At 38.6% G+C, this 243,793-nt stretch overlaps 1 protein-coding gene and 1 non-coding gene across 2 annotated transcripts; both read right to left on the reverse strand.

The window, feature by feature from the left end:
- Positions 1-88,072: 88,072 nt before the first annotated feature.
- Positions 88,073-242,334, reverse strand: LOC147003865 (MLV-related proviral Env polyprotein-like). The gene is made up of 4 exons (XM_085840864.1): positions 242,145-242,334; positions 237,146-237,248; positions 90,708-91,014; positions 88,073-90,064 (listed from the first exon to the last, which is right to left on the reverse strand). Exons 1-4 carry the CDS (start codon positions 242,332-242,334, stop codon positions 88,262-88,264), a joined length of 2,403 nt encoding a protein of 800 aa, XP_085696990.1. The 3' UTR covers positions 88,073-88,261.
- Positions 119,815-119,992, reverse strand: LOC115031377 (small Cajal body-specific RNA 16). Its single transcript, XR_003837018.1, has one exon.
- Positions 242,335-243,793: the final 1,459 nt, after the last annotated feature.

Here is a 243,793-nt window from a genome sequence, read left to right on the forward strand (position 1 = left end):
ATAACTGTGTTTAACTCTTTTCCTAGGTGAATTTTCAAGACAAGACACAGATCAATAAGACAACACTACTGTGCATATTTCTATTCAACAGACGAATGAATGTCTGTCAGTCAAATAGCGCTAGAAGGTAAATGTACTATTTTCAATTCCCTGTCACCAGTTCAGTTTAACAAAGTCGTGGCTACCTCAGTAGAGATCTATAGAAAGAGTTCAACAACTAGAAAGATAGTGGCTCAGAAGATTTTGCTACAGTACACAAACTTTGGGAGAAAAAAGGTTTATGATAACAGATTTTTTTCTCCCACCTTCAGGGACAAGAAAAACAAAAATGATTAGAATGCACAGAGAGAGTTTCAGAAGCCAGCAACTTGAAACATAGCATTAAAGAGTAAAAAAATGCATTTGGTTTTTTGACTGTACTGAAGATGTTACCTCAGCTGGGAAAGTCACTATAATCAGTATAACTCTTGGCCCTCAAAATGAAAACTCACATTTTTTTTCAGACATAAAAGGTAATAAATTATCAAATTAAGCCATCCTTAACAGTAGTGATAATCATTTTTGGTAACCTATTCATGTACTTTCATGCTTCATTCTTAATTTTTTCATGTAGGCAAACCCTGTTCTTTAGGAATTAGTTTTCATGAAGTAAAGAAAGAAAAGTCAAAGATTATAAAAACTAGAATAAAGTTATTTTACTGACAAAGTATCCAAAAATAGAAGGTTAAATCTTTGTATAAAAGCTTAATAAAGCCATCAATAACTCAGGATTTCTCCATTTAGCTATGGGTCATGTGTCTGGGTTTTCTTATGTTTTTTTTTTTTTAATTTGGTTGTTTTTTTTTTTTTAGGTTTAATTTTACTTGTGTTAGGTTCATTGCCTCATAACTGAGCCCATTAAGCATTACAATAATATTCAAAGGTAGAAAGGGGGAAAATGGAATTTTCTTTCTCATTTTCTGTCTTCTTGAATACTTTGTTTGAAAGATAATCTGATGAATTTTCCTAACACTGGAAGGACATAAAAAGTTTCCCTGGGCCATGAATGTTAATGCTCCATTTCAGCACAAGAGCTAATTTTGATTGCAGCAAAGAGATACTGTAGGATTTGATAAGTAGCCAACACCATTTGCAAGATAAATTTCAGTACTACATAGTTTCTATATCCCATGAGGATAGGATGAGATCTCCATTTTCAATTATTCTTTTAGTAAAAAGAAAAATAAATCTTTTAGTCTGAAAAATGTTTGAATTTAAGTAAAATAATACAAGAGAAAATTTTATTTAAATAATAAAAACCAAGAATATAGCTTGCTCTACTTATACATTATCCACTAGTAATCTCATCTATCCATGTAATCAATATTTCTATTTGAAGTTGGAAGCAACTTTACTTGGAGAATGTATTTGATACCTTTCTATTTCTATGACAGCACAAAACAAGCAAATACAACATAAAAAGAAATATGGCTTTGGCTCCAGTGGGGTAGAGTTTATAATTACAAGGAAGAACAGCAGCAGGAGGCAGTAGCAGGAAGCTAGGAGATCCTAACCTGCAAGTATGACTTGTAGAAAGTGACTTAGAAGTGGGAGAACACTATAGACTGCCAGAGTACTTCCAAGGCAGCACTTTTAAAGGTTTGTGGCACCTCACAAAAAAAGAACCACCAATCAAATATTCAAATATCCCAGCCAGTGTTTTTTTTTTGTTTTGTTTTTGTTTTGTGGTTTTTGTTTGTTTGTTTGTTTGTTTGTTTGTTTTTTGTTTTGGGGTTTTATTTTGGGGTTTTTTTGTTTGTTTGTTTGTTTGTTTTGTTTTTCGAGACAGGGTTTCTCTGTATAGCCCTGGCTGTCCTAGAACTCCCTTTGTAGAACAGGCTGGCCCCGAACGCAGAAATCCACCTGCCTCTGACTCCCAAGTGCTGGAATTAAAGGCGTGTGCCACCACCACCTGGCTGAACATTCCTATTCAAATCACCATGCCGAGGCCTAGCAAACACAGAAGTGGATGCTCACAGTCAGCTATTGGATGGATCACAGGACTCCCAATGGAGGAGTTAGAGAAAGTACCCAAGGAGCTAAAGGGATCTGCAACCCTATAGGTGGAACAACATTATGAACTAACCAGTACACCAGAGCTCTTGACTCTAGCTGCATATGTATCAAAAGATGGCCTAGTTGGCCATCACTGGAAAGAGAGGCCCATTGGACATGCAAACTTTATATGCCCCAGTACAGGGGAACGCCAGGGCCAAAAAATGGGAATGGGTGGATAGGGAAGTAGGGGGGAGGGTATGGGGGACTTTTGGGATAGCATTGGAAATGTAATTGAGGAAAATATGGAAAAAATATTAAAAATTAAAAAAAAATAAGGATGAAGTGTGAACAGAAATTGTACAGAATTGGACTTGATGATACGCATGGTGAGGATATCAAGCCATCCAGCAGGTCCAGTTATTCAAGGGTCTCGAGGGGACCTTCTCCTAAGAACCAAATTGGGGTGTAGAGAGAGACAAGAACTTTGTGCAAGAACGACACGGAAACATTCTGAGTGGCATCAAGGTTCCAATGTATTAGCTAGGCCCAATGTTTAAATTCACAAGCAAAAGGGGAAGTACTTCTCAGCAGGAGGAATGGGGCAGCAGAAATGCACCTCAGCAGGAGGGATGGGGCATCGGAAATTTTTCTTTTGGCAACTACACGGGGAAGCAGGAACTTGGTGGTATCAGGGTACATCTTGAGGTCAGGACATCCGGTGCTTTCTTAGGGCTGGAACAACCTGTGGTTGTTCTCTGAGTGGTGTGTCAGTGGCCCGCTTTTGACCCCCTTTTCTTCTGGGGGGGGGGAGAGGCCCAATTCAGAGATCAGGACAATTGTGTTGTCTTGATAGCTCCCAACAAGGCATGCGTAACGGGACTGGAAAGTCTGCTGTGAGATTCTATCCTCTAGGAATGACAGTGAAGCTAAGCCATAACTACGAAATCTCAAAAGCATGGCTTCCTGAACAATGGCAACACCAACTAACATGCAAACACAGATGGTAGAGATCCCTTGGGGCTCTATCTCTAGATAAAGATCTAAGGGCAATTAAGGACAGTCAAAAGAGGAAGAATTAATATTCTCCAGGGATGAACCCTTAAGTGAATATGAAATATCAAGTGATCAGCCCTAAAATTGTGTGCATACAAGGAAAACTGAATAGACCTAGAAGACAGCATGTATATATTGATACATTTACCTACATGTATATATAATTTTTTTAAAAGGTCATGGTTTTAAAGGGGGTGTGGACATAGAAGTGTATTTCAATTAAAATATAATAAAACATTTTAAAGGGTATCCAATTAAGTTTTCTTATTATTCATACTCTTTATTCCCCTTCACATCTTGCCCCCATATTCACTTTTAATTTCTAAGATACTTTCAGTAATAGTTACTTAAGGCCTTTGCAAATGTGAGTCACGCTTATATCTTCTTTTATTGTCTCTTACTTCTCTTCAATGGTATGACATTTTTCTGATTTTCACAGCTATAGTAATCTTTATATTATTATTATTTTAAAAACTATAAGTGATCCTTTGTAGTAATGAATTAGTTTTCTCTGAGTATGTTGTTTTCTGACACATATTTATATCATTGTTTAATCCCTTCAATCTCATGAAAAAGCATTTATTGGGATTGACTAGGTAATTATGTGGGTTATGAGCAAATAAATTGGAAATGGCATGGGGAGGCTTATTACTCTTTGTACACTTATTTTAAGTGTTTTCTTCTCTACTTTTCCCCTCTCTAGTTTCTTCATTCTCTGATATTTGGCTTTTTAGTCAGAAATTGTTCAGCCTGTCTCTTTCAATTTGTGTATGCTCATACCAGCTGGGGAGATGTCTCAGGGATTTTTTTCAACTCACTCTTTTCACTTAAAGCACTCTTTATTTATGCATGTCTCTGCTTTTATTGTCTCCCTGTTGTGCTCAACTAATTGTTTTTCATATTATGTTTAGAGTTTATCGTTTTAGAAGCACGGTAGTTTTGACATAACCCTATTTCATCATTACCAGAAATGAAATCCCAATATGTTTGACATATGTTGTGAATGTTAAACGAAATGCAACTGAACAAATATATACATATAGCAGAAATACATATGTCTCAAATTTATGTTAAAATATTACAAATATTGTAGAAGTATATAAAGAAATTATACAGAAATATTAGCTATTGTTTGCTGATTCTTGGATTTAAGTGACATAAACATTATTATTCTATACTTACAGGCAGGACCAAAATTCCCCTAAAATTTGGTTAACATGAAACATTTATCTGCAATGTTAACATCCATTTCAAGGATTAACTTAAAGAATAGAACTACAAACCAATGAAAATATTTATGCAAAAAAGCTATGCACCCAGATATATTGAAATTAAAACTAAAGCTGCAAATTTGGATCCATGATAGAACACTTTCCCTTCCTTACTCCAAAAGGAAACAAAAATTCAGACACATACACATATGTGCACCCACACACAATGCCTCTATAGCCAAATACACAGAAAACTTCAGTTCTTGCTTTAGACATCTATACATATTATTCCAATATTAGAAAACCTAGGAACATGAATGCTTGTGTGTTATATGTTTATTCTTGTGTGACTAATTCAAAGTAATGCTCATGAGACAGTTTTTAAAAAGGAAATGTAAATAAATGTGTATATATTGAGTACTTTGTAAAAATGAATTTTTAAAATAAAAAGAAATCTTCTAAAATGTTATTGTCTTAGTCAGGATTTCTATTCCTGCACAAACATCATGACCAAGAAGCAGTTGGGGAGGAAAGTGATTATTCAGCTTACACTTCCACATTGCTGTTCATCACTGAAAGATGTCAGGACTGGAACTCAAGCAGGTCAGGAAGCAGGAGCGGATGCAGAGGCCATGGAGGGATGTTCTTTACTGACTTGCTTCCCCTGGCTTGCTCAGCCTGCTCTCTTATAGAACCCAAGACTACCAGCCCAGAGATGGCACCAGCCACAAGGGGATGTCCCCCCCACCCCCTTGATCACTAATTGAGAAAATGCCTTACAGCTGGATCTCATGGAGGCATTTCCCCAACTGAAGCTCCTTTCTCTGTGATAACTCCATCCTGTGTCAAGTTGATACAAAACTAGCCAGTATAGTTATCAAAAATTTTGAAATATTCTAGATCATTTGGTAGAACTCTATTTATGGAATGTCTTAAAACTCACTTTAGAAAATAGGGCCATTGTTTTTTGTTTATTGTATTTTGTTGTTGACTTTTGTTGTTCTGTTGCTTTTTTCAAGATCTTAGATATTGTCAAAATAATTAATCAATAAAAATTAAGATATTGGCTTAGTGGACACATTCCCTCTGCCATGCTGAGAAAAACTTATAGTAAAGAGTTAAGTCTAAAACTGTAATCAGAGTGTGAGCTGAATGAAGTCTAAACATAAAATTCTGTATTTCAGAATAACTGAAAAGACTGAAGACATTTTCAGCATACCAACGGATGATTTAGATTATCTGTCTATCCATTCAATATTAATTAATGTCATGGATTAGTATATTTTTAATGGGACAGTACTCCTTTAAATACATTATTCTCTCAAACATTACATCCAGACCGTGGTTTCTATCCTCTGTGCTCCTCTCAGTTGTCATGTGTACCTCCCCTTGCCCCTGGATCCACTCTTCCTCAGTTTCTGTTCAGAAAAGAGCAGGCATCCCAGGGATATCAACCAAGCCTTATTTATGGTAATAAAATGTTTCAATAAGACTAGGCACAAACACTCATTTCAAGGTTATACAAGGCTACCCAATAGGAGAAAAAGCATCCCAACAACAGGCAAAAGTGTCAGAAATATCCCCCAATTCCTTAAAGAGTGTGGCAGTATTATTTTCCTTAGTGTTCATTGTGCACAGTCGATCATATTTGCCATAAGAATATCTAGAGGAAAAAAATGTGTCATCTCAGGAGTTTGCAGTAAAGTTGCCAGCCACACTGGGGAATGGAAAACCTAGAAACTACAACTGGATATAGAGGAAGAGATCCAGGCACTCTCAGCAAGCTAAATAGAGTGCCTGGAGTGGAACTGCCTCACAAATCTGTAAGAAATGAGAGAAAGGGATCTATCAAGACATCAGGGGATACAGCAAACAAAGAAGGAAAACATGCAGGTCTGAAAAGCCATCCCACACCAACATCAGTATTTCAAGGCAGCTGGGAATACTGACTGCATTAACGATAACATAATTAAAAATGTAATTTTGCCTTTAAAGCACTACTGTGCTAATCACACAAACAGGAAATATACTTTTATCAAGCAATAGAAAAAATGACAGATATTCTCTTTGCCTGGAACTTTTATTACTCAATACAGCAAAAGGAATTTGCCGGCTCCAATCCAATAGCACGCGGAACCTGAGACTGCATTAGTTAGGGAAGCAGAAACCGGCCTGAGTAGGACCACAGGCCTCTTCCGGCTGGACCAGCACCAGGGTACCGCCAGCTTCCCACGACCCCCGCCGCAGGATTTTGAGACTGCTGGTGAGTGGAACACGTCTTCTGCTCCAATCTTTAAACAGTGACAACGATAACAACTAACCCCAGAGATTACCAGATGGCGAAAGGTAAATATAATAATCTTACTAACAGAAACCAAGACCACTCACCATCATCAGAACCCAGCACCCCCACTTCGCCCAGTCCAGGGCACCCCAACACACCGGAAAAGCTAGACACGGATCTAAAAGCATATCTCATGATGATGGTAGAGGACATCAAGAAGGACTTTAATAACTCACTTAAAGAATTACAGGAGAACATGGCTAAAGAGTTACAAGTCCTTAAAGAAAAACAGGATAACACAATCAAACAGGTAGAAGTCCTTACAGAAAAACAGGAAAACACATCCAAACAGATGATGGAAATGAACAAAACCATACTAGACCTAAAAAGGGAAGTAGACACAATAAAGAAAACCCAAAATGAGGCAACACTGGAGATAGAAACCCTAGGAAAGAAATCTGGAACCATAGATACGAGCATCAGCAACAGAATACAAGAGATGGAAGAGAGAATCTCAGGTGCAGAAGATTCCATAGAGAACATCGGCACAACAATCAAGGAAAATGTAAAATGCAAAAAGATCCTAACTCAAAACATCCAAGAAATACAGGACACAATGAGAAGACCAAACCTACGGATAATAGGAGTGGATGAGAATGAAGATTTTCAACTCAAAGGACCAGCAAACATCTTCAACAAAATTATAGAAGAAAACTTCCCAAATCTAAAGAAAGAGATGCCCATGAACATACAAGAAGCCTACAGAACTCCAAATAGACTGGACCAGAAAAGAAATACCTCCCGACACATAATAATCAGAACAACAGATGCTCTAAATAAAGATAGAATACTAAAAGCAGTAAGAGAAAAAGGCCAAGTAACATTAAAGGCAAGCCTATCAGAATTACACCAGATTTTTCACCAGAGACTATGAAAGCCAGAAGATCCTGGACGGATGTTATACAGACACTAAAAGAACACAAATTCCAGCCCAGGCTACTATACCCAGCCAAACTCTCAATTAACATAGATGGAGAAACCAAAGTATTCCACGACAAAACCAAATTCACACATTATCTCTCCACGAATCCAGCCCTTCAAAGGATAATAACAGAAAAAAACCAATACAAGGACAGGAACCACGCCCTAGAAACAACAAGAAGGTAATCCCTCAACAAACCTAAAAGAAGACAGCCACAAGAACAGAATGCCAACTTTAACAACAAAAATAACAGGAAACAACAATTACTTTTCCTTAATATCTCTTAATATCAATGGACTCAACTCCCCGATAAAAAGACATAGACTAACAAACTGGCTACACAAACAAGACCCAACATTTTGCTGCTTACAGGAAACTCATCTCAGAGAAAAAGATAGACACTACCTCAGAATGAAAGGCTGGAAAATAATTCTCCAAGCAAATGGTATGAAGAAACAAGCTGGAGTAGCCATTCTAATATCTGATAAGATTGACTTCCAACCCAAAGTCATTAAAAAAGACAGGGAGGGACACTTCATACTCATCAAAAGTAAAATCCTCCAAGAGGAACTATCAATCCTGAATATCTATGCTCCAAATACAAAGGCAGCCACATTCATTAAAGAAACTTTAGTAAATCTCAAAGCACACATTGCACCTCAACAATAATAGTGGGAGACTTCAACACACCACTTTCACCAATGGACAGATCATGGAAACAGAAACTAAACAGGGACACAGAGAAACTAAGAGAAATTATGAATCAAATGGATCTGGCAGATATCTACAGAACATTCTATCCTAAAACAAAAGGATATACCTTCTTCTCAGCACCTCATGGCACCTTCTTCAAAATTGACCACATAATTGGTCACAAAACAGGCCTCAACAGATACAAAAATATTGAAATTCTCCCATGCATCCTATCAGATCACCATGGTCTAAGGCTGATCTTCAATAACAAAATAAATAATAGAAAGCCAACCTTCACGTGGAAACTGAACAACACTCTTCTCAATGATACCTTGGTCAAGGAAGGAATAAAGAAAGAAATTAAGGACTTTTTAGAGTTCAATGAAAATGAAGCCACAACATACCCAAACTTATGGGACGCAATGAAAGCATTTCTAAGAGGAAAACTCATAGCTCTGAGTGCCTCCAAATGGAAACTAGAGAGAGCACACATTAGCAGCTTGACAACACACCTAAAAGCACTAGAACAAAAGGAAGCAAATTCACCCAAGAGGAGTAGACGGCAGGAAATAATCAAACTCAGGGGTGAAATCAACCAAGTGGACACAAGAAAAACTATTCAAAGAATCAACCAATCAAGGAGCTGGTTCTTTGAGAAAATCAACAAGATAGATAAACGCTTAGCCAGACTCACTAGAGGGCACAGGGAAAGCATCCTAATTAACAAAATCAGAAATGAAAAAGGAGACATAACAACAGATCCTGAAGACATCCAAAACACCATCAGATCCTTCTACCAAAGGCTATACTCAACAAAACTGGAGAACCTGGATGAAATGGAGAAGTTCCTAGACAGATACCAGGTACCAAAGTTGAATCAAGATCAGGTTAATGATCTAAACAGCCCTATATCCCCCAAAGAAATAGAAGCAGTCATTAATAGTCTCCCAACTAAAAAAAGCCCAGGACCAAATGGGTTTACTGCAGAGTTCTATCAGACCTTCAAAGAAGATCTAATCCCAGTTCTTCACAAACTATTCCACAAAATAGAAACAGAAGGTACTCTACCCAACTCATTCTATGAAGCCACAATTACTCTGATACCTAAACCACAAAAAGACCCAACAAAGATAGAAAACTTCAGACCAATATCCCTTATGAATATTGATGCAAAAATCCTCAATAAAGTTCTTGCTAACCGAATCCAAGAACACATCAAAACAATCATCCATCCTGACCAAGTAGGTTTCATCCCAGGGATGCAGGGATGGTTCAATATACGGAAATCCATCAACGTAATCCAGTATATAAACAAACTCAAAGACAAAAACCACATGGTCATCTCGTTAGATGCGGAAAAAGCATTTGACAAGATCCAACACCCATTCATGATAAAAGTCTTGGAAAGATCAGGAATTCAAGGCCCATACCTAAACATGATAAAAGCAATCTACAGCAAACCAGTAGCCAACATCAAAGTAAATGGTGAGAAGCTTGAAGCAATCCCTCTAAAATCAGGGACTAGACAAGGCTGTCCACTTTCTCCATACCTATTCAACATAGTACTTGAAGTCCTAGCCAGAGCAATTTGACAACAAAAGGAGATCAAAGGGATACAAATTGGAAAAGATGAAGTCAAAATATCACTTTTTGCAGATGATATGATAGTATATATAAGTGACCCTAAAAATTCCACCAGAGAACTCCTAAGCCTGATAAACAGCTTCGGTGAAGTAGCTGGATATAAAATTAACTCAAACAAATCAATGGCCTTTCTCTACACAAAGAATAAACAGGCTGAGAAAGAAATTAGGGAAACAACACCCTTCTCAATAGTCACAAATAATATAAAATATCTTGGCGTGACTCTAACTAAGGAAGTGAAAGATCTGTATAATAAAAACTTCAAGTCTCTGAAGAAAGAAATTATAGAAGATCTCAGAAGATGGAAAGATCTCCCATGCTCATGGATTGGCAGGATCAACATTGTAAAAATGGCTATCTTGCCAAAAGCAATCTACAGATTCAATGCAATCCCCATCAAAATTCCAAATCAATTCTTCAACGAATTAGAAAGTGCAATCTGGAAATTCATCTGGAATAACAAAAAAACTAGGATAGCAAAATCTCTTCTCAAGGATAAAAGGACCTCTGGTGGAATCACCATGCCGGACCTAAAGCTCTACTACAGAGCAATTGTGATAAAAACTGCATGGTACTGGTATAGTGACAGACAAATAGACCAATGGAATAGAATTGAAGACCCAGAAATGAACCCACACACCTATGGTCACTTGATCTTCGACAAGGGAGCTAAAAACATCCAGTGGAAGATAGACAGCATTTTCAACAAATGGTGCTGGCACAACTGGTTGTTAACATGTAGAAGAATGCGAATTGATCCATTCCTATCTCCTTGTACTAAGGTCAAGTCTAAGTGGATCAAGGAACTTCACATAAAACCAGAGACACTGAAACTTATAGAGGAGAAAGTGGGGAAAAGCCTTGAAGATATGGGCACAGGGGGAAAATTCCTGAATAGAACAGCAATGGCTTGTGCTGTAAGATCGAGAATTGACAAGTGGGACCTCATGAAACTACAAAGCTTCTGCAAGGCTAAAGACACCATCAATAAGACAAAAAAACCACCAACAGATTGGGAAAGGATCTTCACCTATCCTAAATCAGATAAGGGACTAATATCCAATATATATAAGGAACTCAAGAAGGTGGACTCCAGAAAGTCAAATAACCCCATTAAAAAATGGGGCTCAGAACTGAACAAAGAATTCTCACCTGAGGAATACCGAATGGCAGAGAAACACCTGAAAAAATGTTCAACATCCTTAATCATCAGGGAAATGCAAATCAAAACAACCCTGAGATTCCACCTCACACCAGTCAGAATGGCTAAGATCAAAAATTCAGGTGACAGCAGATGCTGGCGAGGATGTGGAGAAAGAGGAACACTCCTCCATTGTTGGTGGGATTGCAAGCTTGTACAACCACTCTGGAAATCAGTCTGGCGGTTCCTCAGAAAATTGGACATAGTACTACTGGAGGATCCAGCAATACCTCTCCTGGGCATATATCCAGAAGATGTCCCAACCGGTAAGAAGGACACATGCTCCACTATGTTCATAGCAGCCCTATTTATAATAGCCAGAAGCTGGAAAGAACCCAGATGTCCCTCAACAGAGGAATGGATACAGAAATTATGGTACATTTACACAATGGAGTACTACTCAGCTATTAAAAAGAATGAATTTATGAAATTCCTAGCCAAATGGATGGACCTGGAGGGCATCATCTTGAGTGAAGTAACACAATCACAAAAGAACTCACACAATATGTATTCACTGATAAGTGGATATTAGCCCAAAACTTAGGATACCCAAGATATAAGATACAATTTGCTAAACGCATGAAACTCAAGAAGAATGAAGACCAAAGTGTGGACACTGTGCACCTTCTTAGAATTGGGAACAAAACACCCAGGGAAGGAGTTACAGAGACAAAGTTCGTAGCTGTGATGAAAGGATGGACCATTTAGAGACTGCCATATCCAGGGATCCATCCCATAATCAGCTTCTAAACGCTGACACCATTGCATACACTAGCAAGATTTTGCTGAAAGGACCCAAATATAGCTGTCTCTTGTGAGAAGATGCCGGGGCCTAGCAAACACAGGAGTGGATGTTCACAGTCAGCTATTGGATGTATCACAGGGCTCCCAATGGAGAAGCTAGAGAAAGTACCCAAGGAGCTAAAGGGATCTGCAACCCTATTGTTGGAACAACATGATGTACTAACCAGAACCCTGGAGCTCTTGTCTCTAGCTGCATATGTATCGAAAGATGGCCTAGTCGGCCATCAATGGAAAGAGAGGCCCATTGGACTTGCAAACTTTATACGCCCCAATATAGGGGAATGCCAGGGCCAAAAGAATGGGAATGGGTGGGTAGGGAAGTGGGGGGTGCTATGGGGGACTTTTGGGATAGCATTGGAAATGTAATTGAGGAAAATATGTAATAAAAATATTAAAAAAAAAAAGGAATTTGCCATAGAAACACCTGTTCTCTAAGAATAGAACCCCAATTAATTCCATAACTCTAAGAAGACTTCTTAGAGTGACCATATTTTCCCAGTAAAGAAGCCCATACTCTATAATCAGAGAGCTATTTTTCTTTAATATCCTTTTATAATATCCAAAAAATGAAGCACAAAATCTCTATTTTATTTTTGGCAAGATAATTTGGTTGTGAAAGACACCAACTCCATTCATGTGCTAATGACTTCTTTAATTAAAAATACAAGCAATCACTTTGAGCTTGCTGATGAAAACATGCTATAAATATATTTTTAAATTCATGCTAGGACACCAGTAGCAAAGATGGGAACAATAATAGCAAGGAACAAGAAGCATTTTATTTCTTTTTATTTACATTTTCAAACTTACTCCTCTTTCACCTTCTAATCAATAAAGCAGAGCTGCGTTATAGCAGATTTGAAAGGGTGGAGTGTTGTGCCAGCTTCCCACGGAGCACAGTGTACTTTAAAACAAACTGCAGAAGTTCTTCCCAAAAGGCAAGAACCTTTGATAAGTATGTTCTAATGAGACATCTTGTTATTCCCTTTAAAATGTATTTGCTGAAATATTAGCAGTGATTATGGCAGTACTAAAAGTCCAGTTCTTTATAAAATGACCTTAAATAAATGTAATTATTTCCTTTATAAGAGACTGTAGAGGGCTGGTTTACTCTTCTGTCTCAGGATACAGAGAAAAAGGTGCTTACAATGCATAAGGAAACAGGGATGGTAACCTCATATGAAATCAGCTGGTGCTTTGATTTTGGACTTACCAGTCTTCAGAGCTATGATGAATGAATTTATATTCTTTATAAGATAATTTGCTTTTGGAGTTTTGTTATAGTAGCTGACACAGACCAAAACAAACCACATTCAAGTTTCTATTTTGAAGTTGATGATGTTATTAAAATTTCTAATTATTCATTTTCTGCATTTTATATCTGATTATCATCTTTCCTTCAAGGTTTCCTAGGTATTCTTAACCAACTTTTGAGGCAGTATAAATTCTAGGGATCGTGTGACTTCAAATAGTTTAATGTCAGGAAGTAAGAGACAACCATCACTGTCAGAATGCACGAAAAATTAAATCTGAAGGTAGTGTGCACAGAGCAAGCTGTCAATAACAATTTATTCGTGGTAATCCAGATAAAGCCAAACCTCATTCGTTGTAAATAGCCTTTTGACGTTATGTCAGCCAACATATAATTTTGGTGAGGAAGCAAGGTTCCCTTTTATACACATTGCATGTTTCTAATGTTTAAAAGACTGACAGTTCTTACATCCTCTGCAAGGAAATTTACTGTTGTCAAAGGGCAAAACTATGAGTCAAGGATGGTTTCAATGAATGTTTCATTTTCACAAATTGATATTGTTTGCTTTCTACTCACATCTATCAGCAGGATACTTTGAGTAACAGCCATAGTCTAATGTGACTGACATCTGTATATAAAGTGAAGTCTAGACACAGAGAGCTTTTTACCCTCTTAAGCCATGTCTTACTGTATCCTTCTTTTGTAAGAGCTGACTCTCCTGGCTTTCTCTGTCATTGAAGAGAAAACATGTGATGCATTCCCCTTTAACCTTTCATTTCAAGGACAAATTAATGTGACACGGATGTTTATTGAGTCCCTACTGTAGGCCTATTTGACAAGTTGTCACAGAAGTTAGTTTCCTCACAAAGCACACCATAGAGAGACACCATCAGGAAGTTTCCTTTGGATGATTGTATCCAAGGCCAATTTGGACCAAAAGTACACACTGGTTAAATTTTTTTTGACAGTTTTTAATAAGTACCTATTGTACTGATTGAAAAAGAGATGGTAAAAGTGAAGAGGTCAGCTCAGGGTATTTGAAAAATTTCACCAGATGTCAGAGCATGAAGCTCCCTCCCTTTCTGGAAGGGAGAGGAGATCAATGGCGCACATAGGCACCCTCCCTTCCGGGATTGCATTCCTCAGGGAAACCACAAGGAGGAGCTACAGACAATGGAAGTCCTTGCCACCTCATCCCCTAAGGACCAATTGGTTTAAAAGTCACACTCTTCTGCAGATTGTGCCTAGTGGCTGTTGCTCTATTCTATCCCTGAAGACTGTATAAAAACTGGCCAAACAGTCTGCCCAAGGTCACTGCCTCTCCTTCAGGTGCAGGATGACACCAGCACACTGGAACAATAAATTCCTTTTGCTTTTGCATTGATCCCGGGCTCTGCATTGTTTACTGGGGGTCCCTGGTAGCTAAGGCTCAGCAGAATCTTATAATAGATGGATTTCTTAAGGAACAGTAATCCTGTGATACAGTAACTGCCATTACCCACAGGTACCATTCATTTGTCTAGTAAATGGGAACAATTAAAATGTCTGCCACACATTTAAAACTATTGGCTAACACTGGAGAAAATATATTGGGCATAATTGATATTAGGTATATCAAAGACACTCCAGGGCAGGTGTCATGCTCAGGAGTTGATGGTCCACACAATTCAGATGCTATGTTGTTATTGTTGCTTCTTTTAAATGAGAGAAAAAACATGTAATTGCATGAGTAAGGAATATGTAGAAGCCTGAGAGAAGTTGAAAGGATATGGTTAAAATATACTGTGTGATATTCTCAAATAATTAAATTTTAAAACATAAAATAAGCCTAAGACATTTTACATGCTCATTATAACTTTACAGGAGCTTAATATTTGAATAGACATTTGCTTATGAAATGTCCTTCAGATATGAGGTTAGACACACTTAAGTCAGCTCATTATTCTCAGATTTCTCTCTCGAGTTCTCAGATTCTATTCTTCCAAAGGACTCACAAAGAAATCAGTGTTTAAAAAGCAATCAATACTTTTTGTTACACTTAGGATAACCTCTTAAATTTTGTTTTGTATATATCTATTCAGGATGATAATGTTTGTATTGTTGCAGTGTTTCATGATCTAAATAGTGATCTATGAAAGTATCGTGGAGAATTTACTTGTTATATGAAGAAAAACTTGGCTATTGTTAATACTACATAGAGATGTATTTAAGTTCCACAGAACTTACCATATTTCTTCTCTTTAAGAGTCACTTGATTTTGGTCAACATCTGCCACACAGGTCTTTTAAATTCCCATCAATGCAAATTACTGGTACCTGGGTTACCATGGCAAAGATTGGAAGCTCCCATTGTTTTCTCTTTTCAGTCTTCTCAGCAGGGTTAGTCTAGTAGTGAGTGCTAAGCAGTAGGGGAGTTGAGACCTGCATACCTTTGCAGAGCTTTGGGTTGTGAATCCTGGGTTGGAATCATTCAGAAGGAAAGGTCTGTTTCCATGGCAACAGGCACAGCTCCTATTGTTTTAGTTTGTCACTCAATACAGCTATGTTTGCCTTCCGAGGCTGGGTTGAGAATTTTGAGCAACATTTTGTTGTGGATTCAAGAGATTGGATGGTGGTGCTGCTATGGTTACCAGGGTTTTTGTCTTAGGGGATATTTAAAGATAAAGAACTTGCTCTAATGCCAATATAAATTGTAAATAACTAACAAAGGAGAGCAAAGAGAAGAAAGGAAACTGTAGTATCTAGCTCCCTTCTAGGACAATGCTAACACACTTTGCCTTTGTCTATGTGTGTGTTTGTCATGATGGTGGAGTATTTGAACTTGAGAGGTAAAAAGACATAGCAGCTAAAGAAATTTTAAAAAGAAATAGGAAGAAAATAAAAATCAGAATATATTTAAGTAAAACAAACCTGGCACAGAAAGGAGAACTGCATAGTTTGAATGATGCATAGAATCTAGAATAGTTGTCATGTGCACATTGAAAGCAGAATGGGATTAGACAAAGGCTTGGGCAAGGAAAGGGGTGGGGGCAGTGAAGGATGATCGGAGTCATTTCTGGTGTGCTTCTGCAGTGAGATGACTGCAGATGGTGACACCGAACTGTGCATCTCACAAAATTAGAGAAGTGGCTTTTGGATATTTCGTTACCAGGAAATAAATATTTTAAGTGATACACATTTAACCTGGTTTAAATATCTTATTGCAATCATAATAGCTCCCAGTTTTGACAACTTCAGGTAGTAAACAAAAGGAAAGAAAACCTAGGTTAAAAAAATATGTAGACTTGATTACTCTTTATTGGTTTTATTCATGGCTCCAAAGTGAATGTAAAACGTAAGAGAATAGCCATTGATAATTATGTATAAAGTCATAACCAATATTTTCAGCTTTCCTCTAATTTTATGTTCCCCCTTTTTATCTGTATAGTAACTTTCTACCACAAACCTCAAATTTGTTAACATAATTTGTATTCCAGTAAATTATTTTTAAACATGAGAAACTGTAATATAAATCGCAGCAAAAAAAAGTATTTTTATTTTATGCTTTCATCTTCATAATTTTCCTAATATCAGATTGTACAAAATATATTACTGTTATTATTTCATGCAGTATCATTAAATATTTTGTATATATATATACATATATGTATATATACACACACACACACACACATATATATATATATATATATATATATATATATATATATATATATATGTGATTTTTGCCTTCAAGTTGGAGAAATAAAGCCATGGTTAATAAGGCATTAAATAGCACTGAGAAATCTTTAGAAAAACCCTGTGGTTTTGCTCATCTGGCAGGGCAGATTGTTCAACCCACTAAAACATTAATACTGTTCTCACTCTCTAGGGCTCTTTCAACAGGGTATGTTCTATAAAAATGACATTCTTTAACTCCAACACTCAGATTAAGCAGAGTAAGCCTACAAAAAATATTTACACTTTCTCTTTGCTTTTATCTAGACTTTTGTTTCACTGATATTCAAACTTTTTTCATTTAGTTATTTGTTTGTATATTTACATCCCAAACACTACCATACCCACACACAATTACCCCTCTCAGAGTCCCTCCCCCCCTCTCCCTCTCCTCCTCAGAGATACCCTGTATCCCAGTACCCTGGCCAATCTAGTCTTTGCAGGATTATCTCCATCCTTTCCCACTGAAGTAAGATAAGGCAGCCATATTGGTCATATTGGAATGGATACCACAGACAGGCTATAGCTTTAGGGACAGCCTAGAGTTGTTGGGGGACTCACATGAACACTGAAGTGCCTGTCTACTACATATGTGCCAGAACCTCAGTCGAGCTCATGTATGTTCTTTGGTTGTTGACTCAGTCTCTGAGAGCTCCCAGGGGTAGTTGATTGTTGAATTTCCTGTGGCGTTCCTATCCCCTTCAGGGACTTCAATCCTTCCCTCAACTCTACTATAAGAATCCTCTACCTCAGTTCAGTGTTTGGCTGTGGGTATTTGCATCTGTCTCAGTCATCTGGGTAGAGTCTCTCAGAGGACCATTATGTTAGGATCTTGTCTGAAAGCATAGTAGAGTATCATTAATAGTGTCAGGGATTGATGCTTGACCATGGGAAGTTGAGTTGGTTATTGGTTCACCGTTGCTCAGTATCTGTTCTGTCTTTGCCCCTGTATTTCTTTTAGACAGCACAAATTGTGGGTCAAAAGCTTGGTGGGTGGATTGGTGCCTTTATCCCTCCATTGGGGATCCTTCCTGGCTACAGAAGTTGACCTCTTCAGGTTCCATGTCTGCACTGTTAGGTATCTAGGCTAATGTCACCTGCATTGGCTCCTGTGAGCCTCCCCCATTACAGTTCTCTGCAACTTCCTAGAGTTTCCCCCATATCCCCATACCTAGCAACTGCAGATTTTCATTCATTCTCCTGGTTCTCTTGTCCTCTTTCCTGTCTCTTCCCACTTGATTATGTCCCCTGCCCCATTTCCATCCCCTTCCTCACTTCCACACAGTTTCCTCCCTTCATCTGCCTCCCATGACTATTTTTATTACCTGTTCTATTAGAGATTCAAGCTTCATTACTTAGGCCTTCCTTTTGTTTAACTTTTTTTGGGTCTCTAAGGTGTAAAATGGGTATCCTGTACTTTATGGCTAATATCTACTTATCAGGGAGTACATATCATTCATGTCCTTCTGGATCTGGGTTATCTCACTCAGGATATTTTCTAGTTCCATCCATTTGCCTGTGAAATTCAGGATGTCCTTGTTTTTAATAATTGAATAGTATTACATTGTGTAAATGAACCAAATTTTCTATATCCGTTCGGTGGTTGAAAGACATTATTTCTAGTCCTTTCTATCCAGAAGGATACTATGAAAAAGTTGCTATGAGCATAATGGAACACAGGTTCTAATGGTATTGTGGAACATCATTTGGGTATATGCCCAGGAGCAGTATATCTAGGTCTTCATGTAGAACTGTTTCTAATTTTCTGAAAAACTACCAGATCGATTTCCAGAGGGGTTGTACAAGTTTGCAACCAACCAGAAATGGAAACATTTTCCTCTTTCTCCACGCCCTCTCAAGCATGTGCTGTCCCTTGAGTTTTTGGTCTGAGCCATTCTGATTGGTATAAAGTAGAATCTCAGTGTTCTTCAGACTTGCATTTCCCTGAAGACTAAGGATATTGAACATTTCTTTAAGTGCTCCTCAGCCCTTCAAAATTCTTCTGTTGAGAATTCTCTGTTTAGCTCTGTACCCCATCCTTGGTTATTTGGTTATTTGGTTTGTTAGCTTCTAACTTGTTGAGTTCTTCATATATTTTGGATATAAGCCCTCTGTTGGATCTATAGTTAGTGAAGATCTTTTCCCAATTTGTAGGCTGGTATTTTGTACTATTGATAGTGTCATTGGCTTTACAGAAGCTTTTTAGTTTCAAGGAGTCCCATTTGCCAATTGTTGATCTTAAAGCCTGAGTCATTGATGTTTGCCGCAGACCCTCTGGGTCCCTTTGTCTGTGTGGAACAGGTCTCTGGGTGCAGATGGGCAAGGAGTTGGCGAGTGACAGACAGACCAGCACTCGAGATTGTGTAGAATATGAATGTAATTTGTCAAATTGAGCATCAAACTTTTTATACAGAAGAAAATAGGGAAGTTAGGTGACACATCAGCAAGGTACAAATGAGGTTACCAGATGCTTAATGACTCTTACACTAAACAAAGGAATGTAAACACAAAGACTGGCAGGAACTGCACAATAAAACAACTGAGACAAAGTCAGCTCTATCTAAGGTCAGCTATAGTCTTAGAAGCCAGGTGTGAGGTCTTTACACTCCTAGGACAAGGGCTTTCACACCCAAGTCATGGAACTAATTAGGGAGTTACGCTGTAGCTAACCATCTCGTGAATAATGCAATACTCTAAAACCACAGCCTGATCTACTTCCTAAACCATTGTAAATTCCTGTATATGGGAGCAACTTGGCTTTTATTCTATGTGATAGTGTAATACCAGAGGCAATTCTGTATGTCACTGAGTAGGCAACATTCTTTCTGAATTCCAAACCCATGGTCAGCTCAAGGACTTTCTAGGATGTTAGAACACTGGCAAAGGCTTAGCTACGTCAGAATTCAATCTTAAAAGGTACTTATAATAAGATAATACTAAAAGAGAGCACATGGATCCATACACCAGACTAACGCAGGGATAGGGTATGAATATACAGGTTAATGAGAACGCCAAAGCTCCAGGAGGTGAGTTTTCCTGAACCTCTTTGCCTCGTGAGTGCTCCCAGGCTTCTCAGCCTGTCAAGCAGACTTCACTGGAGTGTGCTTGGCAGATGTTCATTTCGGGAAATTGTCTCCTGTATCAATATGTTCAAGACTATTTTCCAATTTCTCTTCTATTAGATTTAGTGCATCTGGTTTCCTGTTGAGGTCCTTGATCCATTTAGACTTGAGGTTTTTGTGTACAGGGTGATAAATATGGATCTATTTGCATTTTCTACATACAGGCATCCAGTTAGACCAGTATTATTTGCTGAAGATGCTTCCTTTTTTTCCATTTTATGGTTTTGGCTTCTTTGTCAAAAATACATAGGTATCCATAGGTGTGGAGTTATTTCTGGGTATTTGATTGTATACCATTGATCAAACTATACTTTTTCTGTACCAATACCATGTGTTTTTTTAATTACTATTTCAGTGTAGTATAGCTTAGTGTCAGGGATAGTGATTACTCCAGAAGTTTCTTTATTGTTCAAAATTGTTTTAGCTATCCTGGGATTTTTGTTCTGTGTTGAAGTTGAGACAGACTATACAACGTCTGAAAAAAAAATGTGTTGAAATTTTGATGGGAATTGCATTAAATTTGTATATTTCTTTTGGTTAGATGATTATTTTCACTATGTTAATTCAACTAATCTGTGAGCATTGGAGATCTTTTCATTGTCTGACATCTTTTTTTCAAGGATGTGAAGTTCTTGTCTTACAGGATTTCCACCTGCTTGCTTAGAGTTACACCAAGATATTTTGTATTATTTGTGTGTATTTCTTTCTCAGCCTGTTTATTGTTTATATAAAGGAAGGCTTCTGATTTCTTTCTGTTAATTATATCTCCAGCCATTTTGCTGAAGACGTTTATCAGCTGTAGGAGATCTTGCATAGAATTTTGTGGGTTGCTTATGTATACTATCATATGATCCATGAATAGTAATATCTTCCTTTATAATTTGTATTCCCTTGATCTCCTTTTGTTGTCTTCTTGTCTTAGCTACAACTTTAAATACTATATTGAATGAATATGGAGAGAGTGGACAGCCTTGTCTTGCCCTGACTTTAGTGGTATTGCTTCAAGTTTCTCTCAATTTTATTTGATTTTTATTTTGCTGTGCGATGTTTAATTTCTTGTGTTTTCTTGGATGCAGTTGCTCTCCTGTGTTGGAGTTTTCTTTCTAGTATTCTTTGTAGGGCTGGATTAGTAAAAAGATACTATTTAAATTTGATATAAAATCATGGAATATTTTGGTGTTTCCAGTTAGGTTAATTGAGAGTTTTGCTGTTTATGGTAGTCCGGACTTGCATCTATGACCTCTTTGGTACTGCCAGACATCTCTCCACCATATTTCAGTTTTTAACGTCTCGGTTGAGAAATCACATGTAATTCTGATAGGTCTGCCTTTATGTTACTTAGCCTTTTGCCCTTGTCGCTTTCAATACTCTTTCTTTGTTCTGTACGTTTATTGTTTTTGATTATTATGCGTCAGGCACATTTTCTGGTCTGGTACTATCTGTTTGATTATCTGTAAGCTTATTGTACATTTATAGTCATTTCATTCTTTAGGTTTGGGAAGTTTTCTTCTATGATTTTATTCAAGATCTTCTCTGGCCCTTTGAACTGGGAATCTTCACCCTCTTTTATTTTATTATTCCTATCTTTGTTCTTTATGTAGTGCCCCAAATTTCCTGGATGCTTTGATATGAACCTTTTACTTTTAGCATTTTTCTTGACTGATGTATCTTTTCTTTTTTTTTTTTTTCTATTGGTATCTTGTATACCTGAGACTCTCTCTTCCATGTCTTGTATTCTGTTTGTGATGAGTTCATATGTAGTTCCTGTTCTCTCTTCTAGAATTTTCATCTCCAGTGTTGCCTCCATGTAGGCTTTCTTTACTATTTCTATTTCCATTTTTGTGTTTTGGACTGTTGTATGCATTTCTTTGCCTGTTTGATTGTATTTCCTCTATTTTATTAAGGGGTTTATGTGTTTCCTCTTAAGGACTTCTACCTGTTTGATCATGTTTTCTTGTATTTCTTTAAGGGATTTATTATATCCTCGGTAACAGCCTCTATCATCTTCATGAGATGAGATTTAAGGTCACAGTCTTGATCTTCAGGTGTATTAGGATACATACCCAGGGCTTGCTATAGTAGGAAGCTCAGTTCTGATGATGCAATATTGCACTGGCTTCTGTTGATTAGGATCTTGTGTTTGTCTTTTTGCTACCTGGTTTTGGCTGATTTGCATGTCCTGAGTTGGAGCAGACCTCGTGGGAGGCAGTAGGGCTGTGTGTTGGTGTGTGGTGAACCTACCTGAGATTCCAGGTAGAGGTGTGGACATGAAGTAAGCTGGAGCTGGGGTCCAAGCAGGCAGGGATATTAGGAGTGTCCTCACTTTGTGTCCTAGGATAGAGCAGGTCTCCTAGAAGGTAGGAGCAGGCCTCTTGGTGTGGAGTGGGGACTGGTGTGCTAATCCACTATTACAAGTAGAGATGTACAGGGGAATCTAGAGTGCCTTCTTACTGCTTCTTAAACTTATGGTTCTAGGCCCATCAATCTCCTCTCATGTCTCCTCCATCCTTTGCTACAGTCTCCTCCATCCAGGGCTCTTGTTCTGATCTACAGATGAACAGATATGGCTGAGCAGTGGGAGACCTATGAGGTTCCAAGGCTCTGGGCTCCTGACATGCATATAGTGATATAAACTCTCTAAAAGTAATTTCTCCAAAAATTGTATTCCCAGAACAAATACATTCAGAGAATTTTCTTAAAGTGTTAAATATATCTGTAGCCAAATTATGTACAGCACAAAACACCAAGAAAACAACTTCATGCATGGATGTGAGAACACAGAAAGGAAATGTGTCTGCAAAGGCTGATTGACAGATTAGAACAGAAATGATGTGGAGAGATTGGAATCTGCAGGTACAGAGCCTAATTACCTTGAACAAGTTTTAGTCCTTCCTTAGCCTTTCCTTATCCATCTCTATATCAGAGGGGAAGTTCTGTGAGTGGTAGATACACACTCTTTGGGTACTGTTAGCTTTTTATCCACTACCATCCACAAGCCACATGCTAAGAATGTAAGCAGATAGCATCTGAGTCCTTTCAGAGTTCTTCTACAGTCTTGTAGTAACCATTCTCTTTTACTGTTTCTACCAATAAAACTGAAATTTACTTATGACTTTCTTTGTTCTGTTACTATAAAACTTTATGAAACTGCGTCTACATTGAAACATGGATTTTAGGGAAACATACATCATCTATTTTGCCAGGCCATAGTAACTGAAATTTCTTTTCTTTTCTTTCTTTCTTTTTTTTTTTTTTTTACTTTCAACTGAAAGCTATATTATTTTGCACTAAAAAGAGACTTGTAAGCTGGGTGTGGTGGTGCATGCCTTTAATCCCAGTACTCGGGAGGCAGAGGCAGGACAGCCAGGGCTATACAGAGAAACCCTGTCTTGAAAAACTAAAAAGCAAAAACAAAAAAAAAAATACCAAACAAAAAAAAAAGAGACTTGTAGTTAAAAGAAATGGCATGCATGAGTGTTCAAACAAATGTCTACCAATAACTATGTTCATGTGCATCTGTGTTTAATTTGGAGAAACAGCTAGCTAACACCAAGTTTCTATAATTTAATGAAAAGGAGAAGCAGAGTAATAGGCAGATTTATAGACCTACTTGCCTTGTTTGTATGTAGACATTATTCTAAATATGTCTGTAAAGGGGTTTTCAGAGGTGAGTAAGCCAAAGCAAAAGGCAAAATGTGCTGTTTGTCACAGCATTGAACATATGCATTACTCAGTACAATGACAGTCATGGAAGAAAGTAGCAAAGGAGACAGATTATCTTTTTCAGGGATAGAAATATCCTTCTCCCTCCAAATACAAGGGTTCCAGGTTCTGAGTTCTTCAGATCAAACGGAATTTTACCACTACCTTCCCTGCCTCTCAGCCCGAGAGTGGTAAATTGGTGTAGGATACATGTCCCTCAGCAATGTGTAGCCCAAACTGTGTAATCTCTCCACAGTCATGTATGTAAAATCCTTGCATGTGTGTATATGTGTGGATGAATGTAGAAATGAACCTATAACTTTCCTATTGGTTTTGTTTCTTTGAAAAATACAGACTTAGAATATCAAGTATCAATTATGTCACTGAAGTTTTTATGTAAATACAAAGATGTGAGATATAGAATAATTTACAAATAAGAATTATTTCATGATCTGACTGGTAACCCTAGATAAACATGACTTTTAACTTCCATTTCTCTGAAAGCACCTGCTCCTCTTTGTTCTGTGTATTTTGCCTCCAACATTCAAGTCCACGGTCACTTTCCTTGTGATAAAAGAACTGAGTACCAGAGACACACATACATCTCAGGAAGTCACAAAGCATTGTTTTGGCTCTTTGCCAAAAACATTTGCCAATCCTTTGTTTCAACCAAAAGAATGGATCATTTAAAAAAAAAAAAAAACACTGTCAGGATGGAAGAGTAATCTCAGATTATAAAGTGCTTGACTTGTAAGCAGAGAAGCTGAGTTTGGTCATCTGAAAACAAATTAAAAAGGAAAACATTGCTCATGAGCTAAAATCCATGTGACTTTCTGACTAGCCAGCCTAGGAAATTGGTTGGGCTTCAAGTCAGTGAGAGACTCTATTTCAAAACACAAGCACACACACACACACACACACACACACACACACACACACACCTCACAAAGTAGATGGCCCCTTAGGAGTAACAAACTAGGTTGCAATCTTTTTTCCACAAGCATGCATATCCATGTGCATTTACATCTACTCACAGATACACCACAGGAGCATGCAGTACTGGCCTCCAACACTAAACCACTACTGGCAAGTTTGGCCTAAATTTAGAGTGAGCAAGATTTTGATGACATTGGGATGGGAGTTTTATGGCTGATATTCAATATTTTTATTATTTATTAAGTATATATTATACATAGTAAACTCTATTGCTCTTTCTGTGGAATATGAATAAAATATATCGCTTTTATGCGGAGATGAGGAAGTGATTTAGAGTATTGGAGTAAGTTAGTCAAAGATGTGCAACCAGAAGGCAGCCGTAAGCACTCAAAGCCAGTTCTTTTTATTAAAACCTATTTTCCTACTATGTCATGTGATTCTGTGGAACTTAGGCTAGATACTCAGACTAAGCTTTATGAAATTATTTGATACTAGAATATGTACATGGGGAACGCCATATTATTTTTAGGTATCTTGAAACAATATCAGTTATCATATACACATTGTATATTAGAAACCTAGGGCAATTTAATAACTATGCTCAATTAATTCTAAGTCATTCTCTCTCCAAAAGCCAAGTGCTCTTGTTCCCTGAATACTTCTAATGTGTAAAAGTACTTATTTAGAGTAGTTTTCATAAACACACTATGAATAAATAACTATAGCCTCTGTTTTGAAATATCTTGCAGACCATCAGGACGAATTCATGCATTCTACTAAATTAATAGCAACTAAGCAAACTACAAAGAGGACATAAATACAGAGGAAAGGAAGGTGCCAGTAGAGCAAATGACATAGAGCCTTCTCACCACCCAGAAACTTACTTCCCTCATGAATGTCCTCGTGAGGCATCTCAGTAACAAGATGTGCTTTTCCTGACATAATCATGATTGTCTGAAATCATTAACATGCTTCTAAGTTATGTGTGTGCATGTGCACGTATGTGCATGTGTGAGTGTGCATGTGTGAGTGTGCCTGTGTATGTATGTGTGTGTGTGTGCCTCTGTGTGTGTGTGTTTGTATGTATAAAAAGAGGTTAGAAGATAACTTATGAAGTCTTTTTTTTCTTTGCACCATGGGTTCTGGAGCTTGAACTAGAGTCATCAGGCTTGCAGCTCTTTGCCACTGAGCCAATATTCTTTGGTATTTTTAATAGCCTCATTTTTTACATCATTCCTTTTCCAGGTTTTAAATCAAGAAATTTGAAAATTGACAGGATAATTGGGGATGTTCAGTATGTGTCCTGTTTTTGTTGTTGTTGTTTTGTTTTGTTTTATTTTATGACTTTATAGTTTCACTACTTGGGACATGTGATTTCATATCTTATGGAACCTTTACAAGTTAATGGGGTTTGTGACTGTAACACTCTAGAGAGGAACAAGTATAGGTTGTTTATAATGAACATAGAAGGGAACAATTAGAGAGATGTGTGACCTTCCAAATGCATAGGCAACACTATGCACCTCAACTAAATAACAGGGCCAGAATTTTAGTGCTGTTTGATAATTCCTATTGCAAAGGAACACAGCTGTAACAATGATACTCTAGACCATGTCACTGTCGCCAACATACCAAATGTAATAGTAGTTACATGTGGACAAGTATTACTTACAAAGTCATGAAGCAGAATGCATAATTTATTGTATTTATAAGGTATACCCTTCAAAACGTGTACTCATTTGTAAGATAGAAAGCAAATATGTGTGAATCATGAATTATGTTGGCATGGGAGGAGAGCTTACTCAAGAATGTAGTCATCATCGAAGCATAGAGACTTGAATCTGACCCCTCAGCATCCACTTAAAGAAGCCTGGTGAGGCAATGCACCTGTAATCTTAGCACTCTGTCGGTGGATACAGGAGGATTGGTGTCCAAATAATCTAGTCTATCAATAAACTTCAATTTCAGTAACTGTCTCAAAAAATAAAATGGAAAGTAATTGAGGAAGAAACTTGACGCTAACCTTGGGTTACCACAGTCCACATTGCCATTCACAAACAGAGGTATGTACATATGCATACAGATATGAGAATAATATCAATAATAGTACGCATAGCTTTTTAAATATTACTTACTGTATGATAAAAACCAGAGGAGTGGAGAGATGCCTCATTGGTTAATAGGATATACTGCTCCGGCAGAGGACCAGACTTAGTTCCCAGAAACCACAGAGCAGTTTACAATCATCTGCAGTTACTGATGCATGGGATCTACTGATGCATGTGGTGCACAGCTATACTTGAAGACAAAATAGCCAAATACATAAAATAAAACATATTTGTAAAAACTGGAATTATAATTTAAGATGAAATTTTGCATAATTTTTACAAATATCCTTTAAACTAGCAAATAGGAATGACATAAATTATTACCATAAAGACCTGTACATGACAAGTAGCCAATTTATACAGAAAAAGGGAGAGAAAAATGTGATTGAAAACCATATTTGTTGAACAAGCTGCAGCTGTGTATAACTAATATTTAATCGCTCATCTCAAACACATTATCCATCAGGCAGAACCAAGGTAGGTAATTTCAATGATCTACTGTAGTGATTTACAATTCACTACATAAAAATACATTTAACTCATGTTAAAGTTTTGACCCTCCTCCCCCAGTTAAGCTCCAGGCCACTCATATTAATGGTGATTTCACCTAAATTTCCTTTATAGGTTTTAGAAATGTAAAGTAAATTAATCCAAGAGAACATAAAAAATGTTCATAGGAAAGCAAGAATTTATATCTAAATTCCTCCAGAATGATCATAAGGATCCAGTCAAGGGTAATATTCAATGATAATAATTTCAGACATGAATTCCATCTGTTGTTTTACTGATGAGTTGTTTGCACTTAAGTTAATATAACAGTCCATCCTAAGTATCTAAATGTTCTGTACCAATTGGTTCCATTAACCTTAAACAGCAAAGATCTGAATAAATAAAGAGTTGCATCTGTATTTCCAACACAATTTGTATAATTTGTGACTATTTGGTAAGTGAAATATATATCATTTTCATAGTGTTTACATTGAATTCGGTACACTAAGTAACTAAGAGACTGGTTTAAAAATATAAAGGATGTGCATAGTCTATTTCACTATTTCCAAAACACATCTGGTAGTTTCTAACTTTGAGTATTTGAAGAGGATCTACGACCAATCCCTCAAAGGTATGGAAAAAGGTTGTCTATAAAAATATGAGTGAGCAATGTACCCTGTGCTACAAGGATGTGCTTTCTGTTTCTTGGATCGAAATCTCGACTTGACATGACCATAAACTCGATTTCTAATAAAATGCAAGGTGGAGAAAAGTTTTCTGAAACCTAAATGCATTTCAGGTGCACTAGAAACTGACTCTAATTTTTTGGTTCTCTACTTTCTTCATTCACACATGCTCTGAGTTAGAATTACAAACTGCTGTCTATTTGTCCCATGAGTTTACACCATATGCCACCAATGAGGGAAAAACATACTTCTTCCTATTCATGTCACATTAGGCATGTGATTTGCTCTACCCAGAAGGAAGTAGACAAAGTGATGTTATCTCAATATACAGAAACACACTACACGGTGTTCATAATTCTGCCCCCTTTGGGGTTTCCTGCCCATTTGCAGCATGGATGTCTGCCTAATAGTGATTAGAGAATATGATTTATAAAACTGATCCACATGCCAGATAAAAAGAAAAATACTATTAATAAAGCCCAGTGTGTTTGTTAGGCAACACAAGCTGCCTATTAATATACTCAAAGCATGTTTCACCATTGCTTAAGTGATGGTGCTAAAGTTAGAAGAGCTTGCTACACTTGCAGAATTCTGTCCCCAGTACCCAGATTAGGGAGGTTATAGGTATCTTTGAGTTCAGTTCCAGGGCACCTGACACCTTCTTCTGGCATCTGTGGGCACCTGTGTGGACATGAATATACATGCACACACAAACACCCATTCACACACACACACACACACACACACCAATAGAAATAAATCTTTAATAAGAGGTTTCTATAGCAGTGTTTATACTATGAATGTATAACATTTACACCCTAACATTTGTTCTTTTATTTGCAATAGGAGATCATTTATAAAGAAGGTCTAGGGCTGATCTTTGTACAATTACAAACAAATTATGCACATGTGTATCTTCTGAAGTCTGGGGTGAGCCCATATATAATACCCTGTATACCATGTATAATAGACGACATAAGTATGTAGAGACAAGAAGATAACCAAGTGCTGTCTTCAGTAATATCACACACTCCTTTGACAATCTCTCGCTAGCCTGAAGCTCACCAGTTTGTAGGACAGGTTGGTCACTAATATCGATGGGTCCTCCTCAATATCTACCTCCTCAAGGCTGAGATTAAAAGCACACACCATCCTGCATGCAGTTTTATATGGGATCTATGGATCCAAATAAGGTTCTCATTAATTACAAAGCGAACTCTTTTCTGGCTGAAGTGAATCCCCAGTCAGGACTGAGTTTCTTAGAGGAATGAGTATCATCATTCCTACACTTGCTCACTGTAGTTTGATTTCAATTAAATGTTTGACCTAATGAGACTGACCGTACCTATTGCTTCAATGGGGCAGCTGAAGGTTTTCACACAAATGTGTGCAAACTGAATATCATCATGAAGCAATTGTATGTATTCACTTACATAGATTTTGAGGAAAGCGTGATTCCCACTTCTTTGCATTATCTAGGTTGCCTATCGCTGACTCAAGTGAGATTTCTATTGGATAAAACGTGAAGCCTGTTTTCAATTCAAATAATGGAGGAATAGAAAATATGTTATCTTCAAGTACAATTTCCCTTGAACATCAACACTCAGTTGTTTTCTAATCTGAATAAAAGAATTTACTGCTTAAGAGAACAATTATAAAAGCATATGCAAAATAGATACTTAAATCTTCTATTTGTATAATTTCCTTATAAAAGTGAATATCATTATAACATAATTATAGTTTATCTAAACCCCAACATGAAATTAACATTTCAAAGATATAATAGAATTATAATATTTTCCTACAAGACATAATATTTTATATATTTGGACTCAATATATAATCTCCCAAACCTCCTGTGTAATTCAAGGTGGAATTCTTTTTTTTTTTTAGATTTATTTATTAGATATTTTCTTTATTTACATTTCAAATGCTATCGCAAAAGTTCCCTATACCCTCCCCTCACCCTGCTCCCCTACCCACCCACTCCTGCTTCTTGGCCCTGGAATTCCCCTGTACTGGGGCATATAAAGTTTGCAATACCAAGGGGCCTCTCTTCCCAGTGATGGCCAACTAGGCCATCTTCTGCTACATATGCAGCTAGAGACACGAGCTCGGGGGGTGGGGGGGTATTGGTTAGTTCATATTGTTGTTCCACCTATACAGTTACAGACTCCTTCAGCTCCTTGGGTACTTTCTCTAGCTCCTCCATTGGGGTCCCTGTGTTTCATCCTATAGATGACTGTGAGCATCCACTTCTGTATTTGCCAGGCACTAGCCTAGCCTCACTCGAGACAGTTATATCAGGGTCCTTTCAGCAAAATCTTGCTGGCATAAGCAATAGTGTCTGGGTTTGGTGGCTGATTATGGGATGGACCTCCAGGGTGGGGCAGTCTCTGGATGGTTCATCATTTCGTCTTAGCTTCAAACTTTGTCTCTGTAACTCCTTCCATGGGTGTTTTGTTCCCTATTCTAAGGAGGAATGAATTATCCACACTTTGGTATTGGTTCTTGATTTTCCTTTTGTTTTGCTAATTGCATCTTGGATATTGGTTCATGCCTTTAATCCAAGCACTTGGGAGGCAGAGGCAGGTGGACTTCTGAGTTCAAGACCAGCCTGGTCTACAAAGTAAGTTTCAGGTCAGCCAGGGCTATACAGAGAAACCCTGTCTCAAACAAATAAACAAACCACCACCACCAACAACAAAATCAAGGTAGAATTCTTAAATTTTAAGTATAGTAAAATTTTAATTAACAAGTTTAATCACACATTTTACTTAAATTTGACACAAAGCAATTTCTGACAATAGAGGAGAAAAATGGATTTCTTCTGATGTCATATTTAAAGTCCAATTCACAGTCTTGTGTGAAGTTATTGTTTCAAATTCAGAGTTGATTAGATTATTTAACTCATCATTTTTTTCTTAGAGAATATCACACACATACAGACCAAAATATGCACAGTCACAAACAGACACAAACACATACAACCCAAACAAACACAGACACACACAACTCCTAGAAACTTAAAAGCACACACATACGACCATATATCTAAATGTTTAATATATATATTCAATGTTAATACTGTGTTTCTAATTACATTTTATGACCTGTTTTTGATATGATGCACAATTTTCTAACTAAAAACTCAATATTTAATTTATATTCTTGAAAATTACTGAACAAAGAGGAAACAAGATTAACCATGTTCCAAACTCAAGATATCTGCTGTTGTTTTTTGTATGGCTGTATTGCTGTATAGAATTTAATTTCTAGTATAATATTATGTATAATATCTAGTATAATATCTCTGTGTGGCCTTTCTTCTCAATATACTTAAGCCTTTGCCATTAAGATAAAAAACATTCTCAATAATCTTCCATCATATTCTACCTCAGTAACAATTTGTACAATGGCGTCTTGGTTCAAGTTGTTATAACAAATTGCCGTAGACAGTGTCACTAGATAGTGACGTAAATAAAATTGTGTTGGTATACTTTTGAAGGCTAAAGTCAATATTATGGTAAAAACACTGCCAGACTCTGGTGAGGAGGGTCCTTCTCGTGATTGACAGAGAGCCACCTATTTATATTTTCACAAGACAGACAGCAAAGAGGAAGCAAGCCTTCTAGTGTCTTTTAAGAAGAGTATAAATTTGATTCATGGTACAAATTTTCTCTGAGGCTCCACACTCTAATTTACCATCACAATGGGGCTCAGGACTTCAAACTGCATTTGAGAAAACAAACATTGGTCCCATGGAGAATTTCCTCCGTGAATGTCATCTTCCCATTGTCATACTGTCCCAAGTGTCTCCTTCAGAACTTCATGCTGTTATTAGCACCACCTTTGTTCTCCCTTCAAACTACCAATGTGGTCGGACCATATCACCTCTGGAGTGATTCTGTGCTCTTCCTGGGACATCATTCTATCATATTCCACAGACAACACTATCTAAGACTCTCTGAGACCTACCTCAAATTAGACTTTCATACTACATGCTTGACCTTAAGAATGCATTGAAGAACAATAATGTTATCATAGACTTGTTGCAAGAAGTAAATACATCTATGGTGAAAATTTTCTCTTCCATTTTAGTAGCCTTGTCGTTTTACCATGGTGTCTATGATATCAATTTTACCTTTGTCCAGTCCATTTGTTGGCTTAGAATGCATTATTAATTAATGATTATTATTATCATCACAAACTGATATTACTTATGCTTAGTAGACATGGTTTTATTTTGTCTATTAACCAGTTTGGTAGCCTCTACAAAGTTACAGACTTTCATACCTCAGAATTAAAAACAAACCACACAAAATGATTTGTATTAATGTAGTAGCTAGAACACTATCATTCTGTCCAACATTTGCAAGTTGTTACTGTATAGCATAGCCCCTTTGAAGTAGGTATTATGATCAACTTCCTTTGAAAGAAAAGAAACAAGACATTCAGACTCTTTAGCACCTTTCCCACCCTACAGTATTAATAAGAATTAAGGGGTGATTTTGAATTCAGGGCCTGTGGTTCCAATGGGATGACAGTAGAAGACTGTGGGCTGTTAACAGGTATGTAGTAACTGAATGGGTGAGTCAACTATGGTAGAGAGCTCTTCCACACCCACGGGGCCAAGTGAATTCGGATTCCTGCACCTCTGGGAAACAAATGCATTTCCTTTGAGATTGATCATTTTTTCTTAAAGATTTATTTTATTTATATGAGTACACCACAGTTGTCTTCAGACACACCAGACTAGGGTACTAGATCCAGTGACAGATGGTTATGAACCACCATGTGGTTGCTGGGAATTGAACTCAAGAAATCTGGAAAAACAGTCAGTGCACTTCAACACTGAGCCATCTCTAAAGCCTAGAGATTGAACTTTTTGAGTCAGAAGAATGTAGACAAACATAGAAGATTGATACAATCATTTCCCCATCTTGTTTGTGACATGAGATGTGCAAGGCACCCTCCTTTAGCCAGTTTTCTCATTGTGCTCTACCCCATATGCCTTTTATCACCACCACCACCACCACCACCACCACCATCACCATTACTACCATTATCATCATCAGGGAGGCATCCTCCTCTATACTAGTAAATAGCAAATAGCTTTGCTGACCACTGTGTCTACTCTATAGCTGAAGCATGTTATGTTTACCTTTTCAATATTATAGCACAACTCCAAAGTCTGCTATTGGTAATGAAGTTTTAGCATTGACACCAGAATTCTGAAATTTACCAGAGTATCCCATTTTCTTCCTGTCCTGTATAAGCTGAATTTTATATCATATTGTGATAGAAGTTGTTGGTAGGTTGCATTATGAAAGGGTATAGAGATGAATTACTAAAGCAAGCCTCTCTTACCTTGGTTCAGGTGCACTCTAGTTCTGCTCAAATATATTATATGAGAATGGACAGTGGGCATCTCCTGTAATGTTCAAAACAATAGTTCGGTCTCGTAGTGTATACATAACCTGGAAACCTCCCTGTCCTTAAAGGATGCCTAGTATATGACTTCCTAATAAAGAGCTTTCCCATTCCAGATGGCAAATATCAACATCAGTCCAGAAACATGCTAGAAATAAAACATGGAATTCTGGAGCATTTCAGGAGGTAAAACAAACATTCATTTATTTTACATTTTCTTACACATTGGAAGTACTATTTTCATAATCCCTTACTCTCCTTGCAACACTGTTTGTCAACTCAACAGTGCTTACTTATGCATAACTTGTGTTAAAGATGAACATTAGAACCTAGGTACTCTGCTGAGGTGATGATATCTAGACTCTCTTACACATTGAGTTAGGTTGGTCATTCTTTTCTTTAGTCCAGCAATGATCTAATTCAGACTTTATATTTCATCCTTCAATGTAAAGTCATGACTTTTGGTAAGTATGGGTCATTCTGATGCTTCCTTCTGGCCATTCTTCCTCTTGCCTTAAACAATTTGATGATCTGTGCTTCTTAGAGCATAGCTGGGGCCCTTTTCCATAATTCTATTTTTTATATAATTATTCTCTCGATCTCTGTGTCTATGTTTCCTCTGTGTGTGTGTGTGTGTGTGTGTGTGTGTGTGTGTGTGTGTGTGTGTATGTGTGTGTGTGTGTATGCACTTATGCAAATCATGAAGTGCTTATAGGAGAACTGAACTCATTCCATCAGGATTTGTGATAAGGACTCAGCTCAGTCATCCCACTGGCTCCATATTGATACATTTAATATTTTTCTATTGTGATGAATACTGTATTTTATATTCCAGTAATTATTCCTAAGTTATAAGCAAAAGTTGGCTCAACTAACTTAATATTTACGTGTTTGTTGGAGGCTACTACATCTTTTTTATTTACTGGATTTTTTAAATTTACATTTCAAGTGTTATACCCTCTCCAAGTCTCTCCTCCAGAAACTCCCATCGCCTCCTGCTCCCATGTCTGTATGAGGGTGCTCCCCCACCCACCCACCCACTCACTTCCACCTCCCTGCCCTGGCATTCCCCTGCACTGGGGCATCGAACCCCCATAAGATCAAGGGCCTCTCCTCCCATTGATATCCAACAAGGCCATCCTCTGCCACATACATAGTTGGAGCCATGGGTCCCTCCATGTGTACTCTTTGGTTGGTGGTACAGTCCTGGAGCTCTTGGGGGTCTGGCCTGTTGACACTGTTGCTCCTTTCACAGAACTGCAAAGCCCCTCAGTCTCCTTTCAGTCCCTTCTCCAACTTCTCCATTGGGGACCCTGTGCTCAGTTCAATGGTTGGTTGTGAGCATCTGACTCTGTATTTGTCAGACTCAGGCAGATCTTCTTAGGAGAAAGCTATATCAGGCTCCTGTCAGCATGCAGTTTTTGGTATTTGCAATACCTTCTGGGTTTGGTGACTGTATATGGGATGGAACCCCAGGTGGGGCAGAGGCTACTACATTTTTGGAACTAGCTGATTAGATAATATAGTTGATGGCTTCTCAGTAAAATACTACTTTTAGAGTACTTTTCTAAATCTGGACTTGTCCTATTTTTAATACAACTCTTTGATTATTTGTGTTTCATTGAAATTAATAAAAAGAACTAGATTCAGATTTATAATCATATATTTTCTTTGTTAATTTAAAAAATTATTGTATCATCTATTTTGTCTAATTTATGTATCACACCATCAGTTTCTGTAATAACTTGAATAGAATGCTTAGAACATTAATTTTCAGTCATTTGCTAGTTTTTAATATAAATGTTTACATTATTAACCTGTAAATTTTATTTTAATTATTCATAGACATATATTTATTGATATTAACTTTTAGCCACAAATATTTAATAATTTTCATCATTACTTTTTTATTAGTTCTTTAAGACTTGTGAGTTTTTGGCAATGTCTTTTGATCATAATTACCACCACCTCAGGATCTTCCCAGGAGGATTCTTTTTTCTTATCTACATTGTGTGCATTTTTTTAATTCCATAAAACCAATTCCTGGATCTGTTGTCTTTCAGTGGTGTGTGCTATACTTACCAGGGTCTACATTCTTGTGGAGGGTCCTCAAAAGGCCAAAATTCAACCTACCATGTGATCCCACTAGACCAAGGACTCTACATGGCTACTGTAGAGATATTGCTTATCCGTGTTCACTGCTGGTCTATTCACAAGACCCAGGAATTAGAAATAGCCCAGATGTTCATCAACTGATGAATGGATAAAGAAAAATTTCTGTGCTTAACACAATTTATTCAACTGTTAAGAAAAATGAAATTTGTAGGAAATGAATAGAGCTGGAAAAAAAATCACCCTGGGTGATGTAATCTGGGTCCAGAAAGACAAGCATCACTTATTTTCTCTCATCTGTGGATGTTAGCTTCAGATATGCAAGTTTTAAGTGGAATGCCTGTAGTGGTCAGGAATAAAGTGATAATCAGAAATATATAGTCTCTGTTCCTAACAAATGTTAGCCCAGTAGGGAAGCCAAATACATAACCATGCACATAAACACAGAATCTCCACAAGGGCAAAGGCCCAAAGGAGAGATATCTGCAGTACAGACAAATGGTTTTGCCAAGAATTCAAAGAAGGATTCTTTGAAAAGGAGCTATAAAATTCATTAACCAATGGAAACCTATTGGGGTGCTTTGAAGATAGAAGGAAAATAGCATGGTAAACCCCAGGACTGAAGGCACCTACATATTGAGGTCAAAGAAAAAGGGTAGTAAGAGCAACTAGGTGAAGCCCAGCAGGATGTGAGAACATAAAGGGCCTCGCAGAAGGCAGAACTCTTTCAACTCACTTTTGGAGAGTCTTTCAGACCCTTTCAGATGACCTTGGAGCAAATACAATGAAAAGCCTTGGAAGGATTTAAAGGGAGAGCAGACTGGCAGAGCAGTGTGTTAGATACAAATTATATATGGCTATTTAAATTTAAATGTAATACCTTGTAAAATTTAATTTTTCATCATACTAACCACAGGAGAAGAGCTGAGCAGACACCTGTGGCTACTACCTACTTTCAGATGCAATAAATACAAAATATCCAACTCCACATAACATGTCCTGCACTGCTCCAAGGGTGGTTTCTGGACCCTAGCATAGAGATCCCCTGAGGTCCAGATAGAAACACACCATGCCACAGACCCACTCTAGTGTCTAAATTTATTCTTAGGCAACTTGTACGTATGTACATGCTTTAGAACAATAGTTCTAGGAGGTAAGTGGTCATTTAATGGAATCCTATTGGTAATTCACTACATTGAATGGTGAGACAAACATCATTAAATGGCCATACCGAGGAAAATGACTGAAGAAATGCCAATATTGCTGGGTAAAATACCAATTTGGACCTCAGCTTTATGAGAACTGAGATCCCTTTTGAAACGGTGAAATACATAGAGCACCTGCTTCGTATCAAATTCTTTGTACTGGAAGGGGGAAAGGATAGCTTTACAATCCTTTCCAAACACTATTTTCAAGAGTGGCCCTGCTGTTGGACTGTCCCCATTCATTCCCTGCATTATCTCTCTCTAATGTCTTGCTGTTGTGAGGAGGATTGCTACACACCACACCAATAGAATTCAGACTGTGACATACAAAGCTTAAATTTCTTTTTTTAGGGTTCCCAGCAGAACACTATAATGTGTAAAATGTTATTTGTTCCATTATTAAAAAAAAAAAAGTAATGAACTCAGAACTTTCCAGCAATTGTGCCTCTATTTTTCAGGATTATGGTACCCTATTTATTTTTAACCTTATGATTATGATACAAATAGACAAACCTGTGGCTCTTACCCCTTTCAGAGATGTTCTCCCATCCCCCACTCTGATTGCTCAGTTTGTTAACAGGAGGAAATACCTGGCCAAGACCACCAAAATTTCAGACTTGTTTAAGCAAAGCATTCTAACAGTATCGTAGGAGAAAAATCATTCCTAAAGAGCTAGATCACATTGAGATTTAATTTTGAACTTAACAACAAAGTTGTTACAAAACAGAGATAATGTAATAATGCACAATAACCTATAATGCATAATTGATGAAAAGTCAGCAGCCACCTTCCATCCCTACCATAGGCTACCATAGTTCTAAAAATAAAAGCTAAGACACTTTTATAAGAGGAAAATAAAGAGGGACAAAACTGAGGAACATAGCAGTGATGTAACCTCCTAAGGTCATTGCAATCATTTTAAGGCTTTTCCATGTTTACTTTTAATAGGCACAAAGAAACTGCAAAGAGTTTTCCATATACACATCAACAGCAGCCAAAAGGCCATCTCAAACCGTTATTGGCAAAAGTGGCAAAGGCATTTCTATAGCTTTTTAAATCTGTTATCTGTATTTAAACAAACACCATTACCTCTCTCTACATAAACTGGGTTCTTTGCATAAAACAGATATACCTGAGGCCATTTCCTGCTTTGGTTTGAGAAACCTTGCACATCTGTATTTATGCTGTACAACAAAATGGCCATGTAAACACATATGAACTGAAAAAGGCAGCTTCTGCTTATGTAAAAACTGAATTCTAGTCTATTTGTGTATTGGTTTTGTGTGACTCTGACATGGTCACAATATACCTTAGGACAAGCTCCTCACCTATGGGAAAAGTTTAATATTTGTCAGATTTAACCTACTCTAACTGTATATTCTCAAAAAATTATTAACGAAATAATTGTTCATATTAACAATTAATATTGTTAATCAACTCAATCTGACAAAAGAATCTAATGTTCATCACAGATTTAGGACTTATCACATGATTAATAGTAATCTGGATTCCTAAGGTTGAAAAAAATGATTGAAAGAGAGAAGGAAGGATAAACAGGAAAGCAGAGCCATTTTATCAGAGTGAATTAATACTTTGGAAATTCCTGTTAGTTGACAAAATCTGTCCCACGAGAAGAAGAAAATAGTACTTAAATAACCTAAGTTGTAGAGTAGTTTTGCTTGTCTTACTAAAGGTACTAGATAATATCAGTACATCAGTGAAAAGTCTCTACTCCAGAGGCTATGCTCAGTGCTTGAACCCCATTTTCAATTTTATTGACCATAAAGATAAAAAACTCAAGGCTCAATCAAGTCACATCATTTTTTACAAACACAGTAGCTAGGGAAAGGGTGAGCTGGGACACAGGGAGAATATAGAATTATCTTCCCAACAAGTGAATAAAGCTAAGAGTCCCAACTATTGTATTGCTTTCCACAGAAATATACATGGGACTGGTTTCCATAGAGAATAAGAAAAGAAAAGCCACAAAGTACATACATGAACACTGTGTTTATCATTTCTATTCCATTCCAACTCCTCAGATGTCCTCCCTCCACCATCTCAAATTCATGGCATTCTTGTAATTATTATTGTTACACACACACATACACTTGCATGTATGTACACACACACACATGTTGATATATAAATAAGTCTGAATAAGCCATTTAGTGTTGTACTACTTATGTGTATATGTTTAGGGTAGACTGTTTAAGAATGGATAGTCTATTGTGGAAGTTGTCCCTGAGAAATATTGGTTATCTTTCTCTAAGAAGACACTGAGTACCTAGGTGTTAGACCATGTGAAATGTTATCTATTTATGTTGGCATTTCAACTGATATTGATACCATAAAGTTATTACTTAGACATTGCTTGACATTGAGCAGCACATAGCCAGTTTTCTGCATTTGACCATTTAGGCACTGGTACAGTATTGAATAATGTTTAAAAATTGAAATTTATATGCTGATGTCCAACATCCTACAGATCTTTAATTTTAGGTTACCACAATGTTATATCCCAAGACAATTCATTCTTCTGTAAGAGCTGGCAATCAATAGCTGAGAAGCCAAATTCTTCCCTCTGCCTCTGAGAAGCCAAATCCATCCATCTGCCTCTTTGATAGATTTCAAAGAGATATAGTCAATCACACACACACACACACACACACACACACACACACACACCACTTTATGTATTTTCTACTGGTAATTCTCATAGTTCTGATAAGGTAATAGCTTTGGCCTAAGCCTGTTTCGTTATTTGAGTGATAAGATTTATTTACACTTTTTCTTGACTTGGCTTGTAATAAAAAGCTTCAAGCAGTTAGTATGAATTCTATTATTGCTTTCATTAAAAGACCAAGGTAACAACATAAAGGCAGAAGGATTTATTTGGCTCACACTCATAGTATTCAGCTTGGTTGTTTAGCCTCTCACAGGGAAGTATGTAGTAGAAAGGACGTTTTACCTTATGGTGGACAAGAAGCAGAGAACAAAGAATGGATCGGGAGCCAGGAAAAACTTTCAATGTCTTGCTCCTGTGGCCTATTTCCTCCAACAAGGGTTCAGCTTCCAATGTTCCCAGCCAAAATAACACCCAGAGTAACAACACATGGGACTCTGGATACTTAATTATCAGAAAGATTTTCTACATTGTCCGTATTTCAGGGTCTCTTTTTGTTTTGTTTTGTTTTGTTTCGTTTCGTTTCGTTTCGTTTTGTTTTGTTTTGTTTTTTAAATCAGAGTTGGGAACTTGGAACAAGTACCTAGCAAGTCAAAATTCTTCACTGTGTAGCCCTTTGCAGAGAAATGGCAACTCCTGTTCTAAGGCAATGCATTTTTACAGAAGGTATGACATTTAAAAAATTATAAATTTTTAGAATCTGAAATTATTAGAATCTATAATGATGTATGTACCAGAACAGCTGTTCCAGAGCAATGGAGAATTGACGAACAAGTCCAGGAATGTCCTCTCCTGCTTCCAGCCTCTTACTTCCTTATGTTTTATGGTGGTTTATAATCCCAAAACAAACAGTAAAGGCCCTAAGAACTTATTTGCATTTTCCTGAAAACTGTCAACTGGGACCTGGCATAAACTTCTTTATTCTTGAGAGATTTTCTTTAAACTTTTTAAAATTTAAGCCCTTCCTTATCATTTATCTTTCATGGGTTTCTACCAACCATGGCTTGTTTCCCTCACACTGAATGACATACAGATCAGGCATGTTATACTTGTAGTCAGGCCACCACTTGGGGACTAAAGGACTCTGTATATTCACACATTCTTTGAAGAATTATATAAACATTTGGCATTTATGTCTCCTTATTTCACCCTATTGTATTTTGTCCATTTTCTTTAGGCAGTTTGGATTTTGGGTGACCCATATTCAATAAAGAAAGAATTTGTTTTGCAATGGAGCATGGTTTTTGGTTTTGTCAAGGTTTGGTTTGGTTTTTCTGCTTCACTGTGAATTAAACTCTAGGAATAAAATTCTTTTACATTGCACAGAGATGAGATACTCTAGCCTCACCTGATTGGATGAGAACAGGGATATAGTGATGAAAATTCAATCTCTGAACTTCATAGAGAATCCTTGATGAGCTTTTCAGCAGTTACATGCTGATGTATTAAAAGAAGATTTCTGATGATATGAAAGTTTTTGGGGGATATATGTCAATTGTGCCATTTGAATAAATGGTTCATGTTTTATCTTATGCTGTCATGTTTCACTGTTAAGAAACACAAACCTTACATCTTTTTTTGTATTTTCAAAAATCCTAGACAAAAGACATAAATTTGAAAATCTTCAAAGAGTGCTCGTCAACAGACAAAATAGATGTACAGATGCATCTCTTCAATTTGGGTGTTAAAGGTAGAGTAAGGCAGTTAGCAAGTCTGAATAAAGACCAAAGGGCAATAATAGTAAGAAATAAGAAAAATTGGAAAGGAAAACAGGATGGTGATGTGGGTAAGAGAGACTCCACTGTTTTTTGTAGTGATAAAGTTCTAACATTCAAACTATTTTTGTTGACTTTAACCTCTTTCAGGTGGTAGAATGCAAATATCTTTAATATGTTTCTATCAGAATTTTTTAACTATCTTGCTGAATTACTGATTGATTCCCCATTTCTGGATCAACAGATGGGGTCAAGAGAAGATAAATATCTAAAGAAGTCATTGGCCACCACTTAGAAGTACCACAAAAAAGAAGTAACAATAGATGTGTGCTTGCTTCAAGATTTTGACCTACTAAAATTCCAGTTTTCTCATTTGCAAAGCAGAATAATAGCATCTACTATAGATGTAAATAATAAAAATTCATATCACCATAATTTCAGTAAGAAAATTATCCATAAAGTAGCATATTACAAGTATCAAATAAATAATAGCAGAGTTGTGTCCAGTATACATATTTTATTTTATTAGTTTATTATATTTTCTTTCATAAAAAGTGGTAAGACTGAAGCGATTTTCAAAGGAAAATATAATCCAATGGAATATCTATGAACTGCAGAGTCTTTAATATTCCCAAATCCTATGTTATCTGTATTTAAGTACTGGACTTTCAAAAGAAAATGATGTTTCAAATTATATAGATAGTGAATTAATCCATCCTCTTGCTTAGGTCATTCATTTATTGCAATTATTCACACTAAAGTTATTATATAGCACAGTAAGACATAATTGAATGTCAGTAATAATATGAAAATATAGTGGTTTCTTAAGAAACAATACTCGATATTAATTAAGAAGAAAATTAGTAACCTGTTAAATTATTAAATCTTTTAGAGTATGTTTATGTTCTAACTTTAAAACATTCTACATTAGTCATACTATTTAATAGTGTAATCATAAAGGTTGATATTCTTCTTTAAAAATAGAAATCTTCAGCCCCATGGAAAGGGAAGTTTCTGAGAGACAACAGAGAGGCAGCATGTGTTTAGAAGCAGATAATACGTACTATTGCAGCAGAGAATGGTAAAAGTGAGCTATGGAGTACATAGAGAGAAGAGCAAAGAGATTCCCTGAGATGCGAGAGTTGTGACTTAATTATGGGGAGAATATAGAGAAAACAATCTATGAATTAAAAATGGACACACATAGGAAGATACTGTACTTTTCTGTTCACAGAAATGGAACATAGTTCCCTTACTTTTTTCCTCTGCTCCATTTTTAGCTTTACCCCAGCATAATCCCACAATTTCACCTCATCTTTTCTCATTTAAAATGTACTTTCTGAAACTGAAAAAAAATATGAAAAGGCAGACAAATTTGTATCTATTTTTATATAGTTATAATGGACTCTCATGGTGTTTACTGTTTCTTGTCTAAGTTTCTTTTAACTGTTTTGTTCATGATCTTTCCATTGTATTAAATGTTGAAGTCCCTTTTATTGCTTTATAAGAATATAGCACATTTGTTGTCATTTAAATAATATTATTAACATAGTCGGACATGATTCTCTTTTGAAATATATTTAGGAGAAAAATTACCACGCCAGAGCTTTGTAGACACTCACCTTTAATCTTCCAAGTGTTTAGACCACCCAGGTTTTAAAGGAATAATATGGGAACTATTAATACTTTTGAGACTCTTGAGGATATACTTAATCTATGTTACCTTATAAGACTGACATGAGCCTTTGATGGGCATGATTGGTATGTTATTGTTTGAATAGGAAATGCCTCTTATACTCTCATGTTGAAAACTTGGTCCTCAGCTGAAGGGAGAATATGTTCCAGAAGGTTTTATCACTTTATAGGGTTGAACATTAACTAGTACTTTCTCTCTCTCTCTCTCTCTCTCTCTCTCTCTCTCTCTCTCTCTCTCTCTCTCTCTCTCTCTCTGTTTTTCTCTCATTCTTTTCCTCTACCTTCTTCCTCTAGCACATCTATCCCACTACCTTAATGTTGCTCTGTCTCTTTGCAGGCACAGAAAAGATGAGTCAGTCAACCATGAACCTTAATTATCTGAAACCACGATTCAGTGTAAATATATTGTCCTTTTTTCCTGTATATATCAGTTATTTTTCTTCAGTATGTATTTGTGAGTTTTGTTATACATGTTTGTGTTCCTGGTTGGTGCTTCCAACCACCCTCAGAGGAATTCTTTGGATTTGAGAATGAAAGACACACACACATTAGATTAATTTTGAAATGCCTTGGTTAGCACAAAGGTTGGGCACTCCTAAACCTAAAGGGGTAGGGCACTCCTAAACCTGAGAGGTAAGAAAATTACAAAATTGGGTTAGACTTAAGAACGCTACTTTAGCATCTGTTATCCAGTCTCTGTATGCTTAGATGGCTTGTGGCTTGACTGAAGTTCTGACTGAGTCTGTCTGAAATGTTGTATGTGGTAAGATCATGTGGAATCAGTAGAAATTCCTGAAGCTATTCTGGAATCAAATCTCTGGACAGCATCAGCAAGCAGTGGGCTGGAACAACAGGTCAGTTCAGCATCTCTAAAGATAAATCTTGACAAAGCTGTACATTCTGTAATATATAAATCTCTCAACCAAAATTTTAGTACCATTAAGAACCCAATCACAAAAGAACACATATGATATACACTCATTGATAAGTGGATACTACTAGCCCAGAAGTTCAGAATATCCAAGAAACAATTCATAGACCACATGAAGCTCAAGAAGAAGGAAGACTAAAGTGTGGATACTTCGGTCCTTCTTAAAAGGGGGATCAAAATTACCATAAGAGGAGATACAGAGACAAAGTATAGAGCAGAAACTGGAGGAAAGGACATCCAGAAATTGTTCTACCTGGGGATACATCCCATATACAGTTATGAAACCCAGACACTATTGTGGATGCCAACAGTGCTTGGTGACAGGAGCCTGGTATAGCTGTCTCCTAAGAGTGCCTGACAAATAATGAAGCAGATTCTCAGAGCCATCCATTGGACTGAGCACAGGGTCCCCAATGGAGGAGCTAAAGAAAGGACCCAAGGAGCTGAATGGGGTTTGTAGCCCCATAGGAGGAACAACAATATGAACCACTTAGTACCTCCAGAGCTCCCAGGGACTAAACCACCAACCAAAGAGTACACATGGAGGGACCTATGGATCCAGGTGTATATATAACAGAGGATGGCCTTGTCTATCATCAATGGGAGGAGAGGCCTTTGGTTCTGTGAAGGCTCGATGCCCCAGTGTAGGGGAATGCCAGGACCAGTAAGCGGGAGTGATGAGTTTTCCTACACTGCTTTGTGCTCCAGGTGGGTCCCATGCTTCCAGCCACCCACCCAGGAAGTCTTTGGATCCATGAATGAAACACACACACAGACACAGACACACAGACACACAGACACACTCACATACACACACACACTCACATACACACATACTACCTTATTTTTGAAATGCCTTGAATAGCTCAAAGACTGGTCACTCCTAAACCTCCCCCTGCTACTCCAAGCCCAATTAGGATGGGATGGGACATCTAGGCACTGATGGTACCCAATATCAGCCTCTGCTGATGGCAATTAAAGTCAGAAGTGATGGCTCCTGGATTAACCTGGGTACTGATGGTACTCAACAAATGCATCTAGGTACTGATGGTGATCACACCTACTGACTCTTAAGTTTCACCCATCCAAATTCTCACATGGCTAGTTGGCTTTCTCTCCTGCAGCTCCTACATTCCATCCTTCTTCCCTGAGTCATGGTGATTCATGTCTCCTTTTTCCCAGTTCCTAGCCTGTGCATATCTATCTCCTTTGCCCACTGGCATATTTATTGATCAATCAAAAACCATTTGGAGACAAGGGCCTTCAGCATTTGGACACACAGATTCCCAATTAAATCAGGCATTAGAACCAATTCCCCAATGCAGTAACACAATAGTCTACCTGAAATAGTACTATCCTTTTTACCACTAAAGTCTTGTATTTCAACCTAAGTGGGTGAATCCCTATCACACATACTCTTTCATGCCTGACTTATCTTGTTCAGTGTTGTTTTTCTGAGTCACACTTTAAAGGTTGCACATCAGTACCTTTTATTTCCCTTGTATTGTCAATCACTATTTCATTGTATGAGTAGTCCATAAATCATTTATCCCATTAAGTGTTGGTAGCATTTTATACTTTTCACATTTCAGACTATTGCAAAGTGACTATGATGAACATCCTCATTACTTATTCTGTAAATGCAAAGTTTTGTCTCAGGTAAACACCTAAGAATGAAAGTCCTATGTTCTTAAATGTATATTTAATTTTATAAGGAATGCCAAAACATTTGTTTAATTTTTAAAAAATCAGGACTAATTTTTTTCTTAATTTTTAAACATTTATTTATTGAAAGAAGTGTGCAAAACCACAAGGGATAAGTTGATGGAGTCCTTATACCATATGCATTCTGGCGACGGAGCTCAGAACATGAGGCTCGTCATCAAGCTCCTTCACCTGAACTGTCTTCAGTATCAATGAACATCTTAGTTACTACATCCTTTTGAGAACACCTAGTATCTCATTCCTAACTTTGCCTTCTCCCACTTTTAATGATGCCATCATTTTCATTTGTATTCCCTAATAAGTAATGACATAGAACACCTTTTCACTTCTGACATTTATTGATTTTTCTTGGATTTCATCTTGAAGAGTATGCATTCAATAGGACGATTTGTTTTCAATTGATTATTTCTTTTTATTATTTTGTTTTATAGAAGTCCAGTGCATTCTCTGTATAAATATGTGTCTAATTTGGGTATCCACATACTGTGCTTCACTCTGTGGCTTACTTAAATTCTTAAGGTTTGTTTGTCAATCCCATGTTTTCCTTCTAATATAGACAAAGTCAATATTAACAGTTCTTTTAAGGCCCCATGCCTTCTGTGTTTTGCCTATGTACTTTGCATAGCCAAATGAAAATATTAGTGCCTAGAAGTTTTACCAATTATCTCTTACATGTAGAACTAAGACTGATCTTGAATTCACTCCTTTTTAGTGAGAGAGCAATATACCAATCTGATCTAGAAACACTTGTTCAAAAAACATATCTTTCCCCAGGGAAACTAATGGGTTATACAAGGTGGAACAAATAGATAGATAGATAGATAGATAGATAGATAGATAGATAGATAGATAGATAGATAGATAGATAGGAGAGACAGAGAGAGAGAGAGAGAGAGAGAGAGAGAGAGAGAGAGAGAGAGATGATAGATAGATATCCCATCTTGTTTATCAAATTGCCATTCCTTAGATCAATAGTTCAGCCTTAGTTTTTGTTCATCTCTTTTCATTTGTTGTGGGTTTCCTCTTCCTCAGAGGTTGTTATTCACTTGTCCACAAGGGTGAGAGGAGCAGAGCTGGGGGGGGGGCAGGGTTTGGACAGTAGTGAGTATAATGGAATGGCTTTCAGGAACAGACTGCTTCAGTAAGACAGCTCAACTGTATTTGGGGTGAATAAGGGCTATATAGACCTTGGGGAATGGGTAGACATTTCTAGGTGGGAAACTTTATTGGATGGAGTTGAGGTACTGGGAATATTTCATTTACATGAAGAAGAATTCCAAGAAACTGCTTGGGAGGTTATTATTGGAGAATTAGAGGTTTAACCCTGTAATTTGGCCAAAGACTATGTGACTGTCCTCAGAAGCAGGGCAGGTAGTGGTCATGGGCAAGGTTATATAGGCTGAGAGCAGGAAGAGAGTATCCCTTACTCCCCCCCCAGTCTCAGGATAAAATTCTGGGGGTTTGGGGTACCTCTCAATCTGACTATTGCTCCAGGCCAGTTCCCCTGGTCAAACATATCCTCAGTATTTATTTTCAAGACTGAATTTTTTTGTCTAGCCCTTGCTGTCCCGGAACTCACTCTGTAGACCAGGCTGGCCTCAAACCCACAAAAATCTGCCTGCCTCTGCCTCTGCCTCTGCCTCCCAAGCACTTGAGTTAAAGGCATGCACCACCATTCTCTGGCTAGTCTTAATTATTATAATTATGCAGTCCTTAAACTAGGAAAATGTATGTTTTTTTCGAATTACTCATTTATAAATGTAGAAACATTTTGATGTTACAATAATTGTATACAATTTAAAAATAGCACTGTAGGATTGGGGAGACAGCTTAGAGGATAAGAACCAATGCTGCATAAACATGATGATCCAAGTTCAAATCCCTTCCACCTATAAAAACTCAAGTCATGTCATGGTCATGCATTCTCATAGTAGCAGAATCATGTCTTATAGGGAGAGAATAAAGACAGATGTTTGCTGGAGCTCACTGGCTATCTTAACAGCATGGTGAAAGACTTCATCTCAAGAAATAATACAAAGACTGGTAGAGCAGGATACATAGTCCCCTCCCCTGGTGTCTATATAAGCATTCAGTCTTGAACCCACACTGATGTATCCAAACTACAAACACACACACACACACACACACATACATCACTGAAATTTTTCCTGTGATGGACTATCACTGAATGACCTCTGGATGCTTTTAAGATTTGTCATTGTTCTTTTGTTAATTTATTTTATATATGTGCATATGTGTATGTGTACTGCGTGTATGGTTGGTGCCTGCAGCAGTGACAGGAGGGCATTAAATCTCCTGGACCTGTAGTTGTGGAGTGTTGTGAGCCAATATATGGATGCTAGCAACTGAATCTCTGCAAAAGCAACAAGTACTCTTTTAATCATCAAGTCTTCTACCCATGGCCTTGTTTTTAGGAAATTTTTCATGACAAATTTCTATATTTTTTTTCTGTATCTATACTACTTGGGTTTTATAGGATTCTTAATTATCTACCTTAAAATTCGATTTATTTCTCAACCAGTTACAACCATTTCAACTGTCCCTTTTACTAAATTCATGTTTTTCCGTATTTCCAAGTTCCTAATTGAATATCTCCAAACACATATTCTGTGTTCATTTCATACATCTTTTCTCAGTTTGCAACCTGCATAAACTCCTCACTTCTATCTGGACATTTTCCTTCCAATTATATTCATCATGAACAAAATCAGTTATCTTTTCAGATCTGATGTCCCAACCACTCTGCTCCTGATGTGCACACTTTTACAGCCAGTGCCCTAAAATGGAACCATTCCCAGTCCAGGACCTGAACCACTGCAACTTCAATCACAATTACTTTATTTTTATATCATTTCTAATTCTTTGGATTTGCATTTTCTTTTACACTGTCCACCTTGTCATAAGCATGCCAATAGAAGTTACTAAAGGCAATGGTTTACAGGTTCAGCAAAAGGGCTTATCACTGAAGCACAGCCTGACTTACATCCCTGGGACCCATGTCAAAGAGGAAGCAGAGAACCATCTTTGCATTCATATACATACACAAACATATATTTTTTAAAACATTAAAAGTTATAAATTCCAACTTGAATACATTCATATTTAATGCCAGCTTTGCTCATGTTTCCTTCCTATTGTTACTGTTGCTGCTGTGGCTATTGTTGCTTTTGTTGCTGCTACTGCTGCTGATGCTGGTATACTGTTTATTTATAACTTACATTGAAGAGAATTGAAATCTTATACAAACATTTGGAAGCTTTTACTAATGTCATTTCCTGTCAATAACTTGCTGCCATCAAGTTAGGGCCTATTATTTTCATCAGATAGAAAGCAATATTTTGTTAAACTATGCATCAGGCATTAGAGCTGGCATGATTCCCATTCTCAGTGACATTTAAGATATAAGACCTCCAGACCCCCAAGAGAAAGCCTAGGGTATTAAACAAACATATAACTCCATCTTTCCCTCAAACACATAAAATACCAATGTTCAGCCTCACTTTTTATGCTATCGGTTATTTCTTTAGGAGTTTTGCTTGAAATTCAGTTATATAAGTGTGTCTAAGTGCTGAGACAATTATTAACTTGTATATTCCAGTTCTTTAGTTGACATACGTCAATTTTAAAACTGGTAATTATGGAATTGCTTGATTATGTTGAAGTTAATTTTAACTTTAAAGTTAAATTAAAAATCACCATGCCTGACTTAAAGCTGTACTACATAGCAATTGTGATAAAAACTGCATGTTACTGGTATAGCGACAGACAAGTAGACCAATGGAATAGAATTGAAGACCCAGAAATGAACACACACACCTATGGTCACTTGATCTTTGACAAGGGATTAAAACCTGTCCAGTGGAAAAAAGATAGTATTTTCAACAAATGGTACTGGCACAACTGGCGGTTATCATATAAAAGAATGCAAATTGATTCATTCTTATCTCCTTGTACTAAGGTCAAATCTAAGTGGATTAAGGAACTCCACATAAAACCAGAAACACTTAAACTTATAGAGGAGAAAGTAGGGAAAAGCCTCGAAGATATGGGTACAGGGGAAAAATTCCTGAATAGAACAGCTATGATTTGTGCTGTAAGATCGAGAATCAACAAATGGGACCTCATAAAATGGCAAAGCTTCTTCAAGGCAAAAGACACCGTCAAGAAGACAAAAAGGCCACCAACAGATTGGGAAAGGATCTTTACCTATCCTAAATCAGATAGGGGGCTAATATCCAATATATATAAATAACTCAAGAAGGTGGACTCCAGAAAATCAAATAACCCCATTAAAAAATGGGGCTCAGAGCTAAACAAAGAATTCTCACTTGAGGAATACCAAATGGCAGAGAAGCACCTGAAAAAATGTTCAACATCCTTAATCATCAGGGAAATGCAAATCAAAACAACCCTGAGATTCCACCTCACACCAGTCAGAATGGCTAAGATCAAAAATTCAGGTGACAGCAGATGCTGGTGAGGATGTGGAGAAAGAGGAACAATCCTCCATTGTTGGTGGGATTGAAAGCTTGTACTACCACTCTGGAAATCAGTCTAGAGGTTCCTCAGAAAATTGGACATAGTACTACTGGAGGGTCCCACAATACCTCTCCTGAGCATATATCCAGAAGATGTTCCAACTGGTAAGAAGGACACATCCTCCACTATGTTCATAGCAGCCTTATTTATAATAGCCAGAAGCTGGAAAGAACCCAGATGTCCCTCAACAGAGGAATGGATACAGAAAATGTGGTACATTTACACAATAGAGTACTACTCAGCTATTAAAAAGAATGAATTTATGAAATTCCTAGGCAAATGGATGGACCTGGAGGGCATCATCCTGAGTGAGGTAACCCAAGCACAAAAGAACTCGCATGATATGGACTCACTGATAAGTGGATATTAGCCCAGAAACTTAGAATACCCAAGATATAAGATACAATTTGCTAAACACATGGAACTCAAGAAGAACAAGACCAAAGTGTGGACACTTTGCTCCTTCTCAGAATTGGGAACAAAACACCTATGGAAGTAGTTACAGAGACAAAGTTTGGAGCTGTGACGAAAGGATGGACCTTCTAGAGACTGCCATATCCAGGGATCCATCCCATAATCAGCTTCCAAACACTGACACCATTGTATACACTAGCAAGATTTTGCTGAAAGGACCCAGATATAGATGTCTCTTGTGAGACTATGCCAGTGCTTAACAAACACAGAAGTGGATGCTCACAGTCTGCTATTGGATGGATCACAGGGCCCCTTATGGAGGAGCTAGAGAAAGTAACCAAGGAGCTAAAGGGATCTGCAACCCTATAAGTAGAACAATAATATCAACTAACCAGTACCCCTGGAGCTCGTGTCTCTAGCTGCATATGCATCAGAAGATGGCCTAGTTGGCCATCAGTGGAAAGAGAGGTCCATTGGTTGTGCAAACTTTATATGCCTCAGTACAGGGGAACGCCAGGGCCAAGAAGTGGGAGTGTGTGGTTGGGAGAGTGGGTGGTTGGGGGAGTGTGTGTGGGACTTTTGGGATAGCATTGGAAGTGTAAATGAAATAAATAATTAAAAAAAAGAAAAGGGAAAAAAAGATGCCTTTAAAGTTGATTATGTTAAAGTTATTATGAAAAAGCTAAAGTCACACATTTAAATACGGTATATAAAGCAAGTTGCTTTGATTATAGTGAAATGTGTATTAGAAAATATTTAGAGGCAGCAAAGGCTAAAGGGACTCACCTGAGATTTAAACATTCATCATCAAAAGACACATCTCATAGTCCACACATAACAAAACTGAGTGCTTTATAAAATAAAAACATCAATGTTTCCAAGGAGATTAAAAGAGAAACTAGAGTCTATGAAACAAAAGATTTGCAAGAACAAAAACACCACCCAAAACAAATGACACAGAAATATCTAGTGTTTTAAGGAAACCCAACAACCAATGAATCCTAACCCACAAGTGACCCTGATGTTTTAACTATCTGAAAACATTAAGAATTCTATTATAACTATCTGTTATGAGAATTTAAACAAAGAGTGAGAACACGTCAGCCAACAGAAATATGAAAAAAGCTACACAATGAAAACTTTAAATCAGAACTCTTCTACCCTTAGTACAGAATTCAGTGGATACACTCAGCAACAGATTATATGACAGATGTAAATGTCAGTCAACTGAAGGTTAGATCAATAGAAATTACATAACTCAAGAGCAGGGAAGAAACTTCATAAAAATTGAAGAAGACTGGGGACCTTTGGAATAGCCAAACAAAACAAAACAAAAATCTAAAGAGTCATGAGATTCTTAAACTGAGACAGAGATTGGGACCATACTGTATTTAGAAAAATAACTCTATAAGTATATTAATCTTAGAGAATCCAGAAGTGGAAAAGATATGTGAAACAAGACTAGAGACACTATGTACAAACACATAGAAATTATGCTACCAAAACATAAAGATGTCACCAAAAGAATAAAGAGAGGACTTACAGAACAATAACAGTTTGAAAGACTGTTTCTTACCAAACCCCATCAGAACCAGTGGCCCTGGAATCATTCTGCGCATGTCAAACACATATCCTCACAACATGAGCAGGAAGTTTGTGACTTGGTTTGTATATGCAGTGAAGAAGACATATGATATCAGCGGGGAAGTGAAATTTTTAATAGGTATTTTCTTTATTTACATTTCAAATGTTATCCTCTTTCCTGGTTTCCCCTCTGAAAATCCTCTATCCCTCTCCCCCGCCCCCTCCTGCTCACCAACCCACCCAATTCAGCTTTCTGGTCCTGGCATTCCTCTACACTGGGGTATAGAGCCTTCACAAGACCAAGAGCCTCTTCTCTTATTGATGCCTGAGAAGGCCATCCTCTGCTACATATGTGGCTGGAGCCTGGGGTCCCTCCATGTGTACTTTATGGTTGGTAGTTTAGACCCTGGGAGCTCTGGGGTACTGGTTTGTTCATATTGTTGTTCCTCTTATAGGGCTACAAATCCCTTCAGCTCCTTGGGTCCTTTCTCTAATTTCTTCATTGGAGACCCTGTGCTCAGTCCAATGATTGGCTGAGAGCATCCCCCTCTGCATTTTTCAGGCACTGGCAGAGCTTCTCAGGAGACAGCTATATCAGGCTCCTGTCAGCAAGCACTTGTTGGCATCCTCAATAGTACATGAGTTTGGAGACTATATGGGATGGATCCTCAAGTGGGGCATTCTCTGCATGAACTTTCCTTCAGTTTATGCTCCATACTTTGTGTTTCTGTATCTCTTCCCATGGGTATTTTGTTCCCCTTTTTAACAAGAATCGAAATATCCACACTTTGATCTTCCTTCTTGAGTTTCATGTGGTCTATGAATTGTATCATGGGTATTCCAAGCTTCTGGGCTAATACCCAATTATCAATGAGTGCATAGCATGTGTGTTCTTTTGTGATTGGATTACCTTACTCAGGATGATATTTTCTAGTTCTGTCCATTTGCCTAAGAATTTCATAAATTCATTGATTCATAGAGTAAGAAAGAACAATTTTCAAATTCATCTGGAATAACAAAAACCCAGAATAGCGAAAACTATTCTCAACAATAAAAGTTCTGGCAGAATCACCATCTCTAACCTCAAGCTGTTCTACAGAGCAATTGGGATAAAAACTGCATGGTTTTGTTACAGTACAAGGCAGATAGATAAATGAAATAGAATTGAAGACCCAGAAATGAACCCACACACCAGTGTTCACTTGATTGACAAAGGAGCTAAACCAGTGGGGGGAAAAAAAAGCCTTTTCAACAAATGGTGCTGGTTCTGCTTGCAGTCAACCTGTAGAAATATGCATATCAATTCATTCTTATCTTCTAGTACAAAGCTTAGGTCCAAGTTAATCAAAGAGTTCCACATAAGACCAGATACACTAATAAGAAAGAAAGTGGGAAACTAGTAGCAAAGAAAATGGGAAAGAGCCTCGAACACATAGGTACAGGGGAAAAATTCCTGAACAGAACACCAATGGCTAATGCTCTAAGATCAAGTATCAACAAATAGGATCTCAAAAAATTGCAAAGGTTCTGTAAGGCAAAGGACACTGTCGATAAGACAAAACAGCAACCAATCAACAGATTGGGAAAATATCTTTACCAACCCTGCATCTGATAGAGGGTTAGACTGTAAAGAACCAAATAACCCTATTAAAAATGGGGTACAGAGCTAAACAAAGAATTCTCAACTGAGGAATACTGAATGGCTGAGAAGTTCCTAGAGAAATGTTCATCATCCTTAATCATCAGGGAAATGCAAATCAAAACAACCCTGAGATTACACCTCACACCAATCAGAATGCTAAGATCAAAAACTCAGGGGACAGCAGATGCTGTCGAAGATGTAGAGGAAGAAGAACACTCCTCCAATGCTGGTGGGATTGCAAGCTGGTACAACCACTCTGGAAATCAGTTTGGCGGTTCCTTAAAATATTAGACATAGTGCTACCCGACGACTCAGCAATACCTTTCCTGGGGGGCATATACCCAGATGATGCTCCAACATGTAATAAAGACACATACTTCACTATGATCATTGCAACCTGATTTATAATAGCCAGAAGCTGGAAAGAACCCAGATGTCCCTCAACAGAGGAATGGATACAGAAAATGTGGTACATTTATACAACGGAGTACTACTCAGCTATTAAATACATTTTCAAATCAAGGAATAACAAGATAAATTTGTTACCAGACCACCTCACCTATAAAGCTGAATGCAAGAGCCATCTCAGGTTGAAGATATAGTGAAAAAAAAAATAAAAAACAAGAAAGAAAAAAATAAAAGAAAACAACATAATTTTAAATTTTAAATTATATGACTGGGAAACATGTAACAAAAAAGTATTGTTTAAAAATAAATTGCAACTGGAGAGATGGTTCAGTAGTTAAGAGGGCTTAATGTTTTTTTATGGACCTAGATTTGATTTCCAGGATCCATAAACCCACATGGTAGCTTACAGTTGCCTTTAATCATGTTCAACTGGATCAAAAAACACTTTAGTCTTTCTTGTTACCTGCAGTCACATGTACATATCCAGCACACACACACACATTCACACACACACATGCACACACACACACACACACCCTTTATACAGCTTGATACAAATGTCAACATCATAAATTGGATTTGAGTACTTATTAGTGAGTGTTCAAAAGGTGTTTTAGGCAGGGCAGTGGTGGCACATGGCTTTAATTCGAGAAACTTGGGAGTCGGAGGCAGGCAGATTTCTGAGTTGGAGAGCAGCCTACTCTACAGAGTGAGTTCCTGGACAGCCAGGACTACACAGAGAAACCCTGTCTTGGGGAAAAAAAAAAAAAAAGGTGTTTTAGTTGCAATTGCTACATAAATCCATGAATTCACTAGATAACATCTAGAGAAGCTGTACTTTTCTCCTATTGCCCAGGTAACACCAATTTTGGCTACTCAAGGATCTTGGGTGAGACTTGATTGTGACTGATTCTCTCAAAAGAACTCTGCCACCACCACCAATCTGTCCATTCCCAGGCATGCCCTCCTTTCAGCAAGAGGTCTTGACTGGAACTCAAGAGCACAGCTGACTGATTCTAAGCTATAAGATCTCTGAAAAAACTTTTTTTTTTTTTCATTTTTTTGAGACAGGGTTTCTCTGTGTAGATCAGGCTGGCCTCGAACTCGAAAATCCGCCTGCCTCTGCTCCCGAGTGCTGGGATTAAAGGCATGCGCCAAATAAAACACATTTTGATAATATACATTCCCTTCTTTCGACTTCTCCAAGATCTTTACCACCTACCTAAGCAAAGTTATTTTCTGTCTGTCTGTCTGTCTCTCTTTAGTAAAATTAAAACAACAACAAAACAAAATGAAACAACCACACCACATTCCTACAATCAACAAGTAAAACATAGAGTATTTGTTGAGTTACCATCTTTTCCTGACTACAGATGGGGCCTGACCTGGAATATAGTTGGCATGTCTTAGAACTAGAATTTCATGTTGTTTGAACGTGTTCAGGTTTTTATGACTGTTGTCACAGTGTCTGTGACGTCATATGTACATCAATCTTGTTGTGTCTTGAAGATACTGTTTCTTTGGAGTCATCTGCCACTTCTGACCCTTACATTCTTTCTACTTCCTCTTCTGAATAGATACTGTGCCCCGAGGGGAGAAGTATGATAAAAACTTATCTTTAAAAAAAAAACAAAAACAATAAAAAAACCTTATCTTTTAGAATTTAGAGTTCCAAAGTCTCTCACTCTCTGCTCATTGTTCAGTTGTGGGTCCGATATATTAATCACCATCCACTGAAAGAAGAAGCCTCTCTGATGAAGGCTGAGTAAGTCACTGATCTATCTACACATCTAGCAATATGTTGGTAAGTAGCCATTCTATCGCTGTGCTCCATTAGCAGTGTAATAGCAGTAGGCATGATAAAATATCTATTCTCACATCATCAGTCACTTCAGCAGTGTTAGGTATAGATTTCTAACTCCTCATGGAGTGATCCTTAAATAAAAAGTGATGGGTTAATCCTACAGCATTTGAGTCACTAGTGCATTTGTATACTTTGTAGGCAAGTCATAATTGTAGGTAGCACTGTTTGCTGCTGTGTGATTTAGATGATCTTAATTAAATCCACTACTCTAGAAGTTTTCTAAAATATATCCATGTGTCACATTAATTTAAAAAGAATCACCATACAATGGTGGAGCCAATGTACAAACTATATGTTTGCTACATGTCTCCTTCCCTCATAACACAGCTTTCCTAGGGCAGGAAATAATAATAATAATAATAATAAATTATTCTATTAGTCCCTTGTAGGAACTGTTCCAAAGTCTCTCCAGTAAATCTCTGTCCCTAGTTTGCTTCCCGGGCAATATCTGCTTGGGCTGAGACAAGAAGACATTGTTCCTGTGAAGGGGAATGCTACAGCAGTTAGGTGGGAATGGGTGGGTAGGTGGGTCGGGGAGCTCCCCCATAGAAGCAGGGGCTAGTGGGCTGGTATAGGTGGTTTGTGGAGAGGAAACTGGGAGGGGAATAACATTTGAAATGTAAATAAATAAAATAAGCAATATTATTTTTTAAAAAGGAAACTGAAAGACAAAGAATGAAAACAAGTAGGAGGAGAGAGAGGAAGAGGAGGAGACAGAAGAGGAGAAGGAGAAGGAGGAGGAGGAGAAGAAGGAGGAGAAGGAAGAAGGAGGAAGAAGAAGAGCAACAACAAAAACCACAACAACAAAAAGAAGACACACATTCAAACACGCCCACTTGCCTGTCAAAAGTCAAATAGTGTTGAATGTTCCTTTCAACCAAGACTCTAAGATACATGTATGGGTCTAAATATACTGAGTATCTGAGTATCTCCCCCCCAAAAAAACAAACAAACAAACAAAAAAAAAACTAGAACCTGATTTGAAATTGGGAAAACATTAACCTATACCAAAGAGTACATAGAGAAATAAGTGTTGAAATATAAGGCTCTAGTTATAATCCTGAACAAATAAACAGACCAAATCTTCCTCTAAAAACAGTAACAAATTCATGCTAGGGAAAGTATTTAATATTCTTTCCTTAGAATGGAGAGAGAGAGAGAGAGAGAGAGAGAGAGAGAGAGAGAGAGAGAGAGAGAGAGAGAGAGAGAGAGAGAGAGAGAAACCTAACTGTATCCAGTCCTTCTAAACTTTGGGGACTGGTTTTAGATTGAGGTTCTGCTTTATTTTATGTTTATCATTATAAAAAAAATTGTACAGTCAAACTTAGTAGTTTCTAGTTATATCTGGATAGACTGTTGAACAAGCACCTCACTTATAGTCCATTATTATTCGTATCTTATTAACACACAATATTTTAGAAGTGTGAAAATACAGAGAATCAAAAAAACACTTATCAGATTAAGGCTGTCCAAGTTACTAAGATAAATGCTGTGAATGGCATCTGACTACCCTAGAAATTCTTTCTTCCTAAGAGCATGAAATTTTTTCTGAAGGACTCCTAACTTTCTCTTTCTGACCAATGAAATTGGCACATAGCTATGACATTTTCTACCACTTAACTAAAAAAGTGGCTAAGTGAGCTTACCTTGGGCTTTGATAATCAAATGCCAAATTGGATGTCTGGGGCTGTAAGAGATAGCAACTGAGAAAGACATCTTTCTCCTTTACTATGCGGACTTTTGCTTTTTGTTTTATATAACTGAACAATAAATGAATCTGGGGGTAACCATATAGACCAAATGATGTGATCCAATCTGAGTTTATATACCTCACAAATAAACGCACAGAGACAGTGAGTACTAACGACAGGAAAGCTTTCTAACTAGTGGTCCAGAATCATATTTAATATTTTCAGTTTGTGTGAAAATCAAGTTGGCTTGAATTTTCTCTGTGCTACATGAGCTATGTTCATAGCAACAATGAACATACTTGCCCTTCATATGTTATACTTTTATGGCAATTTGGGAAACTATGTAATTGTTACTTATAAGTCATCAGCACAGCAAGCAAGGTAAATATTATTAATCCAAGTGACAAAAAAGCAAACCTAGCATACAAAGCTTCTATGTCTAATGTTGGATACCAACAGAATTCTTAGTCATGTTTATTGGTTTTGCATTACATCGCATTGTCTTTAACAGTTCTGTCATCCCAGCAATCTACTTGTTAATTACAGTTACTCATTACATAAATATAGGTATACATTCTGAAGAAATGAACTTCTAGGCAATTTTATCACTGTGTTAGCATTATAGAGTATAGTTACATTAACAATGATTATCTGGCCTCTTGTGCATGTAGACTAACTCATCTACACACTTATGTCTCCTAGGTTGTAAAATTGTAATCTATACAGCATGTTACTGAGTGCTGTGGGAATTTTCAGTAGAATTGGAAACATTTATGCATATTAATATGTTGACACATAAAAGAAGCACAATTAGGATAAGATGTGATATAGAGTATTCAGCTCCTTTATCATCTTATTGTCTGTAATTTGGTGCTGATTAGTATGTGTAGATTATAACTACCATATTGCACAAAATTGTTCCTATCTAAAGGAAATGCAGAGATAAAGTGGAACAGAAACTGAAGGAAAGGGCATCCAGAGACTGTCCTATCTAGAAATCCATCCCATCTGCTAACACCAAACCCAGACACTATTACTGATGCCAAGAAGTGCTTGCTGACAGGAGGCTGGTATGGTTGTCTCTTAAGAAGCTCTGCCAGAGCCTGACAAATATAGAGGTGGATGCTCACAGACAACCATTGGACTGAGCACGGGATCTCCAATGAAGGAGTTAGGGGAAGGAGCTAAAGGGGTTTGCAACTTCATAGGAAGAACAATAACAACCACACAGACCCCCAGAGCTCTCAGAGACTGATCCTCCAACCAAAGAATACACATGGAAGGACCCATGGCTCGAGCTGCATACGAAGCAGAGGACTGCCTTATATGGCATCAATGGGAGAGGGGAGGGGGCTTGGTTCTGTGGAGGCTCCATGTCACAGTATAGGGGAATCCTAGGGCAGTAAGGTGGGAGTGGGTAGGTGGGTGGCTAGGGTGGGAGCTACCTCATAAAATCAGGGGGATTGGGGCATTGGAGTAGGGGGTTTGGGGAAGGAAAACTGGGAGCAGGAATAACATTTGCAATGTAAATAAATAAAATAACCAATAAAAAATAAAAAAGAAGATTATTATTTGAATTTAACTGGGAAGCAAGAAACTATGGCTATAGGCAGGACTTTATCAACTCCCAAAATACAAACCAAGGAAATAATGGTGCTGAGTAGAGTGAGATGTACATAGATATGGGGTGGCATTCCATGATCTCTATCCTACAGACACATGATATAGGAGCCATATACTTAACTCTTGAGTCCCTAAATATAATTTACAATGAATTCAGATAAAATAGTTTAATGGAGATAGTAAAACTCATCATTTTTTTGTTGGATGCATCTGTGTTGTTCTACTTCCTCGACTGGCCTAGAGTCTATGTCTGAGCACATAAGACATATCCATGCTGAAAACGTAGGTTTTATCTTCTGAAGTTAGAGTAGAATGAGGAGATGAAACCAGGAAGAGAATACACAGGGATATGTAATTCCAGCCTTGCTTTCTCCTATAAAAAGATACTTTCTTAAAAAGGAGTTTAAACCATGGTCACTTGACATAGCAAAGTCAAATGACACTCTGTGAGAGAAGGTGACATTTTCAGTATGAGCTTAAACAGAGATGGACAATATCCTTGCACAAGGATATAGCATATACAATAATTCTATAAAGATGTAGAGCCCAAAAAGTCTATTTTGGATAAAGAGAAGGTTAAGCCTAGACAAGTCAGAATGAAAGGAAACAGAACTGAAGGCATAGCAGCTGATCTAAGAATTTGCAAAACTGAAAGATTGATTGTGAATTACTTCTTGAAAAAATATCCTATTGCTTCCAAACACACAATACACATACTTTTTTCTCATATGAATTACCTCCTTATATTTCTTTTAAAAAATGTATAGAATGTTGTTTTGTCTTTCTTAAATATATAGAATATAACTTAACAATTAACTTTATTTTCCTTTGTAGTATCTCATGTAAAATCTTCTTTCTTCAATGCAGGCTACTTTAAGATAATGCCTTCCTGCACTAGTCATTCTGAGAAGTATATACTGTGTTTGTAGGAGATAACTTTGGCCACTTTAAAACAGCCTCTTTTAAGGATGAAGAAGCCAAGTTTCCTTCATGATTGACACAAGGTTGCTTGGTTAAAGTCGAAGAAATAACTCATTATTTCTCAAATATCATGGTTTCCCAACCAAAGTCCAATTTCTCCCTCTGACCATTACGTTGTTAAACAGTGGAGTTCATAATATCAACAGATCACAAATTTGAAGGCCAGCAGATTAAATAGCTGCAAAGCTTTTCTTATTAGATCGCTGATACATCTGTCTGAATATAGAGAGGTATGTGCACCAACCAGTTGGGATTGACTGAATTTGTCTACATGCATCTAAAAGAAAATCTCCGTTCTTGTACAACAACTTGTAAATTCACACATATTATATGGTAAAAGTCTCCAGTTCAACAGACTTTTGGAAAACAGAGATTTGCCTATATTCTCATTTTGATAGGCACATGACTACAGAAAGGTAATCTTTGTGATTTGATAAACAAAAGGATTAAGTATTAGAAAAATTAGTGAGTTTCTCATTACTTTTAAATAAGTTAAGCATTTCACAGTGAATTCTCTAGCAATAGGCAATCTGTGGGCTTAAATTCGTTGGAGTAAATTTCTGATTTTTTCCTTTCTTTTAACTTTTTTCAGATTAAATTTAGAATTTGAATTTCTTGCCATTTGCCTGTCATATTTCACTTACTACCATTTTTGGTGAGAAAATGAGTTAAAAATCTTTAGCAACTGCAATTAGAGTCATCTTTTATCTATCTTGAATTCATTATGCAATTAAAATATTGGCATTGAATAAAGTATCATCTAAGATGAAATATAATATACGATGCAAACAACTATTTATCTGTGTTATGGATAAATCAATAGTTTTCTTATCAAAACTGTTGTAATAACAATATAAAAATTAAATGACATATACAAAATAAGCATATTCTTAATTTCAGTCTTTGTAATGATTACTTTTATCTGATAATGCTACTTCTAGAAACCCCTGTGTGTTCTTACAACTTCAGGCAACAAAACAGCTCCCACTAGTGAGGATATAGATAAAGTCCTTGGGATTTTAGTCACTTTCCTTCTATTTAGTTATATTAAGAAGTTTTAATTGAAGTATAATTATAACATATTTTACCCATTAAAGACATTCTGAAAATAATACTTCTTGGCAAGTAAGATTGCTTCCCACCTTCTCTTGGGAAGAAGAGAAGGCTTCAAATCATTTTATGTCCTGATTTGATCCATATTTGCACCAGTAGTTTCTTATAGAAAGTTTGCTTGTCCTGAGCTTTGTGATTGACCCTAATCTTATTGATCAACAAACTAAATGTCAATTGATTTACCATAACAAATTTGTCTCATAGACAGATTAATCAATACATGATATATTTTATATATATGTATGTACATATATACATACATATCATGTATATAAACACATACACACAAATAGTTGATTGGTAGATTATAGAGAGATAATATATGGTTGTGTTATTGATGGTGATGAAAGATAGAAGATAGATGATAGATGTAGATTATAGATAATAGTTAGATGACAGATAGAAGCTTATAGTTAGATAGAGGATAGATAGATGATTGAAAGATAAAAATAGAGAAATGATAGTCAGTGAGATAAAATCATAGAGAAATGATAGATGACAGAATAATTAATAAGAAAGTAGGGAGATGATAATAAATGATTGATGGATGACTTGGCAAAAAGATGATATGTAGATAACTTATCGATAAAAGATGATACATAAAAATTATAGATGATAGACAATTGAGGATAGGTAAGACAAATTGCATATATGTTACTATGCTATAAATGACATTTAGACAATCAATAGACCACAATATGATCTTTTCCCCAAAGGATGTCATTCTTAAATGCAATAACCAGCTCAATTTTATATTAGCATTACATAGTAAAAATTTTGTAACCTTAATATCTTCCCTAGAAATTAATCTGCAGTCTTATATCAATCCTTACTTTTTCTGTATTTTCATTTTTACTGCAATGACTTTCTGATATTTGGGGGCCTCTTGCTGAAGCTTGTCTTCTTTAGAGTCTTTTAGTACTACTTTCTCTTCTCCAGTATTTCAGACCCTAAATAAATATGTCATTCAAGCTACAGAATTTATTACCTTAAGACCGGTCACACACATATCCTATTTATCACTGTGGTTTATTAGTATTTGCATTTCAGATCACAGTGGGTCTGAGGAAAGAGATGTGAAAGCATTCTCACCGCCCAGTTTGAGCTTTAAGTAGACTTATGTAAATGAATTTTATCTCTTTTGTGCTGTGTGGTTGAAGTTCATTCTGATTTCCTCTAATGTGCTTTATAATATTATTGGAGCACATTATTTCTTGAGAGGTTTATTGTTAATCTTTATGTTTCTAAGTGTCACTTGGGAGGAATAAAACTACACATTAAACTAACTGCCTGAGTAAAATTGGTAAACCCTCGTTATTTATAAATTAGCAGGTTTTAGAACAAATTTTGCTATAGTATGAATTATATAGGCACTAAAGGGAAATTTTATTTTTTCACTGCTATTGTACAGTCATGTCTCGACACCTAATTTAGAAATGATTTTTATAGGGCGTGGTGGCGCACGCCTTTAATCCCAGCACTCGGGAGGCAAAGGCAGGTGGATTTCTGAGTTCGAGGCCAGCCTGGTCTACAAAGTGAGATCCAGGACAACCAGGACTACACAGAGAAACCATGTCTCGAAAAAACGAACAAAAAACCAGAAAAAAAAAACCAGAAATGATTTTTATTCTTTTGGGTACTATATCACCACTGCACAGAATAGAAAATTGGTACCAAAGTACTCTGTGGAGAACAGATGTCACCATAGCTCTGCCCTGTTCCCACTACTGCCTTGATGCTCAATGCCTCATCCTATGACTTCTTGCCTCTGTGGGCTTTGGTACAGACATTTCTCTGCCAAGATAAAATTTTATTTGCTGAATATACAACATGGTACATGTTAATTACTTTTCTCACTGTCATAACCAAATAAGAAGCAACTTAAGAGAAAGGGGTTACTTTTTATCAAGATACAGTCAAATGCAGCAACAGGAGCAGTTGTTGGCTGGGCTCCAGGATTCTGGTGTTGCTTGTTCACATCTGAGTAGACCAAGAAATCTTCTAGATGAGAAAGCCAGGCTCTAAACCTCAAGACAGCCAGTGTGGTTGCTTATCTAGTTCAGTGCTCACAGCTCAAGCCTCATGATCTGGGTTGTTCACCAGATCTTATATAATGGTGAAAACAGAGAATCAACTCTACAATGTTGTTCTGTGATATCTACACATATTGTGGTATACCCACATCCCTTCATGTAAGATATACACAATAATAATAAAAATGTAGATATAAACCCTAATTTCAAACACTACTCACTAATAGTCTTCAATGAACCAAGGTCAAGCCATGCGACATTCTAGCATGGAGTGGGAAGGATCTTATGGAGCAGTGGCTTCTGGGGAACCCAGAGTCGGTTTAATTTTTTTCTGACATAATGTTATTGATGATTTGGGATTATCCTATGATGCATCCTAATTACATGCACTTCCCAATCTTCCCAGGTCCACCTGCCAACAATTAAGACCTCCCTGTAACCTCCCCCAGCCTGAAACAGGCTGGCTCAGACTCCATTGCCACTGAGAACTAGACCACCTGGGGTGGAGCCTTCCTGCCTAGATGGCTCTATTGTTCTGCCACCTGCCACTGCTCCTCCAAGACACTGCTACCTGCTGAGAGGCCACTGAGATATTCTGGAGGAACACCCTATCCTGCCTACAGGCTGGCTCCAGACACCAAGAATGGACTGGCAGGGGATGGGCCTTCCCCCTTATAAGCATACTCTTTTAGTAAACTGGGGGCCTTGAACAGAATCCTGTCTTGGTCCCCATTAATTTCTCTCTCAGTCTAAGTCTCTTTCAGCCCCAGCCTGCCTCCCAGGTGTACTCGGTTCAAGTAGGCCGTGGGCCTGCTTACAACACCTCCCCAAAAGAAAAGATAGCAATTTTAATTTGTGTTCCCCATATCCTCACTTGAGTATGGTCAAACTTCCATAGGCCAGCAATCCCTTAATGAAAACAGTCCTTCCCAACCCCAACTCCTGCCAGAAAGCATCAACTGTGAAGAGCTACATTTCAGCATCCCTACCACAATTTTTAAGAGATTTCTTCATTTGCTTCCTTTCTAGACTGTTTCATTTTGGGGAGGAGTGTGAGATTGCCACAGAACCCTTCTACATTTCTCATTCTCCACTGAGTCTGAAGTCATTAATACCACTGGAAATAAAGCTTCTTTGCCCTTTTTCCAGTGAGTAACAGCATAGATCATGAACCTCTACATGTTTTCACAACAGCAGAGACCACAAACTTCCACATCTGGTGGCAGCACAGATGACAGATATTACTGTAATTTAATGGTGTAGCTTCTCATTGGATGAGTAGTCTTCAGTGAATTTGAATAAAAACCATAGCGAAAGTGTTAAAGAAATAGACAAACTGTTTCTAAATTTATAATAACATACCAACAATCTGTCTTATTAAAAGCAACCTTGAAATAAATGTTCAATGTTTTATATATATATATATATATATATATATATATATATATATATACACACACTATGAATTATATAGGCATTAAAGGGAAAATTTACTGGATATATATATATATATATATATATATATATATCACATACATAGTTACAGTAAAAACGTGTTCTATTAGTATAGGTAGACCACAGACAGAAATAGAGAAGACAGATGTATGGAGATAGGAAGGTAGATAGGTAGATGATATATAAATTTGTGCCTGTGTGGATGGTGATAGATGGATAGATAGATCAATGGAACAGATAAGAGATAAGGGAAAATATTTTAATAAATATTCTGAGAAAAATACTAAGAGAAAAATATAGGTAAATGATTTCTACTGCTGCATTAAAATGTTATACAAAGTTAAGAATTATGTGACCCAGTGGTAAATATGGAATCATATCAACTTCTAGGAATACATTTATAGTTTACCATGTTAAAAATTCTAACAAATGAGAAATTTAAGATATGTATTTTGGGAGATGGTCAAAATTTTGAAGAAATTGGAAACACCTGTTACATATTTGAGAAAATATTCACATACTATATGTTTATAATCTTATTTTACATATATCATATCCAGTGGATTATTATATGCTGCAAATCAATGCAAAACAGAAAAACAAGAAAAATGTGAATTTCTGAACAAGCACTTTACCATAAAAGGCATGCAAATTAGTACAGGCACATGATGTATTTTTCAACATCACTTGTTACCTGGCAAAGACAAAGTAAACACAGAAGTACATTCAAATGTATTTCTGCCAAATGATTAAACGTTATTTTATCATCATTATTTATTTATTTATTTATTTACTTACTTACTTACTTACTTACTTACTTTTGTAGTCATGGGGTGGTCATATGCTACAACCTATGTTCCTTTCTTGGTTTCTTTTCTTCCACCATGTGGGTCCATGCGATCAAACCCAGGCTTAGCAGGAGGTACCTTTACATATTGAGGTCTAAATATAAAATAAAGATTAATTATAAAATATAAAATAAAAGGCCTAAATAGAAAATAGGCAGCAATAAAATAATGCTTGCAAATGCAGATCCAGGAGCTAAACCTTCCATGCATTCTGATGGAAATATTGGTTACTAAACCAATGTAAGGCACATGTATGAGTTTCTTATACAAGCAAGAATCATCATCGTTCCTGAGACATGGTGATTCTACGCATAAAAATGTAACAAAATGACTGAATAATGTTCTAGAAGCCTCAGTTTAACAGTTGTGGAACAGAAATAACTCAAATGCCTTCCTTAGGAATCTATGCTTTTAATAGATGCATGTAATGTAATATTTCTAAATAAAGAAGTAAAACCTAGTGGGCTGTAGTGGTCCATACCTGTAATGTCAGACCTTGGAAGGCTGAGACAGGAAGACCTCCAGTTTGATGGGAGCCAGAGTTATGTAAACAGACTCAGTCTCAAACAAGACAAAGGATCAGGAGCAAAGCATTCATATAAACAATCCTGTGGAGTGGATCAAACCCAGCATTACATTGTTGCAAGACTAGGTAGAAAAGATAGTCACCAGTGCAGGAAGAGTACAACAATCTATTATGACAGAAATCAGAAGGTGTAGACAAAAGGAAAGAGAGATCTGAAAAAAAAAGGGTAGAAAATATTGAATCCAGTATTAACTTAAGATGTAGAAAGCTATTCAAAATGTACCCATCATCTACCATTAACTTACAACCACTATGGTTTGTGCCCACATACGACTCACCCTATAATCACTCAATCAGGGAAAGGGCAGGGACTCTGGCCCTAATCTTGACAGATGAACTAGTGGCTCATGATAAATTCTGGGAGAGGGAAGATCACCACCTTTAGTTGTTTATCTACTCCTGACCCCACCAGGCTTTAAGGGATAGCTCCAAACCCATGGTCTGATTAAACTTCAGGGGTCATAGAATAAAATGAATTGGTAGCAATGTGAAATAGAGATTTGTAGGGAGAAATAGAGTAGGCAAGCTTGATAGGGAGGTAAGTATTGAAAGTGGTGAGTATATGTTGCATATGCATCTAGGTGACGAAAAATACATTTAGTGCACCAAAATTAACATTTGAGACATGTGGCTTATAAAACATGTTAATTATATATCAGATCTAAAATGTGAATGAGAGCCATGCATTTATTTTCAAAGAACAGAGCTATTGTCTTTTTTAAACCCTATCATTAATTTCAGTTATTCTTCTAAGTTTGCCTTTAACTTAGAAAAGAATTTTTGGTACTGCAGCAATAAAATCCTTTGTCTGAAACAATATGTGTTAAGATACTATCAGACAGGAAGAAGTGTCATCATTGTGTCCCATTAAATATTGTTATACAGAGCAATGATTTTATAGACTCAATTACACGTCTTTAGTACTAATTCTGACAGCCATAACAATACAGATAACTGCATTTCTCATTTCTTTAAGTGCTATGACACTATTAAGCAGTTGATATGTTATCTCATGTCATCCTCACTTTTTTTGCCCACAAAGAGAGAGAACTCCAGAGAGATTGTATTAGCTGCTTATCATCACAAGGCTGGTATATATGAAACTCCTGTCAATGGAAACCTAAATATATGGATATTTTTCAATCAATATGCAAAATTGTGTCTTAATTGGGCATTTAATATTCTGTCTATAAAACAAACAGTGGGATTCATAAATTGTTATGCAGAATGACTATACTATAGCATTTTATATGTGTAACAGTTATGTATACATAATAATAATTTCATGATTTCAAATTATCAAAATGTTATTGTTGTTGTTATTATTATCATTATTCAGATATCAAAGAAATTATTATAGGTATTTGACCTTGCTCCACATCTGCAAGACATATACTGTCTGATGTAGGTAATTCAGAAAGGACACACTTCTGAGGAGACTTGGGATCAATTGTTTTATCTAACTACAGAAGATCAGACTATCAGGAAGCTCAATATATGTCCATTCTTGTGTTACAATTTCTCCAAATTAAAACACTCCCCTCAAGGAGAGACCAGGAGGATGGAGGCTCATGAACTCAGAAAGCTAGGGAAACTTCCAATACTCACAGGCTCAGAGAATCCCAAGATTCACAAAAATCCTCCCCAAAAGTTAAGCAGTGAGTATTCCTTGAGGGTAGGGAAGTGCCTGTTCTCTAGAGCTGCCCATAAACTGAGCAAAAAGTACTTGGGACACAGTATGGTTAAAGTGCCATGCATGCTGGGGAAGGCTTCTTAGTGAAATGGTTACCTTTGAATTACCCACATTTCTGTAAATAACCACAGGAAAGCCATTGCTAGTCTTAGAATAGCTTGTTGCTTTCTTGTATTTTAGCCTGTCATTGTTCTTCCTTCTAGGGAGAAAATATTCAGTCATGTCTCTCCAGCAAGAAATATCACAGAAAAGATGGATCCTTTCATCATGGTACTGAACTCACACATCTATCTGTCTGTGAACTGAAGGTGATACACCCAGGGGAAGGAAGGACAGCTGTAGGTCCTCCTCTGCTAGTTTAAATGTTAAGCAGAGGCGTGAAAAGAAGACATAATGCTGCTGCCCTCTTTCTGGCCCTCAGCTCTCCCTAAAGACTCTTCAAGCTCAAGCTAAACTAGGCTGGCTGATGCCTTGTACAGTGATTTGACTTATTTAACTCTTAGAATCTGCTTATAATTAGATATATCAATCAAAATTTCATGTAGACGTGTAGGGTACCTATTCCAGAATTACAAATCTAACATTTGTATTTTTCAGTGTAGAGTGTAGAAAAGCTACCAGAAATCTGCCGACTTTAAGAATCTGTCCATAGAAAATTTAATTCACATCACTACCTCTTAACGTTTTTGTTAAAGTTGGTTTGTAGAGCTTGATGGTAAAGGCTTCTCCTCCATAAGTTTAACAAAAGAATTCAGCTAATATCTCAAATCCCCAATAACAGAATGGAGCATGGAAAAAAGCAAACAAATGTTTAAACAATGTTATATATTGCAAAGAGGAATGAAGAAAAGGATCAGGAACCACAAGCTTTTTTCTTTCTTTTTTTTTTTTCTCTTTGACAAATTTAATTATATATTTTATTTTATTTTATTTTACATTTCAAATGCTATCCCAAAAGTCCCCCATACCCCGCCCCGCCACTCCCCTCCCCACCCACTCTCACTTCTTGGCCCTGGCATTCCTCTGTACTGAGGCATATAAAGTTTGCCAGACCAAGGGGCCTCTCTTCCCAATGATGGCCGACTAGGCGATCTTCTGCTACACATGCCGCTAAAGACATGAGCTCAGGGCGGGTATTGGTTAGTTCATATTGTTGTTCCACCTATAGGGTTGCAGACCCCTTTAGCTCCTTGGGTACTTTCTCTAGCTCCTCCATTGGGGGCCCTGTGTTCCATCCAATAGCTGACTGTGAGCATCCATAGAAGGAGTTACAAAGACAAAGTTTGGAGCTGAGATGAAAGGATGGACCATCTAGAGACTGCCACACTAGGGGATCCATCCCATAATCAGCCTCCAAATGCTGACACCATTGCATAAGCCAGCAAGATTTTGCTGAAAGGATCCTGATATAGCTGTCTCTTGTGAGACTATGCCGGTACCTGGCAAACTACAAGCTTTCTTAAAGATACTTCCTGATAATTCAAGGTTTTAAGCCAAAGGAAGTGACAAGAGGTATGAATTATTCTTCTCTTCTCTTCTCTTCTCTTCTCTTCTCTTCTCTTCTCTTCTCTTCTCTTCTCTTCTCTTCTCTTCTCTTCTCTTCTCTTCTCTTCTCTCCTCTCCTCTCCTCTCCTCTCCTCTCCTCTCCTCTCCTCTCCTCTCCTCTCCTCTCCTCTCCCCTCCCCTCCCCTCCCCTCCCCTCCCCTCCCCTCCCCTCCCCTCCCCTCCCCTCTCCCCTCCCCTCCCCTCCCCTCCCCTCCCCTCCCCTCCCCTCCCCTCGCCCCTCCCCTCCCCTCCCCTCCCCTCCTCTCCTCTCCTCTCCTCTCCTCTCCTCTCCTCTTCCTCCTCCTCCTCCTCCTCCTCCCTTCTCTTCTGCTGGTTCTTCTTCTTCCTCTTCTGCTAGTTTTCCTCCTCCTCCTCTGTTTGTTTCTCTAATCACTCATTTGTGTGTTTTCTTTTTAAAGTTTTGATTAATTTACTTATTTGTACCCCAAATGTTGCTTCCTTGTTGATGCTACCCCCGCCCAGAGTTTTTCACCCTATTCCCCCCTCCATTTGGCATCTGAAACAGTACTCCCCCACCCACCAGCCTCACCCACCCACCTATCCCCACCTCAACCCTGATATCACTCATTCCTGGGGCATCAAGTCTCTACAAGATTAAGCCCATCCTCTCCCACTGAGGCCAGACAAGGCATTCCTCTGCTACATATGTGTTGGGGGCCACAGACCAGCCCGTGTATGCTCTTAAGTTGGTGACTTAATCTCTGGGAGCTCCCTGGGGTCCAGGTTAGTTGATACTGTTGGTCTTCCTATGGAGTTGCCATCCACTTTATCTCCTTCACTCCTTCCCCTAACTCTTTCATAGGGTTCCCAGACTTTAGTTCAGTGGTTGGCTGTAAGGTTCTGGAAAGTATGCATTCTTTTTTTTTTTTTTTTTATTAGGTATTTTCCTCGTTTACATTTTCAATGCTATCCCAAAAGTCCCCCATACCCACCCCCCCATCCCCTACCCACCCACTCCCCCTTTTTGGCCCTGGGGTTGCCCTGTACTGGGGCATATAAAGTTTGCAAGTCCAATGGGCCTCTCTTTGCAGTGATGGCCGACTAGGCCATCTTTTGATACATATGCAGCTAGAGACAAGAGCTCCGGGGTACTGGTTAGTTCATATTGTTGTTCCACCTATAGGGTTGCAGTTCCCTTTAGCTCCTTGGGTAATTTCTCTAGCTCCTCCATTGGGGGCCGTGTGATCCATCCAATAGCTGACTGTGATCATCCACTCCTGTGTTTGCTAGGCCCCGGCATCGTCTCACAAGAGACAGCTATATTTGGGTCCTTTCAGCAAAATCTTGCTAGTGTATGCAATGGTGTCAGCGTTTGGAAGCTGATTATGGGATGGATCCCTGCATATGGTCCATCCTTTCATCACAGCTCCAAATTTTGTCTCTGTAACTCCTTCCATGGGTGTTTTGTTCCCATTTCTAAGAAGGGGCAAAGTGTCCACACTTTGGTCTTTGTTCTTCTTGAATTTCATGTGTTTAGCAAATTGTATCTTATATCTTTTTTTTTAATTTTTAATATTTTTATTACATATTTTCCTCAATTTCATTTCCAATGCTATCCCAAAAGTCCCCCATAGCGCCCCCCACTTCCCTACCCACCCATTCCCATTCTTTTGGCCCTGGCATTCCCCTATATTGGGGCATATAAAGTTTGCAAGTCCAATGGGCCTCTCTTTCCAGTGATGGCCGACTAGGCCATCTTTCGATACATATGCAGCTAGAGACAAGAGCTCCGGGGTTCTGGTTAGTACATCATGTTGTTCCAACAATAGGGTTGCAGATCCCTTTAGCTCCTTGGGTACTTTCTCTAGCTTCTCCATTGGGAGCTCTGTGATCCATCCAATAGCTGACTGTGAGCATCCACTCCTGTGATTGCTAGAGTCAGAGACAGCCCCTGCTCCTGCTGTTAAAAGTCCCACATGAAGACAAAGATGCATATCTGCTACATATGTGTATAGGTCCATGCTATGCATACTCTCTCCTTTTGGTAGTTCAATCTCCATGAGTTACTATGGGCCCAGGCTAGTTGATCCTGTAGGTTTTCTTGTGGTGTCCTTGAACTCTCTAGCTCCTTCAATCCTTCCTGTGGTGATTTGAATAGATTTTGGACCAATAGATTCAAATGTTTCAATGCTTGTCCATAAGGAGTGGCGTGGCCTTATTGGGTGAAGTGCCTTATTGTGCAGGTAGACTTTGAGGTCTCCTATGATCAGGATCAGCCTAGATTAGATATAGTCTCTTCCTGACTTCCTGTGGAAGAAAGTCCTCTCCTGCTGCCTTCAAATGAAGATATAAAACTCTCAGCTCCTCCAGCAACATGTCTGTCTGCATACAACCATGTTTTCCACCATGATAATATTGGACTGAACCTCCAAAACTATAAAATAGGCCCAATTAAACGTTTTTCTTTCTATGAGTTGCCTTGGTCATGATGTTTCTCCATTGCCATAAAACACTAAGACACTAAGATTCCCCTAGCTCTGCCTAATGTTTTTCTCTGGTTCTCCGCAGATGTTGCCATTAGTTGCTGGCTGAAGAGTCTCAGATGACAGTTATGCTAGGCTCTTCTCAAATTTTCAGATTCTTGACTGTGGGTTCCCAAGCCAAGTGAGGGACCACTGCCCATACCCTGGACATCTCTCAGAGAGCACAGCAGCAGGAGTGGAGCCGCTTCCTACCCAAATCTGACTTGGGCCTACTCAGTTCCATAGAGACAAAGGCCATGTCATGATAAAGCCAGTAAGGCTTCTGTTTCCCTGCTAGAGAATGGGCTTCTTAAAAACCATGAGACCAGAGACAGTCTGCTAATCTAACTAATGATCTTGGAAGAACTCTGACTCCACTGAGGTACTTCTCCTGTGTTCTTTTTCTTACCTCTGCCCCAACTTCAGATATATAAGCTAGCATCACCATTTCAATAAATGAACTGTCCTGCAAAATGGTCTCTATGGTCCAGTCATACTCACTGCCCACCAACTCAGCTACCTCACACCCTGATACCACTGGTACACAAAGGCCAAGTTGGGTGAGGGGATACACTTGCTCAGAAATTTCATTCACAGGTCTGAGTTACTGCCAACTGTTGTGTGGGTCCCAGTGCACTGCCTAAGATTTTACTATTTCATGCAGCTTTGAGACCAAGTTGGAACCCAACTTTATATCAGCCTACATGACTAATAGATTGTTTTCACCAATATAACACCAAATACAGGCCATATATCACTGCATTAAAACCACAAGGTATTCATACAAGAATTTTTCATAGAACTTAGCTTCTTGTGAAACTGAATACTAGGATCTGGTCCATATCTCGAAGCCTGTCTGCAAAGCAAGATTCTTGCAATTCCTACATGTCAGGGAAAGATATGTTTCAAGCCTATCAGACTTCCATTCCAGCCAATATCAGTGGCCAGTTGTGATCATTTTGGCCTGGGAGACACCCTTAACAATAGAAGCATAGAGTAGTGTGGGCCATTTTCCTGTCTAATGTTGCACTAATCTTTAGGACTATGAGCTCACATTTTTGCATCATATAAAGTCACTTAGTAGCTTGGAACTGGTTCATTTATGGTAAATTCCCAGGTTTTTGGAGTATATGACTGGTACCTCTAGACAAATATCTAAGCTGATCAAGATTGCAGAATAAGGTGCTAGGATGTTTCTTTCTAAGCAACACACCAACAGAATACAAATGGGATCTTGGATTTCACTTTAGTACTGAAAATATGACCACAGCCCAACAACAAACACAAAGCAAATCTGGGTACAATTCCGTGCTGAAACACTGCAAGTGATTACAGGCTGAGAGTAAGAAAGAATTCTGCTTAGAGTCTCCAGAAAGGAAAAGAGAGAAAAATTCAGATTGGTGATGCTAAAACAACCAATGTTTTACTTACCAGATGATGTCATGGACAAAAATCTACAGCACTCTCAGGGAAATGTGACTTCACATAGTACTCAGGGTAAGTTACTGGCAAGTACACCAAAGAGAATTATTAAATATAGAATGTAGTGTGGTTTTCTATTAGAATGCCATGGACATGAAGGAAACAGAGAAACTTAATATGCAAGTGAACACATTAAGTAGTGCATGTATATGTTTGTGGGTTTGTTTTCACACACGTGCACTTGCTAAACAAGTGTTTCACCTAGTAGTCACATTCTGTAATGAGAGATTTGTGTATAATTGAGTAGATGTGTGCATTTGAAGGAATAGGGAAGAAGGATGATTTGAGCTTTAAATTATGCTATTAATTGCTCTCTTTAAAGGGTAAAAAATGTAACAAGTTCTTTCTTTATAAGCAGTCTCTATGTAAAATGTACAAACTTGCTTGAAATACTAAGAAACCTACCTAGAAAAGATAAACTATCTGCTTTCTGTATATTAGTCCAGAAGAACTGATTCTAATTCTATCTATCCTTATGAACAAGTAAATTTGCCTGTAGAGAAAATCCTACAAGATCTATAAGGAAGCTAAAAGAAGTAACAACAACAACAACAACCAAAAAGAATCTATCAAGGTCCAAAAATATAGTGTCAATGTGGTGGTTTGAATATGCACAGGGTAACATTATTTAGATGTATGGCTTTGTTGGAGTAGGTGTGGTCTTATTAGAGGAAGTGTATGATTGTGGGGGTAGGCTTTAAGGCCCTCATCCAGGTTGCCTGAAGCCAGTCTTCTCCTGTCTTAGCTCCTCCTGCACCATGCCTGCCTGCATGCTGCCAGGCTCCTGCCTTGATGATAATAGACTAACTGCTGAACCTGTAAGCCAGCTTTAATTAAATGTTGTCCTTATAAGAGTTGCCTTGGTCATGGTGTCTGTTGACAGCATTAAATCCCTAAATAAGACAGTCAATATGAAAATTCTGTGTTGTTTCTATGTATTATCAAAGATCATTTCAAATATTAAATATTATAGGTATTATTTATCAAAGCCTCAAAATATAAAGTATTGTGAATAGATTTCATAAAAATATATTTGAGATCTTTCCCCCATACCCACCTATTGATAATCAGAATGTAAAATCATCTAAAATAATGCAGATTTAAACTGGGCTTATAAGGATTAGAAATCCCAACACTATTCACATTAAGCTGTCATTTCCCTTCAAAGTGATATGAAGATTCAAAATTAAAACATAAATGTCCCTGAATGGTGTTTTGGGGAACTGTCTATGGAAATCAAAAGACCTCATTAAGACAATGAAGGACAGCATTATCTGGCCGACACAGTCACATACATATGGGGGGGGGGGAGACCGTACTGGAAGCCTTACACTACCTGCTTTCAGTATTTACTAACAAACTATAGCACTCAAAAAATAAGAGTATAAATAGACATACTGATCAATAGAACCTAAAACAGAGAGTCCAGAAATAGGGACATACTTGTAGAGTCCATTGATTTATTTTACAAAAAAAATGACAAGGACTTTACAAAATCCCTCTAAAAATAATGGTATTAAAACTACTGCATTACCTACTTTTCTTCTCCAACGTTTTTGTTCTTAATTAAGATACAGTGTAACAGTTTTACTCATGACATTTTCACAGTTTTCTAAATGTTACTGCCCTCTGCGCTCCCCGTCAGCCGGTGTATAATTTTCCTCACCCAGAGTCCACTCTCATGCTCTTAAGTGCTCTTTTTCCGTTTCCTTTTTCTGGTTTCTCAATCTGAATGCAAAATAAAAACAAATCTTGACCCCAACCCTACAGGATAGAAGAATACAAACTTGTAATAGTGCACAAAATATGTTTTTAAAATATATAAAATTTCAGTAAGACTACATCTTTTATAGATTAGACATTCAAACTGGTATAAAAGGAACAATTTCTAAATTGGACCTTAACAAGATTGAGCACTACTCTACCAGATAATTTTGTAAAGGGGAAAATAAGTCAGTGAATGAAAGAGGAGAGTTGTAAAACATAGTGATAAAATTGCCTGTCTAGAGTGGAACATGGCTTCAATCTCAATTCTAAAGCAGAAGGCGATTTCAAAATATAATAAACAGTTGAATTAAAAGAACAAACAATACATACAAATGTGTATATTCTCATAATTATTAGTCACTAGTAAAATTTAAATTTTAATACAAAATTATACAAAACAGTATACTATATTGTACTCACATACAATTGGAAACATGAAAGTAGCAATGACAAGTGTTTTCAAGATGATGGTGTAGTTTAGAACCTGACAGGTTAGTTTAGTGGATGCAAAATGGGAGAGTTACATGAAAAAAGTCTGACAGTTCTTTAAAATATTAGATATTTCTTTTCCATGTACAAAGAAATTTTACCCTTGCGATGAGTTCACAGGAAAGAAGACATGTTAATACACACATTTATAGACACATATTTTGTGTTAGTTTTGCTCATAATAATTTTAAAATGAAAAAGAGCCTGCCTCTTTATCAAATGCTAAATGCATGAATATGGTACTTGTATATGCAAATATGACATCATTTATAAATTTGATTCTCAGGGTTTGGGATGGGGAGGTTGAAAAACAGAGTTTAAGCCAAGCCAGGGTTACAAAGCAAAGTATTGTTGAAGTATATAAATAAATATATGAATATGTACATTTTGTGTTATATCCTGTGATATATGGTAGAATGTCAAAACTACACCTGTTGAAGAGAATAAAGCCATTTTCACTCTTTCACAATGCTAATCACTTAGTGTTGAATCCCACTTTAATTACTTAAAGTGTCAGAACCTGAATTATTTCTCTGTTCTGTATTTCTTTGCACTGTGGATATAACAAGGCAAGACAGAGTTTGTGCTTAAAATTTTCCCCAAATCATTAAATACACAGAAAAAAAAATACTTTGATGATGCATGTTTTTATTTCTTTTCGTAACTCAGCTTCTGCAGATACTCTTTGAGATATATTCCCATTCTCATGACATGTTGTTTCCACTTTGAAACATAGCTGTCTTTGTCCATTCAGTGAATGTAAGAAAAGGGGGAAGAAATAGACTACAGTACATAATAAATATTTTCAACATGGAAAAAAGGATGAATTACAGACAGCACTCTTGTCATAGTTCTTTAATCTCAATTAGGGGGTTCTACCCTATCTTTGGTTCAGTTCCCAGATAAAAGACACACAACCTTTATATATATATAATAAGCCTTTAAAGACTAGAGCTGGCAAATATGTACCCTCTAAATTATTATGTCTACTCCCCTGCCAATAACCTCACAACATGACTTTCTATGTTTGATCTGAGATGCTTTTAAATCCAATTGGCCAGCCTTCCTGGCCATGTTTTCAAGATTCTTACACCATGGTATCTGCTCCTCTCTCCACCTACTTTTCTTTCTTCCTCCCAGTCCTGCCTCAAAGCACAAGTCTAGAAATTAAAACCCTATGTATGTTTCTGCTGTCCAGCTATAAGCTGTAGGCATCTTCATTCAACCAAATATTTTAAGTTAAAGAACCAGGTTACATAGCATTACTCTGTGTACATGCAGAGTCTCTCAACCCTGGGATCATACATACATAAAGAGTTTTAACAGCTATATTATTTATTATTTGTTTTAAGATATATGCTGTTTGTGTGTGCGTGAGACTCTGTGTGTGTGTGAGACTGTGTGTGTGTGTGTGTGTGTGTGTGTGTGTATGTGTATGTGTGTGTGTGTGTGTGTGTGTGTTATGTGTACATCCGGAGGATACCAGAAAATCTTCTGGACCTGAAGCTATAGCCAAGTGTTAGCTCCTTAGTATAAGTGTAAGGAACTATAATTAGGTCCCCTGCAAGAGCACCAAACATTCTTAACCACTGAGCCATCTCTCCAGTCCGCTATATATATTTTTTTATTAATATGAAAATTCCTACTTGAAAATCAAGCCCAGAATATTCCAAAATGATTTTCATTTCTTGAAAGAGTTTTTTTGGAGAAATGATGTATCAAATAAATCATTCCTCCCTGGAAGTTTGAAGCCCAACCAACCTCACATGTAGTTCAAAAAGTAAACTGTATTTCTGAAATATGGGACTCAAGTTCCATTAAACTTAAACCTCTTTGATTAGAAATCATACACAGGCTTCCTTTATCCAAAGGTAAGATTTAGAGAAAAAAAATCCACACCAAATATAGAGCCAATACCACAATAGTCTCCTCCAAAGACCAAATTACAGACATTTTGAAGATTAGAATAGGAGAGGAAATTGGTACCTTGCCTGCTGTGATGTATATTACAACATTTGTATCCTTACTGTTCTTTCAACTCTCTTCAACTAAAACTAAAGTAGACACGGAAATCTAGACCTAGTGACTATCTTAGTGTTAATCTACAAAAAAGTATTAATATTTAAGTATTTGTATTTCTCTACATAACAAATACATATTTTACTGAGAATGCATTAAAAAGTAAAGCTCAAACTCCTATTATGTTCATGGGCTGTAATAATCAGTATTACAAAAATCTAGATTTCTCTAAGTCTGTCGAAAATTCAAATGTAATTTCTAGGTATTCCAGCAGGACTAATTGTGATAAAATTGATCACTGACTCTGAGTGAGTATGGTGTTACATGGGAAAAAACAATCAAGGAAATCTTGTTCAGAAAGGATGGAGGATGCATCATTCTAGATGTGAATTCCTATTTAGCTACAACAGTATACCAGAGGTAAACAAGCCAATAGCACAAAACAGATTCTATAGTAAGCTGCACACTTTTGTGAGCACTTGATTGGTAACAAAGTCGATGTGCAATGGAGGCTAAAAGGCTGTCATTAGTTCTAAGGGTCCCATTTATCAATTCTTGATCTTAGAGCATGAGCCATTGGAGTTCTGTTTAGGAAATTTCCCCCTGTGCCAATGAGTTCAAAGCTCTTTCCCACTTACTCTTCTACTAGATTTGTATATCTGGCTTTATGTTGAGGTCCTTGATCCACTTGAACTTGAGTTTTGTATAAGGTGACAAATATGGGTCTATTTTCATTCTTTTACATACAGACAGCCAGTTAGATGAGCATTTATTGAAGATGCTTTCTTTTTTCCTTTGTATATTCTTGACATCTTTGTCAAAGATCAAGTGACCATAAGTGTTTCGGTTTTATTTCTGGGTCTTCAATTCTATCTCACTGCTCAACGTGTCTGTCTCTGTACTAATACCATGTAGGTTTTTTATCACTATTGCTCTGTAGTAAAGCTTGAGGTCGGGGGGTGATTCCCCCAGCTGTTCTTTTATTGTTAAGAATTGTTTTTGCTATTCAGGGGTTTTGTCTTTCCAGATGAATTTGAGAATTGCTCTTTCCATGTCTTTGAACAATTGTGTTGGGATTTTGATGGGGATTGCATTGAATCTACAGATTGCCTATAGTAGAATGGCCATTTTTACTATGTTAATTTTGCCAATCCATGAGCATTGGAGATCTCTCCATTTTCTGAGATTTTCTTTGATTTCTTTCTTGAGAGACTTGAAGTTATTAACCACAGAATGAGAAAAAAAATCTTCACCAATGCCACATCCAATAGAGGGCTAGTATCCAAAATTGTATAAAGAACTCAAGAAGCTAAGCAACAAAGAAAACAAACAACCCAACCAAAGATTGGGGTATAGAACTAAACAGAGAATTCACAACTGAGGACTCTTAAATGACTGAGAAGATTCTTAAGAAATGTTCAAAGTCCTTAGTGATCAGAAAAATGCAAATCAAAATGACCCTAACATTCTACCCTAAACCAATCAGAATGGCTAAGATCAAATCCTCAGGTAACAACACATTTTGGAGAGGATGTGGAGAAAGAGGAACACTCCTCCAGTGCTGGTGGTTTTGCAAACTGGTATAACCACTCTGGAAATCAATCTGGAGGTTCCTCAGAAAATTGGAAATAGATCTACATGAAGACCCAGCTATACCACTCCTGGTAATATAGCCTAAATATACCCCACCATGCCACAGGGCCATATGCTCCACTATGTTCCTAGTGGCCTCATTTGTGTTAACCAAAAACTGGAAACAACCTAGATGTCCCATGACAAAAGAATGGATACAGAAAATGTGGTTCATTTACACAATGGGATACTACTCAGCTATTAAGAACAAGGACATCCTGACTTTTGTAGGCAAATTGATGTAACTAGAAAATATCATTTTGAGTGAGGTAACCCAGAGCCAAAAGACAGGCATGGTATGTATATGTACTCACCAATAAGTGGATGTTAGAAGAAGAAGAAGAAGAAGAAGAAGAAGAAGAAGAAGAAGAAGAAGAAGAAGAAGAAGAAGAAGAAGAAAGAAGAGAACAAAAGTACAGAATACCCAAGATACAGTCCACAGAACTCAAAAAGGTCAACAAGCTGAAGTGTCCAAGTGAGGATGCCTCCGTCCCACTTGGGAGAGAGAAGAAAGCTATCACAACTGGGTAGGGAGAAAGGTACCTGGGAGGGAAAGTGGGCTGGGAGAGGGGAGTGAGGGGGTAGGGGTAGGGGAATCTGATCTAGTATTGGGTGAGGGAAAAGGACTGAAGCCCTGAGGGTCAGCAGAAAGAATATAAACAGGCAACATCAGGAGATACGAGGTTGGGAGAACCCCCCCCCCCCAGAGTGCACCAGTGACCAGGGAGATAAGAGACTTTCAAGACTCAAAGGGAGGAACCTTAGATGAAATGCCTGACAGTAGGGAGAGGAAACTTATAGAGCCCACCTCCAGCAGGATGACAGGACATCAAGTGAGGGATGGAGTTGCCATCCCATAGTCACAACTCTGACCCATAAATGATTCTGTTTGAAAGAATTACAGGGATGGAAATGGAGAGGATCCTGAGAAAAAGAAAGTCCAGCAACAGACCAAAGTGGGATCCAGGTCAAGGGGAGGTCCCAAGGCCTGACACTATTACTGAGACTATGGAGCACTCACAAAAAGAGATCTATCATCACTGCACTCCAAAAGACCAAATAAGCACCTGAAAGAGTCAAATGCAGATATTTACACACAACCAATTGACAGAAGCTACTGAACCCTGAATGAAGCTGCTGAATTAGGGAAGGCTGGAAGAAGCTGAAGAGAAGGGTGATCCTATAGGAGGATCAGCAGTCTCAATTAATCTGGATCCCTGGGATCTCTCAAACATTGGAGCACCAACCAGGCAGCATGCACCAGCTGATATGAGGCCCCCAACATCCATACAGGAGAGGACTGTTGGATCTATGTTCATTCAGAGATGATGTACCTAACCCTCAAGAGACTGGAGGCCCCAGAGAGTTTAGGGGTCAGGTGGGGTCGGGGGTGGGGTGGGGGCATCCACATGGAGACAGGTGGGTGGAGAGGGGGTGTGGAATGTGGAATAGTGGAAGGGTGGATGGGGGGAATAAAATATGGAATGCAAAAAAAATTAATTAATTAATTTTTAAAAAGTTCTGTGAGTCAAATAAAACCTTTTTCTTCAAGTTTCTTTGATCACGGTGTTTCATCACATCAATTTCTAGTAACCCTCACTAAGACAAATTTTTGGCAGAACAGTTCTCAGTCTGATAGTTTCCTGGTCAAAAACTATACTTTTCAGCTCTCCTGGGGGACTAAGGAAGTCATTTCCACTGTTTAAGGGACCATATCCTATAGGCATTTTGGCCATATGCAAACACGGGTGACAAAGATGCCCCTTTGCTGTGAAAAAACATGGTCCCATGTAAGGTCAGACTTTTTTCACTTTCTTTTTCTCTATGGCACCTAATATCTAAAGGAGTCTACAGGCATTAAGAGGGAGAAACACAATATGGTCTTTCTTCAAAAATGTACATAAAATAATTGTAGAACCGAATGAAAAGGCTAAGAAAATAATTCAAAATGTAGCATATGACTAGATCCATTCAAGGCACACAGAATTGTTGGAAGCTGGCCTGTGGCTCACAAGAAATGGGATACACCTGGGAGGCAAGCCATGGCTGAAAACAGAGGGGAAACTAGGTGGTAGAGAGAAAGAATGGAGCTAAGTCAAGTTTCCTGATAAAAGCTCAAATGTTTAATAAAAGTCTGCACTTATAAAGGGGGAAACTCATCTCCTGCCACTCCAAGTTTCTTGATATCCTGATGCCAAGTTGTTAGCACAGCCTTTTAGCAGAAAGTCGCCAAATTCACAGGTTGCAGTTAACTCCGGAAAATCTCAGAGAACCAGTCGGCCTCAAGCAGGTGATAGGTAGTGTCACATCAAAGGAAACTAGCTGAGTCAGAGGAGCTGCACTGCAGGTGGCCCCGCCTCAGAGGCACAAGGTCTGAATCAGCCTGCCTTAGGCTGGGGGAGGTTACATCCCCCCCCCCCCCCGTTATTAATATTTAAAAAAAAAACTGGACTGAGGCAAAAAATTTATTTATGCTCTGTAGTCCTGCCTGAGAGTTATGGTGGCTGGTGGCTGGCAGCTACGTCTGTCTTAGGAAATCTTAGATCTTCCTGAACCATTCAATTCCATCTTGGAGGCTATGTGCAGCTAGTTTGTGTTATATTTCACACAAAACATGGCTCTGTGGTGTGTTATCAACAGCCACAGCCTTTTGGCATGTACCTCTGTCTTAGATTGGTATGGTTCCGAGATCTGGGTGCCCTTCATTGACTGTCAGGCCCTCATTAGCACACCTTATTCCCAATTCAGACCAAAGCCACAATATGTACTTAAGATGCTTCTTCAATGAAGATTAATAACTGCCACCTGCGCTGTTGGAGGCGAGGCTGCACACATGCTGCAGTCAGGCTGAAGGGTGTTGACTGACCTGCTTGAAAAACAAAGTTGAGACAGTGAAAAGCAACAGTAGGAAAGCTTCTTTCGGGAAGTCCAGGTACTCCATTCAATTGCAAATTAGCAAAGATCAAGCTTAGACTTAGAGCTCCCAGTGTGGGGGAGGTGGCTTTAAGAATTGCAACAGGGCTGCAGCTTCTCTGGGAGTGGCGGCTGTTCTCCAAATTAACTTTGCTAGGTAATTAAGATTTTAGCTATCTTCCCTAGGAATCTCTAATACTGGAATTATTACTAAACCAGTCCAAGATTGAGTTAGAATAACTGGTCACAATGAGGGAAGGAGAAGAATCACTATATCTCTTTCTTGTGACTTATCTTTCTAAGTCAGCTACAGTCTCTAATGTTCTATGTCCTATAAGGTTTAAAAAGCTTGAAGCAAGACAGCTTAGTTTGTCCAAACTGGGAAAATGGCAAACAAATGTGGGTCAAAAACATATTCCCAATTCAGCTTTCTTGTCACTACAGTCAAGGTACTCAGTGAACTCACCTGTCAGCTCATCACACGAATTAGCCGTCACGCTTCTGCAGCGTTCTGTGAAGTGAACCTATGCTTTTCCCTTTCCCAATAAGGTAGCTGTTCAGGATCAAGCCATATGCCAATAAGTAGATCCTTTTCATCTCACCTAGACATGATTATGTCTGGTTTTAAGATACTGTGAGGCATTTATTAAGTTCTTTGACATCCAAACTTTAAAATTCTTAAAATAAAAGTATGATTTAAATAATGTGCACAGTGATATATTAAATAATGTGCATGGGGATATAATTTCTCCCTTTCTTGTTTTTTAAGAAGAGTATTTAAAGTTCCACAATACCCTGTCTTTGAGAATTATTAAATTGTTGACAAAACATCTCAAAAATTTGACTGTTAATTCTGCTAATTGAGCTGAGAGGCCAGGAGTCTTTATTATTTTACATGTTGATTATTAATAAGATAGCCAGCTCGCCCTTTAGAGGAGCCATCAGTAAACACCAGAACAGCATTGTGTAAGGGTAGTAAAGAAATATAGGAAATATATTTAGGAAATATAACCTCATATACATTTAAAAATTTTATCAACATATCTTGAGGGTAGTGGCTGTCTATAGTTAATTTAAACCCTATTTGAGCAAGCAACCAATCTGTACTGTGCTGTTTCAGCCAAGTGTCTTGACCTACACTGTAAGGCTGAACAATAATATCTGGCTCTTTGCCAAAATAAGTAAGTGCCTGCTTCCTTCCAAGGATAATCATCTGAGCTACTGCTTCATAATATGGCAAGATATTACGTTTAGGAGAAATCCTTGAATGTAGCCACATTAGAGGAGACTTTTGCCATAACAATCCTGTAGGCATATGAATCATATTAAAAACTAACAGATGTAAAGGCAAAGAGTAAGCTATATAAGTGACAAATTGCTCTTCAATAGCTTTTTCCACTTGTTGTAAGGCCAGCAATCCTTCTGAGGTTAAAGATCTAGGGGAGGTAGGATCAGGACTCCCTTTAAGAATACCAAATAAAGGTTTCAACTCCTCTGTAGTACTCTTTAAATAGGGGCGAGAATATTAGTATCACCGAACAATTTTTGAAAATCATTCTAAGTCCTTAAGTTGTCTCTGCGAATAACTATCTTCTGGTGAAAAACAGTTTGATTAGTAAGTCTAAAACCCAAATAATTATAAGTAATTCTTCATCAGCTAAAGCTTTTTGTAAATCTCTATGACACAAAAGCAAATCCTGGGGGCCTTTTCTAGGCAACCCAGGACAAATTCTTAACTGTCCAAAAACAGTCTAATTAAAGGAACAGCATTTTTTTTTTTGAGTCACATAAGCAATTGTAAGTTCTGATATATATATATATATATATATATATATATATATATATACACACACACACACAAATTAAAGCTTTATTATTCAACATTTTAAAACACCATCTACAGCACACAATTTAATTATCTGTGCTGAAGCAGAAGAAAACTCAAAAGAATAAGCATGTGATCCAATTCACATATACTTTTCTCCCATAAAAGGGCTGTTTTTAAACACAGTAATTGAGATACATGCATGGATGAATTTATAGAAGATACAAAGGCATTCAAAAAAATAATTTTTTAACTTATCTTTGGGCTAATGATTGTCAATTTTATTTAAAATGACTGTATGCAATAGATCAAATATTAATATTCTGTAATAACCAAATTAATTGCTGTTTTGAACAAGGAACAGAGACTTTATCAGGTTCTTAAGAAACAATTTTTGTTATAGATTTTCTAAAATATACGAATTTATCTTACAATTCTTTAGTAGCACCACAGCAGCCTTAATAGGATGTTAAAACTGTGCTTTAAGGGGAACGCCACCTTGGCCTTGCCTGCCTCTGGCCCTTCTTCCAGGCTGAAGAGGCTGAAGCGGCCCAATCTGTTGTACGCCAGGAGGCCTGAGCGAGAGCAGCAGAGCACCCTGAGTCCTAGCGGGAAAAATACGGCCAACCCTGGCAAGGACAGGCAAAGGCTCATGGGGGCAATGGCGAGCATGGCCCTCCCCTGAGTTCACTGCAAAGGCACCAGCTATCTGGTGGTCTCCTGTACCACCACTGCTCAGGGAAAGCTGCATACTTACTCCAAGGCCCCCACAGCAGCCAGGAGCAGGCCGGCTCCATATGGGCTAAGGTCGGCCGGGAGAAGAAAAATGATTTTACATTAATGTTTTCTCTTGCCAAAGAATTGCTGTGGGCACAGCTAATATTTAATTACCATTGAATATAATTGATTTTTCTGTACCACAATTTTATAGTATAACTAAAACCCTAAGTATTAAAAAGATATTGCCTCTGAATCTTTTCTGGAGCAACAGCTACTCCCCAGAACTTAAAAGCTCCTTGTGTGAGAGCAAGGATTTAAAGTAAACTTCCCTTGAGAGGCATTAACTAATAAAATACTTTCCACTTAGGAAACAATATACACTGAAAGATCCAAACTTTTAGCTTTTTGTATTGAAGCAGAGACACTAAGAAGTTTTCTTACATGAGGTAAGGCTATATAAGCCATACCTAGAGGCAAAATTTTCAGGTGATTGCAAGCTCACTAGAAGCAAGCTTTTTACAATTTTCTGGATGCAAAGGAAAAAACAAACTCTTAAATCTGTAATAACTTTACATGCAGTGGCAAGTCAAATCGCAATGTCCTAATAAATTCTACAGCCTGATTGACCTTTTATAATCTTAGATTTTAAACTTTATTTAGGAGAACATCTGAATAGATCTGCAAAGTTGCTCCTTTAGCTAAAAGAAATTTTCCCTGAAGGCAAGGAGAGGCAAGTTTCAAGAGCTTCCTTAGGCACCATCTGCAAGATGGTCACACAAGCCCTGCAGAGGCTGCTCTGAGCTAGTTCATCTTGCTGTGAGGACAGATTTCAGAATTTTTAAGTTTCTTTTGCAATATTAGACTATAACAACAACCTTGGGAAAGCAAAACCCAATTTCAAAACAATTTATCACCTTAGAACCAGCATTAAAACTTCACTATCACCTTGCGAAATTTGGCTGCCAATTTATTCCTATGAATGCATGACAGCGCAAGTTTCAATGCTTCATTAAAGAGACATTGTTTTAAATTTTATCTTTAATTCTACTTTCTAGGATAAGAATCACATTAAATATTATCTGAATTAGAAATATTCTTAGGAGGCCTAGTTTTTTTTGGCCTGCATTGTGCCATGTGTTAGAAAGACTCCAAACCTGAGTTACCAATTTAAAGCTAACTGTCTAGTAACTAGTGTTACACCTTTTTGATCATACTGAATAACTTATAAGCTAATACACTTGTGATGAAGAAACGAAAAGCATATTAAACCTCTAAGACCAGTAAAAAAAAAACAAATGTAGCGGCTACACGAGTCTAATAAATTTAGACCAATCAAAGAATTTCAAATTTTCTAGCTATAATTATAAGATAAAAAAGCACTTTGTCTATTTGCCAAACACAATAATCACGATTGCAGAGAACCCTCCAGGAAAAAAACACCTATCAGCTTTTTTTTGCCCCAAAACTAAGAGGCTGCAGACTCCCTTTCTTTGGGAGCAGCTTTTCCAGCAGTGGCTCCCCTGCTGTGCCTGATCCTGGCTAAAGCATGTGGCCACTCTCTTGCTGAACCAGCAGATTAAGTTTTAGCCATCTTTATTTTCCAAAACGAAACACAGAACAATCAGTCATTTAGACAACTAGACTCGAACACACGTGGATTGAACACGTGAACGGACCAGTGCACCAGAGATTAGACTAGATGTTAGACAACACAAAGAGGGCAGAGAACTGTTGTAAGGGCCTGAGAGAAAAGGGCAGGGCATCCCCCGAATTTTTCTCTGCTTCTGGGAGAGTTTCAAAATCCATTTTCCTCTACATTATTTTATTAATACAAACCCTGTTTCTGCAGCCTGATGCAGTTCCTGACTGTGGACATCCGCCTGATTATTTAATTTAAACCCTTTCCTCTCGCCTAAAGCAGTTTTAGAAAACTTCGGACAATCACCTGATTAGTTCCTAGTTCTGATAATTCGATGCTGACCTAAGTGAGTCCAGCGCTGGGTTAGCGCTGATTCAAGCTTAGCCCATATCTTTCCCCACCTCCAGAAGCACTTTACCCGTTGCTCACCGTGCACCCTATACGATTTTTTTCTTTTTCTTCCCATGGAGCTCCATACCAAGTAGCGTTCCTCTGGCGTTTTTCTGCCATTCCTCAGGCCCCATGTTCGGATGCCAAACTGTTGGAAGCCGGCCTGTGGCTCACAAAAAAAAACGGGTATACCTGGGAGGCAAGCCAGGGCTGAAAAGAGAAGGGAAACTAGGTGGTCGAGAGAAAGAATGTAGCTAAGTCAAGTTTCCTGATCAAAGCTCAAATGTTTAATAAAAGTCTGCGCTTATAAAGGGGGAAACCCATCCCCTGCCACTCCAAGTTTCTTTATGTCCTGATGCCAGGTTGTCAGCACAGCCTTTTAGCAGTATGTTGCCAAATTCACAGGTTGCAGTTAACTCCAGAAAATCTCCGAGAACTGGTTCAGCCTCAGGCAGGTGGTAGGCAGTGTCACATCAAAGGAAACTAGCTGAGTCAGAGGAGCTGCACTGCAGGTGGCCCGCCTCAGTGGTCTGAACCAGCCTGCCTTAGACTGGAGGAGGTTACATAGAATCAACTGACCAGAATTCTTGGGGGGCTCTCAGAGATGAGGGAGGCTGTATGGGTCTGACCTAGGTCCCCTGCATATAGGTGATTGCTGAGTATCTTGCTGAAATGTGGGAATCCTAACAGTGGAATCGGGACTATCCTTGACTCTTTTGCCTACTTTTGGCACCATTTTTTGCCCTGAGTTGCCTCATCCGACCTTGATATGGTGGTATGGGCCTGGTCTTATTGGAGCTTATTATTCCCTGTTTGGCTGATGTACCAGGGATGCTTGTTCTTTTCTGAGGATAGAAAGAAGTGGGTGAATCCAGCAGAGAGGGGAGGCAAGGGGAGTATCTGGAAAGGGAGGGGAAACACTAGTATGCATGTGAAAGACCCCCGTAGGGAGACCCTCACTCAAGTCTCGGGACCGCCGCGCACCCAGTAGGACACTGAGACCGGATCTTGTGATCACACGAGGAATTTTATTGAAAGCGAGACAGAACGAGACAAGACGAGAGCTCAGGCCAGCATGCTGGGGTCGAGACTCATGCTCCAGGCAGGAGTAGAGGAGTTTCGACCCTGGCCTGAAGTTTTACAGAGCTTTTAAAGAAAAAAACCACAAACCAGGGGAAGGGAGGGGAAATCATAAATTTTTTCAACAATTAGATCATCGATCATGCGCTACCTTAGGCAATGCTTCTGGGGCGTTGAGACATTCTACAGAGGTCGTTGGAACATTATGATTGTTCCAGGAAAGGTAAGGTATGTTCCGGGAGTGGCTGAGGCCTGGGGACCAGATGCCTATGACTCAAGTGTTTATGACCTTAGCAGGTTACCAGGAATTTTCCATTCTTCATTCCCCACTCCTTTTTGTGAAAAGCTCTAATCTTAGAGCTAGATGCTATCTTCTTGCCAAAACTGGTATTGCTGCCGCAGGACCATTACCTGAACAGCACTTACTCTTTCCTTTACAAAGGTCACTAGTCTATTGAGAATACACGGTCCAAAAGTAAGTAAGAGCATAAGAATTATTAAGGGCCCAGCTATAGTAGAGAGAAGGGTAGCGAACCATGGAGACCTATTAAACCAACTTTCAAACCATCCTTGTCTGTCTTCTCTTTCTCTTCTACGCATATCTAAGCGTTCTCTGAGCTTGGCCATAGAATCCCTGATTACTCCTGAATGATCAACATAAAAGCAACATTCTTCTTTTAGGGCAGCACAGAGTCCTCCTTCTTTAAGGAATAACAAGTCCAGTCCCCTCCTGTTCTGTAAAACTACTTCGGACAGGGAAGTTAAAGATTCTTCTAATTTGGTTATGGACTGTTCTATAGCTCCAAGATCAATATCCATAGCTGCACGTAATTCTTCATAATACTGGGGGGTCTGAATTAAGGCAGCGGTACCTGTACCTACTCCAGCGGCTATTCCTAGTCCAAAAAGTACGGCCAAGGTTAAGGTGATAGGTTCCCTCTTCCAGCGGACTCGGTGATCAAACTCATCTACAAAGGAGCGGTCATCATGATACAGGAGTCTAGGAACAAGTTGAACCAGAATGCAGAAATCCTTGGAACCATCAAAAACAGAAGTAGACACACAAGGAGTGAGACCTGTGTTGCAAGCCCATACTGTGTCCCTGGGGGGCACTAGATATTGACCACCTTCACTAGACTGGACGTCCTGGGTCTGGTTACAGAGGTGCCGTCTGTTACGAGGTACCTGACCTAAACAGAGTCCACTTCCTGAGACTGCTGCCAGAGTCAACTTTCTGTTCTCCCCCCAAGGGCATAGAGAGTGGTCTGAAGTTTTATTATAAGTCCTGATCTGAGCAATTCCTTCATAATAAGGGGGGCTTGAGGCATAGCACAACCAGCAAGACCGAGTAATGTTGGGATTAGTGCGATTGAGGACCAGGAATGCCCCCTGTACTAGGCTAAACAAGCGATTCTCAGTGTCTGGGGGCCTGGGAGTAACCCGATCTAAGGAAGGAGTGTGAGTCTTGGCCAAATTGTCTGGTGGAGTAGGTTTAGGAAGCGGTACTGAGGGCTTTTCAGCTAGAACAGAGTTAGGTCCTACTGGTTGGGCTGGGGGGCTACTGATGCTCAAACGAACTATGACTGACGATCCAGGCTCCCCGTTATAGTCATAAAAAACTACTCCCCATCGCATGCCCCTTATCCATGCCTTGGAGTCCTGATTTTTCCCTGTGTCTGTAAATTTGATCAGTATTCTATCTAGATCATCAGAGCGACAGTCAGTTCTTCCATACAGTTCCATTATGGCATGCGGTCCAGGCCCTGTGTTCTGGAAAGAGAACTCAGCCTTATCAGGGGCATGACCACTAGCCCATTTCCAATCACCGTCATTGGAAGTAACACAACTCCATTGGCCACAATAAGAGGAGGCTAGCCCTCCACACTCGGACCGCTTACCGTGCTCTGGGCAGCAATAGAACCCATAACTTCTTACTAAATTAGGGGGAGTGCTTCTAGCAGCTGGAATAATCTGTTTGAGGCAAAAGGCTAGGTCTGGCCACCACGTCCCTGGTGGTGCCGGTTTGGAGGTGGTATACAAGACCTGATCCGAATCAGGACCGAGAACCTGCCAAGTTAAGGTCAGAGGCTGGTGTGGGTTGTGGTCCTTCAGGCCTAGGGTGATTCTTGCGACGCAAGCGAAGCTTAAGAGGATTGTCAGTAGCTGCCACCGTCCAGCTGTCTTCATGGTTGCCTTCATCCTGGTTAGGAGCCTTCTTGACGTGGGAGGCGTGAATCCAGGCGGCGATTCCGTCTACCTTTACTGCCGTGGGGGTTGTTAACAGCACCAGGTATGGTCCTTTCCACCGAGGCTCAAGAGTACCAGCTCGATGTCGTCTGACAAGGACCGAATCTCCAACCTGGAACCCGTGGGGCACTGCTGTAGCCCCTGGTGCATATGCTTCTTTGATCTGGTCCCAGATCTGTGTTCTGACAACTTCTAAGGCCTTTAAATGAGTAAACAGAGCAGAGGGTGAGGAAGAGTCAGCACAGGGATCCAATATCCCGCCAGACTCGGTCAAGGGGGGCGGTCCCCCATGCAGGATTTCATAAGGGGTGAGACCGAAACGTCCAGGTGTGTTTCGGACTCTAAGGAGCGCAAAGGGAAGGAGGGTCACCCAGTCTTTACCACCGGTCTCAATGGCTAATTTAGTTAGGGTCTCTTTTAGAGTTCTATTCATTCTTTCTACCTGTCCTGAGCTCTGGGGTCTATAAGCACAATGTAACTTCCAATCAGTCCCCAACTGTGAGGCCAATCCCTGACTTACCTGGGCAACAAATGCGGGCCCGTTGTCCGAGCCAATTACCTTGGGAATCCCAAACCGAGGCAGAATCTCTTCCAGAATCTTCTTAGCAACCACCTGCGCCGTCTCAGATTTTGTAGGAAACGCCTCAACCCATCCTGAGAAAGTGTCTATAAATACTAGCAAATATTTATTACCATATTTTCCTGGCCTGATTTCAGTAAAATCAACTTCCCAGTAAGCTCCAGGACGGTTTCCTCGTTGCCTTTTTCCTTGTTCTTTATAAGGTCGGGCAGCGTTAGTGAGCGCACAAGCCCGACAGGACTCCACCACCTGTTGTACCACCGCATTTAATCCTTGGATCTGATACCTGGAATTTTTAATAAGTTTCAAGAGTTTGTCAACCCCTAGATGGGTGAATTGATGCAGTTTCTGGACAAACTCTCTCCCCTGTTTGGCAGATAGCTCGATATGCTCTTGAGAAAAATAAGGAAGCCGGTCCGCAGTCCAGATGAGCTCCCTGATATCATATTCTTTTTCTTGGTCCTGGCGAGCTGCTTGATGAGGTCCTGGCTGGGGCTCACCTCCCCCCACCAAGACTGCTTCCTTTTGGCAGAATATACAATTAGGGTGAGTCACTGGTGAGGGTCCTGTTGAGGGCCCACTCTTTCCTGCCAAAGCCATCACCCCCTGGGCTGCCTGCTTTGCTGCTATATCAGCCATCTGATTTCCTTGGGCCACAGGATCCTGCCCTTTTTGGTGGCCTGGGCAGTGGATAATAGCCACTTTTTTGGCAGGTGGATAGCCTCTAGCAGGGCTAGGATTTCTTCTTTGTTTTTAATATCTTTACCAGCTGAGGTGAGCAGTCCCCTTTGCTTGTAGATGGCCCCATGAATGTGGGCTGAGGCAAATGCATAGCGGCTGTCAGTGTAAATATTGATTGCCTTACCTTCAGCCATCTGTAGTGCCTGGGTCAACGCCAGAAGCTCGGCCTTCTGAGCTGAAGTCCCTTCCGGAAGGCTACTTGCCCAAATTACCTTCTTTCCGTCTACCACTGCCGCTCCTGCTCTCCTTTTTCCCTCCACCACGAAGCTGCTGCCATCTGTGTACCAATTTGGCACACCCGGCCATGGTTGGTCAGTCAGATCTTTTCTTGTTCCAGCTTCTTCAGCCAACACATCGGCACACCGATGTACAGGGACAGAGTCATCCACCAAGGGGAGGAGGGTGGCAGGATTGAGGATGGCAGGTGGAGCAAAAGTTACTCGATCATTTAGCAACAAGCTCTGGTAGTGGGTCATCCGGGCATTAGTCATCCACCGGTCAGGGGGCTGTCGTACAATACTTTCCAGAGCATGGGGCGCGATCACAGTCACATGCTGACCCAGAGTAAGCTTGTCAGCGTCTTTGACAAGCAGGGCTACTGCAGCGATGGCTTTCAGGCAGGAGGGCCAGCCGCTGGCAACTGGGTCGAGCTTCTTAGATAGGTAGGCCACTGGCCGCTTCCAGGGCCCCAAAGTCTGAGTCAAAACCCCGCAGGCTACTCCAGCCCGCTCATCAACATATAGGGTAAAAGGCTTAGTCAGATCTGGCAAAGCCAGAGCGGGGGCTGCAAGCAAGGCTGCCTTTATGCTATCAAAGGCTTTTTGGTGTTCCTCAGTCCAGGTGAATGGGACTTTCTCTTTAGTAAGTGGATATAGAGGGGCTGCCAGTGTTGCGAACCCTGGTATCCAGAGTCTGCAAAAGCCTGCCGTCCCCAGGAACTCACGTACTTGGCGCGGGGTGGTGGGGGTTGGGATCAGCATCACAGTCTTTTTCCGGGCCTCGGTGAGCCATCGCTTTCCTTCTCGGAGGGTGTATCCTAGGTAGGTCACCTCGGTGCGACATAGCTGAGCTTTTTTAGCCGATACCCGATACCCCAACTCACCCAATTCATTCAGGAGCTTCTTGGTTCCATCAAGGCACAGTTCCTGAGTTGAGGCTGCAACCAGTAAGTCATCTACATACTGTAAGAGAGAAATCTGAGGGTTCTGCGCCCTAAAAGGCGCAAGGTCACGGTGGAGCGCCTCATCAAAAAGAGTAGGGGAGTTCTTGAATCCTTGGGGCAACCTTGTCCAGGTTAGCTGGCCCGTGTGTCCTCCTTCTGGGTCCCTCCACTCAAAAGCGAACAATGGCTGACTGTTAGGGTGTAATCGAAGGCAGAAAAAGGCATCTTTTAAGTCTAGAACAGTGTACCAAGTCCGCTCTGGCGGGAGGGAACTTAGTAGGTTGTAAGGATTTGGGACGGTAGGGTGAATGTCCTGCACCCTCTTGTTAACTTCTCTCAAATCTTGCACTGGTCGGTAATCATTAGTCCCAGGCTTCCGCACCGGCAGGAGAGGAGTGTTCCAAGGGGATTGGCAAGGCACTAGAATTCCTTGCTCTATCAGTCTCTGAATATGTGGCCGGATGCCTTCTTTGGCTTCCCTACTCATAGGGTATTGTCTGACCGAGACGGGGGAGGCATCGGCTTTTAACTCTACCACGACCGGTGGTACTTGCTTAGCTAATCCCATTCCTGCTTGCTCAGCCCAGACTCCAGAAAAAGCAGATAGCCATTCAGGGTCTGGCAATTGCTTAGGACCCGGTTCATGGAGGCGATACTCTTCTTCTAAATTTAAAACTAAACACGCTATAGGGGTCTCTCCCCAGGTGACTTCTGGCCCCTTTGAGGTGAACTGAACTTGAGCCTTTAGTTTGGTTAACAAGTCCCGTCCCAGAAGGGGCGCAGGGCACTCAGGAATCACGAGAAAAGAATGAGTTACTTGATTTTTTCCTATTTCCAAAACTCTCTTAGTGGTCCAGGGGTAAAATTTACTGCCAGTAGCTCCTATTACCATAGTCTTCTTATTTCCTAATTGTCCTAACGGTTTAGTCAAGACTGAATGTTCTGCTCCCGTGTCTATTAAAAAATTAACAGGAGTCCCCTCCACAGAGAGTGTTACCCTAGGCTCGGGGAGGGGAACCGAGCCCCGACTCCCCTAGTCTTCTCCCAAAGTCAACACCTTGGGTCCTCTTGGCTTCTTTTTGGGGCAATCTCTGGCCCAATGTCCTTTCTCTTTACAGTAAGCACACTGGTCTTTTTCAAGTGGAAGTCTCCGTTCTCCTGGAGGTCTTCTTGCCCTGTTGCCCAGGTACCCTGACTGTCCTTTCTCTGACTTTCTTTCACCTACTACTGCGGCCAAAATCCTAGTCAAGTTTCTCTCCTGGCGGCGATCACGCCGATTCTCTCTCTCTTCTATCTCTTTCTTCTCCCTCTCTTGTTTCTCTTCCTCTGTCTCTCTCTTGTGATACACTTTCTCAGCTTCCTTCACTAAATCCTGTAAAGTATAATCTTGGAGCCCCTCCAATCTTTGTAATTTTTTCTTGATATCAGAGGCTGACTGACCAATGAAAGCCATAGCCACGGCTGCTTGTTGTCCCTCTGAGGAGGGATCAAACGGTGTATACCTCCTGTAAGCCTCCATTAGTCGTTCTAAGAAAACAGAGGGCGGCTCCACTGGACCCTGAAGAACCTCTCTTACCTTGGCCAAATTGGTGGGTCGCCGTGCGGCCCCTTTGAGCCCCGCCACTAGAGTCCGGCGGTAGACCGTGAGACGCTCCCTACCTTCCACAGTGTTGTAATCCCAGTTAGGACGGGTCAAGGGGAAGGCTTCATTTATAAGATTGGGGAGATTAGTGGGGGTCCCATCTTGTCCTGGGACATTCTTCCTGGCTTCCAGCAGGATCCTTTCACACAATAAAAGCAGACACGAACACGAGAGAAAAGAGAAACCAAAACCGACGTCGACCTTGTGTCGACCAAAGGCACTGAAAAGAGTCAGTCGGCCTGGAATCAGAACGCTGACACAGATCGTCAAGGAGAAGGACTATCTCCTGACTTTTCCCACGGGGGTCCACCAAGCGTCCCTGGTCCTCCCCCTGTCCTCCTGGGACGTCTCCCAGGGCGAACGGACGGTGGACACCTGGGTACGTCTACCCTTTATCCACACCACTCTCTCTCCCAGAGCGTAGTCTCACTGAGCGTCCGCAAAAACCGAAACCGCGATCGCACCAGATTTCTAAACAGAATACAGACACAGCACTGTGACAAAAACAGAGAATCTTACCTCGAAGTGGGTCTAGGACCCCTGGGTGGTCGCGCAAATCCCGGACGAGCCCCCAAATGAAAGACCCCCGTAGGGAGACCCTCACTCAAGTCTCGGGACCGCCGCGCACCCAGTAGGACACTGAGACCGGATCTTGTGATCACACGAGGAATTTTATTGAAAGCGAGACAGAACGAGACAAGACGAGAGCTCAGGCCAGCATGCTGGGGTCGAGACTCATGCTCCAGGCAGGAGTAGAGGAGTTTCGACCCTGGCCTGAAGTTTTACAGAGCTTTTAAAGAAAAAAACCACAAACCAGGGGAAGGGAGGGGAAATCATAAATTTTTTCAACAATTAGATCATCGATCATGCGCTACCTTAGGCAATGCTTCTGGGGCGTTGAGACATTCTACAGAGGTCGTTGGAACATTATGATTGTTCCAGGAAAGGTAAGGTATGTTCCGGGAGTGGCTGAGGCCTGGGGACCAGATGCCTATGACTCAAGTGTTTATGACCTTAGCAGGTTACCAGGAATTTTCCATTCTTCACATGTAATATATGAGAGAATTTTTTTTTAAAAAGAAAAAGAAATAATAGATCTGCATTGTGTCAGAATGTCAAAATTAATAATAAAGAGGCCATGCATTTGAAAGATATCAAGGAGAAATATATTTGAGGGCTGGAAACAGAGGTAGATGATGTAATTATATTATAATTTCAAAAATAAAATATTAAGTTAACTTAAAAATACCTATGAAAACAAAGAGCATACTGTTACTTAGAGAAACATTAAGATGTTCAGTCTGAAGTACTCAGTTGTGTGATACAAACTTAGTTTGCCCATCCATTCTGTAATTGGGTTAAGTATTTGCATTATTTTAAGGTTTGCATTAATTTAAAATAACAATGCTACTAATAGTATTAAATCCTATTAAATCCATACCGTAAGTTTCATGTGTGTGTGTGTGTGTGTGTGTGTGTGTATGTGTATGTGTGTGCGCGCACACACATACACATACACACACACACACACACACACAGCTCAACAGTAGGAGCAATCAGTGAACATCCTCCGATATGAACAGATCACACACACACACACACACACACACACACACACACACAGCTCAACAGTAGGAGCAATCAGTGAACATCCTCCGATATGAACAGATACCATGATACCTGATACATGATGTTTTGCCTTTGGTATGCGGAAGCTTTGAATGCAAGGATTCTATTAACTGAAGTCAGTGCTGAAGTGGTGTTTACAAGGAATTTCCCATGAGTGGAAGTGAAAAACAAACACATAACACTAAATTACAAGTAAAAAGCCTCTCTCTCTCTCTCTCTCTCTCTCTCTCTCTCTCTCCCCCCCCAACCCCAGTGTGTGTGTCTGTGTGTGTGTGTGTATGTGTGCTGTTCAGACAAATAAGGGGAATATAGGCAAGAAAATGATTAAGAAGTTAGAATTTAAGGTCTGTTTGGAATTGCTCATTCTGTGATTTAGAGATGGGAATTCTGTGGTAAGTAAAAGAGAGTAAGTAATTGGCAGAGAACTCAGCGAGCAGACGTGGGACTTCAGGCTTTCATTACTTATTTATTGCATTTACTCATTTATTCAACAAATGCATAATGAATGGTACTACAGTTTGTGCAAAGGGCATTGGGAGGTGCTAGAACAAAACGAAATTCGTGTCTAGAGTTATGCAGATGAGACCGTTGTCATAAGGAGATCTTTGGAGGAACACAAATGCTGGTGAGCTTGATTATAAGTAAATATTTATGCAAAGAGGAATTAGAAATGGAGAAAATATTTCTGCCTACAGAATAATGATGTCAAATCTATAAAAATGAAAATAAATAAAGGGTTCTGAAGTGAGCTGCATGCCATTTGTAAGAAGAGCCTTGGGAATCTCAAGCAAATGTGGTTAGTAAATTAAGAAGGAAATGGGTCTTGTGCTCTACAGACCTTGTCTTAGCTTTGGAATTTGAATATTGAGAACGGCTCTGAGTCCTATGCACTCAATTCACATTGTTGTCCTTCTTAAAGGGGAAATTAATATCTGTTTGCACTATTCTGATGTGGGCCTGGCTTTAGAGCCTAAGAAGTTAATTTATTTTAAGCATTTCTTTTTCGATAGCTCAATCAAATGCAGTAATTGTGCTTGCAGTGTTTCCTCATTTTTAGATAGTAAAATAGTAGTAATTACAATGTAACAGCAGTTTAGGGGTTCGATGAAATAAATTGTATGAGAAGTCCAACTTATGTCCTGGAACATAAATAGGATTAAAAAAATGCCACTGTTATTTATACCAGTTAATTTTAATATTTTATTTTGAGCACTATGGTTTGATCCTGACAATTTGTATATGCCAAACAAGTGCTTGACAACCAAGCTACTTCTCCAGCCTTCCTTTTTATCTTTTTTTTTTTTTTAAAGAAAGGGTCTAAGTTTCCAAGGCTACCTTGAGCTCATTCTATACCCTAGACTGACCTTGAATTTGTAATATCCATCTTTCAGCATCCCAAGGAGAAGTGGTTATAGGCTGTGCCACTGGGCCTGAATAATTTTAATCATATTTTGCTACTTTTAATTTTCTGGAAACACTTTTGAAATAGAGATAACTACGCCACCACTTGAGACAATTTTCAAAACAGCGGTAATACAAGAATGTGCACAGAATTCCAAACTGCTGAAAATTAGGAAATTAGTTTTAAGAGTGAAATTGTCTTGGAAAATGGAAACAAAATGTTCCTGAACCTAGTGATTGGCTCTTAATATAACTTACATTACTCTGTGCTGTCATAATGCCCAACAAATCCTGGTAGTTTTCATTATGAAAGTTCTGTGGCATGGAATGACTTATGGACTTTTAATTTTGATTTTTTTTTGGGGGGGTAATGTAACACATTTTTAATTAGATATTTTCTTTATTTACATTTCAAATTTCCTAGTTTCTCCTCTGAAAATGCCCTATCCCCTCCCCCTACTCACCAACCCCCTCTACTGCTTCCAGGCCCTGGCATTTCCCTATACTGGGGTATAGAACCTTCATAGGACCAAGGGCCTCTCCTCCAATTGATGACCAACTAGATCATCCTCTGCTACATATACAGCTAGAGACATGAGTCCCACCATGTATTTTCTTTGGTGGTTTAGTCTCAGGGAGTTCTGGAGGTACTGGTTAGTTCATATTGTTGGTCCTCCTATGTGGCTGCAATCCCCTTCAACTTTTTGGATACTTTTTCTAGCTCCTTCATTGAGGACCCCATGCTCTGTCCAATGGAAGGCTGTGAGCATCCACTTCTGTATTTGTCAGACACTAGCAGAGCTTCTTAGGAGACAGCTGTATTAGGCTCCTGTCAGCAAGCTCTTGTTGGCATCTGCAATAGTTTTGGTGGTTGTTTATGGGATGGATCCCCAAGTGGGGCAGTCTCTGGATGGTCATTCCTTCAGTCTCTGCTCCAAAATTTGTTTCTGTAACACGTTCCATGGGTATTTTTCCCCCTTCTAAGAAGAATCGAAGGATCCATACTTTGGTCTTGCTTCTTCTTGAGTTTCATATGTTCTCCAAATTGTATATTGGGTATTATGAGCTTCTAGGCTAATATTCACTTATCAGTGAATGCAATCATGTGCGTTCTTTTGTGATGGGTTACCTCACTTAGGATGATATCCTCCAGATCCATCCATTTGTCTAAGAATTTCATAAATTAATTGTTTTTAATAGCTGAGTAATACTCCATTGTGTAAATGTACCACATTTTCTGTATCCAACCCTTTGCTGAGGGACATTTGGGTTCTTTCTAGCTTCTGGCTATTATAAGTAAGGCTACTATGAATATAGTGGAGCATGTGTCCTTATTACATGTTGGAACATCTTTTGGGTATTTGCCCCAGGGTAGTATTGCTGGATCTTCCAGTAGTGCTTTGTCAAATTTTCTGAGGAGTCTTCAAACTGCTTTCCAGAGTGGTTGTACAAGCTTGCAATCCCACCAGCAATGGAGGAGTGTTTCTCTTTCTCCACATCCTCGCCAGTATCTACTGTCACCTGAGGTTTTGATCTTAGCCATTCTGACTGGTGTGAGGTGGAATCTCAGCCTTGATTTGATTTGCATTTCTTTGATGATTAAGGATGTTGAACATTTTTTTAGGTGCTTCTCAGCCCTTCTGTATTCCTCAGTTGAGAATTCTTTCTTAGCTCTGTACCCCATTTTTTAATAGGGTTATTTGTTTCTCTGGAGTCTACTGATATAGTGAAAGACAGGTAGAACAATGGAATAAAATGGAAGACCCAGAAATCAAGCCACACACCTATGATCACTTTATCTTTGACAAATGAGCTAAAACCATCCAGTCGTAAAAAGACAACATTTTCAACAAATGGTGCTGGCTTAACTGGCCGTTAGCATGTAGAAGAATGTGAATTGATACATTCTTATCTCCATGAAAAAAAGCTCAAGTCTAAATGGATCAAGAAACTCCACATAAGACCAGAGACACTGAAACTTATACAGAAGAAAGAGCCTCAAAGTTATGGGCACAGGGGAAAAATTCCTGAACAGAACACCAATGGCTTGTTCTGTAAGATCAAGTATTGACAAATGGGACCTCATAAAATTGTAAAGCTTCTGCAAGGCAAAGGACATTGTCAATAAGAGAAATAGGCAACCAACAGATTGGGGAAAGATCTTTACCAATCCTAAATCTTATAAAGTGCTAATATCCAATTTATAATGCTTACTCTTAATGCATAACTGAGAAGAAATTACCTTTGTGTTAAATATGAGATGAACATGGGATGAAAATATAAGATGGTTTGCTTTCTTTTGCTACGATGAAACACAGACCAGAAGCATGTTGGGGAGGAAAAGGTTTTATCTTACCATGTGTGTTGTAGCTTATGGTCTGGAACATCATACACTTGACAGTTCATGATTGAGAGACAAAAAAACAGGGACTCAGCACAGGAGCTTAAAGACAGGAACTGAAGCAGAGATACAGATGATAGCAGTAAACAGATTTCTGGTTTACTTTTCATAATAGTTCACCTTACTTTCTATATAACATGAGACCACTTGCCTAGAGATGGCACTTCCCACAGTAGACTGTTCCTTTCCATTCACATAACAGCCAATAATGAAGAAAAATTCCAAACAGGCATACCTACAGGCTAGCCTGATGAAGGCAATTCCTCACTTTTGCTTTTTCTTGGGTGGCTCTAATTTAGATGAAGATGAAAATAACTGGCCAGCACAGACAAATATGAATTCATATGTCTGAACAAGAACATAACAGAACTGGGAGTTTTGAAGAAAAAAAAAAAAAAAACAGACACCGTTGTGGATGCCAAGAAGTACATGCTGAGAGGAAACTGATTTAGTTGTCTCCTGAGAGGCTATGCATGACAAATACAGAGGCAGATGCTCACAACCAACCATTGGACTACGCACAAGGTCCCCAATAGAGGAGTTAGAGAAAGAACTTGAAGGTTCTGAAGGGGTTTGCAAACCCCATAGGAAGAACAACAATATCAAACAATCAGATACCCCAGAGTTTCCAGAGACTAAATCACCAACCAAGGAGTACGTGGAGGGCCCCATGGCTCCAGCTGCATATATATCAGAGGTTGACCTTGTAGAGTATCAATGGGAGGAGAGGCCCTTGGTCATGTGTAGGCCTAATGACTCAGTGTAAGGGAATTCAAGTGTGGGGAGGCAGGAGTGGATGGGTAGATGGGGGAACATCCTATAGAAGCAGGGGGAATGGGATTGGATAGGGGGTTTCAAGGGGAATTGGGAAAGGGCATAACATTTGAAATGTAAATAAAGAAAAATCCAATAAAAAATTTAAAAATGAATAAATATAATACTTTGATTAAATAAAATAATGGGGCCCTTATAGTGGCCCCAACTTTCTATTAGGAGCTGGTATCAGGATCAGGGTATAGGAAAGAGGGTCTCCTCTACAGCAGATGGTAAAGTTCTTGATGTATAAAGGATCTACAAGTTGGAGTTGGGGGAGCTAAAGTGGCAATATCTATGGGATAAAATGTAGTAATTTGTGTATGATATCCAAGTCTCCAGTAGACAAATCACAGCTCAGAAAAGGAAATATTTCATTAGGTGATAAAAATAAGAAGGAAAAAAAACATAGCTGAAGATTTGCAAGTGGAGACTCACAGAACTAATAACATTAAGTGGGGTGATCTTGATAAAAATTGAGACAGGCAGCAGAGGTAACCAACTCATTCTTTAATATCTAATGGCAGGAGGACTGGGGAGATGGCTCAGCAAAAAAGGGGAGTACTACTATTTAAGAGGGCCTGGATTTGCTTTGCAGTACTTATCACAAACAGTTCAAAATTGCCTGTAACTATAACTCCAGAAGATCTGACGTGATTTTCTGGCTTCTTCAAGCATCAACACTCATGTGCACAAGTCAAAACACATACATATAATCAACATCAAAATACACAAAGCTTCAAAATCTAAATTCAACAGTTATATGCATGGTCTACAGTCATAATATGGTAGAGAGAACTGACAGAAAATAAAAAGAATTTTAAAATGAAATCTGAGTATTTAAATGAGTGCAAGAATTTATATGAAGACATTAATATCATGAGGATATAGACGACAGGCTGAGGAATGACCCAAATGGAAATTCTAAGCTAAAAAGCTCAACAGTGTTTATTTAAAATGCCTAGCACTGCCCAACTTCATCTGAGATACTGAAGAAGAAATGAATAGTGTACCCAGTGTTGAAGTAAAGAGACACAGGAATATGGGAAGGGAGACAGCAATGTTCAGTGATGTTGTCTGTTCTTCCATGCAAAAGACTGAGAAATTTCTGTTCTCTTAGAGGAAAACAGACCTTGAGAACCTCACAGCTAATGGATTTATTAGGACGTATCAGTGAGGTTGCTGAACCATGATAAAATCTGGAGAGAGAGAGAGAAAATTAAATAATATCAAAGTCAAGATCCACTTAGTATTAGAATGGGGGCCTTCACCTTTATACCAACTTGTACCAGATCCTGCAGGTTGATCAAGCTACACCTTCTTGCTCTTCATTCTGAGAATTAAGAAGCAGTAGATAAAATTAAGTATATATAAATTTCTCTGGAGAGAGAGCAAAGCAATTTGAGAAGTGGCTTAACAGCTCTCCATTGAGATACCAAAGTCCTCTATGTTCTTTGTCTGATACACTGTGTCCAAGGAAATAACATAATTTGGAACTTCTTACGATTTCCATAAAGGTTATCAGAAGTCACACTTCTCCTTTGTTTTGAGAATTTGGTATACAGACTCCTTAGGGTAATTTTACTATCCCCCTCATTTTTCTCTCTCCCTTCCCCTCCCTCCCTCTCTTTCTCCCCCTCTCCCTCTCTCTTTGTGTATGTATGTGCATGTGTGTAATCTCTGTTTCTCTCTCTTTTTTAAACCTTTTATTTTTATCCCCAAATTTTACATAAGATATCCTAATCACACTCATTGTCCCCCTCCCCTCATACCCAACATGTACCCATGGAGTGAAACCCTGCCCATCATAGAAATAAGTCTCGTTATGGAAGCTGTGTTTCATAGTATACCCTCTTGTCCACACTTTTCTTGCAAATATTCATTGCAGTGAATCATTGGTCTGGTATGAGGCCTCTGGCTTGTACTGCTCCATCAGTACTAAACCCTCACTGGGATTCTTAGATATCCTGTTTTTGCCCTGTTTCATGAAAATCCTGTAGTTTTCCACCCATAGGCCTGGACCCTTCATGCATTCCTTCAGTTCATGGGTATAGTAGATATTGGCATGGGCTGATTGAAAGCCCTGCATCTGGGCCTAAGTAGTATCTGAGCCAGTCAGCCCCCCACCTCTCCTATTATCACACATAGAAAGTCTGGAGCCTTTATGCATACCTTGCCTCCAGGAATAACAAAGGGGCTTCTTGGAGAAGAAAAATAACCTTCAGATATGTAGTAAAATATGCACAAAAGAGTCTCATGACAAAGGCATATTTTCAAAGGGAGATTTTACCCAGCTGTTATATATCAAAAAAATCAGTCTTCTCGATATAACTCATTGCAGTATTTCTGTTTTTTTTTGTTTTGTTTTGTTTTGTTTTTTGTTAGAAAAGTTGTGTCTCTGGACAAATACCTATAAGGACCAAAACTCAGCCCAGACACACACACAGACTCCTCAGAAGACTAAGAATAAATCAAAAGATTACATAGCACCTTTTTCTTCCACTGTATTATCATTCTGTGGATAGACACCATTCAGTAACAGTTGACTACAAATAAAGACATGGGAAACACAAAAGCCTCTGTGAAATAAATGGGGAAAACAAAGAACACAAAATGAACATAGAAAAATTGGAAGACCAGCATCAGAAAATCTCACACAGAACCTAATAAAGAGCCAGGCTACACAAAATCCTCTATCTTTAGTTCCTACCAGGTGAGAAAACACTACTAGCTTTCAATCAAAGTGATACAGCCATTTCAAGAGACAAGTAGAACACAGTCTGGGGAAACAGTGTAATCGAATCAGACTCAGATAAGAGAGAGAAGTGGGAGCAGTTTTACAGAAAATCTATCAAGAAGGTAAGGCCTCTTGTAGATAAAGAGTGAAGGAGCTAGAGAAAGCAAGGAGCTAAAGGGGTCTGCAACCCTATAAGAGGAACAACAATATGAACTAATCAGTACTCCCCAGAGCTTGTGTCTCTCGTTGTATATGAAGCAGTGGATGGCCTAGTAGGCCATCATTGGGAGGAGAGACCATTGGTCTTGCAAAGATTATATTCCCCAGTACAGGGGAACGCCAGGGCCAGGAAGCAGGAGTGGGTGGGTTGGGAAGCAGGGTGGTGGGAGGGTATAGGGGACTTTCAGAATATCATTGGAAATGTAAATGAAGAAAATATCTAATAAAAATAGTTTTTGAGAAAAAAAAGAGTGAAGACATGCACGACTAAACATGTAAGACTGTACTGTGATGTCATCAGTACTAATGAATGCTAACTACTGCTTCTGAGAACCATTCTCCTTGTACCCTGAGTAACAGGAAACATACTGTGGTCACCCAGATAAAACTAAATGGAAAAATACTTGTGCTAACAGATGTTATAAACCCAATGGACCTAACCATTTCTACAAATATTTCACCCATACATCATTCTTAGACAAAGAGGAAAAACAAGAAAAAATGTTTACTTGTCCTGCTTAGGATCTTTCTGCTTTTCTTCCATGTCTTATATAACTATTCATGAGGTGCAGAGAAGAGGTGTTTGTGTGTGTGTGTGTATCAAATACAAACACACACACACACACACACACACACACACACACACACACATATATATATATATACATGGTAAAAAGCACAACACAAGTTTACACAAATTCAAATCATAAATCAAATAGAAGTTTACAGCAGAGAATGTTAATATGCATGTCCATTAGTAGCAATTATCTGGCTAAACATTCATCACCTATTACAGCTCCACAGCATCATTGAAAGTTAAAAACCATAACTAAGTTATTAGTAAAGTTTTGTATAGATAAACACAGTAAATATTTTATCTTTATTTATTTTACCTATAATAAATCATTAGTTCCCTTTTTACATCCATTGGTTAATTGTTTTACAACCTCTTGAAATGTGCTCTTAGTAGCAGAAAATGTGGTTACTATTTACGAGGCAATTAACTGTTATCACAGGGGAGAGTGACATAGTTCTCATTGTGGTTTTGACTATCAGAAAAGAACCTAATAACAGTCCTATTATTTAAAAAGCTTAATAATAACTAATATAATTTTAGGTATTTTTACAGGATCAGGTATAGGGTGGGGAAAACAGGACTGAAAGAGAAAGAATGGAAACAGGCAACCTCACGACGTAGGATATTGAGGGGGATTCTCCAGAACATACCAGAGATCTGGGAGGTGAGACACTCTCAGTACTCAAAGGGAGAGACCTTAGATGGAATGCCCTATAGTGGGCATTTAGTAAACTGGAGAGAGAGAATTTATAGAGCCCACCTCCAGTAGAAACACAGAGCATCAAGTGAGGGATGCGGTTGCCATCCCACAGTTAAAACTCTGACCCACACTTGTTCCTGTTTGAAAAAAAAAAAAACTGCAGAAAAATAAATGGAGAAGAGCCTGAGGAAAAGAAGTTCCTGCAACAGGCCCAAAGTGGGATCCAGCTCAAGGGGAGGTCCCAAGGCCTGACACTATTATTGAGGCTATGGAGCACTCACAAAAAGGTACCTAGCATGACTGCCCTTCAAAGTACCCAACAAGCAGCTGAAAGAGTCAGATGTAGATATTTGCACCCAACCAATGGACAGAAGCTGCTGAACCCTATGGTTGAATTTAGGGAAAAGCTGGAAGAAGCTAAGGAGGAAGGCAACCCTATAGGAGGGTCGGAAGTCACAATTAACCTGGAAGCCCAAGATGTCTCAAACACTGGACCACCAACCAGGCAGCTGGTATGACGTTCCCAACACATATACAGAAAAGGACTTCTGGGTCTGAGTTCAGTCAGAGAAGATGCCCCTAACCCTCAAGAGACTGGAGGCCCTATGGAGTTTAGAGGTCTGATGGGATAGGGGGTGGGGGTGGGGACATCCTCATGGAGACAGGTGGGCTTTTGGAGGTATGGGATGTGGAAGGTTGACTGGGGGGGGAATAAAATCTAGAGTGTAAATAAATAAATAACAGATATTTAAGAAAAAGAATTAAGAAGTCGTCTATTTGTCTGTATAACATCAATACAAGACAGTTCATCTTTGTAGACTTGCAGAGATCTGCTAAAAAGGGATGGGCTAATACCTAGTGATTGTTATATATGGTCTAATAGTAATAGAAAAAGCATATTCATAACAGGAATCTTTCCTAAACTGATTTTCTCCTAGGCCTTGACTATGGGAGCAAATCTATTATGGATTATAATTCAAGGAAGACCATCTGAGGAAGATCACCTACTAGTTATTAGTTTGTGCTATGATAGTTCCTGACAAACAACTACAACAACAAAAAGCAAACTCACCCAAGAAAGCAGATGGCAAGAAATAATCAAACTGAGGGTTGAAATCAATAAAAAAGAAACAACGAGAAAAATACAAACTATCAATGAAACAATGAAATGGCTTTTGAGACAAGTAACAAGATTGACAACCTAACTAAAAGGTAGAAAAAGAATATCCAAGTTAACAAAAATAGGAAACAAGTGAAACATAGAAACACACACCAATGCACCAATGCAATCCAGAGAATCACAAAGACATACTTTAAAACCTGTACTCCAGTAAGTTGGAAAACCTTTAAAAAAAAAAAAAAAAAAAGGATAACTTTCTCAATAGGCATCACTTATCAAAAGTTAAATCAAGACCAGATAAAGAAGTTATATAGGTCTATAACCCATAGTGAACTAAAAGCATTTATTAACACCCCCCACCCGAAAAAGAAAAACCCCAAGGTCAGTTAGTTTTAGCACAGACTTATACAAGATCCAATACTCCTCAAACTCTTCCAAAAAAAAAAAAAAAAAAAAGAGGGAGAGAAAGAAAGAAATACAGACAGAAAGAAAATCAGAAACCAATACAAAACAATAAAACAAAAACAACAAAATAAACCAAAACAAAACAAAAATGGAACATTCCCTAACTCATTTATTGAGACCACAGTTATCCATATTAAAAAACAAAACAAAACATAAAAACTCAACAAAGTATGGAGGGAGAGAATACTGGGAGAGACAACTGGATTGGGGTTGGGCCATCTCAAGAATAATGGAAACTTCCAGGAGCTGTAAGAGTGAGCCTAGTTGAGAGTTCTAGCAATGAGGGATATAGTTTCAACAGGCTATGTCCTGTAACCAGTCAAGATTTCCTAATGAAAGGATTTGGACATAAATCCCGTCACAAACTCTTAGGCCCACAATTTGTTCTGCCTATAGGAAGTACAGGATTAGGAGAGGGACCAGAATTTGAGGGAAGGGCAAATCACTTGAGACCCATGCCATGAGACCCAAGCCATGAGAGGGAACCCACCCTTGACACTATTGCTGATATTCTGTTGTACTTGCAAATTGGAGCTTAGCATATCAGTTACCAGAGAGGCTTCACCTAGCAACTGATGTTAACTGATACAGAGATGTACAGCAAAACAATAAGTCGGCCATCACTGGAAAGTGAGGCCCATTGGACTTGTAAACTTTATATGCCCCAGTACAGGGGAACGCCAGGGCCAAAAAGTGGGAGTGGGTGGGTAGGGGAGTAGGTAGGAGGGTATGGGGACTTTTGGGATAGCATTGGAAATGCAAATGACGAAATACCTAATAAAAAGTATATAAAATAAAAGAAACACAATAAAATCCCAGAGATTAAATAGATTACCACAACTCAAATAAATTATTCACCAGAAGGGTGAATAGAAAGGGCAAACTATTCAATGAAGGTATATTAGTGAAAAGTATCCGGTCTGAGGAACAAAAAAGAAAAAGGTTGAAGATAATAAACAAAGCCCAAGAGCCTTGTAGATATTCTCCATAAAACCCCTATCAAAATACAGTAGTAAAGATGGCAAATACAGAAAGAAGAGCTAGACAAAAGTACTTGATGAAACAGGGCCTCAGGCATCCCAGGTTTGATGGAGCTGGTAATATTTCATCTAGCAGTTTCAAAAAAGAAGCTCAATCAGCTCAGAAATCTCCACATGGAGGTCTGTTATAATCAGAAAAAAAATTTCAAAGGACAGCACAAAACCATTAAAAAGCCAAAGATTAACTTCTCTTGTGACACATATTCCTTCTAAGATTAGCACATATCACATCTCAACAGAAATCATTGGAGAAAATTGCTAACAACATGGTATATCAAAAAGGTAGTGTTAGTGTATTGTGGTCTGAAACTTGTGTGGTTTTTCTATTTACTTTGAAAATAATTATATAATATTAGATTACAAATATATACTGATAATTAGAAATGATGATAATAAACTGATAGCAATGTCATAAACAGGCTAGGTGTGATTTATCTTATATGATCTTGTTATATGTTCTCAAAATCAAGTTGTTACTGATCCAAACTTGATCTTTATAAACTAAGGTGCTAAATGATGAAGTTGGGAAGAGAAGTTATGCAGGAAGCTCAAAAGAAAGAGATAATGAGTCTCTGGTGGCCTCTTATTTTGATGAGAAAAATCTTTGAAAAAGGAAATTGAACCTAAGTGATATAATTTGAATTCCAAGTAAAAGCCATGTTTCCAGAAAAGTAGTATGATTTGAATGATAAGGTCTGTAGTGAGCTTGTCTACTTCTTACTCTAGTCAGAATATAATCCTGTTTCAGCAATATCAACAAACCTTGGACCTTAAGGTTTCAATTCTTTTCTTGTAATAGTTCATTTTTCCTTCTGATACATTTTTATCAATAATGATCATTTAAAAATAAACAAACTAAAAAGCTAAGGATAACCCAAAGACTGACCATTAAAACTTATTCAAAGATAACATGAAGAATTATAAATGAATTAACTTTGGATAAGACAAATAGTGAACACCAAAGGAAGAAATGTAGGAGCTAAAAGACTAAGATCTTTGCTATGCAGACAACTGGAAGACAGTAGATTCCAGCCTCATATACACATAAATTAAATTAAAGGTATACTTACTGCTCAGAAGTAGAGATTAAAATACTAATTATAAAATCACAATTAGAGTATCACTTTAAATTCAAAACCAAATATGTTGGAAGTGGAAGAACAGGAAGTAATTTTCCATGCAAAAGTAGTCAGAAGAAACGTGAGTGGCTAAAAGATTTTAGCATGCATGCCATGTTCAGCAAGTAGAGACTGACATAATAGAGCCACACGCTTCCGAATTCAAGTAGATCCAACTATAGAAACATAAGCAACTACAAAGTTACAAAAGAAAAGAGAATATTAGAAACAGGCAATAAAAGACTCTTTTTTTCAAATATCTCTTAATTGGCTGCAACATTTAAAGAAAAATAAATTGGAAGTATTTAGTACATAGAAAACTTCAACAATACAAACAGCAAATCATAATAAATGAAGTTTTAAGCAACATGGTTTTCCCATTGCCTTGTCTAAAATATATCATATGCTAGGGCACAAGAGTAATATTGATAAAGTTATAAAGATTTTTAGTATATACAGACTATATTGAGCAAATAATATTAACAATGATTAACACTAAAATGGGGGAAAACCATACATACACAAATATATCAATATACTAAGTGAAAGACATTAATAACAATGACAAAACAAAAATGAAAATGTGATTGCCTTAGTTGGTTTTCTATTGCTATGATAACACACTATGACCAAATTCAATTTGGGAAGGAAAGAATTTATTTCAGTTTTTATTTCCAGGAAAGTCAACGCACAAATCTGAAATCAGGAATTGATGCATAGGCCATGGAGAAGGATTGTTTACTGCCTTGTGCCTCATGGTTTACTCAGTTTTCTTTTTTTAATAGCACCTAGGGTCACCATCCAAGCAGTGGCACTGCTCACTGTAGGGACCTCTCACACATCAATCATCAATCAAGAAAATGGTTCACAGGTTTGTCCACAAGCTAATTTTGTGAGAGCATTTTCTCAATTGAGGTTTCTTCTTCCAAAATGAATCTAGCTTTGGTCAAGTTGTTTTAAAACTAGCCAGCACAAAATCTCTCATCTTACTTGTGATATAATCAATAAGACTTAAAGACTCACAACAGTCAGAATGGCTAAGATCAAAAATTCAGGTGACAGCAGATGCTGGCAAGGAAGTGGTGAAAGAGGAACACTCCTCCATTGCTGGTGGGATTGCAAGCTGGTACAACCACTCTCAAATCAGTCTGGCAGTTCCTCAGAAAATTGGACATAGTACTACTGTAAGATTCAGCAATACCTCTCCTGGACATATACCCAGAAGATGTTCCAACTTGTAATAAGGACATATGCTCCACTATGTTCATAGCAGCCTTATTTATAATAGCCAGAAGCTGGAAAGAACCCAAATGTCCCTCAACAGAGGGATGGATACAGAAAATGTGGTACATTTACACAATGGAGTACTACTCAGCTATTAAAAATAATAAATTTATGAAATTCTTAGGCAAATGGATGGATCTGGAGGATATCACTCTGAGTGAGGTAACCCAATCACAAAATAACTCACATGATATGCACTCACTGATAAGTGTATATTAGTCCAGAAACTTAGAATACCCCGGATACAATTTGCAAAACACATGAAACACAAGAAGGAAGACCAAAGTGTGAATACTTCGTTCCTTCTTAGAATGGAGAACAAAATACCCATGGAGGGAGTTACAGAGACAAAGTTTGGAGCTGAGACGGAAGGAAAGACCATCCAGAATCTGCCCCACCTGGGGATCCACCCCAAAAACAACTACCAAACCCAGTCACTAGGCAGATACCAGTAAGAGCCTGCTGACAGAAGCCTGATATAGCTGTCTCCTGGGAGGCTCTGCCAGTGCCCGACAAATATAGAAGTGGATGCTCACAGTTATCCATTAGATGGATCACAGGGTCCCCAATGAAGGAGCCAGAGAAATACCCAGGGAGCTGAAGGGGTCTGAAGCCCCATAGGAGGAGCAACATTATGAACCAACCAGTACCCCCAGAGCTCCTTGGAACTAAACCACCAAATAAAGAAAACACTTGGTGGAACTTGTGGCTCTAACTGCATATGTAGCAGAGGATGGCCTAGTTGGTCATCAATGGGAGGAGAGGCCCTTGGTCCTGTGAAGGTTTTATGCCCCAGTATACGGGAATGCCAGAACCAGGAATGGGAGTGGGTACATTGGGGAGCAGGGGGAGGGGGAGAGAATAGGGGATTTTCAGAGGGAAAACTAGGAAAGGGGATAATATTTGATATGTAAATAAACAAAATATCTAATAAAAAAAGTCTTGAAGACTCTCTCACAGTGAAACCTATAATATTGAAGGAGAGGAGGAGGAGGAGGAAAAGGAGAAGCAGGAGAAGGAGGAAGAGAAGGAGAAGGAGAAGGAGGAGGAGGAAGAGGAGGAGGAGGAGGAGGAGAGGAGAAGGACAAGTGAGATGTCTAAGCAAGTGAAAGAGTTTTATAAACTACCCTGTAATATCTACAGGCACTCATGTACACACAAATATTAGTGTGTGTGTGTGTGTGTGTGTGTGTGTGTGTATGTGTGTGTGTATAATAAGATACAGGCAAGAAATTAAAATATGCAAATATGAATGTTAATATATCCTACATGGTTTCAACTCCTCAATTACCTTAAGACATCCCTTTTTCCCAAACTAATGCATGATTTCCATGGAATAATTATAATTATCCAAAATGTTAGCAGAAATTGATAACATAATGTTAAAAATGTACAGAAAATCAAGACCTAACACAGACGAACAAGTTGAAAAAAATTAAATAAACTTTAGCATGGCATAATCAACCTAAGAGTGCAGTACTGGCATGCATAATTTGACAGTTATCACCAGATTTTTCTCTGTATGTAAGACCTACTAAACAAAGGGAATATGATAACTGGTCCTGGCAACTTAGCCAACTGCACAGTACTAGTGAGGTCATGGATTTGAAGTAGAACCCACAACTGTCACTTTAGTAAACCAGTACTATCTGTAATTACATTCTAAATGTTTGTCCTTTTACCCACAGATAAGTATAGTCCTCACCTTCAATAAAGAAGCTGCCCTTTGCAACACATGGTCAAGCAATGAAGATGCAGAGTTGTGGAGCCCAATCCCAATGGATAAATTTACAAAATACCCTCCCACCTAAGGTTCATGAAACACTGTGAAAGAAGCGTTGAAAAATTATAAGAGTCATATGATCCAAGAGTTTCTGATGAAACTTCCTTTTAGCAATTTCTGAAGCTACACACAAGATCTTACCAACATGACTACCTAAACTTTTGATGAATGAGAATAACAAAATAGATATGACAAAGTGAAAAAAGGGAAGCCCAAGATGCCTCAACCATTCACAAAATACAGACAAGGATGGAATGCTCAGAGCAGGGGACACAGTCTTCCCCAGGGAAGAGCAAACCAACTGGATAGCCAATACCAAATGGTCAGATGTGCAAACACACATATAAGTAACACTGTGGTGACTTAAGAGTTTGTATTTAGAAATATAAATATGTATATACATATTTATAAATATGGCATTTAAAAATATAAACATGAGGCAGCAATCATAAAAGAGGACATGGATCTGAAAGAGTTTAAGGGAAGATATTTGCTAGGGATCAGAGGAAGAAACTGTAAGTGGAACATGATAGAATTGTATTATAACATCAAAAGATAAAAGTAAAAAGCCAAAAAGGCAATATCTAAAGTTCATAACTGATCGCAAATTTGTTATAAAGCTGTTCTATGATGAGTGGAATTGTTTTGATATGTGGTAGAAAATAGAACAAGGAGCTGTGTAGACAAACCCAAGTCCAAATGTTGACAAAGTTACCAGGCCAGTTTAGCGTCCAAAGGAAGCAACATCTTTAACAAATGATATGAAATAGCTATATGTCAACATGGATAAAGCACATTAGCTGGTCTTTTAAGTTCCTGATGCCTGCAAATAACTTACTCATCCTCTGGGAAAAAATGTAATTGGGTGAATCTCAAAAACATGGACATCTCAATAAGACTTGTACAAAAGAGTGAACATTGTTTGATTTAACTCATGTGAAGTTGTCCAAGAGGCAATATTGATCTATAGCATCAAAGCGCAAAAACTATGGCTGCCTGGGGGCATAAAGGGGGGGAAATGGCCGGAGAGAGAAATCAAAGAACATTCTCAGGTAGTGGAAGAGCTTTGTGTTTGGACTGACAATCCTGCATTTGTCAAAACCTATGACACTATCCATTGCAGTGGGCTTACTCTGTTGTATTCCCAAGCTCAAAAAACAATGCTTAAAAGTAGCATTTGGTGTCTAAAGTTACAATATAACTAATAAACTGCACTTCAATCACTAGTTCTTATATAGACAGCACATCTTTTGATTAAATCAGAGAGTTTCAAGGACACAGAGGAAGTTTCGGCTTGTTCTGTTTTTTATTATTTTATTTTTTATTATTTGTTTTGGTTTTTTTGTGATAGGAGCTTATCTATTCTGTTGGAGAAAAACAGCTTTGTATTCTCAGATGAACTACTACAAGAGTTCAATGCCAAAGCCAGGTGCACTTTGTAGTAGAGGATAGACACATTGGATTTTACACCACAGACAAGCATCAAAAGAGCTCCTACAGCAGCTCAGGCATTCCCCCCATCATGATCCAGTTTCTGAATGTTTACACTGACATGCAAGTAGAGACTCAGCGGTGGGGGGAGTGAGGGAGTGTGAGAGGACTCAAGGAAAGGGAGAAATTAGATGTTAACACAGTGCCTTACTTATTCATATCTATCACATCTCCAGATTAAATTAGCTGCCTCTCCAGGTGTTTGCATACCATGAACATTCTCAAATAATAGGCTACAAGAAGTTCTTATATTTCTATTGCCAAGATGGCTTAGTGATTAACACTGCTTGTCTCCAGGCTTTTCAAACTGAATTCAATTCCCAAAACCCCCATGATTGAGGAAGAAAACTGACTTCGGTAAGTTTCCCTCTGACATCTTTGACACATATGCCCTGAAACACCCATGCACATGTACATATACAAGTAAAAACATCTAGCAAAAGAAATCACCTTACTATATTCCAAGAAATGTTTGGAGAAAGGAGGTAATGAATAAGATTTGCTTTGTACTTTAAATGAATCTCTGATTTAGTCATTTAATATCCAGGTTCCCCAAGCCTGCTATGGTTGACAGACAATGAGTATTAGCCATGAAATACAATACTGAAAGTGAATTATTTGCTCTGTCTTGCTTTCCTTGGAAGATTGGTGATTAGGATTACACAGCACACCGCACATAAGCTCTAGCGCTGCGCCTGGCACATGGAAGAGCATCATAAGAGTTAACACTTAGGCTGATGGTAAGAAAGACTGTAGGGGCCCTGTGGTGAGTCTTCCAGCTCCCAAGAGAAAGAAACATGAGTCCAATTGTTATTTCCCTTCTGACCTCCTTCTACATAATGTTAAATCTGATGGTGGTTTGGAATCAAAACAACAAAAGTAAGTTTAAAGGATCAGTAGACCACGCAGGACATTTAATTTATTTGACAGAGACAAAGTTTGGAGATATCAGGAAAGAGCAATGTCACAACATCAGAGTTGAACAGGACCATGAGGATGCAGATTTCTAACATGAAAAGTCAGACAGGCCCTCAGGGGTAAGGAGAAAAGACATAACAAGAGAGAACAGCATGCATTTAGAAGACAATCATGGCCACTATTTGTCTGTGGTGTGGAGTTCTATACTGTAATAGATGATAGTTACAAATCCCTGGCTCCATTATTAAAATACTAGAGGCTTTATTTGCATGCAGTATTTACAGACACATTTCTCACTTCCTTCTGGTAATTAATATGCCCAAGTTATAATGGCTAACAAGAGACACCGTTAGAATTTGAGCTCTGCCTGACCCTAAATCCTCCTTAGAAAGCTATGAGACTATAGAAATTTCAGAACCAGCAGAGACACTGAAGATTTGGGACAAAATTTAGAGTGGGCATTTATTAATTGCCACACAACATACTTCACTATTAAGTCTGTGAGAAATGGAGGCTGATGCAGCCTTGTAAGTTGAAATATACAGGGAGTTCCAGGACTTCCGAATAAACCAACTCAATATTTATACACTTGAAAATATATTCTATATTGGGGTGTGTGTGTGTGTGTGTGTGTGTGTGTGTGTGTGGCAGCTGTAAAATCAGCCAAGGGCAGCTCTCTAGCCATGTGTTTCTGTTTCTGCCTTACAATTAGCAGTAAGTAGCTCAAATCTGACTGGGGTGTTTAACATTTCATTCTTGCTCTAGAAATTGACCCCATTGCAGCTAAAAGTAGAATGCCCTTATTTTAATTTTTACAGCTTACCATACCATGATTACAGTGACCAAGTGGTCCCTTTACTTACACCTATGTTCTTAAAAGATGCTGAGTAACAAAATTCCTTTCTAGTTAAAAGCTTTAAAATATTTGTTTTTACCAAACCTCTCATGAATAACTGACAAAAGTAAAATGCAATCTCTCTTCGGAAGTAAAATTAGCCAACTGTCAAAAAATTAGTCACACTCTAAAACCCAAGAAAGACATTTATAAATATTCTCTGCCAAAGAAATAACTGTGTAGATACAAAATGACAGAAATATTTATTTAGGATAACCTCTTGTTAGAATCAACTCAAACAATAGTGAATAGAACAAAGGGTAAATGAATGTGGTATAGTTCTATTTTCATTAGGATGTATCTATATAAAGGGACGGATCACTGGTGTGCATACAGCTCAAAAAATGTGTTGGTAAGTCAATGAGGCCAGACACACAGAACAGTTTGATTCTATTTATATAAAGTCCCAGAATAGAAAAAATTCTTCTGTGATATGGCCTAGTCAGCCATCATTGGGAAGAGAGGCCCCTTGGTCTAGCAAACTTTATATACCCCAGTACAGGGGAATGCCAGGGCCAAGAAGTGGGAGTGAGTGGGTAGGGGAGCAGGGCGGAGGGAGGGTACAGGGGACTTTTGGGATAGCATTTGAAATGTAAATGAAGAAAATGTCTATTAAAAATGTGGGAAAAAAAAGAAAACATTCTTCTGTGATGGAATAAATAAGAATGTGGTACATCTGTGAAATGAGAAGAAAGAAAGTGCATTGACCAAAGAGTGTCACAGGAAGAGCTTTGAAAAATACGGAAAATTTTTAGTTTAAGAGTTTCAAGGCATGCTTATACATTTTACAGTCTCACTCAACTTATGATGGGCTTTATGATGCTGATAGAGTATAGTTTTAAATGCTAAGCATAAAATCCCTGTGAAATCATGAGCTTTAAAATGGTGATGCCAAGATACATTTGTAATAAACTCTGAACATAGCAAGTGATTTGTTTTATTGTTGATGGTTTTTTAAGTTAATTTTGTTTTCTGATCATTACACACACACACACACACACACACACACACACACACACACACACACATTATATATATATAATGTATTCTGGTTATTTTCCCTCCATTCCCCCTTCTTACATACCTCCATATCTACCAGCTTCCAGGATCCCCAGTTCCAGATTCAAGGCTTTTATCTTTACCTGGGGACTCATCTGTGTTAGCATTAGATTGAACCCTCCATAAGAATCATACAACAGAAGACAGTGACTCTACCTCTTACCCAATCTATACACGTTCAATAGATCTTCAGTCCTTGATAGGTACCCCAAGCCCTTCCTTCATCCATGCCTGAGTGTCAACAGGCTTGTTCTTGTACAGACTCAGAGCAGAACCCACAGTTTGGTGAGATCATAGTTGCAATGGCCATGTGCTAGCAAGAAGTCAGTATTTCATGTCTCCCCATTATCTTCTCTCCACTTTCTTCCACAGTGCCCCCAGATAGAATTAGGGATTAGCACTTATCTGAAAGGTTGCAAAAATTTTAAGTCAACCAAGTTAATTTGGATCTGGACATGTTCTCATTTAGTATTGTTTGGACTGCTTTAAAATGCTTAAACATCAAAATGTATATTCATGTTTTTGAGAATCTATTAAATTTTGCCAATAATTGTATAGCAAAATATGGTTGAGCTTATTCTACAACATTGTTCTTTTATGTTGAAACCTAATAAATACCTGGAATCATCAGTGAGGCACTGTAAGGCACCAATGCAAGTTCCCAGATGAAAGACGAAAATCAAGAGACCTGGAGAAATAACAGGGAGTAAGTTCACACAACAATATTTCAACCAAAATATATGAGTTTGAAACAATATTACAGCTTTATTTGAGAACAATTGGTTTCAATGTTTACAGCAAACGAATTGCAACATCTGGAATTATCAGTGATGAGATATTTGCTCCTTCATATACACACCTATATACACATAAACTCAGAAATATTTGTAAAAACTGTTAGTCTTTTAAACTAAATCCTTAGTTCTACAGGTATTAATACTTTTTTGGTTTTTCAAGACAGGGTTTCTCTGTGTAGCCCTGGCTGTCCTGGAACTCACTTTGTAGACCAGGCTGGCCTTGAACTCAGAAATCTGCTTGCCTCTGCCTCCCAAGTGCAGAGTGGGATTAAAGGTGTGCACCTGATCCTCCTGAGTGGGATTAAAGGCATGCACCACCAACGCCAGGCTCGGTATTAATACTTAATAGAGCTTCATTTTTAAATATTTGTTGGGTACCATCTCCCCTCAAAACAAGTATGAAAATACATATTTGCTAATGGATGTTATATTTGGATATACCTTTGGATATAATTTTTTCACAAAATTACCTTTTATGAAGGGTAAGTTATACACAATAAAACATGTCTATTCTATACATGGTTACTGAGTTTTGACAAGTAGATATGTCTATGTCTTTATTGTCACATTCAAGAGAAAAAAGAAGAAGAAACTACAGGTAGTCATGGTTAGAAGGAATGGATAGAGAAAGTTTTGCAAGCAGCTGCATCGGTGAATGACTTTTTAGAAGTACATGCATATTTTCTCATTAAGATGATAATTATTTCTCCCTTGTCTTTAACAAATCTTCTTTCACATGGCCAGGTGATTAATGGAAATAATTCTGTTTCTCTCTCTCTCTCTCTCTCTCTCTCTCTCTCTCTCTCTCTCTCCCTCTCTCTCTGTGTGTGGTGTGTGTCTGTCTGTCTGTCTCTCCGTGTCTCTGTCTCTGTCTCCCTTCTTTCCTCTCCTTCTCCTTCCCCCTCCCCTTCTCCCTGTCTTCCCCAGTCTCTGTGTAGTGCAGTATAATGTTTACTTTACATACCAAAAGCCCCTTACTCTCCTCCCATTCACCCACCCACCCAATCCCATCTACTCCTCTGTCTTTTCAGAAAAGGACCAGCCTCAATGGATATCAACCAGCCATGGCATATCAAGTTTCAGTGAGACTAGGCACCTCTCTTTAATGCAAGACAAGACAACCCAGTAGGGAGAAGGGGTCCCAAAGGAAGGCAACAGAATCAGAGATAGCCCAGGCTCCTGATGTTAAGAGTATCACATGAAAACTAAGTTTCCCAATGGTTACATATGGGTAAAACACACAGGTCCATTCCATGCAGGTTCTCTGGTTGGCAGTTCATGCAATGATTTAGTTGATTCCTTAGGTTTTCTTGTTGCATCCTTGACCCCTCTGGCTCCTTCAATCCTTCCTTCTCCTCTTCCAAAGGATTCCCCAAGCTCCATCTAATGTTTAGCTCTGGGTTTCTGAATCTGTTTCCTTCAGTTGCTGAATGAACCCTCACTGATGACCTTAGAGCTAGATGTCAAGCATTTCCAATAAAATTATTCCTAATGACATTCTGCCATACTCCTAAGGGAATAACTCTTAAGGCAAGGCAAAGCAGAATGCATTGTTTCTATATCAGATCAGGATATGTTGTTTTTCCATAAGACCTGAAGAATAGTCATTTCTATATTATTATTCTGACAAAGAAATAACTCTCTCTCTCCCCCTCTCTCTCTCTCCCCCCTCTCTCTCTCTCTCTCCCTCTCTCTCCCCCTGTCTCTGTCTCTTTTGCTAAATTATTTATTTATTCCCTTTTACAACCCAACTACAGCTCTTCCTCTCCTCCTAGCACCCCCTCATTTAAATCCTCCTTCATTCCATTCCCCCCTTTCCCCCTTCTAGTATCTTCTGGATGCCTAATACCACCCTCCCACACACACACACACATACCACCACAACCACACACACGTCTAGTCAATGTAGGACTAGGGACATTCTCTTCCACTGAAGCTAGATAAGACTGCCCATTTCGTGGCAGGGATCCACAGACAGGCACACAACAGGCTCAGGGAAAGCCCCTACTCCAGTTGTTTGAAGGACTCACAAAACCAAGTTGCTCGTTGGCTACATATGGGCAGAGGGGCCTAAGTCCAGCTTGAGTTCAATCTTTGGTTGGTGATTCAGTCTTTGGGAACTCACAAGGGTCCAGGTTAATTGACTCTGTTTGTCTTTTTGTTGAGTCCCTGTCTTCTTTGGGCCCCCCAATCTTTCTCTCAACCCTTCTGTAAGACTTCTTGAGCTCCATCTAATGTTTTGATGTCAATCTTTGCATCTCTTTTCATTGGCTGCTTGGTGGAGCCTCTCAGATGATAACTTTGCTAGATTTCTGCCTGCAAGCATAATAGAGTATCATTAATACTCTATTATAGTGTCAGGGATTGGTTCTTACCCATGGGATGGGTCTCAATTTGAAGCAGTCAGTAGTTGGCTATTCTCTCAGAAATAACACATTGGTTATGCTATTTTTTTGTTTTTGTATATCTTGTAGGCAGGACACATTTTGGGTCAAAGACTTTGTAGGTGGGTTGCTATCCTTATCCTTACACTGGGAGTCTTGCGGAGTATACGAAGTGGTCACTTCAGAATCTATATCCCCCTCTGCTAGGAATCTCAGCTATAGTTGCCCCCTTAGACTCTCTAAGGCCTCTCTCCTGCTTTCCCTACGTATAATCTCCCCTCATCCCACCTTATTCCCCTCCCTGTCCCCTCTTTCACACAGTACCCTTCTTCCATTGAACTCTGATATCTATTTTGTTTTTCCTTCTGAGAAAGGTTCAAGCATCCTCCCTTGTCTCTTTTTTGTTACATGGCCTCTTTGGATCTATTTATTATAACACGGTTATCCTGTACTTTATGGCTAATATCCACTTATAAGTGAGTTCATACCATGTATGTCCTTTTTGGTCTGGGCTACCTCACTCAGGATGATAATTTATAGTTCCATCCATTTGCCGGTGAAATTCATGATGTCCTTGTTTTTAATGGCTGAATAGTATTCCATTGTGCAGATATAAGGCATCAAAGTAACTTTCTCTTAATGGTTTCCAATGAAGCTGTGTTATCTTCACCTTTTACTATGTTTATTTTTATTTTCATTTTTTCAGTAGCTCTCTTCTTCGTATCATACATGGTCATCAAACTGCTACTAGGATTTCACATCTGTTACTGCAAATTCTAACCTTAGGGAATGTTCCCTTGGGAATTTTCTTTAGGTTAAAGGCTGTCAGGTACAAAGCTGCACTGTCCTTTGGCAGCTTCCACAATACAGGAGCTTTCCCCAGACTATTCTATATGGTGTTTTAAATCCTAAGGCAGGAGAGTTGAGGTGTTTTCATTAATAATATTGGAGGGAACTGGAAGATAAGGCCAGAAAAGAATGGTATAGCTGAGAATTAGTTAAACTGTCTCATATTCTCAGTGGGTCCCGCATGCAGAGTTGCACCTGCCCAAGAGCTCTCTGGATTCGTGAATGAAAGACACACACACACACACACACACACACACACACACACACACACATACACACACAAGCTAATTTTTATGTCTTGACTAACTCAATGGCTGGGCACTTCTAAACCTCCCATGGCTAGCACACATTCCCCTCCAGTAACTTCTGAGTTAAAGTCTATATTTCATCTCTGCTACCCCAGACACAATTGGAGGAATGGACTCTAGAGCCACTTCCCCAGATTCTTACATGGCAGCAGGACTTTACGTCTGCTCTCTTTTCTTCCCTGTCATTGTGATTCTGTCTATTCTTCTCTCCTCCCTTGGTCCCTTGCTTGTACAATCTAAAAGTCCTGCTTCTGTTTACCTGCCCAGCCTTTGGCTGTAAGGCAATTCTTTATTACCAATGTAACCCAGTTAGGGGCAGGGACCCTCAGAGTGTGGAAGAAGTTTTTTGGGTGCCTAGTTAAAACAAAGCATTAGAACCAATTACCAAAAGAACTGTCTACTTTCCATGGCCTCCAAAGTTAACAATCCCCATAATACTCCTTCCTGAGGAGTTGAGTTAGTAAACCATTTAGCATATGGGCTTAAATTGGGGAAAGAAAGGTTTAAGTTCTCTACTTGTGATGAATTTCAGTCTTTCTAAGCAGTAATGGAGATTCCAGATAAACAGAGTTAGAATACCACAAGATCATGTGAGTGTAGATTTACAGTAAATAAGAGAATATACAATTAAAATATCAGTTAAATATGCAAGGTCCAAATATCAATACCATCACTATTAAGATTATAGTAGGCCTAACAAATTTCCACTGCAAAAATGCTGATCTCCAAACCTGTTCATCAAAAGGGATTGTTGTCTCTGGGCTGGAGTTTCAGGTATACTCTCATACTTAGATTCCAGGAAGCTGTATAAAGAAGACAAAAATATTACAAGAGGCAAGACCAGAAACTCATGTCAACAAATACTCCTGTAATTTCTGACCCGCTGATAGAACCAAAGATATTTATGCCTTCTGGTCAAGGACAAGAATTTCACAAGTTTCTGCCTTAAATTCTTTGGACAGTTTTTATCTCCTGTTTGCTTCAATAACAACTGAATATTATTGTAGAATATGAGATCATGTACATCCTTTTAACTCCTTCCAAAATTCATCAGACCATATGTCAGTCAAACACACTGTAGAAAATAACACATATAAACAAATAAAATACAGTTCTTTGATTCCAATCACTTGAAATATACTTTATCCTGTTGAGTGGGTTGTGGTGGCAGTTGGGTACCTAAGAACAGGGGAGTTAGATGGTATTTAAGAGCCTTTTTGCACAGAGAACATTCTTGCAGTTCTGTTGATGGTTCTTGAACAATACAAACATATGAATCCACACATTTCTTTCTGACAGCACCAGTTCAAAAGCAAGTTATTCAGAACCTAAACACAAAAAAGAAACTGAAAATGAGTTATTTTCTTAACTCTTCCCAAAATCCTGTCAACATCTTTCTATATTGATCTGTCAAGGCTATGTTAACAATAGAACAATTACAACACTCAGTGTTGTCCTGTTTTTCAAAGCCTGCCCATCTACCTTAGAAATGAATCTGTACTTTAATTAGTAGACTTCTGTCTATGATAAAATACTTGTAGAAAAAAATCATTCTCAGATGCAAATAATGAAAGGAAAGTTTCTTTTATGTTCACAGGCATACCCTAGTAGGCAGAGTATACAAAGACCATTGTCCCATGATGTCTCATAAATAGCTATTTGTCTTCCTACAGTGTGCCACCCCTCTGGAAACTCAAAATCTTTACCTTTGGTTTTTACGCCTTCCTGTTACCCATATCTGAATGCTTTTAGGTTTATGGACTTTTGGTTTTCTTTTGTTAACTTGACTTAAAGACTCCTGGTCAGAATCCATAGGATATGCAGATACATTTACTCTCCTCTAGAGAAGTCTTTGCAAAGGGAGACACCTTGGCTTCATTCATAATTTTTTTATGTCTTCATATAGAATTATTCAGAAGAAATAAAAAAACATTATTGATTATTTCCTCCTATCTGTGAGGGATTCTTTAAAAAGTTTGAAAGGATTTAGAAAATATAAAAGAAAATTGAAACAGAAAAGGGAAAGAATACAAATCACATCCCAGTTCTTATAAGCCATGATGTCCAGAAGTAAATGGCATAAGAATATACTTACCTTAATTTTAGATCCCTCTTATCCAAATGGGGTATATTTCAAGATTCTCAGGGAACTTCTTCCAAGTGTAAACAGCACAAAATCCCATATCTGCTATTTTTCTTACACACACACACACACACACACACACACATATATGTATATATATATATATATATATATATATATATACACATATGTTCTGTGACAAATGCTTGATTTATAAACAAATCAAGGTTGAAAATGAGCTTTTCAACATAGTACACCTTTTTCCTCAATCTGGCGGCTAATTTTCATCTTTTCAGATAAAGGAACCCTCTTTTGGCTCCATATTTGACTTCACAATGTCACAGTTTCTGTACTCTATGTCAATAGTAAGTAACATAAATTATTCTTGAGAAAAAGCCATATGGTACCATGAGAGAGAATCTAATAACTAACATGTCTAATAAGAGAAGAACTGCAAGGTCATATAAACAAAATGTGTGTGCTAGACAAATAAGGATTCACCTCCCAAGCAAGATAGAACATGGCTATATGAGAATTCATAATGATAGTCAGAATAGTGTGAATTTAAAACTGAGTCTTGAATTTTCTAACAGTACATTTCAACATTAGTTGAGTAGGAGAAATTGAACCCATAGAAAGCAAAACTGTAGGTAAGACGATGGAGATGATATATTTTTTAAGACAGTCATATATTTAAATGCATAATTATGTATACTTATATATCACAATACACAAAGGCATATATTAGAATCTATAATAGAAAATGAATAAATAAAAGGAGTGCAGATGGTTTTACTTTATGTGATCTAAGCATATTTTATCATGCAACTTGTGTCTTTGTTGTGTCAAAGACCAGTGTTGATGTTGTACTCCATAGCTTTTGGGCTTTGTGGATGCTTAGTATTTTCATCCAACAACATAGGAATGTTCAGTTACATTAAATACTCAGAAGATAAATAACAATTTTTCAAAGAAAAATATTGAATTTCAAATTTTCATGCTATGAAGTCATGTAAATTACATCCTACAATGACCCAAGACTTATATTTCAAATAACTGTCAGATTTTTTTAATACTCATTAACCATATTGTTGGCACACAAGCTGTAGGCAGTAGAACATCAGAAACAAAGTTTGGCGAAAATACAGAACATCCTTTATAAAATACAGTGATGTATTCAAATGCCATGTTATATAAAATTGGCCTAGAAATTCACACTTTAGTAAACTAATAAAGTTAGTATCCAGAGGCTCTCATTTCTATCACAGGAACACTGTGTGCATTAAGCATTTGGAGGGCAATCATGTCTATTCTGCTATGGTCTTAACAAAATGTGGAAGAGAAAAACCATCCTTCCAACCAATCTAGACACAAATGGAGAAGAGATGATGACGGAGGTGGAAGGTTGCATGTATAACAGTGACTATCAGTTGAAAGGTACAGAAGACAGGGATGGAGTTACAAGATCACAAGAAAATAAAAGAAGAAGGAGAGCTTTAAAAAGGGAACAAAATTTCTAGTACTGAGGAGGCCGAGCAGGGTGGATCATTTTGGGTCAACTTGGTCAACAGTCAATTCTAGGTTTGCCAGGGCTAAGTAATAAGACCCAATGCAAAATAAAACAAATAAACAAATGAAAATCTGGGAGATAAAAGTAACATAAAAAACATTACTAGATTGAAAAAGGAAAATGCATAATAGTCATTTCCTTTAGATATATAGAGTTCCTAAAGAAAACATTTGAATAAAATGGACCAGAAATATGTAAGACTTTGGATAAAAGAAAAGGCAATCACTGAGTATGTTCATATAATAATTACCTCAACTCTTAAAAGCTTTCATATACTTTAGCATGTTTTATTTTGTCTTATTTTTGTTTGGTTAGTTTCATTTGGTTTTGAATACAACTTCTCTGTTTGTCCTTGGCTGATCAATTGGATTTTTATAGTGAAGACCTGAGTTTTATAGATATTATTAAATAAATTTGGGTATGTTTTTGTTTCTCCTGGAACAACAGAAAAATAAAACATTCACAGTAGATATTTACATTTCAGTGAATAAAATTCAGCTAAACCAGCCAAGTACATGTCATCAGAGCCTTGAAGAGCCTGTTATTTTGATTACCATAAGCCTGGTTTGCCACTTACGGAGTAACTTCTTCAAAGTTCACTATTTCATCAACTACATTAAAAAAGTCATACAATTTCATACAAAAGACAAGTTATACAATTAAAGGAAAAGGATTTTAGCAACAAGTTTAGAAAACAATTCTAGAAATGTTATTGGTATTTTTATTATACTCTAAATAAATCATTTAATAGTAATACTCAAAAAAATATAGAAGTAATAAAATTTTCTGTACGTACACTCACACACACAGTTTAAATATTTTAATTGGCAAACGTCAATGAAAGCAGAAAGAACTCATACTCTTAAGTAAGTCCCTGGCTTGTTTTAAAATGGGGCACAGTGTCAACTATTAATAGCCATGTATCTCTCTTTTATAGAAACTGATCAGCTCTCTAAAGACTTTCACCACTGCCCTGAATTAAAGAGCAGTCAGGATAGTTTGCTCCTTCCTTCAGTGCACTAAAAGAGTTAGCAAAATCTCTCGGTTCCGTGCCTTATAGTTTCTAAGAAACGTGTTAAATTTTTATACATTGTGTCTGTCGTTTGGCATGGGTAGGAGGTGAGGAAGTGGCTAATAAATGAAGGTGAGGAATCCATGGGCAGGAGAGACAGTGGCATTATATTGATTCAAAAGAAGTTAATGTAGGGTTCACACTAGTCTGCACTACCACTTATCTACAATTATACTGTCAGACAATCAATAGTCCTTAATTGTCATAATAACAGTGTTTGGAAATTTCAAGCCCTACTCTTGCATGTGTACAACTTAGCAACAGTAATATAAACATAATTGGATTTGCACAGGAAATAACATCATTATTATAAACTAACTTGAATGAACTTTCAGAATAATAAAATTAAAAAGCCATGCCAGCATAGATATTTTTTTAGAAATGTAATTGGTTACTGTAACATGCAACTACAGTATTCCTAATGACACTAAGAATAATACATTGAGTTGAATATTCCTGGTAACAGTTATCCCTTAGTAATGTGAATAAACCTAAAAAGATTTCAGAGTGAATGTACCTCACAAACTTATGGCCATTAACACCTAGTCCCTAGATGGTGACACTGTTTTAGTGGATTGAGGGATCTCTTGGACATGAAGCCTGGAAGGCAGATGCAGGGACATAGAATCCTGATTTGAGAGTGACGTAATAGTTTCACTTTCAGCCTGAGCTTACTGTTTCCTGTTCTATGGAGTTCTTCAGGGTAACAGCCATGTTCTTGCACTGCCTTGAACTCAGCTATGTCTTCTGTCTAGCAAGCCATGTGCCTTGGTTTGCTTCTGTTAGGCGTTTAGAGATAATGATTACAAAGTAACTTCTGCACTTGATCTTAGCCAAAGGGCCGAGAAGCGATGAGAAAACAACTTCTATATGTTTCTTTCACTTATGATTTGTTGGTTTTTATTTTATGTGTGACTGTATTACCTGCATGCAAATGTCTGTACCACACAAGTGCAATGCCTGGAAAGGCCAGAAATGGGCATTGGATGCCCTGTAACTAGAGTTACTGATGGTTGTGAACAACCATGTGGGTGCTGGTCCCAGAACTCATGTCGTCTGCAAGAACAAACAGTATCCTTTACTACTGAGCCATGTCTCTAGCCTTGCACTCCTTACTTGACTAACTACAGCAGATTCTATATCCTAGATAACCACTGAATAGTGAATGTTCATGTTCTACTCACAATGAGAAAATAAATGACTAATGCTTAATATCTAAAATTTTTGTCTTTAAATATTATAAGGCTTTTTGGGAATATGTCATTCTGTAAAAGGCTTGATTTTCAAGAAAGACCTGAATTAGATCCTGGAACATGTGTTGAAAACAAACAACAACAACAAAAAACATCCAGGTGCAGTGTAATCACAGTGTTGGCAAGACAGAAGCAAAAATAAGCAGATCTCTAGAACCTCCCTGGCTAGCTAGCCTAGAATATGTGGTAAGTGTGAGACCAGCAGGATACCCTGACCCAAAACAGAGGCCAGTGCTTAGAGTTAACCCCTAAGGTCATCCTCTGCCCTCCACACACCTGCCCACCCACACACATGAATACAGTCACACATGCCCAACACCATATATAAACAGAGAGAGAGAGAGAGAGACAGAGAGAGAGCTTTTTATATGCCTATGCTTCCTCCCATTCCAATATCATCCTTTGTGTCATTGGCAGCATTGAACATGTAATGTTTCTTAATATATTTCAGAGAAATGGGGAGATGGCACTTCTACTAAGAGCATTTGCTGTTGTTACATAGGACCTATATCAGTTCCTAGCACCTACATCAGATGGCTCACGAGTGCCCATAGCTCCAGTATCAGGGGTTCCAATGCTATCTTCTGGCTGTAGCAGGCATCTACATGCATGTGGTGCATTCACACACAAACACACACACACACACACACATTCAGGCACACACACATACACATAAAAATGAAATTTAAGTAAACAACAACAAAAAAAACTGTGATTCTATGATGTTTTCCTTAGGAACAGAACTAGGAATCATAGTCTGTCTTTCATAGGTTCATAAGGAATAAGTTAGGTCAACGGTAAATATGACCCAATGTGCCCCAAGAATTGCAAGCCAGAGTTAAACTGCCCTGCACCTGCTGCCTTGCTGACAAAGACTGTTACATTCTACTCAGTGATTCACACATTCTGTCCTTATTGCCACTAAATATATGAAAACACATATTTATTTCCAGGAGAAAATCTAAAACCAAGCAAAGGTAACCTGGAATTCATTTAGTATTTTTTTTCATCTTAAACTTGAAGAGTAAACAAGAATGGTACAATTTACAAAAAAAAATTATTTGAAGAGTGATTATCAAAGTTTGAATATAGTATGACTTACTTATGATAGGTATACTTGATGGATTAATTAATTAAGTTTCTGTCTCCTTCCATCCCTTTATTAGCCATTGTCAAACGGATTCTGTTCCTGTTGTTTCCCCAAGGGATCCTTTTGGGTAAAATAAAGCTTTGACCAGTAACTGATGGAAGAGTTTCCTGTAAAATGATGTAGTGAGGGGCTGGAGAGTTGACTCCGTGGAAAAGAACTCAAGCTGCTCTTCCAGAGGAACACGATTTGACTTCTAGTCCTCACATGGTAGCACATAACTCCAGTCCAATGTGGCATAACACATCATTTTAAAGAACAATGTATTTCCTAGATTCTTTTCTCCACCTTGGGCAACCATGTTGGGAAATGAGTGATGTCTCCTGTCTAACATGACTTTGTTTATGATTGATTATAAGAGTCTCTACAGGCCCCATTTTGCTGAGATAACATGGCACAGTTATGTGTAGAGCTATTTATTTGACCTGGATTTAATTTACAACACATACCATGTAGCTTATAACCAAATGGAACTCATATTCTTGGAGTCTGATGTCCTCTTATGCACATGGTGGCACTATGGCCACATGACAGATAGGCATACATGCAGTGTAAACACACACACACACACACACACACATATATATATATATGTACATATATATGTGTGCTATAACTATGCCATGTTATCTCAGCCATATGTGTGTGTATATATATATGATATATATATATATATATATATCAGTCCTTACAATAAATGCTTATAGGAACAATTAATGAAAAAGAGACATAAATTTGACAGTGAGATAGATGAAATATATACCATATGGGAGAGTTAAGAGTGGAGAAAGGGAAGGGGGAAATGTAGTAATTTTATTACAATTTCAAAAATTAAAAAAGTAAATAAGTGAAGTTTTATTTAGCTGTGCACAAAACTACTGTACAAGTTAAGCATAGCGGTAACAATCCTTTCTGGAGAAGGGAATAATCAATGCCTTATCAGGTCAGGAATCTCTAAAGGAAATACATTGTTCAGTGCGTTATCTCTCATCTGTGACTTGCAAATTTTTCAGGTCTGCTATCTTCCCACAAAAACACTGATACCCTAATTCATTGAGTGCCATGAGTTTACTAAGAGAACATGAACTGATGATTCAAATGCATCCACCCTTAAATGTACAAATACAGCCCCAATTCACTCCTTAAAAATGAACTCATTACTCTCATGTGGTTTTCCTGTACTATGCTTTGCAGCAAATGTCTCAGATCCATTTTTGATACTGTAAAGCTGAATATCTTATGAACTGTGTGATAACTTCACACATCTGAGATTAGATTTTGGCTGATTGTCCTCCCTGATGCTAAATAAAAACCAGGTCCATTGCTGTATCACTTTGTTAAAGATAGCAAACTGAATCCATGCATCATAATGAAACTAGGGCAAATGTACCAAAGCCAATATCTAAATATATAAATGAGTTCCTCTGAAATGTCTTTTAGTTAACCACCACCAGAACTGGCATCTTTTGTAGTGTTGGCATCTTCCCTGATACATCATTGGCAGGAACTATTAAACAAAACAAAACAAAACAAAACAAAACAAAAACAAAAACAAAAACAAAAACAAAAACAAAAAAACAAAGCCTGTCCCCTTGGCTTTGTCTAAATGATTTAAATATGTCTAGGTTGTGATGTACATTGAATTTTCATCTTAGATCAATTGCTCATAAAATATTTATAAAATCAGAAGAATATATGGAAAGTTTGTATTTACGTTCTTACTGTCTATTAATTCTCTGTCCAGTGATAGAAAGCACAGAAATAGGTAATAAATGTGTGATAAGTGCAATGCAATATTATCTTCAATGAGACTCCTCAAATCAATTTTAAAATAAACACTTTGGGTAGCAGTTTTGTTAAGTGGGAGTACAGTGCTATAGTATTCATGTTTAGTGACTTAACAGGGGTTTAGAAAAACATCAAGGATAGACTGGTGCCAAAATCAAACTCTTCCTATCCAAGATTCGTTAAATCTGGACTATCAAAACTGTCTGCTCCTCCTTTCTAGCAAGGTTATGACCTATCAGACATTATTCAAACAGGATTGAAAGTGGTCTGTACCTGATTGGATAATATAAATTTCAAGCTGATGGTAGAAAATGACCAGGACAGAGACATAAATCCTTCAGGAAGCACATAGATCGTATCAAAGACCCTTCAGCCCTATGTATCAGGGTTACATTTACACATTTTAGCACAACTTTAATGTAATCTGTGAACAGAGATTAATATTGCACTTGGGTTTGATTTATTCATTCCTTTTGTAACAGCCCCTATAAAGGTAATTTATATTTCCTTTAAAATTAGGATCATACATTTCTTTTGAATGATTATTTAATGTTATGCTTGATTAATATTTAAACTATAGGTACATACAAATATGGTCACCTTCGAAAATGTTTTCTTGGGTAAAATTGTGCCAATTACTCTGAATTTAATATCTTTCTCCAAGAATAAATCAGGAATTAATGTCAGTATTTCCTACAGCAATATATTTAGATGTCAAGGACAGCCTGACATTCATTCATCCATAATGAAAAGTGAAAACACAAAGGAAAACAGGTCATTTCCCATTTTCCCATCAATTTAATTAATCATACTCTGAGATAGAAATGGAGGAAAGCATTTTCTTAAAAGAAGCTAGGTATTCATGTGTCCAAGTGACAAAGGAGATCAGATTGTAGGATCTCAGAGTAAGAATTGAAAGCCACTGAGTGTGGTGAGGGCTAACAGAACAAGAGCCAGAATGACAATGCTACCCTACTGAGGAAGCTGGAGGTATGCTGCCCTACTTTGGTGGATAAATGCATGTTTTAGGGTTGTATAGAATCACCAATACTATGAATAGAAAAAGCCTTTTAAGCAACAAAGAGTAAACGAATAAACATTGTAACACCCGACTTCAAAATACACTACAATGTTGTAGCAATCAAATAGCCTGGTGTTGGCAGAAGCATACATATAAATGAGTAGAAAAGAGAGCTTAGAAGTAAAAACATTCACCCAGGGCCAAGTGAGTCCTCACAAAAATACTAAGAATGTGTACTAGAGAAAGGATCATCTTGAATAAATGATGCTGACAAAAATGTGTGTCAGCAGAAGGGAGGAAGAAAGAACTACCACTTTTCATTAGTTCAGAAAACCAGCTCAAGCACTTGCTTGCCAGGTTCTCCTGTCTACTTTCATATCACATCCATCCTATGATCACCACCAAAACGGTTTAAATGGAGAAAGTACAGGACGATACAAGTCAGAAGGAGTTTGCTGAGAGTTTCAACCAAAACTAATGTTTTTTTAAAAATTGAGTTACCCTGAATAGGGAAACAAAGAATCACCCAGCAGCCATACATTATTAATTGAAAATACTACTGTGAGAGACAGTCGGTATCTCCAAAAGTTGTTTACCAGAGAGGCTCCTTACACCTCCAAATGATTCAAGAAATTTTCTCTGCTCTCTGTTGATGACCAGAAGAACTAACTGTGGAGACTCTGTTGCAGAAGATGCCCCATACCTTGGTAGTAAGACACAAAGATTGTAGGCTGGATCTTTAAGTACCCTCCATGCTGGCTAGCCCTTATTGTACTCAAAAGTCAAACAGAGTATGCTAGGGAAGAATATCAGCAGTGTTACTCACCTGTGGACCTTATGTGTGCCAAGCCTGGGTCAGGCAAGAAGAGCACACTGAGAGAATAGGGGCTTTCCCTATTCAGTTTGGGGGATAACCATGTGCGTTCCTACTGGATTTCGTATCTACTCCACAGGATGGAATTTAAATCTGGTACAATAAACCTGACAAAATCCTGTGGCTTGGTCATACACCATAGTGAATATATTACTCTTATTTTGCTAAATTGACAGGATGAATGGGCCTGTGAAACGGACTTGTAAATAACTATTATTGATGCCCGTAGAATAGTGGTACTATTATCTTTGGTCTGAGAAGCTTCTTTTTGTGGTGACTAGTGGTAATGAGAAAGACTCAAAACTAGTGAAAACTGCAGAAAATAAGTGAATCCTAAATGCCTAACCATAAGTGAAAATTATGTATCACCCCCTCCAAGACTCAGGAATATCATGGAAAAAGGGATGCCACAATTTACAGGCAAATTTCATATTTCTTAATAGCTGAATAGTACTTGTTATTATGTAAATATGACACATTTTCATTATCTATCCATTATTTGATGGACATTTAGGTAGTTTCCAAGTGCTGGTTATTATAAATAGAGAGCCAGTGAGTGTGGATAACCAGATATCCACATGGTAGCATGTACAGCCCTTTTGGTATATGCCCAAGAATAGCATAGGTGGATCTTATGGTAGATTTATTTACAGCTTTTAATAGAACCTCCTTATTGATTTCCATAGTGACTATTGTGTGAATACTTGTGCTAATTAAGGTCGAACTCCACCATAACCAAATAGCTTCTGAACTTAGCACAATATGCAAGAGCCCCTTCTCTGACAGAGTTTTTCTTTCTCTGACCTTGTCTGGGGATTCTAAGCCCCCACACATGCCTCTACCTAAGGAATGTCACATAGCCTCAATTAGTTTATCGAATCAGTTTCCTTTCTCCTGACAAAACTTGTTCAATGGGCACCTAAGAGTGGCCCATTGGACATGCAAACTTTATATGCCCCAGTACAGGGGAACACCAGGGCCAAAATAATGGGAATGGGTGGGTAGGGAAGTGGGGGGGGGAGGGTATGGGAGACTTTTGGGATGGCATTGGAAATGTAATTGAGGAAAATACGTAATAAAAAAAATTAAAAGAACATTCCTGAAATGCTTCTCTATGCTAATGAGGCATTCTAGATATCCTAAGTTCCCAGCCAATGACCTTTGTCCATTCAGGATGTCCCTGCTCTCAGTTCCTCAAAACTTTATAATCCTTCAGTAACCATAGTGAAGTTGATCTGCCCAATGACTGTGGTTCCCCTGTGGTTTATTCCCTGGAAGTACTAACAGGGCTTCCTACCTCTCTCTTCCAAGTCTGCTCCCAATACTACAGTGGACAGAGACAGCTGATGATCCATAAGAGCAGGGAGACACACAACTGTTCACTTGTATTCCTACCAGCAATGGGTAACTGTTTTCCTTGTCCAGAATTTTTGCCCTTATCTGTTGTCATTTGTTTTGAAGGAAAGAGAATAAAATAGGAATAACTATCTCAATAGGCCTTTTAAAAAGCCATGTAGTATTTTGACTTCTTCCTTTCCAATTTGTATCCCTTTGACCTCCTTTTATTGTCTAATTGCTCTGGCTAGCATTTCAAGTACTATATTGAATAGGTAGGGAGAGAGTATGCAGCCTTATCTATTCCCTGATTTTAGTGGGATTACTTCAAGATTCTCTCCATTTTAGTTTGATGTAGGCTACTTCTTTGCTGTATATTGCTTTTACTATGTTAAGGTATGGGCATTGAATTCCTGATCTTTTCAAGACTTGTACCATGAAGGGGTATTGAATTTTGTCAAATGCTTTCTCAGCAGCTAATGAGATGATCATGTGTTTTTTTTCTTTCAGTTTGTATATATAGTGGATTATGTTCATGGATTTTGTATATTGAACCATCCCTGCATGTGGGAGTGGGTGGGAGATTGGGGAAACACCCTCTAAGAAGCAGGGGGAGGAGGGATGGCATAGGGAGTCTCCAGGGGGAAACCAGGAAAGGAGATAACATTTGAAATGTAAATAAAGAAAATATCCATTTTTAAAAAACAAAAACAGGGAAGAATTAAGCATATTTTAGTTCTATTACTACTATCTCTTCCATTAGTAAAGCAATAACTTTTAATATTAAAAAATGTGGAAAATTACTACTGTAAAGTTTTTTAAATCATGTACATAAAGGAAATTAAGTGTAGCCATCATATAATTAGAGATAATGATCCAAATAGACACCATACACTACCAAAAATGCCTCCAGTACCATAAATAGATTCCATATTTTTGAGTTTTAGGCTAAACCTAGTCTCCCTAGAAACATTGTAGGTTATTTCCAATGGTGTTGGTTATCTTCAACAACCTGATAAGACCATATTGCTGAGGACATCATGTACATATGTCATTGAACATTGAGAAGCTAGATTCTTGCTCAATGAAAAGCTTCATCTAGTGTCAGCCACATGCCAATGCAGGTCTTATACTCAGAAATAGTTGGCTAAGACAAAATGAACAGTATGTTTATTATTTGGTGTGATTGTGTGTGTGTGTGTGTGTGTGTGTGTGTTTCATGTGTTTGTTTTGTTTTGTTTGAACACAGAGAAAAAGTAGGAAATTGAGTGGTAGGAAAGGTAGAATGTGGGAGCAATAAAAGACTATGACTAAGATATGATGTGGGGAAATTTGTTTTAAAAAAATGAAAGAGCAAAGATAGGAAGACCTGGCAAGAGTGTGGAGAAGGGTTGCATATGTAGCAGAGGATGGCTAGTAGGACATCATTGGGAGGAGAGGCCCTTGGTCTTTCGAAGATTATATGCCCTAGCACAGGGGAATGCCAGGGCCAAGAAGCTGGAGTGGGTGGGTTGGGGAACAGGGCAGGGGGAGGGTATAGGGGACTTTCAGGATTGTATTTGAAATGTAAATGAAGAAACTACCTAATTAAAAAATGTTTTTGAAAAAAAAAGTGTGGAGAAATGGGAACTCTTACGGGGGAAATGTAGCTTTGTCCTGCCTTCTGGGGTTCTTCTATATAATCTAGCTCTACATACATACAGAGTTGACTTGATGATCCTATGTCATTGGATTTCTATTTTCCTATTTCTTCATCCCTCACTCTTCTCTGTCATATTCAATGATCATATCCAATTATACTACTTATTAGGAGTATTTGCTTATCTCTGGGATAGTTCACAGAAGCCCCAAATTTTAGCAGATATCTTAACAGTAGAGTTATAAAGATATTTTATATGCAATTGTTTAAATGAGTATAGTTAGGACAAAACTCAATTTCCCAATTATTAACAAAGAGGAAGTCTTATTAGTATAAGTGATTAATTATATATAACTGATTAATCATGTTGACATGTTACATAGTATGATATTTCAGCTTGGCACAGTTTACAAGCTGAAAACGGGTATTTCTTTGTTATGTACTGTTCTGTACAACAGGATGTTTGAAGCACCCTTGACTTCCACTCACTAGATTGCATGAGTCTTACTAGGACAACCTAAAATTTTTCATAGATCTTTCTAAGTATATGGAGAAGAAAACAGAAGTTATTCCCCATTACAACCCATTTGGGATATTGGAGAGGGAGGATAGGTGGCTCCATCATTTAAATTCTTGCTGCATAAACATGAGAACCTGAACAGCATAACCTTGAAATATTGAAGAAGAAAAAAAAAAAAAAGCAGGCATGGTCATGCAGACTTTGATTACTAGCCCTGGGGATTCAGAATGGTCCCTGGACCTGCTGCTCTGCTCAGTCATGTAAGCTCCATAGATAATGTTCAGGTTCAGTGAGAGAGCCCATCTCAAAAGACAAGCATAGAAAGACTGACGATGATACCCAAAGTTAGACTCTGGATCATTATTACATATATACTCATGTACACATATACACATTGGGTTATAGAAATGCCATGCTATACCCAATTAAACCCATTCAGCTACTATGGCCATAAAGAATGTCATGCATCTTCACTGTATTAGTAAATGAGAAAAATGCATTACATTAATAAATGGGAAAAAACATAAACAGTTCCTGATTCTAGAGTTTATTTTCCAGTCAGACAAAAAGAAAAAGAAAGCAATTATCTCATAGCAAAAATATTCTCTCTAACTCCAAGTCATTTTTCCAAAGGAGGCTATAGAATGAATAACACTTCCACAAGAAAAAAAATTACACTGGTTTCAAATGTATGACTATGTGTCTGAAAATTGTGTATAATTTTAATTAAAATGAGGCAAATGACTGCTGGTTTTCACAGCATAATTTTTGCCTGGTGGGAGTAAAGGATGAGGTGTCTGCCCTTGGTTTCTTCCTCCTGCCTTCTGTGCTGAAATGTGACCTGAAGCCCAGCACACACTGCCTCCTTTTACTCTGTTACCTTTGTTCTTTTCCTTTCCTTTCATCCACTTTCCCCATACCTTCTACCTGTGTTCTCCACAAAAGTTTCTAAAGAGCACGTGTATGACTGTCAAAAAGATTTGAATGGTTATAATAACAGAAAAATTAAGAGGCAGTGAAAGGTTGATTTTTCTGTATTTTTAGCACTGTTTTTTTGAGAATTTCTGTGACACTGCCTAGCTTGATAGAATGTCTTTGTTATGAGTCACACTGAAACTCTCAACAGTCTGCCCTGGTCTGATTGCTGAAGGACTCAGGCAGGGGCCTTTTCCTCATCTTTGTGTGTGTGTGTGTGTGTGTGTGTGTGTGTGTGTGTGTGTTACAGAGTCCTAGAGGTGGGGATGATATTGGCTGATATTCTATACTTAACAAGTTCCTTGTGTCCAGTGGAGATACATTTTGGGCACACACACACACACACACACACACATACACAAAGGGGGAGGGGAGGGGGAATGGCAAAGCCAGTTATTAGAACCAGTTCTGCATGAGTTTCCAAATTTCAATCTGGAAGCTGTCATTTACACTCTCTTGCAGACTTTTCTAGGAGGTCTGAGCCTTTGTGTGACCTGCTTATTGGTTTACTTTCTTCTTTTTATCTCTCTCTCATACTCCCTAATGATGCCACCTAATAGCAAAAAGGCATAGTAGTCTGTCAAGTATAGACATTCTCTTAGGTGCAATAGAATATCTGGTCAAACACAAGAGGGGTTTATAAATTTAGATGTGTGTTATTTCTCTGTATTTGGCAAAGAAAGTGGTAGGCTAAGACTATGGAGAAGATGCTGGTAAAAGATGTTAAAAAAACATTTCATTAACATTTCAACTTTTAATATCTTAATTAATTTTGTATTGCCTTTCTTACTATCTGAGTATACATCTGAATAGAATACGCATACAAATTATTAAACACCCGTAACTAAAAACTAAAATACTTGAAAACTGACGTTCTTCATGATTATTACCATCTCTATATTATCAGAGATACTTGATCATCTGAGGGACAATGGACCGTGCCACCAGACAGAAAATCTGGTAAGGTAAAGTGGATTCAGGATTTCCCGCAATTCTCATAATTGAAAACAGTGGGTGTTTAAATCTACTATGGACCAGGTTCCTGTCCTGTAACATATGACCAGGATGCCCCATTGAGAGGACTGTGATAATCAGTCACATAGGGACAACACTGGAAGTCCTTCTACATGCAGATGAGGCACTCCAAATACCTCAGACGAAACCAATAGAAAGCATCTGCCTCTAGATCCCAACCCATGCCCAAATGTTTATAAGGTCCTGTCCACAAGGAATGAAGTGCCCTAGTTATTTCACCAAAGATCATCTGAGAGTGTCTGTCTTACTGAGCTGTAACACTCCAGGGAAGAGTTTTCTCTCTTGAAGCGTTCCTCTACCCAGTCCAAGCAGCTGATACATTGGAGCCTCTTCTTGGCCCTGACTTTAGCCCCTAGCTGCCTGCTGTGTCTCACCACCTGATCTTTACTCTGGGGCAGCAGCAGGTGAGGAAGAAACCCAGCAGCCTGCCTTGCTCAGGCTACCCCTCAGAGAGCTGCAACTCTTTGGCTGCTCCAGCCTGGCCCGAGCCCTGCAGATCCCCACAGACAGTGCCCTATACATGGACTGGTAGTAAACAGACCGGCTGCTCTTTTGGCAATAGCTAGGAAATGGGTACAACATTGATGTTCATCAATTGATGAATGAAGCATTAAAATGCAGTAGAGTTACAAGATGGAATATTATTCAGCTATCAAAGAAATCACCAAAAATCAAAAATTATAAAATTCCCAGTTAAGCAAGGGATCATGATGGGGAACTTTCAAGGAAGAAGACATAGAATTCAATGCTATAAATGGTTAGTGAGAAATAATACATGAAAATTACAATTATGAAGTAAAAATAAAAATAATTTTATGATTGGGGGGTCAAAGAGGAGGAACTGTATTAAAGGGTTGCAACATTAGGAAGGTTGAGAACCACTCATTTAGAGGAACAGGATCAATGATGTGGTTAAGTAAGCTTTGTTAGAATAGGAACAAATAGCTAAATCACATGTGAGAGGCTGAGGTCTCAGTGGTTGCTCTGTCTTTGAGGTTGTGTTCTAGGCAATAGAAGCACTTGCACAGTAGCCGTCACATGACGCTATGCCTCAACAATCCCAATCTGGTGCCAAAAACCTGCAGGGTGTTTTGAAGAACTGCTCATACTTTGTCCACAATGAAAGCCTGAAAACCTTGCTTCTTATATTAGTGAGGGAATCATCAACAACATTGGGGTAAGTAAAGTCACAGGCAAGAAGGAAGACAGGGAGAGTGAAAGGCCAGTAATCCTTCTCTGGGAGGCCACTTTTGATCTGACTTCTACCAAAAGATACCACCCACAATCAGGGTGGGTCTTCCTACAGCAATAAAAGCCACCAGGACAGGTCTTTAGGGGATTCTAATATGTGGCAAGTTGACTTTGCAATCAACCACAATAAATGGTAGAGTTGGGGCCATATGGCACTTATATTTCAAACTTGTTGAAAAGTCTCCACACTGATTTCTTTGAGTGAAAGTGCAGATGGCTGTAGTCCATTGCATTTCTGCACAAAATCATAGTAGCATTTAGTTTAACATGTGACAGGCATGGTATTTCAAAATGTAGAAAGTATATTCAGGACAGTTGAGGCAGATAAATGCCTTAGGTCACTAAAGAAACAGCTCTGTAAGTCTAAATCTTAAGGGGAAAAAATGCTGTTTAGAATTTTATTATTGAAGGTGTTTTTAGCATTTCAAATCATGTAATGTATTAAATTTATATAGTGCTACTCAAGCTTTTCAAGTTTATATAACTGCAGTGGTGGGTACAAAAGAATCTTACATACATAATTTAAAACCAGTTTTGTTCCTTAAACCTAAGTGTATAAAAAGACTAATGTACATATATTATGTTTGTGAGAAGTATGTTTTAAATAAAAAAACACTAGCTAAAGGAATAATTTAGCAATTGAGACATAAATATTTTCAACATACTTGCTTTCGTCAGAAACAAGTGATTATATGATAGTATAGAATTGATATTTACATTGCTTTATATTTAGAAATACAGTCTTTCACTAAAAGAATGCTGCTTTAGGGCAATAGTGGATTCTTTCTATTTTTGTTTTCCTGTGTCAAAATACTATTCAAAATGATGTTAAATGTATAAGCTAAAATACATAAGACTACAAAAGTGACACATTTTCAGAAATACAATTATGCCACTATGTGAAGAATGTATTTGCACTCTATGCCTCTTTAACAATGTGTTTTTTAAAAAAATGTAACAAAACAACCCTGAGATTCCACCTCACACCAATCAGAATGGCTAAGATCAAAAATTCAGGTGACAGCAGATGCTGGCGAGGATGTGGAGAAAGAGGAACACTCCTCCATTGTTGGTGGGATTGCAAGCTTGTACAACCACTCTGGAAATCAGTCTGGCGGTTCCTCAGAAAATTGGACATAGTACTACCAGAGGATCCAGCAATACCTCTCCTGGGCATATATCCAGAAGATGTCCCAACCGGTAAGAAGGACACATGCTCCACTATGTTCATAGCAGCCTATTTATAATACCCAGAAGCTCGAAAGAACCCAGATGCCCCTCAACAGAGGAATGTATACAGAAATTATGGTACATTTACACAATGGAGTACTACTCAGCTATTAAAAAGAATGAATTTATGAAATTCCTAGCCAAATGGATGGACCTGGAGGGCATCATCTTGAGTGAGGTAACCCAATCACAAAGGAACTCACACAATATGTATTCACTGATAAGTGGATATTAGCCCAAAACTTAGGATATCCAAGATATAAGATACAATTTGCTAAATGCATGAAACTCAAGAAGAATGAAGACCAAAGTGTGGACACTGTGCCCCTTCTTACAAGTGGGAACAAAACACCCATGGAAGGAGTTACAGAGACAAAGTTTGGAGCTGTGATGAAAGGATGGACCATCTAGAGACTGCCATATCCAGGGATCCATCCCATAATCAGCTTCCAAACGCATACACTAGGAAGATTTTGCTGAAAGGACCCAGATATAGCTCTCTCTTGTGAAACTATGCCGGGGCCAAACAAACACAGAAGTGGATGCTCACTGTCAGCTATTGGATGGATCACAGGGCTCCCAATGGAGAAGCTAGAGAAAGTACCCAAGGAGCTAAAGGGATCTGCAACCCTATAGTTGGAACAACATGATGAACTAACCAGTACCCCGGATCTCTTGTCTCTAGCTGGGTATGTATGGAAAGATGGCCTAGTCAGCCATCACTGGAAAGAGAGGCCCATTGGACTTGCAAACTTTATATGCCCCAATACAGGGGAATGCCAGGGCCAAAAGAATGGGAATGGGTGGGTAGGGAAGTGGGGGGGTATGGGGGACTTTTGGGATAGCATTGGAAATGTAATTGAGGAAAATATGTAATAAAAAATGTAAATGTGGCTTTCACAAACATCATAATTTTAAAGAAAGATAAGAACTACTTTATGATATGTGCAAAGTATATAATATGCAAAATGTCTAAGGTGACTAAAACAGTCATGGGAATTGAACTACTACTTTAATTTTTTACAGTTATCATTTATTTGGGAGGGTTACACATCCCACATTTCATGTATGGAGGTCAGAGGACAACTTGAAAGACCTGGCTTTCTCCTTCTATTATGTAGATACAATATTTGGACCTCAACAATCCCTTGTCTTGATCAGGTTTTCAAACTGAGTGGCATGTGCCTTTACTTACTAAGCAACCTCAATATGTGCATCCCTTAAAATATTTTTAATTTTTACTTAGAATGTTGTATATAAGTGCACTCTATTTATATCACTTTCAGTACATTCTCTCTCCCTCATCTCCTCCTGTACGCCTTTACTCCCTCTGGGACTCCTGTCCATCCCACTTGCTTTTTAAACACACTATAAAAGTATCTTTTATTCACCCGATGTAATTGTCATCTCAGAGGCTTACTAATGAAGAAGCTCTCCCATTCTAGGTCTTTCTGAACTCTGGCTAGTTACTTCAACTCAGCCCTTCTAGTTTAAACTCCCCTCTAAGCTGACTGATTCAATCTGGCTTATGCTATTACTCTCTGAATTACTATGATGTACTCAAACTAAATCTGGCAATTTGTTCTAATCTTCTTGTTCCTTCTTGTTCTCGGGCTTCAACTGCCTCTGCTGATCTACACTAAATTTCATGAACTCAACTCCACTGCCTGAACTCACTACGCTGACTGACTCCCAAATGCCTTACTCAACTCCACTGCACTGGACTCACCAGACTGAACAGAACTAACTCTCTCCCAGCACTGCTCTTTTCTCTCTGTTCTTGTGAGAGTTAGATGTATCTTATCTCAGACTCACTCTGTCAAATCTTTCTCTTATTCATTACTTTGTCTGTTCCTCATCTGCAAATATGGCTGCTTCCTTTTACAACATAACCTTACCCATGTCGTTTGTGATTAAAGGTGAATACAAAGGGTGTTTCTGTATTTTAGCCAGAGGGCCTAACATACATCAGCAACACACACACACACACACACACACACAAATATGAGATCTCTCTCTCTCTCTCTCTCTCTCTGTCTGTCTGTCTCTGTCTCTGTCTCTGTCTCTGTCTCTGTCTCTCTCTCTCTCTCTCTCTCTCTCTCTCTCTCTCTCTCTCTCTCTCTCTCTCTCTCTCCCCTCTCTCCATCTAATGAGGGCAACCCGTTAAGGGGCTCATACTTGGAGAAAACTGATTCTCTTTCCCTCATCATCCAATCACATAGATATTGACTATAGTTCTTCGTTTAGGAAAGTGGCCTTGTGAATCTTCCTCTATCATTGTGGCACATTGCCTGGCATGGTCACCAAAAGCAACTTGAGAAGGAAAGGGTTAATTTAACCTTAGAATTTCCAGGTATAGTCCATTACACAGTGATAGGCTCAAGGCAAAGAAAGGACTCTAGGCCAGAACATTTCCACAGACACTGAAGTAGAGGTCATGGAGAAGCCCTGTCCAACGGTTTGCCTTTCATGTTTTTTCTCTGCCTGCCTGACTTTTGGTTAGGTGTGGCTTTGCCCACAATAGGCTGGAATCTTCCATATCACTTACTGAAGCATGTACAATACTCTTGCCTACAGGATGCTCTGATAGAGTCATTTCCTCACTTGAGGTTTCCTCTTCCCAGATAACTAATGTGTATCAGCTTGACACAAACTCACCAATACAATATACTTCCATCAAAATTAATTCTCAGAATTTAGCATTAGTTTTATTTGTATGGGAAAATTTAGAATTGAACCTGAAATTAACACATAAGTAGTCAACAACTTATTTATGCATTTGTAACTTTTCATAACACATATTATTTATGTAAGAAAGTAACACTTATTTTAAATTTGTTAGAAATTCTCACATTTTCTCATTCTCTCTACAAAAGAGTAGCTTATTTCTAAATTGAAAGAGATAAATTGACAATGTGGTAGTTAATATTAGTTAACAACATACTAGGATCTATAATCACTTGGAAACAAATCTCTTGTGATGATGAGGGTATTCACAGAAGAATTTAACAAAACGGGGGAAGACCCACTGTTGAGAACAGCTTTGCTACCCTGCATAAGCTCCAGGAACGGGTCACACTACCAGCCCCAACCCAGCTTCCCTTAAATCCACAGATAAAACACATGCACACACAGTTGTTCCTTTTTAACTTGCCTTTAGGCACAGTTGCTGGATATTAGTATTTCCTGCCTAGAAAAGTGTGCCCTTAATCTCTACTCTTCCCACCTGCCCTAATCTTTAGTGCTCATGATATATCTAGTCTCTGCTAAACATCTCTGACAATCCCTGCCTTTAGGAGTGACCACAGACCACTACTCCTTCTGAGTTCTCACATGGCTGCTTGGCGTAACAAAGTCTCATCTCCTCCCTTGTGTCTGACTCTTTTCCTCCAGGGACCTGGAAATCCCACCTTTTGCCCAGCAATTGTCTCATGCTTTCTTTACTGACAGATCAAGAACCAATTTAGGAACAGTACCTTGGCATCAGAACCGCCCCTGACTGAGTCAACACTATTCCAAAGGTTTTGGATGAGAGAGAGAGAGAGAGAGAGAGAGAGAGAGAGAGAGAGAGAGAGAGAGAGAGAGAGAGAGAGAGAGAGGCTAGCATTCCTATCTTGTTGCTTCCTGATTGTGGTCAGGATGTTCCCACTTCCTCACACTCCTGTTACCATGCCTTCCACATCGAAGTGGACAGTATCCCACAAATTGTGAGCCAGAACAAAGAATACCTTCAGTTGCTTCCTGTCACACATCTGATCACAGGTATCAGAAAACAAACTAATATATGAAGTAATAGAATATACAATTAATATTTGAAAACAATCTGATGAACATAGTACTCAATAACGTGGTGGAACTGAGCAGACACTGAGGGAACACAACAGGCATTGCAAACCTATGTTTGGAAAGCCTTTCAGGACAAGAACCATAGGTGCCATTTAAGAAGCAGATTTCTGGTTAGTCTCAAGAACAATGATTTTTACATCAGATGTTTTGATCTGTTGGCAACAGAATACATGCTTCCCATCCCCTTCCCAGGGAACTGAATCTGAACCAGGGGAAAGTGTGAGAAATAAAAGAGAACTATCCAATTCAAGGTAGATTTTCAAATTAAAAAAAAAAAGTCTATTTTATATCTTAAACTTCTTTCTAAGTGAAATCTTTACAAAATCTTTAAATTTATTTATATAAAATATCTAACTTTGTATTTCAAAATGCAGAATTTGTGTTATTAAACAATACTAAAGTTTACAGCATCTGTTGTTCTAGAGTTAAATGCTCTTTGCATTTATGTCTTCCCAGATGAGAGTCATTTTCTTCTCCATTATTATATTTTTAAACTAATTTATATTTCATCCTGTGGTGATTTTAAAAGGGTCTTATAACTAGAAATTACTTTGGAAAAAAAAACCAAAAACTTCCTTTAAGAGACTCAAAAACACCAGAACTGTGATGATAGAAGAGACTTGGAATTTATAAAATTCTGTTTTGGTCTGCCATTTATTGTTATATCTAAGAAGATTTAAAGGAGTCTTTAAAGAAATACACTGGCATTTTTAGATAGTGTCACAACACACCAGTTAAATTGTAGCCTCTTGATGTTTTTGCCAATAGTTTCAATCAGGAGCCAAAATTTCTTCTGCTCTAATTGAACAGCAGTCTATTACTGACACATCTGTTACATGGAAAGTAGTGTCTATCAAAATGTGGGCTACCATGGTGAGTGCAATTATGTAATACAAAATGAGCAGTATAGCCATCCAATACTAAAATAGATAGGCCTGTTGCTAGAAAAACAGAAACATTTACTTGGGAGAAAGAAGGCAATAGCTACAGCATTGGTAAATAGTTATAACAAACAAACCAAAGAAATTAAATAATTGAAGGCTATGTTTTGCACAAGCTGTAGGAAAAGTTAAGTCTCTGTTAATGTATACATTTTATTCTCAGATGTGCATCATAACAAAGCAGTGAAGAGTCTGTGGACAATAAGTGTATGAAAACTACAAAGAAAGTCTCTCTACTGATACAAGTGGATATTAGCCCAGGAACTTAGAATAACGAAGATACAAGATACAATTTGAAAAACACATGAAACTCAAGAAGAATGAAGACCAAAGTGTGGACATTTTGCCCCTTCTTAGAATTCGAAACAAAACACCCAAGGAAGGAGTTACAGAGACAAAGTTTGGAGCTGAGACAAAAGGATGGTCCAACTAGAAACTGCCATATCTGGGGATCCATCCCATAATCAGCTTCCAAACGCTGACACCATTGCATACACTAGCAAAATTTTGCTGAAAGGACCCTGATATAGCTGTCTCTTGTGAGGCTATGCCAGGGCCTAGCAAACACAGAAGTGGATGCTCACAGTCAGTATTGGATGGATCACAGGGCCCTCAATGGAGGAGCTAGAGAAAGTACCCAAGGAGCTAAAGGGGTCTGTAACTCTATAGGTGGAAGAACAATATGAACTAACCAGTACCCCCCGGAGCTCGTGTGTCTAGCTGCATATGTAGCAGAACATGGCCTAGTCGGCCATCATTGGAAAGAAAGGCCCATTGGTCTTGCAAACTTTATATGCCTTAATACAGGGGAACACCAGGGCCAAGAAGTGGGAGTGGGTGGGTAGGGGAGTGGGGGGGGGGGTAAGGAGGACTTTTGGGATAGCATTGGGAATGTAAATGAAGAAAATACCTAATAAATTTTAAAAAATCTTTATTCACTCAACAAATAATTAAAGAACATAAGATTGGGAGAGAATACTTGACATTGTAAAATCTGAGCAACCTTTTTTTTCTTTCTTTTTTTAATTAGGTTATGAGGGGTTTTGTTTTTTTCATTATGTTTTATGGGTTAAGGTGTTAAGTTTCACCATTTTTCTTTAACATATTAGTCGAAGTTTCTCACCATAATTGGTTGTTTTTTCATATTATTTGCAGTCTTATATGTTAACTGTTATGACATGGCATTTTATCTTTTATCTCAGAAGACTAGAGGTTTTGGTCTGTATTTCATCTTTCTATATGCCCATAATAATTTGTCTTTATCAGTTCAATATTAATTGCCAATCTGAGTGTATTTTCTTATTTTTATCTTTTCTTTATTTAACTTGAACACACAGTGGGTAATCTATTATGCCACCCATCATCAGAACCCCTGAAGTCTCAAAAATTACTGATAGTTAAGGAATAATTACTTCATGAAATGTTGCATAGATTTCAGAATGTGTTGGCCTTTAGATAGGATAGGACTATTATTGTTGGCAGAAGCCAACTCACAGAACAGGGTGTTTAGGGAATTTTAATTCAACAACAGGGCTACTTTAGCAAGGGATCATATCCAAAGAATATCTCTAGGTCTGTGTGATCTGACTGAAATGACATACCCTTAATCCCTTTGGCTGGAATACAGACAAGCCGTTAGTATTCACATTTAATCACAAACCCTGAAGGTAAAATTAGTTCGTGATAGAAAGCAGCTGTGTTTGAAAGTGACATCTAATTGAGGGTCAAGCAAAGTAACGAATCAGAGAAATAAATCAGAGATAGGATATGTCCACCTCTCATGAGAACAGCACAGGAAAGAGAGGTGGCTTAAGATAGCACTGCGGGGGGGGGGGGGGTGTCAAGGAGAGGCACTTTTACCAGGATAATTTTAAGAAACAAGTTGCAGGTGAAGGCTGACTGTACCAGAGAATGAGGAGCCAGAAGGTTATAACAGATTGCCAGAGTTAGCTTAAGGTCAAGGAGCACAATTTTGTCAGAAGCCAAGAAAGGCCATTTTGAATCAGTCAGCTTGGAGAGGAGTTTGGGACAGAAAAGTTGAGTTGTACCAGCCAGCCAGAGTTCAGAAAGAGTAAGAAAGAGTGAGTTCATTCAGCAGGAAGCCTCCAGTATGACAATTACATTTGGTGAATAAAAGTTAGTTTTACAAAGATAGGAGGTGGCACCAGAAGCCTAGGAGCCTAGGTCCCTAACTTAGTTCCTCATCTCTTGCTGTGAAAAGACACTATGACCATGGCAACTTATAAATGAAAGCATTTAATTGGGGATTTAATTACAGTCAGAGTATAAGTATAAGGCCAGCACATTGGGGAAAATGGCATGAGGCAGGAAGCATAGCACTAGAATAGTAGATGAGAGCTTAGATCTGATTTACAAGCAGATGACAAGAACAAGAGATCCAGTCTATTGTGGACTTTGGAAACCTCAAAGCTCATTTCCAGGATGAGCAACAACCTCCAAAAAGGCCAGACATACTCTACACCTCCCAATTTGTCCTAAAAATTCCACCATTTGGGAGAAAAACTTCATACACATGAACCTATGAGGCCATTCTCATTCAAACCATCACAGGTCTTGATCACAGTCTTGCAGAGGAAAACAGTATCTACCACACCAAGATTTAGACCTCTTCTGATTACTTCCAAGTGTCTAAACTGAAAAAAACAAAACAAAACAAAAACAGATGTCTCAGATAGCAAAGAAATCTGGGGAGGAAGAGGGAGAGAGGAGGAAGAATGGGGGAAGAAATGTGTTAGCATACTTGCTTTTGTAGCTATTTCATTAGTGTTCTTTTATCTTTACTTCCCTTCAAACTCTAATCCCACTGATTCCACTGTAATTCCTTCCAACTTCTCAACACTAAATAGAAGAGAAAGGAGGTTAGATCAGAAAAGGGGTGTAGGTCTCTTTAAAAGATTTCCCACTGATTAGGGGCATTAAGTTCCTAAGGGCAAGTCCAATCTCCATTTCATGAGGATATCTTCAACTTCTTGTCTCTTTTCCCTCCACCACCAGTCGCAGGAGCAGGAGTGGGAGCAGCAGCAGCAGCAGGAGCAACAGTTGAGCCTTCTTCATCTTTAGAGTGCCTTCTGGGTCCCACTTGGGGCTGTGGCATTTAGGCCTACTCCAGAATCCTTAGAATTAAAGATAGGATGCTGCTGTGACTTCCTGCCAAATATGAGCATTCAGAATCCAAGCATCAGGGAATATTAGATAAATATATGGAGGGATCTTTGCAAAATTACTGGACTGAATTCTTCAAAAAGACTGTGAAATGTTACAGACAAGAAAGATAAAGAAGACATAAAAACAAAACAAATGTATATGTGATACTGTGGAGAGCCGTGCCGCGAGCAATTGCCATTATAAGATGGTGCCGGCCTCCGCTGTGCCTAACTAGTAAACAAGCCTTGTACGCAGGTGCGAGTGAACTCATGCCCAGTCACTGCCTATCTCGGGGCGTAGTAATGGGGTGATGGGTGAGCAACAAATCAGGAGCTGACACGCCACATCAGATGCTGAAAAGCCATGGCTGAGGACTATATAAGCAACGCCATTTTCCGGGGTCTGTGTCTTCCCTCATGAAGAAGCAATAAAGCTTTCTGCTGCAGAAGAATCCAGTTGTCCGAGTGTGTTCTTGCCGGTGAGAACAATAGCTCGGGACAAGTGGCGCTAAGGAACCCGGGAACTTTATACCATCATACCTGTGCAAGGGAGATCCCCCGTTAGCGGGGCGGAATCAGAACTGCAGGATATTAAGGCTCTGTAAGGTATGTACAGTCTTGAAATTTCTCCAGAGTTAGATGCCCTTTTGATTGTTTTCACGGCGATTGTTCCTTCCCTTTCTGTTTCGTTTTGCTTCCACTGCTGGAACTGCTGACTGGTTCTCAGTTGCGGTCAGGCCTGGACAGCGACCAGTATTGCTGACTGGTTCTCAGTCGAGGTCAGGCCTGGACAGCAACCAGTATGGGAATCTCCCACTCTGTAGTAATGGCCTTACGGTCGGTCTTGAAGCAGTGTGGCCTGAAAATCGCCATTAAGACTATAGAGGGATTTGTCAGGGTGATAGACCATGTGGCACCATGGTATGCTTGCTCAGTGTCATTAACTGTCGCCTCATGGGACAAACTGAAAGGAGATCTAGTTAGGGAACAGCAGAATGGCAAACTTAAAGCAGGGACCATACCTTTGTGGAAACTGGTAAGATCGTGCTTAACAGATGAGGATTGTCAGCAAATGGTTGAAGCGGGGCAGAAAGTTTTGGACAAAATTCAAGACAGTCTATCAGAGACAGAGCAGGGAGAGAGAGTAAGAGTTGAGAGGAAACAAGGTGCACTGAAGAATAAAGCCTTTCCACGGGCCTTGAGCCTGGGGAAATGAAATATAAGGGAAAAAAATGCCCTGGGAGAGCTTAGAAAAAGGGATGAAAAGGGAGAGAAGAAGAGAGATCGAGCTGGGGAGGCACATAAGGAAAGGAGCCTCTGCCTGCCATTAGATGAGTTCAAGGCACTAGCTGTCAGTAGCTCAGAATCGGATAAGGAGCTTAGCTCTGAGGAAACAGACTTAGAGGAAGAAGTGGCACACTATGAGGGAGAAAGATACCAGCCAGATGAAAGGTGAGCTAATCAGTCACAGAATAACATAGAGAAAGCAAAAGCAGCTAGAGACAAATGTCAAATCACTGCATGGTCTCTGGGCCCTTGACCTCTGGGCCCTATGTGCAGAGGTATCATTCAGACTCATTCATTCCAAAAGAGGAACAGAGAAAAGTGCAGCAAGCGTTTCCAGTCTTTGAAGGCACCAATGGCGGATGTGTTTAGGCCCCGATGGAGTATATACAGATTAAAGAACTTGCGGAGTCAGTCCATAACTATGGAGTCAACTCCAATTTTACTATAGCGCAAGTTGAAAGGCTTGCTACTCTGGCAATGACCCCCGGCGATTGGATGACTGTAGTGAAAGCTGCATGTCAAGCTTTACAAACTATAGAAAAGGCCTTACAAGATGCTCAATTATAACGCATTGAGGAGTCAAAGTCATTTGAATTGTGCATATTAAAAACTGCATAATCACCAACAGCACTCTTGTTGCAAAATGGGCCCTTATTGTGGGTCCATCCTAATGCTTCCACTGCAAAAGTCATTCAGTGGTATCCTAATGCAGCTACTCAACTCCGCACTTTGGGGGATAAAAGCAGCCATTACTCATTTTGGGAAATAACCTCATATGCTAATTGTTCCTTATACTTCTGCTCAAGTTCAAACCCTGGCAGCAACAACTAACGATTGGGCAGTCTTGGTTGCCTCCTATTCCAGACAAATTGATAATCATTATCTAAAACATCCAATTTTACAGTTCGCCTTAAGCCAAGCCATAGTGTTTCTAATAATAACAGCCAAACACCCACTTCCAGATGGGGTAGTTGTGTATACAGATGGATCCAAATCTGGTATAGGTGCATATGTAGTAAATGGCCAAGTAACATCTAAACAATATAATGAGACATCACCCCAGGTTGTAGAGTGTTTGGTAGTTCTAGAGGTCCTTGAAACTTTTCCGGGACCGCTCAATATTGTATCTGATTCCTTATATGTGGTTAATGCAGTTAATACGCTTGAAGTTGCTGGCTTAATTAGACCCTCTAGCAAGCTTGCTCACATTTTTCAGCAAATTCAGTCAGCCCTGGTACATAGAAGACATCTTATGTATATTACTCATGTCAGGGTTCATTCTGGCCTTCCTGGCATCATGTCTTATGGAAATTACTTGGCAGTCAAAGCCACTAGAATCGTGGCTGCTGCTCTGTCCTTGCAGGCAGAGGCTGCAAGGGAGTTTCATAAACGCTTCCACGTGACGGCTGAAATATTACTTTAACCAGGAAGGAAGCTCGTGACATTGTCACCCAATGTCAAAACTGTTGTCAATTTCTGCCTACTCCTCATGTAGGGGTAAACCCCCAAGGCATCAGGCCATTACAGGTCTAGCAAATGGATGTCACTCATATTTCCTCCTTTGGAAGAAATCAATATTTACATGTTTCCATTGACACCTGCTCTGGTGTTATGTTTGCTACACCTTTAATAGGAGAGAAAGTCTTTCATGTTATACAGCACTGTTTAGAAGCATGGAGTGCTTGGGGCAAGCGCACAATTTTTAAAACTGATAATTGGCCAGCATATACCTCTACTAAATTTCAGCAATTTTGTCATCAAATGGATGTCACTCACCTGACTGTCCTTCCTTATAATCCTCAAGGACAAGGCATTGTGGAACGTGCCCACCATACACTCAAGCCTTATTTTATAAAACAAAAGGGGGGAATTGATGACACTCTTCCTCAGTACCAAGAGTAGCTGTATCTATGGCACTCTTTAAACATATTTTTTTGAATCTTGACGAGCAAGGTCGCTCTGCAGCCAATCGACATAGCTCAGACCCTGATAGACCAAAAGAAATGGTGAAATGGAAGGATGTCTTATCTGGTCTATGGAAAGGCCCGGATCCTATTTTGATAAGATCCAGGGGGGCTGTTTGTGTTTTTCCACAGAGTGAAGACAACCCATTTTGGCTGCTGGAACGACTCACCCCCAAGATAGTAATCAAGTATGGTGTGGAAGATGCTGACCTCCCGAGGACTGCTCCTGATCCTGACAATGCTGAACTTGTCTCAGGTTCCTAGTATGATGGGCAAACAGAGATGGGCCATTCTCTCGACTTTCCCTAAACCAATGCCAGTTCGCCATGATGCTATAGTTTTTCCAAAATTCTTTTGTTTTTTTTTTTATTTTTAATATTTTTATTACATATTTTCCTCAATTACATTTCCAATACTATCCCAAAAGTCCCCCATAGCGCCCCCCACTTCCCTACCCACCCATTCCCATTCTTTTGGCCCTGGCATTCCCCTATATTGGGGCATATAAAGTTTGCAAGTCCAATGGGCCTCTCTTTCCATTGATGGCCGACTAGGCCATCTTTCGATACATATGCAGCTAGAGACAAGAGCTCCGGGGTTCTGGTTAGTACATCATGTTGTTCCAACAATAGGGTTGCAGATCCCTTTAGCTCCTTGGGTACTTTCTCTAGCTTCTCCATTGGGAGCCCTGTGATTCATCCAATAGCTGACTGTGAACATCCACTCCTGTGTTTGCTAGGCCCCGGCATCGTCTCACAAAAGACAGCTATATTTGGGTCCTTTCAGCAAAATCTTGCTAGTGTATGCAATGGTGTCAGCGTTTAGAAGCTGATTATGGGATGGATCCCTGGATACGGCAGTCTCTAAATGGTCCATACTTTCATCACAGCTACGAACTTTGTCTCTGTAACTCCTTCCCTGGGTGTTTTGTTCCCAATTCTAAGAAGGGGCACAGTGTCCACACTTTGGTCTTCATTCTTCTTGAGTTTCATGCGTTTATCAAATTGTATCTTATATCTTGGGTATCCTAAGTTTTGGGCTAATATCCACTTATCAGTGAATACATATTGTGTGAGTTCTTTTGTGATTGTGTTATTTCACTCAAGATGATGCCCTCCAGGTCCATCCATTTGGCTAGGAATTTCATAAATTCATTCTTTTTAATAGCTGAGTAGTACTCCATTGTGTAAATGTACCATAATTTCTGTATACATTCCTCTGTTGAGGGACATCTGGGTTCTTTCCAGCTTCTGGCTATTATAAATAGGGCTGCTATGAACATAGTGGAGCATGTGTCCTTTTTAGCAGTTGGGACATCTTCTGGATATATGCCCAGGAGAGGTATTGCTGGATCCTCCAGTAGTACTATGTCCAATTTTCTGAGGAACCGCCAGACTGATTTCCAGAGTGGTTGTACAAGCTTGCAATCCCACCAACAATGGAGGAGTGTTCCTCTTTCTCCACATCCTCGCCAGCATCTGCTGTCACCTGAATTTTTGATCTTAGCCATTCTGACTGGTGTGAGGTGGAATCTCAGGGTTGTATTGATTTGCATTTCCCTGATGATTAAGGATGTTGAACATTTTTTCAGGTGTTTCTCTGCCATTCGGTATTCCTCAGGTGAGAATTCTTTGTTCAGTTCTGAGCCCCATTTTTTAATGGGGTTATTTGACTTTCTGGAGTCCACCTTCTTGAGTTCTTTATATATATTGGATATTAGTCCCTTATCTGATTTAGGATAGGTGAAGATCCTTTCCCAATCTGTTGGCGGTTTTTTTGTCTTATTGATGGTGTCTTTAGCCTTGCAGAAGCTTTGCAGTTTCATGAGGTCCCACTTGTCAATTCTCGATCTTACAGCACAAGCCATTACTGTTCTATTCAGGAATTTTTCCCCTGTGCCCATATCTTCAAGGCTTTTCCCCACTTTCTCCTCTATAAGTTTCAGTGTCTCTGGTTTTATGTGAAGTTCCTTGATCCACTTAGACTTGACCTTAGTACAAGGAGATAGGAATGGATCAATTCGCATTCTTCTACATGTTAACAACCAATTGTGCCAGCACCATTTGTTGAAAATGCTGTCTTTCTTCCACTGGATGTTTTTAGCTCCCTTGTCGAAGATAAAGTGACCGTAGGTGTGTGGGTTCATTTCTGGGTCTTCAATTCTATTCCATTGGTCTATTTGTCTGTCACTATACCAGTACCATGCAGTTTTTATCACAATTGCTCTGTAGTAGAGCTTTAGGTCCGGCATGGTGATTCCACCAGAGGTTCTTTTATCCTTGAGAAGAGTTTTTGCTATCCTAGGTTTTTTGTTATTCCAGATGAATTTGCAGATTGCACTTTCTAATTCGTTGAAGAATTGATTTGGAATTTTGATGGGGATTGCATTGAATCTGTAGATTGCTTTTGGCAAGATAGCCATTTTTACAATGTTGATCCTGCCAATCCATGAGCATGGGAGATCTTTCCATCTTCTGAGATCTTCTAGAATTTCTTTCTTCAGAGACTTGAAGTTTTTATTATACAGATCTTTCACTTCCTTAGTTAGAGTCACGCCAAGATATTTTATATTATTTGTGACTATTGAGAAGGGTGTTGTTTCCCTAATTTCTTTCTCAGCCTGTTTATTCTTTGTGTAGAAAAAGGCCATTGAATTGTTTGAGTTAATTGTATATCCAGCTACTTCACCGAAGCTGTTTATCAGGCTTAGGAGTTCTCTGGTGGAATTTTTAGGGTCACTTATATATACTATCATATCATCTGCAAAGAGTGATATTTTGACTTCATCTTTTCCAATTTGTATCCCTTTGATCTCCTTTTGTTGTCGAATTGCTCTGGCTAGGACTTCAAGTACAATGTTGAATAGGTATGGAGAAAGTGGACAGCCTTGTCTAGTCCCTGATTTTAGAGGGATTGCTTCAAGCTTCTCACCATTTACTTTGATGTTGGCTACTGGTTTGCTGTAGATTGCTTTTATCATGTTTAGGTATGGGCCTTGAATTCCTGATCTTTCCAAGACTTTTATCATGAATGGGTGTTGGATCATGTCAAATGCTTTTTCCACATCTAACGAGATGACCATGTGGTTTTTGTCTTTGAGTTTGTTTATATACTGGATTACGTTGATGGATTTCCATATATTGAACCATCCCTGCATCCCTGGGATGAAACCTACTTGGTCAGGATGGATGATTGTTTTGATGTGTTATTGGATTCGGTTAGCAAGAACTTTATTGAGGATTTTTGCATCAATATTCATAAGGGATATTGGTCTGAAGTTTTCTATCTTTGTTGGGTCTTTTTGTGGTTTAGGTATCAGAGTAATTGTGGCTTCATAGAATGAGTTGGGTAGAGTATCTTCTGTTTCTATTTTGTGGAATAGTTTGTGAAGAACTGGGATTAGATCTTCTTTGAAGGTCTGATAGAACTCTGCACTAAACCCATCTGGTCCTGGGCTTTTTTTAGTTGGGAGACTATTAATGACTGCTTCTCTTTCTTTGGGGGATATAGGGCTGTTTAGATCATTAACCTAATCTTGATTCAACTTTGGTACCTGGTATCTGTCTAGGAACTTCTCCATTTCATCCAGGTTCTCCAGTTTTGTTGAGTATAGCCTTTGGTAGAAGGATCTGATGGTGTTTTGGATGTCTTCAGGATCTGTTGTTATGTCTCCTTTTTCATTTCTGATTTTGTTAATTAGGATGCTTTCCCTGTGCCCTCTAGTGAGTCTGGCTAAGGGTTTATCTATCTTGTTGATTTTCTCAAAGAACCAGCTCCTTGATTGGTTGATTCTTTGAATAGTTCTTCTTGTTTCCACTTGGTTGATTTCACCCCTGAGTTTGATTATTTCCTGCAGTCTACTCCTCTTGGGTGAATTTGCTTCCTTTTGTTCTAGTGCTTTTAGTTGTGTTGTCAAGCTGCTAATGTGTGCTCTCTCTAGTTTCCTTTTGGAGGCACTCATAGCTATGAGTTTTCCTCTTAGAAATGCTTTCATTGCGTCCCATAAGTTTGGGTATGTTGTGGCTTCATTTTTATTGAACTCTAAAAAGTCCTTAATTTCTTTCTTTATTCCTTCCTTGGCCAAGGTATCATTGAGAAGAGTGTTGTTCAGTTTCCACGTGAAGGTTGGTTTTCTATTATTTATTTTGTTATTGAAGATCAGCCTTAGTCCATGGTGATCTGATAGGATGCATGGGACAATTTCAATATTTTTGTATCTGTTGAGGCCTGTTTTGTGACCAATTATGTGGTCAATTTTGGAGAAGGTACCATGAGGTGCTGAGAAGAAGGTATATCCTTTTGTTTTAGGATAGAATGTTCTGTAGATATCTGCCAGATCCATTTGATTCATAATTTCTCTTAGTTTCTCTGTGTCCCTGTTTAGTTTCTGTTTCCATGATCTGTCCATTGGTGAAAGTGGTGTGTTGAAGTCTCCCACTATTATTGTATGAGGTGCAATGTGTGCTTTGAGATTTACTAAAGTTTCTTTAATGAATGTGGCTGCCTTTGTGTTTGGAGCATAGATATTCAGGATTGATATTTCCTCTTGGAGGATTTTACCTTTGATGAGTATGAAGTGTCCCTTTCTGTCTTTTTTAATGACTTTGGGTTGGAAGTCAATCTTATCAGATATTAGAATGGCTACTCCAGCTTGTTTCTTCATGCCATTTGCTTGGAAAATTGTTTTCCAGCCTTTCATTCTGAGGTAGTGTCTATCCTTTTCTCTGAGATGAGTTTCCTGTAAGCAGCAAAATGTTGGGTCTTGTTTGTGTAGCCAGTTTGTTAGTCTATGTCTTTTTATCGGGGAGTTGAGTCCATTGATATTAAGAGATATTAAGGAAAAGTAATTGTTGTTTCCTGTTATTTTTGTTGTTAAAGTTGGCATTTTGTTCTTGTGGCTGTCTTCTTTTAGGTTTGTTGAGGGATTACCTTCTTGTTGTTTCTAGGGCGTGGTTCCTGTCCTTGTATTGGTTTTTTTCTGTTATTATCCTTTGAAGGGCTGGATTCGTGGAGAGATAATGTGTGAATTTGGTTTTGTCGTGGAATACTTTGGTTTCTCCATCTATGTTAATTGAGAGTTTGCCTGGGTATAGTAGCCTGGGCTGGAATTTGTGTTCTTTTAGTGTCTGTATAACATCCGTCCAGGATCTTCTGGCTTTCATAGTCTCTGGTGAAAAATCTGGTGTAATTCTGATAGGCTTGCCTTTATATGTTACTTGGCCTTTTTCTCTTACTGCTTTTAGTATTCTATCTTTATTTAGAGCATTTGTTGTTCTGATTATTATGTGCCGGGAGGTATTTCTTTTCTGGTCCAGTCTATTTGGAGTTCTGTAGGCTTCTTGTATGTTCATGGGCATCTCTTTCTTTAGATTTGGGAAGTTTTCTTCTATAATTTTGTTGAAGATGTTTGCTGGTCCTTTGAGTTGAAAATCTTCATTCTCATCCACTCCTATTATCCGTAGGTTTGGTCTTCTCATTGTGTCCTGTATTTCTTGGATGTTTTGAGTTAGGATCTTTTTGCATTTTACATTTTCCTTGATTGTTGTGCCGATGTTCTCTATGGAATCTTCTGCACCTGAGATTCTCTGTTCCATCTCTTGTATTCTGTTGCTGATGCTCGTATCTATGGTTCCAGATTTCTTTCCTAGGGTTTCTATCTCCAGTGTTGCCTCATTTTGGGTTTTCTTTATTGTGTCTACTTCCCTTTTTAGTTCTAGTATGGTTTTGTTCATTTCCATCATCTGTTTGGATGTGTTTTCCTGTTTTTCTGTAAGGACTTCTACCTGTTTGATTATGTTATCCTGTTTTTCTTTAAGGATTTGTAACTCTTTAGCAGTGTTCTCCTGCAATTCTTTAAGGGATTTTTGTGCTTCCTCTTTAGTGTCTTCTGCCTGTTTAGCAGTGCTCTCCTGTATTTCTTTAAGTGTGTTATTAAAGTCCTTCTTGAACTCCTCTACCATCATCAGGAGATATGCTTTTAGATCCGTGTCTAGCTTTTCCGGTGTGTTGGGGTGCTCTGGACTGGGCGAGGTGGGGGTGCTGGGTTCTGATGATGGTGAGTGGTCTTGGTTTCTGTTAGTAAGATTATTACGTTTACCTTTCGCCATCTGGTAATCTCTGGGGTTAGTTGTTATCGTTGTCACTGTTTAACGATTGGAGCAGAAGCTGTGTTCCACTCACCAGCAGTCTCAAAATCATGCGGCGGGGGTCATGGGTAGCTGATGGTACCCCGGTGCTGGTCCAGCAGGAAGAGGCCTGTGGTCCTACTCAGGCCGGATTTCTGCTTCCCTAACTAATGCAGTCTCTGGTCCCGCGTGATTGGACTGGAGCAGAAGCTGTGTTCCACTCACCAGCAGTCCCAAAATCCTGCGGCGGGGGTCGTGGGTAGCTGGCGGGTGTCAGGCAACCCTGTGCTCCAGCTACCCCGGCGCTGATCCGGCCGGATGAGGCCTGTGGCCCTACTCAGGCCGGTTTCTGCTTCCCTAACTAATGCAGTCTCAGGTCCCGCGCAATTGGATTGGAGCAGAAGTTGTGTTCCACTCTCCAGAAGTCTTAAGATCCTGTGGCGGGTGTTGTGGGTAGCTGGCGAGTGTCAGCCGACCCTGCGCCCCAGCTGCCCCGGTGCTTTTCTGACCGGAAGAGGCTTGTGGCCCTATGTAGGCCGGATTTCTCTCTCCCCAACCAGAGCAGTCTCAGGTCCCGCGTGATTGGACTGGAGCAGAAGCTGTGTTCCACTCACCAGCAGTCCCAAAATCCTGCGGCGGGGTCGTGGGTAGCTGGCGGGTGTCAGGCAACCCTGCGCTCCAGCTACCCCGGTGCTGATCCGGCCGGATGAGGCCTGTGGCCCTACTCAGGCAGGTTTCTGCTTCCCTAACTAATGCAGTCTCAGGTCCCACGTGCAATTGGATTGGAGCAGAAGCTGTGTTCCACTCTCCAGAAGTTTTAAGATCCTGTGGCGGGTGTTGTGGGTAGCTGGCGAGTGTCAGCCGACCCTGCGCCCCAGCTGCCCCGGTGCTTTTCTGACCAGAAGAGGCTTGTCCCAAAATTCTTTACTACTAATAAAACATTAGATTTACCATATCTACCTTAGTATCCCACCCGAACACCATTAGGAGAAAATCGCTCTTTATTAGAATAGGGTTCTTTATGTTTTCAAATTAATGGACCAGGAAAATGTATTAACCTCACAGCCCGAGGTTTGGGGAGGTTTAATGAGCATCATGGAGGTTGGGTGAGCACAACCCAAGATACTTCCAATGCAGATATAACCTTTACAAATCAGACCTTCTGGCAGGAGGCAATTTGGGTTAATGGTACATTTCTACCACCTAACTTTTCAGACAAGGAATGTCCCCACCAACCAAAAAATAGCCCCTCATTGTAGCTTAGAAGATGAAGCACTGATTCTGCCTTGGTCTGATTGTCAATCCTCAATCACTCATTGGGCAGATCAGAGTAAAACCTTTTCCTTTTCTCCCAATGATGGCTGACCCAGAGAAGGAATTTGTTATGAAAAAGGGACTTTTCATACAGGACTTTAGAATGCATCCCTTTCACAAGTGTGTGCTTTGTGGAGTCAATGGCAGTTGTAAAGAACTCAATCCTTTGATCTTTATCCAGGGAGAACCGGTTGGGAAGGCCTCTTTTACTGGCATCTCAAGATTTGCTCAGTATTGGGGAATACATGCTGCCTCCCTGGACTCTTGTGGAAATACTAATACCAGTGTAGAGATCACTGGGTTCAATAAAACTTTGGTAAACCAGATTAATTATCCACCTACCCCAGTCTGTGTTTACCCCCCTTTCTTGTTTATTCTTTCAAATGATTCATTTGAAGTCTGTTTCAATGATTCTTATTGGATTTCTCAATGTTGGGATGTAACAAAGGACACCCGTGCCATGGTGGCACAGATCCCACATTGGATCCATGTTCCGGTGGAAACACCCTCCACCTTATCCCTGTTTCAACAAAAAAGAGATTTTGGCATTACTGCTGCCGTAATCACAGCAATTTCAGCCAGTGCAGCTGCTGCTACAGCTGCAGGGTACGCTATGGCTAGTATGGTTCAATCAGGCACAAAATTAAATCAGCTTTCAGCAGATCTGACTGATGTCATCACTGTCCAAACTTCTGCCAGTACCAAGTTAAAGGGAGGGCTGATGATTTTGAATCAGTGCCTTGACCTGGCAGAGGAACAGATAGGCATCCTACACCAGATGGCCCAGTTGGGTTGTGAAAGAAAGTTGGACACTCTGTGTATTACCAGTGTACAATATGAACATTTTACTCATGCAGCTAATCTGTCTAGACAGCTTTCCTTGTATCTTGCAGGAAATTGGTCCGAGGGATTCAATGAGACTCTTGAGGCCCTGAGGTTGGCAGTTTTAAAGATCAATTCAACACGAGTGGACCTGTCTTTGACAGAGGGCCTCTCCTCCTGGATTTCATCTGCATTTTCTTATTTTAAGGAATGGGTGGGGGTAGGTTTATTTGGTACTGTCACCTGCTGTGGACTTGTGTTCATGCTCTGGTTGGTTTGCAAGCTCAGAACCCAACAAACAAATGATGAGGTTGTGATAGCTCAAGCACTTGCTGCCATTGAGCAAGGGGCCTCCCCTGAAATCTGGCTATCTATGCTCAAGAATTAGTTGACATTGGTGGCTTGCCTCTTTTGTAGAGTTCGCCCTAGGTCATTTAGTAGTTACTGTCACATAGCACTGTGGTATCCAGGGACGGGCAACTTTCCTCATGCACAGATCAACCTAAGACACGGGCCCAGTGGTGATAGGGTTACCCTATGACGGGAAAGGCTGTGACATTAGAGGAACGACCTAAGACAGGAGCCACAGCGGATGGACATAATTACACAGACCTAGTCCAGCCTCATTTTAATAAAATAAAAAGGGGGAGATGTGGAGAGCCGTGCTGTGAGCAATCGCCATTATAAGATGGTGCCGGCCTCCGCTGTGCCTAACTAGTAACAAGCCTTGTACGCAGTTGCGAGAGTAAACTCACGCCTAGTCACTGCCTATCTCGGGGCGTAGTAATGGGGTGATGGGTGAGCAACAAATCAGGAGCTGGCACGCCATATAAGGTGCTGAAACGCCATGGCTGAGGGCTATATAAGCAACGCCATTTTCTGGGGTCTGGGTCTTCCCTCATGAAGAAGCAATAAAGCTTTTTGCTGCAGAAGAATCTGGTTGTCCGAGTGTGTTCTTGCTGGTGAGAACGATAGCTCAGGACATGATACTACATTGGACCTTTGGTCAGTAAAGAACAGAAGTTTGATACAAAGGAAATTAATGAGGTTTTCAAAGTTGAATACAGATTATAGATGTAAGTGCAATTTAAATAGTGGTTTTGTTCTCATAACTATCTCTGGGTATATAAGAAAATGTTTGCTTCTTCATTTACTTTTCAGAGTTTCATATATGAATACCATAATTATATCCTCCTCCCCATTGTCCTTCCCATTCTTCCTGAGACCCCTCCCCCTTACTCCTTAGTAAATTCATGGTTTCTTGTTCTTTAATTCTAATTGTTATATATGTCTACATAAGTTCATAAATACAGCTTGCTAATACAATGTAGTGTTGCTCATATATGTTTAAGGTTGACATCTTGTGATTCTCTAACTCATCCTGAGGAGATGTTGCTGTAGTAGACTGGTGTTTCTGCAGTTATGCCATACTTATTGTACTGAGAAGTAATGAAAACACTCTAAGTAAGGAATGTGGGAGAAATCTAAGCACCTAGCTAAATGATGCAGATGGGAGAATTTTTTCCTAGAAACTCACCCCCTACTGCTCCTACTTTGTTGTGGGGCCCCACAGAAACCACACAAGGATAGTCAATTACCCAAGTACCTTGTACTCAGCTATATCTTGTAAAAATTCATCCAACTTTCTACTTTTAACATATTGCGGAATAATGTGGTTATTCATAGTTTTCCTTTGAAGTTCTCAGATACATACCAAATATTGGAAGGTAACTACATTTTATTTCAAACAATGGGCTGTTTCATTAGTTGTTTTTTTTTAATTACAGGATTATAAGACATACCTCCAAATAAAGTCATTTTTAAGGTAACTATTGGGTAAATACTTCAGTATGTGAACATTGGGGAAATATAATTTATTATATTATAGGATCTCATATGATTTTAGTTATACAATTCTATGATATTAATCATTACCATCCTCAGAACTCTATTCATTTTTAATTCTTTTTATTGATCCAGTTATTTATTTACTTTCTCAATCACAGCAATCCCTCCCTCCTCTCCTCCCAGTCCCTCCCTCTCACCTCCTCATCTACCCCTCCTCCCCTTCCCCACATAAAGGGGAGCCATTCCGTGGATATCAACCATCCTTGACATAACAAGTTGCAGTAATATTAGGAGCAATTTTTTCTATTGAGGATAGACAAGGCAGCTCAGTTAGGGGAAACAGATCCAAAGGTCACTACTGTCTCTCTGCTGCTGACACTCCTACTGAGACTTTGCTATCTCCTACCTTCAGTTTTAACTTCATCTCACTCCTCAACCACAACCATTGGCTCCATGGTAAATTATTTGAGTGATTCACAGCTCCTTGAATGAAGAATTTGGTCAGGATGATTTGGATGGAATGGGGCAGGACCCTTGTCTGAAAAGAAGATTGGAATTTTAAGGGAGAAATCAGTTTAAAAGAAATGGAAATATACTTTCAGGTAGATACATCTCACCCCAAAAGAAATGTCTTCTTGCAACAGACAGAAAATCAGAATCAATAAAAACTCAGAGAACAAATGACCATGTGGTGTGCATTCCCAACTGATACATCTACAACACAACTTCTATGCCTAAGAGCCTTAGGTATAGGAAGTTCACCATGGAATTTCATCTCCTAGAAATATCAGACAAGCTATACCTCTGAAGTCTCATCAACATGGCTGCCTAAACTAGGTTCAGCCTCAGAACTGACTAGGGTCATGCTAAAAGAAGAAGAGGACTTGAAAATGACACTAATAGCCATGCTAACATGAAGTTGGCAAACTCTCATGGAGACTCAAGCCCATATAGGAAACTACAGACAAGAAAGGAAATGCTAAGAGCAGTAAAAGTAGTCTCCTGAAGGAAAAAAAAAAGTTTTCCCAACTGGTTAACCAATATAAAGTGGTCGGTCATGAAATCATATGCATATAAGTAACAATATACAGACTGAAAAATTTTGATTATTCAAAGAAGAAGTGATGCACACACAAGAGAAAAACCAAGGTGAGTATGTTGGAAAGACTAGAAGGAAGAAAAAGAGGAAAATTGTTACATTATATTTTAATTTCAAGAAATAAAAAGTTATTTTAAAAAGTAGTAGAATCTTGATGAGCTGCCTAAATTGAGAATTTTTTTTTAATATAAAGAATGCCCTGATCTGTGAAGGTACAGACTGCAAGTAGATAAGAAGACACCTAGAGAATAAGTAACAAAATGGAAGAGTTCAGAGCCTGTCCAAGTCCAGTTCTAAATTTCTACAAAGCATATGTCTACCAGATATCATGGATGGGATTTCATGGACACACTGTGCTCATGCCCAGGAACGACCAACATGTATATGTGTGTTGAATGTGGTTGGAGTAAACCAGATTGGATCTAGGAACACATTTTCTTATTTGCTACTTGCCATGTTCCACATGAATTCTCAGTCACTCAGAGAGAGGGTGACAGGACTATTTGCTTGGTGTGAACAAGTTGGAAACTGATTCAGCAAGTGCAACAAGTCACTGCTGTAACTCTAGAGCTTATCTTCTGATGTCTATTTACATCTCTGGTGGTCTTCCCAAGGTACAGCAGCTACATTATTTGGAGAGAGGTATGTAAAAACATTTTGTGACTCTTATAAAACTGACCAATTCTTTAGACTATGGGAAAACCCATCTGAAAACAACTTACATCATCCTTGATGAGGTATGTAGAATGCTTGATATGGGCTTTGAGGCCTGTCTTAGTCAGGGTTTCTATTCCTTCACAAACATCTTGACCAAGAAGCAAGTTGTGGAGGAAAGGGTTTATTCGGCTTACAATTCCATACTGCTGTTTATCACCAAGGAAGTCAGGACTGGAACTCAAACAAGTCAGGAAGCAGGAGCTGATGCAGAGGCCATGGAGGGATGTTCTTTAGTGTCTTGCTCAGCCTGCTCTCTTATAGAACCAAGACTACCAGCCCAGAGATGGCCCTACCCACAAGGGGCCTTTCCCCCTTGATCACTAATTGAGGAAATGCCTTACAGTTGGATCTCATGGAGGCATTTCCTCAACTGAAGCTCCTTTCTTTGTGATAACTCCAGCTGTGTCAAGTTGACACACAAAACCAGCCAGTACAAGACCCAAATAAGAAAAAAAATGTAGATCAAATAAAGACCTGATAGACAAACTGTCACGTGGAATATGGAATGGCCAAAAGAGGTTAAATAGCTTGATAAAAATTCCTTGAAAGACTATATCTATGTAGACATTGCCATATTAGGACTAAGAGTGCAAACCATAACACTCTTCAGATTGTGAATGTATCATAACACAGAAAAGGATGAAAAAGGTCTTTGTGTAATGGAAGAGACTGAAATTGATTTTGCTGAAACTAACATACGCCTTGAGCTTTCCAAGAAGTGAGGCTAGGTAGATGATCAGCCATGGGCATTCATGGTGATAAGAATCAACAGGAAAGTGACTGGGTTAGATTTGGGAGCAAAACTCAGTATGGGGTTGAAAGTGCTGAAAATTACAATAGAAGCTTGTGGGGAATTGCAGGCTGGTCTCCCAGCTGAGGTCTGAACCCCGATGGTCATAATTCACCTACATGACAAGGTAGGCGTTCCCTCATGCTCCTGGAACTCCGGCCCCTGCCTAAGGTACCACCTCCCACAGCCCCCACAAAAGAAGCATGGTCAGTAGTCATGTAAGCAATGGACCAAGATTCTGACCTTCAGGCTAAACCCTCCCCAGTTACCTAGCAACAGTGAAGACCATAAAAGGGGTGGTTAAGTACCCACCACGCTCTCTTACTCCTTTGTTCCTTCACCTCTCACTTCTCTCTTCTCTCCCCTTTCTGTCTTCTTCTTCCCTCTCCCTCTCCCTCTCCCTCTTTCTCTCCCTTTCTCTCTCTCCCTCTCCCTCTCCCTCTCTCTCTCTCTCTCTCTCTCTCTCTCTCTCTCTCTCTCTCTCTCTCTCTTCTACCTTCTCTCTTTCCCCTGTATTTCTATAATAAAGCTCTTAAAGAATAGAGAGTCTCTGCTCTGCTCCTTCAAGTTCCGCTGCGCACTCTGGTCTGTGCTGTGAACTTCTTCCCCAAATCCCTCTCTCCCACAACCCTGGTGGCTTTAGCAAAGTAGCTGGGGAAGGGGGGAGTGTCCCCAGGCAGGGCTGCCCCTTGACCACCCCCTGAAGAGTGGGATAGAGGAATGTCCACCCAGGGATGAGTGGATAGGGTAGATAGCAGCCCTCCCACACCTGAGTGACCAGATAATGGGGAAACTCTGGCGGGGTGTGGGCATATTTTTCCTTCCGTTCTTTCCCAGGGCCTCCAGGGCCCTCCCCCTTTTATTTTCTTCCCAACAGAAGCTTAGGAAGTAACTTTGTGTTTACTGGGGCACAGACCAGTTTTAAGACTGGTAATCCAAAAGGGACTTACCAGGATTGTTATAATAGCAGTAAACAATGTGTAAGGAAAGTTATAATGTGTACAATGGTATAAACTATCAGTCATATACATATAATACCTCCATAGCTTCTACATCTATAATTTCCTTTCCAATGCCAACAAGATGACTTTAGAAGTAGATGTAAATTTTTTTCATATCTGTTTGTTTCAATATATGTCATCAAAAAGACAGTTATTTAAGAGACATGGGAAATGAAGAAAAGGTAAATTGCAGCATGAATTACATGTTATGGTCTACCTTTTCCAATTTAAGTTGGATATTTTTCTACATTTTTTTCGAAACAATGTTTGGTATTGATATATTTTGTAGGCAATTTTTTTTCAAAACATGATTTACAGTGATTGGCAATAATATAAATGCAATGTTCGATGTGTCTTTCCAAGAAAAGACATTTGAAGATAGAAAAAACTACCATATGGTAGCACCACACATTGTCTATCTACCATCCACTGATGGTCATGTGAGTGGGATCCACTTCTGGCTTTTGTGAATAGATTTAAGGAGTACTCATACAGCTTCTCCAAATGTTCTCTCTTAGTGTATTTTAAAGTAATATTTAAGGGAGTACAATTGTTTACTCAGTGTTCTAGATACATAACACTGCATGATAAAGGAACTACCAATGGCAAGGCTCTTCTTGCTTTATCATCATGACGGAAAAGGTAGAAGTTCAAGGAAGACAAAAGGAAGTCAGGCCAACCCTTCAGTAAGACCTGAATTCGTCCTGTGCCCAAGTTTCAAAACTCTGACCTCCCAACATTGCCAGTGGCTCCTGACTTTCAACATGGTCAATGGCAGTGACAAATACTGAAGTCATTACTATATCTGTTGCCTACAGTGTTGACAGGATAAATTTTCTGTTGTTTGTCTAATTCTGGACCACAATCCACTACTTCACATTTCAATCTGCAAGCAGAACAGTCACAATAACACAAAAGAAACTACCCTATGGGAATTTGGAAGAGTCACACAATTGCATCGTCTATTTTTACTGATACGAGTTGGCTCCTTATATTGGAAGTTCTCTGCTCAACACTGAAATTAAGCAAACAATCTTGGGAAAGGTAATACAAGACTTTTAATACAGTGTTAGTGACTGGTATCTTAATATGACTTCTGTTATGGGTTCTCTTGTATATATAATTACTTGAAAAGTGAAACATTGAACAACTTATGAATAAATAACAACCAGATATGCAAAACATAATGTTCCCATCCCCTCTACTTACTGCCTGCTATTATCTTCAAAAGGCATTCATGAACTGTCTATTCTATTTCAGATAATTATATTTGACAATAAAACACCTTTATGAAAAACACATTTCTATGAGCTGAACTACCTCAATTCCAATCACCATCCCAAGGAACTCAAGAGCAATTTTCAGAGTCTATTTAGGCCGTATTTAAATTAGATACAAACACTTCTTCAGCCTGAGATTTTCATAGACATTAGCTGATCATTATGAAATGAAGACTGTTTACAGCACTGGAGAACTGACCAGCTCTTCAAATGTAGTCTAGTTGTTGCAAATAGTTGATCCAATTACCTTAGACCCAAAGAGTTTAAATTAAGCCTCTCCTAATTTGAAGAAGATTTCAATTGCTAATAGGATAATTGCATCTGATTTCAAAGTACAGGCTGTACAGCTTTCCTTTAAGAATTCATTTTTGGAAATAGAGCAATTCCCTTAGTGGAAGGATGCATAAAAGAACTCAGGCAAATTTCTTCCATCCTCTGGTTTGCCAGCTTTCTCTCTCTCTCTCTCTCTCTCTCTCTCTCTCTCTCTCTCTCTCTCTCTCTCTCTCTCTCTCTCTCTCTCTCTCTCCCCTCTTCTCTTCTCTCTCTCTCTCTCCCCCCTCTCTCTCCCCCCTCTCTCCGTCTTCTCTCTCTCTCTCTCTCTCTCTCTCTCTCTCTCTCTCTCTCTCTCTCTCTCTCTCTCTCAATTCATAATAATTTCTCCTGTGTACCTGCATGTGTTCACAGATTGCCTGACTATATTATGATGATATTACCAATTAGTAAAGGAGAAGTTAGCATCAAGTCTTATTACCACCAGCCTCTTCATTTACATGTAGAATTCCCTCTTCACTGAGCCAGGCTCTGCTCTTCTGTGTTGAGCCATTGGAAGTTTCCAAGTGAACTTGCATTGTCAAATTAATTCTGAAAGAAGTAAGCTTTGCTCTTCCCAGTGTTTCAAATGAGACCCATGCACAGATGTTCCTTTATGTTGTACACATACCTCTGTTACCCACTTGGGGGACAGTTAATGACTTATCTGCTTTGCACCATACAGGGGAAGAGTGGATTTGGAAAAATTATCTAGTATCATGGATTTCCTTATATTTATTTTTTTTCAACATAATGTTTTACTGAGTCTTTGGGAATTTCACATCATTCAGTCCCACTTATTTCTCGCCCTTCCACATTCATTCCATTCCTTTGTAATTTCCTCCCAAAAGAAAATAAAAATTAAACATTACCAAAAATATCTTGCTGAGCAGTCTCGAATCTGTCACATCTCTTGTGTCTCCAGTTCTGCCATGCGTATACCACTCCTCTCCCTGTCTTTCTCATTTCTTTATCACATATTAATCTGTCGTAGTGGCAATGGAAGCGGCCATATGTCATATAGTACACCCTTTGGCCCAAAAAGCTTGATTGGCAAATGTTCACTGTGATGAGTCGTTGGTTCAAAACCTCTGGCTTTTGCTGCTCCGATAATATAGGACCCTCAGAGGTTCCTCTGGATTGTCTTGCTGTTGCATAATCATGTGGTCCTATAGCCGCGGTTCTGTACCTCTATTCCCTTCACTTCCTCCTGCAGATTACAGATGGGGCAGACATTGATGTGAGCAAACTCAAAGCCCTGTATCTGGGCCTAGATGGTAGCTGAGTTGGTCAGTTCTGCAGGTCCCTGCACTCTGTTATGGAGGAATGGGGCCAACTCCCACTCACGGGGTAGGCTAGCTCTCCCCCAGCCATGCTACCCAGGCCAGCTCTTCATGCCCCGGCTTCTGAGCAACAGACCTAGGGTAGGGTCAGTTATGCAGTGTCCTCGGATATCAACATGGCTTCTGGTACCAGCCAAGACCACAGATATCTGCATGGCTTTCTGTGGTACTTTGGGCCACAAACATCATTGTCAGGGCAGTGAGCGTGGGGGAATAAAGGGAGGGGGAGAAAACCCTCATCCTGCCAGAGTTCCGGTGCACTAGGCGGGCAAATGTGGAAAACTGCCACACACTTTCCATGTGGTCTTGGGTGGGTGTCTGGCTGTGGGAAGCCATGGACCCCAGCCTGGGGTAGTGGTGGACAGTGGGAAGCCATGGACCCCACCCCGGGATAGTGGTGGACAAGGGATAGTCTGAGATCTCTGGGCTTCATGAAGCCCAGAGATAACAGGTTCTCAGTCTCGGGCATCCCAGATGCCGCTGGACACCATGGAAGAGCTAAGAACAGAGTAGAGCCCCCAGGGGCAGCTTGGTCATCCCTCGGGCTGAAGAGAAAAGAGGGCAGGGAGAGAGGGGTTGTTCCCAGGTGGGCAAGAGTCTTTGGTCAGTGGCTTGAGCGCAGGAAGGCCTTCCAGCAAAACCTACTCCATTATTCAAGTACAGTGGGCCTTGATGAACAGAGACAGTCAATGGTTTTAGAGCTTTATTGTAGAAAGACAGAAAGAGAGAAGGTAAAAGAAAGAGAGTGGCAGACCATGGCCACATGGAGAGAAGGGGGAAGGGAGCTGGAAAAGTAGAGCTAGAGATGAGAATAAGAAAGGTGAGAAACTTAAGAGAGAGAGGAGGTTCCAAGCAGTCCCTTTTATAGTAGGCTGGGTTATCTTGTAGTTGCTGGATAACTGTGGGGAGGAGCATGCCTGGCTATTGTCAGGTTAACTATGAGGGTAGAGTTTAGCTAGGATGACAGGAGCTTGTGACTTTGTCTGCAAGGCTGATAGTCACAAAATTATGGAGTTCGGGCCTCTTGTGGTGTCAGGCACCTGTCTCTGGGCTCACTCTTCCGTTCCTTGTAGAGTTTTCTACTAGGTCTCTGGAGCAAGCGTCGCCCAACCAAAACTGGCTGCCTTTCACGGTCCCACACATCAACATAGCCTCTGGCCAAACCTGAACTACCAACTCACTCGTGGCCCTTACCAGTTTCACTGACCTTGGGCCTCACTGTGACCTCAGGTCACACATGTACTCACATCAACATAGTCCCAGGAGGCAGCAAAGTCTGAGGTTATCACCATGCCATCAGTCTGTGGCAGAGACAGCTCGTAGCGACATGGATTTCAAGCTTCATCATGGCTTGGGGAGAAGCGTGAACCACAGACATTATGGCCTCTTCTGGAATCGCATAACACAGTGGTCCTTCCAGCAGGTCCAATCCAGAAAGTAAACTTTTCTTCATCTCAGGGCTCCATTATTGTACAAAGCCAAGGTAATCCTGCAGCTAGAACAGAGGGTTTTGAGACTAACCCTGCATCTGTATAAGCTCCAGGCTGCTGGACCTTCTCTACAGACAGGCAAAACTTTTCTATCTTCTCCATCTCTCCATTGCATATTTGGTCATTGTAGTAGTATCTGCCATCACATGCTGCATGGTGGGGGCAGGCCTAGGTATCTCTTGATACTATCTTTCTATACTCATTTTCTTAGCCTCTGGAAATTTAATAAAGGAACATTTTATTTTATTTTATTTTATTTTATGTTTAATTAAATTCCATCACTTTTCAAAGAAAAAAATTTTAATCCTTTACTATTTCAATTGAACATATCAATCAAAATTAAAATTACACAGCATTCTTTGCTCAGTCAGTAGACATATTTGCCTGGAAATTTTGAATTTACTGAGTGAATATTTTTTTAATTGTATAATATAGTGAAATGAATTATGCCTCAGAGTATGTCCTTCTATGAACTTTGTTTTCAGGGTTAAAGTATATAATGTGTGTGTGTGTGTGTGTGTGTGTGTGTGTGTACATTTTAGTCAACTATAAAGCTTTGGTTTCATATTAAAAAGATAAAATTCCATGAGAATACATTTTATGGTCATTCTTAATAACATCAGCTAATTGAACAAAATATCTAATATAGAACACAAAATGATTTTCTATTCTTGTTGGAAGAGTCTTGCTAGAGTCTGAGGACTCACTGAATCACATCCAATTTGGATGTGCATAATTATAAGACATTCACAGCATATCTTATTTGGCTCTGAAATTTTTTCATGAGTAAAAAAATTCACTCGTGGTAAAATGTGAACATACATTTTACTTTAGTTGATACAACTTTATAATATAGCATTTTCCTAATGGGGGGAAAAACACGTGTTATGAGTCTCATAGTTCTGTGTCTCATGATGCCAAAGTGAGTCACCCACATCATGATTGGTAGGGATTTAGTCTGGGGCTCTTAGTAAATAGTATGCCTCCTTTGCTTAAATTGATACTTTGAAACCTTTTAAGAATAGTTAGTATTTTGTTGCCTTTTAATGAGTACAAGTCCAAGAGATCAAACAGGTTGCCCAGTCAAGTGGTTCAAAAAAAGAAAAAGAAAGAAAGAAAGAAAGAAAGAAAGAAAGAAAGAAAGAAAGAAAGAAAGAAAGAAAGAAAGAAAGAAAGAAAGAAAGACATATTGGATTGATATTTCTTTTTTGTCACAGCTTGAAGACTAATTTAGCAATCAAATGTTTATGACTTCAGTGTTGAACTAATGAATCTGACATTGCAAAACATCATGGGACTTGCATATAATTAAAACGTTGAGGAATCTGAGCCCTACTGTGTTTGACACTGTCCTTGTTACTAAACTCTACCAGCAAATTCTAAAGACCCAGAACCTTGTTCTGATAGAGGTCACACTTTATTACAGGTCTCCTAGAAGTAGGTAAAAAATGAACAAATTATCCAGCACAAGAGATGATAAGTACAGAGGGAGAAAGAAAAGTCAACTAGGGTGAGAAGACCTAGAGCATGTGTTTGAAATGAGAGCACGCCTCAGTTCTAAATCAGCATCAGTGCAGGTGGTGGGGAACGGGTGAGAAGAAGGTAAGAGTTTTAGCTCTGGTTTTGGGATTTTTTTTCCTCTAGAAAAGCATTCCAAACAGATGGAACAGTTGACAGAAATCCCAAGGGAGGTTAAAGTGGGACAAAGAAGAAGTCACTAAGTTAAAGAGAAAAGGCAAGAGGCCAAACACCAGGTCCTCAGGGAGAGGACAATGCTGAAGATGGACTGTGACTACTGTTCATGGACCGACCGTAAATCCCCTCATTGTGTTGTGTTCAGATTTATATGGCCTTCCAAACTCAGTTCCAGCAACAACAATAATAGTGCTCATCTATTTGTTATAAATAAATGTTATGGTCCGATGTTTTGGTTACCCTGGATTATTTCCAACTTATATAATCAAATGAAATTGAATAGAGTCTAATGATTAAAAAAACTGAAAGACATAGTCTTTGTTCCTCTTTGGTGGGGGAAGGAACAGAAGCTGCAGCCATGAGCTGCAATTATTCTATTTCTACATTATACCTTATTGTGGGAGATCAATGCTCTGGTCCAGAGGACTCATAGTAAATTAATATCTTAAGTTTTAGCATTGCAAAAATAGCTACCAAGGATTAGAGATCTGCAAGCCAGCTCCTTGTCCTACCATGGCAGGCTATCATAGAAGGAAAGCACACAACAATCGCTTTACCCCAGATTGAAATAGCAAAGAAAGGAAGACAGGAGAGAGGCTCAGATGGGAAGAAGGTGCAATAGAGGAAGCAGAAAGGCTACGGAGGAATGAGCATGCCAGATGCAGACCAAACTGTGACAAGGCAGTGCAGCGCTTAGACATAGAAATTGCCTCTGTTTGGAAAATGAGAGGAAACAAGCAACATTTGCTTTTCCTAAATGGCCACAGTTTAGTTGAAACTATGCGGACATTAAGATGAAATGCCTCTGGCAATTTTCAAGCACCATAGACCATCTTAATTGGTAATGCCTTTAAAAAGCACAGCACATTGTACCTACATGGTTCAAACTATAGCCTTTCCTTTTTCCAATGTGGAAATGACTGCCAACTACTGTTTCCTAACGGAAATGGCAATGCACCCTATGAACAGCTAAGCTTCCTCAACTCTGTATCGCTTGCCAGCTTACTGACTGCTGTTTCTCTTTTATCTGGGGTAAGAAGTCTACTGACTATGGCCAAATTGTTTAGGGGTTTTGTGGCTTACAAGGCACAACAGTGTTGTATGTAAATGAAACCTCGAAGAGTCTGAAATTAGAAGTCACAGAGTTGAAAACTTAATGCCAGTCAAATTCCTTCATTACTAATTAGAAATATGCATCAACTTAAAGAAACTTTTGATAAAATATAAAATAAGCAGAGCCAACAAAATTATCCATCGCAGCTTGCTCTTACGTGAACAACTGCATAATTTTATTTTATTTCATGTCATTTTAACCATATGTACATGAACCTATGTGCATTAATATTATTTGCATGTTTATATCTATGAAGATGCTGACATCAAGTATCTTCACCAATGGCTGTCCGTCGGATTTTTTGAGCCACTGTCTCTCACCGAACAAGGATCTTGCCAGTTTAGCTGGACTGACTGGAGAGTGAGTTGCAGTGATTGATCAGTCTCGACTCCCAAATGTCGGGATCATGTTTACATGTAGGTTAAGGAGATGGGTCCTCAAGTTTGCATATGAAATATGTTGCTAAATGAGTCATCTCCCCAGCCTCTGGTTTAGCATAGCTATACAGGCTAATTTTAATGTTTCAAAAGGAAAAATGTTTGTGTTTCAACTAAGCTTGAACTTTTCTTTGAACTCCTCCATGAAGTTTAGTTCTCATACGGTTAACTTCAAAATATAACAAGTTCAAAGCCATCTACCATGCTGGGCACGTAGGATTGCATGGGTCTTTTTATTTTTAAACTTGCTGTAAATACTACCCTTCAAGGACACTGGTAATTATGGGGTTCAACAAGCTCATTTCTAAGGAGATAATTCTCATTTCTAATTACAGCAATGAGAAGTGTGGACATAAATTAATAGAGTTGTTCAGCAGCCTATTCTCTGCTTGATGACTGGAATAATTCTCTTCCATTTAGAAGAATTTAGCTTCTACATGTAAAACAGTGACCTGTTTTTATAGTAAAGCCCATGGCATAAAACTTTCATTTAAAAAAAAAGTGTCAGATCTGGAAAAGGCACAACCAACATGTGACATCTGAGAACTGGCAGTTGTCAGCAGTGGGAATTTGGGAATTTTCACTGTACTTCCTCTCAACCAATTGAAATCAGCTTGTTTATGCCTCAGAAATCCAAGCTAAGTCTTTAGTAGATGATTGCTGGACACCTTTTAACCCAAATGTTGGGAAACTGAGGCAGGAAAGAGAGTCTGAGAGAATCCTGGAGTACACAGTAAAACCCTCCCTCAAAACATCAAACAATGACAACAAAACTTCAGTATCTCTTAATAAGGACGAGCATGTCACATACCTGAAGACTGATAGCTTTCCAGAATACAAATGAATGAAGTATTTCCTTTTTAAAATATGAAATGCTATTAAAATTTTCTAATAGTTAATATCAATTGTCAACTTGACGGGATCTATACACCACAGAGACAAGCCTCTGAGTACACTTGTGAGTAGTTCCATAGATTACATTAGTCTCTGTGCTTGCTTGTAAGAAATGATCCTGATTGTGTGAACAGAAATGGGAAGACCCACTGGATGTAGGCAGCATCTTCTGGCAATATCCTGGTGTAAGACCCCCGATGCTGGGCCTCCGCTGAGCTGTCCAACAAACCCAATGTCCCAAGAAAAAACCACACCTGATGCAAACTGCAAGAGGTTTTATTATCAGCTAGCTGAGGATGAACCCCAAGTGGTGACAGTAGGGGACTTTTAACAGCTAGCTGAGGAATTGGGAGAAGTTGGAAGGAGAGTTGGGAGGAGTTGGGAGGAGTTGGGAAGAGAGTTCTCCTCTTCTGGGTGTCCTTGGTGAAATTTACAAGGCAGGAGTGGGGAGTGAGTTCTTTCTGAATTTTTATCTCCGTGTTCTCGGCACAGGAAAGCAGACACCTCTGGTTGTAAAGTATAGAAACAAAAAGGCTTTTTGCTGGCTATAGAGAACAAACAGCTTCTTTCTGGCTGTATTTTTAGAGATCAGGGAAAACAAGCTTGGGGACGTCCAGGGGCTTTACCTTCCTGGGAGAAACACTTTAAGTTGGGGTCTCACACTGGTTATTCAGAGACTCTAGGATAATGTTTTGGCCTTTGTCTACTTCCTTGCTTTCTTGCTAGAAAGTTCATCTACTTTGTATGGGTTACTCTATCCTCCTCCTCCAGCTGCTGCTGCTGCTGCTTCAATAATATTAGAACCAAGTATTTTTTTTTTCAATCTCCAAATGTGGTCTGAGAATTATTGTATTTCTAGGAGTCTTCTGACTTTCAGCACACACTTAAGATTTATAAGGTATCCAGCCTCATGAACTGAGCAGCTGCTGTTTCGTGATCTCTGTAATGTGAAAGCAGTGACTGTTGGACTACCCAGACTGGGCTGTGTAAGCCAACCTAATAAATCACTTTCTGATGTACATTCTATCAATGTGGTTGATCTATAGAACCCTGGTAAATACAACTTGTTTATGACAGAAGCATGGCATTTAGACTCCACTCCAGTTTGTGATACCAATTTACCTCTGCACATTTCAACATTAATCAAATGTGTCTTAGAGAAAGATTGAAAAAACAAGAGTAGAATGTTAGGCTTAATATACCAACATTAAAAACAAAGCTTTGCTAGAAGTTCATCTTACTCCTAACATTGTCTTTTACGCAAAGAATAATTGTGTATAGGAAAAATATATACCTAAATTTGTGCTAGAACATAATATGTTTTTTGGAATGTATATGTGAGAGTTCAAAAGCATGAAAAGAACATTAGAAAAAATAAGCAATGGGTGATAGTATTAAACCCATACAACAATAAAGAAGAGACAACTTTTGGAAGCAAAGTTGTAACATCTTGTATACTACAAGTCTGGATAGTTAATAAATGGTTATCTCAACACCTTAATATATCAATGCAAACATTTTCTTCTCTTCAAAAATATCCTATATTCAGTTTATGGGGTATGTTTCACTCTGGCACACTCAGCTATCTTTATTATACTTGAGGGTTTCATACATTGGTTTGCATTCTAATTTTTCTTGGGTAGCACCCTTTGATGGACCTTAATGGGGTATTTTGAACATTTAACAAGTCTAGGTAGTATAATCTTTTATTGTTTTCCTCTTGATATCTTCTACTTGAAAAATCATGGATTCATACAAAGCTTCACCCGAACCATTTCCCACAACTGTTACTAGTATAGAGTTATGACAATGCTATATCAGCATATAAACTTTTCAACTGGGATTCTTTTATGACAAGTGATGTCCAAATCCTTGAATCAGCCACATTTGATAGACTAAGTATTTATAAGTTTCATCTATGGCAGTAGTCCTTTGCAGATCCTGTGTAGTTCCTCATTAAAACCCTAAGTTATCCACAAACTTCATGGTAAGAATCTTACTGCCAGAATCTTTAGAGTCATCCTGCTTCCATCCACTCCCATCAGTAACCATACAAAGCAAAAACAGGCAGCCCTATAAGAAGCATTGCTTCTTACTTATATCTTCAAGCAGATGAATTTTTGGCTCCAGCCTCTCTAACAAAGTGTGAGTTATGATTGAGTAACTCAGTGAATGTTTTCTCAGTGATTTCTGTACATGAAAACTTACACCAGCACTTTTAGAAGAAGCTGAATAGCACTCCAAATAAGGGATATTTGTTTTCCTGTGAATGAACTCAAAACTTAACTGAGGACTAGAAACCCCTGCGGCTCATTCAAGTGAGTAGAATCTTTAGAGACTGGGATACTATCAGAGATTCTTATTTCAGAGGACAATGGTAGACACACTAAGGTAGAATGGGGAAAGCGCACAGGCCTCAAGGCGACAAGAAAACCTATAGCAACTAAGGAAGCATGAGAGTGGAGAGATGATCTTCTCCACATAAAAGAATAGCAAGCAATTGGTTATCCAATACGAAATGGTGAGTCCTAATAATACATATAAAAAGAACCTTATACAGACTGAGCAGATTGTATTTAGAATATATTATAGATAGATAGATAGAGAGATAGATGATAGATAGATAGATAGATAGATAGATAGATAGATAGATAGATAGATAGATAGATAGAGATGAAAAAGAGGAGGTGAAGAATACCAAGAAAACAAGGCTCTCAAAATCAACAAGAGCAACACAAATTAACTCACAGAGATTGACACAGCAGGCACAGAGCCTGCACCAGATGGAGTCCTAGAGCTGAAAGGAGAAGTGGACACATTCCCTGAACCCTAACCCTAAGCAATCTCTAATTGCCAACCACTTGCAAATGAAAATTTAGTTTTTTTCTCCAACAGAGTCTCACTGAAGAAACAAACTACTCTAAAAGGCAGGCTGTGTGCCCAGGAATACTTGATCCACAGACAAATAACCCAATAGCATAGTCAGTTTTTCTTTTTTTTAATTTATTTTTATTTTTTATTTTTATTTTCATTTTATGTTATTTTATTTATATTTTTCTTCTTTTTTCTTATCCTATCTGTCCTTTGCAGTCATATTATGGCTTCCAGGTTACTGTTTTTATGGGATTCCTGAGTGTGGGAGTGAGTGAGCCTTTGTGTCTCTTTCTTCTGGTTTTTGTTGGACTCTTTGCATTTTGTTTGTTTTGTCCTATTACAATGTGCTAGATTTTGTTTTACATTATTATTTTACATTTTATTTTAGTATTATCCTTTAGAAACCTTTTCATTTTCTAATGAGAGACAGAAACCAGGTGGATCTGGATGGGACGGGTCATGGAGAGGAACTGGGAGGAGTAAAAGGAGGGGAAATATTAATCAGGATATATTTATTCTGTGAGAAAAAATATTTCTAATAAAAATGGAAAAGGGAAAATATTATAATCTCAAAAATAAAATAAATAAGAGTTTTAAAGTGACTCTAATCTTCCAAACATTATTTTCCTTACGAACATAGTGCTAGGTTTAAAATTAAAAGGAAAAACCAAATAAACATGCTATTTACGATAGCTAAGCTTTTGCATAAATATCAGTGGAGTATATTAGTTTGCTAAAAATTATTCATATGTGTATATAACATAAATACTATATTTGGTTTGTAGTGAATCTGCCAGTGTAATAAAATACAAACTTAGAATAAAGTCAATGATTTTCAACAGATAAATAAGTAACTCAATGAGACATTCTTTTGTTCCTAAGTTAAACACTACCCAATGAACAAAGACCTCAACCAAATAGTCCTTAAAGTTCTCAGTAGCTTATGTGGTAGAAGGAACTGTAGATGTAGGGCCCATGATGAAGGTACTTTCCTGACAGACTCCAGGTGGCTGCTGACACGACTTTGGACAACTGAGGCTATTTATTATTTGAAAGCATGTTATAATTATCTCTGTCCTCTATACCACACAGTGATATTTTAAAGTTAAAATTAAATGAAAAGCTCAGTCTCCTGCCCCAGATATGAAGAGAGATAGAGACAGAGAGAGAGAGAGAGACAGAGAGAGAGAGAGAACAGACTAAAACAGACTAAAAGCTATGTTACAATGGATAAAGTAAACCAGAAAAAATTTGCAAATGTTTCCTTTAATGTTGGCAAGGAGTACCACAGTGGACAACGAAGAGCAAAGGACATTAAGGAAATCACTGAGGAGTCCTTGTGACAAGGCCAAGGTAATCTTTTGAAAATTAGTTTGGCTTCATGTTTGCATCTTCCTATCTGTTGGTCACAGGAAAAACAGTTGCTGTTCTTAAAACAAGAAATTATGAAACCCAGTTCTGCTTCATTTAAAAAATGTAATATTTTTATCATTGGTGTGAGAAAGGATTTCAGCTGATTATATATGAAATTTATTCATATTCATCTCAGATTTTTCTCTACTGTGACATTCAAAGCTCACATGAATATTTTCAGGCAATGTCCATGAAACAATACTGAGCTGACAGGCTAGGGTTCTGGTGTGAGTTTTTTCATGGGCTCTGTTATATACTTACAATGTCTTCTTAACTAAATATTACATTATTATAAATTTAAGTATGGAAAAATGGGGCTTGCCCTTCATATCAGAATCCAGAGTTAAGGCTGTGTTCTGACTCACTTGTTTCTGACCACAGGGCCCACATTCATTTCCAAGTGTCATTCAGAAGGCCACTGTGACTCGCCATTATCATATGACGTAGCAGATTTAACAGATTTCACGTGGTATAATCTTTGTCCTTGAAAAATATGGTTTAGACTAGGAAGATAGGTGAACATGTAAGTCACTACTCGGAAACACTGACAGAGCACTGAAGAAAGAGTTTCTGCTTGGCAAATTCTTTATGTGACTTCAATTTGATGCTAGATACCTAACACCTGAAGAACACCATAACCATGACACTGACACCTGTTTTACAGGTAGAAAGAACAAGGTTTGGGATGCAGCAGTGTTGAATCCAGAAAATTAGATGCCAAGATGATTTGCATGACCCCATTAAAAGAAGCCTGGAAACCCGTGAAGGTCAGAATTTGAGATAAGCCCCTTGTTAGCAGACAGTAAGATAACAGAGCAGGCAGGCTAGCTCAGCTAGTAAAAGGCTGTCAAAACAAATGAAGATCCAAGTTTCATGTGAGAACCTGTGTGAAAAGTTGCATTAGACAGTGGTCTGAGTACTTATCATCCAAATATTGATGTCCAAGCTAGGGTTACTACTACAATAATGAAACACCGTTACTAAAAGCAAGGTGGGGAGGAAAGGGTTTATTTTGTTTATACTTCCATATTGTAGCCCATCTTTGAAAGAAATCAGGACAGGAACTCAAACAGGGTAGGAACCTGGAGAGAGAAACTCATCCAGAGACCATGGAGGGATGCTGCTACTTGCTTCCTCTCAATAACTTTCACAGCTTGCCTTCTCATACATCCCACAATGGGTTGAGCCCTCTCCTATCAATTACTAATTAAGAAAATATGCTACAGACTTGTCTACAGCTCTATCTTGTGGCAGTATTTTTTAATTGAGGCTCCCTGCTCTTAGATGACTTTCACTTGTGTTCAGTTGACACAATATTAGCTAGCACAACTGAAGGGTCAGGACAAAGCAGATGCATGGTGTTCTCTAGCCAGCCAGGGAGATGAGCATAGTCTGGGAGACATGCTCCTCCAGATCAAGGGGAGACACCATGTCAAAATGAAGATGGACAGTACCGAGGAACAACGCCTGAGAGTACACTGATCTCGTGTGTTCTAAGCACACACATGTGTGCGTCCCCTCCCCCAACACACAAAGACTTTATACAGAAAATAACTAAGTTACATCATGCATAGAAAACTCCATAATAAAATAACTAACTCACATCGGTTTTCAACTTCAGACTTTTAGAATTGTTGTCTAAAAATCATATTCACAAACTTTCTGTCTAAGAAATAGATTACGTTTGTCTGCCAGAAAGAGGGTCCAGAGGGATGCTGTAGCTACTTGAAACTGATAAGTGTATGATCCCCATGACACAAAACAACCAGAATTCAAACCTTCAGGCACTGCTGTGCTTAGAAAAGCGACTGGTTTATCCTTCTTCAAGTTGCACTCTGTCTGTCCTTAAGGGTCATCAGCAAATTCTTAGTATCATTGATAAATGGCAAACAGCACAGGAGAAGAGAGGTGGACCCAATTTGACAGAATTCTGGATGCAAATAGGTTCATTCACAGTAGATTTATTGGAACAAACCAAATGAAACTGTTTTGAAAATGATCAGCTTCAAAGGAAAGCTTGAAAACAAGGAGGGTTTGTGGTTGTGGACATGTGTGTTTGCTGAGTCTGTACACAACAGATTACCCCCTTATAGTTAATGCTTTTCAGCAGCAGTAGAAATAAATCTATGTATAATAAACTCCTATAATACACAAATTTATCATGTGAAAATGGATTCCTGATCTTTCTGGGACTTTTATTTTTATTATTTTTTTTAATTTTTAATATTTTTTATTACATATTTTCCTCAATTACATTTCCAATGTTATCCCAAAAGTCCCCATAGCGCCCCCCCCACTTCCCTACCCACCCATTCCCATTCTTTTGGCCCTGGCATTCCCCTATAATGGGGCATATAAAGTTTGCAAGTCCAATGGGCCTCTCTTTCCAGTGATGGCCGACTAGGCCATCTTTCGATACATATGCAGCTAGAGTCAAGAGCTCCGGGATACGGGTTAGTTCATCATGTTGTTCCAACAATAGGGTTGCAGATCCCTTTAGCTCCTTGGGTACTTTCTCTAGCTTCTCCATTGGGAGCCCTGTGATACATCCAATAGCTGACTGTGAGCCTCCACTCCTGTGTTTGCTAGGCCCCGGCATCGTCTCACAAGAGACAGCTATATTTGGGTCCTTTCAGCAAAATCTTGCTAGTGTATGCAATGGTGTCAGCGTTTAGAAGCTGATTATGGGATGGATCCCAGGATACGGCAGTCTCTAGATGGTCCATCCTTTCATCACAGCTCCAAACTTTGTCTCTGTAACTCATTCCATGGGTGTTTTGTTCCCAATTCTAAGAAGGGGCACAGTGTCCACACTTTGGTCTTCATTCTTCTTGAGTTTCATGAGTTTAGCAAATTGTTTTTTTTTTTTATTACATATTTTCCTCAATTACATTTCCAATGCTATCCCAAAAGTCCCCCATAGCGCCCCCCACTTCCCTACCCACCCATTCCCATTCTTTTGGCCCTGGCATTCCCCTATATTGGGGCATATAAAGTTTGCAAGTCCAATGGGCCTCTCTTTCCATTGATGGCCGACTAGGCCATCTTTCAATACATATGCAGCTAGAGACAAGAGCTCCGGGGTTCTGGTTAGTACATCATGTTGTTCCAACAATAGGGTTGCAGATCCCTTTAGCTCCTTGGGTACTTTCTCTAGCTTCTCCATTGGGAGCCCTGTGATACATCCAATAGCTGACTGTGAACATCCACTCCTGGGTTGCTAGGCCCCGGCATCGTCTCACAAGAGACAGCTATATTTGGGTCCTTTCAGCAAAATCTTGCTAGTGTATGCAATGGTGTCAGCGTTTAGAAGCTGATTATGGGACGGATCCCTGGATACAGCAGTCTCTAAATGGTCCATCCTTTCATCACAGCTACGAACTTTGTCTCTGTAACTCCTTCCCTGGGTGTTTTGTTCCCAATTCTAAGAAGGTGCACAGTGTCCACACTTTGGTCTTCATTCTTCTTGAGTTTCATGCGTTTATCAAATTGTATCTTATATCTTGGGTATCCTAAGTTTTGGGCTAATATCCACTTATCAGTGAATATATATTGTGTGAGTTCTTTTGTGATTGTGTTATTTCACTCAAGATGATGCCCTCCAGGTCCATCCATTTGGCTAGGAATTTCATAAATTCATTCTTTTTAATAGCTGAGTAGTACTCCATTGTGTAAATGTACCATAATTTCTGTATCCATTCCTCTGTTGAGGGACATCTGGGTTCTTTCCAGCTTCTGGCTATTATAAATAGGGCTGCTATGAACATAGTGGAGCATGTGTCCTTTTTAGCGGTTGGGACATCTTCTGGATATATGCCCAGGAGAGGTATTGCTGGATCCTCCGGTAGTACTATGTCCAATTTTCTGAGGAACCGCCAGACTGATTTCCAGAGTGGTTGTACAAGCTTGCAATCCCACCAACAATGGAGGAGTGTTCCTCTTTCTCCACATCCTCGCCAGCATCTGCTGTCACCTGAATTTTTGATCTTAGCCATTCTGACTGGTGTGAGGTGGAATCTCAGGGTTGTTTTGATTTGCATTTCCCTGATGATTAAGGATGTTGAACATTTTTTCAGGTGTTTCTCTGCCATTCGGTATTCCTCAGGTGAGAATTCTTTGTTCAGTTCTGAGCCCCATTTTTTAATGGGGTTATTTGACTTTCTGGAGTCCACCTTCTTGAGTTCTTTATATATATTGGATATTAGTCCCTTATCTGATTTAGGATAGGTGAAGATCCTTTCCCAGTCTGTTGGTGGTTTTTTTGTCTTATTGATGGTGTCTTTAGCCTTGCAGAAGCTTTGTAGTTTCATGAGGTCCCACTTGTCAATTCTCGATCTTACAGCGCAAGCCATTACTGTTCTATTCAGGAATTTTTCCCCTGTGCCCATCTCTTCAAGGCTTTTCCCCACTTTCTCCTCTATAAGTTTCAGTGTCTCTGGTTTTATGTGAAGTTCCTTGATCCACTTAGACTTGACCTTAGTACAAGGAGATAGGAATGGATCGATTCGCATTCTTCTACATGTTAACAACCAGTTATGCCAGCACCATTTGTTGAAAATGCTGTCTTTCTTCCACTGGATGTTTTTAGCTCCCTTGTCGAAGATCAAGTGACCATAGGTGTGTGGGTTCATTTCTGGGTCTTCAATTCTATTCCATTGGTCTATTTGTCTGTCACTATACCAGTACCATGCAGTTTTTATCACAATTGCTCTGTAGTAGAGCTTTAGGTCCTGCATGGTGATTCCACCAGAGGTTCTTTTATCCTTGAGAAGAGTTTTTGCTATCCTAGGTTTTTTGTTATTCCAGATGAATTTGCAGATTGCACCTTCTAATTCGTTGAAGAATTGATTTGGAATTTTGATGGGGATTGCATTGAATCTGTAGATTGCTTTTGGCAAGATAGCCATTTTTACAATGTTGATCCTGCCAATCCATGAGCATGGGAGATCTTTCCATCTTCTGAGATCTTCTATAATTTCTTTCTTCAGAGACTTGAAGTTTTTATTATACAGATCTTTCACTTCCTTAGTTAGAGACACGCCAAGATATTTTATATTATTTGTGACTATTGAGAAGGGTGTTGTTTCCCTAATTTCTTTCTCAGCCTGTTTATTCTTTGTGTAGAGAAAGGCCATTGATTTGTTTGAGTTAATTTTATATCCAGCTACTTCACCGAAGCTGTTTATCAGGCTTAGGAGTTCTCTGGTGGAATTTTTAGGGTCACTTATATAGACTATCATATCATCTGCAAAAAGTGATATTTTGACTTCATCTTTTCCAATTTGTATCCCTTTGATCTCCTTTTGTTGTCGAATTGCTCTGGCTAGGACTTCAAGTACAATGTTGAATAGGTATGGAGAAAGTGGACAGCCTTGTCTAGTCCCTGATTTTAGAGGGATTGCTTCAAGCTTCTGACCATTTACTTTGATGTTGGCTACTGGTTTGCTGTAGATTGCTTTTATCATGTTTAGGTATGGTCCTTGAATTCCTGATCTTTCCAAGACTTTTATCATGAATGGGTGTTGGATCTTGTCAAATGCTTTTTCCGCATCTAACGAGATGACCATGTGGTTTTTGTCTTTGAGTTTGTTTATATACTGGATTACGTTGATGGATTTCCGTATATTGAACCATCCCTGCATCCCTGGGATGAAACCTACTTGGTCAGGATGGATGATTGTTTTGATGTGTTCTTGGATTCGGTTAGCAAGAACTTTATTGAGGATTTTTGCATCAATATTCATAAGGGATATTGGTCTGAAGTTTTCTATCTTTGTTGGGTCTTTTTGTGGTTTAGGTATCAGAGTAATTGTGGCTTCATAGAATGAGTTGGGTAGAGTACCTTCTGTTTCTATTTTGTGGAATAGTTTGTGAAGAACTGGGATTAGATCTTCTTTGAAGGTCTGATAGAACTCTGCACTAAACCCATCTGGTCCTGGGCTTTTTTTAGTTGGGAGACTATTAATGACTGCTTCTATTTCTTTGGGGGATATAGGGCTGTTTAGATCATTAACCTGATCTTGATTCAACTTTGGTACCTGCTATCTGTCTAGGAACTTCTCCATTTCATCCAGGTTCTCCAGTTTTGTTGAGTATAGCCTTTGGTAGAAGGATCTGATGGTGTTTTGGATGTCTTCAGGATCTGTTGTTATGTCTCCTTTTTCATTTCTGATTTTGTTAATTAGGATGCTTTCCCTGTGCCCTCTAGTGAGTCTGGCTAAGGGTTTATCTATCTTGTTGATTTTCTCAAAGAACCAGCTCCTTGATTGGTTGATTCTTTGAATAGTTTTTCTTGTTTCCACTTGGTTGATTCAACCCCTGAGTTTGATTATTTCCTGCCGTCTACTCCTCTTGGGTGAATTTGCTTCCTTTTGTTCTAGTGCTTTTAGGTGTGTTGTCAAGCTGCTAATATGTGCTCTCTCTAGTTTCCTTTTGGAGGCACTCAGAGCTATGAGTTTTCCTCTTAGAAATGCTTTCATTGCGTCCCATAAGTTTAGGTATGTTGTGGCTTCATTTTCATTGAACTCTAAAAAGTCCTTAATTTCTTTCTTTATTCCTTCCTTGACCAAGGTATCATTGAGAAGAGTGTTGTTCAGTTTCCACGTGAAGGTTGGCTTTCTATTATTTATTTTGTTATTGAAGATCAGCCTTAGTCCATGGTGATCTGATAGGATGCATGGGACAATTTCAATATTTTTGTATCTGTTGAGGCCTGTTTTGTGACCAATTATGTGGTCAATTTTGGAGAAGGTACCATGAGGTGCTGAGAAGAAGGTATATCCTTTTGTTTTAGGATAGAATGTTCTGTAGATATCTGCCAGATCCATTTGATTCATAATTTCTCTTAGTTTCTCTGTGTCCCTGTTTAGTTTCTGTTTCCATGATCTGTCCATTGGTGAAAGTGGTGTGTTGAAGTCTCCCACTATTATTGTATGAGGTGCAATGTGTGCTTTGAGCTTTACTAAAGTTTCTTTAATGAATTTGGCTGCCTTTGTATTTGGAGCATAAATATTCAGGATTGATAGTTCCTCTTGAAGGATTTTACCTTTGATGAGTATGAAGTGTCCCTCCCTGTCTTTTTTAATGACTTTGGGTTGGAAGTCAATCTTATCAGATATTAGAATGGCTACTCCAGCTTGTTTCTTCATGCCATTTGCTTGGAAAATTGTTTTCCAGCCTTTCATTCTGAGGTAGTGTCTATCTTTTTCTCTGAGATGAGTTTCCTGTAAGCAGCAAAATGTTGGGTCTTGTTTGTGTAGCCAGTTTGTTAGTCTATGTCTTTTTATCGGGGAGTTGAGTCCATTGATATTAAGAGATATTAAGGAAAAGTAATTGTTGTTTCCTGTTATTTTTGTTGTTAAATTTGGCATTTTGTTCTTGTGGCTGTCTTCTTTTAGGTTTGTTGAGGGATTACCTTCTTGTTGTTTCTAGGGCGTCGTTCCTGTCCTTGTATTGGTTTTTTTCTGTTATTATCCTTTGAAGGGCTGGATTCGTGGAGAGATAATGTGTGAATTTGGTTTTGTCGTGGAATACTTTGGTTTCTCCATCTATGTTAATTGAGAGTTTGGGTGGGTATAGTAGCCTGGGCTGGAATTTGTGTTCTTTTAGTGTCTGTATAACATCCGTCCAGGATCTTCTGGCTTTCATAGTCTCTGGTGAAAAATCTGGTGTAATTCTGATAGGCTTGCCTTTATATGTTACTTGGCCTTTTTCTCTTACTGCTTTTAGTATTCTATCTTTATTTAGAGCATTTGTTGTTCTGATTATTATGTGTCGGGAGGTGTTTCTTTTCTGGTCCAGTCTATTTGGAGTTCTGTAGGCTTCTTGTATGTTCATGGGCATCTCTTTCTTTAGATTTGGGAAGTTTTCTTCTATAATTTTGTTGAAGATGTTTGCTGGTCCTTTGAGTTGAAAATCTTCATTCTCATCCACTCCTATTATCCGTAGGTTTGGTCTTCTCATTGTGTCCTGTATTTCTTGGATGTTTTGAGTTAGGATCTTTTTGCATTTTACATTTTCCTTGATTGTTGTGCCGATGTTCTCTATGGAATCTTCTGCACCTGAGATTCTCTCTTCCATCTCTTGTATTCTGTTGCTGATGCTCGTATCTATGGTTCCAGATTTCTTTCCTAGGGTTTCTATCTCCAGTGTTGCCTCATTTTGGGTTTTCTTTATTGTGTCTACTTCCCTTTTTAGGTCTAGTATGGTTTTGTTCATTTCCATCATCTGTTTGGATGTGTTTTCCTGTTTTTCTGTAAGGACTTCTACCTGTTTGATTATGTTATCCTGTTTCTCTTTAAGGATTTGTAACTTTTTAGCAGTGTTCTCCTGCAATTCTTTAAGGGATTTTTGTGCTTCCTCTTTAGTGTCTTCTGCCTGTTTAGAAGTGTTCTCCTGTAGTTCTTTAAGTGTGTTATTAAAGTCCTTCTTGAAGTCCTCTACCATCATCAGGAGATATGCTTTTAAATCCGTGTCTAGCTTTTCCGGTGTGTTGGGGTGCCCTGGACTGGGCGAAGTGGGGGTGCTGGGTTCTGATGATGGTGAGTGGTCTTGGTTTCTGTTAGTAAGGTTATTACGTTTACCTTTCGCCATCTGGTAATCTCTGGGGTTAGTTGTTATCGTTGTCACTGTTTAAAGATTGGAGCAGAAGCTGTGTTCCACTCACCAGCAGTCTCTAAATCCTGTGGAGGGGGTCGTGGTTAGCTGACGGTACCCAGGTGCTGGTCCAGCAGGAAGAGGCCTGTGGTCCTACTCAGGCCGGTTTTCTGCTTCCCTAACTAATGCAGTCTCAGGTCCCGCGCAATTGGATTGGAGCAGAAGCTATGCTCCACTCACCAGCAGTCCCAAAATCCTGCGGCAGGGGTAGTGGGTAGCTGGCGGGTGTCAGGCAACCCTGCGCTCCAGCTACCCCGGTGCTGATCCGGCCGGATGAGGCCTGTGGCCCTACTCAGGCCGGTTTCTGCTTCCCTAACTAATGCAGTCTCAGGTCCCGCGCAATTGGATTGGAGCAGAAGCTGTGCTCCACTCACCAGAAGTCTTAAGATCCTGTGGCGGGTGTTGTGGGTAGCTGGCGAGTGTCAGCCGACCCTGTGCCCCAGCTGCCCCGGTGCTTTTCTGACCGGAAGAGGGTTGTTTTCTGGGACTTTTAACATGAAGGGATGTTGAATTTTGTCAAATGTTTTTTCAGCATCTAATGAAATGATCGTGTTTTTTTTTCCCCCTTTTGAGTTTATTTATGTAGTAGATTACATTGATGGATTTCCATATATTGAACCATTCCTGGATCCTGCATCCCTGGGATGAAGCCTACTTGATCATGGTGAATGATTGTTTTGATGTTCTCAGCCAATCATTGCACTGAGCACAAGCCCCCCATCCCCACGGGAAGCTAGAGAAAGGACTGAAGGAGCTGAAGGAGCTTGCAGCTTCATAGGAGGAACAACAATATGAACCAACCAGTACCCCCAGAGTTACTAGGGACTAAGCCACCAACCAAAAAGTACACATGGAGGAATCCATGGCTCCAGCTGCATATGTAACAGAGGATGACCTTGTTGGACATCAGTGGGAGGAGAGGTCTTTGTTCCTGAGAAGGCTAGATGCCCCAATGTAGGGCAATGCCAGGACAGGGAAGCAGGAGTGGGTGGGTTGCTAAGCAGGGGAGGAGGGGATGGGTTTTTGGAGGGGAAACCAGTAAAGGCATTAACATTTGAAATGTAGATAAAGAAAATATCTAATAAAAAAGAAAATGGAACCATAATAAGTCAGCACAAAGAGGCAGTAATTCTTTAGTTCCAATGTACCCTTCACTTATTGCCATTTTATCCCCATCAAATCCTTCTCTATTCCTTACAGTTTCCAAACTTATCCCAACACTTCATAGCTACTCCCCATCATATCCTCCCCTACACTTCAGCACTTCCTACCTTACCCTAAGCTAATCCTTACCCTTCAGTACCCCAAGCAGAAATTTAGTGAAATAAAACAAGCTAAAACTTGCCTCAAGAATCCCGATCAAGGTCATTATAAGTGATTTAGCACAAACTATCTACCTAATCCCCAAACAAGCTATAACTCCACTAAATATTATATATTTTCCATGAGTGTAAACTTCTATATTAATATATAATTACTGTATATAATTAAATATATTCACCTTAGAGTACACTGTCTGAATATAAGGTCAAACACCTTCATTAGTTACATAATTTCAATTTAGCTGAGTGTAACTAAGCAACAGTATGGAGGGTACACGAAAATAATTTACAGTACCTTCAAAGCCTAGTTTTCTGAGCTGCTAGTAGAGAGTATATTTATATAGCAGCATGAACCTAACAGAGAGGTTATTTGACTCTGTTTAGTTATTCAGAGTGTAACTAATAGAAATGGAATTTTACTGAGACAAATTGCATGTTTAGGGCATTTTTATTTTTACAAACTCCATTAGCATACAGTTTCCTCTGATTCTTACTCTATGAAGGTAATAGTATAGATATTACAATAGTCTTTGCATATACGGAAGCTCTTTGTAACCCACTGAGCTGATTAATGGTAGAAATATGAGGAATTCTTGGATTTTCTAAATCCAAGGATCATCTTTTTGTGAGTTTTGATGCTATTCTCATCCATGCTGGTATCATCAACGTTATTGCTTAATTTTCTCTGTGACACATTAATCAAGGACAGAGAAAGAAGCTGCTGAAGTAGAAGACCAGCGTGATAGAAAACTGGATAGATCAGAATAAGAATATAAATATGGGATTGATTCTGTGGCTTTGTCCGTAAGGTTGAGAGAAATGGTCACACGTTGGTCTTCCTGCTGCAGACAATGGCGAACAGTCAAATCCATCACAGTCTGGGAAAGGGCCAAGGATGATGGGCAGTATGAGGTTCCACCCTAATTTCAGGATTTCTGGACTTTGTGTCCTACAAAAGGTTTGTTCCTCCTTCACCTTTAATCACCCCAAAAATTGAACAATTAATAACCACTATATTTTTATAGTAGGAATCCTAAATTTTTATTTCCATCACAACATGCTAAGCCTAAAACACATGCACAGAAAAATCTACTGGTCATATCTCTTGTCCATATTTCATGACATTCAATGGAAATATTTGAAGCTATGTCTAGGAAAGTGTTTTACAAAGGACAGAAGAGTGTGTTGTCTGCCTTCAGGCACAGGGGGTTGGAGATTGCTGGTGTTGTTACCATTTGAATGATCTTTTATAAGCATGATTGTTCACACAGGCTTTGCAGATCTTGGACCACCAATCAAAACACAGGTCACAGGGCTAGATAGATGGCTCACTTAGTTAAGTGCTTGCTCTACAAGCCTGGAGATCTGAGTTTGGATTCTCAACATCCTTGTTCAGAAGCTGAGCATGTAATAGACATGGTTAATCCCAACACTGGGGAGACTGAGACAGGAGGGTTACTGGAGTTTGCTGGCCATCTAGTCTAACTAAAACAGTGAGACAGTGAGGTTGGGGTTCAGGGAAAGACTCTGTCTCAAAAATTAAGGTAAAAAGTGTCAGAGAAAGAATGCAACACTGACTCTTAGCCTCCACAAACACACAAACATAGTAATAAGTATATAAACATGCACTACACACACACACACACACACACACACACCCCTCTATACATGCACACATACTCAAACTAACTATCCCTTAGTAAGTCATCTATGTTAACAAACTCATCTTTAACTATTCCTGGGTTATACTTGACTTGTGGATTTGAGCACAAGTAACACTCAGGCAATGCTGAAGAATTTTATCATTGTGGAGTAAGAGGATTCAAACTTTACTAAATTTAAGGAATTAAACTCCTTTCCTCTCATACATTTTACCTTGCTTCTAAGAAATAACTTAAGCTTTGGATTTATTTCTTGTTTCTGTGTTTGTTTTAAAGGTTTATTTTATTTTTGATTTATGTATTCATGCCTGGGTCTGTGTATGAGAATTAACAAAGCACTTGGTTATCTGTGGAGGCAAGAGGAATGCATCAGATCCTCTGGAGATGAATAACATGAGACTGTGTGCTGCCAGACATGATTGTTGGGAACCAAACTAAGATGCTCTTTAAGAGCTGCAAAGGCTTTGGCCACTGAACCATCTACTTCCTCAAGCTCTGTTCTGATTTATGCTTAAAATTACAACCAGATATTAATCAAAGAAACTTTAAAAATAGTTTCAATAGGTACATAAAGATTTTCAGTGGCAGTTAATAAAAATACTTAAATTTAGAAACAGGCTTGATTACCGAGATTCATGAAAAAAAGTGCATGATTTTTAAAATAACATTTTCTTGCCCAAGGCTTATGACATAGTTAGTAGGATGCTTGTTTCATAAGTGTGAAAGCTCTGTTTAAAGCTGCAAGTGCTAACTGCCCAAAATTCTTCTTGTGAAGCCAGAAGGTACAGGAATCCAAGCACATTTTTATCCATGTAACTGGTTTAAGGCTAACCTTGGATACATGAAGTGGAGTCTCAGAAAACCCAAAGAGCTAATACAAAAAATAAAATAAAAACTTAATCAAGAGAAGATGGGTCTGAGAGAAGACTCGGTGCTTAAGAAGCCTTGATGAATTATATGTTTGGGTTCATTTAAGTGTGAAAGGAGATCAGGGAGAGTGTTACCTCATTTTGGAGACAGCTGTGAAGACAATTGAAGACAAGGCATACTCTTTGGACTAAGAGTGAACCACAATTCTTGTAGACAGGATAAGTTTGGGTGGAATGATTTGTGGGTGAGTTGGTGCCTATTTGCTCCACTGAAGTTCCTCCCTGGCTACAGGAGGTGGCCTCTTCAGCTTCCATATCTCCCATGTAGTGAGTCACAGCTAAGGTCACCCCCATTGATTCTTGGCTGCCTCCCTTATCTCAGGTCTCTGTCTCATTCTGAAGATGACCTCTGCCTCCCCACATCTGTCAGTTATAGATTTCTATTAATCCCATTTGGCCATCTCTTCTGTCCCTCCTCATGACCGATTCTGAAGTCCCCCATTCACCTCTCCATCCCCTCTCCCCTACCAGTTCCCTCCCTCCTTCTGCCTCATATCACTGTTTTATTTCGCCTTCTAAGTGAGACTCTAGCATCTTTTCTTGTGCCTTCCTTCCTGTTTAGCTTCTTTGGGTCTGTGGAGTATAGAATGGGTATCCTGTATTTTGTGGCTAATATACACTATAAGTGAGTACATGCCTTGCACATCATTTTGGGGCTGTGTTACCTTATTCAGAATGATATACTCAAGTTCCATCTATTTGCCTGCCAAATTCATGATGTCTTTGTTTTTAATAGCTGAAGAACATTCCATTGTGTAGATGTTCCAAGAAATGCGGGCATGGGGGATGAAACAGAGACTGAGGGAATGGCCAACTAATCATTGGCTCAACTTGAGACTCATCCCATGGGCAAATGCCAATCCCTGATACCAATAATGATACTCTGTTATGTTTACAGAAAGGAGCTCCATCCATCAGCTGACTCAGACAGATGCAGACACCCACAGCCAAACATTAGCGTGAACTTGGGGACTCTTATTGAAGAATAGGAAAAAAATTGCCGGCCCAAATGGGATAGGAATTCCACAAAGACCAACAGATTCAACTAATGCTTGGGGCTCTCAGAGTCTAAACCACCAACCAAAGAACATGACACAGACCGGACCTAGGTCTCCCGAAGCATTTGGAAGCATTTGTAGCAGATGTGGAGCTTGGTATTCGTGTGGGTCCCAAACAACTGGAATGGGGGCTATCCCAAAATGTGTTCCTACACATGAGATATGTTGATATGTTCTATCCCACATACAGGCTGGGCTGCCTTGTGTGGCGTCAATAAGAGAGGAAGCACATAACTTCAAAGAAACTTGATGTGCCAGGGTAGGGGAAAATTAAGGGGCCCTCCACACTCTCAGAGGAGAAAGGGCACCAGGGGAATGAGGGAAGCATTGTGGAAGGGGATGACCTGGAGGGGGCAGTGACTAGGATATAAAATGAATAAGTAAAAATTAGATTAAATTAAATTGAATTAAGAGAAAGAAACAAAGAACCAGAGAGCATGCAATGGGCCTAGGTTCATTTCTTCACACCCACATGATGGTTCAGTAATTTCAGTTCCACAGGATCTCATGCCCTCTTCTGACTTCTGCGGGCCTTTCATGTTCATGGTGCATAAACACAAATGCAAGCAAAAACATTAGCACACAAAAATAAATAATAAATCTATTTTCATGATCATACAGCTCTGTAAGTTATCACTACTACACAGGAGTTAAACACATTATATGCTTTTATGCCACTGACAAAACTCTCTTCCTATCAATGCCCAGATATCACTTATCTTTATGATAATCATGCTCTTTAGAAGGTCTGCAAGAAAATCAAAGTGGATTCACCTTTCTTGATGCCATTGTGTTGGATTTAAATTCAATCACAATAAACATAACAAAATGGTCCTGTCCACAAATTACTTATTACCTGATCTTTATGTTACCTCGAAATTAGAGACTATAGTCTTTCTCTTTCCCTTTCTTTTCCTTATCTCCACATCTTTCTCTTTTCCCCTTCTATACAACCTGCTTCACTCTGGTAAGCTTCCTTGTCTCATAAGTCCCATGACACCATTTCCTATGGTTGGGCACGTGATGGGTTCTACAAGGTTGGCAATGCAAGACTAGCAGATCGCCTCTGAGATTCACAAAGGAAGAAGGCATAGGCTAAAACTACTTGTGCTGTGTCACATCATCTTCCACAGATCCTTTTACTTGACCCTAAACTCAATATTAGAATTCTGCAATGCAGTGTCTGAACCATCTGGAAAACAAGAGATGTGGCCCGCAGCTCATTGCGTGTTCCCAATTGTTCCCCAACTGTTACACTTGCTTGTCTATATGTTATCTGGCAATCTTGTCTCACTAACTTCAAGCCAATCATTTGCAAACATTGGGGTTTGTAATAGTCATTCCTTGTTAAAATCGTGGAGTGTTTGGGGCTCTACTTTCAATGAAAGACTTGGGGGAACACAAAAACAAACAAACAAACACTACAGGGAAATCTGTAGCAGGAACTGCACTGGGATTTTGCATGCTAATGGGAAGGGGTAATTTACAAATTTCTATTTCTCTTTGGCATGTAGCTAGAAATGGTCATGCATAATTTAAGGACATTGGCTTCTTCTTGACTCAATGTAAAGACTTTTAATGTTGGTCTATAATATTGCTATTATCCCTCAAATTTCCATTTTCCTTGCACTTGTTTCTTAAAATGATACATGCTTAAATTCTCTCCTCTTTCCCCATCTGTGTGGAGGATCTCTAGATTTTTAGAGGAATGTTAGATCATAACAGTTTTAAAAAGCAAGACTTCTTAAATAATACTGTGATTGTTGCATTAACATTTCCCAGGATCTCAGGTGGGAAAATGGTTTGAAGTTTAAGAACATTTGCTGTGTCTGCAGAGGACTCAGGTTTGGTACCCAACACCCACATGATGGTTCACAACTGTTGTGGATGCCCTGGGGCTAACTATATTTGATGTTAATTCAGGTCTCCAGTGAGTGGTTGTGAACAAGGGGTGAGTCAGCACTCAGGTGATTTCTTATAAACCTGCTTCCCACCTTAATTTGTAAAATAAAGGAGAGCTGATGATTGGGCAGATAAAGGGGAGGTGAAGCAGAAGGTGGGGAAGATAAGAAGGAGAAAATGGAAGAGGGAGAGGATGCAAAGGAGGAGGAAGACTAGGACAAGGAAAAGTGGAACAGAAGCAGATGGCCTGGAGAAACAGCAAGTTCTAAGGGGTCTCATAAGCTGTGGAAGATGGTAGAGTAGTGTAGATCTGCCCAATCTAGGCACACAGCATGTAACCATATTAACTGTGTCGTGTTTTCACTGCCAGGCATATTTTGGAGGAGATATACCGCAACAAAACACAACTATTTGTAATTCTAGTTAGATGGCCTTATCTGGCATCAGTGGGAGGGGAGGCCCTTGGTCCTATGTTGGCTCCATGACCCACTGTAGGGGAATGCTAGGGAGGTGAGGCAGGAGTGGGTGAGTTGGTGAAGGAGCACATTCATTGAAGCAGGGGGAGGGAGAAGAGAGAGGGGTCTTGAAGAAGGGAAACCGGGAAGTGGAATAAGATTTGAAATGTAAATAAATTAAATATCCAATAAAAAAATAGAGTTGCCTTGGCCATAGTATCTGTTCACAGCAATAAAACCCTAAGACAGATTGGCTACAACACTTTCCCCAGACCTATGAGGAAACCAGGCATGCATGCAGATTATGCATGTATATACATGCAGTCAAAACATAAAATAAAATATAAAGTAAAATAAATCTGGAAAAATATTAATGTACCAGGATAGCATAACATCCTGTTACCTCTGCAAACTCTAAATTTTTTTACTGCCCTGAAAATTGGCAAATGATTACAGACAATTACTGGTCACAAGGATGAAGGTAAATGTACATGCAAATTGTTATCACTCAGAGTTCCATAGTTTCTAGTTTATAATATAAGCATATTGCCCTTGGAAATACATTATTAATATGCAATATTTTTAATTTTTAACTACATCTTAACTTTGTGTGTCTGTGCACATATAAGTGTGTGTGTGTGTGTGTGTGTGTGTGTGTGTGTGTGTGTGTGTGTGTGTGTGTCTGTGTGTGTATGAAACACATCAGCATATTTGTGTACAGGCAAGAGAGGAATATTTGTGGGAGTCAGGGGAGTAATTTCTTTCCTGCCTTCATCATGTGGGTTATAAAAATTGAACTCAGATCTTCAGACTTGTTAAAGAGTCTGTACTCCCTGAATCATCTCTGTGGTCTGGATAGCAAATATTTTGAAAGGGACTAAAGAGAAAGGATTTCTATGTGTGCGAAGTTTGTAAGACAAAGAAATAGACGAAGTTGTTTCACTAAGCTTCATGGATTTTCTTTTTAAAAGGCTCTTGACTATATAACTTTAAGAATTTATAAAACAAGGTACAAAGACTCAAAGAAAAAGAAAAACAGGTTATTGCCAGAGGAATAGAGTTTTTCTTTTTTTTTTTTTAATATCTGTACATAAGGAAAAGGTAATGGTTGGGGTATTACAATAGAAATGACTTTTGTGAAATTATGATAATAGACTCTATTTTCTAAGAGTAGCTATTAACTATCCACCAGAAGTAGTGATTAATTATACATATAGGATTATGTTTAAACCCCTTGTCTAATATATTAAATCTTTAGTTCAGAAATGGAAATATTCCACTTTCTTTAACAATCTCTAATTTACTAAGTATCAGCCTAGGCTTTTATTACTCAATATGTGCAGTAATATTTGTGAACTGTTAAACTAAATCCTCAATATCTCTGGTTGTTATAAACAAAGGAAGCATTTGAAGAGGATTAGAAATATGTGAGTGAATTTCCATTTAAATAAAGTTGATTCAACCCAGAAGGGACAATAGAAAAGCACTCAGTCTCTCTAAATCCACTTTAATGTCAGTAAACAAACGTCCCAAAGTAGTTTTCGCTGGTTCTGGCTGTGAAAGGTGAAATGCAAGAAACAAGATTTGGAAAATAGTGCTTTCTCTCTTGTGTCCAAGGACAGAAAATCTTGGGTCCCCTGGCTTCAGTTCCATAGCTTACATGTTATGTTAAGTGCTATCCCAAAACTTAGTTTGTCCTCCTATGTCATTCTAACATGTTGTCGTTGTCTCACTTTCTTTCTACTGTTAAAATAGTCTATGGGTAATATAATGCACTAAGTACTTATAAATGGTGTAACTTAAAGGTTCAAAACATACTATTCTTTGTGGTTATTTAAATTCTATTAGGTGGTGTTAACACTAGTAACTGACTTGTTTATCACCAGAACCATGTAATATTATTCCTTGAGATGTTCCCATATATGTACCTTTATAAAAACGACACATTGAAATGCATTTGCTTTTAAATATAGAGGCCATAAAGCTGGTGTGTGTGTGTGTGTGTGTGTTAACATTTAGTTAGTAATAGTAATTCAATAACAGTTTGTAGAATGTGCTAATAAAACTAACTGGATCATTCTTATAAGGATATAAAATCCTAAACTATAGTTCATGGCTCTGTACTTCTAGGGAAGTAAAACACTTTCATTTTACTCTATGAATTTTCTATTATTTGAATCTCTGGAACAAATTTGCAGTATTCTGATTAACAAAAGAAAAGTATACATATTTGTTATATCTGTGTGCACAGGAGCCACCTCAAATATAAGACAGAAGGAAGAGAGATGGTAAAAGTTCATACAGTGTTTCTTAACTGTAGGTAGCAATAGGGGAGGAAAGTTGCTGTGATGAGATAGAAACAGATTATGGGAAGGGGAAGAGGGAAAAGACAGCCTGAACAAAGGCTGTCTCCTTATGAAGATAGAGTATTCTTGAAAAAATAGACAAGAAGATGTGCAAGCTGGGTAAGAATCTGTGGTGTGCTTTCCAGGATCAACTTGATCTGTATTTGATGTGATCCCAGAAGGGAAGTTCATGACACCTGTAAATGCTCTGTGGTTCTTTCTTAATCCAAAGAGTGTACCTTGTCTCCAACGGTCTTTACAACTGTCCCCTAAAGCGAGAAAACAGTCTCACCCCTCTCCTTTCACACCTAAATAAAGCCAAACACATAATTCAAAATGATTCCAAATAAATTGAGGATTTGGGCTCCAATATGTAATATTTAGAAAACAGACATAAAGTAGGCTGATGTTTCTTTCTGATATCTCACACTGAGATCTGTCTTAGTTAATTAAATAATTTTATAAGACTTAAAAGAACATTTTTTACAATTTGTTATTTCTTGTTTGGAGCATTTAGATTAAATGTAAATTATATTTACAGTTAAGCTACCATGCTGCTCTCTGGCTTCAGCACTCATTAACAATGAGATACTGAAGTTTCTGTATTGAGAACAGTTTTCTTTCTAACTCTATACTTATTGAATATTTCAATTTGGGAATACTTTAGACTTTTGTAAAAGCTCCAAAGATAACAAAAAGACCCCTCATTAAATGTTGAGACACTTCTAAAGTCACCTGCAAAAGTGTAGCACATATATGAAAATAAAGATTTTAAAACTGGCATCACAATGATCACGCATGTTGTTTTAATGTCAAGGCTTCTCCCCTTAATATTATCTTTGTATCTCTGTGAACAAACATTGGATGCAAGAAACGCATCTGCCTTCAGTCTTCTCTGGCCTATGACAGCTCAACAATCTTCCTTGGTTTCAGTTCGACAGACAGTATAAAATACTACTGTTCAACTATTTTAGAGAATGCCCATAGTCTGTTTGATGTTTTCTAGGAATTAAACTAGGTTTATTGGTTTGGAGATGGGCATGAGGAACATGAAATGCCTTAACTATGTTATCAGAGCAGGGGATGTATGATGTCACTGTAGATTATCAGGGATCACTACACATTTTAATGTCACTTGATGCTTAGGGTAATGATTCCATGTTCATCCAAGTCAAATTACTCATCTTCCTTATGTTACACTACTCATCAGAAGTGATGTTCTAATCCTAGTCTATTCTCAAATAGAGAGGAACTGATTTCCATTCCCTAGACAAGAAGGTGTATTCGTATTTAATTTAGAAATTTCTACAAAGAGTAGGAGGAACAGAGAACACCATTACTCTTCACCAACTAGATGACTCAGTTAGCTGATCAGTTTCAAAGTTCAGTCTTGCTATTGAAGTAGACTTTTGACATATATGACCATAGATAGATTCTCACTTAGCTCAATTAATGCTATTTGTCATCGAGGATCTGAAAAAAAAATGTGTCATGTAACTTTAGACATATATTTGTTTTATCCTCTATCCTAAAGGGAAAACCTTAATTCATTGCTTCTCTGATATAGATAAGTTGTCTTCAAGGGGACAGGCATCAGTAATAGGGTAAGCAAAAAAGAATGTGAATGTGATGCTGATGAGGTCTTGATAGTGTTTACATGATACATGGCTAACTTAGGACATTTTTCACCTAGACCATGGTTGTTTTTTTTAAATTAGGAATTTTCCTCATTTACATTTCCAATGCTATCCCAAAAGTCCCCCATACCCTACCCCCCACTCCCCTACCCACCCACTCCCCCTTTTTGACCCTGGCGTTCCCCTGTACTGGGGCATATAAAGTTTGCATGTCCAATGGGCCTCTCTTTCCAGTGATGGCCGACTAGGCCATCTTTTGATACATATGCAGCTAGAGACAAGAGCTCCGGGGTACTGGTTAGTTCATATTGTTGTTCCACCTATAGGGTTGCAGTTCCCTTTAGCTCCTTGGGTACTTTCTCTAGCTCCTCCATTGGGGGCCCTGTGATCCATCCAATAGCTGATTATGAGCATCCACTTTTGTGTTTGCTAGGCCCCGGCATAGTCTCACAAGAGACAGCTATATCTGGGTCCTTTCAGCAAAATCTTGCTAGTGTATGCAATGGTGTCAGCATTTGGAAGCATCATCCTGAATGAGGTAACCCAATCACAAAGGAACTCACACAATATGTACTCACTGATAAATGGATATTAGCCCAGAAACTTAGGATACCCAAGATATAAGATACAATTTGCTAAACGCATGAAACTCAAGAAGAATAAAGACCAAAGTGTGGACACTTTGCCCCTTTTTAGAATTGGGAACAAAACACCCATGGAAGGAGTTACAGAGACAAAATTTGGAGCTGTGAGGAAAGGATGGACCATCTAGTGATTGCCATATCCAGGGATCCATCCCATAATCAGCTTCCAAACACTGACACCATTGCATAGACCAAGTTTTTTTAAGGAATTGCTGCAAACTCTTAGCTACTCTCATCAAATTAGCCAGTGAGTATACTCAGTGGACTAGAGAAGGGAGCTTCTGTGGAACTGAAAGTATCAAGAATTCCATAGGCTTCATCAACCAATGCAAATTAACAAATATTCAGGGAGACTAAATAATGATTCACATAGAATGTATATGTGGTCCAAAATTTTGACTGAGATATTTATGATATAACAGGTATGAATGTCACTGTTTCTTTATCTGTTTTATATATGATTGTGTAGATTTTTAGTGTAGATTTTTTTTTGACTCATTCGTTGTTATTTATACAAAGTAGGCTGACATCTATTTTTGAATGAACCTGAATCAAAATAATGCTAGTAAGGCTGAAATGGTTTTCAGGGGAACCTTCTCTGGGACACTGGGGTATGTTTTTTTACAATCTATATTGTTCTAAGAAGAAAATAAAAGTCTTTTTATGAAAAGCAAATGCCACCTACTTTCTGTGTAAACTGCATGAAATTGCCCTGATAGATAAGGTATCTGCTAGCAAAGGGGAGTGAGTTGTCTTAAACCAAGCATGCAAGAAAAATGGCTCAGCATTAGAAAACATCATAGACCTTGGTGTCCAACCAGTAAGTTTATGAGCATCCATCAGAGCGCATCTGTGACTGAAGAAATGTGTAGAGGTGTGCTGTGCAGCAATATTTCAACACATGAGAACAATGGAGACGCCAGACACGGTCAGTTGGTCACATATAGAATGTAAATTCTAACACTTCTGGGTGACTGGGGTAAATGAAGAAAACCCTAGAATACCATGATGAGACAGGGACTCAGAACTCATTCTGAGAGTAGAGTTTTGCAGTCTAACAACCCCTAGGGCACAAAGCCCACATACTCGAAAGCATGTATGCTTTTAGGAACACAGAGAACAGGAAAGCTGATTTTATGAATACAAAGGTATTAACAATAACTAGTATTTATAATTAAGTTTTAAAGGCTTGGAAAACAAGAAAAAAACCAGAGTTTTAAATAAGTAAGTATATGCTGCAGTTAATAAGGTAGAGAGCATGTTTGATTAGTGTTTGTGCCACAGCCAAAGGGCTGGGAATATAGACTATGCTAGAGTATTTCCTGAATGAATTAATGTGGGTCTAAACGAGTGAAAATCTGCCAGGAAGCTATAGACCAGCATCCTTTTCTAAGTTCCAGTATGTGTGATGTGCCAAGGTGCTCAGCAGGCCTGCATTCCAGTGCTGCAACTCTTAACAGCTGCCTCTATGACCTTAATCAGTAGGCTTCACCTCACAGAGCACTCTTGTTTCATTCGCAAGACAAGTTATTCAAAAAGAGATTAAAGGTCTTTGGCAAATCTGAGTTTCTAAAATTTGCTCTTTAACTACAGCTTCCATCTTCTCCAAGAAGTTGAGAACAGAAAGGATCCGGGACTGAGGAATTGTAAGCACATGAACTTGGAAATCTGGAGATTCAAGGATTTACTTAGTCCCATTTTTACAGTCCTTTAGTCACCAGATACTACATTGACTAGTTAATGGTTTTTATGTAAAACTAAAAGGTAATTGAGGTGAAATAGCCATGAGATAGATATAGCATAAACCCTGGCTCTTAATGAGTTTGTTCAACTACTGTTACTAAGCCTGATCTCAGAGAGCCTCCTATATGGCCATTCTTTATGCTGTCTGAAAACCAGGCTCAGTATCATTTTTCAAATTAATATTGTCATGGAGAATCAATGTTATAGGAGCAGACATGCAGAATTTTGATGCTTTTCTCAAGTACAAATAGACAAAACAAGAAACGCCTCTGTATTTTTGTCATGTACTTTATGGGACATGGAGCCAAGAAGCTTATTAGATGGTGTAATTCTTTCATGTAATATGAAAACATCTCTGTGATTTTACCCACACAGCGTATACTTACTTATTTAAAACTCTGGTTTTTGTCTTGTTTTCCAAGCCTTTAAGACTTAATTATAAATACTAGTTATTGTTAATACCTTTGTATTCATGAAATCAGCTTTCCTGTTCTCTGTGTGTTTCATGTAATATAAAATCTCTGTGATTTTACCCACACCCACCCCACCCCCACCCCCCACCCCCCGCCATTCCACAGTTAGATGATATACTATGAACTGCAATCTCTAGGCATAGCACAACCACTGTGTCAGGAACTGACAGCAGTGGGAGTTGCATGCTCTGGGCTTGCACAAATTTGCACTTTTTAACTGTCACAGATTAAGAGGTGTTCATACTGCCCTTCCCCTCCCTTTAGAAACTATTGACTGTTGGTGGATGTTGGAGACAGAGGAGTTATTTGCTTCAGTAGTATACTCTCTGGTGAGTCTACTAGGATCCCTTAGATTAATTCCATACCCCCCTGATTATGCTAAAGGCTAAAGGTTAAGCCCAGTGGATCATAAAACAAAACAAAAACATTGTGGGAAAGGTACTTATACTAGCAAAGGGCATGAGGGTGGGAAGGAGGTAAGAGACAGCGGGAGACAAAAGTAATCAGAATGTTTACTACACAGGTGTATGAAATTGCTAAAGAATAAATTTGGTAATATTACTTGCATGAAAACTTGCAAATTAAATATATTTTTAAAGGAAAAATGAAGATTTTTTTCCTTAAATATTATTTCCATAAAGTAAACACAAAGTAGACATTCTTCAACAAAGAAACAAACAAAAATCCACCAAATGCATTCCATGTTTGTTAGTTTTATTCTTGATCTAATGCATGACCGCTCCTTAGCACTAGCTCATTGATAATTCTTTGTTTCTTTCTGTTGCCGGTGATGGTGTTTGGTTCTTTAGAGAGAGGTTCTAAGGTTCAGATAACCTGGGCTGACTTCAGATTTAATATGTAGTCAAGGCCAGATTTGAACTCCTGGTCTTCCCCCTTAGCTTTCCAAGTGCCAGAAATACAAATATGTCCTATTATGGCAGAGTTAAGCTCCTGTTTCTACGCACATAGTAGGTTAATTTCTATGGTTCCATACAATCAGTAGGAAATGTGTGTGTGTGTGGGGGGGGGGGGTATGTGTGAAACAATTCTCTAATTCTTTCCATGTTTTATTTTCTTTATGCTACAGAGCCTTCAAGAGTTTATTCTCAGAAATGGTGTAGGGGTGGCTGTTTTTTGTTTGTTTGTTTGTTTGTTTGTTTTTCTCTTGCTGTTTTCTTTTTTTAAATTTATTTTTTATTAGAAATTTTCTTTATATACATTTCAAATGCTATCCCAAAAGTTCCTCATAACCTCCACCGGCCCTGTTCCCTACCCACCCACTCCCGCTTCTTGGCCCTGGCACTTCTCTATACTGGGGCTATAAAGTTTGCAATACCAAGGGGCCTCTCTTCCCAGTAATGGCCGACTAGGCCATCTTCTGCTATATATGCAGCTCGAGATACAAGCTCTGGGGGCACTGGTTAGTTCATATTGTTGTTCCACATATAGGGTTGCAGACCCCAATGGGTGGATACTTCATTCCTTAGAATAGGGAACAAAATACCCATGAAAGGAGTTACAGAGACAAAGTTTGGAGCTAAGATGAAAGGATAGACTATCCAGAGACTACCCCACCTGGGGATTCATCCCATAATCAGCCACCAAACCCAGATACTATCGCATATGCCAGAAAGATGTTGCTGAAGGGACCCTGTTATAGCTGTCTCATATGAGGCTATGCCAGTGCCTGGCAAATACAGAAATGGATGCTCACAGTCATCTATAAGATGGAACACAGGGCCCCCAATGGAGAAGCTAGAGAAAGCACCCAAGGAGGGGTGGCTGTTCTTACAAAGCTGATTACTCCAAGAGTTGACAGCTCATCTATCCTGGGCTAATTAAATTCCCAAAAACTTAAAGGCAGAGAAATGCAGATTATCAGTGGCCAGTTTATTATGATGAAATTATTAAATTTATTTTCATTCCTGTCCTTCCTAGTCAGTCAGTGAGTTCTTTCTATCTTTCAAATGTGCTCTCTTTTTCTGTAGCTGAATAATAATTAATATCATAGAAAATGTTCTTATAAGCATGCAGTGAGTGCAAACACTTGGGAACGTGCTTTGAAAATGTATCCGGCAAACTTCTTAGAGGTTGAGGAAGGCAGAGTAGAATCTTCTCAGAGGTATTGCATTTTATTGCCCTCTCTGATAAATGTATTCAACAAATATATATTTAGCGCCTGTTATGTTCTCAGCTCTGTGCTTGATACTGGGAATTCTGAGGACAACAAAACAGATTCAGTGCTAGTCTCCATGGTACATAATAGAATACAAATAGGCCTGGGCACTCCACAAAGTCAAATGTGTTTAATTTTCAACTCAGAACCTAGAGCCAAATGATGCTTGGTAGCTACACTCTCATAACTCAGATGGCTGAGGTAATAACACTTCAAACTCTGTCTTTCTTGCCTAGCATGCCAAACCATGCCCAACAAAAGGACAGACTCACAGGGCTAACAATGGAATTGAGAATTTAGGTATAAAAGTGAAAATAGCTTTAAGATTTTATATTTAATAGCTATCTTTATGCAGGCAGAATTAACAAATGCTATGTAATAGGAAGTAAAAATATCATTTAAACATATTATGAGTGGGCCACCAGTAGCATAATACCATTGGTTGTCTCTCTTTATCCAGGGAGTTAGCTCAGGTTTGGTGTGTATTTGTGATTTGATCCACATAATCCTGTTGCCCGGTTATTTTTCTGCCTCTAAAATTCAAAGGTTTTTTTGGTTTGTTTTGGTTTGGTTTTTTGTTTGTTTGTTTGTTTTTGTTGTTGTTGTTGTTGTTGTTTTTAACATTTTCAAACCCATTCAGAATCACGTAACAGACTCAATTAACAACACTTCAACCTTTTTGAATGTCCACCAACCATAATTCAATTTAAAGACAAAATGGATTCATGATATTCTGGTCAGTGTGCACCATGTTTCATAGAAGGACTTCATAGCTGGCTGAGTTCTGAACATTCCGTAAATACTCTACATGGTAAATTCCATCATGCCTTACCATTTCAACAAATAATTCCTGAAACATCCCATCACAGACTGCAGATTCTTCTGCTATGGACTTCAGCGATTTTTCCTAACACACAAAAAGTTTCTGCTTTCAGAAATATGTTGATTTTTCTTTTAGAAATATAAGGATTTAGTCAAGAAACAAAAATTTCTAATAATTTCCTACCATCATTCTTCAGAAAGTAAACCTTGCATTTATATGAGCTTGGATTGTTTTGTGATCTAGTGTTTGATTAGAAAAGTAGCTGTTTGGCTTCTTGACTTGCATTTCATTATAAACAACCCTTAAATCTATTTCAGTGTGAAATCCAGAAAGAATTTCCAATAAAGTGTGAAATGTTCCTAGAGAAACTTCTGACCCTTTGTATTTATGAAAAACAGTGCTCTCAGAATTGATAATTTTAAAATCAAACCAATGATAACCCTGAAAATAACTGAAAATATGCTTTTTTCTGCAGTGTCAACTACTTAGCCAAAACTTGTCTTTACATAAACAAACCCCATCAAATTCATCTTATTATATGCAAATTTCTGTTTTATCTTTAATAAATGGCAAAACATATGTATTCCAAACATTTGTCTTAAAATTATTTTAATGACTTATTAACAGTAAATGTGCACCTGTTTTAAATTGCCACATTCTTGGACCACATAAAGATTTCTCTGGCAAAAAGGGGTTTGTGAATGGAAAAAGTTAAAGAGGCCCATTATGATTCAGGATACTGATCAAAGGCTAGCCGTCCAGAAGGAGGATGGGCCCAAACTTTATATCTGACTTCAAAGCCTTTTATTGAAATAACCAGAAAGGGAGGGAGTGAAGACAGAAAAAAGCACAATAATCAAAGAGTTTGGACTCCCCACAGAGACCTTGAACTTACACTCTGTGGGGTGTTTTAAATTTTGGGTTATGAAAATTTTCCATTCTCCAATGCTGAGTTTGTGAGGTACTTCAATATATTGGTGAATTTAAAATAATAAACATAAAACTCTTAATATAATCATCTGTTCTCTTTCTTGATATTTGCACTGGATCTTGGGTTTGATCAAAAGTCAATATTTGAAAGTCAAGTTCCTTTATAAGCTATGCTCATAGTGAGAATTTTTGAACAGAGTGGTAAATAAACATGGTTTCTAAAGTGAATGCTTGCAAAATTTATTACTACAGTGTGTATGTGTGACTGTGTATGTGTGTGTGTGTGTGAACATATGAGTGGATGTAACTGTATATGTGTGAGTGTGTACACTCCTATATATATGTCCACACAAATGTGTGTGTTGAGTGTCCATGGTACACCTGTGGAGGTCAGAAGACACTTTGTAAGTATCAATTCTTTCTGTCAAACTTTATGAACATTCTGTGGATCAAACTCGGGTGCCAAGGCTGATATAGCAAGTGCTTTTACCTACTAGCCTTGTGCTAGTCCATGTAGACACTCAGTTTTAAAATGATTTAGTAAGTACCAAGTCCTGTGTCTTTCAGTTTCTGAATGAAAGAGTACCAGTTCAGTAGTTCTTATGATATGGATGTGAAGTGTCCCCTTCAATGGCTCATGTATTGAAGGTTTGGTTGGAACCCAACACTAGGTTCAGAGGTGGGACATTTAGGAAGTGATTGGAACATGAGGACACTGGTCTAAACAATAGACTAACCCATTGGTGGGGTTGGGCATTTGGATGGACAAGGTAGAGATGGCTGAATCTGTGGAAGCTAGGGACTGATTCTAAAAATTAGTTGATCCATCTTTCAAAGGGTGTATTTTATCTCTGCTTCTACCTCTCAGTACTTCCCTGCTTCTCTCTTATGATGTGAGCAGACTTCTCTCTCCTATCCTGCAGATGTTTTAATCTCATGTCAGGCCCATGGCAAGGAAGCTAACTGACAAGGAACTGAAACCTCTCTTACAGTCCCTTACCCTCTTTTAACATATGAAAACTAGCATTGCTACTTTTCTCACATTAGTAAATATGAGAGCAACCTTTGTGAAGAAAATTCTTTCAGAGGCTTGAAGAGATAGATCAGCATTTAATAACATATAGTATTGCTGCAGCAGACCCAAATTCTATTCCCAGTAGCCATGTTAGGCAACTCAGAACCACATATAAATGGTGCTCCGTGAAAACCTGATGTTTTTGGATTTTGTGTGCACTTCCACTCAAGCACACAGGTGCACATGCACAAGCCCACACATACAAATTAAAAAATAAAATGTAATGCAATACTAATAAAAACTCCTTTAGAGTATAATAAACTGATATTGTAATATTGGGAAATTATAAAAGGGAAAAATTAGTTTGTCTACATTAATATTATATATACACAATATATTGCATGTATAGATATGTACTTACATGCATTATACATCGCAATGAGTGTCCAAGCCACCAATTCTACTGTGATGGTTTGTATATCACTGGACCAGGGAGTGGCACCATCTGAAGGTGTGGCCTTGTTGGAATAGGTGTGGCCTGGTTGGAATGGGTGTGTCACTGTGGGTGTGGGTATAAAATCCTCACCCTAGTTGCCTGGAAGTCAGTCTTCCACTAGCAGCCTTTGGATGAAGACATAGAACTCTCAGCTCCTCCTGAGCCATGCCTGCCTGGATACTGCCATTCTCCCACCTTGAAGATAATGGACTGAACCTCTGAACCTGTAAGCCAGCCCCAATTAAATGTTGTTTTTTTATAAGACTTGCCTTGGTCATGGTGTCTGTTCACAGCAGTAAAACCCTAACTAATACAGAAGTTGGTACTGGGAGTGGGGTATTGCTGTGATAGGCCTGACCATGCTTTTATTTGAAAGAATGTGGATTTTGGGACTTTGGATTTGGAAAGCAGTGGAATGCTTTAAATGGGGCTTAATGGGTCATCCTAGTAGGAATATGGAAGATTTTGTTGCTGGGAGTGATTTGAACTGTGTTGACCTGGCCCAAGAGATTTCAAAGGAGAAGAATTTCAGAATGTGGCATAAGGACTGGTTTTGTGGTATTTTGGTGAAGAATGTGGCTACTTTTTGCCCTTGTCTGAAAAGTTTGCCTGAGGCTAAGGTGAAGAGACTTGGATTAATTGCATTGACAAAAGAAGTTTCAAAAAAGCCAAGCAGAGACTTTGTTCTCTGGTTAAGTCTTATGAAGAAAAGTTTGAACAAGCATAGCAAGCTTAGAAAGGAAAAATATAAAATATATGGTTTGAGTATTAAAGGAGTACCAGGAAGTGAAATGGAGCAAAATCTTGTGTTCTAGGAGATAAAGATTAAGGGAGTGGGACCTTGGGGCAAGATCCTACCCAGCTAAATTAGATCCAGGCATGGTGGTACACACCTTTAATCCCATGAGACAAGCATGCTGATCTCTACATTCAAGCTCAATCTACAGAGCAAGAACCAGGATAGCCAAGCTTAGGCAGTGAAGGATTTAGAAAACATAAAGCTAGTGATAATGTAATAATACAAGGGAATCATGTTCTAGTTACTGTAAGCAGCAGAACTCGGCAGCTTCAGCCATGTGCCTCTGGCTCTAGAGTTAAGAATGGAAGGAACTACTGGGAAAATTGATGCTGGTTAGCTGGAGAGAAGCTGAGGCTTAGCACTGTGAGAGGCTAGGGAAGGCCATTGGAGAAGGTGAAGCCTCAGTTGTAGTTGATAGCCCAGGACTGAAGGGGTCATGCAAAGGATTTGAGGCTTGGCACCCTGAAGAGAGCCTATGAGAGGCTATTGGTGAAGCCTAGTTGAAGTGGAACACCCCAGTGTATTGGAGATGTCAGTACCATGGGATGATCACCAAGAACAGCAGCCGTAGTGGAGTGGATCAACCTGAGCTTAGACTGCTCAGAGATAGCCAAGGTTGTACCACGTGCTGCGGCTGGACTTGGTAATGTGTAAGAGTCACCCAGGTAGTACTGCTTGTGAAGGAATGAAGGGATCATGGAGATGCAGAGTTTGGAGTTTGCCCAGCTGGTTTCCTGCCTTGCTTTGGGGATTACAGTTAATTAAGTTGAATGAATCTCAGAAGAGACCTTGAACTTTGGACTTTTAACATTGTTGCAACTGTTATAGACGATGAGGACTTTGAAAGTTGGACTAAATGCATTTTGCATTATGCTATGTTTAAGTATGGCCCCCTTAGACTCATGTTTTTGAACAAGTCTATGGGGACCAGGGAGTGGAATGTGATGGTTTGTATATCACTGGACCAGGGAGTGGCACCATCTGAAGGTGTGGCCTTGTTGGAATAGGTGTGGCCTGGTTGGAATGGGTGTGTCACTGTGGGTGTGGGTATAAAATCCTCACCCTAGTTGCCTGGAAGTCAGTCTTCCACTAGCAGCCTTTGGATGAAGACATAGAACTCTCAGCTCCTCCTGAGCCATGCCTGCCTGGATACTGCCATTCTCCCACCTTGAAGATAATGGACTGAACCTCTGAACCTGTAAGCCAGCCCCAATTAAATGTTGTTTTTTATAAGACTTGCCTTGGTCATGGTGTCTGTTCACAGCAGTAAAACCCTAACTAATACATCTACCCATTGCCATTTTCTCAAAGGTGTAATAACTGACACATTAGCTTAATGAATGTTACACTTTCAATGAGTAAATGAGATATGCTATCAGTATCTTTCTGTAGGTTCATCTAGAATCCAGTTTAATTTGAAGTGTGTATCAAGAAACACTGTTAGAACTCAGTATCAATAGTAGGAAAAGTTGAAAGAAATTAGTTTATTTTAAGATGATGAAGGTTATTGTTATGATTTTTAGCCTTATAACCATGTGATATGCTTCAGTTTTGACCCATGCTCTATGATCCAGATAAAACCAATCATTCTATCAAATCCAATGACTTACTTAAAAGTAAGTTTTTTTGTTTCCAGTTAATTAAAAGCTTCACTCTGTTGTTTTTAAATATCATTGACAAGATTTTATTTGCTTTAATAAGACTCAGCTTGACCTTAAACCCCTTGCTTACTCTCATTTAAGTACGCCGTGTCTTACTACAAAAGTGCTACCATGACAGTATAAAAACCCTATGGAGGTATCAAAAACGTCCCAGTGGCCTAGGAACCCATTTTAAAGTGATCAGCCTCATTTTGTAGCACCAGAGAAAATTATCATTCTTTCTACAGGACGCATTGGATAAAACAAGCTTCACTGTACATCACATATTCCATATGCATAGTAGTGCAGTTCAAGAAGATGAAGGGTTTCTGAGCAAACATGCCCCAGAATGTTAACAGAATGCTCTCTGCTTTAAGGCACTCCAGCCTTTGCCCTTGCATTAAATCCAATCCAAAGTATTCAAAACAGGCTCAGCCTTGAGAGTAATGGAAGAGTTCGGAAAGTGTATCTACAGAAAATAAAACTCCATCTAGTATATTACATTGACAAGTACAATGTGTTGTGAACAGAGAAGGCTGTGTGTTTTTCTTTGTGGTCATTCTTGAAATCATATTATAAAACTCCGCTTGGCTGTGAAAGTAGAAATGATTGCTCTGGTCATACCCACCGCATGTACTAGGTTTGCTAGGTTCACAGTGATGAGTTGGCCTTTGCTGTGCAAGGCAAATGAGTGTAACAAAGCACTCATGGTGGGGAAAGACAGCCTGTCACTCTTTTTATGATGTTGGTCTGTACAGTTTAACTCCCATTGTGCTTTGGTCTTTTTTCTTTGTTTTTTCTTGGTATCCACTCTTTCTTTTCCTGCATTTTACAATCTAATTTTTAGAAAGCACAAAAAATACGAGCATAGAGAGTGAAGAAATACTGACTATTGCAGAGGAAAAACAGTCCATCATTCCAAAAATATCACCAGTTTTGGTTCTGAGGCTTCACCAATAAATGGAAGGAGAAGACAGGCAAACAAGGAAGGAATTGGGAATGAAGATGAGGAAGAAAGAGGTCCTAACCAACAAAGCAAGTACGTTTCCAACTTGTTGAAATGGTTTCTTTCCTTTATCTTTCAGCTCCATCATATTTTCCCAAAGACTTGAAAGTCTACATTTTCTTTTCTAATTTTAAAAATCATAGACAGACACCATCCCAACATCCCTAAACTTACCTGAGCCCTTGGTGACAAGGCAGAAAACACCATTACTAGGTAAAGCACTTATTTCATGATCTGGGGGGGATGCTTCTTTATTTTACCATTTTCAACTATTTCCTCCCAGCAAAATTTACTTGACATATGCCTGCTAAAGTTTAGATGAATTTTCATTGATTTCCACATATTTTTCACTAAAATTTATTTTCATTATGGGGTATATAGTTCAATCATGGTGGGGTTGAAAATACTTCTCATTCTTTTGGGTTTATCTGTCCATCACTCCTTTGGGGAAGCCATGAACACATTGTCTATTTTGTAGCAACTCTTCTACCATTCATTTTGTAGCAACTCTTCTATCACTTGCTCTTATACCAAGAGCAAATATGATAGTCGTCTAACTCCAGAATCAAACACCCTGAATAGATTTCAGGTTCAACCATACTTTAACTGTAAGACTTCAGGTAAATTAATTTCTCTATATCTTAGTCTTCCCATGGAGATGACACTACCAAGACCTGTTTTGGGGTTTAAGAAGTCAATATGTATTATGTTAATACATAATAGATATTTAATAAATTCTTCCCAGTATTTTTAATTTGATAATTGTTCATCTATGTTTAATTTCTTTTTTCTGGTTATGAATATATCCTGTAAATAAACATCTTTGGGTCTAGAATGCTGAGTTCTACAATATTTTTCTTTTAATATAAGAGCAATTACAATCTCAGTTGTCAATCCACATCTTCTTAGCAAATAGAGAGCCAAACCAAGTATTTAACATGTGGGATTCAAAATAATTTTAGAAATAGAATATTGTGACCATAGTGTTTAAAACCAACAAGTTAGACTTTGATAATAACTCTCCACTTCTCTTAGTAACCTGATGACCACGTGAATTTGGGCTGGGGAATCACATGTATGAGCTCATGCATTAAAGGGTACCCAGAAAATAATATCAGATGATACTCAGGCCTTAATTCTTTGTAATAGGTTCTTTCACTACTCTGGAATTCAATAAGAATGGTATGGTTGCTAGCCACTGTGCCCTGAAGATCTGCCTTTCTTTGCATCCCCAGTGTTTTGTTTACAAGCTCATGACAGGGTCCCTAATTTATCCCATGTGATCTGCAAATTGAACTCAGATAATTTATTTTCTCCCTCTCCCTCTCCTTTCTCTGTCTCTATATTTTTTACCTCTTAGAGCAATTTATCATAATTTTAAAAGTCTTGACAATTATACAAATATTCATATTGAATAAAAAATTTTAAAATATCTGTTTGTATTCTAACCATTTTGGTATAGTGAAATGGGTCCATTAATCTATGACAAATAGAATTCTCTACAAAAAGTGATAAACAGTAGAAAATATTTCTAACTTTTCTTTAAACCAACATAGTAGTGAAAACCTTCACTACTGACTCAAAATGTGGTGGTCTTGGAATGATTCTTCTTCAGATGGGCCTAGAAGATACTGGGAAGTATGTCTATGGCTTACAGTTAGTGTAGCCTGCCTTGCCTTTGCCTGCTTAGGTAGTAAGTCACAGTTACTGCACTCAGCTTGTGCTCTGTCAGCGACACATCCACATTGACATCAGTTAATCCTTGATGTTTAATTCATCTGTTCTTATTGTTTTCTCACACATGCTTATTTTTTCTTCTCTTATTGTTGTTGGTTATTGATTGGATTCATGCATGCCTTGCTTCCTAAATGCTTGCAAAGGAGTTTGTATGGTATAACTGAACTTAATGTATATAATCTAAATGAAACATCACATTATTTTGTAATCATTCACACTTACAGTCTTCTTTAATAATGAAGTTAGACGATAGGTAATGGAGTCTGTCATTTTGGCACTTCTAGGAATAAACATTTTTTTCTTTTTTTCTTTTAATTAATCATTTTACTTATTTACATCCAAAATGTTGCCTCCCCTCCCAGTCCCCCTCCCAGATTTCTTCCCCCTATTACTCCTCCCCTTCACCTCTGAGAGGATGCCCTCTCAAGCAATCCTCCTTCTCTGGGTCATCAGATCTTTATAGGATTAGGCACACACACTTTCACTGAGGCCAGACAAGGCAGTCCTCTGTTACATATGTGCCCAGGGCCTCAGAACAACCCGTGTATGTTCTTTGTTTGATGACTTAGTCTCTGGAAGCTCTCAGGGGTTCACATTAGTTGATACTGTTGATCTTCTTATGGGGTTGCCAACCCATTCTGCTCTTTCAATCCTTACCCTAACGCTTCCATAGGGGTTCCCAAACTTAGTTCAATGCTTGGCTATAAATATTTGCATCTGTCTCTGCCAGCTGTCACTAGAGCCTTTCAGAGGACAGTTTACTAGGCTTGTATCTGCATGCAGAATACTGCAAGAGCAATAGTATCAGGGTTTGTTGCCTGCCCATGTGATGGATCCCAATCTGTGACTGTCACTGGTCAGTCATCCCTTCAGTCTCTGCTCCAGTTTTGTCCCGAATTTCTGTTTGACAGGAAAAAATAGGGGTAGAAAAGTTTGAAAGTGGGTTGACTGGGCCTCCATACCTCAGAAGGGGGCCATGTGTAACTACAGGAGGTAGTCTACTTCAGGTGCCACTGTTGGGCATTTCGGCTAAGGTCATCCACATTGATTCCTGGGGCTTTCCCCATCCCAGATCTCTGGGACATTCTAGAGGCCCGACCCCAGCCGCTAACCCCCACAGCTGCATATTTCCATTCATTTTCCTGGTCTTCTGGACTTCACTCCTGTCTCGCTCTCATAGATGATCCTGCCCACCTTTGCCCTTCCTCCTCCCCTCCTTCACCCAGTTCCCTCCCTCCATCTGCCTCCCAAGATTATTTTGTTCCCCCTTCTAAGTGGGATTAAGGTATCCTTACTTAGGTCTTCCTTCTAGTTAAACTTCATAAGGTCTGTGAGTTATATCATGGGTGTTATGTACTTTACAGCTAATATCTACTTATCAGTGAGTACATACCATGCATGTCCTTAAGGTCTGGGTTACGTCACTCTGAATGATATTTTCTATTTCCATCCACTTTTCTGCAAAATTCATGATGTCCTCATTTTTAATGGCCGTATCCATTTTCTGTATCAATTTTCTGTATTTTCTGTATCCATTCTTCAGTTGAGGGACATCTGGGTTGCTTCCAGTTTCTTCCTATTAGGGATAGGATGCTACAAACATAGTGGAGCACATGTCCTTGCTGTATGATAGATAGATCATCATTTGGGTATATGCCCAAGAGCAATATAGTTGTGTCTTCAGGTAGAACTACTTCCAATTTTCTGAGGAATGGCCAGAGTAATTTCCAGAGTGGTTGTACCAGTTTGTAGTCCCACCACCAATGGAGGAGTATTACCCTTTCTCTACATCCTTGACAGTGGGTGCTGTCACTTGAGTTTTTTAATTTAACAGTACTGTGTGGTATAGGGTTGAATCTCAATGTCTTATAGTTTTATGTTTCACTGATGACTAAGGATGTTAGACATTTCTTTAAGTGCTTCTTGGCCATTTGAGAGGGTGAAATGTTCTGTAGATGTCTATTAAATCCATTTGGTCCATAACTTCTCTTAGTTTAAATGTCTCTGTTTAGTTTCTGTTTAAATGACCTGCCCATTGGTAAGAATGAAATACTGAATTCTCCCACTATTATTGTGTGAGAGTCCATTTGTGTTTTGAGCTTTAGTAAAATTTCTTTTACAAATATGGAAGCCTTTGGATTTGGAACATAGATGTTTGGAATTAAGATTTCATCTTGGTGGATTTTTCCTTTGATGAATATGAAGTATTCTTCTGCATATCTCTTGATTACATTTGGTTGAAAGTCTGTTTTACTGGGTATTAGAATGGCTACTACAGCTTGTTTATTGGGACCTTTTGCTTTGAAAACTTTTTTTCTAACCCTTACTCTGAGGTCCTGTCTGTTTTTGTTGCTGAGGTGTATCTCTTGCATGTAGCAGAATGATGGATTCTGTTTACATATGCAGTCTTTTAGCCTATATATTTTTATTGGTGAATTGAGTCAATTGATATTGAGAGATATTAATGACTAATGACTGTTAGTGCCTATTATTTTGTTGTTGGAGCTGTTACTATGTTGTGTATAATTCTCTCTCTCTCTCTCTCTCTCTCTCTCTCTCTCTCTCTCTCTCTCTCTCTCTCTCTCTCTCTTTTTGGTTTTTTGAGACAGGGTTTCTCTGTGTAGCCTTGGCTGTCCTGGAACTCACTTTGTAGACCAGGCTGGCCTTGAACTCAGAAATCTGCCTGCCTCTGCTTCTTGAGTGCTGGGATTAAAGGTGTGCACCAGCACGCAGGTCAATTCTCTATTTTTGCCTTTGCTGTGAGATGATTAATTTCTTATATTTTCTTGGGTCTAGTTACCCTCATTCTGTTGATTTCCTTTTAGCATCTTCTGTAGGACTGGATTAGTAGAAAGATATTATTTAAATTTGGTCTTGTCATGGACTCTCTTGGTTTCTCCATCTATGGTGATTAACAGGTTTGCTGGTTGTGGGCTGGCTTTTGTGGCCTCTTATGGTCTGCAAGACATCTATCTAGGATCTTCCGGCTTTTAAAGTGCCTGTTGAGAAGTTGGGTGTAATTCTGATAAGTCTGCACTTATATGTTACTTGGCCTTTTTCCCTTACAGCTTTCTGTTGTGGGAAGATTTTCTTTTCTGGTACAATCAATTGAGATTTCTGTTATACTTCTGCTATGTGTATGGCCATTCTTCCTCTAGGTTAAGGAAGTTTTCTTCTATGGTTTTGTTGAAGATGTTTTCTGGTCCTTTAAACTGGCAATCCTCACCTTCTTCTATTCCTATTATTCTTAGGTTTGGTCTTCTCACTATGTCCCAAATTTCCTGGATGCTTTTTGAAGTAGGAAATTTTTACACTTTGTGTTTTCTTTGACCAATGCATCAATCTCTTCTCTGGTATCTTCTACACCTAAGCTTCTCTCTCCCATCTCTTGTATTCTGTTGGTGATGTTCACATCTATAGTTCTTGTTCGATTTCCTAGATTTTCTATCATCTCCAGAGTTGCCTCCATTTGTGATTTCCTTATTGTTTACATTTCCATTTTTAGGTCTTGGACAATTTTGTTCAATTCCTTCACCTATTTGATTGTATTTTCCTGTAGCTCTTTAAGGGGTTTGTTTCCTCTTTAAGGCCTTCTACCTATTTGCTAGTGTTTTCCTGAATTTCTTTAAGGAAATTATTTATATCCTTCTTAAAGGCCTCTATCATCTTCATGAGATGGAATTTTAGGTGAGAATCTTGGCTTTTAAGATGTATTAGGGTATTCAACGCTTTCTGTGGTAGAAGAACTGGAGTCTGATGGTCCCAAATTACATTGGCTTCTGTTAATTATATACTTGCATTTGCCTTTTGCCATCTGGTCATCTCTAGTGCTACCTGGCCTGGGTTCCTCAGATTGGAGCAGGCCTCCTAAGAATCACATTTAGCGGTTTGTCCTTAGTTAGACTAGTCCTTCTGGTTAGAGCAGGTTTCCCGTGTCTCTGGATAGAGCATTCATCCTATATTGCTGGTTAGACAGCCTCCTGGGAGACAGGCATTGGCTGTGGGTTCAGGGAGCAGGCACACTGATCTGCTTTGGGTACAGGTGGAGTTCCAGACATGAAGGGCAGAGGGACTCTAGAAGTGCTGGACAGATCCAATGTCTTCTGGGCTCTGTGGGGGTTCCAGTTAGTTGTGTATTGAGGCAGGGGTCTCACCCATGTCTCTGGTTAATGCAGGGCTGTAAAGAAGCATGTCCTAGTGATGAACATTATATATCTGGAAAGAAACGTTAAAAAATAAAATCACTTCATAGTATCAGTATTTACTAAGTATCACATCAGTAAATCTCAATATTTATACCACCTATATTTTGCTGCTGTAGGAGAACAATAGAGCCATGTACCTGATATTCAAATGCCCTCTCAGATAAAGCTGATGACTAACATTGTGAACTAAGGGATAGGGATTCCAATTTATAAAATCCAGAGAGTAAGAAATACATCTAAATATGCAAAAGTAATCTTAGTCATAACTAAAATTAGAAACAGTTCTTTCTCTATAATACAATACTGCCTTCATCTCTGCGGAGGTTACTCATAGCCAACTTTTCAACATACATATTCCCTTTATGAAAGGAGAAAGGATGGGAAGGAAAGAAAGAAGAAGGAAGAAAGAAACAGAGGGAGTGGTAGGGGAAGGCAATGGAAAATAGAAAATAGTAGAGGAGAGGGAAAGAGAAGGAAGAGGGAGAGGAAGAGAGAGAGAGAGAAGGAGAGAAAGAGGGGAGATCACTTCCTCTGCTGGCTTTGCTGACAACATAATTCAATAGATTCTGAGCTTTATTTTTCTTAAGATAATTTGAATTGAATTTCTTTTCATCACTAAAGAAAGTGACCTAAACATTTCATAATCATCCCTAACACTGCTTAGAAGACACACAGGATGCAAATCTGAGAAACTCAATGTGTATGGGCTTAGCATAAAAAGTGGTTTGGCATGACAAGTCCAAAGGCATGACAGAATGATGAGCACTGACCAGCACCCTGCAGGTGGGACAGCCAAGGATCAGGGTTCACGGGTGAGGCAGTATGAAATCAGTGTGCCAGATTTATCCTGAACATAGTGTAAGTCACTTTTGTAGGTGTCTCAGCTCTCCTCTTAGACTTAAGCATCTCAGCATCAGATACAGCAATCACAGTCCGTAGGTAACCCGAGTCCTGCAAGAATACCTGAATGCAGAACAAGGCCAGAGAGGAGAGGCAATGTAAGGGGGGCTGTTTGCTTAGAAAAACGGGGTCAGTTTTCCACATTAGAATAATCCAGCCTTCCAAGCATTATGTTTTTGGCACAGAAAGAAGGTAGAAATTGTTCTTTTAGGTAAATGTTAGTTTTACCTTCTGGGAGAAAAATTTCAATGTCTACACACATCCCTAAGGGGCACATTTATGCTTGAACAGGGACTCCCCTGGGTTCTTGAAGTTTTGAGATTAAAAACAAACAAACACACAAACAAACACCTGCTCAAGAAAAATATATTTGACAGGAATGAAAAGAGTGAGAAGGAGCAGAGAAGAAATGAGACTGCAGAATAAGAAAGAAGTGAACTTAGGGCTGAGATCCACATCACCAATCGCTGGCCTTAAATACTTTGGGGGCAATGGGAAATATATGAAGTGTTAGCTAAGTGACTCTTAAAAATGAAGCTGGCTCATATGTAATTCCCATTGCTAGAGTGCATTAATTATTTATAAATGCCATTCCCTGTGAAGGAATGGGGTTGTGAACTCTCCTCTCCTCAGCATCCCTATCAAGCATGGCCTGAGTGGTATTAAAGAGTGGTCTAGGGTACACCAGCTACAGAAATAAGAGGACAACTCAGCAGGTACATGGATAGAGAAGGAACCAGTTCAAATGTGTCAATAACAGACAAGGTGATCGTGAAGGTGTACGTTCTTAGAAACTTGGAGACCTTAGAGGGAATATTTTACTCCCTCAAGAAGGAGTCAGAGTTTGGAATTAATTTAATTTGAATCTCATAGGATAGAAGCTGTTATACCTACAGCATGGCTGGAATTCAGTAGTTCCTTCCCTATGGTCTACTTTTAAGCACATATGCAAGGTTGCAAACATAATTACTATTTAAAGTAAAGATTCGTCCCGAGTTCTATGCATCTGTCTAGTATTTACAAGAACACCAGTTGGTTCCATATTCAAGGCATGAGGACATCATGATGAACCCATACTATTGGCATTCATTAAATGGTGAAAATGTATATTACTTATTCATTGACTGTTGTCTGAGGGGAAAGAATATAGCCTATATACAAGATGGTCATGGTAAAATGTTTCTGGTTAGTAGTTGTGAAATATCTAATAAAAGGTTTGAAAATATGAACTTTATCAAAACAAAAATAAAAGCAAGAACCAAACCCATCAAGTGTTTAATCTAAGAAAAAAATCCAAGACACTTGCTATGAAAATATCTCTCATAATGACTTACTTGACAAAGTGTTATCACACTCATATAACAAATAATGTAAAGAGACACTTAATCATCTTTCATAAAAGTGTTGAATGGATGAGAACTTGTTATATAGACTGTGAATCATAATCTATAACGTGTATTAATATTTTCATTTTATAAAATCATGTGTGTATTAACTTCTATACTCTTTTCTGCAGTGATTGCATGAATTCTAACATCCTTGCGTGGAGGAGAGCTTCTGTATATCTTGTGGGTGGATTTTGGGGTGACATTAGTATCTGTAATCTTGGAGCTCCAAAATATAGATGGGTATGGCCCTGAAACTTACAAGGCAAGTTCTAGTTGGCACAAAGCTTGTGTCAGTGGCAGCTTTGTTTGTAGAGCTGCAGGGCATAGATGAGAATTCTACTCCCTAGAAATAAGCTAGAGTGATTCTTGGGAACTTCATATTAATATTTATAAGTCTGCCTGCTCTGATGTCCTTTATTAGTTCTAGTCTGAATAGCTCAGGTGGCATTGAGGATTGGAGACAATGACGCCTCCGATGTTTCTTGTGCCCCCAGCCGTAGCCAGGGTCTTTTCCTCGTCCCAAATAGAGATTCAAGAGTAAAGTCAGAGTTTTGCTGTAGAAACTATATTTTCAAAGAGGTAGGCTTGGAAGGAGACCTTCCCCAGTTCCCATAAGACACTGGAGAGTAGAATATAGGCTTATGTCTATAGTGGCCACTGATACAGAATCTGCAGTAGGCTGCTTTAGCTTCTCATAATGCCATCGGGCTTCCTAGGCAGGTGGCATCTAGCAGAGGGGTTGCTGTACCAGCTTAGAGTCTAGGAGCTAAAGAGGCCCACTCAGTGTCAGGTCTTTCTATGGCTCAACCAGATTCCAAACTGGATTGAAAGCTGATGAGAACTGCAGAACAGCCCTGTAGGTAGACTGTCTATGGCTGGCATTTTTGTTTTATTTTTTTCTTAACAGTATAGGAGTAACCCTGCAGGGGAGCTGGATAGAAGCTGTGCCCTCTTTTTTCTTCCTTCCAGGCTGTCTTTTTGATTCTTCCTACAGTTCCAGGTTCCTGCCACTTTCTTGCTGATTGCCAAGGTTCTCCCTCAATCACTCCCATAGAAAGAGATTTTTCTTTTGTTGCTTTAGCTGTTCCCTGTGACAAGTCACTTCATAGGGCACCTCTATTCTGCTCTTGGCTTTCATCCATCTGAGGTAATTTCTATTAAAATGCAAAGATTTATACATATTTATAGACAAATTTAAATATATGAATATAGTGAAGTTAAAGTATAAATCGGAAATGCCGTTTCTCTGTGACTTTTTGTCTCAATATTGTTTTTTCCCTCCCATTATACCTGTTCATAGGGATATATCTTGTGAAAGGCATGCAAATTGTTTTATTTTCCTGATGAGATATAATTCATTAAGTCATCTATCGCTGTATATTAGTTGTTTTGGGTAAGATTATTTCTATATTGTCATTAATATCTGTCCTTTGAACAAATGACAGTACATAATTTACTTGAGCCTGTGCATAGTTTAGGGACAGTTCTTTGGAAGATTTTTCCATTTATCCTTCACTTATTCATGTATGCAGGATGGATGCTTCTTGAGTCAATTAAGAGTATTTATTTTGATGAGGCCTTTCCATCTCCTAATTAAGAGAACTTCATGTTCACTTAAAAATTCATGGAACAAAACAGAACAGAACAGAACTCACTGTTACACTCTCTCGACAAACATCAGTACTCCTTTACAAATTTGTGAGGTGGATTCCAACCTCTAAATGAATTCAGTATTTTCTGTATTTCAAAAGCACCTGACTTCCCTTCTTTAGTAGATATTATCAATGTTTCATCTACAAAAAGTCCTTTAGAATATGGTCATTTGATGAGTGTAAGATCATGCCTCTAGATTGCTGCAATAATGCCTCAGCTGATTGTTTGCCATGCAAGAATGAGGTCCTGCATCCAGATACCCAGAAACACATAAGAAACAGGGAACAGAGGTATGTATCTGCAGTCACAAACACTGGCCAGACAAAGACAAATCAACCACAAGATCTCAGTGGCAATCCAGCCTAGCTTTATTGATGAGTTCCAGATTGCGCAAAGAACTCTGTCTCAATAATAATAATAATAATAATAATAATAATAATAATCAAGAGCAATGGAGTAAGACAACTGAAGTAAATATTAGACCTCTTCAGGCACAAGTGTACAGGCTCCAAAATTAATTCCAGAGTACACACACAAACACACAGACACACACAGACACACACACACACACACAGACACACACACACAGACACACACACACACACACACACACACACATTCTCCCTGTAAGGTATGGTCATGCATGAAAAATAAAATATGGTTGGTTAAATCTCTTCCTTGAATTATATTTCAAGTTTCCTGCATGAAAATCTTCACACTAACTGTATATCAAAATTTTATACATTTTTTTCCACAAACTAATTGAAAATTCATATATTTGGCAAGATACTAGTCTCATATTTTCTCTAAATTTTTATTATTTTTTTAAATTTATGAATGTGGATATTTTATTTGAAGGTATATCTGTACACCATGTGCATTCCTGGTATTTGCAGAAGTCAAAAGAGTGTGTTGTATATCTTGTCATACTCATCATTGTTGTGGTTCATGGATGTCACAGATACTTAGAACTATTGATTGCTTCCATCCTTTGACAGTTGGCATAGTATCTTCTGATACGATGGCAACTAGACCATATAGGAAGGAGGCTTAGATCCATGTCAAATTTTCTGAGTCCCATGTCCTCAGTATTTCCTGTCTTTAACAATGGGGACTTACATTCAGCCTCTGAGAGGTAATGCAAGGGCAAAAGAAATAGTCTACATTGTTTTGGGAGTTACTTGAATTCTCTTGACCTACAACCCCATAAGAAGTGTTTCATGCCTAGTACTGGGTTTTCTGTTATAGTCTATGTCCCTGTGGGAATTATTGTAAACCCAAATACCATAGCTTCACCCACTCATATATATATATATATATATATATATATATATATGTACTATTGTATGTATTATATATGATTTGTGCAAATATGCAATAAAATGATTTCTTGGGGTTTTAATCAAAGCATGATAGTGTATTTATCCCTCTTCCACCCTCCTTTTGAACTATCCTCCCTTATCCCCAATTAGAGTGCCTCCCACATTTATCCCATCTCTCTTTCATATGTTCCTGTTTCTTATCCCCTACATCTATACCTCCTTTCTTTCAGCCCTTTACTTGCTAATTTTGTCTTATGATCTTTGTGTTATGCAGGGTAACTCTGATTCACCAGACTCTTGACTTAGCTTTCTAAGTAGGATGCTTATGTATCATCCTGTTTTATTCTTTATTTTTCATATATTTATGGACTTAGTACCAGTGATTTTTTTTTACTGGTTTGTATACATCAGTAATTTGTTTTCAGATGATGTGATACAATTTTCTCTGTTTGTCCATGCATCTAACCTTACTCTGTCAAAGGGAATAATCTGGAACTATGATAGTTTTCTTCTGATGTCTTTCTTATATTCGTTGCTTTTAGAAACCACCTTCACATCATGGTCATAAGTGTCTTTATTTCCATGGATGTAAATTGTTCTGTCCTCACTGCTCCTCTCTCCCATTAAAGTTTTCTAAATTTGTGGAATTCTGAATTGTAATTAGAATCGTGGGTGTGATATGCATTTCTGCATTATGATATGGCTACTAGCCTATGGAGCCATGGAGTACAATATGGAGGTTCAAAAAAAATGGCCCCAAAAACTGATAGGGTGAGGCACTATTAGCAGGTGTGGCCTTGTTGGAGTGGGTGTGTTGAGTTGTTAGAGAAAATTGTCTTGGCTCACTTTCTGCTGCCTACTGAACTGGATGAGAATTCTCAGCCTCCACTCCGTTACCATGTCTCCCCGCACGCTGCCATGTTTCCTTGCATGATGATAATGAACTAAACCTTTAGAAGTGAAAGCCAAACCAAAATACTGTTTTCTTTATAATAGTTTCCAGGGTCATTGTGTCTCTTCATAGCAATTAAATCCTAATTAAGAGAGTGGGAAAGTGAATTCTTTTGTTTGTTTCATTTGCAACTAGAAGTCTGTTCAGAAACTGTTTCCTTTTAAGTTGTCCTCTCTTTTAAAAGTTTATTTTATTAGTTATTTGAAAGTTTTAGACAGTTCATATTCATTCTTTCCCCCAACTCTTCCAAGTTGTGCCTGCATTTTCTCTACCCATCCAATTTTATGCCCATTTAAAAAATTATTCAAGACTAATTTGTGCTGTTCAGATATTGTTGAATGTTTGGTCTTCAGCTGGATAGTAATACTTTCTAGGTACTCAACTCTTAAAGAAAAGTATCCTTGTCCCATCAACTAATAATTGCAACTATCTTCATAGATTGTGTGCCCTTATTCCCATTACTTGTCAGGATTTGATCTGGCTTGGGTTTGCACAGTTTTTGTAACTGCTTTCACAAGTACTGTGAGTTCATATGTACAGCTGTCATGTTATATGTCCCTCTACTGCCCCAGGTTCTACACTCTTTTCATTCCTAACTTCCATAGTGCTCCCTGAGTCTTGGGGTAGGAGCATAGGAGGAACTCTGGCCAAGCATGGGCTCCCTCCCTCCCCACTCTTCCCCTACACCCCTCACACCCCACAAAGGACAAGTCATTAGATGTCATTTTGCCACTGTTTAATTATGTGGATTCAGAAGCATAATAATAGTATATTCTTACCTAGGGCCTATGCCCTGTCTAGCCATAAATTCTTAGCCAAGTAATGTCCCAACTAAGGGTTTCATCTTGTGGAGCAGAACATAAATGTATAAGAAAGTGTTTAGTTAGCCCCATAATGTTTGCGGCAATTGTACCAGTGGGTGTGCCGTGGCAGGCCAATCATTATGGTAGTTCTTGGCATTCATAGCAGGGTATGTCTGACTGACTGACGGTTACTTTTCTCCTCTGGTAATATGCATAGCAGTTTCCAGCACTATGGAAGCTAGCCAGCTGAGATGAAACTCCCAGGTTTGTACCAGCCTGATTTCACCATGTTCTATCACTCAAGTATGAGCTAACTTCAGCAATAGAGATTGTTGTCAAGTTCTTGATGGTAAACACAAGCAATGGCATCAAAGCCTTTGATCATCATGGGACCTCACTGGCCAACAACTCTAAAAGAAGTAAATATAACTAGAACTGGAATTTTATTTTTGGCTCTGTTGTATCGTATTCTAGTGGCATTGTTGCCAGCCTATAGGTTAACTCAATTGTAGGTTTCCATATGCCTCTGTTCAAAGTTCTTAAGTGTTATTTATCCCTCCCTATACTCTTTCCTCTCATCTACCCTCCAATTCTCAGTTTAGATTAGCCCCAGTTTAATCTTACATTTCATTATTCCTTGTTAAGGTTTGGTCTTTTTATATGTATTATAATGCTAAATACTATGCTCCTAAGGCATGATTGCTCCCCAGTGAATGAGAGAATCCCCACATAGGCACAAGTGTGCTGTGCAATGTTGCCCTCCCATGTTACCTCTGACTGGTGAATAAATATGCCTACAGAATATAGTTGTCCAGAAGAAGAGAGGAAGAGTTTGTGTTTCCAGGTTTGGGGTCAGAGGAGAGACCATGGTGAGAAGAAGAAGCAAGAAGAAGAGGAGGAGGAGAAGGAGGAGGAGGAGAGAGAGGAGGAGGAGGAAGAGAATGAGGAAGAAGAAGAAGAAGAGGAGGAGGAGGAGCCCCATGCTCCCAGCCCCATGCTCCCAGAACTAAGACTCAGAATCAAAATAATGCTTGCAAATACCCTGGCAATACTATTAGGCTCTACTCTGCATAGATTATAAATTGAATAACCCAATTATTTTAACTTACATTTTGCCACATGGCTGGTTACTCAAGTACCATGTGCTCAAGTACTATGCATCTATCCCAGAATCCATTCTGCCTCCTGAATATCTACACTCTATTTCTTGCCTAACCCATAGACCATTGGTGTTTTAAAAGACAGGTGAGGCATCCATACAATGCACAGGATATTCTCTCTACAATTTCCTTTTTACCTTTTGTACCAGTGAGTTCTCTTGCCCCTTCTTGAAAACTCTCTCCATATTAATGTCCTGACATCTATGGTTATTCAAGAGGCCAGAGTGGGAACTGGATCCCCTCATCATTATTCCACTCTTTAACATTACAAATAAGACATACTCATATAAAGACTCAAAGATAAAATTCAGATGGGAGAAAATATAAAAAGTTTGTCTTTCTTAGTTTGTATTATATAACTCATAATAATTATTTTCATCTTTTTCATTCTTTTACTTTAAAATATCACAATTTCCTTTTCCTACTAGTATAATATTTCATATTGAGTTTTACTACATTTTCATTTTCTAGTCACCAGTTGGCAGGCATATAGTCTATTTTCCTTCCTGGTTATTATGAGTAAAGCGGAAATGAATGGGAAAACAAGGTCAGTACCTAAGAGTATGATATCTGAATCTTAAGGTATGTTTTTGGCTTTATGGGGCACCGCCACAATGATTTCCATAGTGGCAGTACCACTTTTTATCTCCATCAATACTGAATAAGTATTTTCCTTTCTTTTAGATCCACACCAGCATTTGTAATCATTTGTTGTTGCCTTTTTAATGTTATTGAACTTAAATGTTTGTTTAGAATGAGAGTAAATTTAAAAAGAAGTTTTAGTTTGTACTTACCTGTTGGTTAAGGATGTTGAATAGTATTTAAGTGTTCTCTAGACATTTTTATTCGTCTTTTGATAGCTTCCTTTTGAGCTTTATTCTCCATTTTTATATGGTTGGGTTTGTTGTTGCTGTTTATTGTTATTATTTTCAGTGTTGTTTAATTTTTTGATATTTTATATACTAACTAACCCACTGTGAAATGGATAACTGGTGAAAAAAAAATTTCCCCATGCTATGGGCTGCATCTTTACCGGAATGATGGTTTCCTTTGCTGTACAAAAAACTTTTGTTTTATGAAGACCCATATAGTGATTGTTGATCTTGATGCCTATGCTACTAGCGTCTTCTGTAGAAGTTTCTTTCCTGTGTTAATGTGTGAAAACATATTCCCTACTTTCTCTTTTATCAGAATCAGAGTATCAGGTTTTATGTTGTAGATCTTGATCAATTTTGTGAATGTTCACTTTAATTCTCCTATGTGTAGCTATCTGATTTGAACAGCAACATTTGTGGATGACACATTCTTTCCTCTTGTGTGTGTGTGTGTGTGTGTGTGTGTGTGTGTACACTTATTTTTGGAAAAAAATCTTGTTTGCTGTAGGATTTGGACTTATGTGTGGGTCCTCAATTCTATTCCACTGATCAATGAGCAGATCTTATGTGAATAATGTGTTGTTTTCATTACTAAAACTCTGCTGTATAACTTGAAGTCTCAGATGGTGATATCTCCAGCAGTGTTTTATAGCTTGAGTAGATTGTACTAGCCTGAGTTTTGTGTATTTCCTTGTGAAATTTAAGATTTTTTTCAGTTTCTGTGAATTTATAATTTTATAGAGATTGCATTGAAACTGAAGATTTCTTTTGGTTGAATGGCCATTTCTCAATATTAGTCCTGCCAATCTATGAACATGGGAGGTCTCCCAATACTTAACATTTTCTTTTATCTCTGTTCTTAATGTTAAAGTTTTAAAGCTTTCACATCTTTGGATAGACCTATTCATGGATAAGTTATGGATGTATGACTTATGTATGGATAAACATAAAATCATGCATATGTAATATAATTATATATATGCATACATACATACATACATACATACATACATACATACATATGGATTAATATATGTGAGTATGTCAAACCAAATATCTATAGATAGATAGATAGATAGATAGATAGATAGATAGATAGATAGATGATAGATAGATAGATAGATAGATAGATAGATAGACAGATAGACAGATTAGATAGATAGATAGATAGATAGATAGATAGATAGATAGATAGATAGATAGATAGATAGACAGAATTAGTAATAGTATTGCTTTTTTTCCATTCCTTTGAGACCTTTCTGTGTCTATCTCAGATTTTTAAAACAAGACGTTTTTTGAGAATATTTGGAACTTAAGTAATTACTTTTCCAGTTTGTTTTTCACAGAGAGCACTTAATTTAAAAGACCTTCTGATTATTTTCTTTGAATCTTGTCTTTAGAAGATGAATAGCACTCTAAATTAGGTTTGATGAGGGAATGACTTAATCTTTCAGACTTCATTTCTGAAACATGAATTATGAGGGTAACATTGTATTATATCTGCATCCTAAAAGCACATACATAAGCAAGTAAGAAATAATTTAATATTTTATCCCAATTATGTACTTAAGAAGAGGAATTTTGGTTGAATCTAAATATTCACAATTGGACCTGTGTCTAAAATTTTACAAATTATCAAAATTGTTTTGTTGGATATTATCATTGCTATTTGAAGAACTGATTGTAGGTTAAGAGAGCATGATCTTACCCATTTGGGGAAGGTCACCAAAGAACTTAAGAATGGCACATACCTACAGCTTGTCTTGTTCCAAGTAGACTAACCATCCCTGGGCCCATGGATAAAGACTTTTCAGGATACACTCTATCTATGGTTTTGCTTTTGAGTGGACTTTCTCAAAATTGCTTAGCTAATATCTTAAAATGACACCAATGTTCCAATTTCACAGCCATCACCGGGCATTTATAGAACGAAATGCAACTGAAATCACTATGTAACTTTATTCCACAGACAATCAGCTTTCTTCTAAAGTTGTTTAGAAACGTAAAACAGTGTGCTGGAACTCTGTATACTGTGAATTAGGGTTCTGTATAAATATTACAAATAAAACAATGAAATTTACTTTTGAATTCTAAAGATAATGAATAATATTTGAATTCTGTATTTCTATACTGGGGCAATCATATCTTCAACTGACAAACTGACAAGTAAATTTGCTGAATGCATACTTTATTAATTTCAAAACATGAAAATTATAATCAAGCCAAAATGTTCTATAAAAAAATAAATACATGCCTTATTTCTTCTAGAATTGTGATCCATGAGCAATGCTGTGGGCTTAATTGTATCTCCAGACATTTTATGGCACATGAAAAAGACCTTAATGTTCAGGATTTCAGAATATAAACAAACATGAAAACAGGGTCTTTAAAAAACAATATGGAGTATTTTTTGTTGTTGTTTAAAATTATTACTTATTTGTGGGACGAGGTCTTAGACTATATTCTGTGCTCACTTAGACCATTCTATGTGGCACAGACCATCCTCAAACTTGTGACAATTCTCCTGCCTCAACATTTTGGGTTCTATGGAGACAAATGTAAACCACAACACCTTGTTAATATGGGATATTTAACGCTGCTTTTAATCCTATACAGCTGGTGGCCATATAAAAAGAAGAAAGAGCATAATTTTCTGAGTGCAGAGAGGAGACAAATCAGAACAGGAATCAGACTGCTAAATGTCAAAGAGACAGGCACCAGGAGAAATCAGATGTGCTGGCGTGTGGATGACCCCGCTGCCAGAACAGTAAGGAAATGGACATATCTGTCAGAGAACAGCTTTCCAGAGTTGTTTCTCTCCTTTCTTCATGTGGACTATGGGAAGTGAACTCAGGACATCAGGCTTAGTGGCTCACCCCTCTCCCTACTGAGCCGTCTGGCAACTACCACACAACGTACAGTGCTGAAGTATTCCAGTATCATTTTTAAAATGTATCAAATGTAAATTAAAACTAAAGTATCTAATTAAAATGGAGAAATACAGTTAATGAGTATATAAACACAGAACATCCACAGTAAGAAAAAAAATGAAGATTCCAAAATAATACACCTGTTTTACAAAGAATTTAGTATTCATTAATAGAAATTGCTCACATTGGAGTAAATTGTACAGCAACAGCGTGAAAGGAGTGTTCTATGACTTGCAATATTATTTCTTTATCTTCCTTAAACTGTACTATAAGCCGGTGTCTACCATCTGTATTTTATCATCCTTAGGCGATGTATCAGGACACTGATTTCTTGAACATTAATCTCTCATTCAAGATTTCCATTTTTTAAGTAAAAAGAGGAGACATTGTTATTTATTCAAATTCACATATCAAAGAATTGAGCAACTGTAATCCAAGTCGCCAAAGAAGGTGGCCCAGAAGTTGAAAACTCTAAGCACTGCAATTTGTATCAGTCAACACCTGAAAGAGAAGACTGAATTGTGAACTAAACCCAACAGATAAATTAGGAGAGGGGTCAACTTTTTCTTCAAATTGGTAATTATCCAATTGAAGTTTCAAAGGCAGAAACTTAGTAGATATCTTTATATTGGGAGTTAGCTATTGATACTTTGGATTATTAAAAGGGTGGAGATGTAATGATGGATTCATTAATAATTTAATAGAATAAGATTATAATAAATATATTTTAAATGATTCCTTCAGTAAATTCTGGAAGTTTTTTCCACAGCTTTCCAAATTACTGTTTATATCTAGAGGAAAATTTTTTTGAAAAAATAAAAGAAAACCAAGATGCTCCTAAAAAAATTAACATTGAAAAATTACCTGTATGATTAGGGGAGAGTTATTTTATTATGCTGATGAACTTATGGCTCTCTACGGTAATCTCTCTGATCATGCTCAGATTAACTCTGCAAAAATAAAGAAGAAAGGTTTAAAATAAAGAGTTTATATTCACATTGATGAAAAGGAGGTTGGAAGCATAAGACAGAGCAAGAAATACAGGCAGATGGGAAGTCAATTAATGTTCAGATTCATTGTAGCATGATAAAAGGAGTTAGGATGGGGAGTTTTATTCAGTGTCTGATTCCAGATTGTTAGAAAATCTTCTAGCTGTAACTGCTCTTCAGGTGATTTGTTGCCAGTAATGAGATGATTATATTTAGGCTAGAAGTTCAAGGTAGAATAAATCATCGCTCCACAGTTAATCAGCAAGATAATCATTCATGGAAGATTTCACAAGGGGAGGTTGAAAACATATCTCACAGAATATTAAAGAACTATATAGATCGGGAAGTTTGATTTACTTTTAAAATAAGTCTGCTGACAATATGGCTCTCACATCTGTGAGAGTAACAGGATACATTTAAGAAAAATTATGTTGATCCTTCAGCTAACTTTCAAAAACATTCTTCACCGAAGTGAACATTTTGGGGAGAAATAACTCTGTTATAATGAGTCTATTCCAATCGACATACCTCTTCATTCTGAAATCTGTATTGTAGGAGAAAATTCCCCAAACATCATGTGACAGGTCAACGTGGGCAAATTGGATGGGCACAGTTTCCTTCTGTTTTGAACCATTTAAGTCCCTACTTATCGAAGTTTACCAAATTTCCAAGAAGCACTCCAGTACTTTTTCCCTTTCCCCTATTTAACAGTTCTAGTTCCAAGGAGTTTTCTATTCTGACTGCTTACCTTTCGATCTCCCAAAGGCCAAGTACTCCAGGTTGGGTCCCAGCTTGATGCTATTGGGCAGCATTTGAAGCTTCAAGAAGTAAACAGTCTGTGAGCATAGGTTCATACTCCCCACCAAGGAAACATCACCAGTACTCAAAGAGGGAGAGTTTCACCATGCCACACTCTGGTGTCTTGATCTGCTTTGAGGGATTCAAACATACTGGACAACCGGTCATAGGCTGAAATATTTAAGGTTGTGGAGGCAAAATACACTTCTTATGTTTATACTTGACTATCTCAGATGTAAATTATAGTGATATCTATCTTTCAGGTATATTCCCAATATACCTGAGATATATATTATCATCTCAGGTATTAGTTAAAGTGACATGAAGCTGATGAGCAAAAACCCAAATAAGGCATTTGCTTCCTTGTAGTTTGCATTTTGAACAAAAAAATGGGATTTAAACACATTACTAAAATAACAGTTTTTAATTTTACTGTTGTTGTTATTGTGGTGGTGGTGGTGGTGGTGGTGGTGGTGGTGGTGATGGTGGTGGTGGTGGTGGTGGTGGTGTGCATGAAGGTACTCACAGAGATGAGAAGAGGATGTCAGACCTCCAGAGCTGGAGAAATAGGAAGTTCTGAACTGCTCAACCTTAATGCTAGGAAACAAAGTAAGGTTCTGGAAAAGAGTAGCAAGCAAGGACCCCTAGCTGCTGAGCCACCTTGTCAATTCCCCAAGTGATCATTTAAAAAGAAATATGATATTATAACCCAGAGTGTCTTATCTCAGTGAAGTGGGATCTTTTAATACTTAATGTATTTCAATATCTCATTACAAGGAAAATTAAACACAAGCTGTGCAAACCAGAATGTCTGAGAAAAGTGCATTCATGGTATAGATCCTCAGAAAAGGAGGAGTCTTTACGGGTGTATCAGAATTTAAAGTTTGAATTCCAGGGAAGGTGGCAAATGCCTTTATTTCTAGCGCTTGCAAAGCAGGAGCAGGTGAATCTCTGTGAATTTAAGGTCAACCTGAATTACATAGAAAGACCTTGTCTCAAAAAAAATGTATATATAAATTCAAGATAAAAATCTAATCTACTTGTATAATGGAATTTTCTAAAAATAGCATATTATACCTATGGAGGTAATCACACTATACATTTATAACTACTTACTGGAGAAAAGCAAATACTAACAATATTCTCTTATGTTCTCCTTCAGTCAAAATACAAAAACAGTCTTAATCTTAGCACAAGTACATACAGTCTCAAAGATGAGATTAAACTCTGAAAATCAATGGCTGGCCTCTATTATTTTATCTCATCTATTGAGGATGTAACACATTTTAAAACGTGGGGTTTGCTTCTCCAACTTGGTTGCATTGGCTTTGATTTTCAACTGTAACTTCTGGAAATAAAATTCTACTGCTAACTCAAATAGGTTATGTCCCTACCTCTACCTACCAGCTCAGGTAAATCTGATTTCTATACTGATTACATGGTGTACTACCCATGATATTCATAGACACTTGATATAGCCCAAATCTCATGTATGAGGAATAAATGAAATTATTACTTCTAGGATTATATTTTAAAACTACTTTGAATAAGTGTTATCAAATGCTTCCACCACTACCCCTTCTAGCTCACCATCCAACGGTATGGAAGAAAAGATGGTAAACAGGACAAGGGAATGCAGACCTGTTTAGAAGTAAGTACCTGGGGCAATTTCAATCTCTGTTGTAAGCATACCAGCAGTCCAGTTCAGTAGTGTCATGATAGCAAACAAAATCAGCAACATGGTACCACTAGAAACCACCAGTCCTCTGCCTTCAAATCCACATAAGTCAGCGGCAGTGATCAGAAGCAGTGGAAATGCCAGTAGAAGTTCTCTGCCATGCCTTTCTCAATGAAGTGAAGATCAGTGAAGATGAGACCAAGGAAGCATTGCAAAGCTAACTCTGCAAGCACTGTCACTGTCCATTGATTCCTATTTATAAATTCTCCAAACATCACATGTCCTCCCATGGGTCTTGCCTTAGCAAAACATCAGGTGAGTCTGTATTACCTGACATATCCAGAAACTTCCACTTCAATTACTTCCATTGCAGCAAGCAAGGCTAGCACAGGTGCATTTTTTGTTTATTATTCCTGGTCACAATGGCATGTATGTTATACATACAGGGGCATGAATTAGAACTGAGAATATGAAGCAGGGAATCTTTATCTTTTATGACTATCAATGCCAGTGCTTTGGACCTGCTGTAACATATTGCCATTTTTTTTTTATCATAGTCCTGAGTATTGAGCCAGCAGGACTGAAAATCAAATCAGAGCACAGTATCTGATAGAGCACTGAATTCATACAGTGAAATTTCTCATTGTCCTCGAATGGCTGAAGAAGAGAAGACCTGTCCCAGGTTTCTTTTATAAGGACAGCAATGTCTTTCATTAAGAATCCACCATCATGATCTAGTCAATTCCACCATCACTGTGGCGATTCATATCTCAAGATAAGAACTTATTTATGGCTTATGAGGAAGCAAGACTTCTGTTGTCTTGGCAATAGATAACAACATCTCTCAGGGGTACCAGCTGGGATTTTATAAAATCAACAGGAGCTCTGGCAAATAACCGAAATAAGATCTTCAAATAGTTTGGATGAAGCCATCTTGATCTGGTTAGATAATCAGTTTACAAGTATTTTATTGTAAACTTTTCAATCATATATTAACACATAATATTGACCTATAATATTCTTTCTGCAGGGTGTTTGTGTGATTTTTGGTACTGGGATAATAATTAATTCATAAAAATGAATTAGGCAATGTTCCTTTAGTTTTTGTTTTGTAGAATAATTTGAGGACTCTTGGTATTAGTTCTTTTGTGAAGATCTGTTAGAACTCTGCATTAAATCCATCTGGCCCCAGACCTTTGTGGGTTAGGATATATTTTTGCTACCTCTTCTATTTCACTAGAGGCTATGTGCTTGTTTTAGGTAATTATTTCATCTTCATTTAAATTTGGTAACTCATTTATATAAAAAAAAATCCATTCATTTCTTTTGAGTTTACATGTTTGGTAGATTAATGACTTTTACAATGTGTTCTCATGATTCTTTGAATTCCCTTGGTGTCTCCTTCCATCTGAATTGATCTTCTCTAACTTTAGGGTTAACTTAGGAAAATGTTTATCAATCTTGTTGATTTTCTCTCAAAGAATCAAATCTTTATTTCAATGACTCTTTGGTTTTGTTATTGTTTCTTCCCAGAAATTCTTCTTGGATATTACTTATTCTTGTTTAGCCTGTTTGTAGTTATATTTACTACACCCTAAGGCAGGTTGCATACCTAGAAGTAATTATAATTTTTATGTTTGTATGTATAGGTGCCCTTTTGTTTTGTTTTGTTTTGTCTACTGATTTTATTTTCAGTTTGCATGTCTGCTTTGATTTTCATTTTCTTTTTGTGGGGATTTTTGTATTTTTTTTCTATTGAGAGAGAGAGAGCATGAAGTTGGGTAGGTAGGATCTGGATGGAGTGGGGAAGTGCAGCACCTATGGATAACTACGATCCATATAACATGTCTTAATAAAAACTATTTTAAAAGCAGCTTCGATTCTCACAGTACAACAGACACAAAAGAGAGTAAGAAGCTTAATGTGTGCTGTCTTTATTACATGTCTTTCAAACATAGCACAACAATAAGGAACAAAAATAAGAGAGAGGGAAGTCTCGGTAATAGAACAAATTAAAACAAATTGAAGCCCTGCCCTTGGCTCTCTAGCCTTGTTGGTCTGATTTCATTTTTTTCTCATGTTTTTAACTCAATGCCTTTCTCATTTCTACACAGTACTGAGTTATATGTCTGCCTGGAGTGTCTACTCAGTCTTTGAAGCCTTTGGGTCTCAGTCCACGTGGAGTCTTCTTATAGATCACCTTATTTACCTTTCTGCATAGCATTGCTACTGTATACTCCCCCAGGCTCCCATTTTCCACCTCTGTCATCACTAAATTTCTTTATGAATACTTCCCATAATATAAGATACATGTGTGTATGGTTGTTCTTTGTCTGACTTCTTACTTGGGCTCTTAGCTGCAGGCTGAAAGGAATGAGGTCTTGTTTGCTTTTGTGTTTCCAGCACTTGTGTTGGATACAATACAATCTCAGTCAATGCTGAGTGAAGGATGAGAGACTAACCATGTCATAGTAATCCATCTGTGCGTCTAGAAAGAGAGATGGGCAAACTTATAGAATTAATCATAGTAAAAACACTCTTTTGTGTGGAACTGAGAGATAATGAGATGTTAGAGGCACATTCTAAAATAAATCTTTTGGAATGTGGCCTAGGCTTTTCAATGACAACACTGTTCCAGCACTCAGGCTGACTTGCTGTACTGCATTTAGTTCAGCATGATCCACTCAAAGGATTGCTAATTTTAAAACAGGAGAAAATCCAAAATAAATTGGGACTGGAGAGGGCTCTTGATGAGTTCTGGGTTTTCTTCTTTCCTGACTAACACTGATAAACATGAGTTAACTGTTTCTGGTGCTGCTGCCTCTCCTTCTCCACCCCTTCCTCTCTCTCTTCTTCCTTCCTCTCTCTTTCATCTCCTTTTTGGGGCAACACTCTGACAAATATACTAGGCTGACCTGAAATTAATTTGCTAAGTACCTCAGCCATATCTTGAACTCAAGAGTAATTTTTTTTTTACCTCAGTCACCAGAGTGCCAAGATTACAAATATACACCAGGGTATATGACTCAAAGGTATGGTGTACCTGATTCATTTTAGTTTTCATGGTTTATGTCTGTAAAATAAAGAAGAAATTACTAGGATATTTACTATATAGTTTTGATATTTTTCTTCATATTTACCATTTTATCTCTAGTCTATTGTCCAGCAATTGACACACCAAAGCATTAGGCAATAAAAGATGAGGTGTGTAAAACACAATTTTCTATATATTCAGTTATTTTATTCATCAATAGAATTATATATATAGTTGCATACAAGGACTTAAATACACTTTGTTCTCATCACTTCTTATGTATGACCTACCTGTCTTATTCCAGATCCTGTGATAGGTGTTGGGGAGAAATAATTAACAGAACTGACAAAGTTTCTGCTGTCTTCAGAGGTGGTGTTATATGCCACCCACATCCATGATGTACTGAAAAGTTATATGAAGTTACATTTGTATTCATGGTTTCTATGAAGGTCAGTCTTTTTTTTCCAGTAATAAAGTGACTGAGATATTCAACTTATAAGGGGACAAGGTTAATTGAGACTCCTGGATAAGTATATTTTAGTCAGGGCTACTTGGACTCAACCATGAATGAAAGTAAGGTATACCAAGGAGTATATATGCTATAGAGGAGATCAACTTACCTCATGTTTGGAGAACGCAAAAAGACAAAAGAGCTTGGGTTCAATATCTTTATTTTGTGTTTCTTCATTTAAACAAAATTAGCATAGCATATGGGATGACAAACATACCCAAAGCATGAATTACTTGAGTTGGTCATCATAAGTAATTTGAGAGTCTTAGAAGTTATTTACAAAGTGGTACAACTCTGGCAGCTTCATTTGTCTGAAAATTCAACTCCTTACCTTTACCTTTGCTTATCATACTCATGTTTTATATGACACAAGTTTACACCTAAAAGTGCAAACTTACTTTGAGACTACTACCAAGTATTAAAGTAATCAAGATGATGGCAGACACAGTCAAGACCACGCCCCAAAAATTGTCCTGTTATGTAAATAACTATTAAAGCCTAGAATATGGAACAGCCAACTAGCAGCTCGTAGTAGGTTGAGTAAAATGATTTGGTTGTGAGATAGCCCTATAGGGTCATATGTTTAAATACTTGGGCCTAGATGATGCTATGGTTTTGAGAGACCGTGGAACGTTTAGAAGAGCAGACCCTGCTAGAAGTAGATTACTGTAGGGTGGTTCATTAAGGTTTACAATCTGGCTCCAGTTTCATCCCAATCTCTAAACTCCCTAACTGTTGCTGATCCGATGCAAACATCTCCCTCATTGTCCTGTTGCTACTGCTCTGAGTCACTCCTGCCAAGATGATACAGTGAGGCAAAGTGAGTTTCTCCTTTCCTTTAAGTGTGGACACTGTGCCCCTTCTTGGAATTGGGAACAAAACACCCATGGAAAGAGTTACAGAGATAAAGTTTGGAGCTGTGACGAAAGGATGGACCATCTAAAGACTGCCATATCCAGGGATCCATCCCATAATCAGCTTCCAAACGCTGACACCATTGCATACACTAGCAAGATTTTGCTGAAAGGACCCAGATATAGCTGTCTCTTGTGAGACAATTCCGGGGCCTAGCAAACACAGAAGTGGATGCTCACAGTCAGCTATTGGATGGATCACAGGACCCCCAATGGAGGAGCTAGAGAAAGTACCCAAGGAGCTAAAGGGAACTGCAGCCCCATAGGTGGATCATTATTATGAACTAACCAGTACCCCAGAGCTCTTGTCTCTAGCTGCATTTGTATCAAAAGATGGCCTAGTAGGCCATCACTGGAAAGAGAGGCCCATTGGACTTGCCAACTTTATATGCCCCAGTACAGGGGAATGCCAGGGCCAAGGGGTGGGGGTGGGTGGGTGGGGGACTGGGGGGAGGAGTGTATTGGGGACTTTTTGGATAGCATTGGAAATGTAATTGAGGAAATTACCTAATAATAAATAAATAAATAAATAAATCTTTCTTCACGAAAAAAAAAAAAAAAGAAAGGCTTCATGTTGGGTATTTTGTCAAAATGAAAATAAAAGGAATTCAGAGCAGTGGGACCAGAAAGTAGAGCCATTGCTATGACTATCTGACATACTTTTGGAGCCTTTGTTTGGACTCCTCTCCTTAAGAAGTTGCAGGCTGGGCTGGCGAGATGGCTCAGTGGGTAAGAGCACCCGACTGCTCTTCCGAAGGTCCGGAGTTCAAATCCCAGCAACCACATGGTGGCTCACAACCATCCGTAATGAGATCTGACTCCGTCTTCTGGTGCATCTGAAGACAGCTACAGTGTACTTACATATAAATAAATAAATCTTTAAAAACAAAAAAGAAGAAGAAGTTGCAGGCTGTTATAAAATGAGATTAAAGGACAATCCTGCTAAGCCTGTGTGTTGTGTTTTATATGATGGCAGTGGTGCAGCAGAAGGAATTGCCTCAGTGGGCCCTGCCAAGTTGTCCTCCTGAACAATCAAGGCATGCCACAGGTCTAAGGTTTATTTGGGACCTTGGAGGAACAGCTATAGGCAGAGAAAGGGATAGAGAGAAGGACAGAAAGAGAGAAGAGAGAGGAAGAGAGGAAGAGGGGCTTTCTTATATGGGGGCTAGGCTCATACATGGCTATTGCTAGGAACTGCTGGGTGGAGCCTAGAGTAAATGCTAACATTGTGCAAGGCCAAAATGCCAAATGAAATGCAGGTAGCAGATAGCAAAGTTGTGGGTCAGGAACTTCAAGAAAAGAATGTGGACGGTATTGGGAATAGGACTAGAGGCCGTCCTATATTCTCAACAAGAATCTAACTGCATTCTGCCTATGTGCTGAGTACAAGTAAATTTGAAAGTAATGGACTGACTTGTTTGGTGGAGGAATTTTGAGGTACTCAGTTTATGGTGTGGAAATTTCTCACTGTTCTTAGCTATGTTACATCAGGGAAAGTCACAAGTAGAGTAGGGAGAAAGAAAAAGTACAAGTTGGTGAGAAAAAAGTAAATGGAAAACCTTAAAGTTGTGGAAAAGGAGGTTTCAGACAAGCCATCTACAATTGTAGACATTAAAGAAATTAATACAATTAAAGTGAAACCTATGCTCTTTGCACTGCAGGTATTATCAGGACAAGACCTCACTCAGTGATGGCTCCCACCTACAAAAATAAAAAATCACTTAAAGAGGGAACTGAACTTAGAATGACCCTAAGGGAGTTCCCTGCTTGAATACAACTACTAAGAAAGTTCTTTCCCAGATTTAGCTGCCAAGAAACACAGAAGCCATTTATAAGTGTTGTAGAAAGGGTTCCGAATTTTGAGCTGGCAGCAGACTTTGGAGCATCCTCTTCCTACTGCTCAATTTGCAATGCTAATTCAAGGAGGAGGCTGATCAGGGAGTCTCTCAGGATAGTTCCAAAAAGGAAGTGTGGTAGAGTCTGATTTCCTGCAATGAAATTCTGAGTTCTCCAGGCAGGAACTGAGAAGGTGTGAAGGCTAAGTCTGAGTTGGAATAGGGATCCCAGGACATTGAAAGAGTCAGTAATGAGATATCAGCCAAAGAAACCTATATAGTTAAGCAAGGAATAGAGCTAGCCTAAAGAAGTAGACATGCCCCAGGCAGCAGAATCAGAAGGGCTGGGCTACCGAAGCCCCTTGGAGCTCAAAAGATCCTCCATGAATTGTACGTACATGTAGCATAGAGATTAATGTTTATTTTACTGTGTTTTGGTTTTGGCCTGATCTTTCCTTGCAATTACTCTGTCCTGTTGTACACTGGAAGCATGTGATTTGTGCTTTGTTTACATCTCACATTTAAGAAATTGTCTTGAGTCTAAGAAGAGACTGAACTATTGAATTGTGTTAGAGCTACAAGACTACGGGATGTTTAAAGTAAGCATGAAGCAAGTGACATTAAGAAATATTCAGGAGACTATGGTTGCTGGGAAAGAAAGCTGAGGTTTGGGTATGAAGAGTCCCCCTGAAGGTAATGTGTGCAAACACTTGGTCTGAAGCCAGTGGTGTAGTTTTGGAAGTTGTAGGAACTTTGAAAACTGAGGTCTATGTGAAGAAGTTAAGAAACTGAGGGTAGAGGTTTATAAACCACTCCAGTCCCATCTCAGTCTTTCTGCTTCCTAATTGAGGAGTAACATAACAAGCTTGCTCCCTTTTCTGCTGCCACAAGCAGGGCCTTGTTATACCTTTCCTGTCATGATACAGCCTACCTCTGAAACTGTGAACCACAATCAATTTGTCCTTTGTTAAGATGTTTTCTTGTTAGGTTCATAATCACAATGATGAGAACGGACACAAACACATGCAGTAACTCTGAATAGGATCCAAAAAAAAAAAATTACTTTTAATATAACCTGTTTGTGAGGATGCCCCAGTGACATGAACTCCTTCCAGGAAGCCCTACCTCCTACATGGTTCACCTCTTACAGAGCCAATCCTTTTCCTTGAGTGACTACTAAGCCTTTGGTAGACAGGGTTTCAAGGATATTCGGATTCACACTTTAACATTATCATTTTAATCTTATCTTTCCTGGATAATACACAAATTTTAGGAGATGTAGATCAGGATTGACATTGAATTTACCACTAGGTAAGTCAGAATTATAAAACATCTATTTCTTAGGACTTAGTAGTTCTAATGAACCTAATCAACAACAAAACATATCACTTAAAGGAGTTGAAAATGATATTGGCAGTATCATCTGATTTAATAATGAAATTATTTCTTTAAGTAAAATAGTGCTGTATTCATGTGTGTTTCTTGTTGAAATTACAAAGCCCAGAGAAATATTGGTATCCTTCATTTCAGATTGTTTAAAAGAGTAGTGAAATATCTCCCCTTATTATATGATGAAGAAACAAGAGTTCTTCTGCTGATATGGTATAAGGGCTTTGGAAAGGCTCTGACCCTTGGACTCAGGGGAGATTGTCATTTTCTCTCCAGTGACTGTCAAAAGGCAGGACCAGCCAGGAGCACACAAGCTGCAGAAGCAGCGGAGCAGCTGAGATAGGGTCTTTCCTGCCTCCATCTGCACCCAGGATGTGGGGATGTTCTGCAGCCCTCTGTGCACCTTTCCTGTCAAAGGAGAGCTTGTCTCCAGTGAGTGCTGACACAGGTTTACAGACTCACAGAAAGAACAAGTTCCAGTCAGAGACAGCAAGAACATCTAACACTAGAGATTACTGTTGTAGTAGGCCAGCGTGGCCTACATGAACTGGGTACTCCTGGAAGGCAGGCTGGGGCTGAAAGAGACTAGACTTCGAGAGAAATAATGAGGCCAAGACAAGTTTTCTCTGATCAAGGCCCATGAGTTTACCAAGAGACTGTGCTTAAAAGGGGGAAGCCCCATCTCTGCCACCCCCACCCTCCAGTCCATCCTTGGTGCTTTGTCGCCATGCTGTCAGCACTTGGTCGCCAGGCTGTTGCTTATTCAGGAATGTCTCAGGAAGACAGGTTCAGCCTCCAGCAGGTAGCAGCATTTCAGAGAAGAGCAGGGCAGTTGTCACTTCAAAAGAACCCAGCCAAGTTGGAAAGCTGCACCGCAGGTGGCCCCACCTCAGTGGTGACAAGGTCTGCACAAGTCCACTTCAGGCTGGGGGAGGCTACAATTGATTACCAGATGGAAAAAGGCAAACAGAAACCAAGACCACTTGGAATCATCAGAAACGAGGACTCCCACCACAGCAAGTCCTAGATACCTCAACACACTGAAAAAGAAAGATTAGGATTTAAAATCACATCTTATGATGCTGATAGAGGATTTTAAGAAGGACATAAATAACTCCCTTAAAGAAATACAGGAAAACACAGGTTAACAGGTAGAAGCCCTTAAAGAGGAAACACAAAAATCCATTTAAGGATTACAAGAAAACACAACCAAACAGGTGAAGGAATTGAACAAAACCACCCAGGATCTAAAAATGGGAGTGAAACAATAAAGAAATCATAAAGGAAACAAATATGGAGATGGAAAACCTAGGACAGAAGTCAGGAGACATAGATACAAGCATCACAAACAGAATACAAGAGATACAAAAGAGAATCTCAGGTACAGAAGATACCATAGAAAACATTGACAAAACAATCAAAGAAAATACAAAATGAAAACAGATCCTAAATCAAAATATTCAGGAAATCCAGGACACAATGAAAAGACTAAAGCTAAGGATAATAGGTAAAGAGGAGAGTAAAGATTTCCATCTTAAATGGCCAGTAAATATCATCAACAAAATTATAGAAGAAAACTTAAATTGTAGAAGAAAACTTCCCTAACCTAAAGAAAGAGATGCCCATGAACATACAAGAAGCCTACAGAACACTAAATAATTGATTCAGAAAAAAAAATTCCTCCTGTCACATAATAATCAAAACACAAAATGCACAAAACAAAGCAAGAGTATTAAAAGCAGTAAGGGAAAAAGGCCAAGTAAATTATAAAGGCAGATCTATTAGAATTACACCAGACCTCTCACCAGAGACTATGAAAGCCAGAAGATCTTGGGCAGATGTCATATAGACCCTAAGAGAACACAAATACCAGTCCAGGCTACTACCCAGCAAAACTCTCAATTACCAAAGATGGAGAAACCAAAGTATTTCATGACAAAAACAAATTTACACAATATCTTCTTACAAATCCAGCCCTTCAAAGGATAATAAAGGGTAAACTCCAACACAAGGAGGGAAACTACACCCTAGAAAAATCAAGAAAGTAATCTTTCAACAAACCTAAAAGAAGATAGTCACATGAAGAGAATTTTAACTCTAACAACAAAAATAACAGGAAGAAATAATGACTATTCCTTAATATCTCTTAATATCAATGGGCTCAATTTCCCAATAAAAAGGCATAGATTAACAGACTGGTTACATAAACAGGAAACCCACCTCATACAAGAAACCTACCTCAGTGACAAAGACAGATACTACCTCAGAGTAAAAGGCTGGAAAACAATTTTCCAATTAAATGGTCCCAAGACATATGCTGGAGTAAACATTCTAATATAGAATAAAATTGACTTTAAACCTAAAGTTATCAAAAAAGATAAGGAGGGAAACTTCATATTCATCAAAGGTAAATTCTATCAAGATGAATGCTCAATTCTGAACATCTATGCTCCAAATTCAAGGGTATCCACATTCATAAAAGAAATTTTAGTAAAGCTCAAAGCACATATTGCACTGCACACAATAATAGTGGGAGGCTTCAACACCCTACTCTAATTAATGGACAGATCCTGGAAATAGAAACAAAACAGAGACACAGTGAAACCAACAGAAGTTATGAAACAAATGGATTTAACAGGTATCTATAGAACACTTTTTTCCTAAAACAAAAGGATATACCTTTTTTTCAGCACCTCATGGTATCTTATCCAAAACTGACCATATAATTGGTCAAAAACAGGCCTCAATAGATACAAGAAGATTGAAATGATCCCATGCATCCTATCAGATCAACATGGACTAAGACTGCTCTTCAATAACAACATAAAAAATAGAAAGCCCACATACACGTGGAAGCTGAGCAACACTACTCAATGATAACTTGGTCAAGGAAGAAATAAAGAAAGAAATGAAAGACTTTTTAAAGTTTAATGAAATTGAATCCACAACATACCCAAAATTATGGGACACAATGAAAGCAGTCCTAAGTGGAAAACTCATAGCTCTGAGTGCCCCCCAAAAGAAACTGGAGAGAGCATACACTAGCAGCTTGTTAGCACATCTGAACACTCTAGAACACAAAGAAGCAAATTCACTCAAGAGGAGTAGAGAGCAGGAAATAATCAAACTCAGGGCTGAAATCAATCAAGTGGAAACAAAAATACCTATGCAAAGAATCAACCAAACCAGGTGCTGGTTCTTTGAGAAAATCAACAAAATAGGTAAACCCTTAGCTAGACTAATTAGAGCACAGAGACAGTATCCTAATTAACAAAATCAGAAATGAAAAGAGAGACACAACAACAGAATCTGAGGAAATCCAAAACATCATCAGATCCTACTACAAAAGGCTATTCTCAACAAACTGGAAAACGTGGATGAAATGGAAATTTTTCTAGACAGATACCAGATACCAAAGTTAAATCATGATCAGATAAATGACCTAAACATTTCCATATCCCCTAAAGAAATAGAAACAGTCATTGGTACTCTCCCAACCAAAAAGAGGCCAGGACCAGATGGGTTTAGTGCAGAGTTCTATCAGATCATCAAAGAAGACCTAATACCAATACTCCTCAAACTATTCCACAAAGTAGAAACAGAAGGTACTCTACCCAATTTGTTCTATCAAGCCACAATTACTATGATACCTAAACTATACAAAGACCCAACAAAGAAAGAAAACTTCAGACCAATTTCCCTTATGAATATTGATGCAAAAATACTCAATAAAATTCTCGCAAACCAAACCCAAGAACACATCAAAAGCATCAACCATCATGATCAAGTAGGCTTCATCCCAGGGATGCAGGGATGGTTCAATATATGGAAATTCATCAACATAATCCACTATATAAACAAACTCAAAGGGGAAAAAAAACCATTGATCATCTCATTAGATCCTGAGAAACCATTTGACAACACCCCTTCATGATAAAAGTCTTGAAAAGATCAGGAATTCAAGGCCCATACCTAAACATAGTAAAAGTAATAAACAGCAAACCAGTAGCCATCATCAAATTAAATGAAGAGAAATTTGAAGCAACCCCACTAAAATCAGGGACTAGACAAGGCTGTCTACTCTCTCCCTGCCTATTTAACATTGTACTTGAAGTCCTAGCCAGAGCAATTCTACAACAAAAGGAGATCAAAGGAATACAAATTGGGAAGGAAGCAGTCAAAATATCACTATTTGCAGATGATATGATAGTATACATAAGTGACACCAAAAATTCCACCAGAGAACTCCTAAATGTAATAGAACCCCCTCATAGAAGCAGGGGGAGGATGGATAGGACAGGAGTTTCGTGGAGGGGTAGAACCTGGAAAGGGAATGACATTTGAAATGTGAATAAAGAAAATATCCATTAAAAATATTTACAAAAATGTCATATTGCTATATTACTTATTATTTTGTGGAGAGAATGAATAAAGGAGAAGTGATAAGAATTGGCCCATTACCTTTTCTGGGAGGAAAATTCTTCTGGATTTGATTCAGCATTTAAGGATTTGTGCTATATTTACCAACGATGTCCAATTACCTTCATAGGCACTAGTGGATGCAATCCTCAGAGCAGCAGACCTGGTCAGGGGAATCTGGAATCTGAACATGTTACAAATTGAAAAGAAAACTGATGGTGTAAGGATAATGATCAATAGATGTGCCACTGTTTCAGTGAGAACAGCAGTATCTGTCAGACATCTGGAAGTAGAACTTCTGGGCTGAAACATTGTTGTGGATTAGAAAATAACAGACTTGTGCTGTGCTATGGGTTGCTAGGAGAGCCTATACTGTCAGAAATATTCTTGCCAAAGTAGTTTCTAAAGAGCACTGTGGGAAATGGATAAATTTGACCACTGTCAACAATGTATTATGACATTCCATATTATACCTACTATAGTCACACATGTTTATGTTCAAAGATTTGAAAGCAAATTCTGTCAGAATCTGACAAACTTCTGTCTAATAGTGTATTCTAAATGATAATTTCACTTGGGCACAATTGTTTGCTTATTATTACATGTGTGAGGAAAAAAAAACAGAGATTGCTGTATTCTTCCATTAAATGGAAAGTATCATGGAACTTAGATTTATGTTATGTTTTCAAGCTACTTGAAGCAATTTCAGGCTGACTTTGGCATCCTGTGGAAACCTTTAATTGAAAGTGTATACCAGTATGTACTGCTATTAGCATTCTCTATAATGCATTGTGAAGGGATATAGAATTTAAGTCTCTCTCTCTCTCTCTCTCTCTCTCTCTCTCTCTCTCTCTCTCTTTCTGTGTGTGTGTGTGTGTGTGTGTGTGTGTGTGTGTGTGTATGTGTGTGTGTGGGTTATGCTTATACTTTTCAGCTTTTTCACTGCCTGTGTGTGCGTCAGAGAACACCTTGCAGGAGTCAACTCCCCTGTAATATGTACTTTGAAAATTAAATCCAGGTCAGGATTGGCCACAGGTAACTTTGTCCACAAGAGATGACACCTTAAGTTTGTTTATTTATTCATTATTTAATTGTTCATATAATTTATTTTGATCATATTCCTTCCCCTCCTCCCCTAACTCCTCCCAGATCCCCAACCCCCACTTCCTTCCCTACCCAACCCCATGCTCTTGCCCTTTCTTTCTCTTTCCCTCACTGAAGAAGAAGTCATAAGCAAAAATGAATGCCTAAACAAATTGGTAGTACAGAGCATGAAAACATCTTTTGTGCAAGGCAGACCAAGATATTACAAGGTCGTGGCTTTTGTGATTCAGATCCTTAGTTCTTTCTTTTCATGATGGTTTGGCTTCTCTGCCATAGGATATGCATTAAACATAGCCTAAAATTCACTTGTGAAGCAGGCTTGAATCCGATTTTTCACAACTCTTTGACTCATAAATGATGAATTTGTGTATTTTTAAGTTAATGCATCTTCACTTAGATGTCTTAATACATTGTTGGTGACAGAGACTCACAGAAACATGGTGTGCAAAGAACTGCAAACTGAATGACTTTTATCAGCCCAACATTCTTCCAATCTAGAGCTTTTTCTCCATTTTCCCAAATCACTTCCACAATTGATGGTATTTCCTTTGTTTTTTCCCCAGCAGAGGGTGCACAATATTAAACCTTGGAAGCACCACAGAAATGGGTAAACTTGAAAACCCATAGAAATGGAGGCAAAAAATAATTCTTAACTGCTCAAGGTATT

This window comes from Mus caroli, unplaced genomic scaffold (genome assembly GCF_978045245.1).
Source record: "Mus caroli unplaced genomic scaffold, Mus_caroli_1 scaffold_7, whole genome shotgun sequence".
NCBI classification, from domain to species: Eukaryota; Metazoa; Chordata; class Mammalia; order Rodentia; family Muridae; genus Mus; species Mus caroli.

Bases quoted from the DNA above. Each gene is read 5' to 3' on its own strand.
- LOC147003865 (XM_085840864.1), bottom strand. From the start codon at position 242,334: ATGTTTCAGCCCAGAAGTTCTACTTCCAGATGTCTGACAGATACTGCT. The intron at 91,015-237,145 runs GTAGGCTGTATC...TAAAAATTCCAG, and splicing joins TGTGGTTCACAGTTTCAGAG to GTATCAGATCCAAGGATTAA. The intron at 90,065-90,707 runs GTAATTGGCTCG...GGACGGTGGCAG, and splicing joins CTCGGTTTGGGATTCCCAAG to CTACTGACAATCCTCTTAAG.